Raw genomic sequence first — 288,358 nt, 5'->3', positions numbered from 1 at the left:
GGCTGGGAAAGATTGCAGGCAAAAGGAGAAGCAGATGGCAGAGGATGAGATGGTTGGATGGCATCACTGACTCAGTGGACATGAATTTGAGCAAACTCTGGGAGATAATGAAGGACAGGGCGGCCTGGCGTGCTGCAGTCCACAGGGTCACAAAGAGTCAGACACAACTGAGCGACTGAATAACAACAACAAAAGTGTGTCACAGTACTGGGGATGCAAGGATGAGTAAGACAGACACGGCCGCTCCCATATTGAGCTCTTGATCAAGCAACGATAATACCTTTGTCATGAAGAGGGAGGTGTGGTGTGTTGTAAACGTTCATAGATAGGAAGGAAACGTCTAGAGCCGCCTGTTAGTTTAAAATATGAGAATGAAGTTCAGAGAAAGAAAAAGTAGTCTCCTCACCACAGTCCTAGAACTCTGGTCCTCTCCTTTTCCAGACTCATACTCTTCCAGTCCTTTTACTGAATAATAAAGACCTCACTGTGGGTCCAGAAAATCTTTAAAGGGGAAGGAAGTAAAGGTGTGCGACGTAAAGCAGAGGGGTTTATTGGGAAGCTTTCAGCTGATGGCCGGAGAAGGCAATGGCACCCCACTCCAGTATTCTCTTGCCTGGAAAATCCCATGGACGGAGGGGCCTGGTGGGCTGCAGTCCATGGGGTCGCTAGGAGTAGGACATGACTGAGTGACTTCACTTTCACTTTTCACTTTCATGCATTGGAGAAGGAAATGGCAACCCACTCCAGTGTTCTTGCCTGAAGAATCCCAGGGACAGGGGAGCCTGGTGGGCTGCTGTCTATGGGGTGGCACAGAGTCGGACACGACTGAAGCGACTTAGCAGCAGCAGCAGCTGATGGCAGGCTGTCTTTCCCAGACGTCTGGCTAGTGCAGCCCCGGGCTCACTCTTACTTCACTGTCCCTGGGATGGCCTGTCGGCAGGAGAGAGAATCCCAGTCCTGGCTGGGATCTTCACGTGTCATTTTTTTTTCCTTTTCATGCTTCCTGTGTAGTCTCCACTTTTGTGTGTAATGTTTAGTCGGCACAGTATTGGTTATCTGGAAGCTGCTTCCATTCCATGGGGAGACCAGAAGTCTGTGATGGACACTAAAAGCAAGGAGTGTGTCCATGTTAAGTCAAATAATTAATTTATTTCTCTCTTTTTCTTTTTGGCCGTGCTGTGCAGCAGGTGGGATCTTAGTTCCCCAACCAGGAATTGAACCTGTGCCTCCTGCTCTGGGAGCGTGGTGTCTTAACCACTGGACTGCCAGGAAAGTCCCTCAAATAATTTCTTAAACTCCTCAATCAGTCCATCCTCATGTGGGACATGCCCTCACCGCTGAAGGAGAGCTTTCTTAGGTCTTTCAGGTCTTTTGAGAAAGACCTGATATGTTTTGTCATTTCTGCCTTCATATCTTCTATTTTTGTGGGCTTGTAACAGAGTGGTACCCCAGAGACTGCGTGCATGCATGCATGAATGCTAAGTCACTTCAGTTGTATCCAACTCATTATTTAATGGACTATAGCCCTCCAGGCTCCTCTGTCCTTGGGATTCTCCAGGCAAGAAAACTGGAATGGGTTGCCATGCCCTCCTTCAGGGGAGCTTCCTGACCCAGGGATCAAACCTGCATCTCTTGCATCTCCTGCCTTGGCAGGCGGGTTCTTTACTCCTGCTGCTGCTGCCGCCAAGTCGCATCAGTCGTGTCCGACTCTGTGCGACCCCAGAGACAGCAGCCTACAAGGTTCCGCTGTCCCTGGGATTCTCCAGGCAAGAACGCTGGAGTGGGCTGCCATTTCCTTCTCCAATGGATGAAAGTGAAAAGTGAAAGTGATGTTGCTCAGTCATGTCTTTACTCCTAATGCCACCTGGAAAGCTACCCCAGTGGCTGAATACATAAATACGTGACTTGACAACTGACATTCCGTTCAACCTTGTCTTGCATGGTCTAATCTTAAGCAGCTTCCCTCCCTCCAAAGCAGTTGTTAACAGGGGATTCAGCCTGGGCTCAGGCGTGTAGGTCTAGAAAAAGGCGCTGACTAGGAAAAGATAAAGAGCTTTCTTCTCCCACACCCAGAAGATGGATACGGTTGCCAAGGGAAAGAGGCCAAGAAATGTATTCCTCAGAGGCAAGATTATCTAAAGCTTCCCAGAACTTTTCCAAACTAGAATAATTTTTTTCCCTTAAATTGTTTAATCCGAGGTGAAAGCTGAGAGCTGGTGCCTGGCTGCTTGGAAATCAAGATGATCTGCAAATACAGGCAGAACTTTTTGACTTTAGAGTCACTTTTGTTTCCTCATCACCTCTGGCTCTCTGGGGTGGCCTGGTGATTTCCTGGGGTGTCTCAGAACAGACTCAGTCTTGCCTTCCTCGTCACACACAAGTCTGGCAAGTAAACAGGACCACTTACTTGGCTGGGTTTGAGGGACCATCCAAATAGACATAGAGTTCAGCCACGCTGTACAGAATCTTTCCTCGCTTGTACCAGGGGAATGTAAAACTTTCATTCTGTTATGACAGTTGGAGCAATTAACATTCCTGAGGGAGAATTCAAATGCAAGGTGTACCTGCCAACTATTGTCCCCTCAGGGGAGGAATGTGGGATAATCGAATCTCTTAACAAACAACTTGTGTGAAGAGCTTTATTCCTAGGAAATCACCATTTAATATATCACTCTGGCAAAATAATATCCCCTAAAGCAGTGATTATTCAACCAGACCGCATATTACAATCACCTGGGGTGGGGAGTAGGGTGGGGGTCTTTGAAAACTGCTGATGTCTGGGCCCCATTCCAGAGAAGACGACTGAAATGCTCAGGGGCAGGGCTGGGCATCAGTACAGCTATCCCCTGGTATCCACAGGGGATTAGATCCAGTACCTTCCTACCGTACCAGAATCTGTGAATGCTCAGGTTTCATAGATAAAATGGCAGGGGTGTGTGTGTGTGTGTTCAGTCGTGTCTGACTCTCTGCCAAGATACAGGAATGGGTTGCCATTTTCTCCTCTAGGGGATCTTCCCAACCCAGGGATCAAACCCATATTTCTTGTCTCTTGCATTGGCAGGCAGATTGTTTACTTGCTGAGCCATCAGAGAAGCCTGTAAAATGGCATAATGTTTGCAGACAACCTGTGCACACGCTCCCAGATACTTTAAATAATCTCTAGATAACTTATAATACCTAACACGAGATAAAGGCTATGTAAAGATTTGTAAATACAATGTAAAATTTATGGAAACAGTTGCCAGCAAATTCAAGTTTTGCTTTTTGGAATCTGCTGGAATTTTTTTCCACATTTTTTTAAAAAAGCTTTTTATTGTTATTATTTACTTATCTATTTATTTGGCTGCATGGGGTCTTAGTTGCAGCATGCAGGCTCTCTAGTTGTGGTGCGTAGGCTTAGTCACCCCACAGCATGTGGGATCTTGGTTCCTCCACCAGGGATTGGACCTGTGTCCCCTGCATTGCAAGGCAGAGGCCCATCCACTGGAACACCAGGGAAGTCCCTCCACATAGTTTTGATTTATGGTTTGTTGAATCTGGGGATTTAGAACCCTTGGATACAGAGCTTTTGTTTTCATTTTTTGTTGTTGTTTTATTTTTATTTAAAGACCCAATTTTATTTTCATTTTCTGGCCACGCCACATAGCTTATGGGATCTTAGTTCCTGGGCCAGGGATCAAACTTGCACCCCCTGCATTGGAAGCTCAGAGTCTTAACCACTGGGCCGTCAGGGAAGTCCCAGATATCGAGTTTTAATAACTCCCCAGGTGAGTCTAAGGTGCAACCAGGCCAGGGCTGAGAATTGTCCAAAGGAATAGTCACCTGATTCCCACTCCAGGTGAATAATCTAACCCAGAAAAAAGAAAAGAAAAAGCACCATTAAGTAGCACTAAATTAAACCAGCCTACTAGCCCACTGCAGAGTGTAGAATAGTTCAGTGGAAGTGGTTCCAACCATACCCCTGCACATGTGCAGAAGGAATGGAGAGGAGATGCTCTGTTGACTTCAGCTTTTCTTTTCCTCCCAAAGTAGCCAGGCCTTTTCCCCAAATGGCTAGATGAAATAGTCTATACTTTCTCCACTGATTCTACATTTTTATTATCTATTAATATTCCAGTACTGATAGAGGCCTTTTGAGCCTCTTTTCTGGTTCCTTTCTTATTGCTGCATCAGTCTCACATGGTTATAATTACATTAGGGTTAGTATTTTTAATATTAAAGAATTTACCTTTATTACAAGAGTAATAACAGTGAAATATTTTCCAGAAATAACCACTGTTAACAAAGTAACTCAGGTTTAGTGAGCAGTTGTACTTTGTTGGTCATGCTTCCACACAGCAACTTGCTTCATCGCCACAGCCCTGTGAATTAGATACCATCGTTAGCCCCATCTGACAGAAAAGGATGCTGAGGCACAGACACATCAAGTAGCTCACCTGAGGTTACCCAGTTTATAACTGGTAGAGACGGGATCCAACTCACGCAATGTGATTCCAAAGTTCTTATCAAGTTGTATATACCTCACAAATTATTCAGTCTCTCTCTCTGTGTCTCTTTCTATATAATGTATACTATATAATACGTTACATAATTTTATAATACAATTATAAACATTATTATATAGATACATCAGTCAGTTCAGTTCAGTTCAGTCGCTCAGTCGTGTCCAACTCTTTGCGACCCCATGAATCGCAGCACGCCAGGCCTCCCTGTCCATCACCAACTCCCGGAGTTCACTCAAACTCACATCCATTGAGTTGGTGATGTCATCCGGCCATCTCATCCTCTGTCGTCCCGTTTTACTCCTGTCCCCAGTCCCTCCCAGCATCAGAGTCTTTTCCAATGAGTCAACTCTTCACATGAGGTGGCCAAAGTACTGGAGTTTCAGCTTTAGCATCATTCCTTCCAAAGAACACCCAGGGCTGATCTCCTTTAGAATGGACTGGTTGGATCTCCTTGCAGTCCAAGGGACTCTCAAGAGTCTTCTCCAACACCACAGTTCAAAAGCATCAATTCTTTGGCGCTCAGTTTTCTTCACAGTCCAACTCTCACATCCATACATGGCTACTGGAAAAACCATAGCCTTGACTAGACGAACCTTTGTTGGCAAAATAATGTCTCTGCTTTTCAATATGCTGTCTAGGTTGGTCATAACTTTCCTTCCAAGGAGTAAGCATCTTTTAATTTCATGGCTGCAGTCACCATCTGCAGTGATTTTGGAGCCCAGAAAAATAAAGTCTGACACTGTTTCCACTGTTTCCCCATCTATTTCCCATGAAGTGATGGGACCAGATACCATGATCTTCGTTTTCTGAATGTTGAGCTTTAAGCCAACTTTTTCACTCTCCACTTTCACTTTCATCAAGAGGCCTTTTAGTTCCTCTTCACTTTCTGCCATAAGGGTGGTGTCATCTGCATATCTGAGGTTATTGATATTTCTCCTGGCAATCTTGATTCCAGCTTGTGTTTCTTCCAGTCCAGCGTTTCTCATGATGTACTCTGCATATAAGTTAAATAAACAGGGTGACAATATACAGCCTTGACATTCTCCTTTTCCTATTTGGAACCAGTCTGTTGTTCCATGTCCAGTTCTAACATGTCCAGTTCTAACATACATATAGGTTGTGTTATATATAAGGTATATCATAATATGGATTATATTTATACACATTTATATATATGCAAACAAATATAAATGTGTATAAATATAATCCATATTATGATATACCTTATATATAACATTGAAGAAGGCAATGGCAACCCACTCCAGTACTCTTGCATGGAAAATCCCATGGACGGAGGAGCCTGGTAGGCTGTTGTCCGTGGGGTCGCTAAGAGTTGGACACGACTGAGCAACTTCACTTTCCCTTTTCACTTTCATGCATTGGAGAAGGAAATGGCAACCCACTCCAGTGTTCTTGACTGGAGAATAACCTGTATATATGTATATAGGAAGTAAATTTTCTTTATTTTATTGAAGCATAGTTGATTTACAATGTTGTATTAATTTCTGCTGTACAGCAAAGTGATTTAGTCATACATATATACACATTCATTTTTATATTCTTTTTCATTACAGTTTATCACAGGATAGTGAATATAGCTCCCTGTGCTATACAGAGGGACCTTGATGCTTATCCATTCTATGTATAACAGTTTGCATGTGCTAATCTGAAAATTGTGGTCCATCCCCCACCTCCTCCCACTCTGCCCCTTGGCAACAAGTCTGTTCTCTATGTTGGTCAATCTGTTTCTGTTTTGTAGGTAAGTTTATTTATGTCATATTTTATATTCCACATATAAATAATATCATATGTATTTGTCTTTCTGACATTTCACTTAGCATCCAAATTGCTGCAAATGGCATTATTTTGTTCTTTTTTTATGGCTGAGTAGTATTTCATTGTATATATAGAGGTATGTTACATTTTTTAAGGAAATGTTTTTTATATTATTTTTGGAAATAGTGGTAATAAGATAAACTCTCATATTCTAATAGTGTATTATAAGTGCTTTTTATGGAACATTTCTAAGTTGAGTGACCTTGAGAAATGTTCTTAATCTCTCCAGCCACTTTCCTCTTCTATACAAAGTGGATAATAATGATACATGGCTCATAGGGAAGATGAAATGGGTTTTTACATGGATGAGTGCTTGGCAGAAGGTAGGTATCAATACTTACTAAATATTGGTTTTAAGTATTAAAGGAGATGAATCCTGAGTTAGCCAGGGTCTAGTACTTGAGAAAAAAAAAAAGATAGATGTCCCATTTTTATATTAGAGACCGACTCTTGTCATCTGTCCTAGAATTTCACCCATTTAATGCCCTCTTACAAATGCTTATCCTAGCTTTCATTTTCTGATTCTATAGTTAATTTTCCTTTATCATGACTATTTTTTGTGAGTTTGCATTCTGTCTCTGTCACAACACTTCTTACTTTTGAGGAATCATTCTTGTAATGAGCCTCTTTCTTTACATGTGTTGAGAAAAAAATGTGTTGGTAAGTCCTAGTTTTGAAATGTCCAATCCAATACTTATTAAATCTTCTGCACATTTGTTCATGTTCAGTCGCTTCAGTCATGTCTGACTCTTTGGGACCCTTTGGACTGTAGCCCACCAAGCTCCTCTGTTCATGGGATTCTCCAGTCAAGAGTACTGGAGTGGGTTGCCATGCCCTCCTCCAGGGGATCTTCCTCACCCACATCTCCTGCATGTCCAGCATTGTAGGCAGATTCTTTACCCACTGAGCCACCTGGGAACCCCTAAGTCTTCTTATGCTGGTACTTAATTTTAAAAAATCTGTGTAGATCTAACTGTTTCTGAGAAGGAAGTGCTAAAACTTCTTTCAAAAATGGTTTTATCTGTTTCTCCCCTAGTTCCATCAGTTGTGGCTTTATATATTTTATGGCTAAACAGTTGTGTACATCTTCACAATTGTTATGTCAATTATATGGCATCATTATTTTTCCCCTTAGACTATATTTTTGGGGAGTGGGGTGTGAAGAATTTAAAATCTATTTTGCCTGAAATTAAACTGCTATTTCAGCTTTCTTTTGGCTCTGATTATCTGATGTGTCTCTCCTTGTCATCTTATTTTCATTCTCTTTATATCTTTTAAAACTATCCATGTCTTCTCTACAAATAAGTCACATGTCAACATAATCCACATCCCTGTGGTCCAGCCTTCTTTCTCAGCATGCTGGTATTCTCTTGTTTTAGTTATGTGTTGTCATGGACACCCATGAGTTTTTAAATGTTTTGTCATTATTTATCTAGGCAGCAATAAAGTTATTTACTTACCTTATTCCTCAAGTGGCATTGCTTCTTCCTCATTCGTCTTTTAATGCCATCACATTTCTAACTCCACCTCTGGTCTCTATTTCTGAGAACATCTATAATGCTTAATTTGTATATTTATCTTGCCAGTCATTTAATTCTGCTCTGGTGTTGGCTCTTCAGTTCATTATTTTTGTTTTATAGTGTTTTCACTCCTCAGATGTCTCTCTCTCTTCTTTTAAACTTGTGAGCTCATATTCTCTTGTGTCTGTTGGCTACCTTGGTTGATCACGTGTCTGCAGGAAAGGGCTAAATCCTGATCACGGTCTTCTCCAGTTGGGTGGAATGGGCACTCACTACCTCCATGTCAGCTTGCCCCCCAGTACCCCATGAAATCCCACTTCTCTAAACCATCTATGAGCCACTATATCCAGGCACGGATCTTTTGCAGAGCTGGTGTCCTAGGTTGTAATTTCCTGGTAAACAGATGGGGGAGAGCCAGGACATCTGTGACTAGGAAATTAATGACCACAGCTGGTCAATTTTCTTAATATGTATGAGATTGGGACCTTCTCTATATTTGGATTTTTTGTTTATTTTAATGGGTATAGGCTGGAAGGGATCTTGTAAATGTGCGTTTAAGCTACTCCGTTTCCCAGAAATGTTCATCTGGTATATTTTTAACTTATTAACTTTATTATACATTCTATTTTTAATGTGGTCTTAGGTCAGCTGAGGTCATTGCTGAGTGGTGGTGGTATTTTTTCAATTGGTATGATTTCTTTAATCCCGTATTCAGTGGTCAGTCTGATGTCCTTTCCCACAGATTCCTGGGAAATTTATTGACTCCTGGTTCTTTCTGGCTCTGAGTTCAAGTTCCCACTCCCTAAGCCTGCTTGCTCTCATGTGCCTCTTACTCCTGAAGCCATTCTCTCTTCTCTATTCCATAACTCACCTCCTGTTCTATGATTCTTTGCCCTGAAACTGCCCACAAAGGACTTCTAACAGGATTTTTAAAATATATGGTTGACTTATCTGAGGATCTGAGGTGATCAAGGGCGGGAGTTATGTAGTCAACATCCCAGGCCCAGTCCTCTCCCTACTTCTGAAGGTTCTGGGTCCTTTCCTGTTATTACTATTTTCAAATATTCATTTATTTGGCTCCACTGGGTCTTACTTGCAGCATGTGGGATCTAGTTCCCTGACCAGGGATCAAACCCAGGCCCCCTGCATTGGGAGTGCAGAGTCTTAGCCACGACACCACCAGGGGGCTCACCTTCTTTCCTCTTAGAATTCCCCTCTCAGCTCAATTCTTTTATCCTACCAGGCATAAGAATGACAATAATATCACTAATCATAATAATAAGCATAAAGAGAATTGACTATGTACCTGGCTTCCCTGATAACTGATAGCTCTGTTGGTAAAGAATCCGCCTGCAATGCAGGAGACCCTGGTTCAATTCCTGGGTGGGGAAGATTCCCCTGGAGAAGGGACAGGCTGCCCACTCCAGTACTTTTGGCCTTCCTTGTGGCTCAGCTGGTAAAGAATCTGCCTGCCACGCAGGAGACCTAGATTCGAACTCTGGGTTGAGAAGATCCCCTGGCGAAGGGAAAGGCTACCCACTGCACTGTTCTGGCCTGGAGAATTCCATGGACTATATAGTCTATGTGGGTCGCAAAGACTCGGACACAACTGAGAAACTTCCACTTCCACGTGCCAGGCACTTCTAAAGATTAATCGTTTAATCTTCACCACAATCCTGTAACAAACTTAGTAAAAATAGCTGTATTTTACAGATTAAAAAACCTAATTGTGTATAATTTGTTCTGCTTTAAAATGGGCCTTTAGAAGAACTGACAGAGACTTTGAAATTTTTATTCCTTCTCTCTCCCCAGTAGTTTCTGGGAGGTAAACTGAGAAGTATGCAGATTTAAGTCTTCCAAAATATCAGTGATACCAGTCCTTTTGAAAGACAGACATGGATACAGTCAACAGAGTGTTGGATAATTGCAAGAGGACAGCTGGGGCCACTCTGCTCACAGGGTTTATGGTCATCTGAAATTCTCATTTCATAACTTATAGAAAGCAATGATCTTCACATTTTTGCAAGTGTTTTGGGGGACCTATCTACTAATGGTTATCTCTGCTCTACGATCATGGTTCTGCAGAATCATATCATGGACCATCCCATGATAACACATAGGCTTAGACACTGTAGACTTACAAAATATTCACAGTCTAAAAGTTGAGAGTTATGTTTTATTCAGTAGGAATTTTTAGACTTCAAGCCCCAGAGGCAGCATCTCAAATTGCTCTGAGAGGATTTCGCTGAGGAGCTGAGGAAGGGAGCCAGGTTATAGATTTGACTGCTACGTCCTCAAGGGGCCTGACTGAGCCTGCCCAGGGAGTGAGCCTCTCCTAGGGAAGGGGACAGTGTAAAGCCTGAAGTCATGACCACAGGACCAGGTGGGCCCCAACAAGTTCAGGTTCCAGGGGAAGGGAGTGGAGACAAAACTCACAAACCAGTACCTTAAGACTCCTCCATGTATATGTGAGCACATACACACACCACTGAAAGGCTGGACATAGGACATCACTGTCTGTTTTGAAGAAGTAGAGCCAGAATACAAAGGGAGCCCAAAGACACAGGAGGGGAGTAAAGTAGAACCAGTTCTGCTATCGAGAATCAGAGGAGCTGGGGGAAATGCCCCAGCAAGCAGGAGGGGAGACAATGCCTGCCTTAAACTTTTAACAGAAAAGAAAGGGCATGCGACCTCTGTGGGGGAAAAAAAAGATAAAAGATGTGGTAATAAATCAATTGAGATAAAACAGGGACACTAGAAGAGCTAAGAAAAGAAAGCAAGGACAGAAGAGCATGTTAGAATGAATACATTATCATAGAAATAGCAAACAGAGCATAATGTATGCAGTAGCTGACTTTATGTGTGATGTGAGAAAGAAGCTTAAGAAAATCACATAAACTTTAGAAGAAAACTCAAAGAAGGGACTTCCCTGGTGGTCCAGTGGTTAAAACTCCATGCTGCCAATGTGGAAAATGTGGGTTTGATCGCTGGTCGGACAGCCAAGATCCCACATGCCATTAACACACAAAGAAGTAAAAGCAATTAGAAGGAAGAAAAGAAAAGCCAGAATATCCTTTTGACTGATGCTGTGGTTGTTGGCCCCATGGTGATTCTCAGCCGTCTTCTCCCTCACTCTAGACATACACGGGATGAAGAAGCAAAATACTCAATATTTCAGCCTCCTCAGGAAGATACACATCTTCTGACTTGAAAACATGTTGAAAGTACTTTAAGTGAGAGAAGCAAGTTGCAGAACTGTACAAGGAAAAAACTATGTGACACACACAAGTCACACATGCACACACACACACCCATGCACAACACTACAGGGTGAACCCCACTCCCCCTCTCCCCCAGGCTCTGTCCCTCCACCCGCCCCCACTCCCTGTTCATATGTTAAAGCCTAATCCCCAGTACTTCACGATGGGACTGTATTTGGACATAAGGTCTTTAAAGAGGTAATTAAGGTTACGTGAATTCATAAGGTGGGACTCTAATCCCATCTGAGTGTCTTTATAAGAAAAGGAATTTAGGACACACACACCCACACGGGCGCACATGTGCGTGCGGAAGGCTGTGCGAAGACACGGAGAAGATGACTATCTACAAGCCAAGGAGAGAGGCCTCAGAAGAAACGAACCCTGTGGATAACTTATCTCAGACTTCTGGCCTCCAGGATTGTGAGAAGATAAATATGTCGTTTAAATTATCTAGTCTGTGGTATTTTGTTAGGGCAGCCCTAGCAAATTAATAGTGTGTGTGTGTGTGTGTGTGTGTGTGTGTAATAAAATAAAACGAAGAAAATCTATCAACTTTTGCTGAGATCATTTCTGAGGGGGTGGTTCTACCAGGGACTTTTAATTATGCACTCCATCTTATATGTTTTTGTTTGAACATATTACACTAAGCACAATTTCTTCCCAAGTGGAAGTAAGGATCATTTTTTTAAAGTTAGGTGGGATAATAGAAAGGGAAAAAGCTAAAACATAGTAACTGACATGTCTCTGTATGTGGCTACACCTTTGCCTCTGAGCTGTCAATGATGCAGCTCACAAAAGTACATCTTGTGGGTTACATCTTGTGTCCTGGTGATAAAAACCCACTGAAGTCGCTCAGTTGTGTCAGACTCTTTGCGACCCCATGGACTGTAGCCTATCAGGCTCCTCCGTTCATAGGATTTTCCAGGCAAGAGTGCTGGAGTGGGTTGCCATTCCTTCTCCAGGGCATCCTCCCGAATCAGGGATCGAACCTGGGTCTTTCACGTTGCAGGCAACACTTTACCATCTGAGCCACCAGGGAAGCCCAGTTAAAGCCCAGGTCAGTAGTTAAAAAGTGCCCACCTGGTGCTGATAGTTGCATCAGCCAAGAACGTTCCATGTGTCCTCACAAGGGTGACACTACAAGCATTCCAACAACCCAAAATATGGCTGGTTCCATGCGGCTGTTTCTCTACTGACTCAACATCACAGGAAGTGCAGGCAAAGGAAGTTTTACGGAGCCAGGATCAGACTTTACTCTCTAATTACTCACCTTGCCTGCTTCACTTGTTTACACGCGCGTCTGTTCTCTGCCAATACTTACATTTGCAAGCCCAGTGTAAATAGACCGAGGATGAACAGAGGAAGGGCTAACAGAGTGAGGCCCTCTTCTTCCTTCTCTCCCTGACCTCTGCTTTGAGCAAAACCAAGTGAGTGGGATTTCCCTGGTGGCCCAGTGGTTAAGAATTCACCTTCAGTGCAGAGGGCACGGATTTGATCCCTGGTCCGGGAACGTCCCACATGACTTGGGGCAGCTAAGCCCATGCCCCACAAGTACTGAACACACACTCTAGGGCCCTCTCTCTACAACTAGAGAAAGCCCATGTGCAGCAATGAAGACCCTGTGCAGGCAAAAATAAATTTAAAAAAATTTTTTAAAGAAAAAGAGAAAAGGAACTCACAGTCCAGGAAGAAGACAAACAACAACGACAACAACAACAAAAACCAAATGAGTGGTGCCTATGACCAGCCACGGAAAAACAGTATTATCTACCTAGTAGTTTTGTCTAGGGTCAAGAATAGAGTGTGGGAGGTGTTTATTGCAGGGGGTTGAGGAAAGAGTGATTTCTTTTTTCTTCTAATATGGACCAAGTGAGTCTACCATAAGTGCATTTCACTTTTTATTTCATTTAAACATTGCAACAACCCTGTGAGGTAGATTCTATTAGAGTCTTCACTTTTATAAATGGGGCCGCTGAGTCTGAAAGAGGTTAAAAGTTGGTCAACTCTCTCAGCTAGTAGAGGCGGAGGCAGGATTTGAAGTCATGTTGGCTGACTTGATGTTCTTTTAATCATAAGAAGTCCTAGCATTGGGACTTCCTTGGCAGTCCAGTGGTTAAGACTCCATGCTTCCAATGCAAGGGGTGTGGGTTCTATCCCGGGTTGGGGACTAGATCTCACATGCTCTGTGGCAAAAAAACAAAAAAAAAGAAGACCTAGCATCTAGTTCTAGCACAGCTACTTGCTGCTGTTGTTGTTTAGCTGCTAAGACATATCCAACTCTTTTGCAACCCCATGGACTGTGACCCACCAGGCTCCTTGGTCTATGAAATTTTCCAGGTGAGAATACTGGAGTAGGTTGCATTTCCTCTTCCAGGGGATCTTTCTGACCCAGGGTTTGAACCTGCATCTCCTGTATTGACAGGTGGATTCTTTACAACTGAGCCACCTGGGAAGCCCTGCCACTACTTGCTAGCTGAATGTTTTTGACAAAACACTTCCTGTCTCTGAACCTAATTTTCCTCCTTGGTAGAAAGAAGGAGGGCTTTTTACTTGCAGCATGCAAACAGTTGTAGCATGTGGAATCTAGTTTCCTGACCAGGGACTGAACCTGGGCCTCCTGCATTGGGAGCACAGAGTCTTAGCCACGGGACCACCCAGGAAGTCCCAAAGGGCTATTTTCTAATGTGACTTCCCATCCTAGACCAGACTCCATAAAGAAGGTGACTGTCATTCCTAGTCTACTTGACACTTCTCAGTTAACACAACCTAGCAAATTTGATTGAGCCATGCTTTTTCTGAAAACCACTTTCTAAACAGTGCTCCACGGCAGGCCTTCCTTGGAGAAAGGGTTGTAGCTGGTCTCCTTCCAGGTTTTCCCCCCTCAGTATCCCTTTCATCTGCATTCTCTCCCGTGCATACCAAAAACTCCCCGAGAAGGTACTAGAATACAGGGGGCTATAGCTGATATTTCCTGAATCCAGACATCTGTGTGTAGCATTTTAGGATGAGAGAAGTCCCAGAGATAAGGAAGAGTGGAGCGCATTTATTTCAAGCTCAGACTGGGGACAAGGGCAGAGGTGCTGTAGAGACCAGCAGGTCAGAGGTTGCTCAACTTCAGTGCTCAGGAGTCACCCTGACGGACCCCCTCAGGTTTCAGATGGGAAACTGAGGCCCAGAAAAAAGAAGTGATCTGTGAATCAGTGACAACCCTGGAGTCCTAAATGTCATTTCAAGGTCATTTTCACCACATCCCTCAGAGCAGATGAAAATTGCCTCCTCCCCTCATCTCTCTCCAACTGCACAGCTTGGAAAAGGCCAGCGCCTAGTGGATATGGGTAATGTGTGTTCAGCCCTGACCTCTGGGGTGTGAACAGGCAAGGCCTTTCAGTATCCAAGCAACACTTTCTTCACTTGCCTCTTTTTAATTCAGAACTTTATTTTTTTTGTTTTGGTCAGGCCGCATGGCATGTGAGATCTTAGTTCCCTGCTCAGGGACTGAACCCGTGCCTCCTGCACTAGAGCACAGAATCTTCAATGAACCACCAGAAAGTTCCTAATTTAGAACTTTTGTTTAAAAAAATATATATGAGAGCTGTTAGAGCTTAGATGGTAACCTATAAAACTTAGTCAAATTACTGAACACCAACTTCCTCTTTTTAAAAAAATGAACAGAGGCATCACTTTGCCAACAAAGGTCCTTATAGTCAAAGCTATGGTTTTTCCAGTAGTCATGAACGAATGTGAGACTTAGAACACAAAAAAAGCTAACTGATGCTTTCGAATTGTGGTGCTGGAGAAGATTCTTGAGAGTCCTTTGGACTGCAAGGAGATCAAACCAGTCAATCATAAAGGAAATCAACCCGGAATACTCATTGGAAGGACTGATGCTGAAGCTGAAGTTCCAATCTTTTGGCCACCTAATGTGAAGAGCCAACTTACTGGAAAAGACCCTGATGCTGGGAAAGATTGAAGGCAGGAGGAGAAGGGGATGACATAGAATGAGATATTTGGATGGCATCACCAACTCAATGGACATGAGTTTGAGCAAACTCCAGGAGGTGATGAAGGATAAGGAAGCCTGTCATGCTGTTTGCTGTCCATGGGATCGCAAAGAGTCAGACATGACTTAACAACTAAACAACAGCTGGTTACTACAGATGTTTTCCCCAAAGTCCATGACTTTATTGAGGAAGAGAGATAGATTGGGAGTTTGGGATTGACATGAATACACTGCCATATTTAAAAATAAATAACCAACAAGGACCTACTGAATATCTGCTCAATATTCTGTAATAACCTAAAGGGGAAAAGAACTTGTAAAAGAATAGACTGATGTATATGCATATCTGAATTCCTTTGCTGTACCCCTGAAACTAACACACATTGTTAACCAAGTATACTCTGATATAAAATAAAAATTAAACAAAAACAAAGTACGTGACTTGACATATTACTCACCAAACTTTCAAGACTCCCATTGATTACAGCTTAAAGGCCAAGTCTTGTCTGCTGACTTTACAGCCGTCCAAGATCTGGCCGCACCTACGTTATCTCCTACTCTGGGATGCCTTGTCCAAGCCAAACGTCATTCTTTTCCATGGATACACCCAGCCTTATCACACCTTGGAGCTATTTGCTCATGTGATAGCTTCCTCTGCCTGAAATGCCGCATCTAAATCACACTCCTATTTTCAGACCTAGTTTTGAAGTTCCTTTACTTTGAGGCCTCTCTTCAAATTGGGTATGATCTCTGCCCACGTCTGAGCTCCAATTGTATGTTATCAATTCTTTTTTTTAGGGGGTGCACAGCATGTGGGATCTTAGTTCCCCGACCAGAGATCAAACCCGTACCTGCAGAAGTGGAAGCTCAGAGCTTTAACTACTGCACCGCCAGGGAAGTCCCTCAATTCTTTTCTTCAAGTACCTATCACTTCCTACCTCACTGCATAGTCATCTATATAGTAATCTTCCAACTGAACTATGAACTGTGAGGCAGGATTCATGTCGTATGAGGCACCTTTGATTGTCCACAGCGCCTAGGACATATCAATGAGTGATAAACGGGGTGTGTGTTGAGTGCAGAGTGTGAGTAATCAGCTGAGTGAATACAATTCCAGAGACTCTGAGGCAAGAAACCAAAGACTGGAACACAGAGATGGAAGGGAACAGAGCTGCTCAAGGCATCATTTATGGTGGTGTGGAAATTGATTACCTTAGGCTAGAGACTTGATGGAGGGCATGTAGAGAAGGACAAAAAGGTAGGAAGAAATAAGTACTATGGTTGCAGAAAAGAATCATGGGCTGCCCACCCAGGTGCAGGGAAGGAAAAGAAGTTATGGCACCCTCTCCGCCCTCTCTTGAAACTCTCATTCATGTGTGACCCAGGTGTGTGTGCAAAGAACTTGCTTTGCTGATGGTTTCATGGTGGGGGCTGGGGGAGAGGAAGTGGTTAGAGAAGCAAGAATGGAGAAGCAATACTGATCCCAAAATGAAGTTAAATTTATGAGAATCATGAGACCATGTCCTAATGGGGTCATTGCCTCAGGGGGATTAGGAAGCAAAAATACACTTTTACTGTCATAAAATAGAGTTTGTGTGTGTGTGTGTGTGTGTGTGTGTGTGTGTGTGTGTGTGTGTTTCCTCCTCCAAAAGAAATAGTACTTGTTTTGAGCCAGAAAATTCAGTGAGTCTTGGGATAGGGATGAGGTGAGACTTCTGTTCTCAGGAGCTGGGACATTGAGATTATAGGGAAAGGTGGTCCCAGGTAGCAGAGATGGCCAAGTTTGGAAACTCAGATGTAGTGCTCAGTGCTATAAAGACATCTTGAGTAAAGGGCTGTGAGTGCATGTGTCACATAAAGATAGAGCTATGTAGCTGGAGGGCTCTCACATCCGATGTGAGGACAACTGAGCATAACACACTCAAGGGGGAGCACTGTGTTCTCCATCAGGCTCTGATGAGATGGCGTGTTTTGATATCAAAGCACTTTCTTCAGCGGTCAAGCTCCTCTGCATTTCTAGAATACCTTATTTTGGTGAAAGTGGTATCTAATCCCCATCACATTTTTGCTGATGGATTAGAACAGAACTACTGACGTAGCAAATGTTGGACTGTCTGGCCTCTATAAGGGAAGATGATGAGGGAGAAAGAGGCCTGGAGTGGGTTAATGTATGAGTTTTCTATGAATGCTGTGATGAGTCACCACAAACTTGCTGGCTTAAAAACACAAAGTTACAGGCATCCCCAGTGGCTTGGTGGTAAAGAATCTGCCTGCCAATGCAAGAGACACAGGTTTGATACCTGGGTTAGGAAGATCCCACATGCTGCGGAGCAACTAAACCTATGTGCCACGACTACTGATCCTGTGCTCTAGAGCTTGGGAGCCACGACTACTGAGCCCATGTGTCGAAACTACAGAAACCCACGTGCAGTAGTGCTCATGGTCCACGCGAAGAGAAGCCACTGCAGTGAGAAGCCCGTAGCCACCACCTGTTGCGATAGAGAAAAGCCCATGCAGCAACAAAAGGCTCAGCAAGAAGCCACTGCAGTGAGAAGCCCGTAGCCGCCACCTGTTGCAATAGAGAAAAGCCCATGCAGCAACAAAAGGCTCAGCACAGTCAAAACTAAACAAATAAAATTATTTTTAAAATACAAGGTTATTATCTTGCAATCCTGGAGGTCAGAAATCTGAAATGGGTTTCACTGGACTACAATCTAAGTGTCAGAAGGGTTATTTTCCTTCTGGAGGGTTTAGAGGAGAATCCATTTCCCTGATGTTTTCAGCTTTCAGGGGCCACATGCTTCCCTGGCTCATGGTCCTTTCCTCCATCTTCAAGCTTGCAGTATAGCGTCCAGAAATCTTTTCTGTCCTCTCATACATTTAAAGGGCCTTTGTAATTAAATTAGGCTCATCTGCTTAATCTAGGATACTAACCTGTGTTTTCAAATCTGCTGTTTAGCAACTTCAATTTCCTGTACAATCTTGATTTCTCCTTGTATATGATATAACCTATTAATATGTAACCAAAAGTATCCTTCCTAATCAGGGATTAAAATGTAAACATCTTTGGTGGGTGGGTTGGGTGAGCATCTTCTGCCTATCACTGTTAGTGAACAAAGATTGTCTACCATAGAACAATGGACAAAGAGTCCTTATCTTTACTTTCCTTTTATCATTTTCATCAAGTAGAAAGCTCTTTGGATCTAAAACAGTGGACGCAACACTGGTTGTACCGAAAGCTCGAGATGAGGGAAGAGGCAGTACCAGTTGTGGGCTCCTGGATCAGAATGGAACTTGCCCCAAAATAGTGAGGTGATTTAAGAACGAGATTTCCGAATTGCTCACGGAGAGTTTTAAGAATTCATGGGAGATAGTAAAAGAGTTTGAACACTAGAAATGGGCAGAACAGAGTACCACTTTTTAAAAGGGAAATGATAGATTCCCTGGATGGTAGGTGAATGACTTCGACATTGTTTCCGGAAATAATTTTGAAAGACATATGAAAAAAAATGTTTCACGAGCACCTAGAGGAGTTCATTGCAATTAGGAAACAGCACAAGCTCATTGAGAACAAATCCTATCAGACAAATCTTATTTCCTCCATTGACATGGCTTCTCCATGGTAGACCTAGAGGGAAGGTAGACATCATGCATCAGCAGACTCTAAGTCCGTCATGGAACTTTCCCAGAAGGTTCATCTGTGCATCATCTGTGGTGTGCTGGAGTTGGCTCATGCTGGCTCACAGAGCTGTTTGTGCACATTTCTGCCCAACACCACGTTCAAGTGGCACTACACTGATAGTTTGGAATCTGCCACGATGGGAGGAGTCTCACCACGGAAATCAGGAAATACTATAAACCATTTTTTTCCCTTGGATAGTTAGTTGTTGAACACTTGCCAGCACAACACTGTCTGTACTACAAGTATCTAGCCCAGTGCCAAGACAAAGCCAATACTCCAAAACTGTTGCCTGAAGGAACAAATAACTTGAACAAGAAACTCAGCACAGTCTCCCATAATATGACTGCAGTCAAGAGACATCTTAACTGGATGCCAGTGCAACCAAAAGAAAAAAAAAAGATAAAAAGGAATAAAGGAAAAAGAATCTATGTCAAAATGAAGGGAATTCTCTAAGAGGAGAATAAAAAGCTCAGTCCTGTGAGTCTTGAGTGATTTTTGTACCAACATGAGAGAATAAGTATGTTCTGTGATACAGAGAAATCTTCACCCACGAATGAACTCATCTATGAAATTGAAACAGACTCACAGACGTAGAAGACAGAATTGTGGTTGCCAAGGGGGAGGAGAGATGGGGGAGGGATGGATTGGGAGTTTGGGGTTAGCAGATGCACACTGTCATACGTAAAATGGATAAACAACAAGGTCTACAGGGTCCTACAGCACAGGGAACTACATTCGATATCCTGTGATAAACCATAGGGAAAAGAGCACTAAAAATGTATATACGTAAATATATATATATATCTGAGAAGGCAATGGCACCCCACTCCAGTACTCTTGCCTGGAAAATCCCATGGATGGAGGAGCCTGGTGGGCTGCAGTCCATGGGGTCGCTAAGAGTCGGACACGACTGAGCAACTTCACTTTCACTTTTCACTTTCATGCATTGGAGAAGGAAATGGCAACCCACTCCAGTGTTCTTGCCTGGAGAATCCCAGGGACGGGGGAGCCTGGTGGGCTGCCGTCTATGGAGCTGCACAGAGTCGGACACGGCTGAAGCGACTTAGCAGCAGCAGCAGCATATATATTGGAATCACTTTGCTGTACAGCAGAAATTAACACAACATTGTAAGTCAACTATGCTTCAATTATTTAAAAAGTTTATTTCTTATTTTTAAAAAAAGAAGTCTTCATAATCTGGAATGATGAGCTGAACCTACTGAGATGAAATTTCAGAGGCAAATGTAAAGTCCTGTTGTTGGATTAAGTGAAAACTGAAACAACAAAGCAAATCACACAAGTATAGGATGGTGGTGGGAGACCACAGCTTAGCATCCAGTGTTGTGAAGAGTGAGTCTTGGTTCTCCAAACTGGTCACGTGATGACTAAAGCACTGTGTCCAGAATCAGACACCGCATAGTTGAGCATTCAGAGAAGACTGACTAGAGTGATGGGAGATACAAAACTAGTCATGTGAGGCCTGATGGAAGGAATTAGGAGGTTTTCATTGGAGAAGAAATGACTCAAAGGAATATAATGTGGACATCAAATATTTGGATGACTATTAGAGCCAGGGCCATCTCACTGGCTCAACTCCAGGGCATGCCATTTACATGGTAGTCTATGTGAACAGTAGAGCTGTGCATGGTGCGTCTGAATAACCAGAGTGCTACTCCTGCATGTGGGCAAGAGGATGCTATTCCACACAGCAGAAGCCCCTGAGATTGTATTTCAGCTCAATTTCAGCAAAAACTTCACATCTCCTTCAGTTCAGTTCAGTTCAGTTCAGTCGCTCAGTCGTGTCCGACTCTTTGCGACCCCATGAACTGCAGCACACCAGGCCTCTCTGTCCATCACCAACTCCCAGAGTTCACCCAAACCCATGTCTATTGAGTCGGTGATGCCATCCAACCATCTCATCCTCCGTGGTCCCCTTCTCCTCCTGCCCTCAATCTTTCCCAGCATCAGGGTCTTTTCCAATGAGTCAACTCTTCACATGAGGTGACCAAAGTATTGGAGTTTAAGCTTCAACATCAGTCCTTCCAATGAACACTCAGGACTGATCTCCTTTAGGATGGACTGGTTGGATCTCCTTGCATTCCAAGGGACTCTGAAGAGTCTTCGCCAATACCACAGTTCAAAAGCATCAATTCTTCAGCATTCAGCTTTCTTTATAATACAACTCTCACATCCATACATGACCACTGGAAAAACCATAGCCTTGACTAGATGGACCTTTGTTGGCAAAGTAATGTCTCTGCTTTTTAATATGCTATCTAGGTTGGTCATAACTTTCCTTCCAAGGAGTAAGTGTCTTTTAATTTCATGGCTGTAATCACCATCTGCAGTGATTTTGGAGCCCAGAAAAATAAAGTCAGCCACTGTTTCCACTGTTTCCCCATCTACTTGCCATGAAGTGATGGGACCGGATGCCATGAGATTCAGAGTAGAAGCTGGAAGGCCACGCGTCTTGGGATGTACAGTAGGGGGTTCTGGAAACAGAAAAACAGGAGAGTTTTATTGTATGATCTTTAATATTTTTCCAGTTCTGAGATTCACTAACCTCAGAGATGGGAGCTAACATTTATAGAGCTTCTCTTTGTGCTAAACATTGTGTTAGGTACTGTATGTGTGTGTTAGTCACTCAGTCGTGTCCGACTCTTTGTGACTCCATGGACTGTAGCCTGCCAGGCTCCTCTGTCCATGGAATTTTCCAGGCAAGAAAACTGGAGTGGGTTGCCATTTCCTTCTCCAAGGTACTATATATACCTGATTCAATCTTCAAAGCCACCCTACCAAGTGGTTGCTGTTATCCTTAATTGACAGATGAAGAAATTGAGACAGGTTAATTATATGTCCATAGTCATCCAATGATTAAGTAGCTTAGCCAGTATTTAAACGTGGGATTATATGACTTATTTCTTCCTGGACCCCTGGGGCTTGGGAGGAAAGCTAACCACCTGACCCGCTCCAGGACTAGTTGGGCAGCAGGGTGATCCTGGGTAGCAGTGGTCCATATCAATATTACAGTCAGGGGGCTTGTGGAAGAAAGTTCACAGGAGAGAACACGGAGCCATAGCTGTGGGTTCTATTGACTGGTCAGTTGTACCCATGTCTTAGAGGAAAGATTTTATTCGTTGTCAGAGTTGAACTTGCTGGATCAGACTCTTACTCTGTTCTTTCCCTTGTATTGTCTCTTCCCTGAGAGAGGGAGAGAGGAAAGAAACAGGGTCCCTGATGGCATCTTCCCTTTTGGACCTAAGGATGTGAGTCAGCAGTCTCTTTATCCCGCCTCTTCCCCTAAGACACTGAAACCCAGGTCCTGATGGTGACTCTGTGGGCTCATAAGCAGCCCCAGGATTGCCTGCATGGAACCATTGACAACCTGGAGCAAGTCACTGGGAGCTTCCACATACCTGATAAACTAGAAAGCATGATCTTTGAGTCATTCCTCCTTTACACAACCATCTGCACTGTAGATCGTGGGTGTGCACCACGTGTCACCACATGCCAGAGTCACGCCTCTCCTCCGTGGCTGCATTAGCTGGGCTGGCTGGCTCTTGAGGCCTTGGGAAGATGACTGTTGACTTGGAAAAATCAATTACCTAATGAGCCATATCAAGACTGCCATTCCTACCTGCTAATAATTCTTCAGTGTGAGAATTTGGTTGTGGGCTGATGTTATGTTTTGTGCAATTCCTTTTAATTTCTCTGGAGCCACCCCTGTTGATATGTACTCACACCTAGGATTAAAGTCTACTTATTATCTTGAGAGTCCCTTGGACTGCAAGGAGATCCAACCAGTCCATTCTGAAGGAGATCAGCCCTGGGATTTCTTTGGAAGGAATGATGCTAAAGCTGAAACTCCAGTACTTTGGCCACCTCATGTGAAGAATTGACTCATTGGAAAAGACTCTGATGCTGGGAGGGATTGGGGGCAGGAGGAGAAGGGGAAGACAGAGGATGAGATGGCTGGATGGCATCACTGACTCGATGGATGTGAGTCTGAGTGAACTCTGGGAGTTGGTGATGGACAGGGAGGCCCGGTGTGCTGTGATTCATGGGGTCGTAAAGAGTCGGACACGACTGAGTGACTAATCTGATCTGATCTGATTATCAGAGGGAAACACCTGTCCTCAGAGTGAGCACAGCTAAAGTGACAGTCAGCGACTCATCTCTCACTTCCTTTTAGGCTCTCAAAAGCACAGTTTCTTTCTGGACTTGCTGTTTTTCCATCTGAATTATTCCCTGCCATCCAGGCACTCTGTGAAAGTGAAGTCGCTCAGTTGTGTCCGATTCTTTGCGATCCCATGGACTGTAGCCTACCAGGCTCCTCTGTCCATGGGATTTTCCAGGCCAAGAGTGCTGGAGTGGATTGCCATTTCCTTCTCCAGGGGACCTTCCCAACCCAGGAATCAAACCCAGATCTCCTGCATTGTTGGCAGACGCTTTACCATCTGAACCACCAGGGAAACCCATTTCCTTCTAAACCCCACCAATATTTCTGTTCCTCCCCTTACTCCCACCCAAATTCTTTCCATGTAGGTAGATTTGCCACAGGATCGTAAAAATTGGCACTGCAGATAAGGAAATAAAGCAGAGGGAGGCTCAAGCTACATAAAAGAGCAAGTGAAATGCTCTTGACACCCAATTATTATGCACCCTTAAATGAAGAACTGTTGTAATGTGTGACAGGAATAATGGGAAGGACATTGATAGAAAGGCAGTGCCTATCCTTACTTTACTAGAAGATTCTAATGTTGTCTTGGAATTCACCAAGCCCAGAACATTATGGATAAAGGCTAAAGGAAATGGCAAGAATGCCAGAAGTGGAACTATGGTATGTACACTGGGTAACAACCCATGGTGGGCCCTGATCCCCAGCTCTGGATGCTCTTCAGATGCTTCCAGGGGTGACCCTAAAGCAGAAGGACAGTTTGGGCTTAATACTTTTTAAAAAAATACTTATTTATTTGGTTTGTCAGGTCTTAGTTTCCTTGCAGAACTTAAACTCCTCAGTTGTAGCATACAGGCTTATTTGCTCCCTAGCATGTGGGATCTGTTCCCCGACCAGGGATCCGAACCACACCCCCTGCCTTATAAGGTGGATTTTCAACCACAGGGACACTAGGGAAGTCCCTGGGTCTAGTTCTTTACAGGCATCTCACACATCTCTGCTTCCCCATCTCACACAATGTGCCCTGTACTGGGAGGTCTGCCTCTTTCTTCTATAGCATTTGTTTGCTACACGTCATCTTTCTGCATTCACTAAAGGTACTGTGTTTGTTTGTTTGGCTGTGTTGTGAGGCTTGTTGGATCTTAGTTCCCTGACTGAGGATAGAACCTGTGTCCTCAGTAGTGAAAGCTTAGAGTCCAAACCACGGGACAGCCAGGAAAGTCCCATGAAGGTAGTGCTTGGATGCTGAGTCTGGCAATAGCTGAGTGAGGCTGACACACTGATTCTCTAACCCAAGGGCTCTTAGGATGCACTCTGCTAGAACTCTTCTCTTCTCCCATCCAAGTACTAACCAGCCCTGACCCTGCTTAACTTTCAAGATCAGATGAGATCAAGTGTGTTCCAGTGATATGGCCATAGACTCCTCCTTTTCTCTGAAAGAAAGAGATTCAACATAAAGTTTGCTACATGTAGGAGTATACCCATAGATGAAATTCCTAAAAGTGGAACTATTAGGTCATAAGGCATGTGATTTGTAATTTTCATACCCCAAATTGTACCAAAGCAGAATTCCACTAGCAGTCTCTGAGAGTTTCTTTTTCTGTGCCTTTGTAAATAAAATGGACTTTTAAACTTTGCCAGTTTTATAGGTGAGAATATAAAATAAAGTTTGTATCTAATTATGAAAATTCATTCTTTCATCACCAGAGACTCTTTGGGAGAAGGAGACCTGCAGATGCTTCCTAGGGGTTGACTCATACCACCAAGGGTCAAGGGGATAGAAGGAAGGATGGGGAAAGGAGAGAGGCAAGAGGAGAGAAGAGTGGCAGAGAGCAAAACAGAGGTGAGGAGGGGGAGGAAGTAGTGTAGCAGTCGGTGGGGGCAGATCAGAGTACAGCTAAAGGTTCTATTTCTGAGCTCACATGGGGCTTTCCTATTCTCTCCCCATTGGACTTATCTCCCTCCATGTGACACAAATATTTCCACCCAGCAGCTCCACTTCCTATAAATAGGGAGTTATGCTCTGGACTTTAAAGCCTCTTTTTAAAAAAATTATTTATTTTTATTAAAAATATTTTTAAATTATTTATTTAAATTTTATTTATAATTATTTATATTTTTGGCTGCCCTGGCTCTTCACTGCTGCATGCAGGCTTTCTCTAGTTGCAGCGAGCAGGGCCTACCCTTAGCTGGGATGCACGGGCTTCTCACTGCACTGGCTTCTCTTGTTGTGGAGCACAGGCTCTAGGGGCATGGGCTTCAGTCGTCATGGCATGTGGGCTCTAGAGTGTGCAGCCGCTGTAGCTGTGGTACATGGGCTTAGTTGCCCCATAGCATGTAGAATCTTCCTGGACCAGGGATCGAACCCATGTCTCCTCCATTGGCAGGCAGACTCTTAACCACTGGACCACCAGGGAGGTACCATTTAAGTATCTTGATTGCTTATTCCCATGCTAGGATCTCAGGATGGACACTGGACACGGATGCAATGACTGGCCAAGAAATCCCTGCTTAGAATGTCAGGGGAAAATGGAAAAAAAAAAAGGAACTGGCAAGCTATCTATTCACAGAGGCTTCTAAACTATATCACTGATTATTCAGTATGAAAGAAATGACCACAGGGAATTCTGGGTTAATCAGAAGATCTCAGAGGGGATACCACTGTTGGGTCAAAAATTCTAACGCTAATGTGTACGTTGGTATATGGCGTTGCCAGTAAAAAGGCTAGTGGATTAGCCTTTTCAGGTTGTAAGTACAAATGGGGCTTATTCAGATCATGCTGAGTGTTGATGGTTTATGAAGTTATATGTTTTAAGGAAGGGTGGTATCTTGACCATACAGCCAGATTTCTGGTGATCCTATAAACAGCCAAATAGCTACCCTCCCCAGGGCCCAGAACATTGTTTGGTAATTGGAAGGTAATATAGGGTCCTATGTGAGTCTGGCAACTGAGTGCTCTTTACCCTTCCTTCTGCTCCAAGAGGAACAAATTTCTACCCAAGAGCTTCACCATCCTTCGAATCCAGCTTCTTCATCTTTTTGTCTATTGTCCACATCTCTACCTAAAAAAAATGCCCTTTACTCTCTACCTGACCTCACTCTCTCTGCTCACTCATAGCTTCAGCTCAGGCCTCTTGCTGCGTTTCTCTGTGTCTTTTGCCCCTCCTGTCAACTGTTCCGTATCCAATGTCTCATATTCAAAAATCCTCAAAAGATAATATCTGATTGATTGGCCTACTGCCCAGTTTAGAGACCAGCTTATAGCCTGGCTACCCTTGCATCAGATACCGATTCAGTCAGCAGTGTCAGCATGGGACCTAAAAATGAGAAAGCCTCAGAAGGGGCTCATGAGTATGGGGCTGAACTCATTAGACTTCTTTAGGACTACCTGCCTAAACGTCTGAGTTCACACTCCAGCTCCCATACAACAGTAACTGCTTCCCTTAGGACCTTGACAGACAGGCCTGTCAGGTATGCAGGTATTTAGTGTACACTATCTCTGAGGTTCTTTACCACCTTGATTGGTGATTCCATCAGTCCCCAAATTACAACACATCTACTCTTCCAGGCTACTGGTCCTCCTTGCTATAGGGTTGCCACACTTACTGACTGTTCTAGTTAAGACGAAGATCACTATCTTTCTTTCCTCACTAGAAAGTCTTGTGTTATTGCCTCAGCTGATGCTCCATGACCAGGATGTTGCAATGTGGGAAGTGCACTGCGGAGAGGGAGGCACGTTTGCTCTCCTTTCGTTACACTGTCTCAGAGGAGAAGAGAAATTTGGGGTAAATATGTTCAGTTCTTCTGCGCTCCCTGGGGGAGGGAAAGTGACTAATGGGAAGAGTAACAATGTGGAAATCCATCTTTGGAGCAGCCTTCTCTCAGCAATGGCAGGAAGTGAAGAGGAACTAAAAAGCGTCTTGATGAAAGTGAAAGTGGAGAGTGAAAAAGTTGGCTTAAAGCTCAACATTCAGAAAATGAAGATCATGGCATCCGGTCCCACGACTTCATGCGAAATAGATGGGGAAACAGTGGAAACAGTGTCAGACTTTATTTTTCTGGGCTCCAAAATCACTGCAGATGGTGACTGCAGCCATGAAATTAAAAGACGCTTACTCCTTGAAAGGAAAGTTATGACCAACCTAGACAGCATATTCAAAAGCAGAGACATTACTTTGCCAACAAAGGTTCGTCTAGTCACGGCTATGGTTTTTCCTGTGGTCATGTATGGATGTGGGAGTTGGACTGTGAAGAAGGCTGAGCACCGAAGAATTGATGCTTTTGAACTGTGGTGTTGGAGAAGACTCTTGAGAGTCCCTTGGACTGCAAGGAGATCCAACCAGTCCATTCTGAAGGAGATCAGCCCTGGGATTTCTTTGGAAGCAAAGATGCTAAAGCTGAAACTCCAGTACTTTGGCCACCTCATGCGAAGAGTTGACTCATTGGGAAAGATTCTGATGCTGGGAGGGATTGGGGGCAGGAGGAGAAGGGGACGACAGAGGATGAGATGGCTGGATGGCATCACTGACTCGATGGACGTGAGTCTCGGTGAACCCCGGGAGATGGTGAAGGACAGGGAGGCCTGGCGTGCTGTGATTCATGGGGTCGCAAAGAGTCGGACGTGACTGAGCGATTGATCTGATCTGATCTGATCTCTCAGCAAACTCAGGTTCTTTGCTCCTTCGTGCAGCGAATTTACCAGTGTTCTAGAGAGGAATGATCACAATTTGGGGGAAAATAAAAAGTCTGGGGATGTGAAGCCATAGTCTCCTTTATCAGCCATAAAGCTCTTATTTTGATCTTGGTCTGAGGAATGCCTACAACTACATCTTTGGGAGCTGACTTAAGAGGGAGAAGTCTGAGTAATGAGCACCATCTCTTTCCCAAAACACTGCCGTCACTGGGCCCGGATGCTTGAGAAAGCATGTCACCCCAGCTCTGAGTACAGGATACGGTGATTTGCCTTAAGAGTCCCAAAGTAAAACCTGAGAAAAGAAGGACACGCTCGCTGCAGGAATACTGGCCTCTACCAGGGAGTCCCAGGTCCACGACTCTACCCAGAAAGGTACTCCCTCCCCTCACCTTCCTCTGTGGCTTAATGCATTTAAACATGCACTAGTTTTGGTGTCAGAAGATTTGAACTCAAACTTCAGCCGTGCTGATTATTAGCTGCATAACTTCGCACAGGTGAGTATACTTCCGAGTCTCAGTTTCTCCATCTTTAAAATGGGCCTTGTGATACCTACTTCAGAGAGTCCTTGTGAAGATTTCATTCAATGAGAAAACAAGCGGGAACCATGTTTGTCAGCTCTACCGTTGGCAGTGAAAGTGAAGTCACTCAGTCGTGTCCGACTCTTTGCGACCCCATGGACTGTAGCCTACCAGGCTCTTCCGTCCATGGGATTTTCCAGGCAAGAGTACTGGAGTGGGTTGCCATTGCCTTCTTCAGGGGATCTTCCCAGCCCAGAGATCGAACCTGGGTCTCCTGCTTTGCAGGCAGACGCTTTACCCTCTGAGCCACCAGAGAAGCCCTACCGTTGGCAGTGGTTGCCATCAATTCTGAGGATGAGGGACTTCCCTGATGGTCAGGTGGTTAAAAATCTGCCTTCCAATGCAGGGGACACAGGATCGATCCCTGGTTTGGGAACTAAGATCCCGTGTGCCAGGGCACAACCAAGCCCCTGACTACTGAGCCCACATGCCACAACTGGAGAGCCTGAGCACCACGGTGAAGCTCCCACATGCCTCAGTTAAGACCAGATGCAGCCAAATAAATAAATGTTTACAAAAAAAGAGAAAACAAAACCACACAAAAAAGCTTGAGGATAAGCACACTCTCTTTACCCACCCACCTCCCTCTGCTTTCCTATTAGATTCTTGTGGTCCCAGGAAGGAGGCGAAAAAGACACAGTCGTTCTCTCCATAAATGTACCATTGTTAAGTTTCCCATGAGTCCCTTGATATAGAGCAAAAGAAGAACTGGAGCCTCAGCCAGGCCAACTGGGGCCAAATTAACCTTGCAAGTGGGAATTCTGAAAAGAGTAGGGAATCTGTTTGTGGCTCTCATCATCTGTAAAATGAATATAGTCATGCCAAACTCATTAGGTTCTTGGAAGCAAGAAATAGGCTTATGGACCTGGCATGTGATTAGATCATCAAATGTTACTTTTCTTTTTTTCATTAAACACTGAGTAAGACACTCTGTCCATGGAATTCTTCTCCAGGCAAGAATACTGAAGTGGGCAGCCATTCCCTTCTCCAAGGAATCTTCCTGACTAGGGATTGAATCCAGGTCTCCTGCATTGCAGGTGGATTATTTACAATTTGAGCCACCAGGGAAGCCTAAGTAAGACACTACTCCTCAGAAATGTTTCTTATGGAATGAACTTGCTCTGCGTAAGTGCAACTTTTGAGGCCCTCACTACAAAGGAAGTGAGCAAATGTCAAAGCAAACCTTGAATTCAGATCAAGAAGATACAGTCATGTGACATCTTAGACAGATTTGAGTTTGATCATTCTTTCAAAAGGAGACTTCCACGGGGTCGCTGTGTTTAAGACTCCACACTCCCGAAGCAGGGGTCCCAGGTTCAATCCCTGTTCAGGGAGCTAGATAGCACATGCGACAACGAAAGATCCCACGTGTCTTGACTAAGACTCAGCACAGCCAGATAAGTAAATATTGAGGGCTTCCCAGGAGGCATAAGTAGTAAAGAACATGCCTGCCAATGCAGGAGATGTAAGAGATGAGGGTTCAATCCCTGGGTGGGGAAGATCCCCTGGAAAAGGAAATCGCAACCCATTCCAGTATTCTTGCCTAGAGGATTCCATGGACAGGGGAGCTGTACAGTCCAGCAGGTTGCACAGAATTGGACGTGACTGAGCAGCTTTGCACAAGTATGTTCTTTCAAATACCAGAAAAAAAAAAATGATTAGCAGTGACTTTTCATAGATTAAAAGTAATTAGAAAGCCTTGTGAGTTCTGTGCCCACAGTCAAGCTGGGAATGATATTGAGATCCACCTCTGCTCTCCTGGATCTAGACCCCTGCTCTAGCCTAAGCCTCAGTGTCTCCACCTAAAATAGAGTGAAGGTCTCTTCATTTACCTGGTCTTGGCCTTAACAGAACTCATCTCAGGTCCTTCCTTCAAACAGCTTCCCTACTGTTGCCAGTTCAATTCTCCCAGTGTAATTATATCCGTTCCCTGCTCAGAAACCTGAGCCAGTTCCATAATCACACTTCCTAGATTTGCCTTCATTTTCTTCTTTTCATGTGTCCTTCAGCCCTTTCAATGCAACTGGTACCTAGATGAATCAGGCAGAGTCATCAGTTGCAAGAGAAAGAAACTGTATCTGGATATAGGGCACTTTGTAGATTAATTGACAAGACCAGAGAACAAGTCACTGCTCCACATTTCCAGGGACCCAAAACCGTGCCTCAGAACTCAATTTATGAGAAAATCACCCAAGTTGCTTCCCCTGAACACTAACCAAATACTGTGGTTTCTCTGCTGTCACTTCTATGTCAGAAATTCGATTTTATTGCAAACAAAACAGCAGCTAACATCTGTGGCAGCTCTTAACCAAGAACTCAGCCTTGAGGACTCTGAGAGTCAGATACTAGTTACTTTCAGTTCAGTTCAGTAGCTCAGTTGTGTCTGACTCTTTGCGACCCCATGGATCGCAGCACACCAGGCCTCCCTGTCCATCACCAACTCCCGGAGTTTACTCAAACTGATGTCGTGATGCCATCCAGCCATTTCATCCTCTGTCATCCCCTTCTCCTCCTACCCCCAATCCCTCCCAGCATCAGAGTCTTTTCCAATGAGTCAACTCTTCGCATGAGGTGGCCAAAGTACTGGAGTTTCAGCTTTAGCATCTTTCCTTCCAAAGAAATCCCAGGGCTGATCTCCTTCAGAATGGACTGGTTGGATCCCTTTGCAGTCCAAGGCACTCTCAAGAGTCTTCTCCAACACCACAGTTCAAAAGCATCAATTCTTCGGGGCTCAGCTTTCTTCACAGTCCAACTCTCACATCCATACATGACTACTGGAGAAACTATAGCCTTGACTAGACGGACCTTTGTTGGCAAAGTAATGTCTCTGTTTTTCAATATTCTATCTAGGTTGGTCATAACTTTCCTTCCAAGGAGTAAGTGTCTTAATTTCATGGCTGCAATCACCATCTGCAGTGATTTTGGAACCCCCAAAAAATAAAGTCTGACACTGTTTCCACTGTTTCCCCATCTATTTCCCATGACGTGATGGGACCAGATGCCATGATCTTTGTTTTCTGAATGTTGAGTCTTAAGCCAACTTTTTCACTCTCCTCTTTCACTTTCATCAAGAGGCTCTTTAGTTCCTCTTCACTTTCTGCCATAAGGGTGGTGTCATCTGCATATCTGAGGTTATTGATATTTCTCCCGGGCAATCTTGATTCTAGCTTGTGCTTCTTCCAGCCCAGGGTTTCTCATGTACTCTGCGTATAAGTTAAATAAGCAGGGTGACAATATACAGCCTTGACGTACTCCTTTTCCTATTTGGAACCAGTCTGTTGTTCCATGTCCAGGTCTAACTGTTGCTTCCTGACCTGCATATAGGTTTCTCAAGAGGCAGGTCAGGTGGTCTGGTATTCCCATCTCTTTCAGAATTGTCCACAGTTTATTGTGATACACACAGTTAAAGGCTTTGGCCTAGTCAATAAAGCAGAAATAGATGTTTTTCTGGAACTCTCTTCCTTTTTCCATGATCCAGCGGGTGTTGGCAATTTGATCTCTGGTTCCTCTGCCTTTTCTAAAACCAGCTTGAGCATCTGGAAGTTTACGGTTCACTTATTGCTGAAGTCTGACCTGGAGAATGTTGAGCATTACTTTACTAGCGTGTGAGAAGAGTGCAATTGTGTGGTAGTTTGAGCATTCTTTGGCATTGCCTTTCTTTGGGAATGGAATGAAAACTGACCTTTTCCAGACCTGTGGCCACTGCTGAGTTTTCCAAATTTGCTGGCATATTGAGTGCAGCACTTTCACAGCATCATCTTTCAGGATTTGAAATAGCTCAACTGGAATTCCATCACCTCCACTAGCTTTGTTAGTAGTGATGCTTCCTAAGGCCCACTTGACTTCACATTCCAGGATGTCTGGCTCTAGGTGAGTGATCACACCATCGTGATTATCTGGGTCATGAAGCTCTTTTTTGTAGTTTTCTGTGTATTCTTGCCACCTCTTCTGAGTATCTTCTGCTTCTGTTAGGTCCATACCATTTCTGTCCTTTATCGAGCCCATCTTTGCATAAAATGTTCCCTTGGTATCTCTGATTTTCTTGAAGAGATCTCTAGTCTTTCCCATTCTGTTGTTTTCCTCTATTTCTTTGCATTGATCACCGAGGAAGGCTTTCTTATCTCTCCTTGCTATTCTTTGGAACTCTGCATTCAGATGCTTATATCTTTCCTTTTCTCCTTTGCTTTTCACTTCTCTTCTTTTCACAGCTATTTGTAAGGCCTCCCCAGACAGCCATTTTGCTTTTTTGCATTTCTTTTCCATGGGGATGGTCTTGATCCCTGTCTCCTGTACAATGTCACGAACCTCATTCCATAGTTCATCAGGCACTCTATCTATCAGATCTAGGCCCTTAAATCTATTTCTCACTTCCACTGTATAATCATAAGGGATTTGATTTAGGTCATACCTGAATGGTCTAGTGGTTTTCCCTACTTTCTTCAATTTAAGTCTGAATTTGGCAACAAGGAGTTCATGATCTGAGCCACAGTCAGCTCCTGGTCTTGTTTTTGCTGACTGTATAGAGCGTCTCCATCTTTGGCTGCAAAGAATATAATCGATCTGATTTCGGTGTTGACCATCTGGTGATGTCCATGTGTAGAGTCTTCTCTTGTGTTGTTGGAAGAGGGTGTTTGCTATGACCAGTGCATTCTCTTGGCAAAACTCTATTAGCCTTTGCCTTGCTTCATTCTGTACTCCAAGGCCAAATTTTCCTGTTACTCCAGGTGTTTCTTGACTTCCTACTTTTGCATTCCAGTCCCCTATAATGAAAAGGACATCTTTTTTGGGTGTTAGTTCTAAAAAGTCTTGTTACTTTGCTGAGAGAGAAAAAAAAAAAAAAACGTGCACTACTACGTCCTTATATTGGGCACTTGAAATCAATATCTCCATGGATAAGCCTACTTGGTAGAGTCTGGGTTATGCGTGTCTGACTTTTTGTGACTATACAGTCCATGGAATTCTCTAGGCCAGAATACTGGAGTGGGTAGCCTTTCCCGTCTCCAGGGGATCTTCCCAGCTCAGGGATCAAACCCAGGTCTCCTGCATTGTAGGTGGATTCTTTACCAGCTGAGCTATCAAGGAAGCCCTCTTTATGCCACAATTGCCAGAAAAGCTGCGGCAGAGGGCCTTTGGGGCTTTCATCTTAGGGGTAGGGAGTGGAACTTTTAAGGTGTTTTTTATTCTTATTGATTAGTTGCTCAGTCTTGTCTGACTCTTTGTGACCCCATGGACTGTAGCCCTCCAGACTCCTCTGTCCATGGGATTTTCAGTGGAGAATACTGGAGTGGGTTGCCATGTCTTCCTTCTGGGGATCTTCCTGACCCAGGGATTGAACCTGCTTCTCCTGCATGTTTCTCCTGCATTGCAGGCGGATTCTTTTACCCCTGAGTCACCAGACAAGCTCTATAAGGTAGTAAATTTCTAAAATATACCAAGGCTGCTCAAAAATTTAAAGGGCAGCTACAAAATTTGACAAAATATCTACAGCATAGCCAATCCTTTGTTTGCCCACCATCAGCACAGACCATCTATTATTCTTAAGCTTACCAATAAAAACTTTCCTGCCAGAGATAATCCAACTACTCCTCAAATAAAAACAGGTATATACACTGTCCAGAAAAGGAGACAAGTCAAGGTCTCGTTAGTTAGGGCATGCAGTTTCAAGCCCAGGATTTACGGGTGATGCACATCCTTTTGCTAGCTCTATCTGTGTTCTGTCTCATATCCTATAACCTACAGACTACATTGTAAAGATAACCACGGCACTATACCCCTCCATATAAGTTAGTAAGAGAGGGGAAAAGAGGGGAAAGGTTAATTAGTTATGACACATCAGGGAAAAAATACAAGTACACGTTATAGCCTCCTCCCCACCACAGGCTTTCCAGGTGGCTCAGCTGGTAAAGAATTCTCTCCAATGCAGGAGACTGCCTGCAGTGCAGGAGACCCGAGTTAGATCCTTGGGTGGGGAAGATGCCCTGGAGAAGGAAACGGCAACTCATTCCAGTATGCTTGCCTGGGAAATCCCATGGACAGAGGAGCCTGGCAGGCTACAGTCCATTGTGGCCCAAGAGATGGAAATGACTTTGCAACTAAACCACTACCACCTCCCCACCAGAACTGGTCAAATGGTCAGAATTGGTATTTATATGTCTTCTTTCCTCCGTCATCTACCCCAGGCTCCTTTGCCCTCAGTTAGCATATTGACTGATTGCTCCTATACTAGCTGTGGTGATCTAAATCTATATTTGTGTGTATTTTGATTTCTGTGGTTTTTCACTCAAAACTGCAGCTTAAACGAGGCTGACTGGTTATTAAAAAAAAACAAACCAAAACTCTGTATGAGATCATAGGTATGTGTCAAGGAAGAGGTGGCAGTGAGACAGAGGCACATTGAGAATTTGAGCTATCTGCATCTGTAATTTGTTCAAGCCTTTGGGTCATTCTGATGAGGTGTTCTTAAGTATGCTTGACTTTCTGACTTGGTGGGTCAGAAAACATCCAGTCCACAAGAGATGGTGCATGTTTCATGAATTCTTGCTATCCACTGACAGGAATCCAATCACCATGTAGCAATAACAAGCCCAGACTCCCTCTCAAAAGGAAGATAGTTACATGCCAAAGAGTACGTGGCTTTTCTTCGAAACCCAGGGGACTCTGTTGCACTTCTTCACTGAGGTTTGCCACAGATGCCATACAGCATCTTGGACCTACACGCTGACATCAGACATCACTGGATCTACAGGAATCCTAAGTGTAAAGTGTTAAAAAAACTGTCAGGAAGCATTTAACAGGAGGCTTCCTGTGTGCTGTTTTGGATCTGTCAGGAATTCTGTTCCTTATTAATTCCTGAATATTCAGGAATTAAGAGGAGAGGCAAGCCTCTCCCGGGGGTTGAGGGATCCAGGCATTTCCTTCATTAGTTTTTCTGTACGGTGATAAGTACTCTCTTCCTTCTTGTGAACCATACGGTAAAAGTGATTGTTTGCAACCCTCTCTCTCTCTTTAATATGGATCACCTATGTTTTATAATTCTGGAATTTTAATCTTTATCTTTGCTGAGAATAACTACAGTATATATGCCCACACCATGTTGATTAAAACACCTTTGCTCCATCAGAGCTCTGGTCCCCCTGTCTTTCTCTCTCTCTTTTTCAGGCTGATCCTCTGGAGCGCAGAGGCTCTGAGTTCACTTTCCTGCCCGGGCTTCTAAGACCCTCTCAAGAAGGCTCTGCACCTTCACCCCATCGAGAGGGCGCCTGAGGCCTCCATGAACAGAGCAAGCCTCGTGCCAGGGGCTTTATTGGCTTTCTGCATAAACCAAGGAATATCAACCTCTTTCTCTCTTCTCTACTTTCTTATCAGTCGACTCCAGACCACTAGTTCCAGTACATTAAAAGACCTCAACAAAAAACAGCTGGGGAGTATTCTCTTTACTCTGAGTCTAGCTCAATCCCGAAAGCCTTTTGGGTCATGCAGTAAAAGGATATAGCATGTTTAAATGTGGTACATAGCACCTCTAAAATCTAAAGAAGTAATGTGTTTCTTTTTTTTTAAACTGAAGTATAGTGGTTCAGACCATAAAGAATTTGCCTGCAATGCAGGAGACTCAGGTTCTGTCCCTGGATGGGGAAGATCCCCTGGAGAAGGGAATGAGTACCCACTCCAGTACTCTTGCCTGGAAAACTTCATGGACAGAGAAGCCTGGCAGGTTATAGTCCATGGGATCTCAAAGTGTCGGACACGACTGAGCATGCACGTTTACCTTTAGAGTTGATTGGTGTTTCAGGTGTACAGCAAAGTGATTCAGGTATCTATTGGTCATCTCTTTTTTAGGTTCTTTTCCATTATAGGTTATTGCAAGACATTGAATATAGTTCCCTGTTCTGTAAGTCAGTCCTTTTTGTTTATCTAATTCTATATATAGTGTATATCTGTTAATCCCAAGTTCCTAATTTATCCCTACACTACTGCCCTCCTGCCTGTGCTTCTTTCTTAATAGTATAAGTTACAAGTTACACTCAACTTTTCCTTTGAGAGTAATATTCCAATTTCTGAACTTTATGAGGAATTTAAACTTTAATCAGGCGGCAGCCCCCTGACTTTTCAGTGGCTACATCTCTCACTTTTGGAGAAGGAAATGGAAACCCACTCTAGCATTCTTGCTAGAATCCCATGGACAGAGGAGCCTGACAGGCTACAGTCCATGGGATTGCAAAGAGTCAGACACAACTTGGTGACTAAGCAACAACAACTACAGACTCTCACTTTAGATACTAGTCAAAGTATCTAGAGCATCTGCTACACGCTGGCTTCCAAGTCTTGTTAGTTTGATGTCATCAACATAAGAAGCCAACATGATGTCATGTGAAATAGGGAGTAAGTCAAGCATGGACTAAATTGTGGCCCAGATGCAGAGTTGACATAATCCCAAGGCAAGACAGTGGAGATGGACAGCTTTTCCTGCCATGTGAAAAAAAATTGCAACTAACACTTTCTTCCTATTTGAATAGACAGAATAGTTACTACATCCAAAGTTGAAAGTGAAAGTCGCTCAGTCGTGTCCAACTCTTTGAGACCTCATGGACTGTCCATGGAATTCTCTAGGCCAGAATACTGGAGAGGGTAGCCTTTCCCTTCTCCAGGGGATCTTCCCAACCCAGGGATTGAACCCAGGTCTCCTGCATTGCAGGTTGGATTCTTTACCAGCTGAGCCACAAGGGAAGCCCAAAATATTGGAGTGGGTAGCTTATCCCGTCTCCAGGGGATCTTCCTGACCCAGGAATTGAACCAGGGTCTCCTGCATTGCAGGCAGATTCTTTACCAACTGAGCTATCAGGGAAGTCCCAAAGTTGCATACCAGATGTTAGGAACTGTACTGGTTTACTCTAGTAAAGAGGCCACATCTGGGACAGCAGGTGCAATTTGAGTCACTAGCTAATTAAGGTTTTAATAATCCTCTGTCACCGAGGTTATTTTGTAACAGTTGTGCTGCTGGAGAAGACTCTTGAGAGCCCCTTGGACAGCAAGGAGATCAAACCAGTCAATTCTAAAGGAAATCAACCCTGAAGATTCACTGGAAGAACTGGGGCTGAAGCTGAATCTCCAGTACTTTGGCTAACTGATGTGAAGAGCCAACTCATTGGAAAAGACCCTGATGCTGGGAAAGATTGAGGTCAGAAGAAGAGGGCAACAGAGGATGAGAGGGTTGGGTGGCATCAACGACTCAATGGACATGAGTTTGAGCAAACTCTGGGAGATAGTGAAGGACAGGGAAGCCTGGTGTTCTGTAGTCCACGGGGCAAAGAGTTGGACACAACCGAGTGACTGAACAACAATAAAGGGAAAGAATCTGAAAAAACTAGATATTTATGTATTCCCTGATAGCTCAGTCAGCAAAGAATCCACCTGCAATGCAGGAGACCCTGGTTTGATTCCTGGGTTGGGAAGATCCGCTAGAAAAAGGATAGGCTACCCACTCCAGTATTCTTGGGCTTCCCTAGTGCCTCAGCTGGTAAAGAATCCATGTGCAATCCAGGAGACCTGGGTTTGATCCCTGGGTTGGGAAGATCCCCTGGAGAAGGGAAAGGCTACCCACTCCAGTATTCTTGCTTGGAGAATTCCATGGACTGTATAGTCAGTCCATGGGGTCGCAGAGAGTTGGACACGACTGAGTGACTTGCACTTGCACTTGCATAATTGAATCACTTTGCTGTGCACCTGAAACTCACACATTTTAAATCAACTAGACTTCAATTTTAAACGAGTCACAATAAAAAATAATCCCCTGTATTTTTTCAAGATCTATCTGATAGTTGCATAGACAAAATAGATATGTTAAAAGGGATATGATAAAAACCATAATCCCCACAACTCTCAGTCCTTTTTTGATTTCATTGCACATGCATTTCTGAGACTCTTCCAGGAATGAGGCACTGTTTTGGGGTTATTCTTGCAGTGGGGAGGGGAAGCTCTGATGCTGTGTTAACACCATAGCTACTAGCCACATGAGCACTTGAAATGTGGTTTGTAATGAAGTATTCTGTAATAGTCTGTAATGAAGTATTCTGTAAGTGTAAAAAAAAAATATGCATCATATTTTGAAGACTTGTTGAGGTCCTTTAATGGACCGGAACCTGGTGGTCCAGAGTTGACTCATAAGAAAGTCAAGGAGAGAGAAAGAGGCTGATATTCCTTTGTTTACACAGAAAGCCAATAAAGCCCCTGGCACGAGGCTTGCTCTGTTCACGTAGGCCTCAGGCGCCCTCTTGATGGGGTGAAGGCACAGAGCACCTTCTCGAGAGTGTCTTAGAAGCCTGGGCAGGAAAATGAACTCAGAGAGCCTCTGCACTCCAGGGGATCAGCCTGAAAAAGAGAGACAGAGAGAGAGAGAGAGAAAGCAAGACACGGGGACCAGAGCTCTGATGGAGCAAAGGTGTTTTATTCAACATTGTATAGGTATTCATACTGTCTTACAAGATAGCTATTTTCAGCAGAGATAAAATCAAAACTTACAAGGAAACATGAGGTCATCCATATGAAAGAGAGAGAGTTGTAAATAATCACTTTTACCATATGGTTCATAAAAAGGAAGAGGGTACTTATCACTGTATAGAAAAACTAATGAAGGAAATGCCTGGATTCCTCAGCCCCCCGGGAGAGGCTTGCCTCTCCTCTTAATTTCTAAATATTCAGGAAATAATAAGGAACAGAATTCCTGACAGATCCAAAACAGCACACAGGAAGCCTCCTGTTAAATGCTTCCTGACAAAGACTTAGTACAAAAACAGGTATATTAAGAAGTTTTGTATTAAATGTATATTGCAATGATAGTATTTTGGATATATCATGTGAAATAAAATATCCTATTAAAGTTAATGTCATGTCACTCGTTTCTTCTTGTCTTTTAAAAATATGGCCACTAGAAAAGTTAAAATTAGATTTATGTCTCACTTTATATGTCCATGTAGCAACTACTTGAAGGCTTCAATTGCTTTTCTTACCATAATAGCTTTCATGACAGAGGAAATTGGAAATTAGGCCAGTGATTGAATTTATCTATTCCAGCTACATGCATAACCTCAAGATGAGTTTGGGATCTTGTAGTGTCCATGGTAAAGCTGAGTAAAACGAATGCATTTATAATTCAAACACCATAGCCTGCAACTGACTTGTAAGCCATAGTGACATTCTAGTTCACCTTTATTTCAAAGCCAAGGGTTGAGGGTTTTTTTCCCTAAATGTACATTTACCCTGATAAATAGCTGTCTCTTTGGAGAAGGGGAAGAGTGAGAGGCACAGTACAAACCTGTCACGTTATCAGAGTCTTTGGTCAGGGGTATGCAACCTTCCTTTCATTTAAGGGGTTCAGAGTTTCTGAAATAAATCAGGCTTGGGGATTGAGGAAGGAAGTGGCGTTCTGTATAGTAGCAGCCCAAGTAAGGTCTCTTTCCAGCAGACTGTTCGCTTTTATCTTTCCCCAGGGGCTTGTGATGGTGGTGGTTCATAAATCAAGTAAAACCTTGTGGTTGGCTGTCTTTGTTTCACTTCTGGATCTTCTGTTTAGGTAATTGGATACCATAGTACTTTTGCCAATTATGATAATTATCCATACCATGCCTCAGAGGGTTAAGTCTGATGCTTGGCCTTGCTTAACTGTCCTGCCCTTTTCTTATTACCATTGTTGGAAATCAAGGAGATGATTTCAGGACAGCTAGTTCCTCCCATCTGCATTCCTGGCCTGTATGTGCTTTTCAAAGTTTCTAGCTCTTCTAAACTGATGTATTTTTGGATGGTACTGTGATATGAGCACAGATCAGATCAGATCAGATCAGTTGCTCAGTCGTGTCCGACTCTTTGCGACCCCATGAATCGCAGCACGCCAGGCCTCCCTGTCCATCACAACTCCTGGAGTTCACTCAGACTCACGTCCATCAAGTCAGTGATGCCATCCAGCCATTTCATCCTCTGTCGTCCACTTCTCCTCTTGCCCCCAATCCCTCCCAGCATCAGAGTCTTTTCCAATGAGTCAACTCTTCACATGAGGTGGCCAAAGTATTGGAGTTTCAGCTTTAGCATCATTCCTTCCAAAGAAATCCCAGGGCTGATCTCCTTCAGAATGGACTGGTTGGATCTCCTTCGGCGCTCAGCTTTCTTCACAGTCCAACTCTCACATCCATACATGACGACAGGAAAAACCATAGCCTTGACTAGACGGACCTTCATTGGCAAAGTAATGTCTCTGCTTTTGAATATTCTATCTAGGTTGGTCATAACTTTCCTTCCAAGGAGTAAGCGTCTTTTAATTTCATGGCTGCAGTTACCATCTGCAGTGATATGAGCACAGTGGGCTCCATATATGGGTTCAACATCCAGCGATACAGAGGGCCAGCTGTGTACTATGCCATTTTATATAAGAAATTTGAGCATCTGTGGATTTTGGTATCACCAAGGCCTGAGGAGTGGGGATGAGGGTGTCCGGGAACCAGTTCCCTGCAGATCCTGAGGAATGGCTATATTCTTGATCTCTACTGGGAAGAAGACTGAATCACCTATGATAAATCCACTCCTAAATCCCTATCTTCCTAAGTCTTTCTATTTGTTCCTCTCTATTAAACCCTGGAATTTCTGACTTCTTGGCTTATTTGATGTGGTCCATCTTTGAGTCAGTTCTCAGTCTGCCAGCTGAGAAAAACAATTAGATTCACTCCAGCTGCTGGAGCTATCTTTTCATCCAACATCTCTGGAAAGAATACCAGATCGAAAAATAGAGTCTAATCTTTATTTATGTCTTTCTTTCCTTAGCCAAGCCCTTAATCTCACATACATTCTCCAAGGTTTTGCTGATAAATTAGGAAAGACTTAAAGTCTTTTTATGTCTTAAACTTATTCCTGGTTCTGGGTCCCTGGGGACATGCTAGGCTATAATTCTCATTATAAGTCTGAAGTCAATCAGAGATGATAAGGATCTGGAGAGAATTGGCTCCCTCTTGCAAAGTAAATATCTATAGCAAGATCACTGTAGGTTCCCCAACAGGAGAGGAGGAGAAAGAGGAAGGGGAGGAGGGAGAAGGGAGGGGAAGGTATTAGGGGAAAGGAGGAGCTGAATCAGCTGCCAAGAGAGGCTCAGTGGGGATTTGGGATACTCTGAGTCACATGAATTCCCCGAAGTCAGTTCTTGGCACCAGCTTCTTTCTGGTCAATGCCATAACTTTTGCAATAGACTTGATGAAGCTCTGAATTTAACTAAGGTTTGAATTTAATATGCTTCAGAATCAAACTTTGAATGTTAGGAAGCATCAGGGAATGCAAGCTGGCCATCACATGCATGAGTGTGAAGGAGACCAGACAGGAAGAGTAAGTCAGTAGCACTGAGAGCAGCCAGCCATACAATGGAAGCAACTAGAGAGTGATGCCCTGGATTACTCTGGTAAAGCTGGGGAGTCAGATGAAGTGGCTGTGATCCTGACATGGACTTTTCTTGGCTGTCAGCCTTCTGGGATCTTAGGGGGTCAGACCCTCTAAAGGCAGACTTGGGGGGACTTCCCTGGTGGTTCAATGGTTAAGAATTTTGCAATGCAGGGGACACAGGTTCAATCCCTGAATGGGGGACTAAGACCCCACGTGCTGTGGGTCTATGGAGCCCAAGCACCACTACGAAAGATACCACGTGACACAGGAAGACCAAATGCAGCCAAAGAAGTAAAATAAAGAGCAAAAAAAAAAAAAAAAGGGAGACTGGGTTTTCATGGTACAAAAAAGCATTCTCATTGTAGAAAGTTAGCAGCTTATAAGTGATACATTCCCATCTGACCCGTACAAAAGGAAAAAAAGAAAAGCTTCTATCCACACTTGGGTCACAGGGCTGTATAGGGTTTCTGTAAATAAATAGAATTCCTCACTGGGATTAGAGAAGCAACTTCCCTGCTAGCTTCTCTGCCTTCAAGTTCATCCTGTCTACAAGCTCATTCATCTCCAGACAGCAGCCAGGGATATCTTTCAAACACATGAAACAGCTCCCCACTGCCTTCAGAATAAAGCCCAAGCTCTTTAACCAGGCTCTCAAACCTCTGCACGCTCTGCTCTGCTGACATCTCCAGCATCATCTCATTGTCCCCACCTCCATGCTTATCCCTATTCTCAACCCTATAGCTTTTCACTGAAAGATGACACACGTTCTTTGTTTCCTTAATTAATTAATTAATTGATTTTGGGGTCTTTGTTGCTGTGTGCAGGCTTTCTCTAGCTGCAAAGAGATGGGGCTACTCTTCATTGCGATGCATAGGTTTCTCATTGCAGTGACTTCTCTTGCTGTGGATCACAGACTCTATTAGGTCCACGGGCTTCAGTAGTTGTGGTACACTGGCTTAGTTGCCCGTTGACGTGTGGAATCTTCCCCGACCAGGGATCAAACCCATGTCCCCTACAGTGGCAGGCGGATGCTTATCCACTGTACAACCAGGGAAGTCCCTGATACAACTTCTTACAGGACTCTGGAGCTGATGGGGAGAAATGTTCTTCAAAAAGGCACAGCCTTCTAATGAGGGTGGATGCTGTCCAAAGGAAGATCATAATCACAAATTTTCTGCTAGGCTTTTTTATGACTAAAGGATAAATTGTTCCTTTTGTTCAGCTATCCTGGTGGACTTTGGATGGGCAGAGGTGAGTGTGGAGCTAAGTTTGAAATCTATAGTTAATTTGGCCTATGTAAAGACTGGGATGAAGATGGGAAGGGACAAAAAATGATGAAGAGCTCAGAAGGTAAAGAAAGGAGACAGCTAGATTAAAGACAGAAAAGAGAGAGAGAGAGAGAGAGAGACTACTGCCAGTAAGAAATCCTAGGTAAAAGAACAAAGGGCTTTTCATGCCTAAGGAGCAAGTTCAGGTTATTTTTTTGTCGCTGCAGCCCCTCCTTCAAGACTCAAAAACCTCATCAAAGCTTGGAACAGCTTTTACTTCCCCAATTTCTCCTTTCACGCTCCTACTGCAAGGTTTTGAGATAACTTAGAATTTTAGCTAAGGCTATTGTAATTTCTCGTAAAGTAGCTCTTATCTGATTAAAAAATTTGTAGTATTCAACATCATGCTAGCAATGTCCATTCAGATTATAACCAATACAAGGTTCATTAATCACCATCTTTTTTTCTTTTTCTTTTTGGTATTCTTTGTCATTTTCCATGCAGAGATTTTTGTTTGGGATTGTTTTCTTTGGAACTTTGTTAACTACTTTCCTCAGAGTACATGGGTGCAGACTTTCTAAGCCACTATGCAATTCCAAAATGCCTTCTTTTTGTCCTTATATAATAATATTTTGACTGGATATAAGATTTTCAGATCATAATCCATTATCCCCCTAATAGCCTATTGATATCATCCTTTTGTCTCTCAAGAGCCTCCAGTATTGTTGATAGTCCAACGACGTCCTCTGTCTCTCTTTTTTTTCCCTAATAATTTGCTCTTTCCAGTTGATCAGAGTTAAATTAATCCTTAAAGTTGAGCACTGGAGTGTGTCGTTTCATTAAACACTAAACAATGTTTCATTTCATTGTTAAATCTAAACAATCAAGCTTTCTTGGAAAACAAATATTGTATATTAATGCATATATGTGCAATCTAGAAAAATGGTATTGTTGTTGTTCAGTTGCTAAGTCATGTCTGACTCTTTGTGACCCCATGGACTGTAGCATACCAGGCTTTCCTGTCCTTCATTGTCTCCCAGAGTTTGCTCAAGTTCATGTCCATTAAGTCGGTGATGCCATCCAACCATCTTATTCTCTCTTGCCCTCTTCTCCTTTTGCCTTCAGTCTTTCCCAGCATCAGGGTCTTTTTCAGTGAGCTGGCTCTTGATATAGATAATCTTATGTGCAAAGCAGAAATAGAGACACAGACATAGAGAACAAATGCATGGATATCAAGGGGGAAGAGGTGGTAGGGTGAACTGGGAGGTTGGGATTGACATATACACCCTACTGATACTATGTATAAAACACATAAATAATAAGAACATGCTGCATAGCACAGGGAACTCTACTCAGTTCCCTGTAGTAATAATGAGAACATGCTGCATAGCACAGGGAACTCTACTCAGTTCCCTGTAGTAATAATGAGAACATGCTGCATAGCACAGGGAACTCTACTCAGTTCCCTGGAGTGACCTAAATGGGAAGGAAATCCACAAAAGAGGGAATATGTGTAAACACATAGCTGACTCATTTTTCTGTACAACAGAAAGTAATACAAAATTGTAAAGCAACTGCTGCTACTGCTGCTGCTAAGTCACTTCAGTCGTGTCCGACTCTGTGCAACCCCATAGATGGGAGCCCACCAGGCTCCCCTGTCCCTGGGATTCTCCTGGCAAGAACACTGGAGTGGGTTGCCATTTCCTTCTCCAAAAAAGCAACTATACTCCAATAAAAATAAATCAATAAATAAAATCAAGTTTTCCTTTAATTTTCTTCTATCTTCTCCTTCTGGAACTCTTATTAGACTACTAAGTCTCCACCTGATTGGTCCTTTATGTCTTGTATCTGTGCATTTTTCTTAGTAGTTAGTATGCTTTATTTTCTTTTGTATTGGGTTATTGGGACAACCCCCTCCCCTCCCCCCAACACCAAATACTAATTTAGTTTTCGTAAGTTATCACTCTCTTTAACATCTACATTGAAGTTCTCAATTTGGCAATCATGCTGTTTAGTTGCATAATTTCATTTTTTTATGCTCTAATTCTATCTTCTTAAAAGTTCTCATTATGATTCTTCCCTCATTATGTTCTAATTGAATTTTGCTTCTGTGTCACCCATGAATTTTGCCTCTACTTGTCCCCATCTCCTGGCCATTCAGTTTGGACTCTTTCCTAAAAATGACATGTTCCCTTTGTCTGTAATCTCTCTCGCTTGATAATTTGGCAACTCAGCTGTTGGAATCTCTCAAGCAGAGTGGATTGATTGCCACTGTAACATGGGCCAGCAGTACTGGGACAGGAAGTCGGAAGTCTTCAGTTGAGTAGGTTGTGGCTTGAGGTGAGATCATTGTTCTCAGCCACACAAAGCTAGACCTGATTTCTAGTCCTTGGTCTCAGTTCTCCCCAGAGGTGATCACAGCAGGGAAGAGGAGGTAAGGCAGACAGATCTGGATCCTTACCCCTAGATGTTAAATAAGGAACTTTTAGCTCTTTCTGATAGTTCTGGGCTTCCCTGATAGCTCCGTTGGTAAAGAAGCTGCCTGCAATGCAGGAGACCTGGGTTCGATCCCTGGGTTGGGAAAATCTTCTAGAGAAAGGAAAGGCTACCCACTTCAGTACTCTGGCCTGGAGAATTCTGTGGACTGTTTAAGTCCATAGGGTCGCAAAGAATTGGGACACGACTGAGTGGCTTTCACTTTCACTTTCTTTCTAGCTTTCTCTGGAGGCTTTCTTGGTAGCTCAGCTGATAAAGAATCTGCCTGAAATGCAGGAGACCCCAGTTCAATTCCGGGGTCAAGAAGATCCCCTGGAGAAGGGATGGGCTATCCACTTCAGAATTCTTAGGCTTCCCTGGTGGCTCAGACTGTAAAGAATCTGCCTGCAATGTGAGAGACCTAGGTTCAATCCCTGGGTTGGGAAGATTCCCCCAGGAGGAGGGCATGGCAACCCACTCCAGTGTTCTTGCCTGGAGAATCCCGTGGACAGAGAAGCCTGGTGGGCCACAGTCCATTTAGCAACTGAACAGCAACAATGGAGCTCCCATGCCCTCTCAGAGCCTGCTGTTCTCCCTAGATCTCGTGTGTTCATCAACTAGGAAGGCCTTTGAGCTCTGTCCTTTTGACTTTTTATGGAGGCTTCAATAAAAAGACATGATTGATTACATCATCATCTATTGGTAACTGATTCAACTTCCAGCCTCTCTCCCTTTCCCCAGGTCATGGCGGTGGGCCTATGAGTGACAGCTCTCTCATCACAGGTTCTCCTGACAACCAGCCCCCAATTTAGAGGTGGTCCAAAAGTCACCTCATTCATATAACAAAAGACACTTTCATGACTCTCATCCCTTAAGGAATGCTTTAGGAGCTCTGTGCCAGGGATGGGGATGAAGACTGAATATATGGTTTTCATTGTCATATTCTTATTATAAATCACAATATCATGGCCACTTCACCTAGAGATCAACAAAACGATGTCCTAAGAGTGGAGTCTCAACCCTCCTGAGCCCAAGGCCACCACCTCTGCTCCAATGTCCTTGACATCTTTAAAGTACATCCCTCGGTGATAGAACTCCACTGAAATGCTCCTCAAAATGTACTGGGAGGTGCCTGCATCAGAATCTCAGGAGAGCTTATCGAGGCTGAGCATTCTCAACTTGTGGTTGGCATTTAAAATAAGTCTTACTCATATGACAGTTTGGGAACCTTAGAAGCTATAAAGCCTTGCAGAAGAAAGCTCCTAGTTCTAGAAAGATCTCAGTTTCCCACACCCACTCCCACCCCATCCCCCCCTCAACCCCCACCACACACACTGCTCTCAGTGCCCCAAGTCCAAGAACACCTGGGAAACTGCCTTTGAATTATACAACATCAGTTGTCTTTTTAAAGAATGATAGCTGGGAACATTCCAGTCAGATAAAATTCCTTGAGTGCTGCCCATCTTGGGGTACATCTCATTTCACAGAGCATGTGCAACGCCCTACCATAAACACCAAGTTCTCTCAGCTTTGTGGCTTCATGGATTGTTCTTGCAAGAATGTAGGCCTATGTCCTGAACTCTTGTAACTGCCTGGCGTGCCTTGCAGCTCAGTCCGTTGGTGTTAACATTCTGGACAGTACTATATAGGCTTACAATAGCACTGTTTATAATAATTCTAGTTAATCTGATAGATTTTTCTCCTTGAACACCAGAATATGGACTCTGAACCATCAAGTGCTGAGGGCATATTGTATAGAGAAGATCATGCTACCGGCCTCCATTAGATTCGGAACCATTCTTTTCCTCAAGCCTTGAAGAGCTACTTTGTGGACTTGAGTAACCAAGTTTTCATTCTCACTTAGTGACCACTGCCTGGCACTGGAGATCCTTATCATAGTAACACAATGCTTTTACCGAGAATGTGGCTTTGCATATGCATTATCTCTAATTTTCAGATCCATCTGAAAAGGAAGTAACACTGGTTTCCACTGGAGGCACAGAGAGGTACACAGAGCAAGTGGTGATGCTGGCGAGTGAACCCAAGAAGGCTGGCTCCACTGTCTGCATTCCTAGCTATTGAGTGATTAGCTATAGGCATAAGAGTCATGATCAAGACTTGCTTATCTGGATTTGTTCATTAATTCCTTCAATACCATGGACTTTGTGTCAGGTCCTAACCTAGGTTCTTAGGATAAAAGCTGGGTACTACTGACTCTCTCTGCCCATGACATTTCCAATCTAAGGATGACCACAAACAGCTAAACAGGCAATTAAAATAATGAATGTTAAGTGAGGGGTGAAGTTATAAAGCTACAGACATGGGGGCACATAACCCATAGTTACATAAATCTTGGAGGAGTTGGCTTCTGAGTAGAGTCCCAGGGTCAAGGTGGGGGTTAGTTAGAGGAATTGGGGGACCCAATTAGAGGAAGCAAAACAGAATGAAGGCTCAGAGGAGGAAAGGGCACATGTCAGGGGAGCTGCAGGAAGTTTACTACCAGGAGAGTTTCTCTGAGTGGGTTAGGGCAAGTGGCAGGGGACGAGGTTGGAGGGGTTGCTGTTGTTTAGTCACTCAGTTGTATCCAACTCTTTTGTGACCCCATGAACTATGGCCCACCAGGCTCCTCTGTCCATGGGATTTCCCAGGCAAGAATACTGGAGTAGGTTGTCATTTCCTCCTCCAAGGGATCTTCCCAACCCAGGGATCAAGCCCAAGTCTCCTGCATTGCAGGAGAATTACTTATCAGTGAGCCACAGGGGAAGCCCCTGGAGGGGTTGGCAGGGGCTTAAATGGCCTCTGAATGAGAAAAGTTGGGCTTTAACCCAAAGGTAACATGAAGCCATTCAAGTACTATAAGGGTAAGAGGGTCAACTTTTCTGTATATTAAGAGGATACTGGTGCCACAGGAAGGGCGGCCTCACATGTCACTCACCTCTCAGATCCCAGAGGCCCAAGTTCAATCAGCACAGGGGCTGCAAAGCTCCTGGACAACAGCAAATTTGACCAGAGTTTGTAAAGAATTATGAAAATGCTATGCGCATCTCTATGGTGTAAACCACTAAAACTGACTTTTTAAAATAATGTACAAAATATGAACTATTACCAATGAAATAAACTCAAAATGCACTCAAGTGCCACATTCCTGAAGTTTTATGGGTAAACTGTTTTAAGCTTTCAAGCAACAGATAATTCCTAGCTAAATAAAAATTTTTTTCTAGAGCATAGGTTTTGTTTCCCCATCACTTCATGGAAATAGATGGGGAAACAATGGAAACAGTGACAGACTATTTTCTTGGGCTCCAAAATCACTGCGGATGGTGACTGCAGCCATGAAATTAAGACGATTGCTCCTTGGAAGAAAGCTATGACCAACCTAGACAGTGTATTAAAAAGCAGAGACATTATTTTGCTGACAAAAGCCCATCTAGTCAAAGCTATGGTTTTTCCAGTTGTCATGTATGCATGTGAGAGTTGGACCATAAAGAAAGCTAAGTGTGAAGAATTGATGATTTTGAACTCTTGAGAGCCCCTTGGACTGCAAGGAGATCAAACCAATCAATCCTAAAGGAAATCAATCCTGAATATTCATTGGAAGAACTGATGTTGAAGCTGAAGCTCCAATACTTTGGCCACCTGATGTTAAAGCAGACTCATTAGAAAAGACCCTGATGCTGGGAAAGATTGAAGGCAGGAGGAGAAGGGGATGACAGAGAATGAGATGGTTGGATGGCATCACTGACTCAATGGACATAAGTTTGAGTAAACTCCAGGAGATGGTGAAGGACAGGGAAGCTTGGTGTGCTGCAGTTCAAGGGGTCACAAAGAGTCAGATACAACTGAGGGACTGAATGACTGAACAACAACAAATTGACTTTGTAGTCAGCATAACCTCACTCTATAGCCTTGATAATATTTCATAAAATGTGCGTGTATGCTCAGTCACTCAGTCGTGTCGGACTCTTTGAGATCCCATGGAGTGTAGCCCACCAGGCTCCTCTGTTCATGGGATTTCCCCAGCAAGAATACTGGGAATACAAGAACACAAGCAAGAATACATTTCCTCCTCCAGGGAATCTTCCTGATGCAGGGATCAAACTCATATCTCCTATGTCTCCTGCATTGGCAGGCAGATCCTTTGCCACTGCCACTTAGGAAGCCCATTTCATAAAATACCAGCAAATAAAGTTCAGAAATGTATTGAAAAACCAGTATGCCAAAGCTCTAAGTAAACTTTATTTCAGAAATGTGAATATATGTAGACTTTGAAAATAATGTTACTTTAGAGTCAAAAATGGTTTTCTTTTAAAAGAAGAAGAAAAATAATATTTGGGAAAAATCAAACTTTGATCTAGACACCTGTGTGGCTGACAAATGGATAAACAAAATTTAGTATAGCCATATCATGGACTAGTATTCAGCCTCCAAGAGGAATGACGTACTGATACATGCCACAACACAACCTTGGAAACATTATGCTACATAAAACAAGTTAGATACAAAAGGCTACATAGTATACGATTCCATCTGTGTGAAATGTCCAGAGTCAGCAAATCTGTGGGGATAGGAAGTAAGTAGTTCAGTAGCTGCCAGGGCTCTGGCTGGAGGACGGTGGAAAAGAGGAGTGATTAGTTACGCATATGCTAATCAATTATTTCCATGCCTACCCCATCTTTCCTTGGGAAATATCCTAAAGGCAAGATTTTAACAGTGTGTTCCGGTTGGCCTTGCAAATTATTTTATATTGTTTAAAAGGTTAAAAAAAAAAAAAAAAGGTGTGCAATAAACAATAAGAAAGCCTTAAGACTCTCATGTAAATAAGACTAAGAAATGGAAGACGGGCTTCCCTGGTGGCTCAGTGGTAAAGAATCCACATGCTAATGCAGGAGACATGAGTTCAATCCCTGGTCTGGGAAGATCCTACATATTGTGAAGCAACTAAGCTTGTGCGCCACAAGTATTGATCCTGTGCTCTAGTGCCCAGAAGCCGCAATTACTGAAGCCCAAGTGTCCTAGAGCCTGTACCCCACAACAAGGGAAACAAGCACAACGAGAAGCCCTCACACCACAACTGCAGGAAAGCCCGTGCAGCAACAGAGGCCCAGCACAGCCCCCAAAACAGAAATGGAAGAAACTTCAGTGACTAAAAATCACACATACAAAAACGCTCAACCTCAATCAGTCATTTAAAAAATCTATGAGCAATGAGAGTATTGCTTATACAAAATCTACAATACTTTCATCTGTCAAATTTAAAACAATTTACAAAAAGGCAATTCTGAGTTCTAGCCACCATGCCAAGTAATGAGCAGTTACAAACCTCCTCTCTTGAAACATTTCAGCAGTATGTGTCAGAACGAAACTGGAAAGAAATTATGCATTAACATTTTTTTATTTTTTCTTTATTTAAAAAATTGAGATGTAATTCCCATACCATAAAGTTTGCCTTTTAAAGTGTGCCATTCAGAGGTGTTGTGTGTGTGTGTGTGTGTGTAAGTATATTCACAACGTTGTGTGACTGTTCACCACTATCTAACTGCAAAATATTTCCACCACTTCAAAGAGAAACCCTGTATCTGCTGGAGTCACTCCTCTTTCCTACCATCCTCCCGCCCCTGGCAGCTACTGATCTACTTCCTGTCCCCACAGATTTGCTGACTCTGGACATTTCATACAGATGGAGTCATATACTATGTACCCTTTTGTATCTAACTTGTTCTATGTAGCATAAAGTTTCCAAGGTTGTGTTGTGGCATGTATCAGTACTTCATTCCTTTTGGGGACTGAATACTATTCTATGGTATGGATATATTAAATTTTGTTTATCCATGTGTCAGGTGATGGACATTTGGGTTGTTGTCCACTTTTTGGTTATTATGAACAATGTTGCTATGAATATTCATGTTCAAGTTTTTTGTGGGCACATAGACTCCTTGTTTTCAATTCCCTTGGGTGTATATCTAGGAGAGCTTTTATTTACCTATGCATCCATTCTTCTATAGTAAATGTGTACTATTTTTATAATTTGAAAAGCAATGTTACCTTAAAAAAACTGAAAACACAAGAACCAATAGGCTTATGGGGTGTTGGTGACACGGTCACCTCTGATTTCTTCCAATAACCACTGGCTTCTCAAATTTAAAACCAAATAAAAACAAAACAAGAAAACAGAACTAGACAATTCCAGAAGAGTGAAACAAAATTTTAGTGTTTTACTCCCATGCAGAGAAATCCTTTTGTCAAGCAGAAGGGGCGGGGAGGAAACAGCAAATGCACTGCTAGCACAAGCAGGTGAAAAGATGTTAAGTGATATTTGAACTAGTATTAAGGAGTTTCTCCTCCATTACCAATGAGAACCATTTGTGAAAGTACTGGAGGGAAGGGAAGGTGAGAGAGAAATGGACACAAAAATGACTAGGAAGACATGCCAAGTTCAGGTCATTAAAACGCTGGAAATAACTCAAGGACACAAAATTAAATGCCCGACCAAACATAACAGACAATAATGTGAGCACACAGCGCTCTGGAGAGGTGGTGGACTGAATGCAAGTTGAGGGTTAAAGGGCAGAGGATCCTAATAGAGAAAATGAAGTTGGAGGGAGAGAGAGGAACTTTCAGACCACAGAAACAGCATGAGAAAAAGGAAGTACTGGCTCAATTTGAAGAACAGGGGTGGAGGTGGGGTGGTGGGAGAGAAGGTGGGATGAAGTGAAAAAAGGAAGGACTCTTGAGTGATGCTGAGGAACATGGGGTCAGAAAGAGAAGCCTAAGTCAGTGAGAGGTTAAGCTGTAGGTTAATATAGAAACAGAGCAGAGAGCAAAACAAGGAGAAAAATAAAAAGCAAAATAAGAGCAAAATTAAAAGGTGCAGACTAGGGGCAGATGGGCAGAGCTGGGAAGTCAAAAATGTTTGTTGAATGCTGATCATGGTATAGACAGCATCTGTACTGCCTCAAATTAAGTGAACCGTCTCAAATAGTCACCGGGCTGGAAGATTGGAAGGGATGCTTCATTGCCTGTGTAAGGAATTCAAGTCAGAATTCTTTTTAGCCTAGGATTACTGGGACCTTGGATGAAAAATGCATCACTGTTGCAATTTCCAAGTATCTGTAGTCGAAACTTTCATTAATTCCTGGCACGCTCCTTAAGTCCTAATAATCTGATTTTGGTTCTTTCCACTCTATTGAATGTGAGGAGCAGCCAGCCACTCATTTTTGGGGGGGTTCTGGCCCTGCTGCGCAGCTTGAGGAACCTGAGTTCCCCAACCCAACCAGAGATTGAGCCCGGTCCCACAACAATGAAAGCAGAGTTCTAAACACTGGACAGCTAGAGAATTCCCAGAGCAGCCATTCTTAAAACTTTGTTACTCTCAGGGTCAGGAGCCATTTCTAGCTCTATCAGGACACCTCTCCCTTTTCTCTTTCCCTGAAGGAAATACAATGTAAAACAAGACAGACCATCCATAAAGAAGTTAAGTTCTCACATTGTTGTTCAGTTGCTAAGTCGTGCCTGACTCTTTGCGACCCCGTGGACTGCAGCATGCCAGGCTCCTCTGTCCTTCACTATCTCCCCGAGTTTGCTCAAACTCATGTCCACTGAGTTGGTGATGCCATCCAACCATTTCATCCTGTCACCCTCTTCTCCTCCTGCCTTCAATCTTTCCCAGCATCAGGGGTAATGAGTTGACTCTTCACATCAGGTGGCCAATGAACTGGAGCTTCAGCTTCAGTGTCAGTCCTTCCAGTGAATATTCAGGGTTGATTTCCTTTAGGATTGACTGGTTTGATCTCCTTGCTGTTCTCACATGCTGACACTGCAGGAAGTATGTCTGCTCCTGAACTCACCAGCCTTCATTCCTTTTTGTCCATGACCCCACTATTTTCTTCTTGAAATCTAAGGCACCTGTGATATTCCTTGCACTACTTTTCTTCTTTGAAAGGAGAGAGGAACTAGCCATCACTGTATGTGTATATATATATACACACATACATATATATATACATATACATATATATATATATATATATATATATATATATATATATATATATATATGGAGAAGGCAATGGCAACCCACTCCAGTACTCTTGCCTGGAAAATCCCATGGATGGAAGAGCCTGGTGGGCTGCAGTCCATGGGGTCGATAAGAGTCAGACATGACTGAGCGGCTTCACTTTCACTTTTCACTTTCACGCATTGGAGAAGGAAATGGCAACCCACTCTAGTGTTCTTGCCTGGAGAATCCCAGGGATGGGGGAGCTTGGTGGGCTGCCGTCTATGGGGTCGCACAGAGTCGGACACGACTGAAGCGACTTAGCAGCATATATACATATACATATACATATACATATACATATATATATATATATATATATAATTACCTCCCCATTTCACATGGTTAACAAACATAGATTCAGAAAGGTAACTGCCTCAAACTCCATAGCTACCAAAAGGCTGTCTGCCACATTGGCAACCTCTTTTCCTGGGGGCTTTTCTCCCACTGAATGTCTAAATAGGCGACCAGGATCCTGTCCTTAGTTCTTGTCCGTTGACACTGTCTTTGGTTATTGCTTTCAGTGGTTCTCAGCTATCATCTCTATGGAAATGACCCCAAGTCTCCACTTCCAAACTCACTCCTTGCCATGCTTTGCAACCCCCTGGAATGTAGCCTGCCAGGCTCCTCTGTCCATGCAAATTTTCCCAGTAAGAATACTGGAGTGGGTTGCCATTTCCTACTCTAGGAGAGCTTCCCGACCCAGGATCGACCCTGTGTCCCTTGCCCTGTCAGGCGGATTCTTTACCACTGGGCCACCTGGGAAGCCTCCGCGCTCCACAGCAGCCCATCAATGGTCTGCGGAATTCTCTAACCTCCTGCCTGTGTTCCTTCCACTGGCCTGGTATTGGTCAGGTGTTGGAAGATGACACAAGTCCCAGGGTTGATGTCAAGGGTAAGGAAAACAGCAAAAACAAGGTCAAAATGGGAGCTGTGGAGGCAGCAGGGGAGGGCATTAACAGATACTTTCAGTCCTGGTATAAGAAATGATATCCTTATATTGTTTCATTACAAGTCCATAGTGTTAGCACAGATGTCTTCATGACTAATAGACCAAACAACAAAGTCCATGGAGCCACCCAGAGTCTCTGGCAACCTTTCCCGGGACAGGGCAGGGTTGTGCAAAGTGTTTAGCACATTCTGGTTCTTAGGCAACTAGCTGCTTAAGAAACAAAGTTATATACAGGCTTCCCAGCTGGCACTAGTGGCAAAGAACCCACCTACCAATGCAGTAGACATAAGAGACATGGGTTCCATCCCTGGGTCAGGAAGATCCCCTGGAGGAGAGCATGGCAACGCATGGGATGCCTGGAGAAACCCATGGACAGAGGAGCCTGGCGGGCTACAGTTCATAGGGTCACAAAGAGTTGGACACGACTGAAGCAATTTAGCACACAGTTACATATTTTTATTTGTTTAAAAAAAATGTGGAGCTAGTGATTCTAAGCTATCTCACAGAGGTTCGTATTTTTAAGACAAATTACTCAAATGCATTCCCTGCAGTTCTGCACAGATAATTGCCCACCATTTTGTAATGTTGGTCTCCCTTCCAACCAAAAGAAGTTTAGTCATGAACTATAACTTGAAAAGAATAAATAATCCAAACATTATACCCTAATAAACATGAGAGGGAAATGTCTATTTTCATGTACACGAACATAGTTCTGTGGTATGTAGTAATCTCTTCTATCAAATGATACATGTAAAGCATTTAAACTAGCTTTATAATTATATTGTTGTTTGGCAGGTTTGAGTTTAGTTCTCTAGAACAACTTAAGAGTTGCAATATGGATGGTTATTGAAGTTAACAGATTTTTTTTTTTTAATTTAAGGTTTATACAATGAGTTTTAAAGCTTTGTAGGCAGAACTTTAAACAACAGGATCTACTAAAGGGACCTGAAAGACGTAGGTGGGGCCACTCCCAGTTCTGCCAACAACTGTATATCTAACCCCCTGTGATCATAGCTTTCACAGTGGACGTCTCAGCTTTTTACTCTAAAATAAGGGCAAGGGCTCTTCAAAGTTTGCCTAGCTATAAAAACTCTAAGACCTACACACAAATTTTGTTGATCATTTCTGAAACATTAGAATTAGGAGTCTACTTTACAGACCAAGAGGAATGAGCTTGTTGACTGGGTCAAGGTGTTAGGTGTGGGGCCTCTGGCAGGTCACAGCCAAACCCCTTCTACAGTCTTTCTGCCTTGGGATTGGCTCTCCAGTTAAAAGCATTCTTCTCTGAGGGCTGGTGGTAAAACAGGCCCAGGGATGCCTCCAAGCTCGGGAGGAGCCTGGTTATGGATAGTGTGCGGGGTGGCACGTAGTCTATTTCTCTCTGAGGTCTCCAGCAGCAAAGCCACTCCATTCATTTGCCTGGATCTACCTCTCCTAGCCATTGGGTGGTAAGATCTCAAAGGCTGAGATCAGGTTGTAAGTGCAGGTGAGAAGAGACTCAAGGACCACCGAGTATTTTCTAAATGTTTTAATGGGCCAGGAATTCTCAAATCTGCCTGCACAGAGCAAAGAGCAGTGCTCAGGCTTCACCCAGAATAATTAAACCAGACTTCAGAGGCAGGGCCCAGGCATCTGTAGTCTTTAAAAAAGATTCTTTAGGTGATTTTAACATTAGGCCAATACAGAAACCCCGACTGCCTGATAGCTCAGTTGGTAAAGAATCCACCTGCAACGTAGGAGATCCCAGTTCAATTCCTGGGTCGGAAAGATCCCCTGGAGAAGGGAAAGGCTACCCACTCTGGTATTCTGGCCTGGAGATTTCCATGGACTGTACAGTCCATGGGGTCACAAAGAGTTGGACACTACTGAGCAACTTTCACTCTCTCTCATCTCATCTGTAGCACAGGTAAATTTTCTTTGAAAAATTCTGCTGTGAATGGTAGAACATGTTATTTATAAAAATATAAAAGACACGAGACAAAAATACATTATTGCTAATGTTTTGATTGTATTCAAATTTTTTATTTTTTGAAAAACTTAAGACAGTGATTTTAAATAATAAACATGGTATATTATAGACACTTTTTTTTTAGACAGTTCATTAAATTTGGACTCCTACAGTTCTGCTGTGATGCTTTCTTCAACATGTATATAATTTCTTATCATTTTATCATCACTTCAAACTTGCTAATAAACAAACAATCGCTCTGTCTGCTTAAGTGAAACTTCATTGGAAGGAAATACTCCACTATCACATAAAAAACACATATACAGAACAGTCATTTTTTCAATATTTACAAACACAAGAAGTTTGTCCAGCCATTTTGGTTTTGCTGTTACACTGCCCATACTGAGATCAGCGAAAAACTAAGGAATAAGCAAGATTTCATTTCAGCAGTGCAAAAGATGGCATCAACCAAACTTCATTAAACAAAACCAACAAATCACAAACATGGTCAGCAAAATTCAGCTTGTATGACAACGACTTAAATAAACAGAGTGGGTCACAACTAGACTGGTTTGCACTGTGCAACTTCCCTCAGGGAACAATACTACCCCCCCATTTCACATAGATAGGAATATGCATCAAAGCCTTTGTTCATGAAGAAAATGCCCTTCAAACAAATTCATCATAAGGCAAAAAAAAGAATGAAGCAGTTTGGCCCAGAGAAAGCTTGCATATAATGTGTACGCACAGTATATACAGGTTTATCGATACACTGCAGTTTAAACCATGTATATACTCATGACACAATTAAAGGAAACTGGCTCAGTGAAGTGAAAAAGTATTCATATAAATATGTAGTTATTGCTAATAAGTGACACATTATGCTCTGACATGGAAACTGCAGGAAAAAAAGAGTTTGAAGCTGCCATATTGCCAGTGTCAGCCCCGTAGCAGGCATTCATACGGACAACATGCCATCCATTCCTGAAGAAAAAGCAAAAAAATTCCACTACAATAAAAAAAGAGAGAAAGGCTTATGCACTGTCCCTTACATTTTCACCTTTTTAAAAAAAAAAAAAACAAAAACAAGTCCAGTTCACCACAAGTTAAGCACAACCTGACAAGCGAGTTTAGTGGCATGAAGGGGAGAGAACAGTGAAACAGAGCATGCATTTACAACCGGAATTGTTCTAGTCTATTTGTCATACAAACTGGAATACAAAAATCCAATTTAAATAAGACTAGACTAACAGGAATAAAAAAAAAAAAAAAACACACACACAGTAGACTTAGTTTGATACTGATTAATTTTAAGAGTAAAACTCATTCTGTCCCCTCTTAATACTCTACTGCAATTTATTTCTTGATGGCTAGAATATTTACTTAAAAAAGATATTAAATACCTGTATCATGAAATTACATTCTTTTCAACAATAAGACAGACTGTGTAAGAAAATAGCTCATGTGTGAAATGTGTCTGAAATGCATTTTTCCTCACAACTATCAAAACATCCACTCACACTAAAACAAACCCCCCTCCCCCCACCCCCGACACAAAGTTAAGGAAAGACGGGGCGGGTCAGGTGAGGAGCAGGGAAGGAAAGATTCACCAGCACAGTGATTAACAATGGTTCAAGACAGAACCAACAAGAGTTGGTCAAAAAGATGCCTTCGAGACATGGCTACAATTAAAAACCAAACTCAACCACTTTTGGTTCATTGCGGTGAGACCGAAAAAATATTTCTCACAGATTCAATATAAATACTAGACTCCAGCTCTCTTGTTATTATTACTTTTAAAGTTTTTTTCCGTTTGTTTTTGCAAGGCCTAGCTATTGTATTACAATTTATATTTGCTCTGCAACGACTACAAGAGGTAGGCATGAAGCATGAAAAAGTTTCTCAGTTAGTACCTCGTTGCGGGCGCTTCACTGCGTAATACCTTTCGCTTTAGACATGAAGAGGGATTACCCCTTTTCGTCTCTTCTAAGCACCCCAGCAAAGCTGCTGCCATCTCACACATGTTCTAAAAGAGTGTACTCACCAGGAAGAAACTTTCTCTACTGAAGGATACTGTCATAGTGTTTGTTGCAGAACATTCATTTATATATAGATTTATTTATATACTTTTAAAAAATAAATGACAACAACAAAAACCGAACCCAGGTTCCTAGAACCAATTCTCTTGATTCTCTACTTCCACAAAATAAAATATAACCGTTTGGCCAAGACTACAGATGTGTTTTTTTTTTTTTTTCTTCCTTTTTTTTTCTTTTCACAGATGCAAGCGCCATGCAAAAATAAATTAAAGAACAGATACCAAAACATACATGTGATAAAACTACTGAAGGTAGATTTTTTTAAAGTATTTATATAAAGATAATTTATAATACTTCTCTTTTTTCCTTTATGTACAGTCACAAAGCTGTAGTTATACATCTAGAATTTCCTCAGCTGTGCCTCCACAGCGCAGTCTGTAGCGACCAGTTCTCCAGCTTATCGTTGGGTCCCATAATGCCGACAAAAAAATGTATATTGTCATGGATTCACGGATGAACCAGGCTACTGCATAATCAAGCTTTGAAAAACACAGTGTTCCGCCCTGGGAAGTAGAAACGTAAATAATTCACTGCTTGATTACAGACTCAGCTAACAAGTGAGGTACTTCCATTTAACTCTATTGAATACATCACATAAAATCAAGTTTGGGGCTTCCCTGGTTGGCTCAGTGGTAAAGACTCTGCCTGCCAGTGCAGGAGACGTGGGTTCGACTCCTTATTCTGGGGGGATCCCACATGCTGTGGAGCGATTAAGCCCGTGTGCCACAGCTACTGAGCCTGTGCTCTAGAGCCCGGGAACCGCAACTGCTGAAGCCTGTATACCCTGAAACCCGTGTTCCACAACAAGAGACGGTACTGCAATGAGAAACCCACGCACCACAATTAGAGAGCAGCCCCTGCTTGCCACAACTACAGAAAACCCCACGCAGCAAGACCCAGCACAGCCAAATATAAAATAAATAAATAAAAACTATCTAAAAAACACCAATTTGTTTCTTTAGATAATGTAACAGTCGTGTTATATTGGTTAAGAAAAATGTTCATTAGGAATAGAAGCAGTATTAAAATAAACTGCTATCCTAACATATTTTAAGTTTGAAGACTTGTCAATTTGCTTTAACATCATTTTTTTTGGAGTCTTAATAAAAGTGACTGTATAACCAGCTGAAAGTTGAAAATCAAGTTCCATTTTGTGTCCACATTCCACTAAGGAAACTAATGCTTAATTTGATTTTCATCTTCACTGGGGGGCTAAAAATGGCTCAGACATATTTTCAACTTTTTCTAAATCAAAACTATTTTAGTTCCACCAAATGACCTCCAACCTTTGCACACCTATCCACATACCTGGACACCCCTGAGTTGAATGTAGTCAAATATAAACCATGCCAGGCAATGACACATGAAAAATACCATAATATCCCATCTGAATACATGGTGGGCTGCCCATCCAATAATTAAACTGGCAACAAAGCATTCTGAAATTGGCTCGCAAATTATTGTAGCAGGAAGCATGTTAATTCGCAATTTGGTCCACCTTGGGAAAAAAAAAAAAGGATTTTCTTTAAACAACAGCCTGATTACAAGACTAATCAATTTTTCTCAAAATGATCAACATTATATCCCATTAAAGGCCTTTTACATAAGCTTTAAAGAGTATTTAATGAATCTCTTTTCTATTTTTATTTAGTGTTTCAAAGAAAAATGTCTATAAATTTATTTGCATGGCCTATATTCTGATGAGTAAAGATCATAAAATTCCAGGGGTAAAAAAGTTAGAAAATAGAGGTCAGCATAAAAAACCCCAAAGTCTCAACATCTGTTTTTTGAAAGCTTACAATGGAAAGAAAATATACTGAGACATTAACTTTATTTTAATGAAGAAGTTAACTTCTCTTTTCTGGAAGAAAACAAAATCTGACTTTTTGTTTTTTTTTTTTTAAACCAAGTTAAGACCATGTAAAAATATACTCCCCATTCCCTTTTTCTTTTAATAAAGTATAAAAAGAAGAAACCCAGCTGACTTACCTGATCATTCTGGATTGAAATTGAGAAATTGAATATGAGCCAGAGTTTTGCATTGCAACTTGAGTGGACATTGCAAACCTCCAACCTCTGAAAATTAAGACAGTTATAAAATGAGCTATGATCATGAACACATATGTGCAAGGATGACAGGTTATGTATTTATTCATTACTGTAAAGAGTAAGCAGCTTTATTTACAGTAGCCAAGATATGGAAGCAACCTGTCAATCAACAGATGAATGGATAAAGAAGATGTAGTCCATACATACAATGGAATATTGCTTAGCCATGAAAAAGAATGAAATCCTGTCATTTACAACAATGTGGATGGACATAGAGGGAATTATGCTTAGTGAAATAAGTGAGACATCGAAAGATAAATATTCTGTTACCGCTTATATGTGGAATTTAAAAAATAAATGAGGGACTAAACCAAAAAGAGACTCACAGAGTTAGAGAACTACTGGTTACCAGTGGGGAGAGGGAAGGAGGGAGGGGCAAGATAGAGGAAAAGGATGAAGATATACAGACTACTATGTATAAAATAAATAGGCAACAAGGGTATATTGTATAGAACAGGGAAATAGTCATAATTTTGCTATAACTTTAAATGGAGTATAATATATAAAAATACTGAATCACTATGTTGTACATCTAAAACTTTATAATACTGTAAATCAGCTTTTCTTTTCTTTTTTTCTTTTAAAGTGAGCAACTGCGAGTGTTTAGGGTGAGCCTCGTCCCAGGATAGCACCCTACATAGAGTGTATCATACTTAAGCACATTTCAGTCATTACAGAAGCCCATGACAGTACCACCTAAGAACTAGAAGGAATTACAACCCCTCAGTTCACAGTTTGATAAACTTAAAATACAGACATTCTGAAAGTACTAAATGGAGTGGGGCCTGTATTTAACAGTCTCTGAACACTATTAACCAAAAAAAGGAGTAGTGGGGGATATGTATGTGAATATTCAAGAAGAAATATGAACCAAGAGTGGCATTTCATATCTCATGAGAAACAATACGAAACCACGGACCATACTAACACCACCAGAAGATAAGGTCGAAAACATACTTCAACTTTTAAGATCATACCTTCAGTAAATTATCACACAAGGAAACAACCCCCTTAAAAAAAGCAAATGAGGGTCATTTTGTGATAGAAAAGTGTGATTAAGCCAATCGTAAATCATTAGGTAGCGTCTTAGCAAAGTATCAAATAATCTACTGAGAAATTTCAAAATTTGAAATCTCATTCTTTAAATTTTCACCTATTGGCTTTATGACTGCACTGATACTTTTAATTCTTCTAAAACACATAAACATTTACATTCATAATAATGAAAATTTACAGTTACAGAGAAGCTTCAATTTAACCACTTCACATCACATAAATTTTTTAAGAGTTTAAATGTATTTATTTTTTAAATTGAAGTACAGTTAATTTACAATTGTAGTTTTCAAGTGTACAGCAAAGTGATTCAGTATTTGCTGGGTTGGTTTTCCCATAAAATCTTACTATATATATTGTGCTATACAGTAGGTCTTTGTTTACTTGTTTTATAAATGATGGTGGTGGTTTAGTCACCAGGTCTTGTTCGATTCATGTGGCTCCATGGACTGTAGCCCACCAGTGTTCTCTGTCCATGGGATTTCCCAGGGAAGAATATTGGAATGGGTTGCCATTTCCTTCTCCAGTGGATCTTTCCTACCAGGGATCATATCTGCATTGCAGGCAGATTCTTTACCACTGAGCCACCAGGAAGTCCCTTATTTTATATACAGTAGTGTATATATGTTAACCCCAAACTCCTAATTTATCTCCTCCTCCTGTCCTCCACTATCCCCTTTGGTAAACATTAAGTTTGTTTTCTATGTCTGTGAGTTTGATATTTGTCTTTCTCTGTCTGACTTACTTCACTCAATATGATAACCTTTAGGTCCGTCCATGTTGCTGCAAAAGACAGTATTTCATTCTTTTTTATGACTGAGTAATATTCCATTATATATTCAGATCACATCTTCATCCATTCATCTGTCGATAGGCATGTGAGTTGCTTCCATGTCTTGACTATTGCAAATACTGCTGCTATGAACACTGGGGTGAATCTATTTCAGATTAAGACTTTTCTTCAGAAATATACCCAGGAGTGAGACTGCAGGATCATATAATAACTCTATTTTTAGTTTTTTAAGTAAATTCCATACTGTTTTGAAACCAGATTAATTTGAAGAATGTAGAGAAATTAGAACATTTATTTGCTTCATTAGTGTGTACCTGAATAATTAGTAGGAATTATATTACATTAGTAGGAATACAAAGTATTAAACTATTTTGTACTTACTAGCAGAAAATAAAATAGCGCTTAATCCATGGGTTTAACAAACAGAAAAAGCCAACAGAAGTTTGGAAATAAAAAATACAACAACCTAATTTAATTTAGTTTTCTTACCGGTCAGCTATTGCTTTGGCCATAAAGTAATCTTCAGCAATATACTGAGCAAAAGCTATAAGCCCTCCTGCTTGATCTAACACATCCTTTCTCATTAAACAAGACATTCCTGTCACACATTTGAAACCAGTGACATTGGCAGAGATATAGGACCTTGGATGAGAGGTTCCAAAATACACCTGCCAAGACAAAACCAAAAATATACGTGTACAATTAGAAGTTTATGTTAGAAGTATGATGTTTATAAATTCCTTTTCCTAATGAACTTAAGAATGATTGGGTGGACAGTCTATTATTCTTACATAAACTACCTGAATAAACAGTGGTACAAAATAATGTTTACATATAGCAAGCAGTCAGTAATTTCTAATTTGATTGACTACTCTTGTTATTATCACTTTTACAAAGAAGTAGTATGTACTTCTTGGAGGGAAAAGTATACTTTATTCTCAAATAAATACTGTCTTTCCTAAAACTCCAAGATTTAAAGATTTATTTAAGTCAAACAATTTGGATTTAAATAAGAGAGGTGAAAATATCACTTACTGATACACGATATTAATGTTTAATGTGTCCTCTTTTCATACTGTTCACATAAATATACACACATCTACATACATAGGTACATGTACATCTGTGTATGTGTATATGTATGCATGTGGCAATACACACCCAACACTCACAGGTCCATCAACCAAAAGAACAATCCTATTTCTTAATTCCTCTTCCTGTATATTTTTGTAGTTAGCTGTTTCCTGCCCAAGTCACTAAGCTCAAATTCCCCATTTTCAGTGTATTTTTCATAAACAGCGTGGACACTAATAGTCTGTCTCCCATTTTACTGCGCCTTTGATAATGTGCTTTGGAGTCATCACAAATGCAAACTGCTAAACTAATGGTAGAATAAAATGGTCATCCAAACTTACCCAACTTACCAGATATAAAACCTATTTATTATTTATATCTTAAATATGTTGCCTTTTCTACTTAGTCACCTCTGTATCCTAGGGTGATTAGTTCTAGAAGTCCTGGACCAAAAATCCACCAATACTTTTTGTGTATTATCTACACCTGTCAGATTACTTACCATACCTAATACAATGTAAATGCTATGTAAATAGTTGCTGGCTCAAGGCAAATTCACATTTTGCTTTTGTAACTTTTTTTTCAAATACTTTGAGGCTATAATTGGTTGAAGCCACAGATGTAGAACTCACAGATGTGAAGGGCAATAGCACCTTGAAATGGAGAGAAGTGATCTTTCTTAATGGCAGAAATCACATACATGACATGCTGCTACTGCTGCAAGTCACTTCAGTCGTGTCCGACTCTGCAACCCCATAGACGGCAGCCCACCAGGCTCCTCTGTCCCTGGGATTCTCCAGGCAAGAACACTGGAGTGGGTTGCGATTTCCTTCTCCAATGCATGAAAGTGAAAAGTGAAAGTGATGTCGCTCAGTCGGGTCCGACTCTTAGCGACCCCATGGAACGCAGCCTACCAGGCTCCTCTGTCCATGGGATTTTCCAGGCAAGAGTACTGGAGTGGGGTGCCACTGCCTTCTCTGATACACGGCACAGAATAAGCTAATCATCACAGATGATTAAGAATGCGATTCTTCCTACCTAACCTATGCCCAGACTGGAATGAAGCCCTAATATTTGTGGGATAGAACTGAACCAAACTTCTAAAACTAAAAGCACCTATCTTAATTCCTGAAGCAGTTACTAAGTGAGGTTTTAGGAATGAGGTGGGACCGGGCACTGTGATGAAGGCTCCCATGATTTCTTTACAGACTGGACTAATTCCTCAGGCCTACCTCCATTCACTTTAAGTAATGGTGACTTTTAGGGATTAAACCTAAACTAAGGGAGCGAGTATATCTGGAGATATCTATTATTGACATACATATAAAGTTGGATATTTCCAAAACAAAAATATAACATGGAGCATAAGAATAAAAAGGATCTAATTTTAAAGTAACTACCTAGAGTTTCTTTACCCAACAAAAATTGTGGTATCTGGGCTTCCCCAGTGGCTCAGTGGTAAGCTCTGTTTGCAGTGCAGGAGATGCAGGAGACTCGGTTGGATCCCTGGGTCAGGAAGATCCCTGGGAGGAGGGCGTGGTAAGTAACCCATTCCAGTATTCTTGCCGGGAAAATCCCATGGACAGAGGAGCCTAGCAGGCTATAGTCCACGGAGTCACAAAAGAATGGGACAGAATGGAAGCAACTGAGTGTGCATACATGTATGATTCACACTGCCGAAGGCTGAATGTGAGTTTCTACACTGTACCCTTTACCCTCAGATGACTGCAATTCAAAAGAATATAAATACAGATATGCTTCAAGTTGGTATATTTGGAGCTTGAAACTGTATACCCTTCTGTTATAACATTAAGACAAGTCTTTTCTCCTAATGTTTAACAGTACAGGAATGGTGAAGTATAGGATACACTTATATAACAAACTATGATCAAGCCAATAAAAATTACTTTTATAAAATAATATTAATGATATGGGGAACAGTTTATGAAGTAACTAAAATAAGATACAAATTATTTTTCGTATAATCTCAACTTTGCTTTTTAGAAAGTACACAGAGAAAAAAAGTCTTAATGCTAAAATAAACTAATTTTTAAAAATAGAAACTTCCTCTAACTGGTCGGGTTCTGGGAGTGGTTTGCGTTTTGATTTATTCTGCTCATTATACTTCCTCCTAACTTACAGTTTCCTACACGTTAAGTCTGTACATTGTTAAAAGGTGTGGAGTAAAAATGGAAAACATGAGTTGTTCAGATAATTTTTAGAAATCTGTTGTAGAAGGAAATCAAGTGGATTTTACAATGATTCACATGAGCAATTTTCCTTTTTTTGTATATATTGAAATACTTCATGATACTTAAGATGCATTCTTTGCAGACCGGATCTTTGAAAGAACTATATAACACATACTTTTATGTAAGTCAGTAATCTGTTACTGAACTCAAGAATTGAAAGTAAGGACCACAAGGAAAAAGAATATACTGTGCTAAGCTGGTAATAAGACCACGAGGTGTTTCCTGGGCACATCTGCTCCTGCCAGAGCACAGGAGGTTCAGCCGGGAGGGATTCCGGGGCCCCGAGCATTTCTTCACTAATGAAAACAGCTACTCTCAACTTGAGGCTGCTAGTACTCAGCAGGTTGTGTGTGTGCTAAGTCACTTCCGTCGTGTCCAACTCGCTGCAACCCTATAGACTGTAACCCGCCAGGCTCCTCTGTTCATGGGATTCCCCAAGCAAGAATACTGGAGCGGGTGGCCATGCCCTTCTCCAGGGGATCTTTCCAACCCAGGGATTGAACCTGCATCTCTTACGGCTCCTGCACTGGCAGGCGGGTTCTTTACCACCAGCGCCACCTGAGGCGCTCACTCAGCAGGTTAAAGCAGACAATACAGTTAACTTCAGGCACCTCAGCCCAGCTCTCAGCATAGCCTCAAGCTTCTGGGAGATTAGGGATCTGATAACAAGCGTATTATCTATAAGCATTGTACTTACCTGTTCTAACGTAGCAGCAAAGCCCTGTCTGTCTGCTACATATGGCAGCCCGTGAACCAGCCCTACTTTTTCCGTCATTTGGTTAACCATGTCCGTGAGTGTGTCTGGAATCACTATGATGCAAAAGAAAAGGTACAGAGGGAGAGGGGAAAAACTTTTCTTTTAGTAAAATGCCCATGAATGTAATATATTCTGTGTGTTACTAAATTCTTAATAAATGTTTTCTTTGAATATAGGTCTAATAAAATGAATCTCAATCACTTTTCCGAGTAGAATAGAAAATTTCAAAAAGGGTAATATATGGTAGGGAATTTATTCTGGACCTTTGCAGGCTGTTAAATGCCTAATATGTACCAGAGGTGGGATGTATCTTGGAAATGTTAGCAGTCCCTGTTTCTGAACCTCCAGACTGGAGTAAGGGACAATGTGTCCTAGTGGAAAAGGGACAGGAGCAAAAGTCCAAGGACCTAGTGTTCATCCTGGCTCCTGCATCGCATTCATAGGAAACGAGCCTCCTCTTTCTGAGAGCAGGACATGTTCTTTCTCTTAAAACTGCTAATTAGAACTGAATGAGAATATACCTGATGGAGGTTCGTACACTGAAAACATAACAAATATATGACAGTAAACAATTTAAGACAGCAAATGTGAAAAATGAACCTAATCTCTGACCAAGAACTGTTAGTCCTGTAATGATCTAATTAAGTCGAAGTGCCACATTTACTACTAATTTTCAAATTTTAAGCTGATAAAATTCAAATCATTGTCCCATTTTTAAAGAGCAAAAATCTCATATGATTTTACATGACTTCATTTTTATTTCCTTCAAGTGTTTAAGAACTCAATTTACTGTATAAAAGTGCATTTGGGCCTTATTTATACATGTTGTCTGGGAAGTGCTTCTCAACTGCTGCCCTGCAGGTGACAGGTGGCGTGTCCAGGGACAGTTCTGATCGTCACAACCAACAGAGATGTGCTCCTGGCAGGGGCCAGGGATGCTGCTAAACATCTGCAGGATGGTCCTGACTACAGAGACGTACCCAGCCCCGAGGTGCTGAGGTTGAGAAAACTGAGGTATTAGAATATAATGGAATCATACGGTACACTGAAATTATAAGTATAAATGTTTTAAAAATGCAAAAATACAAATTATAATTTCAATATAGAAAAGGTGTCCTGCAAAAATCTGCTAAGTAAAAAGCCATGAATGTGTTCTAAAAATGCATGTAATTTCAGTAAAATATGTATCAATTAACTTCTGTCCCTTTGCATGAGATAGTATATTGCACATGCCACAAACAGATTAAAGTAAAATATAAATATCACTTGAATCAGGGAAACTTAGACCTATGAGAAAGCTCATTACACCACAGTTGTGGCATAATGTACCACAACTGTTTTTTTTTTTAATGGTTGGAATTTTCTCTTCAAAATGAAAGCATTTGCATATGTGTAACATTCTAGTTTAGCATAAAAAAACTTCAAAATTTTAGTAAGTATAACGACATACTACCATGAAATAATGATAAAATAACTTACTTTATTAGGTAAACAAATATGATTGATAAATGTATTTTCAGGTTGCTCTTGGAATTTTATTACTGAATGAATAATTTTATAAAATAAGTAAGAAAAAACCTTACCTCTTATTCCACTATCACAAATCCATATAAGATCATACTTTGCAACTTCATATCCCGGCATTAAATTATTAATCTTAGGATTAATGCCAACCTTTTTGCCACCTAAAATTTTAAAAGTATAGCAGTGAACAATTCATGCCATATTGAAAATATTTTCTATTATACATATACTTAGTATAGCGAAGTGAAAAGTACTTGCATATTTAATAATTAAAACAAATATACTTTAACATCATGCTTATTATTCATAATAACATATTTAGAAAAAAGTTATTCATTCTTAAAAAGAAAAATACATCATTTATCTTTGAAAATTCATTAGTTTCAGTTTTCTAATTAAGAGCTTGTATTAATGGTAAACATTAATAAACATTTAATAGCAAGTATATCTCTAACGAGTGTTTAGAATAAGTCTGTAGGTTTTGGGGAAAATATTCTTTTTGCAATATTACAAAAATGAATTCTACCACTCAATCTCAATTATAATCAATGAGATATAGAAAAAGCCATAGATTGAAATTATTAAAGAAAAAAATAACTGATTCTCATGTGTGGCTGATGAGTAAAACATAATCTGGAATAATTTTGTTAATCCCTGATATGAAAAACAGAATCTGTATTTATAACTTGTCTTCTCTAAAGGATAGAAACACCTTTCACTATATCTAACAAATATGCATAAAGCAAACATGTTAATAACTTCAATGGTGCCTAGGACCCTAATCTATAGTTTAATGCAAAGATTACTGATACTTAATATATTAAAGCAAAAAGGTTATTGTAAAATTTGTTACTTACCTATAAACAATCTTGCATCAACATTTGGATATTTCCCAAGAAGCTTCTTACACACATCAATGGCTGGATCATCATGGTCTTGGACACAGAGGAGTACTTCATACTAGTCAAAGAACATATTTTATGTAAATTAACCTCTTACAAAGATAATCACTTATTATTAGCATTTACTGGTGGATCAAAAAGCATTAAGAAAAGCAATTGTACACACAAAGTTTAGAAGTTAAGAGAGTATTCATAATGGATGCAAACACTTAAGGGATTATCAAGTGTTGCTTTAACTGAGAGCAACTTCTCCAGAAGGGCCTGTTTGCCAGCCAAAGAGAGAATGAAGAGATTGGCAGGGCCCACAGCTGAAGCGTGGCTGGATTCCCAGCTTCTCCATGCCTTCATCACTGAAAATTTACCAAATGCTCACAGGGTGGCCAGCAGTGCAAAAGCAACATAGAAAGCCAGAGAAATGAACACACCCTTTGTTGTCTAGAAGCCTTGTCTCTGAACTTACTATTATTTCATCAAGGTGCTAAAAATTATACATCAAAGACCATTACGATACATTTAAAGGGCTTTCCCAAACTCTCTCAAGACAAAGTGAGATTAGATTTTCTGTTGAATAATAATTTTTTGAAGTAAAAGAGAATCTGACTTGATTAAAAATGCAGGGATTCCCAGGTGGCTCAGTGGTAAAGAATCTACCTTCCAAAGCAAGAGACACAGGGGACACAAGTTCCATCCCTGATTCGGGAAGATCCTCTGGAGGAGGAAATGGTGACCCACTCCAGGATTCTTGCCTGGGAAATCCCCAAAACAGAGGAGCCTGGGGGGTTTGCAGAGTTGGAAGCGACTGAAAGCGCACACGTGTGCACACACACACACAAGTATGCACATATCCTCCTAAAGAGCATGCTTAGCCTTTTAACTATGAAAACACCCAGGATTTAATTTTGCTCAGAGCTATGTTTACTCTGACAGTAAATTACGGAAGTCATTCCTTAGCACTTGGCTGGCTGTGTCAAAATCATCCTGGGACAGTTTTTTTCCAAAAAGAGAATACTGGGCCCCATCCTTAAACTTTTGAATCAGAATCTCTGAGGTGATTCTGACACATAACCAGGTTTATAAAATCCTGAGCTCTAAGTTACGATTTTGTAAACTACTAAATTTTTTCAAAAGTGTTTGCTTTCACACATAAAGATGTTCCTGTATTAGTGTGTGGGCTATGTACTCTAAGCAGTAACTTTTTTCAAAAGTGGTGATAAATTCACCACTGACTTGAAATTTGCTGACTCGAAAGCAAATTTCCTAGCAAACTCTCTTTCTAAGATAGATTGAACATTTTTAAGCAGAGGAGGAAAGTTAATTATGTCCACGAAAAAAAGATAACAAAGTTATATGATCTAAAAAATACAAAGGTGGCTCAGTGGTAAAGAATCCATTTGCAATGCAGGAGATGCAGGTTCAGCCCCTGGGTGGGTGAGATCCCTAGAGAAGGAAATGGTAACCCACTCCGCTATTCTTGCCTGGGAAATCCCATGGACAGGGGAGCCTGGTAGGCTACAGTCCATGGGGTCACAAAGAGTCGGACACGACTGAATGACTAGACAAACAGCAACATACAAGGAAGAAGGTAATGGGGAAGGCTTGTTTGCTTTAGTTCCACTGATGAGCATACACAAGCAAAAAGTGTGGAAAAAATGCATACAGTGCCTTGAGTGCCGGGAGCCGGCGAGAGGCACTCCACTCATGGCAAAGATCATGAGAAAGGAGGCTCGGCATACACAAAGGCAGGATCGAGCCTCAGCAGTCCCCCCGGATATTCTCGAGCATCTATCCCCAAAAAACCAGAGTCTGCCTACTTTATTGCTTTGTGCTCTCACCTCTGACTTTACTGGGGGCTGTCCCCCACCTCATCTTGCTCTCTCTGATAAAGAGTTAACTTACAGCTCCAATTAATAAAGTTCCTGGGCATTAGGAGTGTTTAAATCCAAACCCCTCAGATAGCTCTCTAACTCGCCTGACAAGTTTACCCGGACTCCTACAGCTATACATACGATTGTTTACAGTCTCCCACCCTCGAGAGGCACGGGAAGCTTAAGATAGTCAAATAGCTTAGAGCCTCTCAGAGAGTTAGAAACTGTCAGAATAAAACTAGTAAAAGATTTCATTGATGAGCCAATACTTGCTGCCAAGTTTCCACATCCCCTGTATTGTATCCTTGAATGTGTATTAATTAATATAGTTGGTATGTAGAAAAAATAAGTAGTGGCCTTGGTGTTAGCAACTTTAGACCCTTAAGGTAATAAATTCTTTCCTTTGTTGTAAACCCACTGCACCTCTGCCCTATAGGAATGCAATTTTATCTAACACCTTTGGAAGATGGCGCCAAACCTTAAAATAATTACTCTTAGAGAAAATAAGCCTTATGGTTGACAAACCTTTGTCAAGAGTCATAAAATGTTAATAGGCCTTCTGGCCAGAAGATGATGTAAATCACCTAAACCATTTGTATATGATAAATTTGCAGGAAAGAAACCCTAGTTTTTGATAAGGATCAAAGACTGCTGACTTTGCATCCCCTATTATCCTCTATGTGTAACTTAGGGTGTAAAAGCCCCTGTTGAAAATAAAGCTACGGGCCTTGCTCACCAAAGCTTGGTCTCCCCATGTCATTCTTTTTTTCAATTTTCAGCTGAGTCTCCATCTGGAGCACAGAGGTCCTCTGCGACCATTTATTTGCCTGGGCTTCTAAGACCCACTTGAGAAGGTGTCTAAGGTGGGGCACCTTCCGCTATTGGAGAGGGCGCCTGCAGCCTCCGTGGTCAGAGCTAACCTGGTGTCACAGGTTATATTGATTTTCCGCGTAAACCAAGCTACTCAGCCTCTTTTCTCCACTGAATTTTCCTACTGAGCTATCCTCATTCTATTACTCTTTATATCTTTGATGAATATTTAAATTAAGTCGCCGACGCCATCTCCCCTTCGAATACCCTGGATCAGCTGGGGCTGGACCCCGGCACTTGAGTGCAATAATTAATTACTATTCGCCTAATATACATTATCTCAGCAAAAAGTGGCAGCGTAGAATTTAATAGTTGAGCACTTAAGGACCAGGACGAAGGTAAATGAAAGTTTAGCTAACGAGGTAAGATTTTTTTTCAAGTGAAAAAAAAAAGTTTTCTTAATAATTTAAGTAGAGGGGAAAGCAATGTACACTTTCCTCATACTTTCTATCTATAGTTACTACACATTCCATCCAATTTCTACCTTCATGATGACTAACCAAAATTACCATCTGAGAGGTACTGAAATAACTAAGCAATTTTACAGCCACTGGTCTCCAGAAATCAGATAAAAATCTGAGAACAGGATGAGCACCATTCCTGCCACACCCTAAAATTTCTTCAAAGGTTGACTCTAAGTCCCATAATACGTCAGCCATCTTCCCAACCAAAATTTTTGCTTGAACCACCAAGAGGCAGTGACCTTAATGATGAAGATTAGAAAGGTTAAGTGGCTTCCCTGATGGCTCAGAAGGTAAAGAATCCACCTGCAATGCAGGAGACAAAGGAGATGCGAGTTCGATCCCTGGGTCAGGAAGATCCCTCAGAGGAGAAAATGGCAACCTACTCCAGTTTTCTTGCCTGGGAAATCCCACGGACAGAGGAGCCTGGCGGGTTACAGTTCAAAAGGGCACAAAGAATTGGACACAACTGAACACACATGCACACACGCAAGTGACTTTTCAAAGGGTGTAAATAACGATTCGCTTTCCTAATACAGTGAGCCTCTCAGTCACACTTGCTCTAAAGAGCTCATTGTTTTTTCAAACATTGCATAGTTTTATGCTTTTAGAGTTTATGCTGTTTTACAGGTTTAAGTGAATATAGTGAAAGAAAATGTTTACAAGTAATACAATTCCATAAAATATTATTAAAAATCTACTCTCAGCTATTTCCCCAGCAAAAGAAAACCCTGTAATATAGCACCAGATATCTACTTGATGGAAAGATAAGAGCTATACTAGGTTGCAGCAAAACTTTTTCAGAAGTATATAGTGTTAGTATAAGTAAGGGAGGTGTGTGTGTCTATCAGCCATTTAGGCAGGTCCAACTCTTTGTTACCCTATGGACTGCAGCCCACTAGGCTCCTCTGTCCTTGGAATTCTCCAGGCAAGAATACTGGAGTGAGTAGCTACTTCCTTCTCCAGGGAATCTTCCCGAATTCAAATGTAAGATTTAGAATTTTTGTTTTTATTGATTATACATTTTAAACTTAACTTCAAATGAAAAATAAATACCACCTTATTAGCCAAAAAATGAAATTCAATTTACATCATCTAAAAAATGTTCAGACTCTTATTAAATAACTTTTGCTTTGTTGTTTCTGATATCGAAACTTAAACCAAATTGGAGGTAGTATTTCAAGTTTTCTCTGAAGTGTTAGATTTTAACCAGGAACTTTCATTTTCAGCTCTGTGTTTGAGCTCTGGGTTTGACACAGCCCAAACATGTAATTTGCTAGGAATCTCTGTATTTGAATAGTTAAATCATGCCAACTACACTGCAACTGGTAAACACAAGATAGTAAGTTGGTTAAAAGTTTTCTTAACTGACACAAGAATAATTTTTCAGATATGTTTATACTATCAAAAGAACATAAACGCATGGTCAAAAATAAAGCTTTTATTGAAAATATTATTTATTTTTATATTTTTTATTATATATTATAATATATAATATTATTATAATATATAATAATATAATATATAATATAATATAATATATAATAATATTTTATATTATTTTATATTTATAAATTATAAATATTTAAAATATTTAAATATTTAATTATATATTAAATTATATATAATATATATTATATATATATAAATTAAATATTTAAATATAATATAATATAATATAATATATAATAATATTTTATATTATTTTATATTTATAAATTATAAATATTTAAAATATTTATATATAATATATATATAATATATATATAAAATATATATTATATATAATATATATAAATTAAATATTTAAATATAATATAATATAATATATATATTATATATATATAATATATATAAATTAAATATTTAAATATAATATAATATAATATATTATATTATTATTAATATATTATATATAATAATATAATATAATATAATATATAATATTTTATATTATTTTATATTTATAAATTATAAATATTTAAAATATTTATATATAATATATATATAATATATATATATAAATATATATATTATATATAAATATATATAAATTAAATATTTAAATATAATATAATATAATATAATATATATATATTATATATATATATTATATACATATAAATATATATAAATTAAATATTTAAATATAATATAATATAAAATAATATTTTATATTATTTTATATTTATAAATTATAAATATTTAAAAAAAATATATATAATATATATATATAATATATATAAAAATATATATAAATCAAATATTTAAATATAATATAATATATAATAATATTTTATATTATTTTATATTTATAAATTATAAATATTTAAAATATTTAAAAATATTTTAAGAAAACATTTATTTTATAAATCTGAAAGAAATACAAGGTATAGTAAATTCCACTATAAATGGGCACAGTAATAAATATGTAAAATCTAGAAATATTCCCAGAATATTGTAGATGAGGTTGGCCTCATCTTAGTACGCTTTCTATACAAATAGCAAAACTAAATTTCCCTTTTGCTTTTCAAACAGTGAAATGACTGAAAGGTTAAGTCCAAAAGAGGTATAGACAATCTGTAAACTGCAATTTGGTCCTTTGGTATTTAAGAATGAAATATCTGAAACTGCAATAATCATAAATGTTACCCCCATGAATAAATTTAGATGTATAAATGATACTCAATTTAGATACATAAATGAATATTAGAAAAGTCTCCTCATTGAGTCAGTCCTGTAGATATTAGGACTAAAAACTCTGTACTGTAGTAAACCACATAAAATATTTTCTTAAAGTAGAAAAATATTTTAACACATATTAATCAATTATATTGCATATCAAGTAGGAATATCTTGAACCATTTATAAATAACTACACATGCTTAAAGAAAAATGTTATGATGATATTTAGATTACAGCAGAATATAAGTTCTGTTACAGGATGGACTTAGACCACAAATGTCTAGAACAGTCTCTGCCACTGAATAAATAATGAACTATTTGTTAAAACATTTGTCCTAGGGTAAGTTTTGAGTGAAAGATAGATGCTTCCTTTGAGTGAAGGGAAGATTCCTTGTAAGTAAATTGCTCTGAATTCAAAGTTTTGACAAGTTATTATTACAACTTACTTACTTTCAAAGACTATATAGTTTATACAATTTTTCAAATTTATCTGGTAAAATAAATTCAGATTTAATAGTTTTATCACACATATTATGCTGATCTTTCAATAATTGAACCTATTCTCAATCTTTTAAAATTTTTTATTGTCATCATTGACAATAAAGAATCCAAGTATGGCACCAGACTTTCAACACTGTAAACCCATCTCCTATTTGCAAAAAAGAAATGAAAATCACAATTACCATAACCTCAATCTGTTAATAACTCTGATCATTAATTTTAAAATTCTTCATATGGCCAGAATTTACTAAAATAAAGCCATGAGGCCACTTGAAATGCAGATTATTGCATCTTCCTGATATGGCCGAACTTCTCTCTAAATGCCTTCTTTTATACTGATGCCAAATAAGTAATCGATTTTGTGAAAAATGAGTTTTATTTATTATTTATTAGTATATTTTTCTAAGAAAAATTTTCCCAAGGAATAAATATCAATATAAGGTGGAGTTATAAGATATTTAAAGCACAGATATCTTTTAGGACACTTAGTATAATAACAGTCTCACCAAACTTTAAACCTAGAAATTCAGAACAAGTATCAGTAATTAACCTTTTTGCATATGTCTAAAACTAAACAAAATTTTAGAATTTCATGTTTTATATATAAGCTTGTGTGTGTTTGTGTGTGTGTGTGTGTGTGTGTGTGTGTGCGTGTGTGCTCAGTGGCTTCAGTCGTGTCCAACTCTTTGTGACCCCATGGACTGTAGCCCACCAGGCTCTTCTGTCCATGGGATTCTCCAGGCAAGAATACTAGACTGGGTTGCCATGCCCTCCTCCAGGGGATCTTCCCCACCCAGGAATCGAACTTGCATTTCTTGCCTCTTCTGCATTGGCAAGTGGGTTTTTATCACTAGTGCCACCTGGGAAGCCACACATATATTCCCAAACGGCCTAGAAGGTTCCACATCAAACTAACAGAGAAAAAGAGTCATATCTAGAACAAAAATATTTCTGTACTTTTGGAAAACAATGTTTACATTTGACAAATAGAGAATATTAAAGTCTGCTGGGCTTGGCAGTTACACAAATGTTCATTTCATGACTACATGCCTCCTTGATGACACAAACAACTCATGCTTCACACTCAGATTTGTGCAATTTCAGTGGTTTAATTTGTCTCTTGTAGAATATTTGCCACTGCACTTGGTCTTTTAAAAGCAAATAAAATGCTGTGAGATCAACATTTTCCTTTAGAGTGCAGGTACTCTGCACTTCTGCTCTGTTTTCTAAATGTTCTACTTACACAACAATTCTTTTATAGTTAGAAAATAAATTGTGAACTAAAAAAGAATAAAAACAATCTCTTGCATATAATATTATGCATTTTTGTAATGTGTCCAAACAATTTTCTCCTTAACCACATAAATGCCTTAATGACATAACTAAGTGGAAAAGTGAAAAACTCGAGCTCTGGAGATAACTCCAAATTGTATCTAAAAAAAACCAAAAACCTCATTCAGAAGAATAAATTGATTATTGATTCATCCCACATGTTCATAATTAATGGATACATATGTTCCTGGGGTTATTCTAAGAAACTCTTTAAACCCACAGCTAACTTCAGAAACTATTTAAATGTCATGACTATTATCTTACAAGAGTGGCAACATAAAAATTTCGTAACTAAGTTTCAAGAGTGGTTGAATACAGAAAGGGGAAAGGGTTGGATGATAGTTAAAAAATTGAAATGTGAGATTACGTTCCACAAGGATAAATGCATATCCTTTTTCATTTTCACTGCAACTCTCATGAAGTAAGATTTTTACACTCAAACTACTAGGCACTTAACAATGCCTGAGTTCCAGGAGCTTTACTCAGGGATTTCTAATTCTTCAGATCAGGGGGATTCCCTGTGGCTCAGATGGTAAAGACTCTGCCTGCAATGCAGGAGACTCAGGTTTGATCCTTGGGTTGGGAAGGTCTCCTGGAGAAGGGAATAGCAACCCACCCCAGCATTCTTGCCTGGAAAATTCCATGGACAGAGGAGCCTGGTAGGCTACAGCCCATGGGGCCGCAAAGAGTCGGACAAGATTGAGCAACTAACACTTTCACTTTCAATTCAGATCGACATATGGGTAGTTAGAAAAGGAATTAATACCCCTTCCTCAATCCCATTTCTGTCCTGTGACAACTACTACTTTTATTACTATTACCACTACTATTAATACTGCTAAAGCATAAATTTGATGAAGCCAATACCATTATAAATTTTTAATAACTCCACCTGATACCATGTCAAAATTCCTCTGTGTTTACTATACGTTAAAAAAAAAAAAGGTATGGTTCAGTCCATTCCTGTGAGTACAACACTGTACTTACCTTGGGATAATCCAATTCAAAGAATGTTTCCAAGTTGTTGATGAGGTTAGGATCTACCCCTTTCAGCGGTTTCAGAAGAGACACCCCTGGCAGCTTGCTATATGGCTGTTTGTCTGTCGCCTTCTTGTTGAGGTGTAATCGGCTAAAAAGCAAATGATACATATATTAACATACATTTCTAGAGAATATCTTAGTGCCAAATCTATATAAAATATGTATCAAGCTACCAATAAATTACTGAATTCTAAATTAAAAAAAAAAATTCATTGGCAGCTTTTTAAAGGGGCCTCTGGAAATGAAAGAAAGTATCAATAGAACAAGGTAAAGTTCCAGTGAGGAAAACCTGAAGGAAGCAGAGTGAATGTCCCAATGAAGGCTAGAACTTAAGACTGTTGCTTTTTGCTGTATTCTCAGATGCCAGAACTATGCCAGCCCTGGAGCAAGCACTCAGTAAATACTCAGTGAAGGAATGAATGACGGTGTTATTAGCCCACACATTAACTGCCTTTCCTCCCAAATCACCATCAAGGTGGCCAAAGAACTATAAAAAGAGCAGAAGGAAAAATCCCTATCTTCACCAGAAAAACATGGAAGTGTAACCAGAAAAATTTGAGAAATTTCTGTAACAGCCCACACGACAACTAACTGAAAGAACTACCAAGCCAGCGTGCATGGGAAACAAGGAGATGGGATACCTAGCAGAACCCCCAATGTTCACAAGCTCAGAACAGCAGTGATGGAATGGAGGGAAGCTGAAGGTAAGGCGGGGGGAAACCTCAATGATGAGGGAAATGTCTGTTAAGACACTGAAAGATAAACCAGTGCCACTGATTCCCAGATAAGTTGACCAAGGTTCTCAGAGCTGCTCCAGCCCAAAGGGTGGCGTAGCACAGCACTCCTAAGAGGGAAGCTTTGCTAATTAGGGAAGAGAGACTGTGTCCCAGTTCAGGTCAGGTGTGTGTCACAATGAAGAGTGTTTCAGCAGAGTGTTGAAGTTTCTAAAGGAAGTCACCAAAGGTGTCTTCCCTCCTTCTCCTATGCAAGTCTCCAAGCACTCAACAGTAATTAGACACTGGAACAATCACAGGGCCATCTGCAGGGTATTTTAAGACACATTCTTCCACATTTTAACATCTCTGAAATCAACGGCATCTTACAATCGCTGGCAGCCAGATGGCAGCCCAGACTTAGCAGCATGGAAACCATCCCTTCTGGAAGATCAAGAAGATGCCCATATCAATGCATCTCAGGTTAGATGAAATATACTATTCATCTATGGGTGATTTCTGGACGTTCATTAGTACCAACAGTCTATAGCAGTTAGTCACAGGCTCACTCCCCCAATTAAGGCAGAGATGTGCTGCAGCAAATATCTCACATTTCAGATAAGACCATAATGTATCTTTGTGGAAAGAAAAGCAGGCTACTACCTACAATGGAAAATAAAGCAACACAAAAAATTTTAAAGAGCAGCGTGGTCTTGGTTTCTGATCCACAATGCCGAATGCCAGAAAGTAACGAGAACCATCCACAGCAGTGATGCTCTGCATGGCAGCAGTCCACAAGTTGCTTTATACTGGCTGGTGATGAAATGGAGAGAAAGTATTTAGAAACTTTTCTAGCAGTTTGACATTGCCATGCCATCCAAGCATATGATCAGTCATTTATTTTTACTGCAGTTTACCAAAGTTTCAGTCCATGACAGATTGGAAAACTTGAAAAGAACTGATCCTTTGCCACAGACCAGTTTGGCAAATATTGATCTATAGAGTTCAGCCAGAGGGCTGGATGATCTAAAATTTATATAACCACAAATATGATCACTATTCCGTTGCTAACAAAATAGTAGACTAGATGTCTGGAGAAACCCACCCTGTAGAGAATATCTAGATGGCCAGGGGGAAAAGTTTATGTTTAATTGGTTGAAACAGTAATATATCCACATGGTTCAAATCACTAAAAATATTAAGACATTCATATAAAGAAGTCTCCCTGTCATCTCTGTTCCCCATCAGTCTTGTTCTCATCACTACCTCCACAGCATTATTAGTTTCTTATCTTCTCAGAGATTTTTCAAAAATGCATACTAAGCCAAAACATACACAGATGAAAATCTTATATAGTATTTATAATTTTCTCTATGCTTTCTTAAAACAAGAACCCTAAAAGCATGTTTTAGGGGCTTCCCAGGTGGTGCTAGTGGTAAAGAAGTCCCCTGCCAATGCAGGAGATGTAAGAGACGCCAGTTAGATCCCTGGGTCAGGAAGATCCCCTGGAGGAGGGCATGGCAACCCACTCCAGTATTCTTGCCTGGAAAACCCCATGTCAGGCTACGTATGGTCCATAGCGTCGCAAAGAGTCAGGCACGGCTGAAGCAACTTAGCATGACTTAGCACACATGCAAAAGCATGTTTTTAGATATCCTGTTATGATAAAAAGGAAAACGTCTCAGGTCAGAAATGAAGAGAAACCTCTGAGTAAATGAGTGCTGGGACCATCTGCTGGTCTCTAGTTACCTAGAGACGATGACAAGCCTGAAACAGGAATGACTGAAATCTGTTCCAAGAATCTTGTAGAAATATGGAATCTTTGAAAGGCAAAGTAGAAAACTCCTGGCCCACAGAGGAAAGATAGGGATGCTGCCTACATTGGATTCAGTCCAAAATAAAATGGAATAAAAACAAAAAGTCTTTCTGGAAAACACCTAACTATGTGGATCTTGGGACCCAGAACCCAGAACACAAACTGCAGGTGTTGCTTGAACAAAACCCAAGAGATGGAATGAGAGACCATCATATGTGACCATGAATACATGAAAAGAACCACATAACATCTAGAAATGAAAATGGTGGTCACTGACACCAAAAACTCGATAGATAGGTCATGTAGAAGTTGCACATACACAGTTCAAAAAGCAACTGGAGAACTGGAATCAGATTTGAAGACATTATCCAGATTACCGCACAGAGAGAATAAGAGGCCAAGAAAATGAAATCATGAAAGGGTTTGAGACATGGATGATAGAGTAAGAAGTCTAAAATCCCAGTAGCTGCTATCTATTAATTATACTGTATGATCATTGAAAGTGAAAGTGAAGTCACTCAGTCGTGCTAACTCTTTGCGACCCCATGAACTGTAGCCCACCACGCTCCTCTGTCCATGGGATTTTCCAGGCAAGAGTACTGGAGTGGGTTGCCATTTCCTTCTCCAGAGGATCTTCCCAACCCAGGGATTGAACCTGGGTCTCTCGCATTATAGGTAGACGCTTTACCATCCGAGCCACCAGGAAAGTATGATCACTAAGTGCTATTAAACTAACAAAACCTCCATATAAGGTGATGGCAAATTACAGAGAAACCTAGCCCACTAACACACTGCATTTGGGGAGGCTTTAGATTAAAAACAACAATAATTTAAACTGCTAAATAGTCTAGTGTTGACTCTATTTTTCCCTTTTTCCTCTTTGTCTTCATTAAGACATCTTCCTAATGCTAATATATTTACATAATGCTAATATAGATATACCTCCTATCCTTTCATATCAAGAATGCTGCATTTTATCAAAGATAGACTGACCTGCCAAACCACCATGAAGCTTTCTCTAGGTTTATGGTGAAGTGAATTGCTGATAAGTACCATGTCTGAAATTTCTACTCAAGATTATTATAAGTCCAACTATATTACAGGGCCTTTAAAAAATTCTAATTTGTGCCTCCTCCCAATATCTATGTATGTATCTAGCCCTCTCCCTCCCTTCTCCCCTCCTCACAATTTTCTTTCCCCACCCTAAGGGATCATCTTGCAGTATGCCAGCTAGGATACCAGACTACTACTCTGGAGAGCACTGTTTTGACTTAGGTAATTCAACACACACATGCAATCACATAGCTCTGCTGTGCGCACAGTGGTGCTCTGTGACTACTAAGCATTCCCTTACTGAATAATCTCTTTTGACTCCAGGCATTATCCTATGCACTGGTGATATAACATGATGAGAAAAGAAGTGTTAGTCGCTGAGTTGTGTCCGACTCTTTGAGACCCCATGGACTGTAGCCCACCAGGCTCCTCTGTCCACGGAATTCTCCAGGCAAGAACACTGGAGTGGGTAGCCATTCCCTTCTCCAGGGGATCTTCCTGACCCAGGGATCAAACCCAGGTATCCTGCACTGCAGGCAGATTCTTAACCCTCTGATCCACCGGGAAAGCCTAAGGCACACTCCATACTGTCAAGGAACTGGGATTTAATGGGGGAGGTGCCCACATACAGAAGCCTCTTCTACTCACAGAAATGATGCTGATGGGTACCTCAGCCTTGGCCATGGCCGGTGTGTTGGAAGCCAACCTGTGCTTTTCAAATTATAAACAACAGCCCATTTACCTGGAGTCTCAAAAGTGGCCTGAATGGTGGAATCCCCCAAGGGGGCCAGTTTCACAAGTGGCTTTGACAGAGCCCTGCAAGGTTTCCTGGTTTCAAAGCAGTTTTTAAGGATCTCAGGCCAGGGTTTCTGCGTTACCTAGAGGGCATGAACGTGAGCTTACAGCCCCCATACCCTGCACAAGATTTCCTGTGGGTGCGGGTTTCCACCCTTAGCCTGATCAAGTGATTTGCTTCCTTCCAGGATCCTGGGATCCTTTTTCAGTTTCAGCTGTCATCCTGGGAATCCACTTCTACCTTCCCCTCATGCATTTGGCTTGCAACCTTGATGCTTTTGTAGGGGAGGCAGGGAGTACTATTTTTTTTGCTACATAACACATAAAGTTACATAAAAGTACACAGCTCACTGAATTTTCTCAAAGTGAAACACCCATGGAAACAGTAGCCAGATCAAGAAACAGAGTCTTACCAGAACCCCAGAAACCTGTGCGTGTCCCCTTCTACTAACTACCCTCTCCTCAAGGTAACCACTATTCTGACTTCAAGTACCAGAGACTAATTTTGCTGGCTTCAAAATCTATCTAAATGGAGTCCTGTAGGATGCACTCTTCTGAATCTGGCACCTGAAGACACTATAGTAGGCTGTTAAGTCTCCAGGATCCAACAAAACAATGACACATAGTGTGTTCTCAAAATTTTTCAATTTTATGTTTTAATTGAAGTATAGTTGATTTACAATGTTGTACCAATCTCTGCTTTATAGCAAAGTGACTCAGACAAATTGACATTCTATGCATTTTTTTAAGTTAAATAAATCAAGAGTGAAAAGTGGCTGGCTAAATACAGTTGGAAGAAATAGTTAGTCTAGAGAGAAAAACATGCGAGCCATCCACAGTTTAGTATGCTCTCCTAGGTGGGGCATGCCATTAGCAGTTGATTGCATATCAATATAATTAATATTTACATAAATAGTAATGCATGAAGAAGACCAAGAGTGGAAAGAGCCAGGAAGAAAGTGAAGCCACAGAAGGGTTTGTTAGGCTAGGCTGTTTTCTTTTTGAATGGGTTCAAGAAAGAATAACACTGAACACTGCAGAGAGGACAAGGTACGAACTGAAATGTCACTAGAATGTGTGAACACTGGTGACCTCAGAGTCCTCTGGGCAAGGGGCAGATCAATAAAAACGGCTGAGAAGCAAATGAATGAGAGGTGAGTGGTGATAACAGTGAATAAACACTAGTTTCTCCTGAAATCTGACAGTGAAAAAAGGCCAAAGTTAGCAACCAGGTGGAGGAGAGTTTTTCAGTTTAATTTTTACTTATTTTTAATTTTTAAAACTTGAGTATAAACGGTTAGCGGAAAGAGCTAGTCAAAAGGTAAACAGAGAGGAAATAAAAACTAAGGAATGGCCTGAGAAGATCCACAGTGTGAAGCAGGAGTCAAGGTAATGTAGCAAGGATGAGGGTAAGATGGTGAAGATTTAGAAGAGGTGCTGCCAGTCACGGGTGTCAGAGCTAAAAATGGAAACAAAGTATTGTCAGATGCCAGCACCGGCTCCAGGGTGAGATCTGAGCCCATGAATGTGTAGTAGTTCAGTCCATTTGACTGCATGCTTATATCCATTTTCAGGATTCTGAAAATGGAGAAGCTATAAATTGAGATAGATTCGGGATAACTGGGCAGACTGATCCAAGGGAAGGCAAGGGCAAGATGAGGAAGTGAATTGGAGTGGAGAATTCAGTGAAGCCAAGTAGCACAAGGGTGAACAGCCTAGGGCAACTGTTCTCAGCCTTGACTGTAGAAGAAAATCACCTGGGGGGGGTGTGTGTGTGTATGTAAGCTTGAGTTGAGGCCCAGGCAGCAGCATGTGTTTTTTGTTTTGTTTTTTTAAATCTTCCCCAGTGACTCCAATGTGCAAAGTTGAGACCCATGGGCCTAGGAAGTCTGATTACTGTAAGAACAGAAGATGGCAGAGATGGAAACTCTCAGAAAGATCAGCTATTACAGGACGGTGAAAAACAAGAAGGCTCCAAGGAGCCGTACAAGTTGGAGAAGGGCTGGAAAAGAGAGAAAGAATGGGGCTGTCTCCATAGTGATCTAAATGTTGCTAGTTATCAAAAACTTAAGATTCAGAACAACTGGAGAAATTTCCATACAGACATTCTATCCCAATGGATTACTTCCGGGGTTACTTTTTAGGTTACCACCCGCAGTATATACAGCATATTGGTTAAGTAGTGAGTGCATGTGTACTTAATCCTGTCTGACTCTTTTCGACCCTGTGGACTGTAGCCCACTAGGCTCCTCCCTCCATGGAATTTTCCAGGCAAGAATACTGGAGTGGTGGCCATTCCCTTCTCCAGGGGATCTTCCCCTGACCCACAGATCAAACCCGCATCTCCTGCACTGGCAGGCAGATTCTTTACCACTGAGTCCACTAGGCAGGTCACAGTGAAGTTTAAGAGCCGTGGCTGGAGGGAGGCTGTCTCGATTTCTGTACCAGCTTCACAGCTAACTAACTGTGTATCCCTGGGCAAGGCATTTCTTTATCTCAAGTTGCTCTTGTTTTTTAAAGTGTGGGTAAGAGTACTCACTTATTTCATAAAGCAGTTATGAGAAATAGATGAGATAAAGCCACAAAGTAAACATTCAGTGATAGCTATTACTAGCAACTTTTCAAAAAGAACATTTTTCCACTAAATGTAACTCCTCTGAAATTTCATAGTTCTGATTAGAGATTTTGAGAGATCAAACATTGATGCAATGTATATAACCAAAGAGGAAGGACTGGAAATTCATAGACTTAAAAGTTATTTCATATATGTTTAAGGAGTAATCCATTATGTTGATTTTTCTTTTTAGAGATAAAGTCAACTCTTACGTACCAAGGAAAATTAAAAGGTAGGGGGCGGGGGCTTCCCTGGCACCTCAGTGGTAAAAAATCCACCTGCCGATGTAGGAGACACGGGTTTGATCCCTAATTTGGGAAGATCCCACGGGCTACAGAGCAACTAAGTCCATGCACGCACCACAACTATGGAGCCTACGCTTAGAGCCTGGAAGCTGCAACTAGAGTCCAGGAGCCACAACTACTGAAGCCCGAGCGCTCTAGAGCCCATGCTCTGCAACAAGAGAGACCACCCCAACAAGAAGCCCAGACCGTGACTGGAGGGCTGGAGGGCAGCCCCCACTTGTGACAACTAGAGAAAACCCTGTGTAGGAATGAAGACCTGGCACAGCTAAAAATAAATTAATGATTTTTTTTAAGTGTAAAAATATTTTTTAAAATGCAAAAAAAAAAAAAAAAAGACTAAAGGGGGAAAGTGAAGTCGCTTAGTCATGTCCAACTCTTTGCGACCTCATGGACTGTAGCCTACCAGGCTCCTCAGTCCACGGAATTTTCCAAGCAAGAGTACTGGAGTGGGTTGCCATTTCCTTCTCCAGGGGATCTTCCCAACCCAGGGATTGAACCCAGGTCTCCCACACAGCAGGCAGAAGCTTTACCATCTGAGCCACCAGGGAATCACTAAAAGGGGGAAAGGGAATCATTAAAAGTCTCAAATCATGGTTAAAACAGAATAAATCAAAACATGGGATAAAACATTTAGTGCAAAGTATTAATATATACCATATTTAAGTTAAAATTATATTCAAGGTTAAAATTACACTCAAAATTTAGGAACGAATTTAAAGTTCTATGGGTATAATCCAAAAGTGTAGAAACAATGCAAGTGTGAGATTGAGAGACTTTACGTGACACGTATTATTATTGCCTAAAAATTACCTGTTACTGTTTTCTTAGCCGAGCTCCCCTTTAAGACTATTAAAAGGGTTCTCAGCTGGGCAGAGGTGCTGGCTTCTCGAAATTTCTCTGCACTCAGAGCCTGGATCAGAATTTGGATTCTACAGTCACAAGAATCCCCCTTCCCTTGGCTCTGCTGGATGAAGAGACTGTCACCCTCAGAACTGAGAGGCGGAGGCATGATAATTTTTCCACAGTGCAGCAGGTACAAGGCACAAAGTGACTGCTGCTGCTGCTGCTGCTGCTGCTAAGTCGCTTCAGTCGTGTCCGACTCTGTGCGACCCCATAGACGGCAGCCCACCAGGCTCCCCCATCCCTGGGATTCTCCAAGCAAGAACACTGGAGTGGGTTACCATTTCCTTCTCCAATGCATGAAAGTGAAAAGTGAAAGTGAAGTCGCTCAGTTGTGTCCGACTCTTAGTGACCCCATGGACTGCAGCCTACCAGGCTCCTCCGTCCAAGGATTTTCCAGGCAAGAGTACTGGAGTGGGGTGCCATTGCCTTCTCCGATATAATCCAATCAATACCACCTTCTATCATGGAGATATTTTGAGGCATTCCAAAGGAGTCTATTCTGTTTGGCTGGCCATTCAATCTCTACACCTAACACAGTCCCCAAAACAAAGATGACAATGCAGCCTTCCTCCTGGGGAGAAAATGCCCCTCCCCACAGCTTCTAATACCTGGAAAGTTCTCATCAGTGGCAGCAGATCCTAGGCACCAGATCCAGAATCTGGAATTTTAATACTAGTCTTAAGTTCTCTTGAAACAGAGAGAGTTTCAAGAGAAACTCTCTCCTAACACCCCTCCTAACTCCCCTCCTAACACCTGTCCATTTAATTGTTAGACATCTGATTTTATTACATTTTCAGGAACACATTAAGAAAGAGAAAGGGATAGACCATGAATATGCTAGTCAATGGTTTGAATGGCTTCTTTTTGAAGAACAAAATAATCTCAAAACTAAGGGAGCCACGGGGGAAGACAGGAAAGTATGGTAAATTTTCAACACGTGTCATTTTCCCAAGGCATTATTTCTAAGTGACATTTTAAATTGAGAGCTGGAGTCACTCCTCCGTCAAAAAGAAAAAAAAAAAATTGAATTCATGTAATTAGGGCCTGTCACTGTCAGGGTCAGGGAGTGGGGTACTCACAGCAAGCTGCTGCAGGGCAGCAGCTGCAAGGCCAGGGAACAGAAGGGCAGGTACCATCTGGGGTGCCTCTCAGAGTACCAGTTACTTCAGTCTAAAAGGTCAGGGGAGATGAATCACAGGCAGAGAGAGGCCCGCAGGGTCTTGCTTTCCATTGTGAGCTAAAAGGACATCTCTTCAGAGAACACTTCAAAGAACTCCAACGGATGGTAAGGAGTATTCGGGAACATTCTTCCGGACTTTATGGATGCTTTGGCTTGATGAATCTTAATCGCCTCTCTGCACAAGACTTGTGAACTGATGGGATGGCCGTGCTTTTCCTCGTTGATTTTCATTCCCTAACATCTCAGTCTCTAAAATTGTTACTGTCCTTTCCATCATTTTAGCTTACTGTTTTATCCTTTGAATCTTTTAGTCCCCTTTCGGCCCCTCCTCAACAGTTTGTTTAATGGTTGGTATAATTTAAAAATAATTTATTTTACGATTTTGTATTCAAATTGAGTTTTGAGCAGGAGAGGGACCTGGGATGAAGGGAGACTTCTGGGAGAAAGGCTGGGCTGTGCTCATCCCCTATTATCAGCCCCTGGCTGCTGCTGCCCATGGGATTTCCCAGGCAAGAATACTGGAGTGGGTTGCCATTTCCTCCTCCAGGGGATCTTCCCCACCCAGGGATAGAACCTGCGTCTCCTGTGCAGCAACCTTAAGACAGCGCTACAGCAGACGTGAGACACAAGAATTTCCCTCAAAGCTTCTAAGGGGAAGATAGATTCCTTGAGGGCAAAGTTCACCTTGCTTAACAGCCCCAGACTGTGCTGTTTTTATAGCTCTGCTGTGCGAATCAGTTGAAGCGATTTATCTGACACTGGGAATTTTCTCCTTTGCTCCATGCCATCAAGCTTGTTAATATATCATGTAAAATTAAGGTGATTGCTTGATCAGCAGATCCTATACTTCATATAGTCCATCCCAGCAATTCCAAATGATAAAAGGCTTCTTTTGTTGCTGTTTTTAGCTATGAATGTGCTCTAGAAGGTTGTTACCATGTCTATGATCAGTAAGTGTCATGATTAATGTTACCTCCATATAGCATTTATCTTCAAAAATGGTACTGCAGCAAAATGGGCTTCATTAGCAAAGCACACCACATCACAAAACACACCTTCTGGTTCAACATTAATTCTGCAGACAGAAGATCCCCCAGAGAACACAGAACAACCCGTCAGTGAGTTACCTTTACAGGAAAACACAAACTATTTCCATTGGACAACAGACTTGTACACTACAGAACACAAAATATTCCCTCACTGGAAAAAACGAGGAGACCTTTGTTAATTTTGTTCCCTCTCCCTCCCGCCCAAAACAACCCACTAACCCAGCAACGTATTTTGCTAACAGAAACAAGTAGCTTTGCATTTCCCGAAGGGTAGATCCCAGTGTACAGATTATTGAAGGCATGACAGGTATTCCCTTTGGAAAACCCTGGGGGGATATTCAGATCTAACAAGTAATTTGTAGGTGAACATGTGATTGGGCTTCCCTGGTGACTCAGATGGTAAAGAATCAGCCTGTAATGCAAGAGACCTGGGTTTGATCCCTGGGTTGAGAGGATCTCCTGGAGAAGGGAATGACAACCCACTCTGTTTTTCTTGCCTGGGGAATCCCATGGACAGAGAGGACTGATGCGCTACAGTCCATGGGGTCCCAAAGAGTTGGATACGACTAAGCACAATCAGGATCATGTGACTGATAAGGCACTGTTTCTATTTTAACCCACAATCGGAAATAGTGAGACAAAGATTCCATTTGGTCCAACTCATTTCATGAAAAGCCACCGCCACTGAATCCATCCCAAGTTCTGTCCATCTACCTGAAATCACAACGGCCAAATAACACTAAGTTAATGAGTGATCAAAAATCCCACCATTACTACTGGGGAAAAAAATCAAAGATTATTCATTCGACATGCAATGATCAGCTGCCAAGTAGCACTGAAGATACAATAATAAATAAGACATCTCCCCACTCCCCAAAGTTTATAATCTTAAGTGGGGAAAGAGACAACAGAACACACAGTTTTTTAGACAGGTAAATTCAAGATACTATGGAAGGACATAAGAGGGGGTGCCTAACCCAGTAAGGAGCTAAAGCTGAACGAGGAGGAGTTAGTAAAACAAAAAGGAAGGGAGGGAAGGAAGAAGGGAGAGAAACGGAAAAAAGGAAAGAAAGAGAATTCTAAAAAAATTACATTGCCCATTCAGAGAAATGCCAGTAATTCAATGTGGCTGGAGAAACAGGCACAGGAGATGGCTCACCTCCCCAAGAATTACATCTTGTTAAGGAGTTTGAATTTTAACCTGAAGGCAGTGGGGAACCTTGGTAAGATTTTAAGCACATGATCCAAGATTGCTGCTCCAGAAAGATTAGGCTACCATAAGAAATACAAAGTAGATAAAGAGCAGCAGCTACTGCTGCTGCTAAGTTGCTTCGGTCGTGTCCTACTCTGTGTGACCCCACAGACGGCAGCCCACCAGGCTCCCCTGTCCCCGGGATTCTCCAGGCAAGAACACTGGAGTGGGTTGCCATTTCTTTCTCCAATGCGTGAAAGTGAAAAGTTAAAGGGAAGTCGCTCAGTCGTGTCCGACTCTTTGCGACCCCATGGACTGCAGCCCACCAGGCTCCTCCATCCATGGGGTTTTCCAGGCAAGAGTACTGGAGTGGGGTGCCATTGCCTTCTCCGATAAAAAGCAGAGCATTAGGTAAAAATACCAGCAAGTAGAGATAGTTCAATAATCTAGGGTAGAGATAATATATACTGAACTAATGATGTAGGTAGGAAAAGGGAGGAATGATGAATTAAGAGAACCGCCACTAAATAGTAAATTTCCATTTTGCTTTTTTTTTAATGTCCATTTTGCTTTTTAAAGCTATCACAATATCATCCAATTCCATATCTCCCCAAGGCTCAGGTTCAAGGGCCTGAACTACCTGATTCATGCACCCAAAAGTGGTTTGGGCAACAATGGCCCTGACTGAGCAAAATCTGTTCAAAGTCCAACTGCATCCTCCGGACTAAACCCAGAAAATAAGCTCCCCTCGATTTACACTCTACTAAGGCTCAGAACACCATACATTTAAGTCCAAATTTTGAAAAAAAAAAATCATATTATCTAACAATAATATCTGAAATGCTAAAATTTACATTAAAAACATAATTACTTTCTGACAGGCAGTTTAGCACAGTTATCCTGATACAGTGAGTACTTAAACTCTTCTCAAAAATTGTGCAGCAGGTTTAAAAGTTGTTATACTAGAAAAATTAGGAAAGGCAGAATTAACTTGAGAAAAAAAGAATCTTCAAGAAAAGAACGTTTAGTAGAGGGCAGTTAATATTGGATGGATACAAGCAGTATTGCCACGGTACCATGGCACCTCCAGTCAATTAAACTAAACATTAGGATACCACACATAAAGGGGAAAAAATGATTAAGTCCAAGGAGCAAGAAGGATGGGGAGATGAGAGGAGAAAAAAGCAAGGTATCTTGCTTAGAAACTCTCATCTAGCAGAATGGTTCCTAATAGCTAAAGAGGGAAGAAAAAACATTGGTTCCAGACTTTTGTATGAATTAGCCACTGTCCTCCAGTTATCAAACCACACGAGCTCTCAGCAAAAGACAAAAAATTCCATAAAAAATCACTTAACTATGCCTACAGAGGATATAATCATTAGTTTCTTTTTTTTTTTTTAAAAAGGAAACAATCTTCAAAATAAGAATTTTGAATTCTTGAATTTCAGATGCTCTAATCTAAATGTTTTCTTTAAACTTTTAAGGGGAATTCACTGGTGGTCCAGAGCCTTTACTGTTATGGGCCTGGGGTTCAATCCCTAGGCAGGAAACTAGGATCCCACAAGTTATGTGTGTGTTGGGGGGGTGGGCGGGGGGAGTGGGAGTGCGTGCAGAGACATTTTAGGCAAAATTCCGCAAATGTCTGCCATCTAAAATATGTTGTGAAATGATGAGGCATCAGTCAATATTAATTCTGGAAAAGAGCAAAGCAGTAGCTAAAGATACCAGTGAGCAGAGAACGTTTCAAAATATTGAAAATAATGGTTCTCTAGTTATAAACCACTTCAATTTTTAAAACTGTAAGCTTATACAATTTATAAGATATTTATGAAATCAGAGCAAAAAATGTCATTGAACAGTTGTTCACTGTATTAATTATATTCCGCTCCATTTTAAAAATACAGGCCAATACTTAGCTTTTTAATCTCATTTTAATAAGCTACAATACAATAGAACATTGGATCCAAATTAACTAGATACCATTATACACTGTATTTAATTGTAAAAAAATAACCATGGGTTTTTTTTTTAATGTTCTATTGTTTTTTAGCAATTTCACTGCAATGTTTGTATTACTTAAATATTTTTAAACATTAGTAGCTCACAGATTACGCTCCTTAATCTGACAACCAGATATGGAACCATATAAGGTTTGATAATAGGCTCCATTTCCACCAGTTTCAGGCACAAGGTTTTAGGAGGGGCATTGATTAAATCTGGCTATTTTAATTTATTTATACTTTACCATATTCAAAAAGGAATTTGAGAGGATACAAACACATGTTCAGGAAATATATTCTTCAATAAAATATAGAATGCTTAGCATAAAATTTTAACCAAAATATCACTGCCAATATTCTTTAGCCTTGCTTGTCAAAAAGTTAAGAATATCAAAATGTTGAGATTATCAAACCTGCTAATTTACTAAACACAGTAGAAAGAGGAGAGGACAAACCCTTAGTGCTCTGCTTGAAAACAACTCAAACTGGGAAGCATCTTCACTTCAGTAAGAAAGGAATCAAATCAAACAGTAAATAATTTTGAAGGTGGGATAAGATGAAAGGAACTAAAAGGCAGCATATAATTTATACATGAATTAAGCTGTTGATTGTTTACTTCATGTTCTTTTACCTATTTCAGAAAAATATTCTGAAGATTCCTACCAATCTGTTATAAACTAATTGCATTTTCTTTGTTCTATTTTCATTTGACTTTTCTGGATCCTGCTACTGTCAATATAAAAGGTAACTTTGAGGAGCATTAAAAAAGAAATACAAAGACTCTACCGTATCGTAACTAAAGTTTGTGCTATTCTCAAAAACTGAAAGTGTTTTAAACAAAAAGGTATTTAAAATTTTTTTTCAGTTTATTATTAAATACAAAATAACTTAAAATAATTCTGGAGTTGTCAGAGTCTAAGAGTATAAACACTCTCAGATGGTTACTTGAAGTATTAAGCTACTTTACTAGTGTTAAATGTGTGACTTTTAGATGGTGCAGTGGTAAAGAATCCGCCTGTCAATGCAGGAGACGCAAGACACACGGGTTTGATCCCTGGGTCAGGCGGTTCCCCTCGAGTAGGAACTGGCAACCCACTCCAGTATTCTCATCTGGAAAATTCCATGGACAGAGGAGCCTGGTGGGCTACAGTCCATAACTGTCACAAACAGTCGGACAGGACTGAGCATGCACAAATACACACACACATCACAGAAGGAAGGTGTTCCATCATAGCCCTATGTTGAAAGAAGGCAACTTTCTTCTAATTGGGCTATGAATTTAACAATTCCAATTTAAATACAAGATTACTTAGAGTCTGGAGGGGAAAAGGTTCTAAAGTTCAAGTAAAAATGTATAAAAAGTCATAAAAATTTACAAAAGAATAAGGAGGGGGCCAGCCTCTAAATTACACTGTAATTAAGGTAATAATATTTCACTAAAACAGTGGATACTGGTACACTTTATAAGGGGTAAAGTGTTAAAAAAAAAAAAAAAGAAAACTCAAAATACTAAAAGAGATATTATATAATAGTTAGGGGAAATGGAAAAGATAAAAAATTTTACCAGTTGGGGCAGGGGCCGGGGGGGGGGGGGGGGGGGGCGGCGGGGGGAAAGACAAGACTACCTAAAACACACAGGCACACACACTTTTCTACATGTGAAATATATGTACAAAGTTGAAAGACAAAAAACAAGTTGGGCAAAAACTGCAGCATATCACAGAACAATCTTCCTATGAAAAAGATTAGCACAGCAATAGATTGCACAAGCAAAAGATTTATTAATATGAAATTTACAACTAGCTGTAACTGGCATTAAATAGATGAAAAACATTTGATGAAACCAGTAATTAAAGGAATGAAAACAAAAAACAGAGAACAGTAAAAACCCTAATACTTAGTAAGGGGAAATGGGGACCATCCTACAATGTTACCAGGACTATGAATAGATACAACATTTCCGTAGGGTAATATGTATCCAAGTTTAAAACGTGCACCACTTCTGGTCCAATAATTCCTCTTTCAAAATGTAAACTAAGCAGCTGCTGCTGCTGCTGCTAAGTCGCTTCAGTCGTGTCCGACTCTGTGCGACCCCATAGACGGCAGCCCACCAGGCTCCCCCGTCCCTGGGATTCTCCAGGCAGGAACACTGGAGTGGGTTGCCAATCATCTCTTAAAGATGGAAGCCATTCATCACAGTGTTCTTTGTAATCGTGACAAACTGAAAGTAGCCTAAATGCCTACCAATAATAATAATGAACACAGATTAGTGCCTCATAAATAAAAATGTCATGCATCTATTAAAAACGATGGAGAGATCATACATTTACTGACGAAAAAATTACTCCTGACATTTTACATGGAAGCTCCATGAGAGCAGGGGCCTTGGAGATATTGTTCCTCAATCTTATTTCCAGCACCTAGAACAGTGCCTTGTACAAAAGAGCTTCCTAGAAAGTATTTATTAAATAGATGAATTTAAAAGCTGGTTACAGAACAATCATGGTATGGTCCCTTCCTCGTTCCTTCCGGACCTCCCTCTCTTCCTTTCCCTCCCCCTACAGAAATATAACTGGAAGGACAGTACAAAAGGTTGACAGGCAATGGAGTTTTGGTGTGTCTGTTTAACTTTGTTCTTTCTTCTCTGTAGTCTAATTCCCTATACAGTAAGCCTGTTTTATTTCTATGACCAGATAAAGTAACAAAATTGCTTTTTAAGAACTCATATATTTGAAATGAAGTCCAGAATGTTCACTGCCTACAGCTCACAAACTCCAAAACCTAAAATCAACAGTCTTCAAGAAGCATTTTTCGTTCATCTTCAAAGAAATACCAGCATGCCTTTACAATGTATCAGTAGCATCTTTCTCCACTACCAGGAAATGCCACACCACACTAATAAAATGCGGCATTTCTAAAAGGAAGAAGTACACTTTTTCCGCAGTGAAAAGGGAAAGAAAAACTGAAAGCAATTAATTTCTTAAAGTCCTCCCCTCTCTACTAACATATACCCTATTCTAAATGGTGGTAAAGATCACTATGCACAATCTTTTTTTTTCTTCCAGCTAAAAGTCTAGTGAATCCAAGAGTAATGGGCTGTGTCAATTCTTTCATTTCCTTACAAAGACTTTTTCCATTTTAAAGACATTCGAATAATTGAAATATCAAAAGTAGCTACACACCCTATGTCATACTCATCCCATTACCCGATTTTATTTTATTTCATAGTCTTTATCACTATCTGATATAACCTTATTCGGATTTTAATTATGTCTCTCCCTTCTGGAATGTAAGCTCTATGAGGACAGGAATTCTGTCGTGCTTACTACTGTGTTTTCAGTGAATGGTATCTAATGAAACGGTATGTGCCTGGGGGCGGGGGACCCAATCTAAACAAGACAAAATATAAGGAATTGGGGGGTGGGGGGAGCCACACTGAAATGTACAAGCTGACATGACTTAAGGTTACAACACCAGTTCAGAGGTTTGGTGGACGTTTTTCAAGATGGACAGGTGCTTCACATCTATCTAAGGGCAGAAAGCTCATCCAGGAAGAAGAAAATCCACAGGGAGGTCTCCAGGTGGCAGCGTGCAGCTCCCAGAAGAGTGGAGAACGATCATCATAATAGAAATGTGGCCCCCGTCGAGAGAGGGAAAAAAAACCCCACAATACACCATACATCTTGGCCCAGATGAAAAACCACACGAATCCATAGCACAATCAAACCAAGCAAGCAACCTTCCGCCCTACACATAAAAAGAGTACAGTCTCTTTCCCCTGGCTGTGAAGCCGCCTGCCGCCCAGCCACCCCCTCACTGGTCACTTCTCTCTTCCAATGAGCCCCCCGGCCCAGCTGATCCAAGGCTAGAGAGACTGGGAGGAAGAGTCTGAAAATTGGCTGTCTCCACCCCCATCCAAGCCCAATCTCCTCCAAAGCGAAATTCCTCCTACCCTCGCCTGTCCCCGAGGCCTGGACCCCTCCACGGGCTCCTCCAGCTGCCCCTCACTCACGTGTAGATGATGGCCATGAAATGCATCAGCCACAGCACCAAGAAGAGGACGAACCCGAAGACGGCCATTCCCTCCAGGGCCAGGTCCAGCAGCGCCATCCCCCGGCCCGGCCCGCTCCGGCCGCCGCAGCGGACAGCGCTCCCGCAGGAGGAGGACTGGGTGGGCGCCCGGCGCGGGGGCGCAGAAGAGGAGAGAAAGGTGGGGAGAGGAAGGGGCGGAGGGGGTGGGGGCGGAAGGGGCGGGCAGGGCCTGCGCGCCCCCGCCCGCGCGCGCTCCCTCGCGCGCTGGCCCGGGCGCGCTCGCGGATGCAGGCGCTGCAGTGGCCGGACTCAGTGGTCAGGTCGGCCGTGGCCCCGCGCTCCCGCTCGCCTCTCCACCCCCTCGCGGCCGCCTGCCGGACCCCGCGCGCCTGCGCCGCCGTCTCCGTCGCCGCCCCGCCGCCTTCCCGCAGCCTCGGCGCCGGGCTCCGGGCAGCGCAGCTCCGCGCCCTGCTCTGCCGCCGCAGCTCCGCGCACTAATCGAAACCACCACCTGGCGCCCCGACTCCCCGGCGCACCCCGCCCCGCCCCGGCCCTCCGAAACCGCGGTCCCGCCCTCCGAGGGGCGGTGCGCGCCGCTCCTCTCCGCCCACCCTGCCGCCCTCGCGCTGGTGGCGTCACTGTCGTGAGCGCGCCCCTGGGAGGGTTAATCTGGGTGTTCCTCTCGAGGCTCCGGCCGCCGCCCACCTCTCGGTGACCGGCGAATGCGACCCGGGCAGCCAGCTCTGCACCCCTGGGCCCGCCTCTGTCGGCGGAGCGCGACCCTGTGTCCAGCTTGGAGGACACTTTCCCTTTGTCCGGCTCTGGTGTGCCAGGGCGTCATAGGAAAAGACCCGCAGTTCCAGGCAGCCCCGAGTTGTCTCCCAGTGCAACTTCCAAAGCTGTGTCCGCAGTCTCTGCGCCGGGCATTGCCCGGAGCGGCCCAGATCTTCCAAGGCATGTTCCTGGGCGTCCGGGTATGTCCCATTGCCTTTCTCCCTTGCTACTTTCGATGCTGTCGAGCCTTGGATCACAAAGTACCGAAAGTGAAATCTGCTTCACAGATCTCTAAGCACCTTAGAAGCAGCATGTAACATACAAGAAATTCTCAAACTCAGGATGTTTAAGGATTAGATGATTCTGAAGTCCTCTAAGACTCCTGCCCAATATGATAGCCATAGGGGGCTATTGCGCGCTTGAAATGTGGATAGTAGGAACTGAGAGAGTTGTGTTACGAATGTAAGTCATACCCCTGATATGAAGTGATACACTTGATATCATTACTTTCATATTGACTACAAATTCTAAGAATATTTTTTATACATTGAGTTAATTTATTAAAATTGTTTCACTGTCTTTGCTGTTGTTTTTTAAATTCTGCTAGCTATTAGAAGATTTTAAGTTACCCAGGAGGATAGCACTCTAAAATGGAAAGATGTAGCATTTTGGATAGTAAGGTAACCTAGTGTTTATCTTAATTTTAAATCAGTCCAGGAGATGTTTTAATCTAGTACTAAATGTTTCTGTTTGTTTCTTTAGCCTAGATGAGTTTATATAGTTTCTTCTTTGTTTATGTTTATTATTTCAAATGATTTCTTTTTACATAATCCGTGACTCCCTAGAGAGATTTCAGAATAGAATTCAATTTTGGAAAGAAGTTGTTTATCATTGTTATTTACATTGTTGATATTGATCGAATGAACTACCTCAATCTACAATTAAATGATAAACTACAATCAGAAAGGGGCTTCCCAGGTGGCTCAGTTATAAAGAATCCACCTGCATGCAGAACACAGGGGTTACCCTGTGTCAGAAAGATCCCCTGGAGAAGGAAATGGCGATCTACTCCAGTATTCTTACCTGGAAAACCTCATGGACAGAGGATTTTGGCAGGCTACAATCCATGGGATAGAGAAGACTTGTATACAACTTAGCAACTGAGTGTACACACACCTTTAGAAAAGAGTTTGAATTAACGTCTATGTTGAGAACCAATCCTGGATTTGCTGTATCCTTTGTTTTACCTGGGTAAAGTCAGTAAGAAAGAACAAGGCTTAGAAACCAGACTTCATTGTTGAGAGTTACTGGTTGATAAAGTTATAGCCGGATAGTGTACTAGCATGGAAATAACACTACAAGTGAAATTCTAAAATGTCACTATTTTAGTTAATCAAGTCTGACTTAAAAAGAAACATTTGAATACATTTTAACATTTCTGAAATGGAAATGGATCTCACAGTCAATGGCATCTTACAATTAATTGGTGTTTTTTTCTTAGTTGTATGTAAAATAATGCTGCATCTTACCATTAATGTACTGTTAAGATATGATGAACTATATCAATTGGTCAGTTTAAGCATTTTGTGTTATTCTGCATTTATCCAAATTGTTTTTGGAACCTTACAACGAAGGATTTTATAATCAATGACATGGAAAATGAAGCCAAAGAAAAGTGAAAGAATCAAATATTCTTAAGAGTTAACAGAACTCCTCTAATTGGGTATAACTAGTAGATAGAAGATTTGCTGTGTTGTACTTTAGCCTATTTAAACTTAGTCTGTCCAAGCCTGGTTGATGATTTTAAAGGAGTAGCGTTAGAATGTGTAATCTTAAGGTTATATAGGCTTCCTAGGTGGCGCTAGTGGTAAAGAACCCGCCTGCCAACGCAGGAGACATGAGACCCAGGTTCAGTCCCAGAGTGGGGAAGACCCCCTGGAGAAGGGCATGGCAACCCACTCCAGTATTCTTGCCTTGAGAATTCCAGGGACAGAGGAACCTGGCTGGCTACAGTCAATGGGGTCACAAAGAGTTGGACACAACGGAGTGACTAAGACTTTTATTTCACTTTCAACATTCTTTAGATATGGTAAAAGTGGACATTTCTTCCATGTAGCATAGCAGCATAGAAGTTTAGTAAAACCCTGCCCGCTGATCTTACTTTTGGTGGTTTACACTGTTTTGGTCGCTTGTCTAAAGGGCTCTCCTGTCTCTTTGAACACCAATTCCACCAAGTTCAGGGCCTCTGGTTTTTTTCAGTGGCAATTTAGTAGCACTAGTGATTTAAATACATACATTTTTAAGGAGCAGTGTTTTTAGAGATAAACAAAACCCAAATTTGACTGTCATTTAATGGCCATGGATAGTTTAGTTTTAAAACCTTAACAAGAAAAGGATTTAAAATGTCTAGTTCAACCACGTAGTTGGAACACATTTTGTTTGAACCAAATCCAGACCAAAATAACTGTAGCTGATTCCAACTGAAATGGAATTATATTAGTTCTAGTTCTATGTCCCAGAAAAGACAAGAACAGAGGCTGGGAGAACATAGGTACTTAAGTTAGAGCAATGAAACAAACTTTGGCAAGTTGATTGTTACACTGTGCCCCAAATGCCTATATTTAAAAGTGCATTTACATTTTTAAAAGTTGTAATATTTTCAATAATCAGGATTCTTAATTTGGATTGTGTCTAAGAAAAAAATCATATTTAGTGAAATTTCTAAAAAAAAATCATGTTTAAAATGTGACACAAAAGCTATGCCTACAGAAAAAAGACTAAAAGATAGTACATCAAGCAATCAGTTATAACTACTTGTCTTTGAGAAATGAAATGTGTTGACTTTTAAAAATCTACCTTTTTATGTTGTTGACTTTCTATATTGAGCATTATTATTTCCACAGAGAAAAATGACCATTTTCTATTTTATAAATGAGTTAATCAATGGTGAAAAACATCACATAAAATTTGAAAATTTTTAAAATAAAAATTATGAGTGATACAATCACTTTGGAATACAGTTTGACATTTACTTACAAAACTAAACATACTCTTAACCATACAATCCAGCAGTCACACTCCTTGTTGTTTAGTCAAATGAACTGAAAACATACTCATACAAAAACCTGCACTCAGATGTTCATAGCAGCTTTATTCCTAATTGCCAAAACTTCTCAGGTAAAGAACCCACCTGCCAATGCAGGAGACATAAGAGATGTGGGTTTGATCTCTGGGTTGGGAAAATCCCATGGAGGAGAGCATGGCAACCCACTCGAGTATTCTTGCCTAGAGAATCCCATTGACAGAGGAGCCTGGTAGGCTATAGTCCATAGGGTTGCAAAGAGCTGGACATGACTGAGATGACTTAGCACAAATGCATGCAAGCCAAAAGTTGGAAACAACCAAGATGTCTATCTGTAGATGAATGTATAAATCTATTGTCTGGTCCATCCATACAGTGGAATATTTTTAAGTGCTAAGAAGAAATTAATTATCAAGTCATGAAAAGACATGGAGAAATTTAAATGCATTTTATTAAGTATAATAAAATAAGCCAGTCTGAAAAGGCTACATACTGTAGAATTACAACTATATAACATTCTGGAAAAAGCAAAATTATGGAGACAGTAAAAATGTCAGTGATTGCCAGAAGGGAGTGAGTCGGGGGGGTTCCCCCTTCCTGCAACAGAGGCAAGTCACAGAGGATTTTTACGGCAGTGAAACTATTCTATATAATGGTGGATACATGTATTACACATTTGTCAAAAAACCATAGAATGTGCAACACCAAGAGTGAACCCTAATGTAAACTATGGACTTTGGGTGACTGTGATGCGTCAATACAGGTTCATCAGCTACAACAAATATACCAATCTGGGGCAAGGTGTTGTCAGTGGGGAACTGTGTATGTGTTGGGCAGGAAGTATAAGGGAACTCTGTATTTTCTGCTCAGTTTTACTGTGTACCTAAAACTGCTTTAAAAAATAAAGTCTATTAAAAAAAATTAGTGAATGCTACACACACACACACACAAAAGTATTGGAAACATTCCAAGTGTCTGAATTCATGAAATAAACTAGTTAGTCATCACATCCCAGGGCTTCCCATCTTCTAGGCAGTCAAATATTTGTTGAACAAGTGAATTAGTTTATTTAAAGGGATCTGCATTGAGAGAAATCACTAGAAATGTTGCTCAACTTTCTCCTTTGTTTGCAAATGCTTTAAACGTGTTTTTTTTTTTTTTTCCTCTTTGTGGAAAAGAAATACACATTACCTACCCATGCTCTTCCTTCAGATTACAAAGTTTGACCACAGAGTTAGGGTGAGAGTAACTACATATTAGTTCACCTAATCGCAATCTGAAGATCTGCCCCAAAGCCCATGCTCTACTTGGCAGAGTCAACAGCATCATTTTTATGTCAATATTGGACATTCAATATTGAACAACAGGGGTCCACTTAGACACAGATTTCTTTTTTCAGTAAATACTACTATAGTGCTACATGATCTGATGTTGTTTGAATGTGGTTAATGTGTTATTTTTAAAAGATAGGTTTACTGTAAATCTTCAGCCCTATTTAAAAAAAAAAAAAAAAACTTCTTTAAAAAGTAAAAAGTGATCCTCCAAAAATTGGGTAAATTTGAAGTTTCAAAAACAAAGTTAGAACCAATTGATTCTACAAATTTGTGGTGCTAATGCCCAAAGAAACAATTTAATTCTTGGCCTTCCCCCCCTCCCCTAAGCCTGTTTGAAATTAGTAGAAAAAATGCCTTATCTACTTATCAGCTCAGGTGCTTAATCTACAGTCATTTTGTTACCCATTAAATGGTAACTTTGTAAAGGCTTCACATCCTAAGATACTGTATCACTATGAATAGACTTCAAATGTACAAAGGTTCTGGGCAGATTGTCAGTTCAGGGCCTCATCTTGATAAACCACTGGTATAGTGTGTTTGTATGTTACAGGTGTGGTCCAGGGTAGAGCCAAGAGTTTACTAGAGTTCATTTCATTCTCATCTGTTCTGCTAACTGGTACCCAAATGACTAATTAAAATGTTAATTATACTCATTTCCTTTAAAATGTCATACTTGATTTTGTTTTAATCGATAGTGAGCTAGGTTGAAGCACCAATGTTCATTCCTAAAGGAAGCTAAATTCTAAAGATTTCCAAATGTATCCTATGTAAATATCAATTATTTTTTCAAAATGTTTTTAAATTTGCTTTTTTAAGATAGAGATTCATGACTCCATTCAATTATTTATTTAAATGTACAATGTCAAAAACCTTCACCTAGGCTTCATGTGTGTGCATCTGTGTGTGTGTGTGTAAATCAACTTGGTAGATTTATTGGAGAATGAGAGAGAGACAGACACTAAGACTGAAATCTACTCCTCCCTTGGTATCAGTGGGTGATTATTTCTAGGACCCCCCAGACACCAAAATCCACAAATGCTCAAGTCCCTTATATAAAATGACATAATGTTTGTATATAACCAAAGCACTACAGGTATGTATTATATAAGCATATACTTTTGTATGGGCTTCCCAGGTGGCTCAGTTGGTAAAGAATCCACCTGCAGTGCAAGAGATTCATTGACCAGAGGTTCAACCCTCTGATCAGGAAGATCCCCTGGAGGAGGACATGCAACCCACTCCTGTATTCTTGCCTGGAGAATCCCGTGGACGGAGGAGCCTGGCAGGTTACACTCCATAGGGTTGCAAAGAGTCGGACACGACTAAAGCGACGGAGTAGCAGCAGCATACTCCTGTATACTTTAAATTATCTATTACTTATACTACCTAATGCAATGTAAAATGCTCTGTAAACAGTTGCCAAGACATACAGCAAATTCATTTTGCTTTTTGAAACTTTCTGGAATTTTTTCCCAATTATCTTCTATTCTAGGTTTGAATTCCCGTTGGTTGAATCCATGAATTCAGAACCTATGGGTATGGAAGGCAACTATATTTATTGAACACAAAAACATAAGTTATGTGCCAGGCAAATTTGAAAATATTAACTTAATTTTCACAAATGTCACGAAATTGGAAGCCATAAAGATAAAGGTAACTACTGAGTGACACATCTGATAAGTGAGGGAGCTGGAGTTTGGACCCAGGTCTGTCAGACTTCAAAGCCAATGCTCTTTATATTTAAAAAAAAAAGTACAAAATTAAGTTAATTTAAACAAAGTATAGTAGATGATCAGTCCTCAAGTTTAGATAGCAAAGTATTGATAGATTTTGGTTTAGCATTATTTAGTTTGCTAACCAATATTCTGTAGATGTCACTTTCAACATCTGAGACCTGGGAAAGTGTATTAAGAATAGATCATATATTTCATGCTAAATTGCACTGACAATTTAAACATCTTACTCTTTAACCACATCTTTTTCTTCGGTTAAGAGGAATTTCATGAAATACATTGTCATTTCAGAAAATTCATCTAAGAGAGTAAACAACAAGTAGATAAATTTAAAAGATCAGGAAAAGGCCAATAAAACCTGTTTCTTGTTTTATTATTTCATAGTATTAATGGGAATATAACTTAAGTGTGAGTTTAACTGTTACTAATGAACAAAGGCTGTCAAGATAACCTATATCTTTTGAGTTCAGAATCTCTACAAAATGCTTTGTTTGAGGATACAGTGAAGACTACTGGTTAAGCACATACATACGTATGTTGTCAAATTGGCTGGGTTTAAATTCCAATTCTACCATTTACCAGCTACATGACCTGAGTTGTGAGGGATGAAATTAACATATATAAAATATTCAGAATGGTCGCAGGTGCATGTACATTTCATGGAAGTTTTATTATTATTCCTTAATAGAAAACATTCATTCATTCTAATTTCATCTAGATCACTAATTTTTTATTTTCTCAATTTCTTCCTTTACTGTTTTTACCCATGAAAAATAAAATTAACAACACTTAAAAAGGATTTTCTTTTTGAAGCAAATTGGTCTCTCTGTAAGCAGAAGCATTCAACAACCCCCAAGTTTTGTTTATTACACAAACCAGGATGTTCTAGAGATCTCATCTTTTCCCTAACATAAATGACTTAGTCAGAAACAAATGTAAATAGATAATTGTATAGAATAGGAATAATATTACATAGTAGAGAGCAAACAAAGGTACTTTTATCCCATGAGAAAAATCAATTTCAGGCCTTGAAATATTCTTACAAGCAAAGAATAAGATTTAAAAGGTATTTAGATACACATGGGGGTTTCCCTGGTGGCTCAGATGGTAAAGCGTCTGCCTGCAATGAGGGAGACCCGGGTTTGATCCCTGGGTTGGGAAGATCCCCTGGAGAAGGAAATGGCAACCCACTCCAGTATTCTTGCCTGGAAAATCCCATGGACAGAGGACCCTGGGAGGCTACAGTCCATGGGGTCACAAAGAGTCGGACACGACTGAGCGACTTCACTTTTCACTAGATACACATGGGGTCTTCTAACATGTATGAAATGATACTGAATAAGCATTAATATTATTTTCACTAATAAATATCTTTAAAATAGAATAAAATGCGTCAGGATATCAGGATTAACAGAAAGCAGTTTTCAGAGTCTAGTTTACATGACAATTTTTTTTAAGCTCTAAATTTTTTTTTAAAGTAATATTCTGTATGAATGAGACCAATGAATTTGTGAAGAAGATGAGCCCTCCACTCATTTTGGTAATTTAATTGTTCAGAAATCATATCATATTATTTTTAAGGTTTCATTTCATTGTGGATATATTTGAGGTATTATCTCAAATACGAGAAGCATGAAACAGTTCATTGTGCAATTCAAAGAAACAGAAACAACTTCTGGGGGTCCTATTATATTAAGCTCATCCCTAAATTCAATTACCCAAGTTTAATTATTTTGAGATCATTTGGGCTTGGGAGACATTGTTAATGGTTATTTGCTATACAATGTAAAATATTGAGCAAAATTATTTGAACAGACTGTTAAAAATGTCAAACAAATGAATGGCTTTCCTTCCATTTATTCAGCTGCTGCTGCTGCTGCTAAGTCGCTTCAGTCGTGTCCAACTCCGTGTGACCCCATGGACTGCAGCCCACCAGGCTCCTCCGTCCATGGGATTTTCCAGGCAAGAGTACTGGAGTGGGGTGCCATTGCCTTCTCTGTCCATTTATTCAGCAGCAAATATCAAAAGAAACTATGTTCCACTGAGTACCTTGTTCTCATGCTTTGGATACAAAGTTAAAAATGATAAAATCCTTTTTTGAGGGGACTTTCACAGTTGGTTATGGAAGATAAACACAAGAACAGCTCATGGTAATGCAATGTTACAAGTGTGGATGAAGAGGGACAAGGAGAATTGTGTGGGAGTTGGGAATAATTACTTTTATTTAGAAAAGTCTAGCAAGATTGCATGGAGAGGTCCTGGATCCTGAAGGAAGAGTAAGAAGAAAGCAGAATGTCTCATGTGGTTACTTTTTTAAAATCTAGACAACTGAACAGCCTCTGGGAGGATGCTGGGAGGCAGTTAGAAAACAGTCCAGATGAACACAGCTCGAAAAACAGTTCACCTTGGTTAACTGCTAAGTTAATTGATATGTGATTGAAAATCCATTTATATTGAGGGTGACCATAGAAGTGATTGTCCACACCGGGACACTTTGGAGGAAGAAAACTATCAAGCTAGAAAAGCTGGTGTAAACTGAGGCTGTCTCAGGCACACTGGCCATCTGGTCACACTGAAGGTCCAGCAAGGCTCAGTCGGGGCTCTGACTCCACTGTTGCTGGGTTTTTTGTTTTTGTTTTTTTCTCTTTTGAGATACTCTTGGCTCTCCTCCTTTATGTGTCACTTCAGTCTTCAAGCTGACTTCTCTCATGGTTGGAAGATGGCTGCTAACCTGTACCCCATGGTTTTTCCTTCACAGGCAGGAAAAGAGAAAATGTGTTAGTTATTCACAACCTACCTAAAAAAAATCTGGCCTCCCCTCGCCCCAACCTCCCCACAATTGAAATACCCTTGACGCCACTTGCATATTGGCCTATATTATGGCAAGGAAGACCAGAATGGTTAAATTAGGACCCACTGAAGCTGGTAGTAGCTCCTCTCGGCCGCCGCCCCTGACTTCGGACTTCGGACTTCGGTAGCTCTTCTCGGCCGTTCCTGCGCCGTCGCAGCCTGGCACTCTCGGCCGCTGCCCCTGACCTCGGACGCGGGGCAGCTCCTCTTCGCCGCCGCCCTTCGGGCATGGGGTCCTCCCGGTTTCTGCCCATGACCTCGGACGTTGGGTAGCTCCTCTCGGCCGCGCTTTAGTGCGCCGGTCGCAGCCGCCCGCGCTTTAGTGCTTTTAGTTTTCATTCGGATCCCAAAGAAAGGCAATGCGAAAGAATGCTCAAACTACCGCACAATTGCATGCTAGTAAAGTAATGCTCAAAATTCTCCAAGCCAGGCTTCAGCAATATGTGAACCGTGACCTTCCTGATGTTCGAGCTGGTTTTTTTTTTTTTTTTGACTTTACAATATTGTATTGGTTTTGCCATATATCAAAATGAATCCTCCACAGGTATACACGTGTTCCCATCCTGAACCCTCCTCCCTCCTCCCTCCCCATACCATCCCTCTGGGTCGTCCCAGTGCACCAGCCCCAAGCATCCAGTATCGTGCATCAAACCTGGACTGGCGACTCGTTTCATATATGATATTATACATGTTTCAATGCCATTCTCCCAAATCATCCCACCCTCTCTCTCTCCCACAGAGTCCAAAAGACTGTTCTATACATCAGTGTCTCTTTTGCTGTCTCGTATACAGGGTTATTGTTACCATCTTTCTAAATTCCATTTAAATGCGTTACTATGTGTCAAGCTGGTTTTAGAAAAGGCAGAGGAACCATAGATCAAATTGCCAACATCTGCTGGATCATGGAAAAAGCAAGAGAGTTCCAGAAAAACATCTATTTCTGCTTTATTGACTATGCCAAAGCCTTTGACTGTGTGGATCATAATAAACTGTGGGAAATTCTGAAAGAGATGGGAATACCAGACCACCTGACCTGCCTCTTGAGAAATATGTATGCAGGTCAGGAAGCAACAGTTAGAACTGGACATGGAACAGACTGGTTCCAAATAGGAAACGGAGTACGTCAAGGCTGTATATTGTCACCCTGCTTATTTAACTTATATGCAGAGTACATCATGAGAAACACTGGACTGGAAGAAACACGAGCTGGAATCAAGATTGCTGGGAGAAATATCAATAACCTCAGATATGCAGATGACACCACCCTTATGGCAGAAAGTGAAGAGGAACTCAAAAGCCTCTTGATGAAAGTGAAAGAGGAGAGTGAAAAAGCTGGCTTACAGCTCAACATTCAAAAAACGAAGATCATGGCACCCGGTCCCATCACTTCATGGGAAATAGATGGGGAAACAGTGTCAGACTTTATTTTTCTGGGCTCCAAAATCACTGCAGATGGTGACTGCAGCCATGAAATTAAAAGACGCTTACTCCTTGGAAGGAAAGTTATGACCAACCTAGATAGCATATTGAAAAGCAGAGACACTACTTTGCCAACAAAGGTCCGTCTAGTCAAGGCTATGGTTTTTCCTGTGGTCATGTATGGATGTGAGAGTTGGACTGTGAAGAAGGCTGAGCGCCAAAGAATTGATGCTTTTGAACTGTGGTGTTGGAGAAGACTCTTGAGAGTCCCTTGGACTGCAAGGAGATCCAACCAGTCCATTCTGAAGGAGATCAGCCCTGGGATTTCTTTGGAAGGAATGATACTGAAGCTGAAACTCCAGTACTTTGGCCACCTCCTGCGAAGAGTTGACTCATTGGAAAAGACTCCAATGCTGGGAGGGATTGGGGGCAGGGGGAGAAGGGGACGACAAAGGATGAGATGGCTGGATGGCATCACTGATTCAATGGACGTGAGTCTGAGTGAACTCCAGGAGTTGGTGATAGACAGGGAGGCCTGGCGTGCTGCGATTCATGGGGTTGCAAAGAGTTGGACATGACTGAGCGACTGAATGAACTGAACTGAACTGAAGCTGGTAGTAATGATAGTCACACTCAGACTGCGTGGCAGCTATGTAATGGATGGGGAAAAGTAGAACTAAGAAGTAACTGAGTTTTCACAAAATAATGAGAAACTTCTAGGACGTTTTAAATATGAAAGATCCTAGTTAAACTCTTTCAGTTTTTTGTTTTTAATAACAGCTTTTAAAATTTTTATTTATTTATTTGGCTGCACTGAGTCTTAGTTTTGGCATGCAAACTCTTACATGTGGCATGTGAACTCCTAGTTGCAGCACATGGGATCTAGTTCCCGGATCAAACCCAGGCTCCCTGCATTGGGAGTGCAGAGTCTTAGCCACTGGACCACCAGAGGAAAAGTCCCTTAGTAAAATTCACTCTTTTAAAGTATTCAATTCAGTGACTTGATGTATATTCACAAAGTTGTACAACCATCACCAACCTAACTTCAGAACATTTTCATCACTGCAGAAATAAACCTCATACCCATTAGCAGTCATTCCCCAGCTCCCCTTCCCTCTAGCTCATTGCAACCACTCAGGGAATTTCTGTCTATAGATTTGCCTACACTGACATTTAATAAAAATGGAATTATACAATATGTAGCCTTTGGTTACTACCTTCTTTCACAGTGTAATGTTTTCAAAGTTCCTTCCTGTCATAGCATGTATCAGTACCTCATCACTTTTTTATAGCTGGATGATGTTCCATCGTATGAATATACTGCATTTCGTTTACCTGTTCATCAGCTGAGTTGGACTTAGGTTGGTTTCATTCTTGGATTATTATGAATTATGCTGTCATGAATAGCCAGGTACAGACTTTTGTGTTTATTGTTGTTTAGTTGCTAAGTCATGTTCAACTCTTTGCAGCCCCATGGACTATATAGCCCAGCAGGCTCCTCTGTCCATGGGATTTCCCAGGCAAGAATACTGGAGTGGGTTGCTATTTCCTTCTCCAAGGGATCTTCCCGACCCAGAGATCAAACCCCACATCTCCTTATATTTTTATTTCTCTTGGCTCTAAGTCTACAAGTACTGAGCTAAATGGGAACTTTAATCTTTTGAGGAACCAGCGAAATGTTTTCTGAAGTGGCTGCATCAATGTACAATCCCACCAGCACTCAATGTGGGTTCCCATTTCACCACTCCCTCACCGTAACTAGGATGTTCCAGCATCTTAGTCTGTGTGAAGGGTATTTCATTATGGTTTTGATAGTATTTTCTTAATGGCTAATAATGTTGCCATGGTATGAATATAACTCGCCAAACCTCATATGTTGAAATCCTAACTCCTAAAAGTGTGTGATATTATTAAGTGGGGCTCATTGAGAGGTGAATTGGTTGTGAGGGTGGAGCTCTCATAAATGCAGTTAGTGCTCTTATAAAATAGATCCTATAGGGATTTCTCTGGCTGTCCAATGGGTAAGATTCTGTGTTTCCAATGCAGGGGGTGTGGGTTCAATCCCAGGTTGAGGAACTAAGATCCCACATGCTGTGTGGCTTGTCCACAAAAAAAGAAAAAGAAAGAGAGCCCACAGCGCTCTCTAGCCTCTGCTAGCAGATGTGAATGCAGTCAGAAGGTGCTAGTTATGAACCTTGAAGAGGGTTCTCATCAGAACACAACCATGTGGCACCTTGATTGTGGCCTCCTCAGCCACCTGAACTGTGAGAAATAAATTTCTGTTATTTATGAGCCCCTTAGTTTATGGTATTTTGTTTTCACAACCCAAACAGACTGAGACAGATGTTGAGCACGTTTTCATGTCTTATTGCCCATTTGTATATATTCTTTAGAAAAATATTTATTAAAATCCTCTGCTGATTTAAAAATTGGGTTTGTATCATTTTATTATTGAAATTTAAGAGTTATTCAGGGCTTCCCAGGTGGCGCTAGTGGTAACCCATCTGCCAATGCATGAGACAAGAGATTCGAGTTCTATCCTTCGCTTGGGAAGATCCTCTGGAGAAGGGCATGGCAAACCACTCCAGTATTCTCGCCTGGAGAATCCCATGGACAGAAGAGCCTGGCAGGCTATAGTCCATAGTGTCACGAAGAGTCGAATGGAACTGAAGCAACTTAACACAAAGAGTTATTCATGTAGTCTAGCTACAAGTCCTCCATCAGATATTGATTTGCAAATATTTCTCCCATTTCGTGGGTTGTGTTTTTCCTTTTCCTGACAGTGTCCTTTGGAATACAACATTTTCTATTTTAAATGCCCTATATACATATTTTTTTTCTTTTGTCACTTGAGCTTTAGCATCATATCAACGAAACCACTGCCTAACTCAAGGTCCCAAAATTCACTCCTATGCTTTCTTGTAAGAGTTTTATCATTTTAGCTCCTATGTTTAGGTCTTTGATCCAGTTTGAATTGATATCTGAACATAGTGCTTGGTAGGGGGTCCAATGTCAGTTTTTGCACATGGATATCCAGTTGTTTGGGCTTCTCTAGTGGCTCAGATGGTAAAGAATCTGCCCAAAATGCTGAAGACCTGTGTTTGATCCCTGGGTTCAGAAGATACCCTGGAAAAGGGAATGGCAATCCACTCCAGTATTCTTGCTTGGAGAATTCCATGGACAAAGGAGCCTGGAGGGCTAACAGTCCATGGGGTCACAGAGTCAGACACAACTGAGTGACTAATACACACACACACATTCAGTTTGGACACCATTTGTTTAAGAGTCTAGTCTTTCCCCCATTGAATGGTCCTGGCACCCTTGTCAAAAATCAGTTGACTGTAGATATATGGATTTATTTTTAAACTCTTAATTGTATTCCATTGATCTATATGTCTATCCTTTTTCCAGTACCATGTGGTACTGTAGATTTGTAGTAAGTTTGAAATTGGGAAGTGTGAGCTCACCAACTTTGTTCTTTCTTAAAGATTGTTTTGTTTTTTGTGGCTCTCGAGTTTCAACATGAATGTTAGGGAACAGATCATCAACTTCTGCCAAAAAGATGGCAAAGATTTTGACAGGTGAGGTACTAGATCAATTTGGATATAATTGCCATCTTAATTGTCTTCTGATCCATGGACATGAGATAACTTTCCATTTATTTAGATCTTCTTTAAGTTCATTCAACAGTGCTTTCTAGTTTTCAGTGTACAGGTCTTATATTTCTTTGGTCAAATTTATTCCAAGTATTTTGTTCTCTTTGAGGCTATTATAATTGAAATTACTTTCTTAATTTTAATTATGGACTGTTCATTGCTAGTGTATACAAATAAAATTGGTTTTGTATGTTGATCATGTCTTCTCAAACTGGTTTGTTAGTTCTAATAGCTTCTTTGAGGATTCATTAAGATTTTCTATATATAATATCATGATTTTCCAAAAGAAATAATTGTATGCCTTTCTTTTCAATCTGGGTATCTTTTATTTCTTTTCCTTGCCTAATTGACCATACACAAAAATAAACTCAAAATGGATTAAAGATCTAAATGTAAGACCAGAAACTATAAAACTCCTAGAGGAGAACATAGGCAGAACACTCTCTGACATAAATCACAGCAACATCCTCTATGACCCACCTCCCAGAGTCATGGAAATAAAAGCAAACGTAAACAAATGGGACCTCGTTAAACTTAAAAGCTTTTATACAACAAAGGAAACTATAAGCCCAGTGAAAAGAAAGCCTTCAGAATGGGAGAAAATAATAGGAAACAAAGCAACTGACAAAGAATTAATCTCAAAAATATACAAGCAGCTCATGCAGCCCAATACCAGAAAAATAAATGACCCAATCAAAAAATGGGCCAAAGAACTAAACAGACGTTTCTCCAAAGAAGATATACAGATGACTAACAAACACATGAAAAGATGTTCAACATCACTCATTATCAGAGAAATGCAAATCAAAACCACAATGAGGGACCATCTCATGCCAGTCAGAATGGCTGCTATCAAAAAGTCTACAAATAAATGCTGGAGAGGGTGTGGAGAAAAGGGAGCCCTCTTCCACTGTTGGTGGGAATACAAACTAGTACAGCCACTATGGAGAACAGTGTGGAGATTCCTTAAAAAACTGGAAATAGAACTGCCATACGACCCAGCAATCCCACTGCTGGGCATACACGCCAAAGAAAAGGAAAAGGAAAGGAAAGTTGCTCAGTCGTGTCGAACTCTGCAAGCCCATGGACTGTAGCCTGCCAAACTCTTCTGTCCATGGGATTTTCCAGGCAAGAGCACTGAAGTGGGTTGCCATTTCCTTCTCCAGGGGATCTTCCTGACCCAGGGATTGAACCTGGGTCTCCCACATTGCAGGCAGATGCTTTACTGTCTAAGCCATCAGGGTAGCAATACACACTGAGGAAACCAGAATTGAAAGAGACATGTTGTACCCCAATGTTCATCACAGCACTGTTTTCAATAGCTAGGACATGGAAGCAACCTGGATGCCCTTTGGCAGAAGACTGGATAAGAAACTCATGGTATGTATACACAATGGAATACTACTCAGATATTAAAAAGAATGCATTTGAATCAGTACTAATGAGGTGGATGAAACTGGAGCCTATTATACAGAGTGAAATAAGTCAGAAAGAAAAACAACAATACAGTATACTAACACATACATATGGAATCTAGAAAGATGGTAATGATGACCCTATATGCAAGGCAGCAAAAGAAACACAGATATAAAGAACAGACTTTTGGACTCTGTGGGAGAAGGTGAGGGTGGGGTGATTTGAGAGAACAGTACTGAAACATGTATAATACTATATGTGAAATAGATGACCAGTCCAAGTTCGATGCATGAAACAGGGCACTCAAAGCCAGACCACTGGGACAAACCAGAGGGATGGGATGGGAAGGAGGTAGGAGGGGTTTCAGGATGGAGGAACACATGTACACCTGTGTCTGATTCATGTCAATGTATGGCAAAAACCATCACAATATTTTAATTAGCCTCCAATTAAAATTAATTAATTTTAAAATTACTATTTCAATGTCTTTCCTTGTTATGGGTCTATTTAGATATTCTATCTCTTCTTGAACCAATTTCAGTAGTTTGTTTCTTTCTGGGAATTTCATCTAGGTTATCTAATTTGTTGACAACGTGTTGTTAGTATTATTCCCTTGTAGTCCTTTTTATTTCTGTAAACTTGGTAGTAATGGCCCCATTTTCCTAGCTGACTTTAGTAACATTAATCCTCTCCTTTTCTCTTGGTTAGTCTAGCTAAGGATTGTCCATTTTATCTTTTCAAAGTACCAGCTTCGTACTTTATTGATTTCTCTATTCCCTTTATTTGGAGAAAGCGATGGCACCCCACTCCAGTACTCTCGCCTGGAGAATCCAACGGATGGAGGCGCCTGGTAGGCTGCAGTCCATGAGGTCACTAAGGGTCGGACACGACTGAGTGACTTCACTTTCACTTTTCACTTTCATGCATTGGAGAAGGAAATGGCAACCCACTCCAGTGTTCTTGCCTGGAGAATCCCAGGGATTGGGGAGCCTGGTGGGCTGGCGTCCATGGGGTCGCACAGAGTCGGATACGACTGCTGCGACTTAGCAGCAGCAGCAGCCTTCCCTTTATTTCCGCTTTAATTTTTATAATTTTCCTTATGCTTACATTGGGTTTAACTCCCCCCGCCTTTTTTTTACATTTAGAAATTTTTTTATTTTGGTCACGCTACACAGCCTGTGGGATCTCAATTCCCTGACCAGAGATTGAACCTGGGCCATGGCACTTCTAAGCAGTTTTAAGTTCTAAGCATTGAGTCCCAACCACCAGACTACCAGGGAATTTCCTAGTTTCCTCTTGCTTTTTTTTTTTTTCAAATTTTTAAGATGGAAGCTTAAATGATTGATGTGTGATTTCTTCTTTTTTAATACAGGTATTTACAGCTATAAATTTCTCTCTGCACTGCTCTAGCTGTATCCCATACGTTTTGGTGTGGTGTAGTTTGTTTCCACTCACTCAAGGTAAGCAAATAAGATACATACTAAAATGTCAAAAACCTAAGTGTTTTTTACCTAGATTTTGCCATTTTTCTTAAATAAAGTCTCCTCAGATAGTTGCAGGTCTTGGGGTAATTTTTAGAGTTAGTTAAATTTGACCATTTTTGCTAGTGTTCACATTGCTTTTAGTGTTTCAAAAATATAAATTTAATATTTTTATGTTAGCTTGGAATATTTTACTAACCAGTTAGAATATGTGGTACAATGGGGCTCAGGCTATGTCCTTACTTAACATTGACTAGGAAAGGGAAGTTTTCACAAGTACTAATAACCTCCTATGTTACAGCACCATTCTCATATCCTTCTCATGTCTATGCCATCCCTCACCTTGACCAACTCATCTGGTCCATGGGCCTTGATTGACTCCATGATTTAGATCACTAATTAACCTTGACTAGGGTACATACATTTATCAGTGGAAGTGGAATACTGTCAGAGCATTATAAAATGTATACACCAGAAAGAGACAGGAAAGAACCTAATATTCTAAAGAAGGAACAAAAGGAAAGTAATCGCATTAATATTTGGCATCTCATAACTCTTCCAAGAGGTACTATTATTATTAGGTCCTTAGGAAAAATAGATGAAAAGCAGATTCAGAAATGTTATGCCTTTCTTTGATTTGCAATGGAATCTCCTCATTATTACCATTAGAGTTGATGTTGGATAATTTGAGCCAAATTATCCCCAAGATTTTAGTGAAAATCTGGCTTCTGTTGGATCACCCAACTGGCAGACTAATCACATTTACTTATTATTTCATTCAACAAATGTTTATTGAGCACCTGTTAACATAATAGGCACTGTTTTGAGTGATGGGGAAATAGCAGTGAGCATCACTAAGTTCCCGTTCTCTGGTTCTATATTCTTTTTTTTTTTTTTAATTATTTATTTATTTGGCTGCACTGGGTCTTAAGTCACAGCATGCCAGATTTTTGATCTTTATTATGTCATGTCCAATCTAATTCTCTGATGAAGGATCAAACCCAGCCACCTGCAGTGGGAGCATGGAGTCTTACTACTGGGCCATCAGGAAAATCCCTTGGGAGCCTATATTCTCACAAAGCCGGCAGACAATAAAAATAAACACATAGTGAAGTGTGAGAGAGTGAATATGCGTGCTGCCGTAGGAGAGGGCTTCTCTGAAGAAATGACAGTTGAGCAAAACTCAAACACAGTGAAGGAACAAGCCATGCACATGTGTAAAGAAGGAGGGTTCCATTTAATGGAAGTTCACGTGGAAGGCCCTGGGAGGAGCACATTTGACTTCTCGGAGGAAGACCAGTTAAACCCGTGGTGCTAAGTAGAGTGACTGAGGGAAGAAAGGGAGGAAACTGGTCAGAGTCGTGGCCAGAGGCCAGGCAATCTAAGGTTCCAAAGGTCATAGTGAGGACTTCGGATTTTACTTTGAGTCGTGAAGTCACTGGAACATTATGAGCACATGGATGACAGGATTGACTCATAGTTTAAAAAGGTCTCTCTGGCTATTGTATAAGGAAGAAACCATGCGGATGTGAGTTAATCATCTACTTGGGAGACTATTAACATAGTTCAGGGGGAAATGGTATGGATGGTGAGGGTATATTTATTTTTATTGCTTGCCTGTTTCATTAGAATATAGGATCCATGAAAACAAGAACAATGTAGGTGGAAAGAGTGCGCAGTCAGATTCAGGATATATTTGAAGATGGTGCCAACAGGATTGGCGAATATAATAAAACCAGATATAGAATATGAAGAAAAGAAGGACAGTTGTGTCTGCTCTAAGATACAGAGCCTGAGTAACTGGGTGCATAGTGGTCCAGTTTTCTGGGCTGGTGATCACCAGAAGGAGATTTGGAGAGGAAATTAAGAGTTTTGCTTGCATGTGTTACACATAAGATATTTATTAGACATCTGTGGTAGATTAAAGATGACCATGGATTCTTTGCTTCTCTTCCCTTTAAGAGGTACATCCTAATTCCCCCCTTCTTGAATCTGGACTGCTTTAGAGATTTGTTTGATCCATAAAAGGTAGAGGAAGTGGCATCTTGGAAAACCTTGGGTTAGGCCATGAGAAGCCTTGCAATTTCTACCCATGCCTGTTACACACTATGCTGCTGCTAAGTCACTTCAGTCGTGTCCCACTCTGTGCAACCCCATAGACAGCAGCCCACCAGGCTCCCCCATCCCTGGGATTCTCCAGGGAAGAACACTGGAGTGGGTTGCCATTTCCTTCTCCAAGGCATGAAAGTGAAAAGTGAAAGTGAAGTTGCTCAGTCGTGTCCGACTCTTAGTGACGTCATGGACTGCAGCCCACCAGACTCCTCCGTCCATGGAATTTTCCAGGCTAGAGTACTGGAGAGGGGTGCCATTGCCTTCTCCGTTACACACTCCAGGGTGCCCCAATTCTCAATGTGAGAAATCTTACTGCTTTCAGACGAGACACGCTGGAGAGGCCACAGTAGGTTTTTCAGTTAATGGGCCCAGTTAGATAAGCTCAGCTTTCTCAGCCATCACTGCCAGGGTGAAGCTGTCTTTAACTCTCTGGACCTGGCCATCTGCCAGTCGAATACCAGTGAACATCTCTGTCAATATCAAAGTCCTTCCACACAAAATTATGAGTTATAATAGAACGGTTGTTGTTTTATGCCACAATATTCTTTGACAGTTTGTTACAAAGCAGTAAATAACTGGAATAAAATTTAAGTGTTGAAAATATAAATTTGAGAGTCATTTGAATGTAAATAGACATTAAAGTCATGAATGAAATAGAGCAGGGTGTTCTTAACCTTTTCTATGCCATAGAACTCCTTGGTAATCTAGATGTCTATGAACCCTTTCTTTAAAAAAATGTTTTTAGATGCAAAATATAAATTGTAACAAAGGAAGTCATTATTTTGAAATACCATTCTATCCACAGACCCAAAAGATGAAAAAGTCATCGACATTAAAAGGATTGATAAAACAGATTGATAAAGTCATGAGTATTGATTTTAGAAAGAGGCCTGAGGACTGAACTCTGAGATACTCAGACTCAGACATTTAAAATTAGCAAAATAAATTAATCCAACAAGGAAAACTGAGACAGAATAACTAGTGAGGTAGGAGGAAAATCAGAAGACTTTAGTGTTATAGAAGTCAGGTAAAGAAAAGGGTAAGGGATTTCCCAGGTGGTCCAGTGTTAAGAATCTGCCTTCCAGTGGAGGGAATGTGGGTTTGATCCCTCCCTGGCTGAGGAACTACAGTTTCACATGCGATAGGGTGCAGCCAAAAAAAAAAAAAAAGTTAAAAAAAGAAAGGAGTAAAAGGGAAGAACATGATTAATTATGATATATGAATATGAGTAATTGTGATTGGACTTCCTTGGTGGCACAGATGGTAAAGAATCCACCCTCAGTGCAGGAGACCAGGTTTGATTCCTGGGTCAAGACAACCCCTGGAGAAGGGAATGGCAACCAACTCCAGTATTCTTGCCTGGGAAATCCCAAGAAGAGCCTGGTGGGCTACAGTCCATGGGGTCACAAAGAGCTGAATCGACTGAGCAACTAACACTTTCACTTTCAATTCTGATTAATTATACTAACATTTGCAGAGGTTCGATAGAATTAGTTCTGAGAAATGACCGTTAGATTTGTGACTAATTAGACCATTAGTCTAATTAGATCATTAGTGACCTTGACTGAGTGGTGCCACCTTTTCTGGAGAGGGCATAGATGATACTTTGAGTTCTATAAAGCAGAGCAGAAAAACAGGGAACTACATAAAAGGGACATGTAGTCAAGGAAGATTTTGAGATTTTTTTCCCCCCAAGAAATGAAATACTGCAGCAAGTTTTTAGACTAGTGCAAGTGATCTGGTAGAGAGTAGTGGAGCAACAGGAAAATGCTAAAATGGAGGTGAGTGTTTGGGAACCAGGTGGCAAATGTCAGGATCGACCTTAATAAGTGCTTTGCTGTTGTCGTGTCTGACTCTTTGCTACCCCGTGGACTGTAGCCTGCAAGGCGCCTCTGTGCATGAGATTTCCCAGGCAAGAATACTGTAGTGGGTTGCCATTCCCTTCTCTAGGAGATCTTACTGAACCAAAGATCAAACCTGCGTCTCCTGCATTGGCAGGCAGATTCTTTACTGCTAAGCCACAAGGGAAGCCCTAACAAGAGCTTAGGGCTCTAGAAAAATGGAGCATCAGAAAACAAAAACAATTAATTAAGAAAGTTTTTATGTTAATATTTTTTTAACTCAAGATTGTCATCATAAGGAAAACCTAGAATTTGTTTGACTTCCTGAAATAATATAATTCATGATTCATTATTTCTCACTTTGAAAAGTTATTTCTCACTTAAGCAAATCTTTCTGCTCTCCAAATGTGGAATCAGGTATATCATCCACCAAGAATTCTTAGAACATGTGTGATATAGAAGGCCCAGTTTGACCAAGTGTGATAACAGGAATGTAATAACGGGTGGACATTAGGAAGCTGAAGTGAAATGAGCACCTTTCAGTTTCATGTCCGTCCTTTGAAACTGGAAATAAAGTTTTACTGGCACTCCTTTGGGAGAAGCTTAATCCTGTTTAACTTTATAGCTCTATGCCTTGACTGCCCCATATCTAAGAAACAACAAATGGTAAAATTTGTCATCTTGTCTCCTAGTTTGAAAAATGCTTTCAGCAAATATTAAGAAAAGGATAAGCTTGTAGAGGCCTAATGAATTGAGTTCAAAGATGGAAATTTTGAAAAATTTACCATAATTTTATGCTTGAGAATGTGGATAGTTAAAGAAGGCTCAAGATGTTTATTTATATTTTGAAATAATTGATTTGGATCTTTTCCTTTTGTGGATGCACATGTGAAATTTTACCAGGCAAAGCTCTTCTCTCAAACAGATATCAATTCCTTATAAGCAGAAGCTAAAAGTCATCTTGAGAGTGTCTGAAGGTCATTCTGAAGCATATAAACCTTTTCACCTGCTACCAGATATAGTTATGCTAAGGTTCAGTTCAGTTCAGCGCTCAGTCATGTCCGACTCTGCGACCCCATGAATCGCAGCATTCCAGGCCTTCCTGTCTGTCACCAACTCCCGGACTTCACTCAAACTCATGTCCATCGAGTCGGTGATGCCATCCAGCCATCTCATCCTCTGTCGTCCCCTTCTCCTCCTGCCCCCAATCCCTCCCAGCATCAGAGTCTTTTCCAATGAGTCAACTCTTCGCATGAGGTGGCCAAAGTATTGGAGTTTCAGCTTTAGCATCATTCCTTCCAAAGAACACCAAGGGCTGATCTCCTTTAGAATGGACTGGTTGGATTTCCTTGCAGTCCAAGGGACTCTCAGGAGTATTCTCCAACACCACAGTTCAAAAGCATCAATTCTTCGGTGCTCAGCTTTCTTCACAGTCCAACTCTCACATCCATACGTGACCACTGGAAAAACCATAGCCTTGACTAGACGGACCTTTGTTGGCAAAGTAATGTCTCTGCTTTTGAATATGCTATCTAGGTTCGTCATAACTTTTCTTCCAAGGAGTAAGTGTCTTTTAATTTCATGGCTGCAGTCACCATCTGCAGTGATTCTGGAGCCCAGAAAAATAAAGTCTGACACTGTTTCCACTGTTTCCCCATCTATTTCCCATGAAGTGATGGGGCCAGATGCCACGATCTTCGTTTTCTGAATGTTGAGCTTTAAGCCAACTTTTTCACTCTCCACTTTCACTTTCATCAAGAGGCTTTTGAGTTCCTCTTCACTTTCTGCCATAAGGGTGGTGTCATCTGCATATCTGAGGTTATTGATATTTCTCCCGGCAATCTTGATTCCAGTATTAATGTCATTAATATTAATCCTCCATAGACAGTGAAAACTACTAGTAATTTTTACAAGGAGCTCCAACTCGATTGTACTAAAGAATCTTTAAGCTGGTTCAATGTCAACTTTGTCATCATTTTAGAGCCCTGAAATGGAAAAGTCTAAAGCAATGTGCTGCTCCAAATGGAACTTATTGCCAAGTCTCCAGGATTCCTGATATTTTTAATCATTCAAGCAGTTTTCACTGTCATAAAAAAAAAAATTACAACCAAACAGTGTATTTTGAAGGACTGCAGGAAAGGTTAATCAGTATCTATCTCTAGGATATCACTGATTCTCTGTTTCTACTCCTATGTTTCTGAAAGTGAAAGTGAATGTGAAGTCGCTCAGTCGTGTCCGACTCTTTGCGGCCCCATGGACTGTAGCCTACCAGGCTCCTCTGTCCATGGGATTTTCCAGGCAAGAGTACTGGAGTGGTTTGCCATTTCCTTCTCCAGGGGATCTTCCTGACCCAGGGATGAAACCTAGGTCTCCCGGATTGTAGACAGATGCTTTACCGTCTGAGCCACCAGGGAAGTCTTGAAGTCCCCAGCAAACTTTCATTTCATTCTTACAGTGCACAAGTAACAAAGGCTGTTCCACAGTCTTCAGTGATGATTTGAGAATAAGTTGGTTCTCACTGGAGCAAGTCTATCTAGTATCTAACTGGTGGCAGGCTACGCTCTCAAAAGGAGAAATGAAAGAGAGAACATCCTGGTAAAAGAATGTGCACTTCTGAAAGGGGAACAGAGTGACACAGTGGGCACTAGGCCACACATACTAAATCCGGTTATGTATATGCTTATGCCACCTGGTTTCCACGTACGATAAAAAAGAAAGACGTATAGGGTATATTGCTTTCTTAGTCACGAAATAATCAAAACCCAAAACCTACTATGCCCCCAACCAAAGGAAACTTTGTATGCACATGAGGGGTTTACTTTCAATATGAAGAGAGAACAGTTTCATGTGACAGAATGCATGACCTTAAACCAGTGGAATTATTTTTCTAACTATAGCAGCAGCCTGACTCAAAATTCTATGTTTCTCTTTTTTGCTTCTTTTTCTTATTGTTTAGGTCTCAGTTTACATATTACTTCTTCAGAGAGGCCTGCTTTAGATCATAAAGTCTAAAGTCACTTGGCTTTCATTTTCTACCAAGTACTTATTACATCTGATTTTTTAAACATATCAATTTACCTTTTTACTTCTGGTCTATCCTACTTTAGAATGAAAACGCTATTTCCTGAATGTAGGAACCTTGTCTGTCTACTGCTATAACCTCAGAACCTAAAATTGAGCTCAGTGCACCATAAATATTTATTAACTGGATGCATTAAGAATGAGCATTGAAAAATGAGTAAACTTCCCAGTTTATTTTGTAAACCCAACATAATCTTCACGTGAAAACTAGAGTTAGCACATACAGAAAGAATACTGGCCAGAACAGGTTAATTAGTGAAGACAGATGTGAAAAATCTGAATAAAACACTAGAATAACAAATACAACTGCAAATTAATCCAACTACCATCATGATCAAGTAGGGTTTCTCTCAAGGTTTCAGTACTTTACTTAAAAAAAAATTTATCAAAGTAAACAAAGATGTGATCTAATTTTTCATATTAGGATAGAAACATAGAAAATTACAAGTGAGCATCTTTTACAGATTCTCACTGCCAAATCTTGTCCCACTTTCTATCTTTGCTCCATTATCCCTACCCCTCAACTTCCCTACTTTGGCCAGATACAATGACACTGCCAAGGCTGGTTAACACTTTATCCTCTTCATTTATCAAAAATGAGACTTCTGTGTTCTGTGGCAAAAGGAAAGATTGATTCAACACAAAATCAGAGTGCTAGACAGTGGTCAGATCACTTAAGGTGTAAATAGCTTTTAATCTAAATTTTATTTATTTTTTTTAATATGAAATATTACATGGATTTAATTTTAAATGTTAAGCCTACCTTATCTTCCTTAGAATCAACTCAGATTGTTTTATATCATTCTTTTAATGTTTCACAGAGTTTCAGTTCAGTTCAGTCACTCAGTCTAATCTAAATTTTAATATAGATCTGAAAGCTCTAGTCAATGTTGCAACATGCAAAATAGGAATAAAGGTATGATTCTAGAAAAGGATCAGAAAAAGTTTAAATTATTTGTTTGAAATACATAATGAGGTGGATGAAACTGGAGCCTATTATACAGAGTGAAGTAAGCCAGAAAGAAAAACACCAATACAGTATACTAACGCATATATATGGAATTTAGAAAGATGGTAACAATAATCCTGTGTACGAGACAGCAAAAGAGACACTGATGTATAGAACAGTCTTATGGACTCTGTGGGAGAGGGAGAGGGTGGGAAGATTTGGGAGAATGGCATTGAAGCATGTATAATGTCATGTATGAAACGAGTCACCAGTCCAGGTTCGATGCACGATACTGGATGCTTGGGGCTGGTGCACTGGGACGACCCAGAGGGATGTATGGGGAGGGAGGAGGGAGGAGGGTTCAGGATGGGGAACACATGTATACCTGTGGCGGATTCATTTTGATATTTGGCAAAACTAACACAATATTGTAAAGTTTAAAAATAAAATTAAAAAAAAAAATAAAATACATATGAGGGTACAAATCACATACTTAGTAGTTCAAACACATTTATTTTTATCTGAATTTTCTAATCTCCTTTATTTTCTGTCTACTTAATGTTATCAACTGGTAGTGTTGAGTGAAAATTCCTATTATACTTTTTGCTTCTTTCCATTTTTATTTTGTATTACTAATAGTTTTTTATTTATGCATTTTGTACAGTTATATAGAACATGAAGTTCTAATCATCACATTCGAATATAAAAATAAATGTATCACATTTATTATTTATCAATGGAGATATTTTTATCTCATTCACTTCAATTTTTAGACTGCTATATAGTTTTTAGTATATCAGTGACCCATAATTTATTTCAACCAGTCACCCATAATCAAGGGTATATATCAGACCTTTGTTCTTGCTGTTCTCTTTGCCTGAAATGTTCTACACTCAGATACCTGTGTGGTTGACTCACTTCCTTCAGACTTCTGGTCAAATGCCATTTTGTTAGAGATGCATTTTCTGACTGCTGCTCACTAAGATGGTGTGTACACTTACGTGAACACACACATACTCAGACTGTTACTCTTTAGTTCCTTTTTCAAACATACATATATGCACAGTAGAAACCCTTTTATCCAATGGAGTCAAGACTATCAGTGGATGTTTAATCAAAAAACATGCAATAGGACATCATGAAAATATGTATTTTTGAACATATTTTAGCAATTGAATTTTAACTTAAAATATTTTCTTTGGGTATGAATTTATTAATTAGCATTTCATGTTGTCTTTCTTGAATAAACTACATCCAAATACATTTTTTACGCTTTTCCTTTAAAGCAAGCCTGTAATTTTTCAAACATTATTTATGTCTAAGTAAATGAAGTAAAGTTCAAACTTAACTTTGCAGCATCTCATCACAAAATCCTTCTTGATTTTTCAGTTTCCCCCAGTGATTTTTAGTTGCTTCTCCCATAGCTATTTTTAAAAAGTAGAGGTAACCTTTAGCAAGTCTTTACGAAGAATTTATATAAAATGATGGCTTCTTTTGCACTCAGTTTTTAATTAGCTTATATAATATTTAATTGAATTAGTTAACTATAATAATAGTCACAACTGGTATCAGTTCAGTTCAGTTGCTCAGTCGTGTCGGACTCTTTGTGACCCCAGAGACTGCAGCACACCAGGGTTTCCTGTCCTTTACCATCTCTGGGAGTTGCTTAAACTCATGTCCATTGAGTCGGTGATATCATCCAACCATCTCATCCTCTGTCACCCCCTTCTCTTCCTGCCTTCAATCTTTTCCAGCATCAGGATCTTTTCCAGTGAGTCAGCTCTTCAAATCAGGTGGCCAAAGTATTTGAGCTTCTATAAAAAGGCTTAAAATAAATACAACTGACTTTTGGTAAGCATGTAACTTACCTGGTAGAAGCTGTCATGTAGATGCTGTAGGTATTCATTGTGTGCTTCACAGGAAAAGTGAAGAGTGCTGGTTAATCTTATGAGTCAGTTAAGTGGAGGTTTGTTTAAGAAAGCATCTATTTTGAGTGGAGGTATGTGTTTATGTGTGTATAAGTTACTATGCAGAGAGAAATTTTGTGATTGGAAACTCAAGAAATTGCTAACAATAGTTGCCTCTGTGGAAGATGACTGGAGTAAGATTTGGGAGAGAATGACATCTCACTGTAAAATTTGAATTTTTTGCCATGTGCATGTATTACTTTCTTCATTAAAAACAGTTTTAGAAATTATCTGTGCTTATCACACTTCAGACTACTGTTTTTGTCTGTTAGGCGAGAGCCTGCCTCCCTTGCCAGGTGAGGCAAATTAGAGAACCATGCCCTGTGATCGGCTGCTGCTGCTAACTCATTTCAGTCATGTCCAACTCTGTATGACCCCATAGACGGCAGCCCACCAGGCTCCTCCATCCATGGGATTTTCCAGGCAAGAGTACTGGAGTAGGGTGCCATTGCCTTCTCCGTGCCCTGTGATCAGTGACTGGTAAAAGGAAGAGCATGTGACCAAGGCCAATGCAAGAAACATTTGGTTCTTCCTAACATTTTTTTCCCGAATGGAAGCATCTTCCTGGTGAAGAAACTATAAGAAGAGAGTTCTGCTTCTACTTAGGAGGGAGAAAGGCTCAAAAAATTAATTTTTGTTTTGGTGTTTCAAAACACCATTAGTCCCTCTCTAACTATACAAAAATGCCAGATAATTGACAAAAACTTAACTTTTTTGAGCCCATCAGAAAGCTTAAATCATGAGGCAGTGAAATAGGAACTTCCCTGGTAGTCCAGTGGCTAAGATGCTACATTGTTAATGCAGGGGGCCTGGGTTCAATCCCTGGTCAGGGAACCAGACCCCACATACCACATCTAAAGATCTTGTATGCTATAGAAAAAAAAATTCTCATGTGCTGCAACTAAGACCTGGCACAGCCAAATAAATAAATAAATATTTTTTTAAAAAAGAAAATTAAATAAATTGAATTCCAAAGAGTGACAAGCTACTCCAAAGAGAGACAGAACACATAACACTTTCACCTGTGACAGATCATGGGAGGAAAAGGTTACAAAAATAAAAACCGGTAAGAAGAAACTGGCTAAAATATTAAAGGCCAAGTATGATCTAATGTCATTTTGAAATTGCTGCAATCCATTTCAGACAGAAGAAAATTTTGCACTCACTAGCAAATTCTATTCCTTGGCCTCCAATGGCCACTCAGAATAAAGACTAGGAGCAGAACAGAAAACTTGTGAGTGCCTCCCCCAAGGGTACAGGTATGAAGAAGGTGATCAGCTGCTACTGGGGATCAGGCACAAAATCCCACTCAGTTTCCCAGACCCTTCTCTTAATGGAAATAAAAGCCTTAATCCACTGGGCAGAAGCAAAGAATCTTTTCACTCCCGGAGCCAGGTAAAACTCTATGGCTGGTGGGATAGGAGTACAAGCAAAACAGTCTAGCACCAAACAACACAAGTAATATCTGTCTAGTAATTGGTGGCAAGAATACGGACAGACCCCATCTGTGGTACACATATATAGGAATTGCTGAAAGCTGAGATTGAAGCAAGAAAACACATGTTCTAGGACCTTAGGCCCCACTATAAGCATAAGTAATAGAAACCAACTGCTTGGGGAATATGAAGATGGTGGAGCAGTGAATGTAATCAAACAACAAAACCCAAACAGCTCAATTAATGACTAGGCTGACTAACCTCTCACAATATTAGTCTGGCAGAAGAAGAGATGTACTTATTTCTGGGCATAAATACTATTAACTCATTCTCTTTCTGCTTTGCTGTACATACTATCTTTTGTTGTTGTTGTTCAGTCGCTAAGTCGTGTCCAGTTCTTTGCTACCCCATGGACTATAGCCCACCAGGCTTCTCTGTCCATGGGGTTTTCCAGGCAAGAATACTGGAGTGGGTTGCCATTTCCTTCTCCAGGGGATCTTCTCGACCCAGGGATCAAACTTGAGTTTACTGCATTGGCAGGTACTTTCTTTACCAATGAACCACCAGGGAAACCCACACTCTAATAATTTTAAAAAATGAAGAATCATAAAAGAATCAAGAAATAACCTATCACTTAGTGTGTCTATGTGTTCAGTCACTCAGTCGTGTCTGACTCTGCAATCCCTTAGACTGTAGCCCACCAGACTCCTCTGTCCATGGAATTCCCAAGGCAAGAATACTGGAGTGGGTTGCCATTTCCTACTCCAGGGGATCTTCCCCACCCGGGGATCAAACCTGCATTTCTTGCATCTCCCACATTGGCAGGCAGATTCTTTACCACTGGGCCACCTGGGATGCCCCTACTGCCCAGAGGTAAAGTTGATTAATAGAAACATGCAGAGATGACTCAGATGTTGAAATATCAGATAGGGACTTTAAAAACAACTGTGATTAATATGTTAAAGGATCTAGTTTTTTTTAAAAAGGTGAACAATAAAAATAGATGGTAAAGTTTTTGGACTGTTGCCTGAGGGACTGTTGCCTATTAGGCTCCTCAGGTGACAGTCCATGAAGTTTTTCAGGCAAGAATACTGGAATGGGTTGCTATTTCCTTCTCCAGGGGATCTTCCCCACCCAGGGATCGAACCTGGGTCTCCCACATTGCAGGGAGATGCTTTACCATCTAAGCCACAGGGAAGCCCTCATTAAGAGATAGAAACTATAAAAAAGAGTCAACTGGATGTGTTAAGGAAAAAACATGAAAGAAATGAAGAATTCCTTCAATTCTCTTGGCAGCAGACTGGATAAAGCTAAGGAAAGAATTAGTGAGTCAGGTCAGTAGAAATTGTCCAAACTGAAGCATTTTGAGAAAAAAAGAAAAATACAGAAAAAGCATCCAGAGTTGTGGTATCAGTCTGATAAATGTATAATTGGAGTGACAGAAGGAGAATAGAGAACAAAGCAGAAGATACAGATCTATAAAGCCCAGAAAAACCACAAAGAGGATCCAGACACCTCATAGTCAAACTTCTGAGAATAAAAAGTGAAAGAGGACAGGAAGAAATAGAAAATCTTAACAGACCCATCACAAGCACGGAAATCGAAACTGTAATCAGAAATCTTCCAGAAAACAAAAGCCCAGATTGCTTCACCAGATTGCTTCACAGCTGAATTCTACCAAAAATTTAGAGAAGAGCTAACACCTATCCTACTCGAACTCTGCCAGAAAATTGCAGAGGAAGGTAAACTTCCAAACTCATTCTATGAGGCCACCATCAGCCTAATACCAAAACCAGACAAAGACGCCACAAAAAAGAAAACTACAGGCCAATATCACTGATGAACATAGATGCAAAAATCCTTAACAAAATTGTAGCAAACAGAATCCAACAACATATTAGAAAGATCATACATCATGACCAAGTGGGCTTTATTCCAGGGATGCAATGATTCTTTAATATCCACAAATCAATCAATGTGATACACCACATTAACAAACTGAAAGATAAAAACCATATGATTATCTCAGTAGATGCAGAGAAGACCTTTGACAAAATTCAACATCCATTTATGATAAAAACCCTCCAGAAAGCAGACATAGAAGGAACATACCTCAACATAATAAAAGCCATATATGAAAAACCCACAGCAAACATTATCCTCAATGATAAAAAACTGAAAGCATTTCCTCTAAAGTCAGGAACAAGACAAGGATGCCCACTCTCACCACTACTATTCAACATAGTTTTGGAAGTTTTAGCCACAGCAATAAGAGAAGAGAAAGAAATAAAAGGAATCCAGATTGGAAAAGAAGTAAAACTCTTACTGTTTGCAGATGATCCTCTACATGGAAAACCCTAAAGATTCCACCAGAAAATTACTAGAGCTAATCAATGAATATAGTAAAGTTGCAGGATATGAAATTAACACATGGAAATCCCTTGCATTCCTATATACTAACAATGAGAAAACAGAAAGAGAAATTAAGGAAACAATTCCATTCACCATTGCAATGAAAAGAATAAAATACTTAGGAATAAATATACCTAAAGAAACAAAAGACCTATGTATAGAAAACTATAAAACACTGATAAAAGAAATCAAACAGGAGACAAATAAATGGAGAAATATATCATGTTCATGGATCAGAAGAATCAATATAGTGAAAATGGGTATACTACCCAAAGCAATCTATAGATTTAATGCAATCCCTAAATGCAATTTTTCAGAGAATTAGAACAAATAATTTCACAATTTGTATGTAAATACAAAAAACCTCAAATAGCCAAAGCAATCTTGAGAAAAAAGAATGGAGCTGGAGACATCAACCTGCTTGACTTCAGACTATACTACAAAGCCACAGTCATCAAGAGAGTATGGTACTGGCACAAAGACAGAAATATAGACCAATGGGACAAAATTGAAAGCCCAGAGATAAATCCATGCACCTATGGACACCTTATCTTTGACAAAGGAGGCAAAAATATACAATGGAGAAAAGACACTCTCTTTAACAAGTGGTGCTGGGAAAACTGGTCAACCACCTGTAAAAGAATGAAACTAGAACACTTTCTAACACCATACACAAAAATAAACTCAAAATGGATTAAAGATCTAAATGTAAGACCAGAAACTATAAAACTCCTAGAGGAAAACATAGGCAGAACACTCTCTGACATAAATCACAGCAGGATCCTCTATGACCACTTCCCCGAGTAATGGAAATAAAAGCAAAAATAAATAAATGGGACCTTGTTAAACTTAAAAGCTTTTGCACAATGAAGGAAACTATAAGCAAGATGAAAAGACAACCTTCAGAATGGGAGAAAATAATAGCAAATGAAGCAACTGACAAAGAATTAATATCAAAAATATACAAGCAATTCATGCAGCTCAATTCCAGAAAAATAAATGACCCAAACAAAAAATGGGCCAAAGAACTAAACAGACATTTCTCCAAAGAAGACATACAGATGGCTAACAAACACATGAAAAGATGCTCAACATCACTCATTATCAGAGAAATGCAAATCAAAACCACAATGGGATACCATCTCATGCCAGTCAGAATGGCTGCTATCAAAGTCTACAAACAATAAATGCTGGAGAGGGTGTGGAGAAAAGGGAACCCTCTTCCACTGTTGGTGGGAATACAAACTAGTACAGCCACTATGGAGAACAGTGTGGAGATTCCTTAAAAAACTGAAAATAGAGCTGCCTTATGACCCAGCAATCCCACTGCTGGGCATCCACACTGAGGAAATCAGAATTGAAAGAGACACATGTACCCCAGTGTTCATTGCAGCACTGTTTACAATAGCCAGGACATGGAAGCAACCTAGATGTTCACTGGCAGATGAATGGATAAGAAAGCTCAGCCATTTAAAAGAATGCATTTGAGTCAGTTCTAATGAGGTGGATGAAACTGGAGCCTATTATACAGAGTGAAGTAAGCCAGAAAGAAAAACACCAATACAGTATACTAACACATATATATGGAATTTAGAATGATGGTAATGATGACCCTATATGCGAGACAGCAAAAGAGACACAGATGTATAGAACAGTCTTTTGGACTCTGTGGGAGAAGGCGAGGGTGGGATGATTTGAGAGAATAGCATTGAAACATGTATATTACCATAAGTGAAATAAATCGCCAGTCTAGGTTTGATGCATGAGTCAGGGTGCTCAGGGCTGGTGCACTGGGATGACACTGAGGGATGGGAGGGGAAGGGAGGTGGGAGGGGGGTTCAGGATGGGAAACACATGTACACCCATGGCTGATTCATGCCAATGTATGGCAAAAACCACTACAATATTGTAAAGTAATTACCCTCCAATTAAAATAAATACATTAATTTTTTTTAAGTGATAGAGGAAATCTTGAAGGCAGCCAGAGGGAAAAAAGTTACACATTGAGAGTCAAAGATAAGAGTTACAATAATATTTAATGAAAAAAGATCACTGCATACTTAGAATTTCAGCCCAGAATTTCATAGTTCATGAAAATATCTTTCAAAAATTAAAAAAGTTTTTTTTCAGATGAACAAAAACTAAAACAAAACTGAAACATTTTGTCAGAAGTCTGCACATTAAGGAATGTTAAAGTAGTTCTTCAGGCATAGTATGATACCAGATGGAAATTTAGTTCTATACAAAGAAATGAAGAACATCAGACACTAGAATAATTTTGAATACATGCGAAAGACATTTTTCTTATTTTTAATCACTTTAAAAGAAGCTATGGTACATATACACAATGGAGTATTACTCAGCCATTAAAAAGAATACATTTGAATCAGTTCTAATGAGGTGGATGAAACTGGAGCCTATTATACAGAGTGAAGTAAGCCAGAAGGAAAAACACCAATACAGTATACTAACACATATATATGGAATTTAGAAAGATGGTAACAATAACCCGGTGTACGAGACAGCAAAAGAGACACTGATGTATAGAACAGTCTTATGGACTCTGTGGGAGAGGAAGAGGGTGGGGAGATTTGGGAGAATGACATTGAAACATGTTAAATATCATGTAAGAAATGAGTTGCCAGTCCAGGTTCGATGCACGATACTGGATGCTTGGGGCTAGTGCACTGGGACGACCCAGAGGGATGGTATGGGGAGGGAGGAGGGAGGAGGGTTCAGGATGGGGAACACATGTATACCTGTGGCGGATTCATTTTGATATTTGGCAAAACTAATACAATTATGTAAAGTTTAAAAATAAAATAAAATTAAAAAAAAAGAAGAAGAAGTAAAAAAAAAAGAAGCTATGAGGCTATAAGTCTACAACTTCTGTTCAGCTTCATTAGAGAAGTCTGCAAGAAAAAATTCAATAAAGAGAATAGATGCAGAGATGACAGATGGGAGGGGAGTGCATACTAACAGCGTTCAAATCTTTTGTTCTGGTGACTCCTAAGACAAATGCCATTCCTATCTATCTCAAGATTTTGTAATCTGCTTGAGCTAGCATGAGTTGGGTTTCTCCCACTTAACCAAAGATGGTCCAACTCTCCATCTTCTGTGATTTCTACTTGAGCCAAGATAACTCTGAGTGAGACTGAGCCCCAAGAGTTTTGACTATTCAATAAAAACAGAAAAGTCAATAAAAGGACTAAATTTTACATAGACTAAGAGATGACCCAAATGTTAAACGTGTCAGATGACCAAACCTAACCCAAATTGAGTATCGATCTACCCAAAATGACTTTTTAAAAAAGACTTAGAAACTGTATTAAAGTCATTGTGTGTTTGTATCTTGTTGAGTCCATAGAGTCAGATCACATGTCTATGACTTGGTTTCCTTGCAGGTAACACATATCCCACTTATAGTTATCTTAGGAAAAAGACATATTTTTGAGGAAAAAACTAGAAGAAATGGAGAACATAAGTGGGTCTTGGTAATGTAGGAAGAAAAACGACCCTTCTTTCTGATGCTAGAGAGTCAGATTGGCTTGAACTCTGGTATGGAGGTACCAGGAATAATTCTAGAAGTAGAATTGTGGACTAACCTTCCAGTCATGGAGACAGGTACATGAGCAAAGCAAGAAGTTGGCCCTGTCAGCAAGAAACCTTAGGACAGAATTGGATTTGTGTGATGGTTATAAGTTGTTTTCAATATTGCACTATTCTTCCATGATCCCTGAACCATTAGACATGTCCCATTAAAAGTTATGGGCTGATCTCTGAGCTCTGGTAAATTTCACAATTTCCAAAGTGTAAAACGCACTTGGAAAAGTGGCCTTTACCCTGAGGGTCTACTGGTGATAGCAAGTGTAATCTCAAAGAAAGAATTCTGTAGTCAGTGGCTCAGCTATCTGAGTTGTAGGTAACAGAGTCTGTATCAAGGCACATTCAGGAGGGGACCACATGGAAGGTGATGTGGGGCCTGTTCCTAAGCACACATGAGGCAACCCTGGTGAATGCTTAGAAATTAATGAGGAATACATTTCCCTTTACTGAGTGTCCCTGGAGGCTGAGTTTGAAATAGGATTTTGATGCAGGTAGTTTATTTAGGATATGCTCCCAGGAAGCAAGAGGGAGGGAGACGTAAAGTGAGACAGAGCAGGCTTATGTGTATACTAGGTACAATTGGTTTTAAACAATACGGATATTTTCTCTTTCTTTTGCCCAGATCATTTGATTTTCCCTCACTATTCAAGGAGTGGGAAGAGACTTTTACACACACACACACACACACAAACACAGGTTGTATTATTTGGATTTGAACTCTTGAGTAAACTTTTATAAAAGCTATAGAGGAGACAATAATCTTGAAAGTCATGGTTTTCAACTTTGTGAGCCTGATGCTTTAGAGAGAAAGGAATGCAATTTTGACTTTAAAAAATAAGGGGAAAACTGGAGGGCTAGAGCATAGAATTCCTAAAAACTTTTTAGTCAACGTGGGATCAATACAGGTTAACATAAGAGCTGCTTTTCCACCTAAAGAAATTAAAAGTTTGACTGACTAGAAGAGACTAGAGAGGATGTGCCCAAACCCTAGGTGCCTAAGTGTTTTTGAAGGTTTCTAAAGCAATGCCTACTCAAGGTGGGATAAGGAGGCCCAAGGAAAGAAACCTCTGATAGGGTGAAAAGACTCCAGAATCCAGAAGATGTGAGACTCACAAAAAAGCCAAGAGTACAATGTGTGGCCTTAGAGAAATAGGAAGATGGGCTTGAGGTCAGCCAGCCTCACCGTCATCCTACTCTCTCCAGTGTAAGCTAGGAAAATTAGGTCAGAGGTCCTGAGTACGAAAGGGTGTGGTGCATGAAAATGCTGCTGCTGCTGCTAAGTCAATTCAGTTGTGTCTGACTCTGTGTGACCCCCATAGACGGCAGCCCTCCAGGCTCCGCCTTCCCTGGGATTCTCCAGACAAGAACACCGGAGTGGGTTGCCATTTCCTTCTCCAATGCATGAAAGTGAAAGGTGAAAGTGAAGTCACTCAGTCGTGTCCGACTCTTAGCGACCCCATGGACTGCAGCCTACCAGGCTCCTCCGTCCATGGGATTTTCCAAGCAAGAGTACTGGAGTGGGGTGCCATTGCCTTCTCCGATGAAAATGCTGAGTTTGGGTCAATGTTCCAAATAGGGCTTGGACTTAACACAAGAAGCTGTAGAATGTGTAGATGGCCCCATCCTAGGTCAAGTCCACTTCCCAGGGCAAGCCACATCCAATGTTGATCAATTTGGAGATATAAAGACCCAGCCATCTTGCTCCACCTTAGGACAATTCTGATGGGTCATCCCAGTTTCAGATGGGAACATATTGGCAGCTGAGGCTTCCGTTGAGACTATTTCACAGTTTAACTTCTTTTTCCGTGCAGCCTTGCTTCCTACCTTTCCCTTTCATAGAGGTGGCACCAAGAGAACTCTCCAATAAAACTTCTGCCTCCTAATCTCCATTTGAGTGATCTTCCAGGGGAACCCAACCTGTAACAGCCATTCAGCCTGCTTTAGGATGAAAGATTTTGTAAATCAGATTAAGAGTTTCGACATTATCTTGAGGAAAAGGAGGAGATAATGAAGGGTTTTAAGAAAGGATGATGTGATCAGCTGTGGGTATCAAGTTCCCTAGAGAGTGGACCCAAGCAAGAGGGCTAGCAGAAACACTATATATGTGACTACTGAATTACACAAACACAAGGTCATAATGCCATGGATTTGGAGATGAGACAATAGAGATTGAGATACGCTGACAAATTCTAGAAATATTTAGAAGGTTTGATCAGAAGGACTAATTGATTATATGTGGGAATGAAGGAGTGGGAAGAGTCAGGAATTATGTCCAGTTGTCTGAATTGAGCAATGAGTGATGTCATCACTGATCCCAATTCAAGACACACCTCTTAAAAAAGAGGGGGATACTTCCTAGTTCCTATTGCATCACAGAAGCACTGTAATTCAGTAAGCAACCCAATAATCTCCCAGGTCCTGTATATTGCAACTTTTTCCTATTCATTCCTAATTGACTGTATAGCCAGGCATCCAGCTACCAAGGCCTAACCACCACTAAAGGAAAGCTGGAGACCTGGAACCAAATAGTTACACCTCCAAAACATAGGTAAGAATATTTATGCCTAGAAGAGAACATGGGGCTCCTCTGGTGGCTCAGAGAGTAAAGAATCTGCCTGCAACTCAGGTGATCCAGGTTTAATCCCTGGGTCAAGAAGATCCCCTGGAGAAGGGAATGGCCACCCACTCCAATATTCTTGCCTGGGAAATTCCATGGACAGAAGAGCACATAAATTTAACACATGAAAACACTGAGGAGAAGTAATACAGAATGGAGGTTCTAAGTATGTATTTGGAATTCAGACTGAGTTCATATCCTGGATCTACTTGTTATGACATTTCAATTTGTGTAAGTTATTGACTTCTCTGTGCCTCTGTTTCTTTTATCTACAAAATATGGATATGATGGTACCTACCTCAAAAGATTGTTGCAAAGTCAGATGAGTTAGTACAAGTAAGATGGTTACAACAATGCCTGGCATACAGTTGTTGTTTAGTTGCTAAGTCGTGTCCAACTCTCTGCGACTCCATGGATTGTAGCCTGCCAGGCTCCTCTGACCGTGGGATTCTTCCAGCAAGAACACTGGAGTGGGTTGCCATTTCCTTCTCCAGAGTATCTTCCTGACAAGGGATCAAATTAGAGTCGAATGCATTGGCAGGCAGATTCTTTACCACTGAGCCACGTGGGAAGTCCCTGGCATATAGTAATCACTTAATAAATGCTATCAATTACCATTCCACTAGAATGCAAATTCTGTGCCTATTTCAACATGAACTCTTTCCTTCCTTCTTAGTGAAAGAATCCAGATTTTTGTGTGGGCATATTACCATTTGGAATTGTGTTTTGCAACCTCCCTTGCAGCTAATTTTGGTGAGTGGAATGCAAACTGAAATGTTTTGTGGAACTCTGGTGACTCAGTGGTATCCACCTGCAATGCAGGAGACACAGGAGATGTGGGTTTGATCCCTGGGTCTGGAAGATCCCCTAGAGGAAGAAATGACAACCCACTCCAGTAATCTTGCTGGAAAATCCCATGGACAGAGGAGCCTGGTGGGCTACAGTCCATGGGGTCACAAAAGAGTGACTAAACAACAATAAAGGAAAACTACCCCATCTGGAAGTGGTTCTTTATTGTCCTTATGCCTTGTTTTCTTTCTGATTTACAACTAGGACAATATGCCATCCGGAATCATAAGGCACCTTGAGGATGGAAGCCCTGTGCTGAGATATTGGACAGAAACATAGTAGCTTGAAGCACTTATGTTATCAGAGAGCTGCCGAGCCAACCCAGGAACGCCTACCTCCAAGACTTCTTTTGTATGAGAAATACATTTCTGTATTGTTGAATCATCATTTTTAGAGCTTTTGGGTAAATGCTGTCAAACTAATCTTAACTAATATATTTGTCAAATTGATGATTTTAAACTACAGCCAGTTATTCAATCTCTGAATCCTGTCCAATAATCTTTAATTGTGTACAGTAAGAGAAAGATGGAAGATCAGAGATGGAATGAATAAGAATGAAGACACTTCCTACAGTACTTAAGGGTTACTTTTTTAATATCATGCATTACAGGGAGAAGAGGATTGCTTCACATAATCAGGAAAGGCTGTAGGATAGGATTTTGAAAGTCAATATCCTTACAGAAGATACAGTGGCGTCTAGTTAAATGGTCTGAGTAAGCCATTTTACCTTTTAGGACTTTTTATATGAATTTAAAAGGGCTTCCTTGGCAGCTGAGTGGTAAAGAATCTGCTTACCAATGCAGGAGACATGAGTTCAATCCCCAGGTCAGGAAGATCCCTTGGAGAAGGAAATGGCAACCCACCCCAGTATGCTTGCCTGGAAGATCCCATGGACAGAGGTGCCTGGCGGGCTACAGTCCATGGGGTCACAAAAGAGCTGGACATGGCTTAGTGACCAAACAACAAGAAGTAGGGGACTTTCTTTGTCCATAATAAGAGGAAAGGGAAACCCATTTATTTGTAAACCCATAATGAATTGACTTTTTCCACATACATGGATTTATTTAAACATCATATCTGGGACAGTGTGTACTTTTTGCTATACTTTCAAATAAACTGAGGCTATGTTTGTTCAGTTGGCTTGCCCTCAGTCACAGAGTCGGACACAACTGAGCAATTGAACAAGAACAGTCAAAATACAAGCAAGTAGTAGAGACAGGACTTGAACCTGTATCTGTTTGGCCCAGAGCTCTTGCCCCTCCCCTCAATCTTCATTCCATCCAATCAGCTACATAATCTCACTCTCAAAAGCACATGCTCTGTGTTCCTCATAACATCTAAGGATTGTAGGTATATTTATTTCCTTTGGCATTATTTGCCTTTACATTTTCATTTTTTGGCATTTTGGAAACTTGAGGCTGATTGCTTTAAACCCATTTTTATTTTTCATGGGTCTTGTTTTTACAGCATAAATTCCTACTCCCAAGGTGACAGCGGCTCCTTAAGATCTCCCTTAGCCACTCTGACTAGCTAGAGCCTGTTCTTCCAGTGCCAACAAAATGCAGGTGACTCAAACTGAGATTATGACCCTCTCGTTACACCAGCTGGAGAGAGTGGATGGCCTACCTAGTCCACACCTAGTTCTTCCCAGAATTTTCATCATTTACTAAACATGACCCCAAGTCTGCTCTACCTTCTGTGCTCTCAATCTCAGCAAATGTCACCACCATCCAGCCTGTTGCCTAAGCCAGAATCCTCTGAATAATTCTTAACACATCCTTCTACCCTTGTCTACCAACACACAGGAAGTACTCAGTCCTCTTTTCTTTACCTTTTATGTGTCAAATTAATCCATCTCCTATTTCAGGCCACCACTGTTTTAGTGATATTACTGATATATTTTCTTCTTGCCTTCACTCTGTTTCACAATTAGAGTGGTCACTCCAGAATGCAAATCTTGTTGTATCCCTTCCTCTTTTCAATTTTTACAGAGGTATAACTTAATAAAACTATTAACCTAGTAAAATGCCCAAACCTTAAATACATGGCTTGGCATGTTTTCAAATATGTATACTAGATCAAGATATACAACATTCTGGCACTCTAAAGGTTTCTCTCATGCCCCCATTTGAGTCATACTCCACCCCTAAGGTCACTATATACCGATTTCTGTCATCACATATTAGTTTTGCCTGCTTAAACATTCATATAAATGGAATAACACAACAGGTTCTTTTTTGCATATGAGTTTTTACTCAGTGTTTGTGATATTCATCCAGTATGTGGCATGGATAAGTATGTCCTTCTTCTTTACCGCTATGTAGTATTTCATCATGTGAATACATCTCAATGTGTTTGTTACTGTTGATGGACATTTGAGTCATTTGTAGTTTTTAGATATTTTGAGTAAAACTGTTGCAAACATTTTCATATAGATCTTTTGGCTGACACAAGCACTTATTTCTGTTGGCACATAATCTACAGTGGAAATGCTGAGTCATAGAGCATTAGTAGATATCCTATACAAGAATCCCAGTTACTCCATAGCCTTGTCAACTCTGGGTATTGTCAATCTCTTTCATTTTAATTACTCTTGGAGCATTAGGAATCCTTCTGTGACATCCCACCTAGACAAAGCCTAAGCTCCATAATTAAATGGATAGAGTCCTTCATAATGCCTTCATATCTGGGATTTTAAACACAATGAATATTAAATAATTACTTGAGCTATAGAACTAAATAATTTTAAATCTCATCTTATTAAATGTTTCAAGTGATAGGAGAGGATGAGGATTTTTCAAAATACACATGCCTCCAAAGATTCGGTTCCTGGAATTAGTAACTAAAGCAGAACATTAGAATAAATCTGAGGACCATTAAAAAAGTACTGGTGCTGGGAGCTAATTTGGGCCAGAGTGAGTTTTTTTGAGGCTTGCCTACCATAAAACAGAATTGAGCTATAGTCAGAAAGTTCTGGGAAGGAAAGTGATTTATTGACAAGAAACTAGTACAGAAAAACCAGTAGGGAGTTATCTTCATGCTACTTGAGTGCTAGGAAAACATAGAGTCTGTCATGGTTCATATTAAACTATCATTTTCAGTAGGAAACCTCCTTTAATGAGGGAAGGTTAGCAGAAAGAAAATAATATACATATATAAGGTAGTGTTGTAAACATCTGCTCTTCAACTGGAACATTAACTAGCAAAATAAGAAATGTGGCTATCTAGCTGAGATCTTGAGGTTGATATAGGTTCTAATACCTTATAACACCTTGGAATGTGCCAAGTAACACATTTAAGTATGGGTCTTAGAAAACTGGGCCCCAGGTATTTTCATTGAGTCTGTTGAAGCCATGTTTGGTGCCACTCCCATCTATTCTTCCTTCCCTTTAGTTATAAGTGGAATGTACCAGCAAGATTCTCCCCATTCCTCCTGGGCTCAAAATGACCCTTCAAACAGGATTTAACCCTGCCCAACAAATATCATCTTATCCTGAATCTCAGATGTGGCTTCCCTGACCCTTGAGAGCTAGATTAAGCTGACTCAACTCTTCAAGTCCATGACCTACAAGGGCTCAGAGCCCTTTGTAAGGGGTATGCATAGTCTAGGGAGTTTACATCTTATAGTCTCTTCTTTATCCTGTGCTTCTGCCTCCTTTGTTCCATTTTTCACTCTGAGCAGGTCAACCTAGTCATGAAAACCAGTCTTTCCACTGGTTTGCATACAAACCCCTACTCATACATCTCATACATGTAGATTTTATTTAAGCACCAGGGTTATAGGGGAGAAACTATATCACATAGCACCCTTTAAACAACTTTTAAAAGTTTAGATACTCTGGTTTGGAAAAGTCTTTCTGGTGGCCCTTTCCATTCCCCAATTCAGGGGTCTCCTCCTCTCTTGGCCATTCTGCCCACGCAGAATCCAATCTCATATCTTCCCTACATCCCTTCTTTAAAAAATTTTTTTAATTAATTAATTAATTTGGCTGCTCCAGGTCTTACCTGCAGCATGCAGGATCTAGTTCCCTGCCCAGGGATCAAGCTCAGGCCTCCTGCACTGGGAGCTGAGAGTCTTAGCCACTGGGCCACCAGGGAAGTCCCCCCCACATCCCCACTTTTTCTTCTCCCATCACAATCAGTTGTTCTCTCATATTCTACTGCCACTCCCATCTTCTCCAGCTTAAGAGATTCCTCTCTTTGTGGTAGCAATGCTGGTCCCATCTGACTGACCTTCAACTGACACGCATGCTTTTGAGTCCCGTTTTGTACTCCAAGAGTTTTGAGGCATCTTTCTCTCTTTAAGTTCCTCTCTTAGAAATCTGGGTACCAGTTGTGAGTTGAATATTTTTCCCACCTTGTTACAAACCTTCCCCAAGGTGAGAGGTGGGCCTGGAACAAACTAGATAGACTTGTCTTCCTCTCTGCATTCAAGCTTAGCCCTCCTGCACTTGCTGTCTTATGCGCTATGCAGAAAAGAGAAGAAAGGGAACGAACAGAAGCTGTAGGGCTGTTAAGAAAGGCGTTCAGGGGAAGTCAGCGCTTGTGACTTGAGAAAGAAAAAGCAAAAACTACAAAAAAAGAATCAGAAAGTCCGGTGCTCCTCCTTCTGCATGTGACCCACTTCCTTTCCATTTCACATTTTTCTCAAAGCAGGATTTGTGGTCCTGAAATCTGGAATCTGGTGCCCTCAGGTTTGGGTGGGTTCTAGCATGATCCTTGCTTTCCTTAAAATGTTGATATTTTGTTCATCATGAGTTTTTTCATATTAATTTTTAAATAACAGCTTTATTGAAGCATAAATCACATACTATAAAACTCATCCTTTTAAAGCATACAATTCACATTGCCATGTTTAAACAGAGAGTGGGAAGCTGCTGTAGAGCACAGGGAGCTCAGTCAGTGCTCCGTGATGAGGGGGATGAGGGGTGCGTGGGAGGAAGACACAAGGGGGAGGGGTTATGTATACATACAGCTGATTCACTTTGTTGTACAGCAGAAACTAACATAACACTGTAGAGCAATTATACTCCAATTTTAAAAAAGCAAATCTAAAAATAAATGTACAATTCGGTGGTTTTTCAGTATATTTACATTTGTACAACCACCATCACTATCTAATTTCAGAATATGTTCACTACCCAAGGCATTTGTTTTAATTTTAATAATATTGCTTCAAACATTATTTATCTTGATTACCGAGTTTTTTGACACCTCCTTAAATTCTGTCCCCAAGGGACACACCTTATTCATCTGATCCAAGTCTTGGCCCTACTAGGCTCCACTGACAGATGAAATGTGAGGTGTCTCCTATCTTTAGAGACTCTACTGGACAAAGGTTCTTTTCAGCATAGCAAGCAAAGGTCAAAGCATCTGTCGAGGAAGGAAATGGGAGTCATGTTCATTGGCTGCTTGCTCTGGGCCAGGTATTTAGTGCATGCACACTACTTAATTTTTATAACTATGCACAGTAGTCATCACTGTACTATTATATACACGAAGAAGCTGAGACTCAGAGAGGTTACGGTATCTGCCCAGGGTCACACAATGAAAGATGGAACCACGATTTTCAGAGAAATCAATTTAATTTTAAATTATGAGTTCTTTCCCATTGTTCTTCTTTTTGATCAGTAAGCAAATAAACTTGATATCAAAGAAAGCAGAAAGTAAATAACAGATAAATTTAAGGGGTTCAGAATATTATTTTCTGTAAGTTCTGTTTTCAAAGGCAAAAAGATGGAGTATTTCCTATTTTGTCTAAGAAATAGATTTCCTAGGTACACAGGATCCTAATTTGGAAAGACCAGAGTCGTTCCTTAGGACAAACATTGATGCAGAAAAATTCTTTCTACACCATCTGATGTTTTTAAGCCCATTATTTATTATGAATGTGTATTTTAAAAGTCTTATAATGGTCACAATTGCTCATCTTTCAGTTTTCACTGAAACTCATGTAGCATATTTATTATTTCCCCAAGTCCCACATTATGCTATAGTAGATATTCATCTTTTTCTAACTAATTTCATTAAGAATTCTTATTTAGTTCAGATGCTATGTTCAGGGTTGTACAGATGGAGCTAAATAAATATAGGCCCACCTGTGCGTGCCAGCTCAGTCACTTCAATCATGTCCAACTCTTTGCAACCCTATGGATTTTAGCCCACCAGGCTCCTCCATCCATGGAATTCTCCAGGCAAGGATACTGGAGTGGGTTGCCATGCCCTCCTCTAGGGGATAGTACCACCCAAGGAATGAACCCACATCTCCTGTATTGCAGGGGGATTCTTTACCAACTGAGCCATGTGGGAAGCCCATAAACCTACCTACAAAATGTTAACGTCTGAAATGAGTAGCTCAGAGAAACTCAGGCTGGCAAAAATTACTGATTACACTGCTTTCACCTTGAACAGGATTCTGACCTTTTTAGACCTTAAATTCCTCTTGTCTAAGATAGAGAGGACTGGACCAGAGCAGTATTTCTCAGCTAGAGAAGGAAAGAGTACATCCACGCTCAGAGTACTGAACCACTCGAACATTCCCACTTTTTATCAAGGTGTAAGTTTTCATATCTCTACAAAAGGTAGAGTCTAAGCCCATGTATCTCTGATCTACGGGTCTACAAATTTCAGGACAAAGGTGAATAAAATATTAATATTACATATAAAGAATCTGCCTGCAATGCAGAAGACCTGGCTTCGATCCCTGGGTTGGAAAGATCCCTGGAGAAGGGCATGGCAACTCACTCTAGTATTCTTGTCTGGAGAAATTCCATGGACAGCAGAGCCTGGTGGGCTACAGTCCATGGGGTCTCAAAGAGTCAGACATGACTGAGCGAGTAACACACACATAAACAAAGAGGGTGACATGTCAGCCTCAGAGATGTGGCTCGGACTCAGGGATGCTAAGAGGGTGACCACACGAAACCCTCAGCGTGCACACATCCTGGGTGTACCCTTTTCACCTGGGTTCCAGGAGAATACATTGGAGGCCATGACCAGGGTATAGCTTAGGGAGCACTGTGTTGAAATCTCACCACCCAGTTATGTCTTAGACATGACTAACCCGAAGGGTGGGGACTAAAGGTCTTCTTTTATTCACATTCAACCTGCTCTGAGCCAGCACTTAGTGCATCTTCCTGGTACCTGGTGACAATGGAAACAGGATAAGCAGGTCAGACAGAAAAACTGCATAAGGGTGACTTGGTGTTCCTTCTTGTGGGGTCTTACTGTTACCACAGGACCCACAGCACATACCTGCTAACCATACATACGCATGTGTCATAAACGTACATATTGGGTTATATGCCAACACACCAGAGCTCCATCCAGTACAGAAATACTCTGCCCTGATACACACACACACATGCCCTTCTCTTACCCTTGTGCAAACATAAACACATAATGTATTGATACACAAATAACTTTAAAAACATATTCTATGCATAAATAGGCATAGATGTCCCAAAGGTAGCTTCTCTCTCTGTCTCTCACAGCCACACACACTATCTACATCTAACCCACACTCTAAATATGCTGTCACACACTTCTACTTTATCCACACCACACACTTGGCTGTCACCAACCATTTTCCCATATACACCATAACATTCTCATGATCAGTCTATTCACAAGACTTTTTCCTCTTTTATATTCCACAGTTAGGGCCCCACACCACACTTACCTCCACCCTCGTATAAATCTTGACCACATATATGCACACAGCCTTTGCCCTGTGATCTGATCCACATCACATATCGCTTCCACCACTCATCTTTGTTTTTGCACACACACAGCCTCTACTCAGCCTTCACACCTGACACACATCCTGAGCCATCACAGACTCCCTATTCTGGCCCCAGAGGACAACACATAGCTTGCCCCTACTCTCCTTTATCTCCTCTCTCCTTACTCCCCTGCCCACCAGCACCATGGGCACCGCTCAAGATATGCACAATAACTCTACCCCAAATAGCTCATCCTTTCCCTCACACATTACCACATTAAAAGAACTGGGAGATATATAAGGATTCCAGGCTTACTGGGGGGTATGGTTATGCTTATTATACCTCCAAATAATTCTTTCTCTCAGGTTGAGGGACTAGCTTAGGATTCTATCAGTGCCCGTACTTTTGGGTAACATATAACATTTCTTCCATGGACATGTTTCCTGGCAGAGGAAATGGCAACCCACTCCAAGTATTCTTGCCTGGGAAATCTCATGGACAGAGGAGCCTGGCAGGCTACAGACCATGGATTTCCAAAGAGTCAGACACAGCGGAGCAACTGCATACACACGCACCAGCACAAGGACATGTAGGCAGTTACCACAGGTTTTCAATGATTACATTGTGTTCTTTTTCAAAAAGGCCAAGGAAAGCCTGGCCGCATTTAGACACCAAAACACATAAATCAAAGATAAACTGAAAAAGTAAGGGCTTCTTACTTTCATTAATAGGAGCAACTTTCTTTATGCCCTACAAAATCTGAAACTAAAAGGAGTTGGAGCATCATAAATTCTTGCCTGCAGCTGGTATACCTGCTAAGTCTCAGAAGAGGATTCAATAACAGAGGCAACTTACAAGCCTGAAGAAAAAAGGTGGAGAGAGTACATTAACATCTTTGAATCCTAGAGTTAAAAGTAGTCTAATAATTCTCACCACAGTTTAGAAGTTCTGTCTGTGGCACTAGTTCCTTGCCAGGTGAAAATTCAGCCTCCTCCTGAACACGGCTACAGTTGGGCAGTTCTTGACTTCTCAACACTACCACTTTGACCTCTGATAGTAGGAAATTAGGGGTGGGTGTTGAACTATAGTGATTTCCCTAAACCTTAACACTATTGGCCATAGTCCTTCCCTCTGGATTAAAATAGAATGCTCTGTTCCATCTAATCTAGCAAACAGGCTGTAGGCAGTTTATTCTTTAATTAACTCATTCAACAAATATTTATTGATCTCCACTGGTTGCCATGCACTGTAGTGGCTACGGGGAAAATAATGGTGAGAAAATGAGTTACAATCTCTGTTGCAAAATCTAATAAGTGTGACTTCTCTGGGATTACTTGGCAATGAAATTGTGAAAAAGAACCTGAATAAATATAAGGAATTACTAATGTGAATTGGGAAAGACAGATGTTTGTTCAATTAAACTCAGGATCCGCTAGTGGTTCCTGCTCTCTGGTTGAAACAGGGACTAGAGAGGAGGGAGAAATTGCAGGAGCCAGAATTTGACATTAGACAAATCCAGGAGGAAGTTTTGGTTCTTGAAAATAAAACTAAAGAGATGCCAGTGGACTCTGAGGAGGTTAAATGGTAGTCATATCTTGAATGACTAGGGCAACCCAGGATTTATGCAGACCCACAATGCTAGGCTTCCAAGATAAAATATAGGACTTTCAAACAAATTTGAATTTCATCTAGATAATAAACTTTTTATTGTAAGTATAGATCATGCAGTATTTGGAACATATACCAAAAAATGATACATTGTTTATCTAAAATTCTAATTTAACTGGACATCCTGTATTTTTATTTGCCAAATCTGGCAGCCTTCTACGATGCCATTGATAGGTTAGGAAGACAAAGTTCTGCAGTTTGTGTAACTAGCCTTTTTAATTGGCTAATAAGCAGATAGGAAGTAAGTGGAGCCAAAGTGAAGAAGTCAGGAGCCCCAGAGATGTCAATGGGTGAAAGAGACAGAAGAAGGAGGCCAGAAACTAAGGACTGAAAGTGATGATGAAGCGACCACCAATGACCTAGCGTTCATTCCTTGTTTCCAAACCCAAAACCACCTCAGGTCCTACATGTATTTTAATTTATCATTTGAGGCAGCTAAAAATGAGTCACAAAGAAGTCATAAACTATAGACTCTCTTAACTGTGTTCATAGCATTTTTGACTGAGTTCTAGTTCACTTTAAGATTAACCTGTAGTCTGAAAGTTCATTCCTTTCTAGGTATCAGTGGTGGTGGTGTTGTTCAGTCACTAAGTCATGTCTGACTCTTTTGTGCCCACCAGACTCCATTGTCCATGGAATTTCCCAGGCAAGAATACAGGAGAGGGTTGTTGTTTTCTTCTCCAGGGGATATTCCCAACCCAGGGATTGAACCTGTGTCTTCTGCATTGGCAGGTGGATTCTTTACCACCGAGTCAGTGTAACTAACATTGTTTGTTGGTTCATTTTCATAACAAAATTCCCTTTTAGAAAATTCCAATTGGTCTAAGAAGAAAAGAATGTTTTCTATACCCGAGACTGGCTACATAATTTATGAGACTCAGTGAAAAATAGTAATACCAGTCCCCTTTTTCAAAATTGTTATGAATTTCAAGTGGGAGACATTAAACTGAGCATGCGATCGCTCTAAGTGCAGATCATACACCGGTGAAACCAACCCTTTCCATACCTGAATCATGATAGTGAAAATCCGTATACTTAGAACTAGGGACTATTATGGAAGAAGTGTGGACTCATTTCAGAACTCACAGAAATAAAATAAACCAAGCAGAGACAGGGTACGCAGATAGGATGGACTGATCTTGAATGGGTGAACTCTTCTAGCAGGTCTCCTTCTCCATGTTTCCTTCCAAGTTTTTTTTTTTTTTAACATTTTCATGTGACATGATTTACTTACAGATCCTCTTAGTTCTGTTACCTCTCACTGTCCTTTCCTTTCCATCTACTTCTGTTCTGCCTCATCACAGAAAATCATGTTTCATATACGACCTGACACCACACAGTAGAGTAAGACAATTCTTCTCTTTGATCTGGGCCCTACTTGTTATGACAGTCTAACAATATATTAGCCTTTTCAATAGCTGTGTCATGCTTTGGGGTTATATTAGCCTAAGATTCAATTAAAATCCTTCAATCTAGTCCATATGACAAAATCTAAGTCAGGACTTGAGTTTCTGAAAATTCCCTTTAAATTTAATATGTCAGAGTTTTCATCTGCCTGACTTAAATTTCAGCTGGTTGGTTTCATTCAGCATTCCAGCCAATTGAAATCACTTTGGAAATGGATTCTGTCATCTATGGTCTTAGCTGTCTTTCCTGGCTTTAATCCACCTGCTGCTGCTAAGTTGCTTCAGTCGTTTCTGACTTTGTGTGACCCCATAGAAGGCAGCCTATCAGGTTCCACCGTCCCTGGGATTCTCCAGGCAAGAACACTGGAGTGGGTCACCATTTCCTTCTCCAATGCATGAAAGTGAAAAGTGAAAGTGAAGCTGCTCAGTCATATCCAACTCCCAGAGACCCCATGAACTGCAGCCTACCAGGGTCTTCCGTCCATGGGATTTTCCAGGCAAGAATACTGGAGTGGGGTGCCATTGCCTTCTCCATTAATCCACCTGCAGATTTGGTAATTCTGCCTTCCATGTCTTCATACACATCCCTGTTTAAAATGCCAGGACAGGGCCAAGGACAGACAGGATCCTCTACCAGAGACTTGGTCTGGAGTGACACAGATAATTATAGCATTCCTCTAGGTATGGTCTGTCAGGGACGGGAGGAAGTAGGGGAGGAATCATAAGAGGAGCTTATTTGACATAGGTGCTTACTCTTTGGAAGGAAAGTTATGACCAACCTAGATAGCATATTCAAAAGCAGAGACATTACTTTGCCAACAAAGGTCCGTCTAGTCAAGGCTATGGTTTTTCCTGTGGTCACGTATGGATGTGAGAGTTGGACTGTGAAGAAAGCTGAGCGCCAAAGAATTGATGCTTTTGAACTGTGGTGTTGGAGAAGACTCTTGAGAGTCCCTTGGACTGCAAGGAGATCCAGCCAGTCCATTCTGAAGGAGATCAGCCCTGGGATTTCTTTGGAGAGAATGATGCTGAAGCTGAAACTCCAGTACTTTGGCCACCTCATGCGAAGAGCTGACTCATTGGAAAAGACTCTGATGCTGAGAAGGATTGGGGGCAGGAGGAGAAGGGGACGACATAGGATGAGATGGCTGGATGGCATCACTGACTCGATGGACGTGAGTCTGAGTGAACTCTGGGAGTTGGTGATGGACAGGGAGGCCTGGTGTGCTGTGGTTCATGGGGTTGCAAAGAGTCGGACACGACTGAGCGACTGAACTGAACTGAACTGAAGAGATACCAGTAAGCACAAGACAAATCAAGAAGGGAAAATAATAGGGGGAAAAAGAGAGACTGGGCAAATAGGAAGGATTAGAATCAAAAGGAAGGATGTAGAGAGGTCAAGAGGGAGAGATGGAGAGAGACCTCAGTGATATCAGTTCTAAAAGTCATGTGTCCTTGTTTTAAGATTTATCACCTCCTGCCTCTGAATGCAAAATGAGGCTAATAGCCAGTCCTCAAATAACCTCTCTCGTGATTATAATAATTGGACTTATGGGCCACATCAGATAAAAATCAGGATTTCCTGCGGCTAATCCAAATGACATGAAACTCTTTGAGGTTTGGATTCTACTTGACACAGTGGTCATAGTCCTCTCTTATGAAAAATAGAATTAACATCTTGATCTGAATGAAATACTGCCAGGAGAATCAGCTGAGAATAACTGATAAATTGTTCCCTTGACTGCTCTTATTAATAACTGTTGCCCTTGGCAAATAGTAAGAGTAACCTTAAAAGAAAGTTGAAGAGATGAAAATTTTCCTTTGTTTCCTCTTCTGTATTTTGTAGTAAGGCACTTCTGATTCAGTTCAGTTCAGTCGCTCAGTTGTGTCCGACTCTTTGCGACCCCATGAACCACAGCACACCAGGCCTCCCTGTCCATCACCAACTCCTTGATATAAAGTTACATTTTATTCTTGTCAGCTTTTCAAGAAGAGGATTAAAATTAAGGGCTAATTTTATTTTATTTTAAATTTTATTTATTTATTTATTTTTGGCTGTGCTCGGTCTTTGTTCTGGAGAAGGCAATAGCACCCCACTCCAGTACTCTCGCCTGGAAAATCCCATGGATGGAGGAGCCTGGTGGGCTGCAGTCCATGGGGTCGCTGAGGGTCGGACACGACTGAGCGACTTCACTTTCACTTTTCACTTGCATGTACTGGAGAAGGAAATGGCAACCCACTCCAGTGTTCTTGCCTGGAGAATCCCAGGGACGGGGGAGCCTGGTGGGCTGCCATCTCTGGGGTTGCACAGAGTCGGACACGACTGAAGAGACTTAGCCGCAGCAGGGTCTTTGCTATGCGTGGGATTTCTCTCATTGTGGAGAGTAGGGGCTACTCTCTTGCTGTGGTACATGGGCTTCTCGTGCGATGACTTCTCTTGTTGTGGAGCACGGGCTGTAGAGCGCAGGCTCAGTAGTCGCAGGCTCATTGTTGCAGGCTCAGATGTGGCACACAGGCTTAGTTGCCTCGAGGCACGTGGGATTTTCCTGGACCAGGGATAGAACCAGTGTCCCCTGCAATGGAAAGTGGATTCTTAACCACTGGACCATCAGGGAAGCCCTAATTTTATTTCGACTGCAATGCCATCATCTGAATAGGTGAGCAGGACTCCCCTGTATCCACATTCACACAATATGCCCAGCCACGCCACCCATTTACAACTTCATGTATCCTCCCTCTCCCAAGGTGTGACCTGTGATGTCTCTTCTGCTTGGAATGCCTTTTCTCCCTTGCTTGCTTGGGCTAATTGCTTTCTATCCTTTAAAGGAGGATTTCAAGCATCATTTCCCTAGAAATATTTCCTAATCTCTCAGATGAAGAATGCAGATGTCCTGTCTGGGCTCCTGAATGTAGTAATAGAGTCTCTTTCCTCTCTTAAACAGAATATTAAGGCAGGAACTGATTATTGTTCATCACTAAATGCTCTGTAATTAATATAGGACATAGAATATTGTGGATGCTCAGTAAATGTTTACATAAAGAGGAGGACAAGAAAGAAGACAGGAGAAGAAAGAAAGAGAAGGAGATAGGAATGGATTGTAAAATCTCATCTGTGGAATGACTTTTGTAGTATATAGCACCTGAAAAGAGGAGGTGACATTTAAAAGACTTCTAGTCTTATCATTCTATTCTATCTTTTTATTTACAGGTTTTCATCTATCAGAATTCTGAAATCTGATTCTACAATTCAAAGAGAAGACAGATGACCATTTGGCAAAGCTGCACTGCAGATATTCAAGTACACTGATGAATGTCATCCTGTTAGTTCAAAGAAACCTTCAAGCTTCTGATGAATGTTCAAGTGCACTTTGTGATAATATTTATAGCCAGTGTGTTATAATGAAAAAAGAATATGTTGATTAGTTCAAAGCAATATAAGATAAAATTTACATATGTAAGGGAAAAGTAATGGAGACTGATAGAACAATTATCCATTAGAGAAATAAAGCACAATTTTACCAAAGGGAATTTGGAATATGATAAACTTCTGATGGGGCTTCCCATGTGGTGCTAGTGGTAAAGAACCCACCTGCCAATGCAGGAGACATAAGAGATGCATGTTCGATCTCGGCATTGGGAAGATCCCCTGGAGGAGGGCAAAGCAACCCACTCCAATATTCTTGCCTGGAGAATCCCATGGACAGAGGACCCTGGTGGTCTACAGTCCATGGGGTTGCAAAGAGTTGGACACAGCAGAGGTGACTTAGCACACACGCATGCAAACTTCTGGGGAGTAGTTCAAACTACTCCAAAGGCCAAAGACATGCTACCCAAGAGCTCACCAGGATTTCTTAGCCTCTGTCTCTTGCTACTGTAAATGTAGCACACACTCTGTTAGGAAGTGGTACTCAGGGAAGGTTGGCATATCTGCAGATTAGCGCACTTTGACTCCTAGAGAAATAGTAAAGTCATATTTTATCAAGAATTTTAGGAACCTTTCTTATATGGCTGCAAATTGTCCCTAAATGACCTCTTAACCATGTAAAAATATAAAGTTCCTAACAAGGACCCTGAGGAACACTGTCATTTCCTGCTCCATCATAAGAATAGGATGGATTCCACACCTGGAGATTGAGATGAAATTCAGAGCTGTAACATGTAGATTTTCAATACCACTGAAATACCGTTAAAATAAATATACTGGGCTTCCCTGGTGGCCCAGAGGTTAAGAATCCACCTTGCAATGCAAGGGACACTGGTTCGATCCCTGGCTGGGGAGGATCCCACATGCTGTGGAGCAGCTAAGCCTATGTGCCACAACTACTGAGCCTACTTGCTGCCATCACTCATGCTCAGAGCCCGTGCTCCACAACAGGAGAGAAGTCACTGTAATGAGAAGCCCAGGAACCGCAATGAAGAGTAGCCCCTGCTAGGCAACTAGAGAAAGCCGAAGTGCAACAAAGACCCCACAGCCAAAAAATAAAATAAATAAGTAAATAAAAAGTATTTCAAATCAGTGTGTTAATATGACAAAAACTTAAAGGCCCTTTGGAGGAAAAAACACTATGAAAAGAAATACTCAGGGACAAGCCCCTCTGTCCAAGTTCTTATATGCATAGTTAAATGCCTTTAATGTATGGATGTGAGAGTTGGACTATAAAGAAAGCTGAGTGACAATGAATTGATGCTTTTGAACTGTGGTATTGGAGAAGACTCTTGAGAGTCCCTTGGACTGCAAGGAGATCCAACCAGTCCATCCTAAAGGAGATAAGTCCTGGGTGTTCATTGGAAGGACTGATGCTGAGGCTGAAACTCCAATACTTTGGCTACCTGATGCAAAGATCTGACTCATTGGAAAAGACCCTGATGCTTGGAAAGACTGAAGGTGAGAAGAGAAGGGGATGACAGAGATGGTTGGATGGCATCACCGACTCAATGGACATGAGTTTGGGTAAACTCTGGGAGTTGGTGATGGACAGGGAGGCTTGGCATGCTGCAGTCCATGGGGTCGCAAAGAGTCAGACATGACTGAGTGACTGAACTGAACTGATATGCCTTTAATGTATCAGAGTAAAGAAGAAATGTCCTAGACTGATCTCTCTCCTAAAGATGCATCTCCAAAATTCCTACTTTACATTTTTACTGGAATATCCCATCAGACTGTGAATTTAAGAAACCGAAGTCTCAAATCCTAATTCCTATTCCTAAAAATATTTCCCCTTTTCTGACTTCCTTCCATCAATGGGGCCCCTGAGGAAATGCTCAAAAAGGATAATTTCCAGGTGAGGCAAAGGCCTGGTGAACAAGGATCTGCACGGTGTAGAAGCTTCTGAGATACAAGTAGAGAGGGAGACAATTGATAATACTGAGAGCTGACGGAGCAAGACCCATGAAGAGGTGAAGAGGGGTAAAATTAAAGGCAGCTTTGGCTTCAGATTAGCTTTCCATCAGAAGACAAGCTTTAGACAAGAAGAAGGAGGAAAGGATATGAACAGATGAAGGTAATTTTGCCTACTGGAGAAGAGGAACAGAGGCTTAAGGTAATTACTCTTAAATACATTTTCTCTTCTCTGTAAGGTATCAATTGAGGCCTTTTTGTAAGAGTGAAGAAATGAGATGAGACAAAGAAGCAGTAGAGAATTTGAAAAAAGTAGAGAATCTGAAATAACTGGTATAGGGAAAAAAGAGAGTTGACCCGTGATGTGTCGTGGAAGGCCCAGCTGTTTTTTCAGGTATGTTAGATAAAAGGTTGTTAAGGGGACAAAAATAACAGACTCTTTTGTCAACACAGTAATTGTCTGAAAGACTAAGAATTTAGGTTGAATAAGAAAAAGACAAATAGACTGGAAGAAAATGGAAGAATCAAATACTTGGAGATCTTGTTAAGATCAAAGAGCAGGTCTAGAAGGAGCAATGAGTGAGAGAAATGGAAGACTGAAGCCAGAGAGTAAGATACTAGAGTTTAAAATACTGGAGGTGGAGTAGTTTGGGGCAATTGACAAGATCTAAGACTTGTCTGTGAATGGGCGAAACTAAAGTTACATGGAGGTCATGGGGTTGAGAAAGTCAAGAAGCCTTTGGATAGGTCATATGGCTTCCTCCATGACTCAGCAGGTAAAGAATCTGCCAGCAATGCAAAAGACACAGGAGATGTGAGTTTGATCCTTGGGTCAGAAAGATCCCCTGGAGGAGAAAACGGCAACCCACTGCAGTTTTCTTGCCTGGAAAATCCCATGGACAGAGGACCTGGCAGGCTACAGTCCAAGGGTTGCAAAGAGTCAACATGATTGAGCAACTGAGCATGAGAGCACGTGGACATTGCAGTCACCCCTGGTGCTTGTGGGGCTAGGAGTGAATCAAACATCAGAGGTAAATGTGGGGAAGGGACCAGGAAGATGGCAGTATGAATCATGGAAGGGAGCTGTGATACAGTGAGCCTGAAATTCAACAGAGGACAATTATATACTTGAGGGTGTAAAAGTTAATTACTTCCCAGGTGGCTCAATGATAAAGAATCCGCCTGCCAATGCAGGAGATGCAAAAGATGTGGGTTCAATCCCTGGTCACGAAGATGCCCTGAAGAAGGGAATGGCTACCCACTCCAGTATTCTTGCCTGAAAAATCCCATGGACAAGGAGCCTGGTAGGCTACAGTCCACGGGGTCACAAAGAGTCAGACACGACTCAGCACACACACACACATAGGAGTTAATGGGCTGTAAATGATACTGGGATGTAAGAATGCTACTCTCTCTTCTGGGTCTTGTGGTAGATGGAGTATAGCAAGGGCAGTAGGAGAAATAGCATCCTTAGGGGAGAACATACGTCATTTACAATAGGAGGAAAAGGTCAAAGATATAGAGGACTTTAGTTACTATGGTCCAGGGGTGGGAGTGAGGGGAAAGTGACAAGTTAGTCTTGGAAACAGAATATGAAAGACCACATCCTCCAGGGAGCTTTTCTCCTCATTCCCCTTATCCCTCATCCTCCGCACCTCTAAAAATGAACATCTTCAAGTACAGAAACTGAAGGGCATCCTTTGGCATTCAGATCTTCTGAGTCATTGTATAATGCTGTCTTCCAAGCATCCTCCTAGATTCTGATGAAGTTACACACTGCCCTGAGTTCAGACTCTGTGAATATCCCAGATTTCCTTGGGTGGCCCAGCAAGTTGAGATGTATCAAGGGTAGGTATTTATTACATGCTCTGACTGCAAGAAGCCTTAGTAATCCTGTCACATTCTGATTCCTGCCATCCTTCTTATTTTATGGCAAGGTAAATCAAAAGCCAGGGCTTCCCTGGTGGCTCAGATGGTAAAGAATCCACCTGCAGTGCAGGAGAGCAAGGTTCGATCCATGTGTCAGGAAGATCTCCTGGAGAAAGAAATGGCAACCCTCTCCAGTATTCTTGCCTGGAGAATTCCATGGACAGAGGAGCAGCCTACTGCCCATGGGGCTGCAAAGAGTCATGCACAACTTCCTTTTTTTTTTTTTTTTTTTGGCTTCCCAGGTAGTGGTTGTGGTAAAGAATCCACCTACCAATGCAGAAGATGCAGGAAATGTGGGTTCCATTCCTGGGTTGGGAAGATACCATGGAATAGGAAATGGCAAACTGCTCCAGTTTTCTTGCCTGGAAAATCCCATGGACAGAGGAGCCTGGTGGGCTACTGTCCACGGGGTTGCAAAGAGTTGAACATGACTAAGCACATACGCAAAAAAAAAAAAAAAGTCAAAAGCCAGAGGAACTCTTACCAACAATTTCTCTGCTGCATCCTTTCTGAGGACTCAGGTCTTCAGCTCCAAACGCAAGCATACTCTTAGGATTTAGGCATGAGATCCTAGCAAAGGATAGCTCTTGTGCCTTTTCTTCTGCGAAAATCTTTGCCATCAAGTAGCCCAAGTCCTGGTGATGCCATTCAGTCACTGACATGAGTTGCATATACTTTTCACAGCAGCAGATTGAAATAAAGGCCATTGTCAGAAGATTGCTGGGCCTTGACAGTCAGACTAACAGTGCCAAGATGGATGGTGATCAGGAATTCACAGCCATTCTGATCTCACTGGGCTTAGATGTCCCACCTGGCAGAGAGGGGCACTGAGCTCTCTTAAATGATTAGAAAGGAGATCTATGGGTAGAAAACTGCCCTTCAGGTTGAATATCTTCTACCTGCTTTTATGGTCTTTCCTCTCAATTACAATGGTCTGTCCCAAGATAAGGTTTCTAGGACCTGAGGCTGGGCATGTCTCCAAACCAGATGGTTCAAGTTCTAGGTACTGGCTTCTCCCCACCAACCCTATTCTAAAGATTATTATTATTAATAGTAATAGAAATTATTAAGAGAATTAAGGGAAATTATTAAGAGAAATAATTAAGAGCAAATATTATTATTAATAATATTTGCTCTAAATTATTTCTGCTTTATTGACTATGCCAAAGCCTTTGACTGTGTGGATCACAATAAACTGTGGAAAATTCTGAAAAAGATGGGAATACCAGACCACCGGATCTGCCTCTTGAGAAATTTGTACTCAGGTCAGGAAGCAACAGTTAGAACTGGACATGGAACAACAGATTGGTTCCAAATAGGAAAAGGAGTTCGTCAAGGCTGTATATTGTCACCCTGTTTATTTAACTTATATGCAGAGTACATCATGAGAAACACTGGACTGGAAGAAACACAAGCTGGAATCAAGATTGCTGGGAGAAATATCAATAACCTCAGACATGCAGATGACACCAACCTTACAGCAGAAAGTGAAGAGGAACTAAAAAGCCTCTTGATGAAAGTGAAAGTGGAGAGTGAAAAAGTTGGCTTAAAGTTCAACATTCAGAAAACGAAGATCATGGCATCCAGTCCCACCACTTCATGGGAAATAGATGGGGGAACAGTGGAAACAGTGTCAGACTTTATTTTTCTGGACTCCAAAATCACTGCACATGGTGACTGCAGCCATGAAATTAAAAGATGCTTACTCCTTGGAAGGAAAATTATGACCAACCTAGATAGCTTATTCAAAAGCAGAGACATTACTTTGCCGACAAAGGTCCGTCTAGTCAAGGCTATGGTTTTTCCTGTGGTCATGTATGGATGTGAGAGTTGGACTGAGAAGAAGGCTGAGCGCCGAAGAATTGATGCTTTTGAACTGTGGTGTTGGAGAAGACTGTTGAAAGTCCCTTGGACTGCAAGGAGATCCAGCCAGTCCATTCTGAAGGAGATCAGCCCTGGGATTTCTTTGGAAGGAATGATGCTAAAGCTGAAACTCCAGTACTTTGGCCACCTCATGCGAAGAGTTGACTCATTGGAAAAGACTCTGATGCTGGGAGGGATTGGGGGCAGGAGAAGAAGGGGACAACAGAGGATGAGATGGCTGGATGGCACCACTGACTCGATGGATGTGAGTCTGGGTGAACTCCGGGAGTTGGTGATGGACAGGGAGGCTTGGCGTGCGCGATTCATGGAGTCGCAAAGAGTCAGACACAACTGAGCGACTGATCTGATCTGATCTGATCTAATGATTATTAATAATAATAGATACTTATGAGAACTTATTATGTAGCAGACACTTCATGTATGTAAATAGATTCATTTAATCACCTCAATAACCTTATCAGGTCAGCCTCATTGACCCCACTTTTTAGATAAGGAACCTGAGAAGTTACTATATCCAAGATCACAAAGCTAGTAAGTAAGTGGTAGACTCATTCTTTAAAATCAAACAGTCTGAATATGGAAGTCTTGCTCTTAACCAGTATGTTATACTAATTCGCTTATTTTATAAAGATAGAGACAATAAATAGATGACCAACAGGTTCATGAAAAGATGTTCAACCTCCCTAATCATTAGAGAAATGCAAATGAAAAAAACAATGAGATATCATCTCACACCTGTCAGAATGGCTATCATCAAAAATACCACAAATAACAAATGTTGGAGAGGATGTGGAGAAAAGGGAACACTTGTACACTGTTAGAGGGAATGTAAATTGGTGCAGCCACTGTGCAAAACAGCACAGAGGCTCCAGAAACAACTGAAAACAGAACTGTCATATGATCTAGTAATTCCACTCCTGGGTATGTATCTGAAGAAAATAAAAACACTAATTTGAAAAGATACATGGACCCCAGTATTTGTAGCAACATTATTTACAATAGCAAGGATATGGAAGTAACCTAAATGTCCATCAACAGATGAATGGATTGGAGAAGGCAATGGCACCCCACTCCAGTACTCTTGCCTGGAAAATCCCACGGACAGAGGAGCCTGGTAGGCTGCAGACCATGGGGTCTCGAAGAGTCGGACAGGACTGAGCGACTTCACTTTCACTTTTCACTTTCATGCATTGGAGAAGGAAATGGCAACCCACTTCAGTGTTCTTGCCTGGAGAATCCCAGGGACGGGGGAGCCTGGTGGGCTGCCGTCTATGGGGTCGCACAGAGTCGGACACGACTGAAGCGACTTAGCAGCAGCAGATGAATGGATAAAGAAGATGTGATTCACACACACACACACACACACACACACAATGGAGTACTACTTAGCCATAGAAAGAGGGAGATTTTTGCCATTTGTAGCAACACAGACAGGCTTTGGAGGGCATCATGCTTAGTGAAATGAGTCAAATAGAGAAAGACAAATACTGAATGTTATCACTTATATGTGGAACCTAAAAAGTTAAGCAAACTATTGAGTATAACAGAAAAGAAACGGACTTACAGATACAGAAAAAAACTAGTGGTTACCAGTTGGGAGAGGGAAGGAGAGAGGGGCAAGATGGGGCAGGAGATTAAGAGACACAAACTACTATGTATAAAATAAAAGATATATTGTACAGCATAGAGAGTATGGCCAATGTTTAATAATAATTATAAATGGAGTACAATCTTAAAAAAATTGTGAATTACTATGTTGTACACCTGAAACTTATATAATATTGTAAATCAACTCTATCTCAAGAAAAAAAAGAGAGAGATAGGGCAGTGTGTGGTTGTTGCAGATTGTATATTTCACTAAAATAGGACTCTCCATAGGTAGAATGAGTGCCTATGAGGCACAAAGTGAGGGCGTAAAATTCCTCAAGCAGTGGCTTAGTATCAGGGGCAACATAATGGGGCTTCACCTCAAGGATGGATGGTAGGAGACAGTCAATTTAACAGAGAGCACTGAGTTGAAACTTAGGTGAACTTTTCAGAGCCACTTGAGTGGACCCACTAGATGCTAACCTCTTCCATACACAAACATGTAGGATTATTCTATCCAATAAAACTGGGGACACCCATCACTTCAAAGTGAAACATATGTTATTATCATTCTAATGAGACATCTCTTCCAATGAAACTCATACTGAAAAAATGGCAGGGGTGAGATTTCAAGCCACAATTAGCCAAGAGTTTCATGCCTGAACTTGTATCATTTGCCAGCCAACCCACTGCTCCAGGGTGCAAAACTGTAGTTGTCTTTACTGACAAGTGCAGCCTGGTGAGGGGCGGGGAGGGTGGAGGAGAAGGAGAAGAAAGGCAGTGATAATGTGTCAGCCAGGTCCAGGGCCACCTGCTTTGTAGACAAAATTGCATCTCATCCTCACAGCACCTTCATTAAATAAACATTATCTCCACTTTACAGATTAGGAAACTGGCAATCAGTCATATAACTAACAAACGGGTTCTTCTCTGAGACTTCAAAGCTGCTGGGTTTTTACCATAGCATCCTGCATACTCATGTACAGGTGGGAGGAATGGCAACTTCCAGAGGGCTTAACGAACAAAAGGAGAAGCTGAAGCTGAAGTCAGTGTAAGTAATGTTTGGTATGCCCAGGGCATATTCTTGATTCCCTTGGCATGAGCTGAATAGGGAGACAAGCCAGGGCTCTGTGCCTTGCAACCGTATCTTCCCTTCTGTCCTGGATGCGGGCTCCACAGGGCTTACTGCCAAATCACCTTTCTGCTTCCAACCTCTGAAAGCCAAGTCGGGTAAAACCACAGCCTGGCACAACTAAATAAAGACCCAGTCCTCTTATTGTACAGATCAAGAGACTGAAGCCCAGAGAAAGGTAAAGATTTATTCAAGAACAGGCAAGCATTAGGATCAGAGCCACGACTGGAACCTGGATCTTTTTTCCAGACAGGTTTTTTAGGTAACAACAAGGCTGGTCCTGGAAAATTAGCAATTCTCTGCCACATCTCCTTAAATCCTGTGTTCAGGTTTAATTGCATCTTTCTGGGGATTTCCCATATGAAAATATCATTGAGGATGAAGAGGGTGTATTTACTTCAGGAGACATATTTATTTGAGAGAAGCATCAATAGGACTAACATGAGAAGTGACTGGGTAGAAACCAAACTCTCCATTATGAGACCTAAATCCCAAGCTACATATGTATCAGGAGCATCAGAAAACCCTGCCCCCAGGCTGTTTCAGAGCAGGGCACCTGGTGTGGATAGTGATGTTCACTCTGGAGCTCACTCTGTAAAGCTTGTGCTTCACGCAGTCTGTGTTCTCACTCTGGTTTATAACTCCCTGGCCTTTCCATCAGAGGATTACTATCAGAGAACACAAAGCTGCTTCCTACAACATACAGTATCTTGGGAGAATGAGAAAAAGGGACCATTCTCTGGGGCCTTAGCCTCATGGATTATTGAGCAGAACATGGGCTAGATTTCTACCCCAACTCACCTCCTTCAGACACTCTATATTCACAGCCCAACTTGCACAGCCATACTGGGCAGTGGCAGTGGCCCTCTGTTCCTCCTTCAAAGAGCCTAGGTAAGTTAGGGGAGTCTTTTCATCCATGAACCTTACCAACCAAATGCGGTGGAGGACAGGGTGTTACTCAAGCAGATGCACACTGATGGGAATTACTCAATTTTAATGGAAATTTGTTCCACTCATTCCTGAGGTAGAGTCTAACAAAAACCCACTTCAGCTCCTGATGTTGGGGTCTTTCAGACTTTCCTAAATGGGAAGTTGGCATGTTATTCTTAGCACCTTCTCTTTGAAGTAGTATCTGGCACACATATCTCAAATGATGTCTGGTGAGTGAAGGAAGGAAAATGGGAAAAAGGAAAAGAGGGAGGGTGGGAAGAGCAGGGAAGGAGAATCCTCTGAGACAAAGATCATGTCTATGTGATGAAAAATATAGAGTTCCCAGATCAACCTTGGGCCATGCTATATTCAGGTGGCTGATGCATGATTAATTGGGCTGAATGGTATGTCTGGATGGTAATAATCTCTATATGTCTCTCTCCCCTACCCTCAGTCTGAAGGTCTGCCACTGCCAGACAAAACTTGAATGGATGTGTTAGGCACCTGAGAGACAGGAACACATCACTTAATAGTAGGCTTTCTGTGTATGACGCTTTGCTTGACTAGTAAGCACATGGCTTCCTGAATGGTAGGTTCCTCCCAAACACCGTGGGTTGCTCTTAACCACAGCATCAACTACTAAATGGAGAGAATCTCTAGAGTCAGGCCTATCAGAGCTGGTGATGAGATATTTGGAAAACATATTTGGGATGGCAGAATGACATGCTAAGAGAGTACGAAAGAGAGACCCTTTACAGCAGGTAGAAGCCAAGGAGCTCATCCCCAAGGGAAATGGGCAGCGGCATTGTTGACATACCTTTCTGAAGAAATTAGAGTGTTGACTCTTCACAAAGAAAGCTCCAGTGTTTTGTTTTGTGGGGTGATGAAATGAGTTCTTGTTCATCTCCTTATTGGCGCTACCGTAAACATTATCCACAATAACAACATGAATGTCAGGAAGTCGTTATTGGGTGCCTTCTCTATAAAACTGTCAGCGGGATTTCTGGGCTTAGTTTCTGAAAGCCCTCATCTTCTTAAAAACCCTTACAGAGAGAGCCTTAAAAAGTAGCAATGTTTTCAATATAAGATTCAGAGATTAAAGCAAGTGGTTTTCCATAAACTCCTTGAACAAAAAAAGAATATCCATGTCCCAGGTTTGAGAGATCCCAAAGTGTAGACTGAGAAAAGTAAGTCTCCTCTTACCTGTTGTGGGAAATTTCATCCAAGGAGAAGAGTTCTGGCTGGACAATGAAAACCTGGTCAAAATCTCTGCAATGCCTCTCATGTGTTTTCTGACCAGGAAAAAGTCCTAATGATTGTTGACTGTTGTCCCCTGCCAGGGCAGGAGAAATTCAGATATGTCACTTAAGACAGGAAGGACTGTTGACCTCAATGTTAGTTGATGTGACTCTGTGGTTGTTACTGACAATAGTAAGATCAAAAAAAGTCTCAGAAATTCCAAGGAGATATGGTTCTTCTCAAGCCACATACCCAGTGGCTCTAGTTTACACTCCCAATAATTTGTTCAGGCTGCATAGTTCTTCGTGATGGGAAATGTAGCTTGGCACAGGCCCAGAGTAAGAAGAGTCCTTTTGTAGTAGTATTTCAATTTAAATTTCATTTTAATTTTTGCTTTTATAAAAGTAATTTATGAATATTTAACATAGCAAACAGTTCTGCTTATGATGAAAAACAGTCTCCTGCACTACTCCACTTCCATCCCTGGTTCTGTTCTCAGGAGTTTAGAACTTTTGTTGGTTACCTCCATCAGATTATGTTTCTTAAGGCCCACTGTGGTATTGGAGAAGACTTTTCAGAGTCTCTTGGACAGTAAGGAGATCAAACCAGTTAATCCTAAAGGAAATCAATCCTGAATATTCATTGGTAGGACTGATGCTGAAGCTGAAGATCCGACACTTTGGCCACCTGATGCAAAGAGCCGACTCACTGGAAAAGATCCTATTGCTGGGAAAGATTGAAGGCAGGAGGAAAAGGCGGTGACAGGTTGAGATGGTTGGATGGCATCACTGACTCAGTGGATGAGTTTGAGCAAACTCTGGGAGATGGTGAAAGACAGGGAAGCCTGGCATGCTGCAGTCCATGGAGTCACAAAGTGTTGGACACAACTTAGCGACTGAACAACAAATCAGGTTATGCACACATTCTTATACCTCTACTTCTTGATTAATCAATTTTAAGCATTATCTGTTGACTCCCATTTCTGGAAGTTGAAGATTTGTTTCAGTAGTCCCTTGAATAATTTTATATTAATACTTTTAGTTCTTCTAGTGATTGTATGTTTTATGGATTATATGTCTAATTAAATAATATGCTTCAAATTTCATTGCTTATTCCATCAACTTTTGACAGGGCCTCTTGACTCCCTGTTTTATGTGAGGATGTTAATTTCCATACACTTTCCCCCCCTTCCATGTGCCACTACTGTCAGCACATTTTTATCTTTATTTCATTACATTGTTAACATATGCATCCTGCCTGCAATGAAAACCAAGTCTTCCTTGGTTTTTCCAAGATGAATTTAAAAGGTGCAAACCAATCAACAACACTTACATTAGTATGACAATGTAAACATCGTCCAGTGCTGGTTCAGGTATCACACTAAGATTACATTTTCTCTCCAGTGTCAGGATCCCTCAGCTGTATAAAACAAACCAGTCCTAACATCAAGGTCAAATCAAGGCATCTATTTTCTTAGCTATCAATCAATTAAAATTATGCTACATTTTCATTTGTTTCTTATTTGCCTTATGTCATATTTTTCTTATATTAATATTGCTATCCCAGCTCCTACACAGTTAGTAGTTAAATGATCTATTTCCATTCACCTATTTTCATCCTTTTTGGATATTTTGTTTTAGATATGTTTTCCAGACACGCAGGGTTAGATTTTTTAACACACAATTTTGGTCTTTATTTAGATGAGTTTAATTCGTTACTATGTTTTGTGATTGAAAATGTATTTTAAATTAATTTCACCATCTTAATTTGTGTTTTCTTTTTACTATCATTTTTCTTTTTTTTTGGTCTACTTTCATGCCCTCATACAATTTCCGGGATTCACTTCTCTTTTTTCCTTCTATTAATTAATTAAGCATTATTATAGATAACATTTCTATTCTTAAATTTAAAATTTATTTACACTATGAGCTATTCATTTTTTCTTGTAAGGTTTATAATAATTCAGTATTTCTATTATATTCCTAACCCAAACACAGGTCTTAGGATGCTAAACATTGAATATCATCCCCATCATCTTATTGTTACTTAGAGTCATGGTTTTAAGTGTATTTAAAATTACACAGAAATTAGGGTTGTGTTTTTTACACAAAATTGTTAAACTTACTGACATATTTTATTCCATATCCCATGTCTTCTCTCTTTCTGTATTTTTCCTTACTAAATTACATCTTTAACTGTTCTTAATTTAATAGGGTTCTATGGATGATAAATTCTTTTGGTTTCATATAATTAAACATACCTTTTCGCCTCTCAGTAATGAATCACAGTTTGTCTATATAAAAAATTACTTGCAGATGCACATTTTTCATCAACCCCATTATTACTGTTTTCTGACTTCTGCTACTGCTGATATTAAATCTGCTGCTGATATGTCACTACTCTGTATATAATAATTCATTTTTTCCTAGAAGATTTTAAGATTATGTCTTTATCCTTGATGTTCTCCAGTTTTATTGTGATGTAGTTTGGCATTTTTATTTATCTTGCTTGCTACTGAAAATACACATCTAATCTGAGTGAGGGCATAGATTTTATTTTGTTCGCTGTTATATTCCGAGTGCCTGGCACAAAACAGGTAACCGATGAGTATTTTGAAATAAATCAGTGTCTTTCTTCAGTTTTTAGAAATTCTTAGCTGTTCTTGCTTCAAAGATTTCTTTCCTAACTTACTTCCATCCTGTTTCTGGAACTTTTATTAGGCAACTGTTGGAACCTCAAAATCTATCCTCCATGTTTTTTAATGCTCTCTCAGTTTTAATTTGTCTCTGCACGACATACCAAGTTCCTCACTTATGTCTTCATTCCTAAGTTTTCAACTGTGTCCAGTTTTGAAAGTATGCTTGACTATAAACACTTTTTTTATTCCAGTGATTATATCTTTAACAGCCTCATTGAGGTATAACTTACATATCATAAAATTCACCCATTTTAAGTGTACAATTTGAAGATTTTTGGTAAATTTATAGAGTTGTAGATCCCTCCCCATAATCCAGTTTTAGAACATTTCCATCATTCCAAAAAAATCCTTTTTACTCATTTGTACTCAATCCTTATTTCCATTCTCAGTCTCTGGCCATCACTAATCTAATATGTGCCTCTATAGATTTGCTTTTTACAAAAAATTTTGACATTTCAAATAAATGTAATTGTACAACATACAGTCTTTTGCATCTGGCTTTCATTTAATGTATTGTTTTTAAAGTTCAATTCTGTTGTTATATGTATCAGCCCATACCTTTTCCAAATGATTATATGTTTTATTTTCAAGATTTTGATTTGGTTCTTTTAGTTATCCAATGTTCTAGTTTCATTTCTACCTATTCTGTTTATAATCTTATAGCCTTTTAAAGGGAGATTATGTCTCAACTTATATATTTTAATGTCCTCAATATATTTGTGGTTAATACCTTATCAGACCATTCTATAAAGCATTTATCTGTATTGAATTCCTGTTCTAATTGTAGATTTTATTGGCTTATCTTTGTTAGCAATAAATTTGTGTCTTGAGATTTTGCTTCATTTTAAGTGAGAATTTGTTTTTTATCTTATGGCTTTTTCTCTCTCTCAACCTCTCTACTCATCTTTCTTTGCCTATCAGTTTTTAAATTAACTTCACTCAGGCTTCTGTGTCCCTAATTCAGAACCTGGTCTCATAACAGTGGATCAGAGATGATATTAAGGATAGGGCAGATTTCATCATATACTGTTCACTGGGTGTCTTGGCTTACCTCCTGGTTACAAGGCAATGATCTTGACACTGGCCTCCTTTGGCCTGCAGTTCACTAGAAGTTATGGTCTCAGGAAACAGTTAGCCATAGTTCGTTTCCATTCTCTTTTCACAGTGTTGAGGGTGCCCACTATCACTTAGGAGGGCTTTGAGCTATGTCTCTGGATTCACGCTCCTGTCTCATTTGAGCGTTTTAATTCTTTTCACTTTACAAAAGCCAAACTCCTCGCTGCCCCAGCTTCAGTTCTTTTCACTGTTTTGAGTTTCTAATCCTTTGGGAATTTTGAATATATTTACCTGGTATTTGAGCCCAGTTATACCGTTTGCTTTGTTTTCTTTACATTTTATTTTTATTTTTGCTGTGGATGGAGCAAAGTGAGTTTTCATGGTATAAAGCCACTGCACCACCTTGAAAGTCTATTTGCTTCATATTTGGGTCATGACTCTGTTTTCTTTATTTCTTAATTCTTTTCCTGGAATTTCTAGTAGCTTTTTTCTTCTTGATTTATCTGTATTTATAGTTCCCTCAAATTTCCCAGGTTGTTAAAAATGTTGTTGTTATTCAGTCGCTAAGTCGTGATTTGGATAGAATTGGGAGATGAGCTGCCCATAAGACTACTAAAGCCAAAGATATGCTGAATACTTTTCATAATTTAAAGAAAATCCCATTTCAAAATCATTTTTAACTTATTAGGCATCATGTGGAAGCCCTGTTTGTTTATGTGGACATATAATCAACCATGAGGCCTCAAACACAGTTAACGATTAAGCCAGTTCTTAACTCTGTTGCCTCTGGGAATATCCATGTCAGTGATTCCTGTGAAGCTAGAATTTAGGCGTACATCAAGAGAATGTCCCAATAACAGTAAGTGATGTGGTGTCATCATGAGCCCTTGAGCTGTGAAGTCAGGTTTCCAGGGTCTTCCTGGCTCTGTTGCTTACTGGCTGTGTGACCTGGAGCAAGTTACCTGTCTTCACTAACCTTCGGTTTTTTCTTCTGCAAAATGTGGTTAATAGTAGTCCTTACCTTGGATTTGCTGTGAGGCCTAAATGAGATATCCTAGAAAGTACTCAGCACAGTGCCAGCATAGAATAAGTGTGTAATAGTTAGCCATTTTTAATAGCTATTAGTTCAGGAGGCCTTCTAGATTCTTACCATTAGCTATTGGAAGATGATGGTGGGAGGGTTATTCAACAGTCCAAACAGCATAAAGATGCTTTCAAAGGTCGAGGTGTAACATGGGACCCAAAGATTCAGCTTCATGAACATCCATGTCCTGGTTTGTAGGTGCCCCAAAGATCCAGCTTCATGAACATCCATGTCCTGGGACTGGTCCAAAGGTTGGTCATCAGTGAAACTGTGTAACTGTCTCAGATGGTGAGCCCAAAGAAGCTGCAGTAATCCTGAGCCAATCAGAATTCCCCATTCCTCACAAAAGAGCTCTACAATTGCCATAGATTTGAGGAGTGTCCAAGTTTGCAAAAAAGGCATATAGCAATGTAATGGGAATATATTTCACAGTCATACACTTTCATGTGTGCAAAATGGAAATGGTTTCCTTATCATTCAATCTACTTTAGCTCTGAAGTTTTTATTTCACTGATGATGGAAAACCTAACCCTGTAATCCAATGTAATCTCAATATTTTTCGGATAAAGATCAAGTTAGTGTTTTCTCCATTCGCCTCTTTCTGTTCCTGAGCAGTAATCCAAGTTCTGGGTGATCTATCATCCTGACTTTGAAGGTTCACGGTGATTGACAAACTGCCTAGGTGGTTTCTGCTGAGAGGAACAGTCCCTATTTCCCTTGTATCAGTTGTCTTTGTCTACTATGACCATGCTGAGTCATCTGTGTCCCCTTGGCTCCCCAGTCACAAGGACATTGCAGGTCACTCTATAGCCACCTTATCCTGACCTCCCTAGGCCCACTGGTCTCACTTTCAATTTTGTCTTTCTAATATAGGCATGAGAACATTTTCACTTTGATTTTTTAAAATTATGGTACAATATATACAGCTTCCCTGGTAACTCAGTTGTACAGAATTCACTTGCCAATACAGGAGATGTGGGTTTGATCCCTGGATCAGGAAGATCCCCTGGAGATGGAAATGGCAACCTACTCCAGTATTCCTGCCTGGGAAATCCCATGGACAGAGGAGCCTGGCGGGCTACAATCCATGGGGTTGCAAAAGGGTCAGACACAACTGAGCGATGAAACAACAAAATAAACATAAAATTTTCAATTTCAACCATTTTTATGTGTACAGTTCAGTGGTATTATTGTTCCTCTTCACACTGGTGATGTACAACTATCACCACTATCCATCATCATGACTTTTTCATCATCCCAAACTGAAACCCAGTACCTATTAAATAATTACTCTCCATTCTCCCCTCCCCATAGCTGAAAACCACCATTCTACTTTCTGTCTTTGAATTTGACTATTCTAGGCACCTTGTATAAATGGAATCATACAGTTTTTGTCATTTGCCTTTGGTTTATTTCACTTAGCATGTTTTATAGGTTCATTCTTATTGCAACAAGTGTCAGATTTCATTCCTTTTTAAGGTTGAATAATATTTCATAGGATGCATAATAATATTCCATTGTATGTGTATACCACGGTTTATTTATCTATTCATTCATCTCTGGATATTTGGGTTGTTTCCACCTTTTGGCCACTGTGAATAATGCTGATAGAACAAGTGTTACTCGCTCAGTCCTGTCCAACTCTGCAACCCAATGGACTGTGGCCCACCAGGCTCCTCTGTCTATGGGATTCTCCAGGCAAGAATACTGGAGTGGGTTGCCATTTCCTTCTCCAGGGGGATCTTCCCTACCCATTGATTGAACCTTGGTCTCCCGCCTTGCAGGCAGATTCTTTGCCATCTGAGCCACCAGGGAAGCCCTGCTGATAGATCACTGTTATGGAAATATATGTTTGAGTTCTTACTTTTAATTCTTTTCTGGATTTAGCTAGAAGTGAGACTGGTGGATCATAAGGTAATTCTATGTTTAATTTTTGGAGGAACTGTCACATTGTAGCATAGGAACTTTTGAAGGTTCTTCCACACCATGCAGGGGTGTGCAGGACTCTGAGAAGCTGCCTAAGGCCCCTTTACCTAGTGATCTCATTAGCCAATGCTACTCTTCAGCTCAAATGTCTTCTTAAAAACTAAGGCTTCACCACAAGCTGAGAGATCTCACCAGATGCCACCCTGGGGAGCTTGAGCGTGGTTCTCCTGCTCTGAGAGCCCCCTAAACCTTAGCAGAATAGCTGATGTGTTTCACCAATATTCTTCTTGAGACTCAGTCTGAAGAGTGAAAAGGGCAGAAACTACACTCATGAAGCCAAGTTTCTTTCATGTCCCCTCTGATTTTCTTTCTCCTGCCAAGTCCTGGAAATTTTACTTCCTTTTGGCTAGGAAGACTGCTCTTACATCATCCTATATTGTTCCAAAGTTGATAATTATGGTATAAACTTTATATTTGGATTTTGGCTTTTGACTTTCAAAACCAAGCTTCTAAACTTAAAAATACTTGCACTTTCAAATAGCCCAACTCTTGCAATTTAAAAGTGTCTACTTGCACTCACGGTCTCTGCCATCAATTTCAAGAGCTAACTTAGAATTCAAAGCCAAGAATTTAACTTTTTGTTCTTGGTTATATAGGCCCTCCCCTCCCCTCTAGGGCAATACCTTTAGAAACTATTGCTGCTACCCAACTGATCGAAAGAGGGTAGCTTCTCAAAAAAGCACAAGGGTCAAAAGTAGAAAAACCTTCAGTACCTTAAAATATTTTATACCTGTTAGCTTATTAGCTATAGTACAAGTTCATGGACACAAAGTCTGTTACTTAAAGTGGACTTTCCTGGTGGTACAGTGGTTAAGAATCTGCCCATTAGTGCAGGGAGACCTAAGTTCGATCCCTGGTCTGGGAAGAGTCTACATGCCGAGGGACAACCAAGCCTGTGGGCCTTAATTACTAAAAGTGCTTCCCTAGAGCCTCTGCTCCACAAGAGAAGCCACTGAAGTAAGAAGCCTGCACCTGGTAACTAGAGAGTCGCACCTGGTTGCCTCAACTAGAGAAAGCCTGCACAGAGCAACGAAGACCCAGGGCAGCCAAAAATAAATAAATAAATAAATAAAAATTGAACAGCAAAAAAATTATTAAAAAAAAAAGAGCTTCTGGGGGTATGAAACCAGTCCCAGAGAAAAGCCTGAAATAGTTTCTAAAAACCACAGCATAAGAGAAGATCAGAGAGTTCAGGGAGCTGGTAACACAGAATAAGAGTATTCTCATGCACGCTGGGACTGGGATCCTAGGCAAATACCAGAGAGCTGGTACTGGTGACTTTGACATGCTCTCTATGGGGCTGACTAAATTTAAAGGACCAGGAGCAGGGTAACATACATGGCATGGAAGTGACCCACTTACACCCTAAAGTGTTCCTGGTACCCCTGTGTTCAGCCTATAAAACCCCTCAAAGAGATTCAACAGGACCATGTAGTTTTGATGCAGTTATCCTTTGATTATCTAGAAGCTCTTAGTAGGTCATTATTTGGGAAGGAATTTTCTCAGTAGATGTGTGTATGTGTGTGTACGTGTGAGAGATTTTAAATGCAATTTGTTTTGCTTATTATATATACCAAGGAACAATGATAACAAAGCCCACTTCTGAATCCCACAAGCACAACCACAGAAAAGAACCATAAAATTGCTGAAGGTTAACAAAGGTTGATTGAACCAGGCTTTGTGATTTGAGATTCAAGTTTTGTTGAATTCTAGTCTTTAGGTTTGCCCTTGAGTAGCTGTGGCTTTGGCTAGATCACGTTGTCTCTTTCTGTGCTCTTGTTTCTTCCTTCACTTGAAAAATGAGGTTAATTATAGGTATCAGCCTCACTCCCAAAGTGGTTTGTGGTTGTTGACTATTTTAATTAGCAAGTCTTTTAGTACCAAGAATTATCAACACAAACCATCTACACTCTTTACTGGTAACTGTATGGGTAGAGATGTAAATATCACATTTCAGAAGTTTTTGACAACAAAACTTAGCGACTGAACAAAAACAAAAACCACATAAGCGTCAGTCTCTTTCAACAAGTACCCATTCGCAAGAAATAAATGTTTCTGATATTGTGCAGACATTAAGATACCTCTCCATGAATGCCCTTCTGGGAAAATAAAATCTTAAATCTCAGGATGCTGGAAGGAAATGCAAATTAGCTTCATCATTTTCATAATAAATATTAGGTCTTTGTCATTCTTGTAACATCTCCTTTGGCTTTGGTAAATCTTACCATGTTCTTTGTTGCCAAACTGCTCCATGTTTATAGAACACAGGTCATAGAAATGGGGATACAAATCTTCTTAAAGGCACACAAATCTTCTTAAAGTTAATGGGACTATCCCATATCGTGTGATATCAGAATGGCTAATTGCTCAGTGGCCTTCAGACAATGTTCTCCTAGCACAAGCTTGTTGCATCTGAAGGCTCACGGGGTATTCAACACAGTAGGAACATTATGTGCCAGCAACCTGCTAGTGCTTATGCACACCTGATCTCACCTATTTCCACAACCACCCTAACAGTGTTTTATACTTGAATAAACTTAATGTTAGAGTTTAAGAATCTTCTTCCTATAACCACACAGCTAAAAAGTAACAGAACCAGGACTCTGACTCAGATCTCTATGATGCCTAGCCCAGAATTTTCCTGAAATGATATATGAAAAGTATTCAGAACAGTCTCTGATTCATAGCAAGTTCCATTTAATATTGGCTATTCTTTAAGTCATTGTGAGGCACTCCAGGGTTTCTCAAAAGAGCATTTCCTCTTCTGAGAATGATTCCCATGTGGCCAGGACAAATGTGGAGACAGTGCTTGAAGATGACTTTCTTCTCACATCTCATTCATACCACGAACTTGAGAACAGACATTTGCCCAATTTATAAGTTCAGTTCAGTTCAGTCGCTCAGTCGTGTCCAACTCTTTGTGACCCCATGGACCACAGCATGCCAGGCCTCCCTGTCCATCACTAACTCCTGGAGTTTGCTCAAACTCATGTCCATTGAGTCAGTGATGCCATCCAACCCACTCATCCTCTGTTGTCCCCTTCTCCTCCTGCCCTCAATCTTTCCCAGCATCAGGGTCTTTTCAAGTGAGTCAGCTCTTCACATTGGGTGGCCAAAATATTGGAGTTTCAGCTTCAACGTCAGTCCTTCCAATGAACTACCAAGACCGATCTCCTTTGGGATGGACTGATTGGATCACCTTGCAGTCCAAGGAACTCTCAAGAGTCTTCTCCAACACCACAGTTCAAAAGCATCAATTCACTGGGGCTCAGCTTTCTTTACAGTCCAACTCTCACATCCATACACGACTACTGGAAAAACCATAGCCTTGACTAGACGGACCTTTGTTGACAAAGTAATGTTTCTGCTTTTTAATATGCTGTCTAGGTTGGTCATAACTTTTCCTCCAAGGAGAAAGTGTCTTTTAATTTCATGGCTGCAGTCACCATCTGCAGTGATTTTGGAGCGCCCCCCCAAAATAAAGTCTGCCACTGTTTCCACTGTTTCCCCATCTATTTCCCATGAAGTGATGGGACCGAATGCCATGATCTTAGTTTTCTGAATGTTGAGCTTTAAGCCAACTTTTTCACTCTCCTCTTTCACTTTCACCAAGAGGCTCTTAAGGACACCCTATTTTCCACTTTAAAAGCCAGTTGTTAAAAGTTGTTTGACATAATATCTTCCTTCCATATTTTGCCCTCCCTCTGACCTTTCCAGTAGATGTGAAGTTGCTGACATTTTCTTGAAGTCCCCAGAGGGCACTGGGCCAGCTACCATGGGTTCACCTCTTTCTTTAACCTTATGAAGACGTGATAACGTCTTGTGACTTATGTGGGTTGTTCCTCTAAAGCACTGAGCACAAGTACACAAATTAATGAATGAGGCAGACTTGTTCTGTCCTTGCTTGGGGGAGATATGAAAAGTCATGTGAGTGCCACATAGGAAAGACTCAAGAGTATTTTCACCACAAAAAAAAAGACATGATAATTACAGGACATGGTAGACATATTAGCTACAGCCCCAGTGATAATCACATTACAGTGTATAAGTATACTAAATCAGCATGCTATACACTTCAAACATATGCAATGTTAGATGTCAATTACATCTCAATTAAAAGAAGAATCAAGAGGATTTTATTGATCTATAAGCTTCTCTGCACAAAACTTTAATTTCTTATTAACATTCTAACATTGTTGACTTTTAAAAAGATTTTATTTTTTTTTAACTTTTTATTTTATATTTGAGAATAGCTGATTAACAATGTTGTGATAGTTTCAGGTGAACAGCAAAGGGTCTCAGCCATACATATACCTGTATCCCTTCTATCCCAAACTCCCCTCCTATCCGAGCTGCCACATAATGTTGACAGAGTTCTCAGGGCTATACAGTAGGACTTTGTTGGTTATCCATAGCACTGTTGATTTTTTACACACTGGAAAGAGGCATAGAGTTTTCTCTAAAGGAAAAATATGAAATATAGACATATCTTCTGCATAAATCGTGTGCCTCTACAGAAGCCATAGTGATAACCACTCTGGAGTTCCCCCTAAACCTATACTTGTTTTGCTGCTATAGGTAGCTAGCCACTGAGGTTCAGTTACGTGTGAAACTAATTTTACTTTTATGTTGAATTTGGCTTATGTTCTAGTGGATAAGAATGAAAAAAAAAGTAGCTGGGGTTATTAGAGGAGACATTAGGAAACTCTAAGGATGTGAGGAAGAAAAATGAGAAAGTAGATGCAGAGAAAGAAACCCTTCAGAAACTCTCTTTTCCTCCCCTTGTGAAATCCCAAATATATTGACACAAAAATGTAGTTTATTATAATATAATATAGTTAGGGTGACAATGCTCCCTGACTTGCCTGGGACAACCTCTGTTTATTCTTGTTGCCCTGGCATGATTATTAACTTTCACTTAAATTCTTTGAAGTGTCAGGTTTAGAGAATAAACTGTATGGTCACTTTATTTATAATCTAATCTTCAAAATTCTGGTTTCATGCCCACATAGTATTTTTCAACTATCAAGGATTAGAGTTCAGCAAGTCAAAATTTTTATTTACGTCTAACCTTCCTCACACACAGGTGTTTATAGAAATGTTGGCACCATTCTAAGAAGATCTGACAAACATTCTAGAATTAGTTGAACTAACAGAAGGTCAATAGCTTTAGCAACACTTTTGAGATCATGTACTGTCCTTTCATACAAAATGTTCTGTTTTATTAGATTGTCAGATGAAATCTAAAGTCAGATTCTGTACAGGGCTATGTAGAACTGTCTTTTTTTTTTTTTTTTTTTGGTCATGCCTTCACACCTAATTGGTTGAGGTAGGATGATATATGAGTTGAGAATAGTCCTGTTCTGTAAGATAGATATGTCTACTGGCATAGAATGGTATTGGATTGAAGCCCAGCCAGACACCATAGATCAGCAACAACAACAACAAAAAAGTAAGCAGTAGACAGTTGGCTTCAACATCCTTATTAGACCAGACTTACCTGCCTGGCATCAACCTGTTATTGTTAGGCAGTCCTCACAAAGCAGTAAATCGTTCAGCATTCACACTTTAACCTAAGGGACATTGTACAGGAGACAGGGATCAAGACCATCCCTGAGAAAAAGAAATACAAAAAAGCAAAATGAGTGTCTGAGGAGGCCTTACAAATAGCTGTGAAAAGAAGAGAAGTGAAAAGCAAAGGAGAAAAGGAAAGATACACCCATTTGAATGCAGAGTTCCAAAGAATAGCAAGGAGAGATAATAAGAAAGTCTTCCTCCATGATCAGTGCAAAGAAATAGAGGAAAATGATAGAATGGGCAAGACTAGAGATCTCTTCAAGAAAATTAGATACCAAGGGAACATTTCATGCAAAGAGGGGCTCAATAAAGGACAGAAGTTGTATAGACCTAACAGAAGCAGAAGATATTAAGAAGAGGTGGCAAGAATACACAGAAGAACTGTACAAAAAAGATCTTCATGACCCAGATAATCACAATGATGTGGTCACTCACCCAGAGCCAGACATCCTGGAATGTGAAGTGAAGTAGGCCTTAGGAAGCATCACTACGAACAAAGCTAGTGGAGGTGATGGAATTCCAGTTGAGCTATTCCAAATTCTAAAAGATGATGCTGTGAAAGTGCTGCACTCAATATGCCAGCAAATTTGGAAAACTCAGCAATGGCCACAGGACTGGAAAAGGTCAGTTTTCATTCCAATCCCAAAGAAAGGCAATGCCAATGAATGCTCAAACTACTGCACGATTGCACTCATCTCACAAACTAGCAAAGTAATGCTCAAAATTCTCCAAGCCAGGCTTCAGCAATACGTGAACCGTGAACTTCCTGATGTTCAAGCCGGTTTTAGACAAGGCAGAGGAACTAGAGATCAAATTGCCAACATCCTCTGGATCATGGAAAAAGCAAGAGAGTTCCAGAAAAACATCTATTTCTGCTTTATTGGCTATGCCAAAGCCTTTGACTGGGAAGATCACAATAAATTGTGGAAAATTCTGAAAGAGATGGGAACACCAGACCACCTGACCTGCCTCCTGAGAAATCTGTATGCACGTCAGGAAGCAACAGTTAGAACTGGACATGGAACAACAGACTGATTCCAAATAGGAAAAGGAGTACATCAAGGCTGTATATTGTCACCCTGCTTATTTAACTTCTATGCAGAGTACATCATGAGAAATGCTGGGCTGGATGAAACACAAGCTGGAATCAAGATTGTGGGGAGAAATAGCAATAACCTCAGATATGCAGATGACACTATCCTTATAGCAGAAAAAGAACTAAAGAACCTCTTGATGAAAGTGAAAGAGGAGAGTGAAAAAGTTGTCTTAAAGCTCAACATTCAGAAAACTAAGATCATGGCATCTGGTCCCATCACTTCATGGCAAATAAATGGGGAAACAGTGGAAACAGTGGCAGACTTTACTTTTTGGGGGCTCCAAAATCACTGCAGATGGTGACTGCAGCCATGAAATTAAAAAACGCTTGCTCCTTGGGGGAAAGTTATGACCAACCTATACAGCATATTAAAAAACAGAAACATTACTTTGCCAACAAAAGTCCGTCTAGTCAAGGCTATGATTTTCCAGTAGTCATGTATGGATGTGAGAGTTGGACTGTGAAGAAAACTGAGTGCCGAAGAATTGATGCTTTTGAACTGTGGTGTTGGAGAAGACTCTTGAGAGTCCCTTGGACTGCAAGGAGATCAAACCAGTCAATAGTAAAGGAAATCAATCCTGAATATTCATTGGAAGGACTGATGTTGAAGCTGAAACTCCAATATTTTGGCCACCTGATGTGAAGAGCTGACTCATTTGAAAAGACCCTGATGCTGGGAAAGATTGAAGGCAGGAGGAGAAGGGACAACAGAGGATGAGAGGGTTGGATGGCATCACTGACTCAATGGAGATGAGTTTGAGTAGACTCTGGGAGTTGGTGATGGACAAGGAGGCCTGGCGTGCTGTGGTCCATGAGTTCGCAAAGAGTTGGACACAACTGAGCAACTGAACTGAACTGAACTGAACTGACTTTTACCAAACATTCAGATAAAATTACTTTTGACTAAGAGGAACCTCTGCACATATTAAAACTCATGGAATGATTATATTGTGATGCTTATTAAATTCCCTAAATTCTGATTTAGTGGAAATCTCTATAATCATGGGTTTCCCTGGTGATTCAGTGGTAAAGAATCCACCTGCCAATGCAGGAGATGCAGGTTTGATCCATGGGTAGGGAAGATCCCTTGGAGAAGGAAATGGCTCAACCCACTCCAGTATTCTTGCCTGGGAAATTTCATGAACAGAGGACCCTGAAGGGCCACAGTCCATAGGGTCACAAAAGAGCTGGACATGACTGAGCAACTAAACAACGACAACTCTATCATCATAGGAAATCATAAACAGGCCACCTGAAGCTTGAATAAGCAAGTTCTTCTTAGTTTTCTAACCAGAATTTTTGACTATTTACTTAGAAATTTCTCAAAGGATGAATGTACCCTTAAGATTCTATCTCCAATTCAGATGTATGGGTTTTTTCCTCCCACAGCAAGCAATTTTCTGACACCAAGATGGGTGTACTACAATTCAATTCAATTCTGAAACTACTCAGAAAGAACATCAGATCTCACAAGCTAAGGGCTCAGTCCCTAAAGACTGCCTCTTACTGCCACCACTTCAGATGCCAATTGCAAGTCCAGGTTGTCACCAGTGCTTCTGACCAACTAGGTGTAGATTGGAGGGAGGGTCCAATGACCTTCTCCTTGGGTTTGATCAGTTTGCTCGATGGACTCAGAGAAGTCACAGCAACATTTACTTACTGGACTACCAGTTTATTTTAAAAGGGTATAACTTAGGAACAGCCAGATAGAAGAATGCATAGGGCAGGATTCGGGGAAAAGGATGCCCTTTTAGAGTGCATTACTTTTTCAGAATCTCCATGTGTTCACCAATGCAAAATCTCTCCAAACTCTATCCTTTGGAGTTTGTATGGAGGCCTCATTACATGGGCATGGTTGATTAAATCAACCAATTGACTTTTGGTGACTGAATTCAATATCCAGTCCCTCTTTTCTCCCAGGAGGCGGTGGGGTAGGGGGAGAGAGGTGGGATGGGTAGGAGAAGGTGGAGTGGGTAGATGGAACTGAAAGTTTCAATCCTCAAAGCCCATGGTTGGCTCCAATGTGTTTTTTAAAAATTACATCATTAACATAACAAAAGATACTTTTTATCTCTTTGATCACTGGAAATCCCAAGGACTTTAAGGATCTCTGTGCCAGGAACCAAGACAAAGATCTCTTACAATAAATTACAATATCACAGCCATATTCCTTTTGGGATATTTTCCAGGGATATTTGTCATATATTTCCTTTTGGAAGAGCTATATTCTTTCCAATTTCCTCTTATCTCAGGCATCATTGCATATGTTGGCAATTCAATTAACTTTTTCATTGCATTTTTCAGTACTCTCTCCAGACTTCTTAGACATCTCTACCTGGTATCACAGATAGTTTCTCTGAGTCTGTATTTGTCAATATTCTCCCTTTTCTGTTTATGTTAGAAACAACCTATCATTTGTTACATAAACGTAAAAAAGAAGAAATGGCATAACTATAAAGAGAAAAAGTCAAGAAAAAGATGAGAAATAGAAGTAAAAAGAAAATATCCTAAGAAAAAAAGGATTAAGAGACAAAAATATAGGGGGAAAAGATGCAAGAAGAGAAGATGGGCAATAAGAACCTCAATAAAATTTAAGGTTTTATGAAAGTTGCTCTCAAAAGCCAAAGTCAAAGCAGTCTTGAGGAAGAACAAAGCTGGAATTATCACACTTCTGATTTCAAACTATATTACAAACCTTTAATAATCAAAACAGTATAGTACTTGCATGAAAATAGAATCATAGATCAACGGAACAGAATAGAGAGCCCAGAAACGAACCCACATTTATGTGGGCAGTTAATCTATGGCAAGAGAGACAAGACTATACAACAGAGGAAAGACAACTTCTTCAATAAATGATTTTGGGAGAAGTGGACAGCTACATGCAAAAGAGTCACTGGACTGTCCTCTCACATCATGCACAAAAATAAATTCAAAATGTATTAAAGACCCTGAAGCCACAAAACTTCTAGATGCAAACAAAGCCAGTAAGCTCTTTGACAGTGGTCTTGGTAATATTTTTTTGGATATGTTTCATCAGGCATGGAAAACAGAGGCAAAATCAAATAAATGGCACTACATCAAACTAAAAAGCTTTTGTGTGGTGAAGGAAACTATCAACAAAGCAAAAAGTCCACACATTTGAAGGGAGATGTTTGCAAGTGTATATCCAAAAGGGGTTAATATAAAAACATGCAAAGAATTAGTACAACTCAACATTGAAACAAACAAGCAAGCCAGTTAAAAAGTGGACAAATATCTGAATAGACATTTTTCCAAAGAAGACATACAGATGGCCAATAGGCACATGAAAAGATGCTCAACATCACTAATCAACAAGGAAATCAAATCAAAACCACAATGAGATATCACCTCGATTAGAATGACTATTATCAAAAAGGCAACAAATAACAAATGGTGGTGAGTGTGTGGAGAAAAAGGAATCCTTCATGCCCTGTTGGCGGGGTTGTAAATTTGTGCAGTCACTACACAATACAGAATGGAGGCTTCTCAAAAAATAAAACTACCATATCATCCACTCTTATTTATCCAAATGAAACAAAACACTAATTCAAAAAGATATATGCACCCATGTTCATTTTAGCATTATTGATAATAACCAAGACATGGAACCAACCAAAGTGTTTATTGATGGATGAGTGGATAAAGAAATGTGGTACATACATGCAGTGGAATATTTATTCAGGCATTATATAAGGAAATCTTGCCATCAACAACACCATGTATGGACCTTGAGGGCATTGTGCTAAGTGAAATAAGTTAGAGAAAGACAAATGCCATGCAATCTCACATGTAGAATCTAAAAAACAAAACAAACAGAAACTGAACTTATAAAACCAGAGGAACAGGCAACCCACCCGTGTTCTTGCCTGGAGAATCCCAGGGACAGGGGAGCCTGGTGGGCTGCCGTCTATGGGGTCGCACAGAGTCGGACACGACTGAAGCGACTCAGCAGCAGCAGCAGCAGCAGAGGCAGGAGCTAGAGGGTGGGCAAAATGGGTTATGTTGGTCAACAGTTACAAAAAATAAGATAAATAAGTCCTGGGGATATAATATACAGCATGTGTACATTGTACATATAATATTATATTAGCAATACAATGTTCTTGGATAAGCAAGCAATACAAGCATTATATATATAAAATATATTTGAAACATTGTATATTTGAAATGTGCTAAGAGAATAAATCTTAAAAGTTCTTATAATGAAAAAAATTTGTAACTATGTGTGGCAATGGATGTTAACTAGACTTACTTAGGTGATTAGTTTGCAATAAACACAAATATTGAATCACTATGCTATATATTTGAAACTAATACAATATTATATGTCAACTGTTTCTCAACAACAGAAAATTTATACATACATAAACCATAACATCAAGATTTCACTCCTACAGAAGAAATGTAAACACAGCCATACAAAGACTAGCACACAAACAAGAATAGCAGCTTTATTCAGAATAGCCAAAAACTAGAAATAACTTAAATGTCCACCAACAGATAAAAACAAATAATGATATATATCTTCATTTTATTTTTATTGAGATGCAGTTGACGTATAACATTGTCTAAGTTTATGGTGTACAATATGTTGATTTGATACTTTATATATTACAACATCATTCACATAATAACTACTTCATTTTTCGTTAAGAACATTTAGAATCTAGTCTTTTAGTAACTTTAAAGTATATAATACAGTTTTGACTGTAATCACTATGCTGTATATTAGATATGCAGAATTTATCTACCAGTTGAATCAGTAGCAAAGAAAAAAGCTACTGAAGTAAATGGTAAGTGAATGAATGCATATTCCAAGAGTGTCCCTACTCTCTGGCTTTTGCCAGCCCTCTCCCTCTCTGCCAGTGTTAACAAAACATATCAGAATGCCTATTATAAAAAAAAGACATTTTAAAATATTCAACATTAGGTTGAATAGATCCAGGATACATGGAGATGACAGTTCCTTATTATTCAATCTCATGAGGCTACACAAGAAACAGTTCACTTTGTTAAGAGTGCCTCTTCAGTACTTTAACTAGGAAAAAATACAGAGAATAGAATGCAAATAAATGTGTGAGGAAATTTTATGTATTTTTATTTATTCTACTCCACCTCCCCAGTAGCTCAATGGCAAAAAATCTGCTTGCTATATGGGAAACGCAGGAGATGTGGGTTCGATCCCTGCGTCAGGAAGATCCTCTAGAGGAGGGCCTGGCAACGTTCTCTGGTATTCTTGCCTGGAGAATCCCATGGACAGAGGATCCTGGGGCCACAGACCATAGGGTTGCAAAGAGTTGGACATGACTGAAGTGACTGAGCACGACCTTTCTAACAGAAATTTGAAGAAGCAAGAAAATAAAATCATAAACTAAAAACAGAAGCCTGCTAATTAAGTTACAGCACTTAAGCGAAACATAGTTGCTGCAATTGAAATTTCTCTCAAAACTGTAGACAGCTAAGTACTAAGGGAAAATATTAAGTTAGGTAGCCATTACTAGGAGGTATCATCTATTTTCCTGGCTTGATGTTTCCATGTAGAACTTCAGAATAACACTCCTGGCTTTCTCTTCACCCCTCACTTACCCATGAGAAGAGTGCCTGAATTTAAAACACTTGGGAAATGGGACATGCATGGCTTAGCATCTCCTGGGCTCTACAGAGAAGGTTAACACCACTTTGTTCTCTGGTAAGAAGCTTATATCTTCCAGAGAGGCCTGAAGTTGCCCAGCTTTGCAGGTAATAGGAAAAGGAAGTTTAATTATCAGGTGAAGTATTTGGGAAGTCCAGTTTACACACACATCAAAATCATGTCCTCCAATACAGCTTTAATCTTAATTAGCTAACATTTTAATTTCCAGTGATTCTGTGTTTATTTCTCAGTTGATTCTGCCAGATTTTTAATGTGCAAGTCTTTCAGAAAACAAATAAATTGACTCTATTTCAAGAGCTCATAGTTCGGTGAGAAAGACAAACAAGTTAACTAGTAATTACAAAACAGCTGTGATAAGTGTTGTAATAGAGGTGAATACAGGGTGTTGTAAAAGTATATGGGAGAAGCAGCTTCTTAGCTTCAGGTAGGGAGCAGTCAGAAAAGGAGACCAAGAAGGGACATGAGTTGAGTCTTTAAAAAAGAGTAGGAATTTCCTGGATGGAGAAGAAAATGTTCTAGGCAGAGATGATTGAGCAAAGTAGCAAATTGGGGTAGTTGGAAATGCTTTAATATATTTAAAGATATACTTATTTATCTATAATTCATAAATGACTCATGTTAATGCACTTTACATTAAGACATGTCTCAAAAGGTAACATAAGACTTAAATAAAAATGCAGCAAAGGGTTTAACATAGGGATTGAACCACTGTAGGTATTTTATAAATGGAGTTTTTCATCCTTTATTTATTTACCATTTATTCTATTGTCAACTACAGATTGGCTTTCCTTGAATAAAATCTGTTTGGTTATGGTACATTCAACTTTTAAAATGCTGTTATATTAAGTTTGGTGAAAAGTAAAGTGAAGTTGCTCAGTCATGTCCAACTCTTTGTGACCCCACAGACTGTAGCCTACCATGCTCCTCTGTCCATGAGATTTACCAGGCAAGAGTACTGGAGTGGGTTGCCATTTCCTTCTCCAGGGAATCTTCCCAACACAGGGATTGAACCCAGGGCTCCCACATTGCAGGCAGACACTTTACCTTCTAAGCCACCAGGGAAGCCCTAATTAAGTTTGCCAGTATTTTATTTAGAATTTTTACATTTATTTCATTAGTAAGATTGGACTATAGTTTTTTCCTTTCTTCTGCTATTCCTCACTAATTTGGTTTCTTAGTTACATTAGCCTCATAGAATGAGTTATCAAGTTTTCCACCTTTTTCAATTTTCTGTAAAAAACACTGTCTTAAAAGTTTTCATAGAATCCAGGTTTAAAAGGATTGTGACCTGATGCCTTTTTCAGAGGTAGAACTTTGGTAGTGTTTCTCATTTCTTCAGTTATTAATGAGTTCAATTTCTGCCTCTTCATGTATTTTCATGATATACTTTTCTTAGATAATACCTTATTTTGTCAAAAATTTCTCTTTATGGACAGAGTAAACCTTGAGTAGTCTCACAATTTTAAAGTTTTAGGATGTTCACATTTTTATGTTAATTCCAGGAGTTTTTTTTGTTTGTTTGCATTTTCTGCTATTTTCTCTTTCATCAGTTTTGCAAGATGACTGTTTGATTTGTTAGTTTTTAACGGACTGAGACTTCCCTGATGGCTCAGTGGTAAAGAATTTGTTCGATCACTGAGTGGGGAAGATCCCATGGAGGAGGAAATAGCAACTCACTCCAGGATTCTTGCCTGGAGACTCCCATGGACAGAGGACTTTGGTGGACTACAGTCCAAAGGGTCACAAAGAGTTGGACACGACTGAGCACAAGCATGCATGTAATGGACCAGCTATTGATTTTTAATCTATTTTACTTGATCTTTCAGAAGCATTAGACATACATTTTCTGTTTCATCACTTAGCTCTAAATGACACAAAAATTCTTAAAAAAGAAATTCTGGGAGAGATGAGTGGCCAATATGGTGCACCCTGAGCTTACCTCCTCTCAGTGGCATGTGAAAGTTACAACTGCAGTTTCCCTGGTGGCTCAGTGGTGAAGAATCTGCCTGCAATCCAGGAGATGTAGGTTCAATCCCAGGGTCAGGAAGATCCCCTGGAGAAGGAAATGGCAACCCACTCCAGTATTCTTGCCAGGAAAATTCCATGGACTGAGGAGCCTGGAGGGCTACAGGGGTCACAAGAGTCAGACACGACTTAGTGAGTAAACCACCACCACAGAGCAATTATTGACGAGAAAGATCAGAAAGCTAGCAGAAAAGATCTACAACTAAAGATATAAAGAAGAAACCATAATGAGATGGGTGGCAGGGGTGGAGACAGAGTCAAGATCTATATCCACAGACAGGAAGATAATAACAACGGCAGAGGTTCTCCCAAAGGGACAGGGGTCCAAGCCCCACATTGAACTCCCCAGGCTGCGGGTTCTATACCAGGAAGGCAAGCCCCCAGAACATCTGGTTTTGCAGGCCAGTTGGGCTTTCTTTTGGGAGAGCCAGAGGGCTGTGGAAAATAGAGTCTCCACTCTTAAAGGACACACACAAAATCTCATAAGCTCTGGGATCCAGGGCAGAGGAGTAATCTGAAAGAAGCCTGGATTAGACCCATGTGCTGACCATGGTGAAGCAACTGGAGCTCACCATGGGGATATAGACTCTTGCAACAGCCATTTTAGGGAGCTTGTTCTACCACAAAGGCACTGGTGCTGGCAAGCACCATTTTAGAATCCTTTGTCTGGCTTCTTAGGGCTGACACCTGGCTCAGCCTACCAGCCTGTCAGTATGTATGGGACAACTTAGGCCATGCAACTAACACAGCCCCACCTACCGGGAGGCTGGCTGGCTTAAGACTTCCTGAACTCACAGTCTCCCCAGTACCTAGTCCCATCCACCAAAGGACCCAGGACACAGCCCCACATACCAGCGCACAGGCACTAGCCCCAGGGCCATAGGGCCCTGCAACTGGAGATCCTTAACCTAGCATCACCCAAGAGAGCGACAGCACTAGCCCCAAAACCTGGCCTCATGCGGGCCAGAACAAATGGATAAATTCCTTGGAATGTACAATCTCCCAGGACTAAGCCAGAAAAAAATAGAAATATGAACTGACCAATTACCAGTAATGAAACTGAATCAGTAATCAAAAACCCCCAAAAAACAAACATCTAGGACCAGACAGATTAAGAGGAACTAACACAGTATTGTAGGTCAATTACACTTCAAAAATGAACAAACAAACAATCACATACAAAAAGAGAACAAATTTGTGTCTACCAGTGAGCAGCAGGGGGCAGGTGGAAAGAGAAATGGATGAAGGCGATCAAAAGACACCATCTTTTGTATGTAAGATGATTAAGTTCTAGGGATATAACATACAACATGATAAATATATTAACACTGGTGTGTGTTATATACGAACATTGTTAAGGAGTAAATCCTAAGAGTGCTCATCATAAGGAAAAATATCTTTTTCTATTTAATTTTATGTTTATATGAGATGATGGATATTCACTAAAGTTATTGCGATAATAGTTTCTTGATGTATGTAAGTCAAATCATTATGATATACAACTTAAAGTTTAAAAAGAGAGAGAGAAAGAAAAAGGGAGAGAGGAAGAGGAAGGAAGAAAAATGACAGTAATTTACAGGAAAGCAGGGCCCTCTGGAGGCTAAAATTTCAGTGTAGTGTTTTATTGAGATTGTTCTCTATAATCAAAACTAATAAAGTAGAAACCAAAGGAAGATAATAGGGAAAAAAGATCTCATTTGTGATAACAATGTATAAAGCACTAATTTAGTATGTAACATGAAATGCATACAGTATATAAACACATAAAATACTAGGCAGTGCTTAGATGGTACTTACTGTGTGCTATGTACTGTTTTAAGCACTTTTAATATATTAACCCATTTCATCTTCATAATAACTCTAGGAGGCACTATTATTATTGTCTCCATATTACAGGAGGGAAAAATGCGGCAAAGGTGAATAGGTTACGTGATTAGTTAATGGGACAGCTAAGTTTGGTACCCAGGCCATCTGACTCCTGCATCTGTACTCTAGAGCACTATGCTTTACTAAATGGTGCGTGCATACAAATACACAGAAATTGGAGAGTCATTGATTATTTCTAGTAATTTTCTGGTTGAATCTTTAGGGTTTTCTATGTAGAGGATCATGTCATCTGCAAATAGTGAGAGTTTTACTTCTTCTTTTCCAATTTGGATTCCTTTTATTTCTTTTTCTGCTCTGATTGCTGTGGCCAAAACTTCCAAAACTATGTTGAATAGTAATGGTGAAAGTGGGCACCTTTGTCTTGTTCCTGACTTTAGAGGAAATGCTTCCAATTTTTCACCATTGACGATAATGTTTGCTGTGGGTTTGTCATATATAGCTTTTATTATGTTGAGGTATGTTCCTTCTATTCCTGCTTTCTGGAGAGTTTTTATCATAAATGGATGTTGAATTTTGTCAAAGGCTTTCTCTGCATCTAGTGAGATAATCATATGGTTTTTATTTTTCATTTGTTAATGTGGTGTATTACATTGATTGATTTGTGGATATTGAAGAATCCTTGCATCCCTGGGATAAAGCCCACTTGGTCATGGTGTATGATCTTTTTAATGTGTTGTTGGATTCTGATTGCTAGAATTTTGTTAAGGATTTTTGCATCTATGTTCATCAGTGATATTGGCCTGTAGCTTTCTTTTTTTTGTGGCATCTTTATCAGGTTTTGGTATTAGGGTGATGGTGGCCTCGTAGAATGAGTTTGGAAGTTTATCTTCCTCTGCAATTTTTTGGAAGAGTTTGAGCAGGATAGGTGTCAGCTCTTCTCTAAATTTTTGGTAGAATTCAGCTGTGAAGCCGTCTGGACCGGGGCTTTTGTTTGCTGGAAGATTTTTGATTACAGTTTCAATTTCCTTGCTTGTGATGGGTCTGTTAAGATTTTCTATTTCTTCCTGGTCGAGTTTTGGAAAGTTGTACTTTTCTAAGAATTTGTCCATTTCTTCCACGTTGTCCATTTTATTGGCATATAATTGTTGATAGTAGTCTCTTATGATCCTTTGTATTTCTGTGTTGTCTGTTGTGATCTCTCCATTTTCGTTTCTAATTTTGTTGATTTGATTTTTCTCCCTTTGTTTCTTGATGAGTCTGGCTATAGTAAAGTTGCAGGATATAAAATCAACACACAGAAATCCCTTGCATTCCTATACACTAATAATGAGAAAACAGAAAGAGAAATTAAGGAAACAATTCCATTCACCATTGCAACGGAAAGAATAAAATACTTAGGAATATATCTACCTAAAGAAACTAAAGACCTATATATAGAAAACTATAAAACACTGGTGAAAGAAATCAAAGAGGACACTAATAGATGGAGAAATATACCATGTTCATGGATTGGAAGAATCAATATAGTGAAAATGAGTATACTACCCAAAGCAATTTATAGATTCAACGCAATCCCTATCAAGTTACCAACAGTATTCTTCACAGAGCTAGAACAAATAATTTCACAATTTGTATGGAAAAACAAAAAACCTCGAATAGCCAAAGCGATCTTGAGAAAGAAGAATGGAACTGGAGGAATCAACCTACCTGACTTCAGGCTCTACTACAAAGCCACAGTTATCAAGACAGTATGGTACTGGCACAAAGACAGAAATGTAGATCAATGGAACAAAATAGAAAGCCCAGAGATAAATCCACGTACATATGGACACCTTATCTTTGACAAAGGAGGCAAGAATATACAATGGATTAAAGACAATCTCTTTAACAAGTGGTGCTGGGAAATCTGGTCAACCACTTGTAAAAGAATGAAACTAGACCACTTTCTAACACCATACACCAAAATAAACTCAAAATGGATTAAAGATCTAAACGTAAGACCAGAAACTATAAAACTCCTAGAGGAGAACATAGGCAATACACTCTCTGACATACATCACAGCAGGATCCTCTATGACCCACCTCCCAGAATATTGGAAATAAAAGCAAAAATAAACAAATGGGACCTAATTAACCTTAAAAGCTCTGCACATCAAAGGAAACTATTAGCAAGGTGAAAAGACAGCCTTCAGAATGGGAGAAAATAATTGCAAATGAAGCAACTGACAAACAACTAATCTCAAAAATATACAAGCAACTCCTACAGCTCAACTCCAGAAAAATAAATGACCCAATCAAAAAATGGGCCAAAGAACTAAATAGACATTTCTCCAAAGAAGACATACAGATGGCTAACAAACACATGAAAAGATGCTCAACATCACTCATTATCAGAGAAATGCAAATCAAAACCACTATGAGGTACCATTTCACACCAGTCAGAATGGCTGCGATCCAAAAGTCTACAAATAATACATGCTGGAGAGGGTGTGGAGAAAAGGGAACCCTCTTACACTGTTGGTGGGAATGCAAACTAGTACAGCCACTATGGAGAACAGTGTGGAGATTCCTTAAAAAACTGGAAATAGAACTGCCTTATGATCCAGCAATCCCACTGCTGGGCATACACACTGAGGAAACCAGAAGGGAAAGAGACACGTGTACCCCAATGTTCATCGCAGCACTGTTTATAATAGCCAGGACATGGAAGCAACCTAGATGTCCATCAGCAGATGAATGGATAAGAAAGCAGTGGTACATATACACAATGGAGTATTACTCAGCCATTAAAAAGAATACATTTGAATCAGTTCTAATGAGGTGGATGAAACTGGAGCCTATTATACAGAGTGAAGTAAGCCAGAAGGAAAAACATAAATACAGTATACTAACGCATATATATGGAATTTAGAAAGATGGTAACAATAACCCGGTGTACGAGATAGCAAAAGAGACACTGATGTATAGAACAGTCTTATGGACTCTGTGGGAGAGGGAGAGGGTGGGAAGATTTGGGAGAGTGACATTGAAACATGTAGAATATCATGTAAGAAACGAGTTGCCAGTCCAGGTTCGATGCGCGATACTGGATGCTTGGGGCTGGTGCACTGGGACGACCCAGAGGGATGGTGTGGGGAGGGAGGATGGAGGAGGGTTCAGGATGGGGAACACATGTATGCCTGTGGCGGATTCATTTTGATATTTGGCAAGACTAATACAATATTGTAAAGTTTAAAAATAAAATAAAATTTAAAAGAAAAAAAAATTGGAGAGTCGTAAAAATACTGGGAGAAATAAGAGAAAACTTGAATAAATGAGAAACCATATCAGGGTTTCTGATTTTGAAGATTCTGTTTTAAAATATGTAATTCCCCAAACTAATCTATAAGTTTTTATTCTATCTCAATCACAAGCCCAGTTTTTTTAAAAATGTGGGATCTTGACAAAATATTTCATATGGTTATTTTTAAGAATAAACCTTAGAGTATCCATGAATATTTCTTTTAAAGAAGAGTAGTAAATGAGATTGCCAGCCAGAAACTAAAACTTTAATAATTAAGACAATATAAATAAATAAATAAAAACAGCTCAGGAGTAAACCATCAATAGAATAAATGGCAAATGTAGAAAGTATATATATTTATACATATATAAGAACTTGGCATATGGGAGTATATAATTTAAAATCAGAAAGGAAGATGAATAAATAACTCACTAAACTATATAAGAAAAACATTAAATTAGTGCTTAACTGCTCAGTCCTGTCCGACTCTTTGCGAACCCATGGACTGTAGCCCACCAGGGGATTTCCCAGGCAAGAATACTGTAGTGGGTTGCCATTTCCTTCTCCAGGGGAACTTACCAGAGATTCTAAATGTAAAGGATGACATGATTAAAACAGTAGAAGAAAACACACTTGAATCTTTGGAATGGAGGTTACCTTTCTAAACATGACCCTAAAACCAGAAACAGAAAGAAAATGATAAATTAGGCTACATAAAAATGAAAAGCAAAAACTGAAAAATTATTCTCCCAGTTTCTTCCTACCTGCTGATTTTAAATAACATTTAAAAATTTGTTTGTTAAAGGTGTGTGGCACTGGTGTTTCTAAGAGGATGACACAGACTTCAACATAATGTTACCTAAGATATTTTATCAGAATGGGAGGGTTTGTTTTCCTTCTGCCTAAATGAACAATAAATACCATGTATGGGGATGATTGACATCCTGAAGTGCTCTTATTCCTGGTGGCCAATAAATCTTTCATGATTCTCAAACTGAAAGAATATGTTCTTAATAGACACTTACTCATTCATTCAGCACATATTTAATAACTACTCAGACCAACATACAGTGCTAGACTATATGGGGGGAACCAAACTCAGAAGCCATTGGTAGTGTAATAAAAAGAACACTTAACTGGAGACATAACTCTTGGGCTAGTGCTTAGGACAGTTTTGTCCTTTTGATCTCTCCGATCCTCTGTTCCCTTATCTTTTGTAAAGTAAAATCAAAACTTGGAGAACTACTATGCAGATTAGAGTCAAACAAACAAACATTTATTGATGTTCTTAGCATATATAATACAGTTTCTGTGAAATTCTACACAAAACTATATTGCTATCATAACAAGTTCCCTGCTCTAGTGGACGTAAGAGTAAGGCGGGGGACGTGGGGGGGAGGTGGGAAATAGCATATATATGATTAGTAATAGCAAAATTTGAAAGTGAGGAAAGCTCTACCAGGGAGAAAAAAAGAAAGGATCAGAGAAGATTAGGTAATTAATCTGGGAAGCTTGAGCTGGACTTGAAAGGTGGGTGGGTATTTGGGCCTTTATAGTTGTATGAGAAGGATTACATAGACAGAGGATAGGATATGAGTAAAAGCAAATAGAGGAAAGAAAAGCAATGAGAATATGAAGAAGACAACAGTACTTTAACAAGAGTATGGGACAGACGAAGGTCAGCAGTGACTGGAAAAAGTGTGGAGTCAGATCACACAGAATCCTGAAGGCTGAACTAAGGAGTTCGGACGTGATTCCTTAGGGAAGGAAAAGTTCTGTAAAACGTATAATTTTGACAAAATACTGCCATGGATTTGAATCCTGGCCCTGTGTTCCCTAGCTATATAATTCTGACACCACCTAACTTCTCTAAGAGGCTTCCTGGGTGCCTCAGCAGTAAAGAATCTGCCTGCCAATGCAGGAGACGTGGGTTCAATCCCTGGGTCAGAAAGATCCCCTGGATATGGCAATATCCACTCCAGTATTCTTGCCTGAAAAATCCCATGGACAGAGGAGCCTGATGGGGTATAAACCAAAGGGTCACAAACAGTCGGACATGACTTAGTGCCTAAACAACAAACAAATCTTTCTAAGCCTCAGTTTTTCATCTGTATGATGGAGATACTACTAACTTAAGTCAAGTTCCAAGCACAGCATCCTGTAAATTAAAGATGATTGATATGGCATAGGCATAATGTATAAGCACTGGCTGACTACTGAAGGGCTCTGATGGAAATAGTAGACATAATCTAAATTCTAAAGCACTGTGCAGCCTAGATCAGAGGCTAGGAGAACAGTCAGGAGAAAACTACTGCAGTCTAGGAGTCCTAGGGGATACAGAAAAGTTGAAAAGAAGATCGAAATCAGTTTCAGAGAATATCTTAGGATAGAATATAATTAGGCAGATTTTGGACACAGAATGAAAATACAGTATGGCTGATAGAATGAAGATGTACATGACAGGAAATAAGCTACAAACTAAATTCTGGAGGAGGTGAGTGGGGATGAGAAAAAGAATCCAAGGGGAATAGTATTCTTTGCCTGATTTCTTATCTGTCTTTATTCCGTGATACAGAATGCGTTTTTGTATGTAGCATTATTTGGGGAATAAGGTAGGGCATAAATATTGAATGAAAATAGTCTTAAAAGAGAAATATTTGTCCATAGAAAGAAGAGAATAAGAAAATGCCAAATGAGGCTACAAAGACATTTTGAGACAAAAAGACAAAAGTGAAGGAACGCAGCTTCTAATTCAAGAAGAATGTGACATCATCTACAAGGAACGCAGTAGGTTTTATATATATGACTATAAAAGTGTAGAAATAGTTTAGTTAGTTTAGATCAAGATTTCTCAATCTGGGCACTATTGATATTTTGGACTGGATAATTTATTCTCTTTTAGGGAAGTGTGGGACTTAATTTTCCTTTTTAGAATATTTAGCAGCATCTTGGCCCCTACCTATTAGATGGCTGTGGCACACTTTCCCCACGTTGGGACAACCACAAATATCTCCAGACATGCTTAAATGCCCCCTGGGAGACAAAAATACCTCTGGTCTAGGTGTTGTTGGAATATGATTAGGGGCCTAAAGATATGGACAGTGTCTTGTTTGAGGCTATTTCTCACATCTAGAACATTGCTGGCACATATTGACTCTCTAGATAGATAGGTAGGTAGATAGATACATAGATAGAAAGAAAATGATGGGAAATAGTAACTGATAATTGGCATTGAAAGATTAGATGAAGTTGCATAGCATATATTTATATTGGAACCAATGAGATTATTTTGTAGTTTTCTTATTTTTTCCTCAAATCATGGAGAGACCAAGTACAGAACAGGTGAGACAGAAGCCAAAAGAGGAAATTATTTAAAGGAGAAGCTGGTCAAATAGTGTTAGTTGTTTTTGCTTCCAGCTATTTTTCTTTTTGTTATTCCTATAAAAGGTAATACAAGTTTATTAAATGCCCATTAACTTTGTACATACTGAGCACAAAGTAGGTGTTAAAAAATTTATTTGTTAAGTTAATTTATATCCTAAAGCACAAGACTGGGTCTAAAGTTAAAATATGAAGTGGTGTGAAAGTGAAGTTGAGGAATAGGATAGAGATAGGTTAAAAAAGTAGACTTTAACTACATCTCTTGTTACTAAAAAACAAAAGAAAACCTCATTGAAATAACTGATACAAGAATTTATTATTTGCTAGTTCTGTATGGTGGGAATATCTATGAATATTAGATATTCAAATAAATAGAAAAATAAGGAAAATAAAATATGAAATGGTGAGAATTGCTGTTTATAAAATCTTTTGACTTATGGGAAAAGCTTACCCTCAGTTTTCCATAAAATTATTTTTCCTACATGTGGAAATGTAACTATTAATGTAATATCCTTTTTATCAAATTTAGTTAAATGCCCTATCTTCTCTATTTTTAAAATATACAGTATAAACACAATCAAGGATACCCCAAACAACATTCAGTTCAGTTCAGTTCAGTTCACTAAGTCGTGTCCAACTCTTTGCAACCCCATTGACTGCAGCACAAAAGGCTTCCCTGTCCATCACCAATTCTCAGAGGTTGCTCAAATTCATGTCCATCGAGTTGGTGATGCTATACAACCATCTCATCCTCTGTCGTCTCCTTCTCCACCCGCCTTCAATTTTTCCCAGTAACAGGGTCTTTTCCAATGAGTCAGTTCTTTGCATGAGGTGGCCAAAGTATTGGACTTACAGCTTTAGCATCAGTCCTTCCAATGAATATTCAGGACTGATTTCCTTTAGGATAGACTGCTTGGATCTCCTTGCAGTCCAAGGGACTCTCAAGAGTCTTCTCCAACACCACAGTTCAAAAGCATCAATTCTTCAGCACTCAGCCTGCTTTATAGTCCAACTCTCACATCCATACGTGACCACTTTAAGACTTCTTTTGGAGAGAATAAGAGAAGCAATGGTTTTCCCACCTTTTATAAGGATGACACTACCATAGATATCTGTGACATTTCTTGTAACTAATTATAGCTTGAATTTGCAAATTTAGCCCTTAGGAAGTTATTTATTTTATAAGTTGGTTCATTTTTCATTAGGTACATAGTAATACTGTGATGGCTTTTGTGGTTCAAACAGCTAGATTTCCACAGTTGTGGTTAATCTGGTGAAATATCTAAATGAGTTATCTAATCAATTTTTATTTGTTAAACTAATACAGCATTATCTCCTTTTTATATTCCCATACCTCTCAGGACATTAATTTTCTCAGGGAATAACTAATTATCGATGTGAATGTCTTATTTTCCCTGCCACGTTGATAGAGTAGCATCATTTGCTCTCTCCAACTAGCATGGTTCCTCCACATAATATGTGCTTCAAAATAGATGATGGACAAATCTGTGACTGAACAATTACACCTCACTGGGTGGAAGTCAGAAGACTTGTGTTCTGGACCTACCTGTGTAATTTTGGGCAAATTTTAAACTCACTGGACCATAAGATACTGTAACTAAGTAGAACCTTACGAGGCTTTCCCAGGCAGATTTCTCCCCCATATCCTCTCTGAAGTACTTAGATAACAGTAGCTGATGCACATTTCCTGAGCTGTTGTATAGATGCTAAAATCACCCCCAAATGGAAGAAATTAATTACTTGATGATCATAAGCATGTAGCCCCCAACCTACTGGTGCCTAAGAATCAATAATGTTAACCCATGTGACATCACCCTGTTACCATCAACCAATCAGAGAACTGTGCACAAGCTGATCACATACCTTGGGATGTCCCTCCCTCACCTTGCCTTTTTAAATGCCTTGCTGAAACCCCTGGGGGCAGGGGGAGGCCGAAGGAGTTCTGGCTTTTTTGAGCACTAGCTGTCCTGAACAACTTGCTTGGCCACCCTGCAATAAATGCTGCACTTTTCTTCACCACAACCTGGTGTCCGTAGATAGGCTTTACTGCACTAAGGCAAGTAAGTAAGGATCCAAGTTTGGTTTGGTAACAATATGAAAGGTGTTAGGGTAAACGTTACCCAGGCTTATGTTAAAGTATAGAGTTAGCTTTTTCATTTTCCCCAAGGAAAAGGACAACAGCATAACTGTTTACACCCGCCTGTGTCTCCTTTGGAGGGTATGGAGTCAAGTATAAGCATGGATAAAGTTTTCACCTTGGCCAGAAACACAGCTTTTGTGAATTTTCAGTGTGTGAAAGAGCCAGGGAGCATGTGTGATATGAGACAGCTCATACTTAGAAAAACGTTCAGAAGTTGGATATGTGGAACAGAAAAATACTAAGAGTGTCTCCAGAGACAAATGTTGCAAATATAAGCTACAATAACATTTGGCTTCTTTATGTGAAAACAGAGTAAACTACATGAATATGAAAGGTTAGATTTCTCTTCCATACTTGTGAAAATCTCTTTACATGCCGATACTACCGCAGCTCTCTTCTAGCACTATTACTAGTTTAATTAGATGACATATGTTGTGCTAAAATGTTTGGACTCAATCTATTTATGTGAAGTAGTTCCTTGCTGATCAAAAGATAGTATGTGAGGCTACACCCATAAATTTGCAAATGCAAGACAATAAGCTACTTATGCAACACATTTATGCAATGTTATTTCATTCCGTATATCCAGATTTTCTTCATGATCAGTTTCAGACTAATCTGCAATTCTGTTTCAAGATGATTATCTGCCATAGTCATACCATGCTCACTTTGGCTGGTGTGTGTGTAGCTGTAATATTTCATACACATTAGTGCTCTTACAAAAACATAGAAAACCTAAAAATGAATAACAAACAAAATCTTGATAGCTATTATTTCAAAATAACCTAGTGCCAGATTTTAACTGAATTAAATATTCATTTCAGACCTTACTCCAGATGGAGCACTGTACTAGTTACAAAGTATATAATTAAGACAAGGTCCATGGTCTATCATCTCAAGAAGCCTGTGGTCTGTTGGGGAAGCAGACACAAAACAAATTTAATGCAAAGCATGAAAATTTCCTAAAGCAGGATGTTGACGACAACTCTAAGTGTGGAAAAGGTAACAACCAGTTCCAAGATTGTGCTTCCCTTTTGGCTCAGTGGTAAAGAATCCTCCTGCCAGTTCAGGAGATGCAGGTTCGATCCCTGGGTTGGGAAAATACCCTGGAGAAAAAAATGGCAACCCACTCTAGTATTCTTGCCTGGGAGATTCCATGGACAGAGGAACCTGGCAGGCTACAGTCCATGGGGTCACAAAAGAGACAGACATGACTCAGTGACTTTAGTCATAGCAATTCCAATATTATCAATGGGAGGTGGAAACATCTAAACTGAACCTTATAGAATAAATAGGGTTCAATGTGTGATTAGAAAACAAGAAAAAACGGACTTCCCTGGTGGCTCAGAAGGTAAAGCGTCTGCCTACAATGCGGAAGACCCAGGTTCAATCCCTGGGTAGGGAAGATCCTCTAGAGAAGGAAATGGCAACCCACTCCAGTACTCTTGCCTGGAAAATCCCATGGATGGAGGAGCATGGTAGGCTACAGTCCACGGGGTCACAAAGAGTCGGATACAACTGAGCGACTTCACTTTGCTTTGCTTCAACCTGTGATTAGAAAACAAAATAAAACAGCAGGAACAATGACTTGGGAGCGGGAGGATGTGGGGGATGTTCAGAGAATGGCAAGTGGTTCGAGGTTCCAATGTAAATGGGGTTGAGTGAATAGCTGTTCCATGTTAAGGATTTCAGATTTTACCATTTCACGCCAGTCAGAATGGCTGCGATCCAAAAGTCTACAAGCAATAAATGCTGGAGAGGGTGTGGAGAAAAGAGAACTCTCTTACACTGTTGGTGGGGAATGCAAACTAGTACAGCCACTATGGAGAACAGTGTGGAGATTCCTTAAAAAACTGGAAATAGAACTGCCTTATGATCCAGCAATCCCACTGCTGGGCATACACACTGAGGAAACCAGAAGGGAAAGAGACACGTGTACCCCAATGTTCATCGCAGCACTGTTTATAATAGCCAGGACATGGAAGCAACCTAGATGTCCATCAGCAGATGAATGGATAAGAAAGCAGTGGTACATATACACAATGGAGTATTACTCAGCCATTAAAAAGAATACATTTGAATCAGTTCTAATGAGGTGGATGAAACTGGAGCCTATTATACAGAGTGAAGTAAGCCAGAAGGAAAAACATAAATACAGTATACTAATGCATATATATGGAATTTAGAAAGATGGTAACAATAACCTGGTGTACGAGACAGCAAAAGAGACACGGATGTATAGAACAGTCTTATGGACTCTGTGGGAGAGGGAGAGGGTGGGAAGATTTGGGAGAGTGACATTGAAACATGTAGAATATCATGTAAGAAACGAGTTGCCAGTCCAGGTTCGATGCGCGATACTGGATGCTTGGGGCTGGTGCACTGGGACAACCCAGAGGGATGGTATGGGGAGGGAGGAGGGAGGAGGGTTCAGGATGGGGAACACAGGAACACCTGTGGCGAATTCATTTCGATATATGGCAAAACCAATACAATATTGTAAAGTTAAAAAATAAAATAAAATTTAAAAAAAATAAAAGAAAGATGAAAGAGTATATAACAGAATTATATTCTCAGTAAGTTGTTTTAGAAACATCATCCTGGCAACAGTGTACAGAATTATCCGAAGAGATGAAAAATAACTTCAGACAAGGATTTGTGAGCTTATTAAAGATTTTTTCCTTATTTTTTGCCTTTTCAGTGCTTCCATACTGGGCCTGGCATATAAAGTATGTTCTGAAAAACATTAAACATTATTGCTATGGCCTCAACAGCACAGCATGACTGCAACAATGAAGCTTAACATCATCATAGGAGATTTCCACAGAAGTGTGGAATTAATCTAGATAGAAGGGGAGTTCCCCCGCCTTCCTTTATAGCTTATCAACTTAGTTTATATTCAAGTGTGTCTAAGCATTTATTTCCACCTAGATTCAAAATAGTAGTGGTGCAAATAATGGTGAATTAAAACTTCGAGGGAAAACTAATTTTCCTAAGATTCTCTTATATGCATAATTTTAGAAATGATGCAGAAACATTAACAACTGAGATAAAATATAGATGATTCAGATGTGGTAAAATCCAATGTAGATATAAAAGAAAACTTCTATAAATTTCCCAAAGATAAGCAGGGAGAGAATCCTTGCAAAACATATAGCAGACCAAGAACAAATATTCCTTCTAAAGAATGTATGGCCTAGCTAAAAGTCTGGATTCTGAACCAGACTACCTGGGTTTGCAATTCTGTCTCGTACTTTTTAGCTTAACACTACTCATTAATAAATTAATTAGATACTTAAGTTCTCAGTGTCCCAGTTTTCTTATCTGTAAATTGGAGTTTGTAATATGGTATCTAGTTTATAAAGAGTGGCAAATTGTTTATAATAGTGTTTGTCACACAGTGAGTACTCAATAAAAGTTAGCTATTTTTAAATAATTATTAATGTGGCAGAGACTACTATGTATGTCCCCAAATTTGTTCTCTCCTTATTTAATAAAAAAAATTTCCAAGTTGTGACTGTGCAGATGACAGTCCAGAGTAAAACCTGAATTTTCTAACCTTTATTACAGATAGGACTTACCATGTGACTAGGGCATGGTCAATGAGGTGTAAACAGAGATGTCACATGGCAGCTTATGGAAATCTTCCTGAAGAGACAGCTAGATATGTACCAGATTCTCAAACAGAATGAAATTGATAAGGGTCAGTGAGAATACAGGGCAACAGGAACTTTCAAATGCTGCTGGTGGGAACATAAATTGGTATAATCATTTTGAAAAGCAGTTTGGCATTATTTAATAAAAATGAAGATATACACATTTCTCAATAATCAAGAAATTCATTCCTAAATTTATATCCTAGAGAAAGGTATATATGTACTAAGATAAACATACAAGGATGTTGATAGCAGCATTATTTGTAATTTCCCAAAACTAACAATCCAAAGGTCCATCAATAGTAGAATGGATAAACAAGTGAGGTATATTTATATGATGGCAGTAATTCAACAATGAAATTGAATTAATATATATACATACAACAACACCCACTGAATAGAAGAAGCAAGAACCAAGCTAACACAAACAGTAAGATTTGAAAAATAGGCAAAACTGGATCATTTAGAAGTATGTACTTGGGTGAAACTCTAAAGAAAAGCAAGGCAATGATTATCATAAAGTCAGGATTATAGTAATCTCTAGATCTAGGAGGATGTTTCCTGTAGGGAGAATTGTGATTAGAAAAGAAAACAGAGAGCTCCTGAAATTCTTGTAATGCTCTGTTTCTGAGTGGAGTTTGCATGGCTGTTTCTTTAAAATAATTTTTAAACTATACATTGTCTTATGGACTTTCTACATAAACATAATATTTCATGATTTGAGTTACAGATTATATAAGGAAACATTGTGCCCTTCGTCTCTCCTCTTTTTCATTCCTTCCTCAATCTTGCTGCCTGAAAAGGCAGATATTGTCACCTGAGACCAGGAAAACAAGGGTCACAACCTAGGAAGTTCAGTGTAATGAGCTGGAAGGTAAGTCCCTGAAGACTTTGTGGAAACAGCTGCTATATCAGTTTTGAAACTTTTGCTTCTATATTTCATTTACATGAAAGAGAAGTAAGTTTTATATTATTTTGGAATTTTCTGTTTTTTACTTAGCTAGATTTGATATTAACTAATATACCTATATTTTAGATCTTATAAAAGACAACCTACTCAATAGAAAAATGGCTTGAACCTACTGCATGACACAAGGAACTCTACTCAATGCTTTGTGATGATCTAAATGGGAAGGAAATCCAAAAAAGGGGGGAGATATATATATGTATACACCTATAGTTGTTGTTGAAGCTGAAACTCCAATACTTTGGCCACCTGATGTGAAGAGCTGACTCATTGGAAAAGACCCTGATGCTGGGAAAGACTGAGGGCAGGAGAAGGGGACGACAGAGGATGAGATGGTTGGATGGCATCACCGACTCAATGGACATGGGTTTGGGTGGACTCTGGGAGTTGGTGATGCACAGGGAGGCCTGGTGTGCTGCAGTTCACGGGTTGCAAGGAGTGGGACACGACTGAGCGACTGAACTGAACTGAACAGTTGATTCACTTTGCTGTACAGCAGAAACTAACACAACACTGTACAACAACTATACTCCAATGAAAATGAACTTTTTAAAGTTGCCAGATCACATACACATAATACTTAGGCAATTAGTTCCTGGAAGAAGAAATCCAAAAGGTTTCATAAACTTCTAAAAAGTACTTAATCTCAGCAGCAATCAGAGAAATGCAAATTAAACAAGATAGTATTTTTCATGCATCAGATCAGCAAATATATTTGAAAGGGAAAGTCACTCAGTTGTGTCCAACTCTTTGTGACCCCATGGACTATACAGTCCATGGAATTCTCCAGGCCAGAATAATGGAGTGGGTAGCATTTCCCTTCTCAAGGGGATCTTCCCAACCCAGGGATCAAACCCAGGTCTCCTGCATTGCTGGAGATTGTTTACCAGCTGAGCCACAAGGGAAGCCCAAGAATACTAGAGTGGGTAGCCTATCCCTTCTCCAATGGATCTTCCCCACCCAGGAATTGAACAGGGGTCTCATGCATTGCAGGTTAATTCTTTACCAACTGAGCTATGAGGGAAGTCCAGCAAATATATTTAAAGAGCAATATATTCATTTCTGTTGCATATTTAGGAAAATGGTTTCTCTCAGGCACTGCTAACATAAAATGCCACAAGTTTTTGTAAAGTAAATTGGCAACATCTATTAAGTTTGAAATGCTGTCATTATGTGAGTCAGAAAAATAATACAAATCTATACCATAGAAATAGCAGTAATAATATTCAATATCATATGTCCAAGAATTCTTACTGCAGCATTATTTTCAAGGTAAAAAACTGGAAACAATCTGTTAAAATCCATTAGTAGTAGAATGTTTGGATAAATTATGGTACAGCCTTCCTATGAAATACGTGACTGTTTAAAAATGAGTTGAATCTGTTTATCTTGATCTGGAAGGTTGTTCAAGATGTATTGCTTAGGAAGGAAAATAAGTTACCCATTTTTATATAATTGGCCAACCTATTTTGTGTATGCATGTCTGTATAAATTGGTATGAACATGCAGGAAAGTGTGAAAAGATACACCCCAGATGTTAACATCATCTACCTGGGAGTTGGGGGTGGTAATAAAGACTACTTTTTCTGTATCAATCTTTGGATAGTTTTACTGGCTACACTGAGTATAATTATGTGTTACTTTTGTAATTTTTGCAAAATTACTCAAATTAAAATTGGTTCTAATAAAAGGTATATAGCCAAGAATGCAAATAATTAATGTATCTCAATGCCAGATGAACATCTTCAACCTGATTCTTGTTAAACATTAAAACATAACACTGTAGCAAACTGCACCAACCTGTACAAAATAGAATGAAGGCAACTTAATGTGGCTTAATCACTCACCTTTCATTAGTATTTCAATAATAACTTTAAAAGAACCCATGTGTTAGGAAAATAAATAAATGTAAGTGCTTGCAATCTTCTGGGAAGGAATCTAATGCCAAGCTATGTCACAGGAAGGAACTCAGAAGTTAAGAAACAGAGAGAAAGTGATAAGTCTTCTTCCTCTGGGGTGGGTCTAGAAACTTCTAAAAGAGTCTGTTGGTGAAAAGGTGGCTGCTAATCAAGGTATAACTATGCATGCTCAGTCGCTTCAGTTGTGTCAGACTCTGTGCAACTGTAGCCCGCCAGGCTTCTCTGTCCATGGGGTTCTCCAGGCAAGAATGCTGGAATGGGTTGCCATGCTCTCCTCCAGGGGATCTTGCAGACCCAGGGATCGAATCCGTGGTGTCTCCTGCATTGGAGGAGGATTCTTTACCACTGAGCCACCTGGGAATCAAGGCATACACTTTGCGTTTCCCAATTATAACTCATCATCTTCCTGCCCTTCCCCGAATGTTCGTCCATTGAGGCACGACCAACACCTAGTCAGGCATGTTTAAAGTCATGTTTGCCTCCTCCCATTTGCTTTCCTCTTTCCCTGAATGTGGTTGCTAAATCCTCTCAATCTGCCCTCTGGGACGCTTCTGCCGTCGTCCTCATCAGGCCCTGCCACCTCAGGAGCAGCCACACCAAAGAATCACAGACTTTGGTCGTCGCAACTTTTCACACAGGCTCCATCGGGGTTCCCGCCACCATCTTCACTGTCACCGTTCAGCGTGTGGGGAGAAAGTCTGCTCACCCGTGAGGACCTCTGCGTTAACCATGTCCCTGCTTCGGCCCTCACCTTGTGAGGCCAGGACTGCAGAAGGCCCCGCTGCCGGAGGGACAGGATGACAGGACGAAGTAGGGCGTGGCCTGGCTTGGCTAGCCAATGGAAGCACTGAGTCCAAGGTCAGAGGTCACGTGTCCAGTGGGCGGGAATTTTCTCTTGCGAAGACGGGTAGTAGGCAATTTCCTGAGAAGCTGGAGAGAGGCGTTACGCAAGGTATTCTTGAGCTGAGGGGAAGACAAGAGCTGGATGGGGCTAGTGTATGGCAGCTCTCTGGAAAACAGATCTGTGAGGTCCGGCTCACGTGGCCCTGTGGGTATAAGACCCCAGAACAAGAGTCCACTGAACCTGACTGGGCGAGAACACAGGATGAGAATGGAACAGAAAGGCCAATAGGATTTCTAGCCCTAATTAGGCTGAGTAAATTAAACAACTTGAGAATATACGTGAACCTTACCTCCTCTACCATTTGACATGGTGAAAGTGTGGTCTTTGTGCAAGGAAGTAAGGGGAGAAGTCTCCCGATGCCTGAGGCTGTGGGAGATTACTCAGCAGTGTGTGATCTTAAGTAGTCTTGAGAATAATATTCCACTGTATATTTGTACACTATAAATACATAGTTGTTACTTGTCAATTCTGCTCAGTAAAGCTGGGTGGAAAAAATGTTGAAAAACCTAACTTCTCTAACATTGTGCGTAAGATCCTGACCTAATGATTTGCATGTATTTTCATTTTGGCCCAGTGACAGGAGGAAGCATTTTCATTTTGGCCTCTTGACAGGAGGAAGGACAGGAGAGATAAAATTTTTAGAAACAGGTAAGGAAAACTACTTCAGTAATTACTGCAATTCAAACTCTGAGTTTTTAAAATACTTTCTCTCTAACCATGATTTGCTTGTTTTCCCCCTTGTCTTGGATTTTAGAAGTAAGCCAGTTTCTCTCTCCCTATCCACCCACCACTATGAGATGGATACAGATATCTGTAATGCAGTAAAACACAGTTGATAGATGAAAGAAATTTTATAAATGTAATTGGCAACGGTTTTTTTTATTACTATGTGTCTAGCATGGACTTAAATGGTTAGCTTCAATACAAAAGTAATTATTATTTAAGGTAGTTGATAGGAGTGATGAATCTGAAGTTGATGGAATATAGGCTTCATAAGAAAGGAACATTTAAGAAAAATGCCGACAATAACTTGAATGGATAAATTAGGTAGAATTGTGATTCTTAACTTTTTCTGGTATCAGGCATAATCAGATAATTTTTTCTGAAAGTGCAGTATCAGGAAGTATAAATTCTAGAATCCATATTTGCTTCAGCTATCAGTGATACAGTGTATGGAAAAGGTACAAAAGTACAATGGTTGGAAATATTTCCAGAGAAGTAATCACCAGTTAGAAGATGCTATGTTGGCATTGTTTAGCTAAGTGCGAGAGAGGGCCCTGACACTCTGTATTCCTCACTTTTGTTGATATCAGGATCTAACAATATTTAAAATATTCAGATAGCTTATGGGGTTTGTTTTCATTGGAGCACTTACTGTAATATCCAAAATGTCTTCTGACTCATTAGTGAAATGAAATGATTTTACTCTCTATTAAGAAGTCTGCTCTTAGGTTTTTAACCCAGTAGTTAAGTAGTTAAGGATGTTCACTTGATAATAACTGAAAATAGGAATAGTTTATAACCAATTAATATAGATGAGTCCTGGTGAGCACTTTTACCATTTGGAAATAGGTAAACCTCAGACAAATTGATAATGATAATTTATTATATTGATAATATAATTATAATTATATAATTTATTATATTAAATTAATAATTTTATATTGATAAAAAGATATCAAACAGAATGATAATGAAACCAAGGCAAGACCATTTGAATTAAAATATATGTTTCATTCACTGAAAGCTTATTGACAAAATACTAGTGTATGAAAACTAGTTTATATCTGAATTCCCTACAATATTTTAAATGATTGATCAAAATGCTAAGAACTTTCTGATAAACTGGACTATGTCTTAGAGTAAACTTTCTGAGCTCTAATTCTTCTGATTCTTGAAACTTCTTGGACTTATTCAGCTTTCAAAAGTTTACTTATTGGGACTATCTAGGACTAATGGATGTACTATTACTATTACTATTATGTATCAATTCAGTTCAGTCGCTCGGTTGTGTCCAACTCTTTGTGGCCCCATGGACTGTAGCATGCCAGGTTTCTCTGTCCATTACCAACTCCCAGAGCTTGCTCAAACTCATGTCCATCGAGTCAGTGATGCTATCCAACCATCTCATCCTCTGTCATCCCCTTCTCCTCCCGCCCTCAATCTTTCCCAGTATCAGGGTCTTTTCAAATGAGTCAGTTTTTCACATCAGGTGGCCAAAGTATTGGAGCTTCAGCATCAGTCCTTCCAATGAATATTCAAGACTGATTTCCTTTTTTTAGAATTGACTGGTGTATCCATCCCAAACTATTAGATAGTTTAATAGTTTAACTATTAACTGGTTTATCCATTCTAAGCTATTAAATAGTTTATCCATCCTAAACTATTATGTATATGATGGATAAACAACAAGGTCTTACTATATAGAACAGAGCACTATATTCAATATCCTGGGATAAACCATACTGGAAAAGAAAAGAAAAAAATTTTACTTCATTAGGTGAATTTTTTGATTTACTAATAATGACCCAATGACCTAAAAATAATATACTATAGTTGCTTTATTCCATATGAACTAACTAAAAGGGAACTTAACTTAAGGCTTTTTATTTTCTTGGGACTTCCCTGGTGGTTCAGATGGTAAAGCATCTGCCTACAATGCGGGAGACCTGGGGTCGATCCCTGGGTCGGGAAGATCCCCTGAAAAAGGAAATGGCAACCCACTCCAGTATTCTTGCCTGGAAAATCCCATGGATGAGATGAGAGCCTGGTAGGCTACAGTCCATGGGGTCACAAAGAGTTGGACACAACTGAATGATTTCACTTTATATTTTCTTAGAGAGTGGGATTTTCCAAATTCTGCTCCACTGCTTCAGCACAGTTTTGCCCTTGGTTCACTTAAGAAATATGATTATCATGAGAAAACCACTCTATTAGTCTTGTGAACCTCAGCCTCTTTTGCAACAAAATGATGATATTAAATATATTTCAATCCACCAACTAGGATTGTATGGATAAAATAATATGAAAAATATATGAATAATTTTATACCAATGTATATATTATTTTCATATTAGATTTAAATCATAGTCATGTTATTTTCATAGTTAAATTTTTATCATTCAAAGCCTTTTTAAAAAATGAATGAGCCAATGTTTTGTGACTAAGAATGGTTTTCTGCTCCTAGCTTTGCTATTCTACCAAATATTTATTTTTAATTTTTATATTTCCAGATGTGAAATTTCTACTGCTTCCAAAGAAAGAAGATATGTTTCCAGCATTCAAATATTGTGCAATAGATTATTTGAATGAGGTAGAGTGTTATTAGATCATGACCTGATTACTAAGAATTATGATATGAAAGTGTTATCTACATGCACTATATATTATGATCACTTTTTAGTAGCCCTTAGAGTAATCCTTAGTCTTACTTTGAAATGCACTAAAAACTACTTTCCAGTTTTAATATACCTTAAAAAAACTATTTGGGGAGGAAATTGTTGCCAATTTAATGTGAAATTGAGGCTGTCAATGGGAAAAAAGTGGAAACTGTTAGCAAGTTTGGGCTGCTTTTATGGATGACCTTGAGTGATTTTTCTCAGCAGGAATGGGGAAAAAACAATTCAAGTTATCTCTATGATGAAATGACTGTAACAGTATTTATTAGTCCCTTACTATTTTGATTAATTATATCATTTGATCACTTACTCTTTTGATGGATTATGTCATTTTGATGATCATAACTACTCCATGAGGAAGATACTATTATTACACAGGTTTTACAGTTTTACAGGTTAGAAAAATGATGTCTAGAGAAGTTAAATACCTTGTACAAAGCTAAAATTCAAACCAGGTACATTGTTAAGAAACTAATTAGAATAATTGTCACACACCAGTTCATAGGTCTTACCATCTTATTATTCCATCATAACAGGGAGGCAAATGTATCATTGCAAGGGAGGCATATGTACCACATACGTGGTAGGGAATCAGAGGTCATTGTTACACAGATATATTTATGAATGTATTACCCACTTGAAAAATTAGTCTATACTCAAACTTCCTCAGACTTTTATCCTTGCCCATGATATCTTAGTTTCCCACTGGTGTACCACACCCCCATGATACAGTACAAATATACTAATCAATGGCAAATCTTGCAAAAGATACAGGCTTTTGTAAAGTTCGTGAAAACAGTGTTGAAGAATCACTCAAATAACAGGTAAAGCTATTATCAGATGAAAATATGACAAAATTAGATCAGATAACAGGTAAGACAAAGAGAAAGGTTTGAATATCCAAGGAGTCAGAGATGCCTTGGGAAATTTCGATTAAATCCTCAAATATTTTCTAGAAATATCTTCTTTATGATCACAGGTGAAGTAATGACTAGTATCACGCATATCATCGTATAATGCAGTTTTGAGGGAAATTATCACAAAGTAGTTATAAGCTAAATACAAACAAAATTTAATTAAAATAAATTTTAATTTTTATGACTTTATTTTGTTTTTTAGGTAATATTCCATTTGACTATGAACCTTTGACTTTTGACTATGAAACTTTTGTCCTCATTTTTTATGAATTACTTAACTCATCTTTTCTTTATACTATTTATTCTTAGATAATGAGGGCCTCTTATTTAATATGTTATTAAGCCTTCAGCAAACATAAAACTCTTGGGAAATAATGAAAGAAACTATCATTTGTCCAAATACATAGATAATGAATTCTGTGACAGGTTGGGAGTCACTGAGGAAATTTGCTTAAGATGAGCCTTGAAAGGTGAATAGAATTTTGACAGCTAGAGAAGAGTAGCAGGGCATTTTTCAGAGGCATCTTGTTGATGAGGAAGTGACCACTAAATGTTAAGAGGGTAGTGATTGCTCTATTTAAAGACTACACTTAGTATTAAAGAGTAGTGGGAAATAAAGCTGGAAAGTAAAGGCAGAACCAAGCACAGAGAATTTTTATTTACATGCTTACTTAACTGATTTAACATCCTTTTAAATTTTAATTATTAGATTTTTTAAAATTTAGTAACATGTTTGCTGGATGTCACAAGTGAAACAGTGCAAAGATGTAGAAAACAAAAGATAGCCATATTAAAAGTGAAAAACAGCACTTTGCTAAATGGTGTATAAATGATATGATCCCATTTTTTTAATCAAACACACATAGACAATTTAGCCTAATCTAGAAAATTAAGTATGTAGGAAAATATACCAGACTTATTGATATCACTAGGGACCATGCGGAGAAGGCAATGGCACCCCACTCCAGTACTCTTGCCTGGAAAATCCCATGGATGGAGGAGCCTGGTGGGCTGCAGTCCATGGGGTCGCTGAGGGTCAGACACGACTGAGAGACTTCACTTTCACTTTTCACTTTCATGCATTGGAGAAGGAAATGGCAACCCACTCCAGTGTTCTTGCCTGGAGAATCCCAGGGATAGGGGAGCCTGGTGGGCTGCCGTCTATGGGGTCGCACAGAGTCGGACACGACTGAAGTGACTTAGCAGCAGCAGCAGCAGGGACCATGACTTTTTCAGTTATGTGGTTATGTGTTAGATATTTTATAGTGAACATGTATTACCTTTAAATGAAAATAAAATAAATTTGAAACAATAGAGAATTTTAATATTCTGGAATATGACAGATAAATATTTTAAATTCAATATATACTAAAAGATTTCATAATCTTTCTTACACAGAGTGTAGTTAGAAAGAAGTTGTGGAAAAATACTTTATTGCTTCGGATCCCTTCATGTTTATATCAAGATGACAATTATCCTGCAAATGTTATTGATAATAAGTTTAGGAGGCCATGGACAAGAGGTATATTTTATTTGTATTTTTTAAAAATTTATTTTTAAAAGTATTTCAGAGTTTAGCATAATAAATTATTAAGAAAATTCACTGTTTTCTCATTATATAAAAATATATTCATATCAGACTTCCAAGAAGTTTATAAATTAATATTTTTATGTGACAAAGTATTTAGGTGACAAAGTTAATATTTTTACGTGACAGAGTTTAGGTGACAGAGTAAGGAATTGGAAAGCTTATACTAGATATTAATAAAACAAAAGATATGTAAATGATGAAGTCTTAAAATATTCTGACATTCTACTATTTGTATTACAGTAGGATCTTTCCCAACTGTATGAAGGCTACTCTAAGTTGTAACGATACACTGACTATAAAACTATTTTTTAAATGAATATGTACTAAGTATCATCTTTTGCTTTGGAAAGTGTCAAGTAAGATGAGAACAGAATTGACCATTAGCTTAATTAAATGTAGATCGATAACCTCGATAGAAGTGGTTTCCCTGGAATATTATGTATGAAAACCTGATCAGAGTATTTTGAGAAGAGAATGCCCAGTGGGATGTGAGATGGTGGACACAGTGAGCTCTTTTGAAGATTTTTGCTATGACAGTACATAGAAAAATGGAGGTGCACTAGCTGAAGGGAGAAATGAGTTAAAGAGGATTTTTTTTAAGATGTGACATTAAAAATATATATATGAATGATAAGGAAAGAGACTATGAAATGTTTGTTTGCCAAAGGAAATAATCTTGGTAAAAAGAGAGAAAATGATGATGCAGGAAAGAAAAAAGATAACTCAGTAAAAGAGAATAGAACCAAGAGCACAATTGGAGGAGTTGGTGTTAGAAGCCAGGATGGTTCCTCTACTGCAATAGAGAGGAAGGCAAAGTTTGTAGGTACTTATGCCAGTTAGCATATTCAAAAGCAGAGACATTACTTTGCCAACAAAAGTCCATCTAGTCAAGGCTATGGTTTTTCCAGTGGTCATGTACGGATGTGAGAGTTGGACTGTGAAGAAGGCTGAGTGCTGAAGAATTGATGCCTTTGAACTGTGGTGTTGGAAAAGACTCTTGAGAGTCCCTTGGACTGTAAGGAGATCCAACCAGTCCATTCTGAAGGAGATCAGCCCTGGGATTTCTTTGGAGGGAATGATGCTAAAGCTGAAACTCCAGTACTTTGGCCACCTCCTGCGAAGAGTTGACTCATTGGAAAAGACTCTGATGCTGGGAGGGATTGGGGGCAGGAGGAGAAGGGGACGACAGAGGATGAGATGGCTGGATGGCATCACTGACTCAATGGACGTGAGTCTGGGTGAACTCCAGGAGTTGGTGACAGACAGGGAGGCCTGGCGTGCTGTGATTCATGGGGTCGCAAAGAGTCGGACACGACTGAGTGACTGAACTGAACTGAACTGAACTGATGCCAGTTAGATGTTAGAATTGGTGGTGGAAGATGAGGGTTTTTCTTCTCTATTTATATTAATTTTCTGACAGCGGGTAGGGGATGAGTATCAAAAATTTGAAGGGAGGTGTCAAATGTCTTGAAGAATGAGGAAATCCTTTTTAGTAAAAGGATATTAAAATGAATTACTATTATCATCTGTCAAAGTTGGATGCCCATGTAAAATTTATGGTCATAATTTGAAGTGAGCTCATTCAGAATGGCTGGGTGAATTTTTTTTCCAAATAATCTTTAATTGTTCTAGTGTACATCTACGCCTATGAGTTCCTGGTGGAGCAGATGGTAAAGAATCCTCCTGCAATGCAGGAGACCCAGGTTGGATCCCTGTGTTGGGAAGACCCCCTGGAGAAGGGAATGGCCACCCACTCCAGTATTCTTGCCTGGAGAATTTAATGGACAGCCTGGCGGGCTACCCTCCATGGGGTCACAAAGAGCCAGACATGACAGAACGACTAACATTTTCACTTTTAGTGTACCTATACAAAGTGAAGACTAGGGGTTTTCTAAGTTGGTATAAGGGAAAGAGAGGCAAGGGACTTGACTCTTTGTAAGAGAGTGATTATGAGGCTGTGGAAACTAAACTGTACAAGAAAGGAAATGAGGATATGAGGGCGGATGAATATTGTAAAAATGATAGGGTCAGTGGACCGAAGGTCTCGATCAGGTTGGAAACAAGATCACCAGTAGGGCGTGCTTGGGTGCGTGCTAAGTCGCTTCAGTCGTGTCTGACTCTTTGCAATCCTATATACTGTAGCCTGCCTGGCTCTTCTGTCCATGGAATTTTCCAGGCAAGAATACTGGAGTGGGTTGCCATGCCCTCTCCAAGGGATCTTCCTGACCCAGGGATCGAACTCGCATCTCTTATGTCTCCTTCAACGGTGGGCAGATTTTTACCACTAGCACCACCTGGGAACCTCATCAAGAGTAGTAGTTTTCATCAAACTGCTTCTCTTAAAGTACAGAAGGGAAAATGATTAATTATTTCTCTTATTTCTTTTCCTTTTCTTCTTTTTAAAAATCATAATAACAACCAAGATTTATTGGGCAGTTATACCATATCAGGCACCATTCTAAACAATTTACATGTCTTAGCACATTTAATCTTTACAACACTATGAAAATGTCATTATTATTCCTAATTTGCAGATAAAGAAACTGAGTTAGAAAGAGGTTAAGAGATTTACACAAGATCATACAGTTAGTAAGTAGCAGTGTATGTATTAAAATCTAGTTAGGGTGATTCCAGACCTGTATTCTTTTTTTTTTTTTTCAGACCTGTATTCTTAACCACTAAACTTTTATATTTTTCAGTGAAGCACAGACTCAAATGTTCAGTGATTTGTTCAAGGTAACAAAACTAGTAAGAACCAACACTTAGGTAGAATACAAGTCCTTTGCCTCTTCACTGAGTTGCTTTTGCTGATACAAGCATCTGACATGGTCCCTCTCCTTAAGGAACTGAGGGTCTATTTTGGGAGACAAGCTATAATACACATAAAAATTTAAAATATGACTGTATATGATTAAGTACTGAAGTGTGTGCTACTGACAATATTATGGCCCTTCAAGGGGAGTGTATCAAAGTGAGCTGGTTTTATGAGGAGTCACATGAGCTGTGGAACAGGATTGTCTGGGATGGTAATGCTGTATAAGCAAAAGAAAGGCTATAAAAATGAAGATACTATGTTTAGGTAATATTGTTCCATGATTGACAGGGTTGTTTGGTTGTTTTTTGTTTTTTGTTTTTTTGTGGGGGCTATAAAAATCTGAATGATTATTTAAGTATTTGGAATCTGGTATAACTTTGAATTAATCTCTAGTCTTTCCCATTCTGTTGTTTTCCTCTATTTCTTTGCATTGATCACTGAAGAAGGCTTTCTTATCTCTCCTTGCTATTCTTTGGAACTCTGCATTCAGATGGGTATATCTTTCCTTTTCTTCTTTGTCTTTAGCTTCTGTTCTTTTCTCGGCTCTTTGTAAGGCCTCCTCAAGACAATCATTTTGCCTTTTTGCATTTCTTTTTCTTGGGACTGGTCTTGATCACTGCCTTCCGTACAATGTCACAAACCTCCGTCCATAGTTCTTCCGGCACTTTGACTCTGTCTATCAAATCTAATCCCTTGAATCTATTTGTCACTTACACTGTATAATTGTAAGGGGTTTGATTTAGGTCATACCTGAATGGTCTAGTGGTTTTCCCTACTTTCTTCAATTCAAGTCTGAATTTTGCAATAAGGAGTTCATGATCTGAGCCATAGTCAGTTCCCTGTCTTGTTTTTGCTGACTATATACAGCTATTAAGAAGAGATGACAAGAATACACAGAAGAACTATACAAAAATATCTTACCGACCCAGATAATCATGATGCTGTGATCACCTACCTACAGCCAGACATCCTGGAGTGAAAAGTCAAGTGGGCCTTAGGAAGCATCACTACAAGCAAAGCTAGTGGAGGTGATGGAATTCCAGTTGAGCTATTTCAAACCTAAATGATGATGCTGTGAAAGTGCTGCACTCAATGTGCCAGCAAATTTGGAAAACTCAGCAGTGGCCACAGGACTGGAAAATGTCAGTTTTTATTCCAATCCCAAAGAAAGGAAATGCCAAAGAATGTTCCAACTACCACACAATTGCATTAATCTCACACTCTAGCAAAGTAATTGTTCAAAATTCTCCAAGCCAGGCTTTAGCAATATGTGAACCATGAACTTCCAGATGTTCAAGCTGGATGTAGAAAGGGCAGAGGAACCAGGGATCAAATTGCAAACATTCGTTGGATCATTGCAAAAGCAAGAGAGTTTCAGAAAAACATCTACTTCTGCTTTATTGACTATGCCAAAGCCTTTGACTGTGTGGATCACAACAAACTGTGGAAAATTCTTAAAGAGAAGGGAATAACAGACCACTTTACCTGCCTTCTGAGAAATCTGTATGCAGGTGAAGAAGCAACAGTTAGAACTGGACATGCAACAACAGACTGGTTCCATATTGGGAAATGAGTATGTCAAGGCTGTATATTGTCATCCTGTTTATTTAACTTATATGCAAAGTACATTATGTGAAATGCTGGGTTGAATGAAGCACAAGCTGGAATCAAGATTGCTGGGAGAAATATCAATAACCTCAGATATGCAGATGACACCATCTTTATGGCAGAAAGTGAAGAAGAATTAAAGAGCTTATTGATGAAAGTGAAAGAGGAGAGTGAAAAAGCTGGCTTAAAACTCAACATTCAAAAAAGGAAGATCATGGTATCTGGTCCCATCATTTCATGGCAAATAGATGGGGAAACAATGGAAATAGTGACAGACTTTACTTTCTTGGGCTCCAAAATCACTGCAGATGGTGACTGCAGCCATGAAATCAAAAGATGCTTGCTCCTTGGAAGAAAGCTAAGACAAACCTAGACAGCATATTAAACAGCAGAGACATTGCTTTGCTGACAATGGTCCATCAGGTCAAAGCTATGGTTTTTCCGTGGTCATGTATGGATGTGAGAGTTGGACCATAAAGAAAGCTAAGTGCCAAAGAATTGATGCTTTTGAACTGTGGTGTTGGAGAAGACTCTTGAGAGTCCCTTGGACTGCAAGGAGATCCAACCAGTCAATCCTAAAGAAAATCAGTCCTAAATATTCATTGGAAGAACTGATACTGAAGCTGAAGCTCTAATACTTTGGCCACCTGATGCAAAGAACTGACTGATTTGAAAAGACCCTGATGCTGGGAAAGATTGAAGGCAAGAGGAGAAGGGGATGACAGAGGATGAGATGGTTGGATGGCATCACCAGCTCGATGGACTTGAGTTTGAGCACACTCTGGGAGTTGATGATGGACAGGGAGGCCTGGTGTGCTGCAGTCCATGGGGCCACATAAAGTCAGACATGACAGAGCAACTGAACTGAACTGATAACTTTGAAAAAATTACATTTGTGAACAAATAAAGATAATACCATAATGTAAAAGGTGAATGTTTGGCTTCCCTGTGTTGTGTAAAAGAAAATTCCAGAAACTAATGTTTACCATTCTCCTTTCTAGTTTCAGCTGTTTCAATTTGGGGAGAGACAGATATCTCAGTCTTGGATCAATGGAAAGCAAGTCTCACTGTGGACGATTTCCTTGAGAAGTATGTGTCCTTAACCCCAAATTTCCCCTTTACATCTAGAAGATGAATAGTAAGTTCCTCAGTTATCTAAGAGAAAAGATCCTTTCATTTGTATCCTCACAGGTTTTCCTCTTTTATCCAAAAACAAGTCCTAGTCTGAACCACAAAGAAGAGTTTAATCAAAGTTATTTACAACCTCTTTTTTAAACCTTTCCCTCATTTATCACATATTAACAGTTTTCTGTGCATTTGTTTTGCAAGAGACAGAAATAAAACCAAGATGCTATTATGCTTTTAACAGTAAGTGAAATTTTGGTAGAAAGTATCTATAGAAAATCCTTTATATTAAAATCAGTCTTTTTATCATTGTAGTATAAATGCAGACTTAAGGCTATTTTCTAACATACTTTGTCAAAATGTTATTTATTAGTAGTCTAGTCATTCGTCAAATATTTATCAGATACCATGTTGTGTACTGGATACAGGATAAAAAAAATTAGATACAGTCTCTACTCTCAAAGAACGTAAGAAAATAGAGAATAAGAAATTTATAAATAAATAATACAATAGAATGTGGGAGGTACAATGACAGAGATAGGTACGCAGAGCATAATATGAGGAAGAACATCTAACCCATTCTATGTTGTTCAGGTAGACACAAAATAGAGATTTTAGTGCAAATGTAAATAATTTACTGTGTTGCATCACTTCATGCAAAGAGTTCTGATCAGACCCAAAGGGTTTTAGTAATTTGTTTTCCTTAGTTACATTTGAAAGAAACAAATGACCAACTTAAATGTGTCTAGGCACTAAGAGAAGCCCAATATACTATTTCTGTCATCTAGGAATTTAAAATCAGATTAGGAAGATAATATATGAACAGAAAAAATTGACAATGTTAAGAACTAAATGATAATATAAAATGACCCTCAAAAGGTCTATCACAAGGTATAAGGTCAATGCAAAGTATCTATCACAGGACTATACTCTAGAGCAGGGAAGATGCAAAAAGGTGTAGTGGAAAGAGCTTTGCAGTACAAACTAAAAGATGTGGATTGTAACTCTTCATTTGAAAAGTTAAGTACTAACTAGTCAACGAGCCATTTTCTCTCTCAGACCCTCACTTTTTATTTATTTTTGGCTGTACTGGGTCTTTGTTACCAGTAAGCATTCTCTAGTTACTGAGAGCAGGTGCCACTCTTTGTTGAGTTTCATGGGCTTCTCCTTACCGTGACTTTTCTTCTTGCAAAGCACAGGTTCTAGAGCCTTGGCTCAGTAGTGTGGCACATAGGCTTAGTTGCTCTGTGGCACGTGGAATCTTCATGGACCAGGGATGGAACCTAAGTCGCCTGCACTGGCAGGTGGATTCTTAACTGCTAGACCACCAGGGAAGTCCCTGACCCTCACTTTCTGGTTCAGTATAAAGATGAAGGGGTCAGTGCTTCTCAAGCTTTAATTTACATATGAATCACCTGAGGATCCTGTTAAAAATGAAGATTCTGATTCAGTCGGTCTGTGTTGGGGCCTGAGATTCTACATGTCTAATACGCTCCTAAGTGTGCTGATGCTACTGGTCCAAGAACCTAGTTTGAGTCACAAGACACAAGATAATCTCTAAAATCTCTCTTCTCCCTATGAGTTAGATTGGTAGAGCTGTGCATTTATAAGCAGGAGAGATCAACTTCATAAAGAAGTGGAAATTGAGCTTGTGTTGGACAAAGGAGAAACTAACTTGAAAGAAAGCATTTCAAAGGAAACAGTACATCTGAAGATACAGAGGCAAGAACGTGCAATAAGTAATGATCAGGCTACTTTGGCGCACACAAGATTCTTGTATGAGAGAAATTTGAGGCCCTGAAGGTATGGGTGCCCTGTCATGTCTGACCCTCCATTCATTTTATGATGGAATCTGTGGCACCACCTAGGATAAAATTCACATTTCTCTGCCTCCCTATAGCCAAATAGCCATATGACTAAGCTCTTCCCAAAGCATATAAGCAAAAGGGACTTACGCAGTTTCTGGAGAATGGCTTAAAAGAAAGCAGCGTGTTTTTCTCCTTCACATTTTCTCCATCCTGATGTTAGAATGCAGATGTTGGCTGCAGCAACCACCTTGGAGTATACATGACAAGGACTAAGTCTAGGAATGGCAGAGTCGAACAAAAGGAGTCTCAGTCCCTCATGAATTGTGAAACCACCTTACTAGCCATGACCTTCCACCATCCTTGTGTGTGTGTTAGCCATCATTAGTTTCAAGTTTGTCTCATGAAGTAAAATTTAACTTTTAATGAACTTTATTTTTTAGAGCAGTTTTTGGTTCAGAGCAAAACTGAGCAGAAGGTTTAGCAGGCTTTCCCAAATTGAAATTTAATTTTAAATTCAGGAGCTTTGTTATCTAATGGAAATTAAGATCCCATAGGTTAAGAGTTTAGTCCTATGAAACTGCCCCTGCACCCTACACTTCAGAGGCCATTTGCAAGGTTATCACCTGTGCTTCTGACTGACCAGCTATAGATCAGAGATTCCAACAACCCCCTCTTTGTGTTCAATCAACTTGCTGGATTCATAGACTCCAGCAACTGTGAATTCTAGACTTATAGAATTCACAGGAATATTTTACTTACTGAATTACTGGTTTACTATAGAAGGGTATAATTCAGAAACAGTCAGACGGAAGAGACAGATAGGGCAAGATATGGGGAAAGGTCATGGAACTTCCGTGTTCTCTCCCATCACCCTACTTTCCCAGAACCTCCATGTGTTCACCAACCTGGACGTTTTCTTAACCCAGTCCTTCTGTGTTTTTACGAAGGCTTCATTACATGGGCAGGATTGATTACATGGTTGGTTACTGGCAGTTGATTCAACTTCCAGTCCCTCTCCCCTTCCTGGAGGTCAGAGGAGTGGAACTGAAAGTTGCAATCTTCTAATCACATGGTTGGTTCTCCTGGCAACCAATCACCAGCCTTACGTGCTTCCCAAAAGTTACCGTATTAACATAACAAAAGTCAACTTTAGCACTTAAGAAAGTCCAATGACCTTAGGAGCTTTGTGCAAGAAATGGATATGAAGACCAAACATATATCTCTTATTATAAATCACAATATCACACATATATATGTAATCCTTTGTGACCAGCCTCTTTTACTTGGCATAATGTTTTTAAGATTCATCCCTGGGTCAGGAAGATCCCCTGGAGAAAGAAATGGCTATCCACTTCAGTATTCTTACTTGGAGAATTCCATGAACAAAGGAGTCTGGAGGGCTACAGTCTATGGGGTTTCAAAGAGACATGACTGAGTGACTAACACTTTTTTATTTTGTAGCATGTATCAGCACTTCATTTTTTATGATCAAATAATATTCCATTGTATGAATATACCACATTTTATTTATCCATTCATCAGTCGATGGACATTTTTTTCCACTTTTTGGCTCTTATGAGTAATGCTGCTATAAGCAATTGTTGTTTTTTGGTAAGTATGTCCAACTCTGCAACCCCATGAACTGCAACATGCCAGGCTTTCCTGTCCTTCACTATCTCCCAGAGTTTGCTCAAACTCATGTCTACTGAGTCTGTGATGCCATCCAATCATCTCATCCTCTGTTGCTTCCTTCTCTTGCTCTCACTCTTTCCCAGCATCAGGGTCTTTTCCAATAAGTCGGCTCTTGCATTAGGTGGCCAAAATATTGGAGCTTCAGCTTCAGCATCAGCCTTTTCAATGAATATTCAGAGTTGATTTCCTTTAGGATTGACAATCTCCTTCCTGTCCAATAAGCTCTCAAAAATCTTATCCAGCACCACAGTTCAAAAGCATCACTTCTTTGGCGCTCAGCCTTCTTTATGGTCCAACTCTCATCTGTACATGACTACTGGAAAAACCGTAGCTTTGCAAGCAGATTCTTTACTGTCTGAGTCACCAGGGAAGCCCCATAAACAGTTGTGGACAAGTTTTTATGCAGATATAGGATTTTATCTCTCCAGTAGTTAAATTGCTAGATCTTATGGAACTGATGGTAACTTTGTAAATACTTCTTTTCCATGCAGATGTACCATTTTATATTCCCACTCAGTTCAGTTCAGTTGCTCAGTCATGTCCAACTCTTTGCAACCCCATGAATCAAAGCATGCCAGGCCTCCCTGTCCATCACTAGCTCCCGGAATTCACTCAAACTCATGTCCATCGAGTCGGTGACGCCATCCAGCCATCTCATCCTCTGTCGTCCCCTTCTCCTCCTGCCCCCAATCCCTCCCAGCATCAGGGTCTTTTCCAATGAGTCAACTCTTCGTATGAGGTGGCCAAAGTATTGGAGTTTCAGCTTCAGCATTAGTCCTTCCAATGAACACCCAGGACTGATCTCCTTTAGGATGAACTGGTTGGATCTCCTTGCAGCCCAAGGGATTCTCAAGAGTCTTCTCCAACACCACAGTTCAAAAGCATCAATTCTTCGGCGCTCAGCTTTCTTTATGAAGGTTACAATTTATATCCTGCCAACACTTGTTATCTGTCTTTTTAATTATAACCATCCTAGTGAATGGCTCATTGCATGTCACTGTAGTTTTGATTTTCATTTCCCTGATGGCTAATGATGTTGAACTTCTTTTCCTTTAATTATTGGCTGTTAATATATCTTCCTTGGATAAATGACAATTCAAGTTCTTTGCCATTTTTAAATTATGTTATATGCCTTTTTATTATTGAGGTTTAAGAGTTCCTTATGTATTCCAGATCCAAGTCTCTTATTAGATATTTGATTTGCTAATATTTTCTCCTGTGGATTGCCTTTTCACTCCCTTGATGGTATCCTTTCAAGCAGAAAATGTTTTGGATTTTGATGAAGTTCAATTTATCTAATTTTTCTTTTGTTATTTGTACTTTTGGTGTCAAATCTAAGAAGGCTTTACCTAAACTAAAGTCACAAGAATTTACTCCTTTATTTTCTTATACGAGTTTGCCTGTGATTTGTTTTTTTAAGACACACAACAGTTCATGAAATGTTTCAGTTATTGGTGGGTTATGCATTTCATCATTGGTATCCCATTTCACGTAGAATAAAATCCAGTGTTCTTATCAAGTCCTCTAAGATCCAGCATGATCTTGTCCTTACCCACCTGTCTAACCTTACTCAGTTCCAGTCAACCTGACCTTTCTGCTTTTCTTTGACTATGACACTTGGTCCTCTACTCTGAGCCTCTGTATGGCTTGCTCTTTACCATGATTCAGGTAACTGTAGCTCCTCAGAAGGCCGTTCACTAACTACTCTCTCTAAAACATACCTTATGTTATCCCTCTGGCTATTACTTGATGTCCTAATATCTCATTTTATTTCACTCATAAGAGTTTTTCACCACCTGACATTACGTCATTTACCTATTTATTTGTCTATCATCCCATTATCATGTAAAACTTTATGAGGGCAAGGACACTGGTTTGTTCACCTCTCCACACTCAATGCCTAAAATGGTTCCAGCACATTGTAGACACTCAATAAATATTTCTTTGCAGTTAAGGAATTAGTGAACAAGAGTGGATGAATTTACCCAAAAAAGAATGATATAGAAAGAAAGCAAAGACAATGCAGACTGAAAGCCCAGGAAACATCAGGATCTTCAAGTTAGGCAGAGGAGGAGGTACCAGTGAACAAAAAATAGATAATATTGGACAAGGAGGGAGAAAGAAGACATGGAAATATTGGTCTTTAAAGATCACTTATGGTGAGGGAAAGAGAATTGACAGGGTTTTCTCAAAACTATAGTACCAGGCTTCTGTGGTGGCTCAGTGGTAAAGAATCTGCCTGCCAGTGCAGAAGACTTGGGTTCAGTCCCTAATCCAGGAAGATCCTGCATGCTGGGGAGCAACTAAGCCCCTGTGCCACAACTACTGAGCCCGCGTGCCACAACCGCTGAAGCTTGCACTCCCTAGAGCCTGTGCTCCGCAACAAGAGAAGCCCCCACAAAAGAAGTCCGTGCGCCACAACTACAGAGTAGCCCCTGCTGGCAGCAACTAGAGAAATGCCCGTGCAGCAGCAAACACCCAGCACAGCCAAAAATAAATAAATAACATTATATTTAAAAAATAAAAAAATCTACAGTACCAATGATTACTATTAATTATTGTCTCTGTCAGTCATATTTATTTTAAAGTAGCTATCTAAGCACTAAATTTAGAAGTCTCTAAAGATCCACATGGAAATTATCTTGATTTTGGTTCTTTCTGTCTGTGTATTAAGGCTCAGTATTTTAGGATATCATAAAAATATATATTAGAATATGTACCCGAATTGCCAATAGTATATTTATTTATTGGAAAATTCAGTAGAAAGGTCTCTTTTAAGTTCAAATATCCTGATGATATAAACAATGATGGATATATCTGGGTCAGTCAGGAAACAAGCAAGGTACAGGTAGGGTCAAGGGAACCAAAAAAAAAGTTCCCAAGACTCGCAATGCCTGAAAGTTATTACCACCCTAAGCTTGAAGAAGAAAGGGGACTGAAGTAACCAACACAGTAAGAACTGTAGCTACAAGAGAGATGCTGTGTGATTAAAGATGTAACTGTTGGTTGAAGAATGTAACTATCTCTCCAAACTGTGGCCCCAAAAGGAAGAATAATATTTCAACCTATTTATTTTCCCACCTTTGATCTCCTGCCAATGCTTCCATTGGCTAAATCCAACCAGAAGACTAGGCAAGGGAGTTTAGTTAGTTCATTGAGATCAGTCTCCTAGGATGTAGAACAGGATATAAAAGGTTGAATAATGACATGGAAAAGCAGACATTGACTATCCAGTACAAGGACATTTTGGCAATGCGTGTGTGGCCAAGTCTAAAAATCTATATATCTTTAACCTCATCATTTCCATTTTTAGAAATTGCATTTTGAGAAAACAGATAAGTACACAGAGATATTCCTTGCATTGTTGCTCATAATAGCAAACAATTATAACAAATTTAAATTTCCAGTAACAGGGAACTAGTTGAAAAAATTGTTTAACTATACGGGATCTTGTTCATCCACTCAAAAAATGAAGTGAATGTACATTGACTGACATGTAAATGTGCTCATGCTTCATTGCTTAGTAGAAAAGAACAGGTTACAAAATACTATGTATATGAATCCACTTTTGTTTAAAAATATTCAAAAATAATTGATAAAATACATACTTTTTAAATTCATCTCTTGAATGATGGATCTATGGGTAATGTTTCTCTATATCTGTTGGAATTTGGTAACTTTCTACAGTGAACATGTATTATTCGTTAATAAAGATGTTTTAAAATAAGACATATACAAAATCAGTAATTTTAATATATCATAGAAAAACAGTTACAGGAATGGTGACCCAGCTTAACTGTGAATTTGATGAAATTGTTCCAAGTTCAAACCCAAACTCCCAAACCGAAGTAGAGGAAGCCAGCTTGTATACCCATAAGGAATACAATGAATTCTTTACTCTTGTCAGCTGCTTAGAAAAACGTCCATCACTTCAAGCACAAGGTAAAACATTTATTATTTTCATTGTTATAAAACATTTCTTACTAATATATAAATTTTCATTTCAGTGATTTTTTTTGTTTTACTGGATTTTTAAATTTTTTTATTTTGCTAAAGATATCCACCTGCAAAATTGAAATTCAAAGCTTTGCCACATTAGCAAAATATTTTCTTTCATATTAATCTCCTTTTTGTAATTTAGTTGTTTTTGGAGTTTAAGTGTACTGGGCTTCAAAATAGCCTCAGAGGTTTCATCAAAGGTTGCTCACAACATATTGCTATAGTGATATTAGCATCTCTTTAGCGATTTGATGATATGACAATCTGGTATAACATTAAATTATTAGATTATTAAGTGATAGTTATATTTTATTTTCCCATTTATTCTGAAGATTTTCAATCTTATCTAATTTATGTGAAACCATAATTCAACGTGGAGATAAAATAGTTGCAGTGTTAGGTCAGGAAGTTCACTCAGTTTTTATGAATTTACAGTAAGTAATACTTAAAAATATGTTTAATCCAAATTATATTCTAAATCTGATGTTGTAAAATGTTTATCCAATTGTGACTGGCAAAAAATCATATTTTTACTTGCATTTTTAAAATTATTGGTATTCAGTGTTCATTTGCATATTTTTATTTTGTGAAATGATTCTTTTTGTCTCTTTTTTTATTCTTGTATTTTATCTTTATATATCAATGGTATTAATAACCCCAAATATATTTAACCTGAACCTAACCATTCCCTTTATGATTTCTATCATACTTGTTTTTATACTTAGAAAATTCTTCCTTGTAGTAAATAAATATTTATTTATATTTTTACTTAAAGTTTCCTTTAAGATTTTAGAATATGATTAAAAGTAAAATTTTTTAAAAATCCCAAATGTTTTGGCAGTGGTCCCAGTATTATTTGGGGAATCCTCTTTGCTTTCCCCATTGATTAGAAATGTCACTTACATTATATGCCAAATCCTTATCCAAATTATACTTTGTTTCTGGATATTCTAGTATGTTTTACTGACTTGCCTATTATTGTGTCAATATCATACAGTTTTAACTATTTAATATACAAATATAACATGTATTAATAGTCTTTTCCCCCCTACTCTCACATCTGTATTCTTCCAGATTTACTTTGTAATCAGTTTTCCAAATTCCAAGACAGACTTCTTGAGAAATTGAAACTTTTTTTTTTTTTTCTCTAATTTTATTTTATTTTTAAACTTTACATAATTGTATTAGTTTTGCCAAATATCAAAATGAATCCGCCACAGGTATACATGTGCTCCCCATCCCGAACCCTCCTCCCTCCTCCCTCCCCATACCATCCCTCTGGGCCGTCCCAGTGCACCAGCCCCCAGCATCCAGCATCATGCATCGAACCTGGACTGGCAACTCGTTTCCTACATGATATTTTACATGTTTCATTGCCATTCTCCCAAATCTTCCCACCCTCTCCCTCTCCCACAGAGTCCATAAGACTGTTCTATACATCAGTGTCTCTTTTGCTGTCTCGTACACCGGGTTATTGTTACCATCTTTCTAAATTCCATATATATGCGTTAGTATACTGTATTTATGTTTTTCCTTCTGGCTTACTTCACTCTGTATAATAGGCTCCAGTTTCATCCACCTAATTAGAACTGATTCAAATGTATTCTTTTTAATGGCTGAGTAATACTCCATTGTGTATATGTACCACAGCTTTCTTATCCATTCATCTGCTGATGGACATCTAGGTTGCTTCCATGTCTTGGCTATTATGAGAAATTGAAACTTTTTAATTTTACCGTAGTTAACCTTTTTTAGCCAGGAAAATGGTTTATTTTGCCTTTTCTTCAAGTTTTGTTGTTTTTGCTTCTGTTTATTGGTAATGATCCTCGGTAACGTTTTACGGTATCTTCCATAGACATTCGACACACTTCTGGTGTTTATTTCTCAATATTTGTATGTTTGTGGCCATAATGAACACGTTTTTCCAGTAATTTTTGACTAGGTTCATATATATATATATATATATATGTATGTATGTATGTATGTATATGAATTTGAAAACCATTGATTTTATAGTTTTTATCAGTTTAGTGAACTCAATTGTTTTCATTTCATTGTATTGGGTTTTCTGCCAAGAATAACCCCATCCTCTCCTGTCAGTAGATCTCCTTTTTGCTTTTTTTTCATAGCTAACTAGCCAAAATTTTGTTTCCTCATGACAACCTAACACTCCTCTACAGTAGAGGAAAGCAGTCTCCTCATATCTGTATTGGTACATATACTAGTGTAATAAGGTAAGAAATCCAGGGTATGCGTATAGCCATAAGAATGTAAGGAAGTAGCACCTCTGTTAAAACCTTTGTACAGGTAAAAAGAACATCGGTTGTGGTGTGATGCTGCCCTCAGGTGGCTCAACAAAACAGAATGGTTAGGAAAAAAAGACCTCAAAACTAATGAGGTGTCCCCATGGTACTCCCAGAAGTACTAGGATGAGCCTTTAGGAAGGAAAGACAGCTAGAGGGTCAGTGTTTCAAAATGGAAGTGGAGATGGGGATATAAATGAATGATTTTTGAGTCTTTACAATTAATATGACTTCATTAATATTTAAAGAATGGATGTACTAATGAACCTTCTTTAATTATCTCAGCTAAAGCTTGCTTAGACATGGTGCTGATTGACCAACTTTCTCTGGCGTATCATGGGATGTTCTCAGCCACAGGATTGTCGGGAACTTAACAAGTTCTGATAAACAATCTCTTAGGAGGATAATTTACATAACAATTTCTCTTTTGGTATTTTAAGTTAGCACCAGGCAAAGGCATGGTCTTGGCCTGCCTACTCTACACCATGTATTTATTAAGTACATGTGTACCAATGATGTATCAAATAGTTGGTCAGGGGAGACCTCACTTCATACTACCCTTCTCTCATACCATTTAAAATTACTTAACTGAAAGGCCACTGCCCAGAAAAAAAGACCTTTGCTCCCCCTTCCATCCCTGGGCCTAGAAACTGCTAAAGCACTGATGCTATGTTAGCTAAGATTCTAAAGTGATTCAAACATGATAGATAGAGTGAGGAGAGGAGAAGCCTGTGTTTCAGGTTTTGAACATGAAACCTGTTTCAAACCTGTGTTTCAAACACAACACGAAGCAGTCGTGTTTTCTAACATGTAAGCTATATCACGCTTCTCTAGTAGATACTTTGCTATATAGCTTTCATTGTAGTTAATTTTATAACAAATGTGTTTGAACGACTTTAGAGTGCTAGAATCAGAGTTGGTCTCATTTGTAGGCTTTTTAGACCATCTCCAGTCCCTAGTATGAGTATCTGGAGATGAATTGGAGACCTTACGAGATAAAATAATGTAGAGAAGCAAAGACTGGGATCAGCAAAAGTCAAATGCTTTTATCTCTTTACAGTCTTGCTAAGGCTAACTAACTAGTTTGAGGCATAAGACCACAAGATAGCTTCCTCCATTGATTACATTAATTTTATTGGGGGAAAAAAATATGAGCCCTTACAACTCTTTCAGGATATTTGGTTACTACTCAGTGTACTGTACTGTGCTTAATTGATTGCTGAGTCATGTCTGACTCTTTGTGACACCATGGACTGAAGCCCACCAGGCTCCTCTGTTCAGGGGATTCTCCAGACAAGAATACTGGAGTGTATAGCCATTTCTTTCTCCAAGGGATCTTTCCAACCCAGGGATGGAACCTGGGTATCTTGCATTGCAGGCAGATTCTTTACCATTTGAGCTACAGGGAAGCCCTACTCAGTGTACTGAGTGTGAAAGTGTTAGTCACTCAGTTGGGTCCGACTCTGCGACCCCATGGACTGTGGCTCACCAGCTTTCTCTGTCCATGGAATTCTCCAGGCAAGAATACTGGAGTGAGTTGCCATGCCCTGTACTAAACCATGTTAAATTTTACTGAGCTGCTACGTCTATACCAGTCCCATGCTACATGATTTATTTGCACAGTACAATGAAGAACTAAAGACTTTAAAATATGTTTGACTATTATGGATAAAATAAGCTACAACGATACATTGTACAACAGGGGGGAACAGAGCCAATATTTTTAATAACTATAGGTAGCTGCTGCTGCTGCTAAGTCGCTTCAGTCGTGTCCGACTCTGTGCGACTCCATAGATGGCAGCCCACCAGGCTCCTCTGTCCCTGGGATTCTCCAGGCAAGAACACTGGAGTGGGTTGCCATTTCTTCCTCCAATGCATGCACGCATGCTAAGTCGCTTTAGTCATGTCCGACTTTGTGCGACCCTATGGACAGCAGCCCACTAGGCTCCTCTGTCCACGGGATTCTCTACGCAAGAATACTGGAGTGGGTTGCCATTTCCTTCTCCAAACTATAGGTAGAGTATAACCTTTAAAAATTGTGAATCAGTGTATTATATACCTGTAACTTACATAATATTGTACATCGACCATTCCTTAAATAACTAAATAAATAAAATGTGTTTGTCAACCCCAACTGTATCAATGGCTGACTACAGTAATTACCTAGATCCTTTTGTATAACTTTTAGATTTGTTCTTATTCTGTTATATTTCTTGTTTATTTTCAGATTTGTCCATTGATGAAGAAATAGTTTTTGTAAATTATTTGACGGCCTATAAAAGTCAGCTACCAACTTTGCACACTCTGTTGAGTAGGCTAAAACTATTTTTAGTAAAGGATCCCTTGCCAGATTTCAAAGCACAGATCCCCACAGAAGCTAAATTTTTCAGGTACTTAATTGCCCAGTGTCGTAAATATTTTTAAGAGGAGAAAATATTCTTTGTATGTTCACAAGTCTAGATGCTATCAATCATGGTATTTTATTATTACCTCAAGTCTAATTTTAATCACTATATGTTTTGACTAACTACATTTGGTATGTACCTTACTAAAAAGTAAACACTAATTTAATGTTTTATTTTTTGTTAAGGGAGTGTTTCTCTCTTCAAGGAGATGTAAAATGTTTGGTGGAAGAAGATTTTTACATGGATAAAGAGGACTTTTGTCAGGAGAAACTGAAAGATACAGTAGGTTTAAATGAAGCTGTAGTATTTGCTTTCAGTAATTTTTAAACTAAAGTTAGTAAATCATACTTTTATAAGTTGTAGTAATACAATTGGCCATCTACTGTTGTCAAGTTAAAAAACTTGATAATGGGTTGAACATGTATCAATTAAAGAGTCAAATATACTTCAGAGATAGCAGTCTAAACCTTAGCTATGCATTGAAATTACTTGATAAATTTTAATAAAATTCTGAAGCCTGGGTCCTATTCAGATGTATTCTGATCTAATTGGTCTGGTGTGCATCCCAGGTATGGGGAATTTTAAAACCTCTCCCAATAATTTTAATCAATATACCTGGTATAGGACACTAAGAGGTTATATGTACATTGGTCTTAAGGCATTTAAAGGTTTCTATTTTTTACAAACAAAAACTTTAACACACATGGTAAAAATATTAATTCACCTGTTAGCTCCTTTTCTCCAGTCTCCTTCTTCTTCCCCTGTTAATTCTGAGAGCTATGCATATATAGTCTCACGTGTTGAAGAATCCAGTTCTGTTGGAATGAGAGAGAAACAAACTCTATGAAATGCAGTAAAAATCCATTCCATTTCACCTACTCTTTTTACTCCATTCACCAACTCTCATTTGCTGCAGTGATTGCTTTAACTTAGAATTTTGAAATGTTACTAACACAAAAGAAAATATTTCTGTATCTAAGGATATTGTACATCACTAATGGAAACAGTGGCCATGAAGGATTTTATTCAGACAGAAAATTGCTTGTAATATATTTTTTTTGGCTGCTAGACTTCCTTTTAAAATAAAATGTCTGCTGAGCATTAAAATTTTTGAGTGTGGATTTAGTTTTTAAATTACACCAATTAAGCAAATGTATCTTTTTATGAACTCAGAAATATTTATTTGGAAAGTCTCACTAAAAACTTGTCTTACCTATATATTATTTTAGTCATCAACTTTGCTTGAATGTGAATTGTTAGTACCTATAAGCCACAAACAAGAAGTTGATATTCCATCACTCTCAGAACTGAAAGAGTCATTAAACTTAATGCCAGAAATAATAAATTATGCAGATGAAAATGAAAACCTTTCCAAAACAGGTGAGAATTAAATGGGTGTGTTTGAATATAAAAGGGCAACATTTGGAATCATGGTGATAGAGATGTTCTATGTCCAACTTCAGTGTTAGTATACTGATTGTGATGTTGTACAAAGTTTTGCAAGATGTTACCCTTTTACATGAAATCTCTGTACATTATTTTTATAATTCCACATGAATCTATAATTATGTCAAAATTAAAACATAATTTCAAAAGGCCTCCCAAAAATCTATTACTTGTTAGAACTTCTTAATAATGTTTGTTACAAAAGTTCTTGTTCATTAAACCTTTTCTGAACCTTCAGATTTTTAAAAAGTTTCCTGTAAGTTTAGACAACAAAAAATCTCAAAATTATTATTGATAAAACTCTTTTCTCATTGTCTTCTCTTTGTATACTTACACGCTTAAAATGTCTCAAATTAAACTATTTCAAGGTAATTATACAAATAGAGCTAAAGCACATATGGCTATATTAATTTTTTGAGTTATTTAACAGTGACAAAATGTTAACAACTTGTATGCTGACTTTAGAGACTCACAGTAAGGTTATGATTCATGGATCAGATGACTGGGAGAGTCATAACCTGGAATTTAGATGGTTTCTTCCTAGTTAAACATAGTAAATATTGTTGAAGTCTTCTAATATAATTTGAGCCCACATATTTAATGCTCCTCTTATAAATTCCAATTGAAATAATCAAAGATATATAATACTAGGAAAGAGTGAAGGGGGATTTGTGATTCCATTGAAAATAGGGATGCTTGCCATCAACATACTTGAAAGCATTCTTGCAGACAAGACTAAATCAAGGGGATTACTGCTCAGCGTGTAAGTCAAGCAAGGTTACGAAAAGGCAACCTGAGTAAATGGATCAAATTTATACTAGAATTTGAACATCTAGCAAAGCTCAAAACCACAGGTAGCCCATGGGCTTTTTAGAAGGATACAAATCTATGAATGCTAATGGAAAGCACAAGTTACTTTATTGAATGACTGTGGTGTTACACTCTCAGCCTTTACTTGGCCCTGATGGTGATAGTTTAGTCGTTCAGTTGTGTCTGGCTCTTTGCAACCCTATGGACTGTAGTCTGCCAGGTTCCACTGTCCATGGGGTTTTCGAGGCAAGAATAGTGGAGTGTGGGTTGCCGCTTCCTTCTTCAGGGAGACTTCCCAATCCAGGGATCAAACCCGGTATCCTGTATTGCAGGCAGTTTCCTGCATTGCAGGCAGATTCTTTACCAACTGAGCCAATAGGGAAGCTTCTTACTTGGCTCTGCTGCTGCTGCTGCTGCTGCTAAGTCGCTTCAGTCGTGTGCGACTCTGTGCGACCCCAGAGACGGCAGCCCACCAGGCTCCCCCATCCCTGGGATTCTCCAGGCAAGAACACTGGAGTGGGTTGCCATTTCCTTCTCCAATGCATGAAAGTGAAGAGTGAAAGTGAAGTCGCTCAGTCGTGTCCGACTCTTAGTGACCCCATGAACTGCAGCCTACTAGGCTCCTCCGTCCATGGGATTTTCCAGGCAAGAGTACTGGAGTAGGGTACCATTGCCTTCTTACTTAGCTCTAATGGTGACTAAATGACTCCTCAGAGGAGTCATTGAGGAATGAACTGAGGAATGAACAGTTCACTAAGGAATGAACAAGATTACAGAAAACTGGAAGGAATGATGCTAAAGCTGAAACTCCAGTACTTTGGCCACCTCATGCGAAGAGTTGACTCATTGGAAAAGACTCTGATGCTGGGAGGGATTGGAGGCAGGAGGAGAAGGGGAAGACAGAGGATGAGATGGCTGGATGGCATCACTGACTCGATGGACGTGAGTCTGGGTGAACTCCGGGAGTTGGTGATGGACAGGGAGGCCCGGCGTGCTGCAATTCATGGGGTCCCAAAGAGTTGACACGAATGAGCGACTAAACTGACTGAATATCATAGTACTTTTGCTGATAATAGACTTCCTTTTTTTTGTCTTTTCAGATCTTACTATCAAGCATGGAGTTGACCTTGAGGATATAAAATGCAGCTCCATAGAAATTATGGCCATTCAAAATCAATATGAAACAGAGTACAGCCAACCAGGTAGAAATTTTGAATAAACCACTGAGTTTATCAGGGGATATCTATATATGATGTAAAAGTACAATACATTCACTTATAAAGTCTACTAAAAGACAGTTTTCATGTTTAAAACTTGATTATTGCAAACCAAGTTCTTTTATCTATCCCTTACATTTGTTCCTATCATTAACATCCTTCTAGCATCAAAATTGAATAATATATAGAGGGGAGTTACAAAGATTGAAGAAGAGGAGTGAAGGAAATAGCATTAATATTAAAAGCAGAAATCTTATAATTTTATAGTTCAGTAATAAAATTCTGAAAGAGATGGGAATACCAGACCACCTGACCTGCCTCTTAAGAAACCTATATGCAGGTCAGGAAGCAACAGTTAGAACTGGACATGGAACAACAGACTGGTTCCAAATAGGAAAAGGAGTACGTCAAGGCTGTATATTGTCACCCTGCTTATTTAACTTATATGCAGAGTACATCATGAGAAACGATGGGCTGGAAGAAATACAAGCTGGAATCAAGACTGCCGGGAGAAATATCAATAACCTCAGATATGCAGATGACACCACCCTTATGGCAGAAAGTGAAGAGGAACTCAAAAGCCTCTTGATGAAAGTGAAAGAGGAGAGTGAAAAAGTTGGCTTAAAGCTCAACATTCAGAAAACAAAGACCATGGCATCCGGTCCCATCACTTCATGGGAAATAGATGGGAAAAGAGTGGAAACAGTGTCAGACTTTATTTTTCTGGGCTCCAGAATCACTGCAGATGGTGACTGCAGCCATGAAATTAAAAGACGCTTACTCCTTGGAAGAAAAGTTATGACCAACCTAGATAGCATATTGAAAAGCAGAGACATTACTTTGTCAACAAAGGTCCATCTAGTCAAGGCTATGGTTTTTCCAGTGGTCATGTATGGATGTGAGAGTTGGACTGTGAAGAAAGCTGAGCACTGAAGAATTGATGCTTTTGAACTGTAGTGTTGGAGAAGACTCTTGAGAGTCCCTTGGACTGCAAGGAGATCCAACCAGTCCATTCTAAAGGAGATCAGCCCTGGGTGTTCTTTGGAAGGAATGATGCTAAAGCTGAAACTCCAGTACTTTGGCCACCTCATGCGAAGAGTTGACTCATTGGAAAAGACTCTGATGCTGGGAGGGATTGGGGGCAGGAGGAGAAGGGGACGACAGAGGATGAGATGGCTGGATGGCATCACCGACTCGATGGATGTGAGTTTGAGTGAACTCTGGGAGATGGTGATGGACAAGGAGGCCTGGCATGCTGCAGTTCATGGAGTTGCAAAGAATCGGACATGACTGAGCGACTGAACTGAACTGAACTGAATAAAATTTTACCTCAATATTAACAATCTTGCTGACCGTTATTACAGTTTTATAAATTTAACTTTTTAATACCCAAAGCAATCCTATCATTATTGTTAATATTACTGTCTTACCAAATTTGGAAGGTCAGAATCATCTTTTATTCCACTGTAATGCCAGACTATGTTGCTTTTGAACTGTGCTGACAATACTGTTAGTTACATTTTTATCTGGATCAAATTAATCATCTATTTGGAAGTATGCTGTTTTATTTATGAGAGTGATAGAAACACATTGGCTTTGTATCATAAATGATCATTATTTTTTCAAACCCACTCTATAAAAATATAATTTTGTGCTAGCCCACCTAGTCTCCAGACATTTTAAGGTGAAGAATTACTCTCTATTAATACTGTTTGCTTAACATCACCAGTATTTAGTACAGAGATAAAAATAGCACTGTGTCCTAAGTCCTGACAGTATTAGTTGTCAGAATTTAAAACATTATTACACATAAAGTCTTAGAATTTATCTTAAATGGTAAATTTAATAAAGTTCAGTTATCATTGTATTTTTTTAAAAATCACCATTATCATAGTTGAGATACCATGTGATATATGTGTAGTCCTTTATATAGATGGAAATTTAAAACTGTTATTTTGTATTTCAAATAACCCAAATTTATTTCGATTGAAAATTTTTGTTGTAACAGAATGATTGAACATAATAGTTGCTTACAAAAGTCACGAATTATACATATTTATTCAATGTTTATATAACATGATTTTGATTGATTTTTATATATTCCAGAAGAGTTAGAAATGCCATTAACTCGTCTAGACCCAACAAACCACCATTCTTCGGTGAATTCATTATGTGCAGAACTTCAGACATTTCCATCTTCTCCTGTTTGTAAAATGTAAGTAAAGATTATATCTAGAACTCAGATTGCAATTCAAAAGAAGCAATCTTTAATTAAATCTCTCCATATAAAGTCAGTTTCCAAGATATTTCTGTGAAAAAAATGTAGGAGATTAAATGGTGTTTATAATAAGAAACTGATGGGAATATATGAACATATATGTACATAACTGTTTTTATATGCACAGAATATCTCTAGAAGGACACGTGAAAATCAACTAATGTTGGTTGAGCCCAGAAAGGAACTGGGTAAATGCAATTTATAGGAGCTACTAAGTGATAGAGCTAGGCTCTTTTATACTTTTAGTATTTTGAATGTGAATATATCACCATCAAATATAAACAACTCAAAAATTTTCATTTTAAACTTAAACCATCTGCTTAGAAAATTGCCAGTGGATGCTTACCAATGACACTGCCTCTACTGGCCCTCATTACCATGAATATGGTAATGAGTATACTATACAGTGTAGTAGTATACAAATATCATAGACTGAGTGACTTAAACAATAGAAATTTATTTCTTCATAGTCTAGAAGAGGCTAGAAATCTGAGATCTGGATGTCACCAGGGTTGGATTCTTCCTGAGGCCTCTCTCTTTGGCTTGTAGAAAGCTGTCTTCTCCCTCTGTCTTCATGTGGTCTTTCCTCCATGCATGTCTATGTCCTGATCTCTTCTTCTTAAAAGGACACCAGTTATACTGGATTAGGACCCACCCTAATTGCCCCATTTAACCTAATTACCTCTTTAAAGGCCTTACCTCCAAATATAGTCATTCTAAGGTACTGAGTGTTAGGGCTTCAACATATGAATTTGAACAGAGACACAATTCAGCTCATAGTGAGTAGTTAATAGCCCTGAAGTACAGCCAGATTGTCTGGCTCTGTCATTTACTAGCTCTGTGATCTTAATTGCCCTGTGCCTCAGCTTCCGTATCTATAATATTGGGGTAATAATAGTACATACTCTGAGTTCTTAGTTGTGATTGGCTAATCTGCCAGAAGAGAATGCTATTGGATTACTGGAAGCAACTGGAGCATCTCATCACTAGCTGCTCAGGCTTCTACTAATGGTTTCAGTAGAATGTCACAGCATAAAATAAAGAAAGCTGACGCTGAGGGCACCAATTATCTTCATTTTCTGGCAAAGAGGGATTTCCTTTAGGAGGAGTAAATTTGTTTTAGAGCTATGCAGAACTCTACCATGAACTAGAATTGTCCATATCAGATATAAGCTCTAACAAAATAACATTGGACAAGTACGGAAACTCCCTATAATTTGTTTAAATATTTTAATCCCTTTGTTAAGGTGCAAGATTTTTTATCTTTTATTTGCAGGGCCTGTATTTCTTTTTGTGTGCATGTTCTTTTACTCTTTTACTTACTCCATATACCCTTCTTGTTGTTGTTAACTCTAAGTCATGTCCAATTTTTTGCAACCCTATGAACTTTAGCTTACCAGTCTTCCCTGTCCTTCACTATCTCCCACAGTTTGCTCAAACTCATGTCCATTGAGTCAGTAATGCCATCCAACCATCTCATCCTCTGTCCCCCTGCCCTCAATCTTTCCCAGCATCAGGGTCTTTTTCAGTGAGTCAGCTCTTCACATCAGGTGGCCAAAGTATTGGAGCTTAAGCATCAGTCCTTCCATTGAATATTCAGGGTTGATATCCTTTAGGATTGACTGGTTTGCATCTGTTAAGGCAGATTCTCAATTAGAAACAAAGACTAGCTGGAATTAATATAATCTTGAATTTCTCATATTGAAAGTATTTATTTAAACTGTGGTAAACTCATTTTAATCACACATGTTTTATACCTACTTATTGTTATAATTCAAACATCTAATGAGAATTTATGAAATTAAGTCTTATCTGTATTTATGATTTGCCAGTTAGAACAAAAAGACTTTCCAACTAGCCAAAGGTTTTAGGGCCTTTTGAAACAACTTTAAGAAACTGTCTCATCACTGGAAATCGTTTCCATTGGTTCATGAACATAAAAACTTAAAAATCCCTATTTAAAAATAAACTTATACATCAACTGTGAAACGGAAAACAAAGAGAACAAATAATTTTTAAAAAACAGAAAGGAAAAATAATATGTAATATTATTGTACTTTTAACTTGCTTTTATGGCCCTAATTACTTTTGTTTCAAAACACAACATTTTGGCTAGAGATATAAAGTGAAGTCGCTCAGTCGTGTCCGACTCTTTGTGACCCGTGGACTGTAGCCTACCAGGCTCCTCCATCCATGGGATTTTCCAGGCAAGAATACTGGATCAGGTTGCCATTTCCTTCTCCAGGAGATCTTCCCAAACCAGGGATTGAACCCGGGTCTCCCACATTGTAGACAGACACTTTACCGTCTGAGCCACCAGGGAATGATATAACCAGTTAACAAATATTTTTAGTTCCTACTACATGTAAAACTCTATGCTAGATTTTATGGTGCTAAAAAAATATCTGTGTGGTGTGAAGCCTTTTTTCTACATTAACTGATTGCTGAATTGTGAATATATTTTTATATATGACCAAAGAAAATATCAAATTCAGACATATCTTCAGAAAGTTCGATTAAGAAGGAGGTCATTTGTCTATATTGTGATCTTCTACTGGACTTGGTTTGCCTAAATATTTATCCTTCCTTTTAGTTTAAGATAATCACCTACAATCTGAGGTATCAGGTTGTCAAAGAGACCTTGGCAAGGTTTAAGAACTGTCTAGCTTTTCAAATATTACCACCACATGCAAGATTTTTGGGTTGTGTGAGTAAATTGGGTGATTTAGACAAAAGATCTAGTTGTCTGCTACTACCCAGAATTGTCAATTGAACCAGCAGTGCTTACAGTTAGCATCTTCATGTATGTTCTATGGGGTTTCCCTGGTGGCTCAGATGGTAAAGAATCTGCTTGCAACACAGGAGACCTGGGTTCAATCCCTGGGTCATGAAGATCCCCTGGAGAAGGAAATGGCAACCTGCTCCAGTATTCTTGCCTGGGAAATCCCATGGACAAAGGAGCCTAATGGGCTACAGTCCATGGGGTCACAATATGAACAGAGAAACAGAATACAATCACTTTTCACTTAGGAGGGTGTGGGAGGTTTGGGGCATAGATTAAAGGGTTTGTGAATTAATGGTCTCTTCCCTGTTGTTGTTCTTATTCAGTCGTTTAGTTGTGCCTGACTCTTTGCGACCCTTTTATTTCTATACTAACTAATTGCTGACTTGTGAATATATTTTTATATGTGACCAAAGAAAATATCTCTAGACTGTAGCATGCCAGGCTTCCCTGTCCTTCGTCATCTTCCAGAGTTTGCTCAAACTCATGTCCATTGAGTTGGTGATGCCATCCAACCATCTTGTCCTCTGTTATCCCCTTCTCCTCCTGACTTAATCTTTCCCAGCATCAGGGTCTTTTCCAATGAGTCAGCTCTTTGCATCAGGTGGCTAGAGTATTGGAGCTTCAGCTTCAGCATCAGTCCTTGCAATGAATATTCAGGACTGATCTTTGGGCTTCCCTGGTGGCTAATTTGATCTCCTTGCAATCTAAGAGACTCTCAAGAGTCATCTCCAGCATCACAGTTCAAAAGCATCAATTCTTCAGTGCTCAGCCTTCTTTATGGTCCAACTCTCACATCTGTACATGACTACGGGAAAAACTATAACTTTGACCAGATGGACCTTTGTCAGCAGTTTTTTGCTTTTTTAAATTTTACTTTTTGCTCTGCTTTTTAATACACTGTCTAGGTTTGTCCTAGCTCTTCTTCCAAGGAGCAAGCAAGTGTCTTTTAATTTCATAGCTGCAGTCACTGTGAACAGTGATTTTGGAGCCCAAGAAAATAAAGTCTGTCACTGTTTTCATTGTTTCCCCATCTATTTGCCATGAAGTGATGGGACTGGATGCCATGATCTTCATTTTTGAATGTTGAATTTTAAGCCAGCTTTTCAACTCTGTGCTTTCACCTTCACAAGAAGCTCTTTAGTTCCTCTTCAGTTTCTGCCATAAGGGTGGTGTCATCTGCATATCTGAGGTCATTGATATTTCTCCTGGCAGTCTGGATTCCAGCTTGTGCTTCATCCAGCCTGTGCTTCATCCAGGTATTTTGCGTGATGTACTCTTCATATAAGTTAAATAAGAAGGGTGACAATATACAGCCTTGACGTATTCCTTTCCCAATTTTGAACCAGTCCATTGTTCCTGCTACGTACTAATTTTTGACCTCATACCTACTAATGAGCTGTATTTACTGATTTACACTGCTTGTCATACATACTTTCTTCTCTCTTAAATACCAAAAACACATCACTCACTTACCCACAAAACTGAAGGACCTGAACTAAACTTCAGGATCTTTTACTTCCTGAAAAGGTAGAGGAGACTGAAATTTTTTATAGTTCTGATCCTCAGCCAGTAGAAGCTCCAGAAATTCTATTTAGAATGGACTTGGGTCCACTGTTATATTGTATTATATATATTATCTAATATTAAACTTTAATTCTTCTTTTTCAGTAATTTGCTTACTGCTGAAGAATCAGCTAACAAATACCATATGCTATGGCAATCAGAAAGCTGCCGAAGCTCTCTGAACTCATTTTTGATCAGAGGTAAAAATTGATTTTGAATGTTAAATAAAAAGTATAGATAAAAAGGTACAATCAGTAGAAATGTATTGTTGTTGTTGGACGTGGTGCTCTGTCCATGGGATTCTCCAGGCAAGAACACTGGAGTGGGTTGCCATTTCCTTCTCCATCTCTTTCCTTACTTAAGCTAAAAAGTAATGGAAAGCTCTGTGCCACAGTATCTAAAATGATAATTATTGTAAAATCTGATAAAACATATCTTCTTATTTTGGCTCATTATAATGAGAAAATTTCTGATTTAATAAATCTTACATTAATTCTTCAAAATATCATTGAATGTACTAATTTAGTAATTACTAAAATGGTCAAACAAAATAAAGTCTTATTTCCTGCTAAATAGTAGAATCATTTTAACTTCATGATATTTCCATAGATTGAAATAAACCTTTATGTGACTTTTGTTGCTATAATATTTTAGACTTTTACAAATATTAGCATCTTGAAAATGAAATAGTAGATACATTTGTTTTATTTTTATTCTAATTTGTAAAAATCTACTTTATAAGAGATTTCTAGTATGGCTCTATTTTTTTTCTTTTCATTTTTTTTGCCCTGTGGATTGTTTCTCGTATTTGTTGTTTGGTTTGTTTTGATTTTTTAAGTGCCAAGAATTGAAGAGCCCAACAATCAATATTCACTTACAGATTTGAAAAAGATATTTTCTGTTGAAGAAGAAAAACTTGTGGTTAATCCTGTAAATGCAGAATGGTGGAAAGAAGCAAGACTAAATCTGACAGAAACTTTGGAACCTCTAAGTACATATTTGTGTCATAATAATTTATCTTCTGATGATACTAAATTGGAGACATTTTTACCTACAAATGTGCCTCAATTAGAACGTAAGTATAATAGTAAATATCACTTCTGTAAATATTTTCAGGATGAGAAAATGTTAGATATTGGCTTTCCAGGAGGTAATTGGGAAAATACAACTAAATTCCAGCATTTAATATAACTTTGGCTCTGCCAGAATTTATAACTTTGACCTTCACTAAGCCCCATTTTCTTCCTTGAAAAAATGAGGAAGTTTGACAAACTAATCCTTAAGTCTCTTGCTGTTCTAAAATTCTGTAGTCTCAGCTTTAAATCTCTAGACATTCTCAGTTAAAGAGACCTTATTTCCTTTTACAAATGATAATTTCTAGTTCATTTTCTGTTTACATTAGCCTAGGTGTAAACCAGCACCATTATTTTTTGACCTGACAGCTGAGTTTTAAGTGTTCAGTAATGTCTAGTAATTAGAGAAGGCAATGGCACCCCACTCCCGTACTCTTGCCTGGAAAATCCCATGGATGGAGGAGCCTGGTAGGCTGCAGTCCATGGATGGGGTTGCTAAGAGTCGGACACGACTGAGCTACTTCCCTTTCAATTTTCACTTTCAGGCATTGGAGAAGGAAATGGCAACCCACTCCAGTGTTCTTGCCTGGAGAATCCCAGGGACGGGGAGCCTGGTAGGCTGCCGTCTATGGGGTTGCACAGAGTCGGACATGACTGAAGTGACTTAGCAGTAGCAGTGTCTAGTAATCTCTTTTCAACAATAGAAATTATCCTTTGATACCAAAAGGTTTAGTCATTAGGCATTTTTAAACTTGATACAATTTAAGTATTTTATTTAGAATTTTATATCTGTGGATTTTTTAAAAGATTTTATTCAGGAACTTTTTCTAGTATTTTATTTAGGAACTTTATGTCTATGTTCCCCCAAATTCCTTGAGCATATTTATGATCATTATCTTGAACTCTTTATTGAGTAGATTGCTTATCTTCATTTAGTTCTTTCTGGGGTTTTATCTTGTCCCTTCATTGGGAATATATCCTTCTGTCTCTTCATTTTGCCTAATTCACAGTTTTTATTTCTATGTGTGGGGTAGGTTGGTTACGTTTCCTAGTTTTGGAAAAGTGGTCTTTTGGAGCAGTTGTATATGTCCCGGCAGTGCACTCCCTTCCGGTCACTAGAGCTGTATGCGCTAGCTATATGCACTAGAGCTACTATGCACAGCCCGATGAGGGCTGCGTAGGCACTTCTGTTGTGGCAGGTTGACTAATGTGAGTGGTCTGATAGGTGTGGCTGATCCCTTGTCTAGTTGGTTGCCAAACCCTGTTCTTGTGTGGAGGCCACTGGCCACTAGTGGGTGGGGCTGGGTCACAAAGTGGCTGGCTGTGGAGCTGGGGACCCCAGGATTACTGCTGACTTACTCAGGGGTGGAACCAGGTCCCAGAATGGCTGGTTGCAAAGCTAGGAGTCCTGGATCTAGTGTCAGCCTGCTGGTAAGTGGAACTGGTTTTTGACAGGGCTAGCTGGAGGGTTTTGAGGCTGGGATTAGCCAAATAGTGGGTGGGTTTTATACCCTCAGGTGGCTGGCTTAGGAGCCCAAAGTGTCCCAGAGCTGATGTTAGCCTACTGATGGGCTGTGGTAGGGCTCAGATGATCCAGATGCCCACCCACTGGCAGATGGAGCCAGGTCCTGGGGTCTCATAGCTGATACTGGCCTGCTGGTGGGCAAGGTTGAGGCCTAAGAGATCCTGGGCTGTTGTCCAGCCACTGCTGGGCAGGTATGGTTCCTTGGCCTTCTGGTGGGCAGGACCACATCCCAGGGTGGCTGGGGGCTTGGGGGTCCTTCTAGTAGGTGGTACTGTATCCCCACACAGCTAGCTCCTGGGCCTGAGGAATCTCAGTGCTAATGCCCAAAAGGCTGGTGGGTGGGGCCTGACCCAGTGCTAAAAAGCTAGAGGGAGGATTTCAAAATGGCACTTATCAGCACTAGAATCCTCATGGCAGAACAAGTGTCCAAAAGACAGCTACTGCTAACATCTGTGTCCCGAGGGTGAGCTCCAATTGTCCCTGCCTTCTTGGAAATCGCTCCAAGATCAGCTGGTAGGTCTGACTCAGGCTCCTTTCAAAGTATTGCCTCTGCCCTGGGTCTCAGGGTGAGTGAGATTTTGTGTGCCTCTTTTGAGAGTAGAGACTGTTTCCTACAGCTCTCCTGAAAGAAAGCCCTAGAAGCCTTCAATGTCAACTATTCTGGGGACTCGCCTTCCTGGTGCATGACCCCAACTATGGAAGCCAGAAGTGGGGCTCTGCAAATGAAATTCTGGTTCATCCCCTAAAAGGAATCTTGTACCTGTTAACAGTCACTCACATTCTGTGTCTTTATAGATTTGTCTATTCTGGATGTTCTGTAGAAATGGAATCATGAAATATGTGGTCTTTTGTGATTAACTTACTTCATTTAGCATGTTTTCAAGATATGTCCATATTATAGCATGTGCATACCTTAATACAAAGTATTGATCATGTATCTTGTCAAATTTTTAATTGGGGTTCTTTTAAAATGTTAAGTTATAAGAGTTCTTTATATATATTGGATATCGTCTTTTTTAAAGTGTATGTATTGCAAGTATTTTCTTCTGGTCTGTGGCTTGCTTGGTACATACTTTTTTGACTCTTACCTTAGAATAACTGTTAACTCTAGGACTATGAGTAGCTGTAAGCCTATTGGCAACAGGCTGGAATTATTTCTTTGCCCAGTAACCTTAGCTTCAGTAATAGGAAAAGAGGTGCTGAATTTTTATCCTTTAAAAAATTATTTTATTCAGAGAAAACATTGATTTTAAAAGCAGTAAACAAAGTCCTCCTAAGGATCACATTATATTAATAAAAACCTAGAACTAAAGGTTATCTTAATACCCTAGTAAAACACCCATTTGGGCATGAAAATCATTGGATATTTTTATCTTCCATTTTCAGCATGGTTAGAACATGAAGATTGTTCCTCTCCTCTTATACTTATTAATGAGCAATCTACAAATGATCATTTATCACCTCCACAAAAGACTCCATCTCCAACTAAAGAAGTATCAGATTTGCATCTTTCTGATGAATATGTCTCTGTTGAAAGACCAAGAAAAGAAGAAAAACCAAAGAATGACCTAGAACTAGGTTATGGAATAATCCAAAATAAAGAAAATAAAGATCACTTGGAACTTGACAGCACAGTACCATCTACTGAATCATCTTCCTCTTCAAAAATTGAAAAAGCATCTTTTAAACATGGTAAAAAATGGGAGAATAATTTGGACCTCTTGAGCGACTTTATTATGCTGCGAAATAAGTATCCGACTTGTACCTCAAAGACTGAAGTCACAGACGATGGAAAAGATGGTGGGTAACTTAGTAATAATTTGGTGTAAGTATGATAGTTTCAAGGACTAAACAGATAATTTATTATAGAAAGTAAAGAAATAAAGTTCTTCAGATAAAACATGTTATTCTTCAAAGAAAGTATCATTGATTCATGACACATTATATAAAGAGATGGATATGAGATAAACAGGTATAAATGTAGATATGTATTTTCCAAAAAATTTAAAAGCACATTTGAACTTGTAAGAAAAGCCACTATTTGTAAAAACACTTTCTACAGCTTAGTCATACAGATTCTTAGTATTTCTAACTTTTGCTAATCTTTCTGCCATTCTTTTTTCTCTTTTAGCTCACAGTTCTACATCAATGTTTTAACTTATATTTTAATATGTACTTAAGAATCTTTCATCCACTTGATTGCTTATTACTCCTTTTAACTTTACCAAAGAGTTTCTGTTTGACTTATAACTGTTTTACATTAATTGCTTATAAACATATCCAAGTAGTATATGTCATATCATTTCATTCCTGGTAAAAAAATTATCCTAGAATTCTAATACTCTAGAATATGTTTGACAGAGGTTACCCAAGTGAAACAAATACAAAACTACTTATGAGAGTTAGAGTATACATAGGTATAACTGTCCTATGTACTATTAATGTACACAAGGTCTTACCCCTAAATAAAGCGGAAGTAAAATATATACCAAAAATTAGTTTGAGGGTCCAGTGAGCTTGCTAACTAAACACCAGAATTGCGGAGAGCCCCAGACTATGCTGGACTGGGCCAAGATTCCCCATGATTGGGGAACTGCGTGGGATTCAAGACAGAAAAGCAGAAAAGAATGCTTGTTCCTTGTGTGCAGCATGATATGAAAGCCTTTTATAGATCTATTTAAAGTTACAGTACTTTGTCAGTCAGTGCATTTTCACAATGAAAAATTCAATGAAATTGCAGGAAAGTATTTAAAATCCCAGAATTTTATGACCCTTTATGTTGATATATATTCGCCCTAAAGTTTCTTTTTATGTAATAATTTGACCACCTATAACCTCCCTTGCTAGGAGACAACTCTATATGTAACAGATCTTTCTAACCAATTTGCACCATAATTCAGAGCATAATTTCTATACATTGAAAGAATGAGCAAAATAGAAAGAATTATCTTATGAATATAATACATAAATAGGAATTTTTATAAGATTTGTTGTTTTCAGGTTCATGAATGTTTTCAGTTTCTATTCATATTTGAGGCAAAAAAAAAAAGCTCAATCCAAAATTAGCACTGACATCCTTTTCTGGTTGTCATACTTGTGATGATATCTTGTAATAAGGGATGTTGGCAACAGAGAGAGGAAGCAATAAGAAAGGAGAAAAAGATAAAGAGAATGTTTTCTTATTAAAAAGTTAGCCATTAATCAAACACATAGAAGAACATTCATGTTAGGTGGGAATGCTGCACTCCTGATGCTTCCTCAGTTAGTTTTATGTTCCTGGCCTCCTTGTCCTTTAATGTGTTCTCCCCAGAGGACCTGGAATGAATTCTGTGTATTGTAAATTTGAAAAAGAGTAAGTTGGCATAAGCCTGCAGGAATGAGCTGCCCCACGAGTAGCAGGCCTTCTCGTCTGCTTCTCTGTGTCATGCATCTTTTCCAAGCAGGTCCACAGCCGTGCAGAACCCTGGCCCGTCCAGTATAATCTGGGGCAGGGAAGGTACTCTGCCGAATTCAGGTGTTTATTTAACAAGCTCACCTGACTCTCAGACCAAGCTTCTTTCTCCAACTTAGTTTCAATATCAGAGGTAATGTTTTGGTATGTGTTTTTATTTCTTATTTTACCAGGGCAGAGAAGAACATTAGAATTTATTAGGCCCCCTCAAAAACTCTAATAATGATTATTTAATCATTATTAATAATCAAGCTACTTACATTATTTATACTTGCAAATAATAACAATCTAGTTTAGGATATTTTACTCTATTTTTTTTTTTCTACTGTGTATTTAAAGCTCATAGAAGAAAAGTAGAGTTACTGAACATTGTGTGCCAGGCACTAAATCACTTTTTAGAGAAAAATATGATACTGTCACTGACCTTGAGAAGCTTCCAGTATAATAGAGTGTACTAGACTTGCAGATAATTTCAGTACAACGTTGTCAGTGCCAGGAGAGTATGCCGAGTGCTGAAGAAACAAAAAGGAGAGGCACTTTGCTGGCTTGGAAGTAGAGTGCGCAGTTACATAAGGCCTGTTATAGAAAATGCCTGAGAACTAAAAGGTAAGTACTAAGAAATGAGTTGAGTGTTGACTTAGCAACTGAACAACAACAAAGTAAGAAGTGATCTTATTAAGAAAGGATGGAGACAGGTAGGGTTTGGGGGCCTAGGAGAGGATTAGTAGCAGAGGAGGGGTATGTGGACAGTCACAGAGAAATGAAGTAGAATGGAATGTGCCTCTTAGATGTCAGGAACTGTCCTTGGTGTTTATAACACCTTATAACAATATTCGTAGTAGATATATTAATCCATATTTTACACATGAGAAAACTGAGGCCTCATCAGAATTGGGATTGAAACTCTGATTTGATGCCAAAGTTCTTTCCTTTATTACCATTCAGCTTCCTACCCAGCACCATGTTAAGGCCATTGACCAGGATAGTGGTTCAGTTTAATACTGATACATTTCAAAGAACTTTAACAGTTAAGATCGTATTACAAGAAAGCATTTTAATCAACATTAAGTTGCCCTGAACAATGCAAATTAATGTTTTCATTAGAACTTCAAAATGAAGAAGAAGTTTCTTTGACTCTTCAAGAAGAACGCCCTATTGTTTGTAATAATAAAACCCTAGAGAAAACAAATCAGGAAAGGAGAGCAGATAATGTCATCGAAATTCCAGCATCAGGTATATATTATGCTTTTTTAAATGCCCTCAAATTAAGTAAATTTGAAAGCTCATATATTAAAATGTTTCAAGATGGTAATGTGTTTCTAAAATTTAGGTGTCTGGAATATACCTTGTTTTCCATGTAATTTTCTTCACTTGTTTCAGATATTTCTTCGTTCGAGTCTTACTTTCAAGTTATTTCCAAACTCAGAATGCCTTATTTACTGCCTCTGCCCTCCCTAACTTGCCCTACTCTGGTCCACTAAGTATTATTTCTTCTTTCATTTAACTTGCTGATTTCCTGCATTCACCAGAGAGGAGCAAACTGCAGCTCCTCAAACTCTGACTCTTCTGCCCACTCTGGAAAAATAAACCATTAATGGTTGCTCTCTCTGTTCTCTTACCCACCATCAGGGTGGTTTTATTGATTCCTATACTGATTAAAATGATTTGTTCTGCTGTAAAGAAAACTGTTCTTTACACTGACTCCCAAAGAACAGCCTGCTTAAGAACACCATGCTCACTGTGAAAATCAATAAGGAAATAGATGCTAGTTCTTTAGTATCATTTCGTCTTTTAGTTAAATTTCATTTATGACCTTTATATGATAATACAAATCTTTAAATACTGATCTAGTGAAAACTAAAAATAATTTGTCACTGTTATAAATGTGTTCAGCTTAAGGTTATAAGCTAATAGTGGAGGGAAAATAAAAAATAGTATGTGATTCTCTTTATATGGCTCCTCATACCTTCCCTGCCAAATTAATTTAAATAACAGGATAGCCATAACATTATACTTATTCTACAGAGGTGTTTTGTTTTGTTGTTGCTAGTTTATTTAGAATAAATACCCTAAAATAAGCTATTATACAATCTCATGATTTTTAACTCATGGGAATTTGGATGGAGTTCAGGTTTCCATGAAGTACCATGAATAATTGGTTTGTCAAAAAGAACATACCATCCTTACAAAAACACTACCTTTAATGTTTTCATTTTTGCAGATAGCCAGTGCCAAGCATATAGTCTCCTGGAAGCAGCAGCTTCTCCTATCTTAGAAAAACTTGTGTGCCTCTGTACTCTTCCTGCTGCTAACTGGAAATTTGCCACTGTCAGTTTTGACCAAACAAGGTTCCTCTTGAAAGAACAAGAAAAAATAATAAGTGATGCTATTTATCAAGGTGAGTGCAAATAAAAGTCACACAATTTAAAAGAATATGAATTTATGGATTATTAGAAAATGCAGAAATTAGTCACAGATGGAGGCATAACTATAGTCCAGCATATGGCACCCACAATCCAATGCTGGAAGATCAGCTAAGCAAGGATAAAAAGGTAAAAAAATACAAATATTCCCTGATTTTCATGTTTGCACTATGCCACTTTGATTTTATGAAAGACCTGCATAAGTATATGTTTTCACTAACTGAAAGAAATCAAAGGGGATTTTCATTTGTATGAAAAACGGTATTTGCTTCTTTACTCCATTTCAGCTTATGAAAGTTTTCATAGGAATGCTCTGTTTTCAGATAGTGGGGGAAACTGGTATCTAGGATATACTACCCATAACTGTTCTTCTGTTCTTCCTGATTCTTAGTGATCACTGTTTATTTGCTTTGATCTGCATTGATTAGATCAGTAGTTTTCAAACTTTTTAGCAGAACTCTTTGTTCAATGAATATTTCATGGCATCCCATTATATAAAACAGAGAAAAGCAGAGTTTCTCTGATTAACTTGTGCCTAGAATCCTGTCTTCCTGGCCTCACTTTTGCATGCAGTTTATCCAAAATCCAATCTATCCAATCAATAAGGTCTGGAACTACATGGAACATATTCATTAGATAAGTCACCTGTCCCTATGAGTACCTGTCTTGTTGGAATCATATCTTAAGACTAATATTCTCAGGTGTCTACCTCCAGGTCAAGGTATTGCTTTGTGTTATGATCCCCCACCTTTATCTGAACGTGTCGTCGCTCAGTCGTGTCCGACTCTTTGTGACCCCACGGACTGTAGCCTACAAGGCTCCTCCGTCCATGGGATTTTCCAGGCAAGAGTACTGGAGTGGGGTGCCATTTACGTCTCCAGGGGATCTTCCCGACCCAGGGATTGAGTCCAGGTCTCCTGCATTGCAGGCAGACGCTTTACCCTCTAAGCCACCAGGGAAGCCCCACCTTTATCTAAACCAGTTGGCAAATTATGAGTAGTTTAATTTTCTTCTTGTTTCACAACTGGGAATCACTGACCATTTTCCCACCAGGAGTAGAAATAATTGGACATTCTTTGGGAGCAACAAGAGTTTGAGCTCTAAGATTAGCTGTCTGGGTTGGAATACCAGCTCCATCATTTTTTCACAGATTGACCTTGGGCAGCTACTTAAATATGTTAAGACTGTTTTCTCATCCATAAAATGAAAATCATAATGAACTTGTCTAATAGGGTTATTGTTATAAGTTCAATGAAATAAACAGATTATATACAGCTTGGCACCTAATAAGCATACAATAATAAATAGCATTTATTATTATTAAGCATTCTGATATATAGCCTAGAATTCTAATGGATATCCTATTTTAAATATGTTTTTGCTTACCTAGGTAAAAATGAGGAAAGAGAAATGACATTCAAGTATGCTGCTCTCTTACATCTTTTGGTAACAATTAGAGATGTCCTTTTAACCTGTAACTTGGACACAGCATTGGGTTGGTGTGAAAATTTTTTATTTCCTCTTTTCTTATTAAAATGTTTACTTTTCTGAAAAATATGCTTTGTAAGAAATTATGTAGCTTCTTTATTCTGCATTAAACATTATATACATCTTGACAAAATATAATGGATTATATATTTAATTCTCTTTATGTTCTTTAAAAGAAATTTTCTTATAACAACTACCATCACCTAGAAAAATAGGTTTAGGATTCTCTATTCTAGGCCTGAATTATAGACTCTTAATAGATTTGATTGTGTAATTATTATCATACCCTTGCTTTTTAATGTACGATGACACTTTGCCATATTCATTTTAGATCTTCATTGAATGTTTGTGACTTTGAATCTTTGCTAGATGAAATATAGCTAAATTATTAATACTAAGATCTTTTGCAATTATTTTCACTTGTGCATGTAAATTAGGATATGAATTACTTCAATATTAAAAATCAACCTATTTTGAATGTATTGAAAATTTTAAAGATTTTGGAAAATTTTTCTAAACTATTAAAATCCTTAAAGTATCTATCTAACTACATTACTGCTCTCTAGACCCCTTACTGCAAGCTGTTTGGACTTGTTTAGTAATGATGTATTTATAGGATTATGTTTTATAACTTAAGTTTCTAGAATCCATTTGGTGGTGCAATGGTTGAGACTTTGTGCTTCAGCTGCAAGGGGGCACAGGTTCAATACCTAGTTGGGGGAGCTAGAATCCTACATGCACATGCCCTGCAGTATGGCCCTCTGTACCCCCCCAAAAAACCATTATATATAACGTGAAAATAATTTTTCTCTGATCTGTAACCCAGACATTTTCTCTTATATATGACCCAGACAAATAGTATTCTTTAAACCAAGGTTTTGTTAAGTATTGGGCAGCAGCAAGTTATAATTGTACTCCCTCTACAATACTGGGAGTTATAATACTTGCCCAAATATTATATTAGTACAACAAACTGTGGAAAATTCTTAAAGAGATGGGAGTACCAGACCATCTTACCTGTCTTCTGAGAAACCTGTATGCGAGTCAAGAAACAGGGTGCTCAGGGCCGGTGCACTGGGATGACCCTGAGGGATGGGATGGGGAGGGACGGGGGAGAGGGGTTCAGGATGGGGAACACATGTACACCCGTGGCTGATTCATGTCAATGTATGGCAAATCACTACAATATTGTAACGTAATTAGCCTCCAATTAAAATTAATTAATTAATGTAAAAAAAGAGTTAGAGCCTTACATGGAACAACTGACAGGTTCAAAACTGAGAAAAGAGTACGACAAGGCTGTGTATTGTCACCCTGATTATTTAACTTTTATCCAGAGTACATCATGCAAATTGCTAGGCTGGATGAATCACAAGCTGGAGTCAAGATTGCTGGGAGAAATATCCACAACCTCAGATATGCAGATGATACCATTTTAATGGCAGAAAGTGAGCAGGAACTAAAGAACCTCTTGATGAGGGTAACAGAGGAGAGTGAAAAAGCTGGCTTGAAATTCAACATTAAAAAAACTAAGACCATGACAACGGGTCCCATCACTTCATAGGAAATAAAAGGGGAAAAAGTGGAAGCAGTGACAGATTTTACTTTCTTGGATTCCAAAATCACTGCACATGGTGACTGCAGCCATGAAATTAAAAAGTGCTTGCTCCTTGGAAGGAAAGCTATGACAAACCTAAACAGCATATTAAAAAACAGAGACATCACTTTGCCAACAAAAGTCCGCATAGTCAAAGCTATGGTTTTTCTAGTAGTCATGTATGGATGTGAGAGTTGGTCCATAAAGAAGGTTGAGTGCTGAAGAAGCGATGTTTTTGAATTGCGGTGCTGGAGAAGACTCTTAAGAGTTCCTTGGACTGCAAGGAGATCAAACCAGTCAATCCTAAAGAGAATCAACCTTGAATGTTCATTGGAAGGACTGATACTGAAGCCGAAGCTCCAATACTTTAGCCAACTGATGCAAAGAGCTGACTCATTGGAAAAGACCCTAGTGCTGGGAAAGATTGAGGGCAGGAGGAGAAGGGAGAGGATGAGATGGTTAGATAACATCACTAAATCAATGGACATGAATTTGAGCAAACTTTGGAAGATAGTGGAGGACAGAGGAGCCTGGCATACTGCAGTCCATGGAGTTGCAAAGTCAGATGTAACTTAGTGACTGAACAACAATAACCTTTAGAAAGCCCAACATGACGCTCTCCCTTTCTTCTCCAGGTAAAGCATTTGAATGTTGATGCTGGGTCAAGTTGTCTTGTCTCTATTATCAGACAACGATAGCCCTAGTTTACAGGACCTGAAACTAATATAATGGCATAGTGTCACATGCTGTTCTGTTTAGTCTCCTGTCTTCGTTATACTTTTCAGCTTCCATAAAAGATTGTCAGTCTTACCAACAACTAGGCTAACTGTTAAAGCAAAATAGTAAGACAGAATATCAGAATCTAGAATATCTGGGCTCCCAGGGAGAGTACAGGGAAAGGCATGGCAACCCATTCCAGTATTCTTGCTTGGAGAATCCCCACGGACAGAGGAGCCTGGTGGGCTACAGTCTATAGGGTAGCAAAGAGTCAGACACAACTGAAGCGACTTAGCATGCCAGCACACAGGGAGAGTACAGTTGTGACTCACTCCTGCTCAGTACAGTTCAGTCGCTCAGTCGTGTCTGACTCTTTGCAACTCCATGAACTGCAGCATGCCAGGCCTCCCTGTCCATCACCAACACCCAGAGTTTACCCAAACCCATGACCATTAAGTTGGTGATGCCATCCAACCATCTCATCCTCTGTCGTCCCCTTCTCTTCCTGCCCTCAATCTTTCCCAGCATCAGGGTCTTTTCCAATGAGTCAGCTCTTTGCATGAGGTGGCCAAATTATTGTAGTTTCAGCTTCAACATCAGTCCTTCCAATGAACCCCCAGGACCTATCTCCTTTAGGATGGACTGGTTGGATCTCCTTGCAGTCCAAGGGACTCTCAAGAGTCTTCTCCAACACTACAGTTCAAAAGCATCAATTCTTCAGCACTCAGCTTTCTTTATAGTCCAACTCTCACATCCACACATGACTACTGGAAAAACCATAGCCTTGACTAGACGGACCTTTGTTGACAAAGTAATGTCTCTGCTTTTTAACATGCTATCTAGGTTGGTTGTAACTTTCCTTCCAAGGAACAAGCGTCTTTTAATTTCATGGCTGCAGTCACCATCTGCAGTGATTTTGGAACCTGCTCAATACTTAGCAAAATCTTGAATTAGAGAAATAAGATTTATGGAGGGTTGATTAAAGTGTATTCACCTTTAAGTACTCTACATTTTGCCTTAAGATTATATGAGACCGTTGAGAGCTATATACTCTTGAATTTTTTTTTGTTACTCAAAGAAATGCATTTACTAAATCAAACTTTGGCATTACTATTTGGCTACCTTGAGGAATACTCATAAAAGTAAAATCTTTGTTGGAAAAATGTAACTTCTTAAACCCTAGCTACCAAGCCATGATGAATAACCTTGCTGGCTTGGATATTTTTAGTGGAAGGCTTTCTCACTCTTCTAAACCTCTCAAAATCAAAGAGCAAGTTAGGTTGACCTCCTTTCTTCTTCTGTGAATAGTGGCAGCAGAAGAAAGGTCCATATGGTCTGGCTGCCTACCCTGGACCCAGATTCTGTATTTTCCCTCAACTTCCAGTTTGTGTGTCTCTCCCAAGCTAGCAAGGTAATGAGTTTTAGGGTTAAAGGTTTCAAGTTTCACTTCTGGGCTTTAACCCAGAAATAAATGTGGTATTGTGTAATGGGTACTGTAATAGAGATACATAGTAACAGCACAAAGGATGGTGGTGACTGTTACGCTTTCAAGGGGAACATTTTCTGTAAATGAGTAAGAGTTTGCCAAGTAAATAAAGTATGAAAAGGTATTGTTGGCAGAATTAAGAGCCCAGAAAAATGATTCAGTGAGTGTGTGACAAACAGTTCCATGTGGCTAAATTGAAGAGTACAAGGTGGAAAACCATGAGAGCTAAGCCACAAGAAATAAGAAAGAGCCAAATCATGAAAAGCCTTTTTAGCTACAAAAAAGACTTCAGTCACTATTCTGTAAATGATAGGGAACCACTGGAACAGGGAAGCGACTGGACTAAGTTTTTCTTTCAGGTTACATCTACTGGCAGTACGGAGAATCAGTGGGAAGCTTTGAGATTAGGAAGCAGAAAGAACATAAGTCAACCTCTAAATTGCCCATTATTCTAGCTGTATTAATATAAAATTAGAATTAATATGTACACAATATAAAAATGAGAACATGAGCATTATACTTTTTATTTATTATTATATTTATTGCCCAAATATTCACTGAATAGCTGATCTACATAAGTTACTCTGCCAGCCCTCTACTCCAGTAATTCACAAAATTCATTGTGTAGCAGAATTGCTAGGAGAAGTCTTTAGACATAGGAACCCCTGGGACTCAATCTAGATTTCTTGAATATGAACTTTCAAGGATAGGTCTCAAGACTCTGTGTTTACAGTTGCTTTTAGAGAGTTTGAATTTAGGCACTGCTGTTTTAGCAGCTACATAAATTAATTATCATCTATAAATATGGATTATGAGAGCTTATAGACTAATGAGGTTGTTAAGCCATATACACAAATAACCAGAAATCAAGTGCAAAAGCTGTATCGATGCCATAACAAGAAACTCTCAGTGAAATGTATTACCACAGGACTTCTTGGCAAGTAAGTGTAGATTCTAGGGTTTAAGAAGAAGGCAGTAGCATTTAATAAGTTAAAAAGCAGAAAAGGATGGGGAATATTCAAAGAATTTGTAGAGTGTATCCAGTGATATTGGTATTACATAGCTTAAAAACAGACATTTGGTATGCATTTCTCAGCTTTGCTTAATTTTAAGGGGATCATTCCGACCCAGAGATTGAACCTGGGTCTCCTGCAATGTGTTCAGATTCTTTACCATCCAAGCCACCAGGGAAGCCCAGTAAAGGAAAATGTAACTGTCTCTGCTATGACCCTTACTTCCCTTTTAGATTTTTACCATGGAGTTTCTAAAAGAACAAAAAGACATGCTTTTTTTCCTACTTTTGTTTTTAACAGGATATTTGTCAAATGCAAAAGATATCTACAAAAGTGTTTTTGGTTCCTGTTTGTATGACATTTGGCGACAACTGGAGATAGTACAGTTTATAAGGGGGAAAAAGCCTGAAATCAACTATAAGATAAGAGAATTGCAATGCCAGATACTAAATTGGATGCAAAATGAACAGCAAATCAAGGTAAGTATTGAAATAAAGCAGATTACAACAATCAGCTCATATAAGAATTGTATGTAAGATAAAATGTTGCATTTAATTTGAAATTATGAAATAATGTAGTATATACAATTTGGTCCCTTGACAGTTTTCTCCCTAAGTAAGTTCGTCAGACAGAATCAAACCCAGAAAAAGGATCATTTGTGTCACTATTCATATGTCTTGAATTTAAAAAATACTTTCATTTTTATTATACATAGCTTTCTATGGATTGATTAGTCCTTCAAATCTCAAAAATTTTGTTTTCTGCTTGTAAGTTCATGAACATATACCTAACACAGACCCCCTGATAATTAATTTTTAGATATTGAGCCATAATCTTCCATAATTCTTTTTTAAAGCACTTTGTTTATTTCCTGGATTATATTGGGAGTTTTCGCCCACTCTGCCTCAAGCATTGGACAAAAACTTTGCATAAATAAAGATTTAAGAAAAAATACCTTAAAAAATCTTTTCAAGCAGTAAAACATCTACATATGGCTGATTCATGTTGATATTTGACAGAAAACGCCAAAATTCTGTAAATCAATCATCCTTCAATTAAAAAATAAATATTAAAAAAAAAAAACTTTACACTAAATCTGAAAACAAATTTGGCCTTTTCCTTCATTTTCCTGTACATCACTACTGTATCTCTATATCCCCAAACCTGTGGTTATTGGATAGCATAACCAACTCAGTGGACATGAATTTGTGCAAACTGGGAGACAGTGAAGGACAGGGAAACTGGGAGTGTGGCAGTCCATGCAGTCACAAAGAGTCGGACACGACTTAGCCACTGAACAACAACCAGAAATTTAAAATTGGGAGTGATAGCATCATGGCAGGACAAGATGCTCTCTTTGTCTCTCCCCTTCAATCTACAACCAGGAAAACATCCACAACTCAACAACTGGGCCTCTGCCCAACACACCAGGACACTAAAGAGTTCCACACACCTGCACATCTAAGGTGGGCGCAATGGAACACATGGAAGGGGTAGAACTGGAGGATCAGCATAGGCAGTGCCTGCAATTGTGGTCCCTGAACCATGGCAGCTGAGCCCACAGGCCCCGAGAAGACTGCAGCAGCAAGGGAGGCACCGCACCTGACTCCAGCCTAGACTTGCGGTGGCACCCACAGCCTCAGATAACTGGGCAGCAGGGGCAGTGAGGCCTGTGGCCCTGTACCTCCAGCTAGCTGCAGAGCCACCCACAACTCTGACGCCCCGTCCTCCACCTGCAGTGGGTGAGCCCAGAAACCTGCGAATATCAGACAAGGCAGAGGCGCACATGACCCCGGTTCCTCCTCCTGGTCTTCCCCCTCCTCCTGCAGTGGCAGAGCATGTGACTCAGGGGATACCAGAGAGACCACCATCCTAGTACCGCAGGCAGTGACAGCAGTAACACCAGAAACAGCAAGGCATCAACAACCCTAGAGGCACAAGCAGTGATAACAAACGCACTGGGTGACAGCTCTGACATAGACATTGCAGGGTCAGCTCAGTTCAGTTGCTCAGGTGTGTCCGACTCTTTGCAACCCCATGAATCGCATCACGCCAGACCTCCCTGTCCATCACCAACTCCTGGAGTTTACTCAAACTCATGTCCATCGAGTTGGTGATGCCATCCAGCCATCTCCTCCTGTCCCCAATGCCAACCAGCATCAGAGTCTTTTCCAATGAGTCAATTCTTCGCATGAGGTGGCCAAAGTATTGGAGTTTCAGCTTCAGCATCAGTCCTTCCAAAGAACACCCAGGACTGATCTCCTTTAGAATGGACTGGTTGGATCTCCTTGCAGTCCAAGGGACTGTCAAGAGCCTTCTCCAACACCACAGTTCAAAAGCATCAATTCTTCGGCGCTCAGCTTTCTTCACAGTCCAACTCTCACATGCATACATGACCACTGGAAAAACCATAGCCTTGACTAGACAGAGCAAAGTAATGTCTCTGCTTTTAAATTTTTATTTATTATTTTTTTACTTTACAATATTGTAATGGTTCTGCCACACATGAACATGAATCCACCATGGGCGTACACGTGTTCCCCATCCTGAACCCCCCTCCCACCTCCCTCCCAGTATCATCCCTCCGGGTCATCCTAGTGCACAATATGTCTAGCTTGGTCATAACTTTCCCTCTCTGCTGCTGCTGCTGCCAAGTTGCTTCAGTTGCTAAGGGAAACGAAAAAACTTGTGCTGTAGTGCCATCTGCTGGAAAATAAGAGAAAGACTTCTATATACAATAGAGAAATGACAGCCTCTTCAATAAGTGGAGCTAGAAAAACTGGACAGCTACATGTAAAAGAATGAAATTAGAACACTCCTAACACTGTATAGAGAATGAGATGGTTGGATTGCATCACCAACTCAATGGACATGAGTTTGAGTAAGCTCTGGGAATTGGTGATGGACAGGGAAGCCTGGCGTGCTGCAGTCCATGGGGTCGCAAAGAGTCAGACACGACTGAATGACTAAACTGAACTGAACTGAACACCATATACAAAAATAAACTGAAAATGGATTAAACACCTAAACGTAAGGCTGGAAACTATAAAAATCTTAGAGGAAAACATAGGCGGAACATTCTGACATAAATCACAGCAAGATCTTTTCTGAGCCACCTCCCAGAGTGATGAAAATAAAAACAAAAATAAATGGAATCTAATTAAACTTAGATACTTTTACACACCTAAGGAAACTAAAAATAAAAAGAAATTCCACAGAATGGGAGAAAATATTTGCAAATGAAGTGACTGACAAGGGATTAATCTCCAAAATATATAAACAACTTATGCAGCTGAGTATTTTTTAAAAAAACAAACAATTATCTGAGAAGAAGAAGAAGAAATACAGAAGGTAGCAGAGTGTTTATTTAAAAAAATAACAGCTGAGGACTTCCCAAACTTGGGGAAGGAACTGGGTATACAAGTCCATGAAGCCAAGAGAATACCTAATTACCTCAATGCAAAAGGATCTTCTCCAAGATACTGTCAAAAGTCAATGAAAAGGAATTTTAAATGCAGCAGTGAGAAAAGAATGGCAACCCACAAAGGAATCCCTATTAGCTATCAGCAGATTTCTTAGCAGAAACTCCACAGACCAGGAAGAAGTAGAATAACAGCCTCAAAATACTGAAAGATAAAAACTGGCCTCCAAGAATACTTTATCCAACAAATTTATCATTCAGATATAAAGGAGAAATAAGGGCTTTCCCATAAGGGAGAAGGAAATGGCAACCTACTCCAATATTCTTGCCTGGAGAATCCTATGGACAGTGGAGCCTGGAGGGCTGCTGTCCATAGGGTCGCACAGAGTCGGATACAACTGAAGTGACGTAGCATGCATGAATGCATTGGAGAAGGAAATGGCAACCCACTCCAATATTCTTGCCTGGAGAATCCCAGGGACACAGGAGCCTGGTGGGCAGCCGTCTGTGGGGTTGCACAGAGTCGGACACGACTGAAGCGACTTAGCAGCATACAAACAAAAGCTGAGGGATTTCATCAACACCTGGCCTGCCTTACAAGAAATATTGAAAGGACCTCTTCTATCAGAAACAAAAGGCAGAAGTACACAAAACTTTGAGTAAGGTGATAAACAGACAAACAATTAGAAAATTGCAACTGTATATCAGAATAGGTTTTTAAACACTTTATATAACATAATGGTTAAAAGGGAAAATATCAGAAAAAAACAATAGCTACTTCAATTTGGTAACAAACAGAATATAAAAAGGAATGAATTTGAGAAAACAAAAACAAAAGGGGAAGAAGAACAGAATCCATATAGGCAAATGAAGATAAGATGCTATCAGCAGAAAAAGTACTATGTAAAATAGTACCTATGACATATCTTACACAAACATCATGGTAATCACCAAGCATAAATCTAGAATGGAGACACAAAACATAAGGAAGAGGAAACTGAAAAAAACATTATAGAAAACCACCAAACCAAAATGAAACATGAAGAAACAATGGAAACATAAAACAACCAGAAAACAAAAGCTAGAATGGCAGTACTAAGTCCCCATGTATCAGTAATCACCCTACGTGTAAATGGAGTGAGTTCACCAGTCTAAAGACACAAAGTGGCTGGATGCATTTAAAAACAAGAGCAATTCAAACCTGTGTGGGTTAAATTTAGCACTTACAATATGGGCAGAGGCTACTTATATAGTCATCTATATTAGAATTCTTGAAGAATGCTAAGAATGCCCTGCCCCCAAATGTTTTCCTCATTGACATTTTATCTTCAGTTCGGTTCAGTTCAGTTGCTCAGTCGTGTCCGACTCTTTGCGACCCCATGGACTGCGGCACGCCAGACCTCCCTGTCCATCACCAACTCTTAGAGTTTACTCAGACTCATGTCCATTGAGTCGGTGATGCCATCCAACCATCTCATCCTCTGTCGTCCCCTTCTCCTTCCACCTTCAAACTTTCCCAGCATCACGGTCTTTTCAAATGAGTCAGTTCTTCGCATCAGGTGGCCAAGTACTGGAGTTTCAGCTTCAGCATCAGTCCTTCCAATGAATACCCAGGACTGATCTCCTTTAGGATGGACTGGTTGGATCTCCTTGCCATCCAAGGGACCCTCAAGAGTCTTCTCCAACACCACAGTTCAAAAGCATCAATTCTTCGGCGCTCAGCTTTCTTTATAGTCCAACTCTCACATCCATTTGATCTTCCCAGAGTGTATTCCTTTGTGTTTAAGCAATGCTATCTTTTACAATGCAAATATTTACTTTACCAACTTATTGTCATTAGTTTCATGTAACCAGTTGCTTGTTATTTTGTCACTGTAGCAAAAGAATATTACAAAGCATAATCATTCAGATATATATGAAATTCTTTTGATCAGGTGCTGGTTATAATAAGAATGGATTCAGATGGAGAAAAACATTTACTCATTAAAATCCTTAACAAAATAGAAGGTAGGGAGTTTTAAATTTTGCTTAATTTAATAACAAATGCTTGAACATATAAAAATGTATTGATCTAGCCAAGTTTTTAATTAAGATATTAGTAACATACTATAAAATTCATACTTTAAAATATATAGTTTGGTGGGATCTAATCAGTGTTTAAATCAATGTGGACTGTAAATCTGAAATGTAAATATACTATAATGTACTTATGTATATATTATGATTATTATTACCAGTTGATATCTTTTATTGTTAAAGTTACTAATAATACAGACTATTTACAAACCTATGAGTAGGTTTCATTAAGGCAGCTTTTACAAATGAAGAAACTAAAATTCATAAAGTTGATGTATCATGCCAAAATCACAAGTTAAGTGAAGGAATCAGGATTTGAACCTAAGTCTCTCTTGTTCCATGGGGTTCTCAAGGCAAGAATACTGAAGTGGTTTGCCATTCCCTTCTCCAGGAGGCCTGGCATGCTGCGATTCATGGGGTCGCAAAGAGTCGGACACGACTGAGCGACTGATCTGATCTGATCTGATCTGATCTCTCTTGCTCCAGGGTCATTTTTCAACTCTTCTACACCAACTACTGCCCCCTCTGTCAACCCTTTCCATCTTGTGCTGTGGAACCCATTGCTAAAATAGAAACTCTCCTCCTTCTTCACCTCCTTGTTTTAAGTGAAACTCAACTTTCCCTAGATGAGAATGCTTCCCCTGTATGCCTTTCATATAGAAGCTGATAACTTTCTGTATGTATATAAGAATGAGAAGGCCATTTTGTGTTTTCCATTATCCTTTCCAAAACTTTATTCCTCATCCTTTGAGGCTATGCCATATTGCCGTGTCATTCTCTATTACCCCACAATCATCCATGAACAGTTTTGCACCTGGCTCATGGTACTCTCTTTATTCCTGCCTGGTCCTGCCATTGAACTAGATGTCTTTAATGTGAATGATTCATTCAACACCATGACCTTATAGTTTCATTGGTCTTCATAACAAATATACTCATTCCTTGGCTTTGCTATCAAACTTTCGATAATGCAGAACTATCCTGCCTCTAACTTGAAACTCTCTGTCTATAGGTACCTCGGGCTCTTTCATGATCTTCAGCATTCTAAAGATGATAAACTTTCAACTCCTTTTTTCATTTCTTTCTTCTTCCATATTTGGTGATGGCCATCAGTTTAAGCAGTCTTGTCCTTCTATTGTACCTTCCATTTAAACTTCAGCTCTGAATCAGTCAAGATTTCATCTCTCTATCCCTACACCCAAGATGTTGTGCATTATTGGAGAAAATCAAGTAGATTGGTACCACTACAAAATCAGGCTCCCTGAACTTATATGGGCTTTTAACTTTTCAGTAATCTTTGTATATGTTCTTAGCTTCCATACCTACCATACTAATGGCTATACCATACAGCCCTACCATGCCACTCATCCCCTCATTTTGAGAAGGGAATTATGCCTTCTACTTGGATGCAATCTCAAAAACAACAGAATGATCTCTGTTCATTTCCAAGGCAAACCATTCAATATCAGAGTAATCCAAGTCTATGCCCCAACCAGTAAAACTGAAGAAGCTGAAGTTGAATGGTTCTATGAAGACCTACAAGACCTTTTAGAACTAACACCCAAAAAAGATGTCCTTTTCATTATAGGGGACTGGAATGCAAAAGTAGGAAGTCAAGAAACACCTGGAGTAACAGGCAAATTTGGCCTTGGAATACGGAATGAAGCAGGGCAAAGACTAATAGAGTTTTGCCAAGAAAACGCACTGGTCATAACAAATACCCTTTTCCAACAACACAAGAGAAGACTCTATACATGGACACCACCAGATGGTCAACACTGAAATCAGATTGATTATATTCTTTGCAGCCAAAGATGGAGAAGCTCTATACAGTCAACAAAAACAAGACCAGGAGCTGACTGTGGCTCAGATCATGAACTCCTTATTGCCAAATTCAGACTGAAATTGAAGAAAGTAGGGAAAACCACTAGACCATTCAGGTATGACCTAAATCAAATACTTTATGATTATACAGTGGAAGTAAGAAATAGATTTAAGGGCCTAGATCTGATAGATAGAGTGCCTGATGAACTATGGAATGAGGTTCGTGACATTGTACAGGAGACAGGGATCAAGACCATCCCCATGGAAAAGAAATGCAAAAAAGCAAAATGGCTGTCTGGGGAGGCCTTACAAATAGCTGTGAAAAGAAGAGAAGAGAAAAGCAAAGGAGAAAAGGAAAGATATTAGCATCTGAATGCAGAGTTCCAAAGAATAGCAAGAAGAGATAAGAAAGCCTTCCTCAGTGATCAATGCAAAGAAATAGAGGAAAACAACAGAATGGGAAAGACTAGAGATCTCTTCAAGAAAATTAGAGATACCAAGGGAACATTTCATGCAAAGGTGGGCTCGATAAATGACAGAAATCGTATGGACCTAACAGAAGCAGAAGATATTAAGAAGAGATGGCAAGAATACACAGAAGAACTGTACAAAAAAGATCTTCACAACCCAGATAATCACGATGGTGTGATCACTGACCTAGAGCCAGACATCCTGGAATGTGAAGTCAAGTGGGCCTTAGAAAGCATTACTACAAACAAAGCTAGTGGAGGTGATGGAATTCCAGTTGAGCTACTTCAAAACCTGAAAGATGATGCTATGAAAGTGCTGCACTCAATATGCCAGCAAATTTGGAAAACTCAGCAGTGGCCACAGGACTGGAAAAGGTCAGTTTTCATTCCAATCCCAAAGAAAGGCAATGCCAAAGAATGCTCAAACTACCGCACAATTGCACTCATCTCACACGCTAGTAAAGTAATGCTCAAAATTCCCCCGCTACTAAAGTAATGCTCAAAATTCTCCAAGCCAAGCTTCAGCAATACGTGAACTGTAAACTTCCAGATGTTCAAACTGGTTTTAGAAAAGGCAGAGGAACCAGAGATCAAATTGCCAACATCCGCTGGATCATCGAAAAAGCAAGAGAGTTCCAGAGAAACATCTATTTCTGCTTTATTGACTATGCCAAAGCCTTTGACTGTGTGGATCACAATAAACTGTGGACAATTCTGAAAGAGATGACCTGACCAGACCACCTGACCTGCTTCTTGAGAAACCTATATGCAGGTCAGGAAGCAACAGTTAGAACTGGACATGGAACAACAGACTGGTTCCAAATAAGAAAAGGAGTACGTCAAGGCTGTATATTGTCACCCTGCTTATTTAACTTATATGCAGAGTACATCATGAGAAATGCTGGGCTGGAAGAAGCACAAGCTGGAATCAAGATTGCCGGGAGAAATATCAATAACCTCAGATATGCAGATGACACCACCCTTATGGCAGAAAGTGAAGAGGAACTCAAAAGCCTCTTGATGAAAGTGAAAGAGGAGAATGAAAAAGTTGGCTTAAAGCTCAACATTCAGAAAATTAAGATCATGGCATCTGGTCCCATCACTTCATGGGAAATAGGTGGGGAAACAGTGGAAACAGTGGCTGACTTTATTTTGGGGGGCTCCAAAATCACTGCAGATGGTGATTGCAGCCATGAAATTAAAAGATGTCTACTCCTTGGAAGGAAAGTTATGACCAACCTAGATAGCATTTTACAAAGCAGAGACATTACTTTGCCAACAAAGGTCTGTCTAGTCAAGGCTATGGTTTTTCCAGTAGTCATGCATGGATATGAGAGTTGGACTGTGAAGAAAGCTGAGCGCCGAAGAATTGATGCTTTTGAACTGTGGTGTTGGAGAAGACTCTTGAGAGTCTCTTCGACTGCAAGGAGATCCAACCAGTCCATCGTAAAGGAGATCAGTCCTGGGTGTTCATTGGAAGGACTGATGCTGAATCTGAAACTCCAACATTTTGGCCACCTGATGCGAAGAGTTGACTCATTGGAAAAGACCCTGATGCTGGGAGGGATTGGGGGCAGAAGGAGAAGAGGATGACAGAGGATGAGATGTTTGGACGGCATCACCAACTCGATGAACATGAGTTTGGGTAAACTCCGGGAGTTGGGATGGACAGGGAGGCCTGGCGTGCTGCGATTCATGGGGTCGCAAAGAGTCGGACAGGACTGAGCAACTGGACTGAACTGAACAAATTATAAAAGAGAAATAGTACTAACTTCCTTCTTATTATCACCAAAACTACTGTCATATAAAGTCAAGCAAACAAAAACATGAACTTATTAAACATTACTATATCACACCTTTGAGAACTCTACAGTTGACAAAAGTTCATGAATAGAGTGTAGAATTTATATGAACTGGAATTAGCTATTCTTAAACCAACTATGTCTACCAAAAATAAACGGTACATGTAGGTATAATAAATTTTAATATATTTTTTCAAAATATAACAAATAATGTAAGTAATTTAAATATAATTGAGAAGCATGAGTGAATCTACGAAACAGGTAGTATACAATAAGACCTCTTTTTCTTACACAGCAAGTAGAAAGGAAAAAATTTCCTATCATAGTGAAATATCATCTCTTGCTGTCTAGTTATATACAAAATTTTTGGCTAAAGGAAAGGTAAAATCTACCATAATTTTTCGCAAAGTAAAATGAACTACACAGAACTGGTGTGTTTCATTACTTTAGCATTAGGTTTTTAATCCATTTTATTATTTTATATAATAAATTCAGAATTTCCCTGCTTATAATCACACAGCATACACACACACCAGAAATAGTGCCCATGGCTCAAACTTTCTGATTTCCTAGACTTAGAAAAATAATCCTTGTTCACGGGCCTTTAATTTATTTTTATGGCAGTAAAATATATGACCTAAAAATAGATACGAAAATATACTGAAAAAAAAACTTTTCGTATTTCTCTTTTCTTCCCCCAACAGGTTTGACACTGATTGTCTTACATTCAAACAAAAGAAAAGACTTTCTGGAATCCGAAGGTGTTTTAAACAGGTGAAAATGTACTTGTTCATCTATGGGTAACAGACATACCAGATCCATAGGAAAAGCACAATTTCTCCTAGAACTTAAAAAAAAAAGTTTAATAACACCTGGAATTAATGTATGCCTTTACCCTCTTCCTGAAAAAATTCCTTAACTAAGTTCATTGCCTTATGTATTATTGTTGTCCAGAATTTTTGCTTAATCTTTTTTTAATATCTCCAGATTATCATTTCTATTGTTAGTGTCGGTACAAGGAGTACCTCTTTAGACCTACCCTTATTTTTAACCAGTGTTTTTGTTCAGCATTACTTCTTACATTTTCTTCCTTCTTTTTGAGTTTCCTTCTCCTGTAGTACATCTTTTAGAAATTCTTTCAGTGAGAGCCTACTAATAATAAATTTAGTGTTGCTTGTCTAAAAATGTTTTTACTTTGCCTTACTTTATGTAGAAATTATTTCTAGATAGAAAGCAGCGGTAGAGAATTTTAATTATAGTAAATGCTATGTTGTATGAAATTTGAAGATGGGAAAGATAAACTCAAGATATTTAAGTATCCATCATTTGGTTGTTAAACTATTTATGAAGCCCATTGAGGAAAAAAAAAAAACATTTCAAAGTTGTCAGGTAATATTCTACTGTTAATATATAGATTATCAAAGATTAAAATCTCCCATCTGTAAGAAAATGAGATTGATTTCTCATGGTGATTTGTGTATTATTGATAAGAATCAGATAATAAAATAGGGTCCTTTGCATTTGAGGATGTGAAAAAAGTCCATGGTTTTTTTATATTCTTTTTATATATTTTATATATAAATATTTTTTATATTTTTTTAAAAGTATGACCATCAAAAAGAAAGATGAAAAGACATTAGCACAATTGGAGAACAAATCAACAGGAAATACATGTGTCTTTCCAAGATAAGTGGGCATAGATTAGAGAAGAATTTCTATAAAATAGCCAAAGCAGTCGTCTTTTCGCATTCCAAGGGTACAATGATACAAGTCTAATTCTCTTTTCTCGGCTTTCTTTTGTCTTTAGTACAAGTTTCTGTGTAGTTGCACCCAATCAGTACATTGGAGCAGATTTCCCCTGGAGTAATTTCTCATTTGTGGTGGAATATAATTTTGTAGAAAACTCTTGTTGGACTGAACATTGTGAAAAATTGAATATTCCTTACATGGCCTTTAAAGTGATTCTTCCAGACACAGTTTTAAAGAGTAAGAATATAATTTAAATTCTTTTTTTTTGCTCCATGACCATAAAAATTTTCTGTTTTTTTTAATTTCTTATTTATGGAAAGAGAATAAGCTATAGCATTAGAAGACTAGAGTTCAAGCTCTAACTTCACCATCATCTGTGTGACCTTGAACAAAGACTTTAACTATCTCTGACCTCATATTCCTCTTTTGAAACTAACCTTTACTGATTCCATTTGTGTTCATTGCTTTAACTTCTAAATTTTACTTATAATAACACAATTTAATTATGTCTAATCTTAATCACGACTGAGCGACCGAACTGAACTGAATCTTAATCTGACTTTTATGCAACAGTATTTTTACTGAATTTCAGGAGAAATATGTAATAGTATGTTGACTGACACAGAGAACTTTTAATATGCAACAAAAACTGTGCACAAATGCTTGGAAAAGAGTCTAAACCACTTTACATAGCATTAGGTTTCTTTGTGTTTCTCAGTAGTGCTTCACATGATTAAGGTTGTGAATTCTCAGATCCACTACATGAAAAACCCTATATGTGTTTAGTCACAGTGCTCCTCTCTTTCAAAACTTGCCGTAAGTTACTTTCCACCCACCTCGAGTAGGAAATTTTAATTCTGAGACATTGCAACTCAATTCTAAAAATACAGTCACCGTAATTATTACTTTGGAATCCTTGATATACAGAATTAAGTGTTGCTGTTCAGTTGCTAAGTCATGTCCTACTCTTTTAGAATTTGTGAACATCATTAAATGATTAAAACATGGGTCCAAGAAAGGATAATACATAAGCATTCACCTTTGAACTTAAATTATTCAAACAATTCCTTATTTGGGTCATTTACAATGCTTTGATTTTCTACTATTATACCATAAGATTTATAGGAATTTATGTATCTTATATATCTTTATGTATTTGTTCTCAGAAGTAAAAACTCTAAGGTAAAATGAGTTTCTGGGTCAAAGGTGTGCACACGTTTATATATTGCTAATATCTTTGCAGAAATTCTATCCCAGTTTATATCTATGCAGAAAGTATGAGAGGATCTTTTCCCTCATGTTTTTACTTTGAGTAGGTATTTTTAATCTTTTAAATTTTTGAGAGGATTAGAGATGGATAATGTTTTACAGTTGTGTTAATTTGCATTTCTTTGATTATCTGTATCATTTCATAAGTGAATTGATCTTGCATAGCCATTCTTCTGTAAACTGCCTGTTTATGTCCTTCATCCACTTATCTATTGAGGCATATAATTTTTGTCCTATTCATCTATAACACTTATGGATTATTGTACATACTTTAAATTTTGATATAAATCAGTATATATATTTATACAGGAAATGTCCAATAAATACTAATTGAATAAGGCAGATACTAATATTCAGGCAGAGTATGATCCTATTTTTTCCTTTATTTTTTCAAGTGCATGTGCATGTATAAGTATAGACAAGTAAAATATATGAAAATAGTTTGGAAGTATATATTGAACTCTGTTCTTAGTATATAGTAGTTTTAATAAGTAATAAATGTTTTATTTCTGGATAGTAGAATAACATGGAGAAGGAAATGGCAACCCACTCCAGTATTCTTGCCTAGAGAATCCCGTGGACAGAGGAGCCTGGTAAGCTGCTGTCCATGGGGTCACACAGAGTCGGACACAACTGAGGTGAATTAGCAAGCATGCATGCATTGGAGAAGGAAATGGCAACCCACTCCAGTATTCTTGCCTGGAGAATCCCAGGGACAGAGAAGCCTGGTGGGCTGCCGTCTATGGGGTCGCACAGAGTTGGACCCGACTGAAGCGACTTAGCAGCGGCACCAGCAGTAGAATAACATGTGGTTTTTATTTTATTCTTCAGGCCTTTATTCTGAATTCATATTTTTTCAATGAACATGTTTTATTTTTATACTACTCCTTGAATATACGTCTGTTATTCTCATGTTTAGTAAAAAGAGGAAGAACAGAGGGAGGAGAAAAAAGAGACATATTGATCATGTTTTTCATATTTAGGAAGCAGCTTGCTTGATAGTTTTGGTGGTTTTCTCTTGGAAATTCAGATTCCATATATGTTTTTTGCATCTGAAGGACTTCTTAATACTCCAGAAATACTACAGTTGTTAGAATCCAAGTAAGTTATTGATTCCATAACTTTACGAAGATATATATATACCCTAATGGACTAAATATTATGTTATAATGTGGCACTATTTCTTTCTGATTCAAGCCTGGAATTACATCACACAAGATAGTTTTCCATAGAGTTTATGTCAATTTATACTTCTCTCCCTATAGCATACCATCATACATATTGAATATTGTCTTTTTTGGTATATATCAATTTTGTAGAGAAATAATATTTATTTCAATTCATATTTTAATTGTATTTCTACTGTTACCAACAAATATGAATATTTTATGTTGGGGGTGGTTTCTGCGAACTGCATGGTCATATCTTTGGGTCACTGATATTGAGAATGAGTATTCTGATTTAGAGGACTTTAAATACTGCTTAGGGACTCCCCTGGTGGTCTAGTGGTTAGGACTTTGCTTTCCAATGCAGGAGGTGCTGGTTCAATCCCTAGCTGGGGAGCTAAGATCCCTCATGCCTCACTGCCAAAAAAAGCAAAGCATAAAACAGAAGTATAACTGTAACCAATTCAATAAAGACTTAAAAAAAATACTGCCTTGGAATCAAGATTATGAAGTTCTGAATGAATTCTCGAGTTTTTAGGCCTTCCAACTGATATAAAAACTTTATCATAGCATATAAGTTGTCACAGAAAGATTAGACATTGGGCTCTCTATATCAAGGAAGAATATGCTGTGACCTTAGTTAAAATGCAGATCTATTTTCCATGCTTTTGTTTTTGTATCTCAAGACTGTGGGGCATTCAAGAAAACTATGAGCTTATAAAAGTTAATTAAAATCTAGATCACTTTTTAGGAGAAAGAAAATAAAATTCTGATAAATGTAGATGTTTTGATTTAATGAATTATTACTTATGGAGACAGAATAAATTGATCAAGATGTTTATAATAGGGGGATTCCCTGGTCGTCCAGTGGTTAGGACTCCCTGCTCTCACTACCTAGGGCTGGGTTCAGTCCTTAGTGGGAGAACTAAAATCCCACAAGCTGTGCAGGCACTGACAAAGGCACAGCCCCCCAAAACCCCAAAACCAAGCAAACACAAAAGACATTTATAATAGTATCATATACAGTAATATTTGGCAAAATACATAAGGCAGCACATATCTCAACTAATCTGTCATAGACTGAATAATTCATAGTCTATATAATTCATAGTCTGAATTATTCATAAACTCAAGTTTATAAAGTAGAATAAATTGACGTATGAAATTTGCAAAGTCATTCAAATAGTCTGATATGCCAGAGGACAATCTAGTTTTTCTTAAAGAATTTTTCTTAGCCATATGTCACCCCAAAATACTGTATTTTACAGCTATAACATCACACTAGTGGAGAGATGCTGCAGCGAGTCACTGAAACTCTTTGGAGGTACAGAGCATTATGTGGTGATGACAATTGATGAGCACTCTGCTGTAATTTTGCAGGTAAAACTCTACAGTAAAAAAATGTAAATCAAATGTATTAAAATGTATGTGTAACCATGTAAACATTATCAGAGACTGTAGTTGGAAGAGCTTCAGTTCAGTTCAGTTCAGTTGCTCAGTCGTGTCCGACTCTTTGCGACCCCATGAATTGCAGCACGGGAGAAGGCAATGGCACCCCACTCCAGTACTCTCGCCTGGAAAATCCCATGGACGGAGGAGCCTGGTGGGCTTCAGTCCATGAGGTCGCTAAGAGTCGGACACGACTGAGCGACTTCACTTTCACTTTTCCCTTTCATGCGTTGGAGGAGGAAATGGCAACCCACTCCAGTGGGACCAGATGCCATGATCTTCGTTTTAACTACACTCTATTCATGATTTCTTCCAAAACTTTGCAAAAGGGCCATAAGTGCTAAAATCATCACTGTGGGAAATGGCTATTACCAGCCTTTTTCAATACCTTATAATTTTTAACATACTTTAAGAAGGCAGAGCAAATAGAAACTCTTTAATATTATGTCAGTTCAGTTCAGTTGCTCAGTCATGTCTGACTATTTGTAAGCCCATGGACTGCAGCACACCAGGCTTCCCTGTCTATCACCAACTCCCAGAGTTTGCTTAAACTCGTGTCCAGCTAGTGATGCCATTCAACCATTTTATCCTCTGTTGTCCCCTTCTCCTCCTGCCTTCAATCTTTCCCAGCACCAGTCTTTTCTAATGAGTCAGTTCTTCGCATCAGGTGGCCAAAGTATTAGAGCTTCAGCTTCAGCATCAGTCCTTCCAATGAATATTCAGGACTGATTTCCTTTAGGATTGATTAGTTTGATCTCCTTGCAGTCCAGGGGACTCTCAAGAGTCTTCTCCAGCACCACAGTTCAAAAGCATCAATTCTTCGGCACTCAGCTTTCTTTACGGTCCAACTCTCACATCCATACATGACTATGGGAAAAACCACAGCTTTGACTAGATGGACCATTGTCGGCAAAGTAATGTCTCTGCTTTTTAATATGCTGTCTAAGTTTGTCATAGCCTTTCTTTCAAGGAGCAAGCACCTTTTAATTGCATGGTTGCAGACAGCATCTGCAGTGATTTTGGAGCCCAAGAAAATAAAGTCTGTGATTGTTTCCATTGTTTCCCCATCTGTTTGCCATGAAGTGATGGGACCGGATGCCATGATCTTAGTTTTTTGAATGTTAAGTTTTAAGCCAGATGTTTCACTCTCCTCTATCACTTTCATCAAGAGGCTCTTTAGTTCTTCGCTTTCTGCCATAAGGATGGTGTCATCTGCATATCTGAGGTTATTGATATTTCTCCCTGCAATCTTGATTCCAGCTTTTTTAACATACTTTAAGAAGGTAGAGCGGGATGGGGAACACATGTATACCTGTGGCGGATTCATTTTGATATTTGGCAAAACTAATACAATTATGTAAAGTTTAAAAATAAAATAAAATTAGAGAAAAAAAATTTAAAAAAATAATAAAAATAAAAAAATAAAAAAAAGAAGGTAGAGCAAATATAAAATCTTTAATATTATGTACTGACCTATTTTAAAATACATTTATAGAATAATTATAGTGTTAAAACTTTTAAAAATCAAATTCTAGCCACTGTTTCTTAAAAGGAAGTAACATACTAGTCTGTAACTGATAATATGAGATTTCCTCTAAAGTGGGGATTGACTATAAATAAGGCAGTTTTTTAAAAGAGAGAGAAGATTTCTTTAAAAATTCATATATTTTTTAATTTAAGGTATATGAATCTCCCTGATATGTTTGCTTGATTGGAATGCAAATTACAATTAATTTAATAGTGTGGGATTGGAGAGCAGAAACCAGTTTGATGGTATGGAGTATACATTAAGGTAGAAGTCTGATGACAAGCAAATATAATAATGTAAGAATTATATGACAGAAACAAAAAACTGTTAGAAGAGTTCTTATAGGATATTGTGTCTTACATATTTAAGTTTCTTAAATAACAATTATTTGTGGGAGGGATATCCTGTTTGGGAAAAATTTTAATCCTCGTTTACATTACATAATTTACTGTTAGAATAAAACACTTTCTGAATTATTTGTTCTATCAAAAATTAATTTTGTTAAAGGAGATAAGGGATTCTAGATCATCAGCGAAAATTCCAATAAATCTATTAGCTGCATTTTCATCTTCCTTAAATAAGTATTCAGTACAGATCATCCCACAGGGTTTTGTCCTTAAGAGTAGTCAGATCCCAGTCTACAGAGGATTTTGCCCAAATAGGAGCACTCTGTAGGCTGCTTTCTTCCTGTCTAGGACTTTGGGAGGCTCATGAACCTTCCTAGCTGAGGCCGTCATTAACGGTTTTACATCTATTGTAGCTTTTCCCCTACTGCTTTCAGTATGACTTTAATTTTTCCATAAAAAGCCCATACCCATGCTTCTTCTCAAGTTATAATTTATATATTATAGGTTCTTGAAATATAATAACAATAATTTTATAAGAACTGGTCAACCTAGTGAATATTTTTATTTATTTTCTGGTAGGACCTAGAAGAATTAAACTGTGAGAAGGCATCAGACAATATCATTATGAGACTGATGGCATTATCATTCCAGTACAGCTATTGTTGGATAATTTTATATGCCAAAAAGCCATTAAACTCAGAGTAAGTAACACTTCTCCATCCAAAGTCACATATATATCTGTTAAGTTATTCAGTCTTCTTCTTTGAACAAAAGTAGCTATATCAATTTTCCTCTTGTTCACCTAGTTTAAGTAAGGGATTCTCAAGGTGGAAGCAAGTCCATAGGAAGACAAATCAGAATTTTGGAGATGATCTATTTCCCCTGGAAATAGAACAAATCATCTTCCCCTCCTTTTCCTCACTAAGAATTTGTTGTCTTAAGTGTTTCACTTTTTGTTCATTTTTAATTCTGGACTCATCTGTTATTGTTGCTAAGTCGCTTCAGTCGTGTCCAACTCTGTGTGACTCCCAGGGACTGCAGCCTACCAGGCTTCTCCGTCCATGGGATTCTCCAGGCAAGAACACTGGAGTGGGTTGCCATTTCCTTCTCCAGTGCATGAAAGTGGAAAGTGAAAGTGAAGTTGTTCAGTCATGTCCGACTCTTAGCGACCCCATGGACTGCAGCCTACCAAGCTTCTCCATCCATGGGATTTTCCAGGCCACAGTACTGGAGTGGGGTGCCATTGCCTTCTCCCATCTGTTATTAGGTTGGTGCAAAAGTAAAATTGCAGTTGGTGCAATAGTAATTGAGGTCCAAAAATAATTGCAGTGGACTTTTGCACCAACCTGTTACTTTTGTTCCAGACGCAATTATTATCACTTTTGCACCAACCGCAATTACTTTTGAACCACAGTTACTTTTGCACCAACTGCTTAACCTCAATTTCTTCTGCACCAACAGCAATTACTTTTGCACCAATCTAACAAGTCATTCTTAAATCACTCCTCCCTAAAAATCGTGTGAAAATACACTAACTAGCATCTTACTATACTTTCTTCCACTGATGCTCTTAACTGAAAAATTACCCCCAAAACCCATGCCAAGACACTGCCTCTAGTTACCATCATGTGTCTCTCCTTTCCCTCATTCTGAGTTTTATGAATGTACTGCTTTCACTTTCTCCTTTTACTCTTTGAAATCTAGCTTTTGTCTCTACCTCTATACTGATCTCTCTCTCTCTCAGAGGTCACTCATCATTTGTGGCTTTTTGATGATCAGCTCCAAAAATATTTCCACTTCACTGCCCTGAAGTATTTAAGACTATTGTCAGTGCCTTCTGTCTCAAAACTCTTCGGTTCCATGGCACTTGCATGTTTCTGATCTTCTATCTCACCATTTCTTCTCTGACTTTACCTCTTCTGCTTCCTTGTCCCAGTCTCGAAATAGATCTGAAATCTCTTTTTTCCTTCTATTTCGTCCATTAGAAATCTTATCCTCTCGATAGCTTCAGTCAACATCTTTCTGCATATAATTACTGTATTTGTATCTGCAGCTGCAGTCTCTCTTTGAAATCTCTGACATGTGTCTCTAACTTTACATATTATATTTCCATTCTGATATTCCACAGGCTCTCAAATTTTACATAGTATGAATTCACTATATTCTCTATTCCTGCCCAAAAAGTATCTGCTCTTTTCTTTCCTTTAGCTATTTATGACCATTGCCTCCCTTTTAGTCACCAAGACTGGAAAACAAATGCTATAGATTCAACCAGAGTACTTTCTCTTTCATCTGTCCCCTCACTCTATCTATATTACAAACATTTTGATTCAGATTCTCATTATTTTATGTGGACAATTATAACAAACTACCAATGGTTTCCCCACCTCCAGATGGCTCTCAGTGTTACTCTCCATAACCCGTCATACACACAATTAATATTCCCACAACCAGGCTCATATTATTTCACCCTGATAAAATACCTTCAATGATTTCCCCATTATTTACTGAATACATAGACCATTCACCCCAATATTCAAAATCTTCAGAATATAATCCCAACCTATATTTTCAGGCGTACTTTTCACTGCTTTCTATTTCAATCAGAAGTTCTGCTCATTGGCTTGCAAACAGGGTCCTTGCTTTCCTACTTCTAATTTTATTCATACAGTTCTATCTTTCTACAATATTCCCTGTATATGCATGCACACGCCATCCGGTCCAACTCTTTGTGACCCCATGGACTGTAACCCACCAGGCTCCTCTCTCCATGGAATTTTCCAGACAAGAATACTGGAGCAGGTTGACATTTCCTTCTCCAGGGGACCTTCTCAGCCCAGGGATCAAACCCGTGTGTCTTGCAACTCCTGCTTGGCAGATGGGTTCTTTACCAGGTTAGTCACTGGGGAAACTCCCACCATCGTCCCTACTTCCTCCAACTATTTCATCTGGTGAAACTGGGCCCGTTTTTTAAAGACTAATCTACTTTTTCTATTCGACCTTTCTTCAGTATCCTCCACTCATGCATACAGATCAATATTTAGTTGTAAACTTTCCATCCTTCAAACTCCTTAGCTCCCTGTTTTTTCCTCATCTTTGATATTTATCATGTTTAGTTTTATATTATCATTTTGGAGCCCTTGCCCTATAGCACTGACCACGTTGCTTTCACATGATAGATTCTTGGTAAATACTTCTTGACTGAATGAATGAATCTTTCCAATTAAACTGCACACTAGTCATTCACTTTTCTAATCTCTACAATACTACGTAACAATACCACATCAGTCATAGTAGAAGTTTCAAAAATATTCTTTAGTTATTAGATAAGGCACAGATATCTTATTTAACATTCTTGTTTGACTCCATTTTTGCTTATCTTACTGTACCAAGCTCTTCATATACAGCTATTATCATGTGGGGAGAAGTGTAAGTCAGAATGTAAGAATATGAACAACTTGGTTCTTATTCCTTCTTCTATTAACAATAATCTCTAGCACTCATTTAACCTAGTTTTTCCTTTCTACCAGAACTGAAAAATTAAAATAATTATTCAGGTCTCAAATCTTCACTTTGAAGATTAATAAAGGCTATAATGCATTTTAAGCTTTATCAAGAACTTGGAGGTATTCTGGATAAACAATTGATTTGAAATTTTTTTAAGTTGTTTTTAGATTGGTATCCACCTAGAGATGCAAATGTAGTACAAGAGATGATAAGAGGAGATTTCCACTTATTTTTATCCAGATTTTCATGAAAAAATTAATTAAGTATAGTCTGAGATAGATTTATGTTCAGGATGTGAAGAATTATCACTTATTCACAATAATATATTATTCTAAAATGTAGTTCTTTCCAGACTTCTAGGTATCTCAGTTCCATATTTCTAGAAGATTGGAACATTTTAAAAGTATTTTAATTAACTGACCGAATGAGGAAAATTGAAACTACAAAATAAATTGTTCCAGTTATCACTACCTTAGTCATTCATGCCATTAGTTCTTGCTTGAGAAAAAGTGCTAGGAATCCCCAAGACAACTCCCAAGTTTGGTGCTTTGTTAGGAGTATTCATAGCACTGAGCATATTCTTGTGCTCATGGCTATGATTTATTACAGTGAACAGTTACAAAGCAAATTCAGCAAAGGGGGAAAGGGCATGGAGCAAATTCCAGGGTAAACTAGGAGGAAGCTTCCAAGAGTCCTCTCCTAGTAGAGTCACACAGAACATGCTTAATTTTCCCAGCAACGAGTTGTGCCCACACTTGTGAAATGTTGTCTATCAGGAATCTCACCAGACACTGAGTGCCCAGGGCATTTATTAAGAGCTAGTCACAAATCCAAACTCTAGACTCCAAAAAGAAATCAAGTGTTCAATAGAAACCACATTGTTCATACAAACAGTTTAGGCACAGTGAGCCAGGCTCTCTTATCAGCCACTCTTATGAAAACAGCTTGCCTGGAAAAGAAGCCAGCAGATGAAGGAAGAGGCAGGAAATTAAGAAAGCCATTGCCTCAGTGACGTGGTTTGAATTCCTGGGTCCAACAATGTCTTCTCCTGGACCCATAGTGTTATGAACCAATAAATTTCTTTTTTGTTGCTTGGAGTACTTAAAGTGGATAAAGGTAATAGAAATATTCACACACAGCTCAAGAGTCACATCTGACCTGCTTAATAACTATAGAAGGAAAAAAGGGGTGTTTTTGAGAATTATTGAGATATAACTGATTTATAAGATTGTGTAAGTTTAAGGAGTACAATCTGTTGATTTGATATATTTATATGTTGTTTTGTTGCTGTTGTTTAGTCGTTGAGTCGTGTCTGACTTTTTGCGACCCAATGAACTGTAGCCTCACAGGCTCCTCTGTCAGTGGGATTCTCCAGGCAAGAATACCGCAGTGGGTAGCCATTCCCTTCTCCAGGGTATCTTCCCAACCCAGAGATCAAACCCAGGTCTCCCACACTGCAGGCAGATTCCTTGCCATCTGAGCCACTGGAGAAGCCCCTGTATTTATATACTGCAATATAATTATAATTATCACCTTGGTGTTAGTTAACACTTCTATCACGTCACATAATGATCATTTTAAAGAGTGTTTTTTTTCCCCCAACAGTTCAGGGAAAAGCCTCAGGGAGAAATCGAGTTATTCTTACTTTGGTCATGTGTTCATATCTGAACCTGATACTTTGGCCAGGAAGATGAAGTATTCTATTTGGCTAGGTTTCAATCACATAGCCATCCCTGGGGCCAGTAAGAGGATAAGTTAAACTTCTCCCCACCCCGCCCCCACCCCCCACACAGAGCATTCTCTAGATTTAACAGTACTATTGAAGAAAGGAGGTGGAATTGTTTTTACAAAAGAGTGCTGAGTGGACAAAAAATATGACATTATGACATGTGGAAAATAAAATAAATTTTTAATAAGTACAATCAGACATCAAATGAGTAGAATATAATAACATATATATATATATATATATATATTTTAGGTACCATCTTACAGAAAAGACTCTTCATCACCTAGCACTGATTTATGCAGCTTTGGTTTCATCTGGGCTAAAATCAGAAGAACTGGATGTAAAGGTATTCTTTTTCTATGTTTGTTCATGAGTATTTTTCATAAACCAAAATTATAATGAAACTCAACTGCCCTGTGAGAAGAAACATTAAATGGGTAAACTAAAAAAATATTGAAAGCCATATAAAGAACGGTTTTCAAATTAACATATATTCTTTAAACTTAAATTTCTACTCTAAAAGCCTTTAATGAATTTAAATTCATAATTTTTCTCTACCTCTGAGATTTTTTGGGAACATGTCAGAATATGAATAAAAATAAATATCCCTTGATCAAAAATATTCACTTATGGAAGATATACTGTTTATATCTACTATAAAATAGAAATTTTATGACATATGAATAGAGGAATACCTTGGTGATCTCTAATCAATCTTCTTTCTTGGCTTTGTTCAATGTCCCACTCTGACGTTTAGATAGTTTCTCCAAATGGAGGGCTCAGTTCTCTACTGTTATCACTTTGTATTCTTTCTTTGATAAACTCAGACATTTCCCACAAATTTAGCTTTCATGTCTAAGAAAATCCTTAACATTTTCCTAACTTTTCTTAAAGTCTGCACCAATATTCTAGAATTCTACTGGAAATGCCTACATGAATATCCCACAGGTACCTCAAACTCTGCATATCCAAAACACAATTTGTATCCTCCCCCAAGGCAATGGCACCCCACTCCAGTACTCTTGCCTGGAAAATCCCATAGATGGAGGAGCGTGGTAGGCTGCAGTCCATGGGGTCGCTAAGAGTTGGACACGACTGAGCGACTTCACTTTCACTTTTCACTTTCATGCATTGGAGAAGGAAATGGCAACCCACTCCAGTGTTCTTGCCTGGAGAATCCCAGGGACAGAGGAGCCTGGTAGGAGGCCGTCTATGGGGTCGCACAGAGTTGGACACGACTTAGCAGCAGCAGCAGCAAAACAAATACATGGCCAGTTATTTGCGCAGTAAAAATGGGTTTGTATGGGATCAACAAATAATTGCAATTTAGGGTCTGCAACATTAGAAACCATGGGAAATATGGGAAACCATGTGCAAGTCCAGGCCCAGAAAGAAGAGGGGAACTCTTTTAAAGAGGGAAAAAGAAAGTTGGAAAGTTATAATAAACAAAGAGTCCATTGGAGGAGTTGAGAGTTCAAAGTATAGTGACTTTTCATCAGTGGAGTTGTGACAGTCTCTCATTGGCTGAACTCTTGCCAGGAAAGAAGAGGAAGTCTTTCTTCTTACTGGACTCTGCTGTCATGGTAGGACATGAGAGCTCCTCCTTCTGGTCTCCTAACTCTATTTTAATTAACGTTTTTGTTAATTTTTACACCTAGTTTATGGCATTACTATTCTAAGCTAATCAGCAGCAAAATCCTCCCTTTAACTCTGCAGCGTCTCTAGATTATGCCTCTCCTTGCTACTCCCATTGCTATTCCCTAAATAAAGGCCTTCACCTCGTATTTGGAGTTTTTTCCTAATTAATCTCCTTATTTCTACTCTTTTCCCACTCCCATGCATCATGTATATTGACACCAATTACATTTCTGAAATACAGATGTGATACTTCACTACCGAGACTGCAAGCTCCTAAAGGAAAGGGAATATGTTTTTTTGTTTTTGTCTTCCTAGCACTAAGCAGAGCCTACATAGCAAGCTCTTGAAAAATATGTTGTTGAGTTGAATTGTCTTGCTCAAAAGATCTTCTACAGCCTCCTACATCATCAAAATAGAGTTGACCACAGCTGATTCAAACTCCTCCACAATTTGACCCATAGCTTAGCTGTGTCTGACTCTCTGGGACCCCATGGACTGTAGCCCATCACCAGGCTCTTCCGTCTATGGAATTCTCTAGTCAGGAATATTGGAGTGGGTTGCCATTTCCTTCTCCAGGGCATCTTCCTGACCCAAGGATCAAATCCTGTCTCCTGCATTGCAGGCAGGTTCTTTACCATCTGAGTCACCAGGGAAGCCCTAGTAATCCTAGAATCCTTAAAGATATTATTCTACTCACCATTTCCTGAATATGTCTCCACACTATCACCTCTCAGCCATGTGATTCTGTCCTGTCTTTCCCCAGAAATACTATTCCTTTAAACATTATTGCCTTTAAAAAAATTTTCCCCAATTATACTCAAGATAAATTTCTCCTCCCATCCTCCGAATAATATTTCATATCTTTATTATAATATAAGGTATTTATTCATGTATCACCCACTCTGAACCATGAGAACTAGGCCCTTTTCCTTGTAAAACCTATAGCATTCTAGCACAGTGTTTTGTACACAGTAAAAATATTCCACAAACATCCGCTGAATAGAATTCAGGGAAAGCGGAACCTGTTAAGAAAATCATCAAATGATCTATTTGAAATAAAATCCAGATAATTTTGATCCTATGATGCATTTTTAACAAAGAAATACAATTCTCAGAAAAGTTACCTAAATAAATGTAAATTTCTCAATTATTCACTCAAGGGAGGTTTCACCACTTAATCAGCCTCTTTTCACTTAATAGTGAGCAGTGCAAAACATGATTTAGAGAATCATTTTATTCTTCTCTACATGGGGTATCTGATACCAATAAGTGACAGTATTCAGGTACAGTGACACGGCCTACAAAGTGTATGTTCCAAGGAAGGCATTTGGGGATGAAATAGGAATTACTGCCCAGGCACAATCCATTCCAAATGAAAGTCTCTTCCTACCTGACTCCAACTATTCCAAAAGCTTTTCAAGTTTTCCTAATGCTCTTAAAAGTAGGTCCATTTTTCCATGAAAGTTGAGAAACAAATATGATCAAATTGCTCTAATTTTGTTATTAATATATCACCAATACTCAAGCCTCCCATTCTCCTACTTGATGACATTGTTACATTAAAGGGGGTTACCTAGACATATTATTTTAGAATAATTTGGTAATATGGCTTTTGGCTTTTCAGTTCAGTTCAGTCGCTGAGTCATGTCCAACTCTTTGCAACCCCATGGATGGCAGCAGGCCAGGCCTCCCTGTCCATCACCAACTCCCGGAGCTTACTCAAACTTATGTCCATTTAGTCGGTGATGCCATCCAACCATCTATCTTATCCTCTGTCATCCCCTTCTCCTCCTGCCTTCAAACTTTCCCAGCATCAGGGTCTTTTCAAATGAGTCAGTTCTTCACATCAGATGGCCAAAGTATTGGAGTTTCAGCTTCAACATCAGTCCTTCCACTCAACACTCAGGATTGATTTCCTTTAGGATGGACTGGTTGGATCTTCTGCAGTCCAAGGGACTCTCAAGAGTCTTCTCCAACACCACAGTTCAAAAGCATCAATTCTTTGGCACTCAGCTTTCTTTGTAGTCCAACTCTCACATCCATGCATGACTACTGGAAAAACCATAGCCTTGACTAGACAGACCTTTGTTGGAAAAGTAATGTCTTTGCTTTTTAATATGCTGTCTAGGTTGGTCATAACTTCTCTTCAAAGGAGTAAGCATCTTTTAAGTTCATGGCTGCAGTCGCCATCTGCAGTGATTTTGGAGCCCCAAAAAATAAAGTCTGCCACTGTTTCCACTGTTTCCCCATCTATTTCCCATGAAGTGATGGGACCAGATGCCATGATCTTCGTTTTCTGAATGTTGAGCTTTAAGCCAACTTTTTCATTCTCTTCTTTCACATTCAACAAGAGGCTCTTTAGTTCTTCTTCACTTTTTGCCATAAGGGTGGTGTCATCTGCATATCTGAGGTTATTGATATTTCTCCCAGCAATCTTGATTCCAGCTTGTGCTTCTTCCAGCCCAGCATTTCTCATGATGTACTCTGCATACAAGTTAAATAAGCAGGGTGACAAAATACAGCCTTGACAGACTCCTTTTTCTATTTGAAACCAGTCTGTTGTTTCATGTCCAGTTCTAACTGTTGCTTCCTGACCTGCATACAGGTTTCTCAAGAGGCAGGTCAGGTGGTCTGGTATTCCCATCTCTTTCAGAATTTTCCACAGTTTATTGTGATCCACACAGTCAAAGGCTTTGGCATAGTCAATAAAGCAGAAATAGATGTTTTTCTGGAACTCTCTTGCTTTTTCCATGATCCAGTGGATGTTGGCAATTTGATCTCTGGTTCCTCTGCCTTTTCTAAATCCGGCTTGAACATCTGGAAGTTCACAGTTCATGTATTGTTGAAGTCTGGCTTGGAGAATTTTGAGAATTACTTTACTAGCGTGTAAGATGAGTGCAATTGTGTGGTAGTTTGAGCATTCTTTGGCATTGCCTTTCTTTGGGATTGGAATGAAAACTGACCTTTTCAAGTCCTGTGGCCACTGCTGAGTTTTCCAAATTTGCTGGCATATTGAGTACAGCACTTTCACAGCATCATCTTCAGGATTTGAAATAGCTCAACTGGAATTCCATCTCCTCTACTAGCTTTGTTCGCAGTGATGCTTTCTAAGGCCCACTTGACTTTGCATTCCAGGATGTTTGGCTCTAGGTGAGTGATCACACCAATGTGATTATCTGGGTCATGAAGATTTTTTTGGTATAGTTCTATGTATTCTTGCCACCTCTTCTTAACATCTTCTGCTTCTGTTAGGTCCATACCATTTCTGTCCTTTATCAAGCCCATCTTTGCATGAAATGTTCCCTTGGTATCTCTAATTTTCTTGAAGAGATCTCTAGTCTTTCCCATTCTATTGTTTTCCTCTATTTCTTTGCACTGATCTCTGAGGAAGGCTTTCTTATCTCTCCTTGCTATTCTTTGGAACCCTGAATTCAAATGGGTATATCTTTGCTCTTCTTTGCTTTTCACTTCTCTTGTTTTCAAGTTATTTGTAAGGCCTCCTCAGACAGCCATTTTGCTTTTTTGCATTTCTTGGCCTTTTGCATTTTTGGCCTTTAGGGCCGAAAAAAATCCATCAGGTTGGATTACTTTTTTATTGCCAAGCATTTGGAAAGCCTAGCCATAAAAAGAGTATTGCAAAATTTAAATATATTTTCTTGAATTAAAAGAAAATACTGCTAATATTTTACTGTTAGTATTTCATCCCATATTTTACTCTAAAATTCAAAAAAAGTTCTATCAATTTCTTACGAACTCTCTTTGTAGAAAAATGTATAGATACACATATGCAAATTTTTGAAAACAATGTTAGGCAGGGGTTCTTGAATCTCCCAAAGTCTAGCTAGGAGCTCCAGAATCCCCACCCTAGAGTATAGGTAATAGTCATTACCATTATAAAATTATGCCCTTTAAAATAAAATTTATATTTAAATGTCTCAGATCTTCTCAAAACATCCAAAACTTTTAATAAAATAAATCTGGAATCAAACCGTGTATTTCTGTGTATTCTGTATATTTAATATAAAGAAAGTCCTTCTTTAGTATGCATATGTTATTGTTCAGTCACTAAGTCATATCTAACTCTTTGTGAACCCAGGGACTACAGCATTCCAGGCTTCCCTGTCCTTCACGATTTCCAGAAATTTGCTCGAACTCATGTCCATTGCTTTGTATTTGTTATTCTTTTGAAAGAAAAGAAAATGTCATAATTATTTTTGTGAAGTTTGTACAGTCTTTGTTTCTTAAGTTTCTACCACTGGAGAGAATATTTATATTATTAAGATATGATTGTTTAGGGCAGTATTCTCCATCCACTTTAGACTGCTAACCCATGAATTAATTATCTTTCTGTAAACAAAATCCAAAAGATGAAGAAGATAAAAATAGAAATGAAAGCGGAAGGAAAAGGCTGGCATTTCAGAAGAGAGAAGGGCATGGAGGAAAACATAAGTGACAGATAGGAAGTAGGGGGTATTAAAAACTCCTTTTAGAGTTAAGTTTAACACTTCTCAGGTGGCTCAGTGGTGAAGAATCCACCTGCCAATGCAGGAGATGCAGGTTCGATCTCTGGGTCAGAAGATCCCCTGGAGGAGGAAATGGCAACCCACTCCAGCATTTTTGCCTGGGCAGTCCCATAGACGGAGGAGCCTGAAGGGCTACAGTTCACGGTGTCACAGAGTCAGACACGACTGAGTGACTGAGCATGCAGTTTTAACACATACATATTGGCAGGGGTATCTTACCATCAAGTAAGCCATGATTGGATGAACAATTCCAAAAAACATATTAAACCAAAATATGTTTTTCTTTTTTAATACAGCGTCAAATTAATCTATAAACATCCTTATTTTTCAACTTTGTTTTTAAAAAATATTGCACTATATCTTTCATTCTTATTTTTACTTGAGAACTATTAGGTTTAACCTACAAAAAAGAAAATATTAAATATTACTAGTGACATCCAAATTTCTTTTCTTCTAATACAGATGAAATAAAACACCAAATATGTTTAAAAGACTATACTGCTGCTAAGTTGCTTCAGTCATGTCCAACTCTGTGGGACCCCATAGACGGCAGCCCACCAGGCTCCCTCGTCCCTGGAATTCTCCAGGCAAGAACACTGGAGTGGGTTGCCATTTCCTTCTCCAATGCATGAAAGTGAAAAGTGAAAGTGAAGTCGCTCAGTCGTGTCTGACTCTTAGTGACCCCATGGATGCAGCCTTCCAGGCTCCTCCGTCCATGGGATTTTCCAGGCAAGAGTACTGGAGTGGGGTGCCATTGCCTTCTCTGAAAAGACTATACTCAGATCAGATCAGATCAGATCAGTCTCTCAGTCGTGTCCGACTCTTTGTGACCCCATGAATCGCAGCACGCCAGGCCTCCCTGTCCATCACCAACTCCCAGAGTTCACTCAGACTCACGTCCATCAAGTCAGGGATGCCATCCAGCCATCTCATCCTCTGTCGTCCCCTTCTCCTCCTGCCCCCAATCCCTCCCAGCATCAGACTCTTTTCCAATGAGTCAACTCTTCGCATGCGGTGGCCAAAGTACTGGAATTTCAGCTTTAGCATCATTCCTTCCAAAGAAATCCCAGGGCTGATCTCCTTCAGAATGGACTGGTTGGATCTCCTTGCAGTCCAAGGGACTCTCAAGAGTCTTCTCCAACACTACAGTTCAAAAGCATCAATTCTTCAGCGCTCAGCCTTCTTCACAGTCCAACTCTCACATCCATACATGACCACAGGAAAAACCATAGCCTTGACTAGACGAACCTTTGTTGGCAAAGTAATGTCTCTGCTTTTGAATATGCTATCTAGGTTGGTCATAACTTTCCTTCCAAGGAGTAAGCGTCTTTTAATTTCATGGCTGCAGTCACCATCTGCAGTGATTTTGGAGCCCAGAAAAATAAAGTCTGACACTGTTTCCACTGTTTCCCCATCTATTTCCCATGAAGTGATGGGACCAGATGCCATGATCTTCGTTTTCTGAATGTTGAGCTTTAAGCCAACTTTTTCATTCTCCTCTTTCACCTTCATCAAGAGGCTTTTGAGTTCCTCTTCACTTTCTGCCATAAGGGTGGTGTCATCTGCATATCTGAGGTTATTGATATTTCTCCTGGCAATCTTGATTCCAGCTTGTGCTTCTTCCAGTCCAGCGTTTCTCATGATGTACTCTGCATAGAAGTTAAATAAACAGGGTGACAATATACAGCCTTGACGTACTCCTTTTCCTATTTGGAACCAGTCTGTTGTTCCATGTCCAGTTCTAACTGTTGCTTCCTGACCTGCATACAAATTTCTCAAGAGGCAGATCAGGTGGTCTGGTATTCCCAACTCTTGAAGAATTTTCCACAGTTTACTGTGATCCACACAGTCAAAGGCTTTGGCCTAGTCAATAAAGCAGAAATAGATGCTTTTCTGGAACTCTCTTGCTTTTTCCATGATCCAGGGGATGTTGGCAATTTGATCTCTGGTTCCTCTGCCTTTTCTAAAACCAGCTTGAACATGAGGAAGTTCACGGTTCACATATTGCTGAAGCCTGGCTTAGAGAATTGTGAGCATTACTTTACTAGCGTGTGAGATGAGTGCAATTGTGCAGTAGTTTGAGCATTCTTTGGCATTGCCTTTCTTTGGGATTGGAATGAAAACTGACCTTTTCCAGTCCTGTGGCCCCTGCTGAGTTTTCCAAATTTGCTGGCATATTGAGTGCAGCACTTTCACAGCATCATCTTCAGGATTTGGAATAGCTCAACTGGAATTCCATCACCTCCACTAGCTTTGTTTGTAGTGATGCTTTCTAAGGCCCACTTGACTTCACATTCCAGGATGTCTGGCTCTAGGTCAGTGATCACACCATTGTGATTATCTGGGTCGTGAAGATCTTTTTTGTACAGTTCTTCTGTGTATTCTTGCCATCTCTTCTTAATATCTTCTGCTTCTGTTAGGTCCATACCATTTCTGTCCTTTATCGAGCCCATCTTTGCATGAAATGTTCCTTTGGTATCTCTGATTTTCTTGAAGAGATCCCTAGTCTTTCCCATTCTGTTGTTTTCCTCTATTTCTTTGCATTGATCACTGAAGAAGGCTTTCTTATCTCTTCTTGCTATTCTTTGGAACTCTGCATTCAGATGCTTATATCTTTCCTTTTCTCCTTTGCTTTTCGCTTCTCTTCTTTTCACATCTATTTGTAAGGCCTCCCCAGACAGCCATTTTGCTTTTTTGCATTTCTTTTCCATGGGGATGGTCTTGACCCCTGTCTCCTGTGCAATGTCACGAACCTCATTCCATAGTTCATCAGACACCTTATCTATCAGATCTAGGCCCTTAAATCTATTTCTCACTTCCACTGTATAATCATAAGGGATTTGATTTAGGTCATACCTGAATGGTCTAGTGGTTTACCCTACTTTCTTCAATTTAAGTCTGAATTTGCAATAAGGAGTTCATGGTCTGAGCCACAGTCAGCTCCTGGTCTTGTTTTTGCTGACTGTATAGAGCTTCTCCATCTTTGGCTGCAAAGAATATAATCAATCTGATTTCAGTGTTGACCATCTGGTGATGTCCATGTATAGAGTCTTCTCTTGTGTTGTTGGAAGAGGGTGTTTGTTATGACCAGTGCATTTTCTTGGCAAAACTCTATTAGTCTTTGCCCTGCTTCATTCCGTATTCCAAGGCCAAATTTGCCTGTTACTCCAGGTGTTTCTTGACTTCCTACTTTTGCATTCCAGTCCCCTATAATGAAAAGGACATCTTTTTTGGGTGTTAGTTCTAAAAGGTCTTGTAAGTCTTCATAGAACCGTTCAACTTCAGCTTCTTCAGCGTTACTGGTTGGGGCACAGACTTGGATTACTGTGATATTGAATGGTTTGCCTTGGAAACGAACAGAGATCATCCTGTCGTTTTTGAGATTGCATCCAAGTACTGCATTTCGGACTCTTTTGTTGACTATGATGGCCACTCCATTTCTTCTGAGGGATTCCTGCCTACAGTAGTAGATATAATGGTCATCTGAGTTAAATTCACCCATTCCAGTCCATTTCAGTTCGCTAATTCCTAGAATGTTGACATTCACTCTTGCCATCTCTTGTTTGACCACTTCCAATTTGCCTTGATTCATGGACCTGACATTCCAGGTTCCTATGCAATATTGCTCTAAGACTATACTAATAAATGCCAAATGGAAGTTAAGAAAAACAGTTTAATTCCAAAAATTAGAAACTATAAGGATATAATATTTAAAGAAGAAAAGTAAATTGTTTATCCTCACAAATGAAACATCCTGAATTTTACATAGATAAATTAGCAAATTGTATCTAAGTTCAGTTGAGTTCAGTTGCTCAGTCGTGTCTGACTCTGAGACCCCCATGGACTGCAGTGTGCCAGGCTTCCCTGTCCATCACCAACTCCCGGAGTTTACTCAAACTCATGTCCATTGAGTCGGTGATGCCATCCAACCATCTCATCCTCTGTCGTCCCCTTCTCCTCCTGCCCTCAATCTTTCCCAGCATCAGGGTCTTTTCCAATGAGTCAGCTCTTCGCATCAGGTGGCCAAAGTATTAGAGTTTCAGCTTCAACATCAGTCCTTCCAATGAACACTCAGGACTGATCTCCTTAAGGATGGACTGGTTGGATCTCCTTGCAGTCCAAGGGACTCTCAAGAGTCTTCTCCAATACCACAGTTCAAAAGCATCAATTCTTCGGTGCTCAGCTTTGTTTATAGTCCAAAACAGTGTTCAAAGATTAGAATCTACTGGGGTTTTATTTCTTCAAATTGTAAACAATTTTTGAATGATATATTTTGCTTCCTAGTATTCCCTGTAATCTAACATAAAAAATATATTTTAGCTTATAATTGCCCCAGGAGTGGAAGAGACTGCACTGATGATTCGACAAATTGCTGACCACAATTTAATGACCTCGAAAAGAGATCCTCATGAATGGTTGGATAAGTCCTGGCTTAAAGTTGCACCGTCTAAGGTTTATTTCCTAACATAGAAATTAAAGATTTGCAGAGCAAATATAAATATATGTACTTGAATTCTCTTTCTGGTAGCCATTTTCTTGTTCTATCATGCTTGCATTAGCATATGTAACAATATGCCATAATGCCATAAAGCGCAACATTTATTTAGACAATTTTCCAGAACTATGAGTATTTTTCAACTTCATAGAGCTATTTTAATGGGATCTTCTTTCATGAACTTTCAAAATGAACTTGTTTTAGGATGACCTAATGGCTTCAATGTCTAATATTTTAAGAATATAATAATTTTTCTAATTTCTACATTTAAACATTCAAGAATAGTAGATATGAGAATTGCACAATTCTATCATTCCATGATTCATCAGTAATTCAATTATATAATTCAAAGTGAAAGTAGAGTTATGAAATAGTTATAAGATTAGGTAGTTAATTTTTATAAATTCCTTTTGCTTAAGCATAAATATTTCCAGGTTCTCATACCAACCTAGTATTTCTGTTACCTTATTTTTAAATATATTCAAATCCTAAAATCATGGAAAGAGGATGGAGATCATTATATACTAACATGGAATGACTTTCAAAATATAGTAAATGAAATGTAAAAGTTGCAGTGCAGAGCAGCCAGTACACTACCATTTGTGTAAGAAAGGGGGAAATTAATATTTATATGTATTCATTTACAAATGAATAAAATATCTCTGGAAAGATACCACAAAATGATATCATTGATTATCTCTAGAGAAAACTGAGGTTGTGAAGTAGGAATGGGACTTTTTACCATATACCTTTTAGTCCTTTTGAATTTTGAACTGTGTGACTATTTTACCTACTCAAAAAATAAAATTATAAAACAAATAAAATATTCATATATATTAAATCATAGGACTTTTATTTGCATAAACAGAATATAGTACTATCAGCAAGTATGGGCATGATCAGAACATTTTTGTGTGTATGTATATGCAATTTCCTTCCTACCAAGCCATGTCCAATCTACTAACATGTCTGTCATTTGATAAAATCAAAGAAGATGTAAAAAGTCAATGTAACCCAGAAAAAAAAAAGGAATTTAGTAATAAATGTGGCGGCTACATTTTTAGACATTTATGAGATCTTTCTGAAAACATATACTTCTAGACTTAGATAGAAGTTCTTCCTATACTCTTCATAATAGGCCTTTTCGAAATGGTAACATCTGTTAGACATCATGCACATGGTTTATTTTAACCAAACTATGATGGCACACGGTCTACAAAGAGAGAGCTGAAAAAATCTTGAGCTATATAATGAAGTCCCCTAAAAGGTTTCTCATTAGAAGAGCTATCATTAGATAACAATTGTCATTTGAAGGATATGAACTATAATGAATCACATTGGATGAGTGGTTAGACTCAATGAACTTTAAGATCCTTCCCAATTCTGGGTGTTAGACTCTTTACTGACAGACAAATTTATTTCCCTCCTGGCCATACTTTTTCCACCAAGCATCTCAAATTGAGTGGTAGGTGCAATGACATCAATTTTAATCTGCTAGAGTGAGCAGAGTAAAAAGACCACTACTGATTATTCCTTAAACGTTTTTCTAGGAAGAAATGTACTTACTTGATTTTCCAAGTGTTACTCCATTGGTGGCTCAGCTCATGTTAAATAAAGGACCTTCACTGAACTGGATATTGTTAGCAACTCTTTGTCAACTTCAGGAACTCCTACCTGAAGTTCCAGAAAAAGTGTTAAAGGTTAGTTATTTGAAATCCATATTCTTCTATGAGTCTATTTCCTTTGCATTTGAGTATGTATTTTCATCATAATGGTTTTCAAAATGAAGGTATCCAAGTTTGTTTTGGACTTCAAAGGGTGAAGAAATAATTTACTTCAGCTAAATTTCATATAGAATTCTCACTAGTTGTCAAACACATTATACATTTTAAAGTTATAATTCTGCACAAATCATTTATCACATTGCAGATCATTTTGAAGTGTTATTATGCCCACAGATATTCAATTACACACTCTATTCTTACGTGTTTACATCATCTCTTCCAAACAGTTCTGATGCCTTCATGATAGTAGTTAAAGAGAACTTTAGACTTATCCGTAAGTGTCTTTAATTTTTATGAAGGAAATGGTATTCATGGATAACTTGTGTAACTAAAAATTCTATTTTAAGTGATTAGGAAATAGATGCAAATTACAATAAGTTTTTCTTTTAATGGGAGCCAAATTATGTTCTCTTCTCATAGATCAATATATCTTTGAATGGACTACTTATTTATAGTTTTCCTTATTTCCATATAGTTAAGCATCATTATTTATATTTACTTGATGGATTTTTATGTTGCATATTTATTATATTAATTAACTTTATAAATTTTTTAGCATTTTTGTGGCATCACTTCCTTATTCAAGATTAGTCCTTCCATAACAGAATCACCTCAAATTTCATCACCTCAGGAAAACAGGGATCAGACTAGAAACTTTACTTCTCAGAGTTCAGCTTCTGGCTCTTCAGATTCTGTCATTCAAGAACATATCAATTATCAGTATTCAGACTTAGGAGAGACAGTACATGAAGACACCAACAGCACTTCAAATTATACCTCTTCCCTTATGGAATTAAAAGAAATGCCAGGCATTTTACCATCTGTGAGTTCTTACAATCAGACCAGCCATTGGAAAGAGTCTAGTTGTAACCCTAACACGGTACAGAATAATTCTGTTCTGACTAATATGGAAGCAAGGAATGTGTCTGGTAATTCCTTTCTGAACCAGAATGATTCAGAGTCAGATGTCTTTTCTTTGGGTCTAACAGAAATGAATTATGAAACTATAATATCACCAATCAACACTCAGAAGAGAGTCACCCCTCACTTTATAAATTATCAGAAAAAGGGAACACATGAAAAAAAAGGACCTATAAAAAAAGAATTGTCAGCTCCTGTCTTTTCACTTGAGGGTTCTCAACCTCCTCTTCATTGGAACTTTAAGAGAAATGTATGGGAACAACAGAATCATTCATTCAACTTACAGAGTGGTGCAGAGCAGAGTACATGTGACAAATGGTACTCTCAGAAAGATAATTTATTCATTAATCAGCGAAAATATCAGTCAGATGAGTTAGAAGGCTTCATCTGTGAAAGTTCAAATGCTGGGACTAAAAAGACTTTCTGGAAAGAATTACCATCTGTCCCCAGTTTGGATTTATCCTGTGCTTCTGATTCTAATGTAAATCAAAAAGAATTCAACAGTCTTTATTTCTACCAAAGAGCTGGAAAATGTTTAGGACAGAAAAGGCACTCTGAGTCTTCATCTAACTCAGGAGACAACAACTCATTAACAGGTAACATGATTCAATAGTTGATAAAACTACTCTCTAAAGTAATTTTAAAAGATAGAATTATCTCCAAATTAAAACAAAATTTTGTTCTAATTACTACACTTAAGAATCTTCAATAACTTTGACATCAAATAAATCAAAATTCTAATTATAGACTTTTAAGAAAATAAATGCAAAAAAATTATGTCAAAATCTTGTAACTTTAGATGAACTAAGCATTTAACTGAAGAAGTTATGGCTGATTCATACTGATGTCTGACAGAAAACAGCAAAATTCTGTAAAGCAATTACCCCTCAATAAAAAATAAATTAGTTAAAATAAAAACACAGAACAAATCTAAGTCAAGCAGAAGGCTAAAAGTAACAAAAAGTAAGTAAAGAAATTAGCCAATTAGAAAAGTCGCCTCTTTGTCAAGCTGGGATATTTAATGAGCTAATATTTATTAAAAACTTATTATATTCCCTTTATGTGGATTATTTGATTGTTAGTCCTATTAAATAGATACTATTATTGGCTCTCTATTTTACAAAGGATGTTTTTGAACATTTAATCATATCAGTTTTTAAAAGGACTTTATTTTCCCATTTTCGGTTATTATACCTTTTGTATATTTCTTATTGCATTGGTCTGAGCATTTAAAACAAAATATTAAGCTCTGATGGCTATACAAAGATGGCCTTACTATGATGGGAAAAAAAAAATAAAAAGAAAGGAGAAGCTGGAAGTTTCAAAACTCCTCTTTTACACAGACAATTTTGTGAGGCCAAAGGGTGCCAAAGAATCTTAAATTCTTTGTTTTATTAAAACAGAATCCCCAAACCATGTAAGTTCTAGGATTCCCAAAATTTAGATTTGGTCCCATAAATAGTCATGATTTGTTTTTTCCTGATTTTAAGGGGAAATATTCTTTCCCTGGGAGAAGGCAATGGCACCCCACTCCAGTACTCTTGCCTGGAAAATCCCATGGATGGAGGAGCCTGGTAGGCTGCAGTCCATGGGGTCGCTAAGAGTCGGACACGACTGAGCGACTTCACTTTCACTTTCCACTTTCATGCATTGGAGAAGGAAATGGCAACCCACTCCAGTGTTCTTGCCTGGAGAATCCCATGGACGGAGAAGCCTGGTGGGCTGTCTATGGGGTCGCACAGAGTCGGACACGACTGAAGTGACTTAGCAGCAGCAGCAGCAGCAGCATTCTCTCCCTAGTTTTGTAAGAACTTTTGCAAGAAATAAATGCTGAATTTTATTTCAAACTCTTTTTGGTTCCTATTGGGGAAAATCAAAATGTTTTCTCTCTTGACATTAATATCAGTCAACATTTACAGGTATACTTATAATCATTTATGTGATGAACCTAAGTGGCTTTTAAGAAATGATTTTTTTATATATGCTATTGAATATGGTTACTATTTATTATTTGCTTTTCGTATCTACATTCAAATGAAATTAATTTATTGTGTTCTTTATTTGTACTCTGTCAAGTCCTGACATAAATTTGTCCAGAACTATTGGTATAACATCAAGATAATTTTCCATTTGTCTTGAATGTATATTTGTGGTCTCTGTGATAAAAATTATCTACTGCATTGCCTTTTAAATTTCCTCAAAATGTATCCAGAACTTGCAATTATGAGACTATATTGCTGGGAATAATTACTACCATTCTAAACATTTTAGCCTCTCTTTTTATTACTTTAATCAATCAACCTCTGTAAGTATACAAATCTAGAATATTTCAAACTGTGTCATATCTAACACAGTCATGAAAGGTGAGTCCATCCATGATCAGAGCTCAGGATAAATTCTTCAACATTACAGATATGCACTAAGAAATGGACTTAAGGAAAACTTAAAAGCAAGAGTCTTAAATCCAGGGAGATTTAATTGTTTGTGCAAGGCAAGAACATACACATACATGTGTGTTACACTAATTAGTATCAGGCCTGTAAGAATAGGCACATTTGTGCTAAAAATTTAATTTTTAATAGTCACTCTTTTATCTCAGTTTGGATGTTTCAACACTGTAATACATGATAAAGAGACAAGATCCACCTGAGCATTTGAGAAAAAAAAATAGCTACACTTACTATTATCAGAAATAAAACAGCTTTCTTTTTTCTTCCTTTTAACAGATTTCACGTGCTTACAACCAGCGCAATTCAAAAAACAACGTCTTGTGTATGAAAAAGTCCCTGGTAGGCTTGACGGGCAAACTCGTCTGAGGTTTTTTTGAAAGAAAGAGTAGTGCTGCATGCCACATTTCACTGTTTTTTTAATGATAAACTAGTAATAAAATTATTTAGATTTGATCACGTATCAAAGAAAATGCTATTGTTCTTAGATGTTCTTGATGTTCCTATATTAAATTTCATAATATACATTCTACTTTATAGTTTATCTTTGTAAGTATTCTGATCAGCAAAATATTGTTATAAGATCCAAATATCTCCCCAGTTCACCTAAATATATTGAGCCCTTTTTTTAAAGAGAGGCAGAAAACCTTACTGAGTGTATAATCTAAGGGTTATTTTGCTGTCTCCTCAAAGGCCCGCTGCCTCCAGCAAGTCTTTGAAAGGAGCTTCCATCTCAGTCTGACCCTCTGAGTTCAGAAGTGAAGATCACCACAGTCCACCCTCCACCACCAACTTAAAACCTAGGGCAAAACTGAAGTTAGAGAACTTCCAATCAAAATGTTGTCTTCACAAACGAAATATTCAAACAAATCACTAAGAGAAAACATTTGCTACCCACATGATAGCAAAAGGGCTTACATTCCTAATATACAACGAATTCCTACAAATTGATAGGCAAAATACAACGTAATAGAAAACTGGGCAAAATTTGAATAGATATTTCTCACAGAAGAAACAAAAATAGCTGGGAACTTATTTAAAACCGTATGTAGCTTCATTATTTATCAGGCAAATACCTATTAAAACAATAAGTTACTATTTTTTCACCTATCAGATCAGCAAAATTTTTGAGAATTCATAATATCAACTGTCAGTATATGGGAGAAAGAATGCTTTCCTGTACAGTTGGAGAGGATAGTTGGTATTTTTTTTTTCTTTTTTTTTTAAATTTTATTTTATTTTTAAACTTTACAATATTGTATTAGTTTTGCCAAATATCGAAATGAATCCGCCACAGGTATACCTGTGTTCCCCATCCCGAACCCTCCTCCCTCCTCCCTCCCCATACCCTCCCTCTGGGTCGTTCCAGTGCACCAGCCCCAAGCATCCAGTATCGTGTATTGAACCTGGACTGCTGACTCGTTTCATACATGATATTATACATGTTTCAATGCCATTCTCCCAAATCTCCCCACCCTCTCCCTCTCCTACAGAGTCCATAAGACTGATCTATACATCAGTGTCTCTTTTGCTGTCTCGTACACAGGGTTATTGTTACCATCTTTCTAAATTCCATATCATCGCAGCACTGTTTATAATAGCCAGGACATGGAAGCAACCTAGATGCCCATCAGCAGATGAATGGATAAGAAAGCTATGGTACATATACACAATGGAGTATTACTCAGCCATTAAAAAGAATACATTTGAATCAGTTCTAATGAGATGGATGAAACTGGAACCTATTATACAAAGAAATAAGCCAGAAAGAAAAACACCAATATAGTATACTAACGCATATATAGAATTTAGAAAGATGGTAACAATAACCCTGTGTACAAGACAGCAAAAGAGACACTGATGTATAGATCAGTCTTATAGTTGGTATATTTTTAAATAGATGATTGTAGGTTTCTAATTCCTATAGTAATTATATTCCATTGAATACATTTAAAAGATGTTTTAATTTTAAAATGTCGATATTTCTAATAAAATTTTATTCTTTGCAGCTACTCAGAGTTATAATGAAACTTTTATATGTCTCTAAAATGGAGGTATGGGAATCTCTGGTGGCTCAGTGGTAAAGAATCCACCAGCTATACAAGCAATGTAGGTTCGATCCCTGGGTCGAGTAGATCCTCTGGAAACGGAGGAAACGGCAACCTGCTCCCGTTTTCTTGCCTGGGAAATCCTATGGATAGAGGAGCCTGGCAGGCTACAGTCTATGGGGTCACCAAGAGTTGGACATGACTTAGCAACTAAGCCACCACCACCAGCAAAATGGAGGTACATGGATTTTGAACATTATTTTGGCAAAAATGGTTGAAGACCATAGGCATATTCTTCCTGTCTCTTTCCTGGTTTCTGAAATGGTCATCCTGTTACTACTAAAACTGATTTCTACCTTCTGAGATCCAATGGACATTCAGACATCACCTCACTTGATTTCTCTTCAGTGTTTGATACATGTCCTCCCTTTGGAAACAGGCTCGACTTTACATCAACTCTCTTTTATTTATATATAGGATGTTTGGTTTTGCTTGAGTATGTGGAGGGTGGAGACTTCAAAGAGAAATTATTTCTGGAAATTTTATTAGAATTTCTATTGTACTTTCTTAAAGTTTCAGCAGGTTTGCTCCTAAACCAAGGTAAGGCTGTCTTCCCAGCTTGCAGATCTCCTTGATCCCATCTTTAATCAGCTTGCAGAGGAGACGAGTTTCTTCAACGCCCTAGACTGAGGCAAGCTTAGGCCAAGCTATCAACACACACCCCTCTGCCTCCTCACCAAACGCAGTGAAAGCACCTGAGCCCTTCTGCCTGCATTTCTCAGTGATGCTTGGTGTTTAAGGACACATTCATTTTACCTGGGCCTGGAGCAGCCTCTTGTGCTGTTGCCCAACAGTGGCAAGAATACTGGAGCAGGTAGCCATTTCCTTCTTCAGGGAATCTTCCTGACCCAGGGATCTAACCCAAGTCTCCAGCATCGGCAGGTGGATTCTTCACCACTGCGCCACCTGGGAAGCCCATTATCAGAGGTATTATTGAGAGGCAGGTCTGTGTTGGTACCCTAGGAACAGAGAATATGAGTAAATGAGCTCTGCTTCAGCACCGACTGAAGCAGTTGGGCTGGTCCATAGAAGCCTGAAGGGTCTGGAAAGGCCTTTATTAGGGGCTTACAAGTGTCAGTCCAGCCTCCAAGATCCTCTCCCAAACACCACATCACATGAAGATACTTAGAATAGTCCCAACTTCCCAGTTTCTTGCCATGGAAACTTCCATTCTTTCTCTCAGAGCATTTCCCCGTTACGTTTTTATGTTTGAAGGGGAGTTACTTGCCCAAACTTAGATCTATGACTGGTAGTTGTGATGCTCTCCTCTGAGGACCTTTGAGTGGCTTTACCCTCAAGTTCCTAGGCCCAGCCCAAACTTTGTCAGACTCATCAGAATATCAGCTGCCCCTTGCAATTGTAGGGGGGGGTGATACTCCTTCCCTTGTCACTGAGACTCAGCATACAACTGGGCACAAACACCAGGGTGTCCCACTCTTTGCCTCTCACAGTAAGAGTCTGGTTTTTCTCCCCAAATAATAAGCCTGCCCTAAAGC

At 39.4% G+C, this 288,358-nt stretch overlaps 2 protein-coding genes, 3 long non-coding RNA genes and 2 other non-coding genes across 7 annotated transcripts; 3 read left to right on the top strand and 4 right to left on the bottom strand.

Annotated features, from left to right (window-relative positions):
* Positions 1 to 19,618: 19,618 nt before the first annotated feature.
* LOC132346010 (uncharacterized) lies at positions 19,619 to 32,571 on the bottom strand. The gene is made up of 2 exons (XR_009495685.1): positions 22,220 to 32,571; positions 19,619 to 21,295 (listed from the first exon to the last, which is right to left on the bottom strand). It is a non-coding gene; the product is annotated as an uncharacterized lncRNA (long non-coding RNA).
* A 26,028-nt stretch (positions 32,572 to 58,599) lies between these two features.
* Positions 58,600 to 95,518, bottom strand: UGCG (UDP-glucose ceramide glucosyltransferase). The gene is given in 9 exon segments (NM_001076850.1): positions 58,600 to 58,959; positions 59,765 to 59,954; positions 60,446 to 60,532; positions 62,901 to 63,079; positions 66,435 to 66,547; positions 68,078 to 68,179; positions 68,876 to 68,978; positions 77,622 to 77,763; positions 95,308 to 95,518. Coding segments are annotated over 9 exon segments (1,185 nt in total). The 5' UTR covers positions 95,406 to 95,518; the 3' UTR covers positions 58,600 to 58,788.
* Positions 95,519 to 112,701: 17,183 nt separating this feature from the next.
* On the top strand, positions 112,702 to 136,378 carry LOC132346009 (uncharacterized). Its single transcript, XR_009495684.1, has 2 exons — positions 112,702 to 113,051; positions 134,147 to 136,378. It is a non-coding gene; the product is annotated as an uncharacterized lncRNA (long non-coding RNA).
* Positions 125,472 to 125,528, bottom strand: MIR7863 (microRNA mir-7863). Its single transcript, NR_107850.1, has one exon. It is a non-coding gene; the product is annotated as a microRNA mir-7863 (primary transcript).
* Positions 136,379 to 175,276: 38,898 nt separating the features above from the next.
* Positions 175,277 to 238,816, bottom strand: LOC132346008 (uncharacterized). The gene is made up of 4 exons (XR_009495683.1): positions 238,310 to 238,816; positions 222,462 to 222,552; positions 179,893 to 180,078; positions 175,277 to 176,276 (listed from the first exon to the last, which is right to left on the bottom strand). It is a non-coding gene; the product is annotated as an uncharacterized lncRNA (long non-coding RNA).
* TRNAC-ACA (transfer RNA cysteine (anticodon ACA)) lies at positions 191,964 to 192,035 on the top strand. Its single transcript has one exon. It is a non-coding gene; the product is annotated as a tRNA-Cys (tRNA).
* On the top strand, positions 201,288 to 286,062 carry SHOC1 (shortage in chiasmata 1). Its single transcript, XM_059889524.1, has 27 exons — positions 201,288 to 201,389; positions 203,790 to 203,913; positions 209,407 to 209,494; positions 216,794 to 216,972; positions 221,560 to 221,722; positions 221,923 to 222,019; positions 222,967 to 223,117; positions 225,094 to 225,195; positions 227,317 to 227,425; positions 231,942 to 232,036; positions 232,675 to 232,911; positions 235,821 to 236,234; positions 238,990 to 239,118; positions 240,107 to 240,283; positions 241,699 to 241,803; positions 246,910 to 247,088; positions 251,965 to 252,037; positions 256,907 to 256,976; positions 258,010 to 258,188; positions 260,204 to 260,321; positions 261,655 to 261,766; positions 264,290 to 264,411; positions 269,199 to 269,292; positions 279,428 to 279,559; positions 281,153 to 281,302; positions 281,943 to 282,903; positions 285,034 to 286,062. The coding sequence occupies exons 1-27, from the start codon at positions 201,345 to 201,347 to the stop codon at positions 285,132 to 285,134; spliced, it is 4,506 nt and encodes a 1,501-aa protein (XP_059745507.1). The 5' UTR covers positions 201,288 to 201,344; the 3' UTR covers positions 285,135 to 286,062.
* The last annotated feature ends 2,296 nt before the right edge of the window (positions 286,063 to 288,358 follow it).

Source organism: Bos taurus, chromosome 8 (genome assembly GCF_002263795.3).
Source record: "Bos taurus isolate L1 Dominette 01449 registration number 42190680 breed Hereford chromosome 8, ARS-UCD2.0, whole genome shotgun sequence".
NCBI classification, from domain to species: Eukaryota; Metazoa; Chordata; class Mammalia; order Artiodactyla; family Bovidae; genus Bos; species Bos taurus.
Note: the sequence above shows the minus strand (reverse complement) of the source record. Positions and strands in the feature narration are given on the sequence as shown.

Bases quoted from the DNA above. Each gene is read 5' to 3' on its own strand.
- SHOC1 (XM_059889524.1), top strand. From the start codon at position 201,345: ATGTTTCCAGCATTCAAATATTGTGCAATAGATTATTTGAATGAG. The intron at 239,119-240,106 runs GTATATATTATG...TCATTTTTGCAG, and splicing joins CATCGAAATTCCAGCATCAG to ATAGCCAGTGCCAAGCATAT. The intron at 256,977-258,009 runs GTGAAAATGTAC...TTTTGTCTTTAG, and splicing joins TCCGAAGGTGTTTTAAACAG to TACAAGTTTCTGTGTAGTTG.